A 262712-nucleotide genomic window follows, 5' to 3' on the forward strand; every position below is an offset into this window, starting at 1 on the left:
AGTGTGGCCTTGTCCTTCCTTCTTCCACCACCCCACCCGGTGCTTCCCTCCTCCCCACCCATCCTGGGCTACCTTGGCAGTTATCCCCCCATTTGTGTGATGAATTAATAAAGAATCGATGAAGTGAAACAACAATGACTTTATTGCCTCTGCAAGAGGAGATCAAAGGGGGGAGGGGAGGGTGGTTGGTTTACAGGCAAGTAGAGTGAACCAAGGGGGCGGATTTTCATCAAGGAGAAACAAACAGAACTTTCACACCGTAGCCTGGCCAGCCATGAAACTGGTTTTCAAAGCTTCTCTGATGCGCAGCACATCCTGCTGTGCTCTTCTAACTGCACTGGTGTCTGGCTGTATGTAATGAGTGGCCAGGCAATTTGCCTCAACCTCCCACCCAGCCATAAATGTCTCCCCCTTACTCTCACAGATATTGTGGAGCCCACAGCAAGCAATAAAAATGATGGGAATATTGGTTTCACTGTGGTCTAACCGAGTCAGTAAACTGTGCCAGCGAGCTTTTAAATGTCCAAATGCACATTCTACCACCATTCTGCACTTTCTCAGCCTATAGTTGAACAGCTCTTGACTACTGTCCAGGGTGCTTGTGTACGGCTTCATGAGCCATGGAATTAAGGGGCAGGCTGGGTCCCCAAGAATAACTATAGGCATTTCAACATCCCCAACAGTTATTTTCTGGTCTGGAAAGTAAGACCCTTGCTGCAGCCATTCACACAGACCAGAGTTCCTAAAGATGCAAGCATCATGTACCTTTCCTGGCACGTCCCTTGCGATCCACCAGTGCTTGCAGCACCATTGAAAAGTATCCCTTGCGGTTTATGTATTGGCTACCTTGGTGGTCTGGTCCCAAGATAGGGATATGGGTTCCGTCTATTGCCCCAGCACAGTTAGGGAATCCCATTGCAGCAAAGCCATCCACTATGACCTGCACATTTCCCAGAGTCACTACCCTTGATATCAGCAGCTCAGTGATCGCATTGGCTACTTGGATCACAGCAGCCCCCACAGTAGATTTGCCCACTCCAAATTGATTCCCGACTGACCGGTAGCTGTCTGGCATTGCAAGCTTCCAGAGGGCTATCGCCACTCGCTTGTGAACTGTGAGGGCTGCTCTCATCTTGGTATTCTTGTGCTTCAGGGTGGGGGAAAGCAAGTCACAAAGTTCCATGAAAGTGCCCTTACGCATGTGAAAGTTTCGCAGCCACTTGGAATCATCCCAGACCTGCAACACCATGCGGTCCCACCAGTCTGTGCTTGTTTCCCAGGCCCAGAATCGGTGTTCCATGGCATGAACCTGCCCCATTAGTACCATGATGTCCAAATTGCCAGGGCCCATGCTTTGAGAGAACTCTGTGTCCAGGTCCTCATCACTCTCATCACCACGCTGCCATCACTTCCTCGCCTGCTGTTGAAGTTTCCGGTGCTGCATATACTGCAGGATAATGTGCATGGTATCTACAGTGCTCATAACTGCCGCGGTGATCTGGCATCTGTGCAGAAAAAAGGTGTGAAACGATTGTCTCCGTTGCTCTCACGGAGGGAGGGGCGACTGATGACATAGCTTACAGGGTTGGCTTACAGGGAGTTAAAATCAACAAAGGGGGTGGGTTTTCATCAGGGAGAAACACATACAACTGTCACACCAAAGCCTGGCCAGTCATGAAACTAGTTTTCAAAGCCTCTGATGCGTAGCGCACCTTGCTGTGCTCTTCTAATCTAATTGCAAACAGCCTAGTCAGTACCAGTGAGCTTTTAAATGTCCAAAGGCACATTCTACCACCATTCTGCACTTGCTCAGCCTATAGTTGATTTGCTCCTTCCTAGTGTCCAGGCTTCATGAGCCATGGGAACAAGGGGTAGGCTGGGGTAGGTGCGACCACGCGGTGTTGCCGGCTGGGAGAGCAGCCTGAGGCAGAAGCCTCCAGCTGGCATGATATTCCAGGCAGGACTGAATCTCCATTAGCTGAAACTTAAAGAAGAGAATGACCTGGAGTCATTCCCATTTTTATCCAGGCAGCCCCAACCAACCTCATGAGGTCGTCCAGGAGCACCCCAGTCTGCCCAGGCGCCCCCGACCGACCTCACCAAGGTCGGCCAGGAGCACCTATGAGACAACGATGATGGTTAACAGTCGTATTGCACTGTCTGCTGCTGGCAAGGCAAGGAGATGCTGCTGTGTAGCACTGCAGTACTGCGTCTGCCAGCAGCACCCGGGAGATGTATGGTGACAGTGAGCTGAGCAGGCTCCATGCTTGCCATGGTATGCCATCTGCACGGGTAACCCAGGAAAAAAGGTGAGAAAAGATTGTTTGCCGTTGCTTTCATGGAGGGAAGGAGAGAAGGGGGGGGCCTGATGACATGTACCCAGAACCACCGGTGACAATGTTTTTGCCCCATCAGGCATTGGGAGCTCAACCCAGAATTCCAATGGAGACTGTGGGAGCTGTGGGATAGCTATCCACAGTGCAACGCTCCTAAAGTTGACGCTAGACTCAGTACTGTGGATGCACTCCACCGACTTAATGCGCTTAGTGGGGACACACACAATCAACTGTATCAAATCCATTTCTAAAAAATCGACTTCTATAAAATCAACCTAATTTCATAGTGTAGACATACCCTCAGAGAGAATAACAGAACAGGTAATCATTAAGTGATCCATCCCGTCACCCATTCCCAGCTTCTTGTGAACAGCTTCGTCTGTCATTAGGTCATTGAAGATTTTACCCATCAACAGACCAGAATTTATATCCGGGGAACAAACAATGAGTAATTAAAGAAGCTGCATGAGAGGAGTTGCCTACGTGACTCAGTATGGACAATTTTGGGTAGTCTTGTGGATTTGTATTTAGTTTTTGTGTTATTGCAAACGTGTTCCCTCCCCCCAGCTAGAAGTATCTGCCAAAGTGAATGTTCAGCAAATGGAAACTCTGCTGATGTGCATGGAATATTCTGAGAGTGCTATTTTTAAACACATCATATAGATTCGAAATATGATGGTTGGTTCATATATTTATGCCGAATAAATAGGATTTTTCTAATCTTTTGGAGGAGATTAAGCCAGGAGATAGTTTAGAGGATCCACATAGGATTAAAATATACTGTACTACTTTAAATCCATATAGCTGGTACAGTATTCATATAAGGCCAGACTGAGGCCCTTGTGTAGCTTTTACTTCAAGTTGCCACTGCAAGCTTGCTTTGTTTTGACTTCAGCAAGAGTTTACGCGAATCAGGACCAAATGAAAACCAGTTAAAGACCTTTGGAATTGCACAGAACAAATGATGCACACAACAGAAGCACGTGCTATTGTGTACAACATGCCTTTACTTTTGTATTTTTCATACAATTTGTGTTCTTCTGCACTGTAGATTCAACAGATTTCCCAGCGAAAGATAAAAGACCTGCAAACTATGAAGTCTGGAACAAGAGAAAAATCTGACTAATCAACCAAAAATCTCTAATTTTTTTCCTGAAATGCTGGCTGAGCAAATTCATTCAGCCTCTAGGCAGGTCTAATTGAGTGAAACATAACAAGACAAAAAATACACCCCAGACAAAGTAGGCAAATAAGGACCTTAGCAGCACTGCTGTGGTTTTTATGATTATTATTATTGTTATTGTCCTTATTTGTTCTGGAAGAATTTCTCCAAAGTATTGTGCACAAATATATTTTTCTTTTTACATTGGTCAGGCCATAAGACTTGACTTTCAGTCCATTATTGTTTTGTTTAATATGCATATTTATCCACTCCACATTAATCCCACTATCCAGTAATAAACTGAATAGCCCACATCTCTTTTGCATTATTCTTGGATACAGATGCTCTACAGAATCCTGTTACACACGCACATCTGCTGTAGGGGAATCAAAGTTGGGTCCTAGGCACACATTTGTATTGAAAAGAAAATGAGATTTACTATTTACTGTATTAATTCACTTTTAGTTCCTTTTATTTCTTTGCTCAGCATTGTTTACAAGCACATTAGTATGGCATGTGGACCCTCATTGCAAAACATAAAACAAATTAAGCTAAACTGGATTGATATTGCAGTCTTGCTAACTTTTGTTTCCAAATAAGTATATGAATAAGGTCTATTTTTTAAAAACAACTTTCTTTATTGGCTTTGCAGTTGGCATGTGAAAATGGTAAAGAATCACAAACAAAGGAGCTTTCTTCTAATACTGCTCAAAGATTTTTATTAGAATGAGGAAAACAATAATATACCTAAAGATACTCTCTGCTTTACCACAGACCTTCTGCTTTGAACCTTCCCCAACCTGATGTGTGTGGTCTTGATTTGTTTTTCTAATTTGTCTAAAGACTCCAGCAAACCCTGGAGTGAATTTCCTTTTTGTTACAGAAGTGTGGGCTAATGGGGTGTGATAAACAATATGCAGTGTGTGGGGCTTGAAAAAGTTGACACTGCCCTGCCTTGGCCATCTGATTGAGCGCCCAAGCATACTTTATTGACACCTGATCTAAGTTTCACCAGGTGGTTACTGTGGGGTGGCCTAAAATACCTTGGTGATGGCTCATTGATGAATTGTGCTGTGTGATGAAATCTGCTTGAAATCCAAGAAAGGCATGTGGTCTCCCTCCCACACGTTCCATAACAGGGTCTGTTTTCATTGACACTGTAGGTGCTTTGGACAGGGATTGGGGACAATACTATCGTGTATTTGTATGGAGTTCATAAAAGGAAAAGTTCTAAAAGGGCTTTTAATTAAATGATAGTTTAATTTACCACTGATCTCTTTCATATTTTAAATGTTTTCTAGAATGAAATTTGTTTTTATGTAGGACTTAGAATAATAGAATATTAGGGTTGGAAGAGACCTCAGGAGGTCATTGAGTCCTATCCTCTGCTCAAAGCAGAACCAACACCAACGAAATCATCCCAGCCAGGGCTTTGTCAAGCCGGGCCTTAAAAACCTCTAAGAATGGAGATTCCACCACCTGTCTAGGGAACCCATTCCAGTGCTTCACCACCCTCCTAGTGAAAGTGTTTCCTAATATCCAACCTAGCATTGAGTATATTCTTTGTCCCATAGTTTGAAACGCTGCAGCCTTTCATGTGCCTTAAGTTTGTCACTAGTTACTTTGGCATTTAAACCCTACTAGGGTATCAGAATTGCCCACAGAATGAATAGCAGCAGGAGCAGACTGTGCTGAGACAAACACTCCAACTCTTAAATGATACTGATATTGACCACTATGCACTGAAATAAATTATTTTTTGTGCTAATGGATAAGTAGAAAGTCCATGTTAAGGCAGAGAGCTTCTTTGGCCCATGTTTGGGCATGGCTTTCATACAATATTGTTATGAACAGTTAGGATTTATCATTCCCAAAGTATTCACCACACAGTTATTTGAGGCAACAAAGAGAGAGAGGGAGAGCTCAGATCCTTCTACCACTTGATCTAAAAGAGGCTCTCTATTAATATTACCAGTATATGGCCTATGACACACAGTTGAGCCATTTTGATTCTATTCCATAGGGCAGCTGAATACATTACTTAATTTTTAAATAAAACCCTTTGTCCTTGATCACAGTGTTCTTTGCAAGCTGTACAGCTGCTGTGCACCATTACTGAAATGCAGTTGCTTGAAATAGAGGGTGACTGCCAAAGACAGCAGGAAAGGGAGGAAAATATTGGATCCATACCAGCAGGAAAAACTCCTAATCTTATGAAAAGTGCCACCATTCAAAAGACCTACACTTAGTAAACTACATGGTAATCAATTTATCTACCTTGGAAGGTTGAAGGGCAAGTCAGCTTTGATGGCATTATAAATCTGTGGTTCCAGCACATATACAGCAGGTGTTCCTAACCTAGGACCAAATGATGCCTGTGCAGCTCCATTGAAATAGATTTGTTATAATGAGACTGAGATCTCCATTCCAAATGTGCACTCAAAGGATCCAGTCAATAAAACTCTCGGATCTTACATCACCACATAGTTTTGATGCAAAGTAACAATAATTGAGCTTACATTTATAGTGTTTTTTCATCAATAGATTAAATTGAAGGAGGCAGATATCACCTCTGCCATATTCTCTGGTTATTTCTCCTAGCCTACCAGCACTAGGCTTATGCAGACTGAACTTCTGCCAGCTAGCCCTCATCCAATACCCAGTCTCTACCAGACATTGGGAAAGCTGAAAAATACTTAGCACACATACTGATGGATGGCACTGCAGCCTATACTGTCTCTGAACTTATAGTGGGATTGTATCTAAGCAAATGTCATAATGCAAACTGGAATTAGCCCAGGTTCCTGGACAGAGGTGGTCAAATTATTCATCACAAATAAGTTATCCAACATACTTAGCCCTCTGTCCTGTTTACAAATTTATCCCATGTTCTGTGAGTGATATCACTTGCAAGAATTAACACATTTCATCCTGTTAGTTTGCTTCAACTATTCACTATTCATCATGAGCAGTTGGTCACCTTCTACCTTCCCACAAGACTCCTGTCATCTTAGCTGCTACCATCCTCAAACCTAGTGATATCATTCATACAGGTTAATATCTAAGGATGAAGACTGAAAGGCAATCTTCCAGGCTTGTGGACAAATTTTCAGAGTCCACAAGGCAAAACAGGTAAGATGTCTTCTGTAGATTAGGAATTTATTCTCTATGAAGGTAAGTGTGATTAAAAAGAAAATGTATTTCTGTTGGCTCAATAGTTGTGCATGTTTATTATGGAAGTACTTAAAAGGACAATATGAAACTAAAAAAAAATCATATGTTGTACAAATACACACATTTCTTTACCATATTGCTAATGCTACTCTGAATTTTTATTATTCTCTCATTTTTAACTTTCTAATTCACTTGTCGCTATTTACATTCTTTGCTTACTTTTGTCATTGATTTGGTTTAATACTGATTTGACAAGAGAAGTGCAGTAATGCAAGTAGATTTTAACTCTTACTGATACAGTACCGACTCCCAAACCCCCTCACAAAAATGTTCTGTGAATAGAGCCCTGCACGGATACGAATGTATACCTGTGGACGTGGATATCCTCGGACAGAAAATCAGTATCTGCTGAACCGCAGGGCTCTCCCAGGAACTGCAGTGGCAAAAGGAGCAGAACGTGGTGTGACATTATTGACATGAACTGTGACCATATAGATCATTGTTGCAACCAAGGTCCTGTAGTTGCACCAAATCTTGTACAAAGGAGATTAAGTAAGGTGTCTATAGAAAAGTTGCAGGTTTCAGAGGGGTAGCCATATTAGTCTGCATCAGTAAAAATGACGAGGAGTCCCTGTGGCACCTTAGAGACCAACACATTTATTTGGGCATAAGCTTTCATGGGCTATAACCCACTTCATCAGTACATGGAGTAGAAAATACAGTAGGCAGGTATAAATATACAGCACATGAAAAGATGGGAGTTGCCTTCCCGAGTGGGGGGTCGGTGCTAATGAGGCCAATTGAATTAGGGTGGATGTGGCCCATTTCCAACAGTTGACAAGAAAGGGTGAATATCAACAGAGGGAAAATTACTTTTTGTAGTGTTAACGAGGCCAATTCAATCATGGTAGAAACAGTTGAAAAGAAGGTGTGAATATCAACAGAGGGAAAATTATTTTTTGTAGTGATCAAGCCACTCCCAGTGTTTATTCAGCCCTAATTTGATGGTGTCAAATTTGCAAATTAATTCCAGTTCTGCAGTTTTTCTCATTGAAGTCTGTTTTTGAAGGGTTTTTTTTGTTGAAGAATTGCCAATTTTAAATCTGTTATTGAGTGTCCAGGGAGATTGAAGTGCTCTCCTACTGGTTTTTGAATGTGATATGTGCCATCATGTGCCAGCAATGCCTTTCTGCCATGTACATTGGACAAACCGGGCAGTCTCTATGCAAGAATTGTAACATTGAGTGTTTTGTTTTATTTTTCTTGGTAACTTACTTTGTTCTGTCTGTTATTACTTGGAACCACTTAAATCCTACTTTTTATACTTAATAAAATCACTTTTGCTTATTAATTAACCCAGAGTAAGTAATTAATACCTGGGGGAGAAAACAGCTTTTTATTTTTTGCAAATCTCTTTATCAGTGTTATAGAAAGCAGACAATTTATGAGTTTATCCTGTATAAGCTTTATACAGAGTAAAACAGATTCATTTGGGGTTTGGATCCCATTGCCAGCTGGATGTCTGGGTGCTAGAAACAGGAGGACTTGCTAAGTCATTTTCAGTTAAGTCTGCAACTTTGGAGGTGTGGGTCAGACCCTGGGTCTGTGTTACAGCAGATTAGCATGTCTGGCTCAACAAGACAGAGTTCTGGAGGTCCAAATGGGCAGAGAAAACAGGCACAGAGGTAGTCTCAGCACATCAGGTGACATTCCCAAGGGGGTCTCTGTGACCCAACCCATCACATGTGGGACCACCTCTCCAAGGAGCCAGTGCCCCACACTGGTAGCTCCTCCGGTGTGCCTGTACTGCCACCAGCCCTGCCACCAGGCCTTCCACCCATCTGCATCTCCTATCTGGGGTCTGTACAGCTCTGCTGGAGGACAGGGCTGTGGGCGGTGCTGGGGATGGTATAGCTGTGAAGGAGGAGCTGCTGGAATAGAGCACTGGCTCCAGGGAGCAGTGGTCCCATGTTCTGCTTTCTTTCATCACTGCAGTTCCCAGGAGAACCATGTGGTTCAGTGGATACTGATTTTCTATCCGCAGATATCCGCATCTGTGGGTATACATTTGTATCTGCACAGGGCTCTACAAATCATTCTTGAAAATGTGTCTTTCTGGTAAGGCGTACCAGCAATAAATGTCTTAATGGTACGGTGTACCTGACTATACAGGCTTACTTGCACCAATGGAGAAGTGCCACCTATTTTGTCTGGGTTATAATAAAGAAAAAGTTTTAAGGTCAGAAGTATCCTGTTCTTCACGTGTGTGCCAGAATGAGATTACAAATGGAAGTGCCTTGAGCTTCTTGTGCTAGAGACAGAAAAGTTAATGCACTAGTTTGGGTGCCAAGAGAAACCATATAGAAAAGATGTCTTGTATAGCATGTGAATAAGTTGATGATAAGATCCAGAGTTACCAAGAAGACTTTATTACTTTGTTCTTTATGTATGTAAAGGACTGAAGGAAGGATACAGTAAAAGTCCATAGACCTGATTTTGATCTCACTTATGCTAGTCATACAATGGTATAACTCCACAGACTTCAATGGAATTACTCTGAATTTCCTCTTGTGTTCATGAGAGGAGTCCAATATCTTTGGAGTCCAATATCCTATTATGTCTACTCTCTTATTGGAAGAATAATAGGGTCAGATCCTTGGAAACTAGATAGATTTAGATGGAACATGTCTTTCTAATTTTGATTTTAAAAACATACTCCTACTCACTTATAGTATAGAGGACATCTCTCATTATCAGTAATGGGAAAAGGGGGTTGATAAAAAGAAGTTTATCTCCTAGCAGCAAGCTCCACGCTCTGTGGTTGGGAACACACATTTATTCAAAACCTGCTCAATAGTTTGTAATGGAATTGCAGTGTATTTAATTACAATGTTTCAGTTGCATTGACTTTGATAATGTAGATACAATGCAGGTGGATCATGTAGATGTGCATTTCAAAAGATGTAAAGCTAATTGTAGTCAGTTATTTACACTGTGTAAAATAAGTCATGACATTCCAAAGGACTGGGAGTTGCAGAGAATGGGAGGTCAGGAGGAGAATTCATTTCTTGTACAAGCAGCTCTGTAGCTACACCAGAGCAAAACTGGAGTGGTTAAATGGCTTTGTTTAGTTCAATGCCAGCACTGCCTTTCTGCTGCAGAGATTGGCCAGCCAGTCTGCCAACAGCCATGCTATTCAGTGGCTTGCATTCCCCCAATGGCATCTTCACTTGGTTTAGAACCATAATTTATGTTGCTAACCTTGCATAGCATGTAACCATGTGTATTCCTCTTGAAATATAAATATAAATATAAAACCAAGCCAACGTGACCAGTTAGCAACATGAGAATATGACATACTGCATACAGAGTTTACTCCTGGGGGAAATCTGAGCCACTGCATGTGCCCAGAATTCATGCCCCCCACAGATTTCTTTGCTTCCCTGCAAAAAAATGACTTTCTAACAAGGAAGCAAAGGGAAGCTGTAAGAGCAATCACACCACTCCTTAGTTGCACAGGTATATTGTTTCAGGCACCCAGAGCAGCTGGCAGAGAGGCAAATCACTATAGGGCTGGGGACACCCCAGTCAGTGGCTCCTACCCTGAGCTGGGATCAGCTGCTAGTCCCAGCTGGGCTGGAGGCAAAAGAGGATGAAACTTCCACTTCCCCTGGAAGGAGTGACTGGGACTGTGTCATATCCACCCCCAGAAACCTCTCCCAGATGCAGGAAGCTCAGCATGCTCCCCTGCTTCCTGCCCCCACCGCTCCTCAGCCATGGAGGGAGGAGTCACTGTATGGAGAGCTGCTCCCCCATCTGCCCAACCCTCATGAATCTGGACCTCCCATACCAGACACCCCTTCCAAGCCTCACCCCATACACCCAGAACCTCTCTAGCCCTCCGTATCCGAACCCCACTCCACTGAACCTCAACCCCTGCATCTGGAGCCCTCTATACCCAGATGCCCCTGCCTCCAGACCCAGAGCCCTGCATCCAGACAATCCCCCACTGAGCTCCTGCACTCAAACCCTCAACCTGATGAGCCCCATTCCCCGGAAGCACCATGAGCCCCCACATCCAGACCCCCATGCCACTAACCCCCAACGAGCTGCAATCAGACCCCCCTGCTGAGCCCCAACCACCTTCACCTGGAACCCCCCCAACAAGCCTCTGTGCATCTAGATCCCCCCACACCTAGACCCCCCACTGAGCTGCCTGCACTCAGATTGTCTCACACAGAATTCTCTCACTCCACACCTGGATCCCTCCACTGAGCCCCTCCACACTTGGATCCTGCCTGCCCACACCTGGTGCACCTGGCGCAGAGGAGCAGGGCCCCAGAGTGTTTCTGGGGGCCCAGGCCTTGTGCTATATCAGAGTCGGGTGCAACCTCACCACTGAGTCCGTGTCCTGGGGATGGGAGGGCTGCAGGGTGATCTCCCACCTTTGTGTAGCCACTGGCCTGTACTCCCCACTGCCATGTTGGAACCTCTGCATTCATTTATTGACAAATAAAACTTGCAGAATTTTTTATTTTTTGGCACAGAATGCCCTCAGCAGTAAGTTATTTTTTCCTTATCTTTGTAACTGAAAAATTTGTAGTAGAAAAATAGTTTGTTTAAATTAAAAACAAGATCAAGAGTTTAGGAACTACCAGTGCTGATTATTTGAAACCAAACAGAACTACATTATTCAATGGACTGACTTACAGTACTATTCTATTGTACAACAGTTTTTATACCACCCTCATCACCATAGTACGTGAGTGATATTCACAGTGATTAAGTGATGTAACTATCACCATCATGTGTGGTTCATTCTCTCCCCAACAGTTGGGGTGGGAACCCAAACTTTTAATTTCTTCACCTCTGTGTGTGTAAAATCTCAACCCCGGTATTCCATTAATTGGAAGATGATGGGGGAGTAGACAGCAACTGGTGTTGATGAAGCTGTTGGGTCTTTTTGTTATGATTTAATGTGATTTGAATTTGTAATTAAATAAATTAAACTGTTTATAAGGCATAAACAAACATTTCTGTTTTGCCCTTAATACATCTCTGATGTGTCAGTAGCAGAGAACACAGATGCACTTTCAGAATATGTACTCAGGAACATGCAAATAGGACAATTCCCAAAGTACTTAAATAGTGTAACCTCTAGGAACATTAGTACAGTCTATTAATATTTTTGCTGTTAAAAACGATGAAAAGTAGTTTGTATATAAGATATAGGTAGGGCTCTGAATAAATTGTCTCATAATGCTGGGGTTTTTTTTCACGATTTAAAGATGTATTTGGACTGGAAATACTGCACTGCAGATCTAAAACCTTTCTCTGGAACATACACAAGGATTCCGTTTTAATTTGATTTGCATTTTAAATGTCAAAGGAAACATTACATAGCTATCAATAATGGGTAATTCATTGAGCAATAGCATATGTTTATTATTGTAAACAGAAACAGTCTTTGCCAAGGCCAACGTAATATAAATTTCATTTGATCACTTGGGAGATATGTAAGATGTGTAACAAGCAGTAAATGTCATACTGTGGCAGGCATTTTTGGCTTATCACCCATTGTCCAGGCAGAAGACTTCCTACTCCCTCATCCTAGCTGCTTGCTAGATTCCCTACGCATTTACCCTTCTAGCTTAATTTTCTAGTGCTAGGGAGCAAACAGAACCTTGAGGCAATAATGGCCTGGGTTTCAACCCCACACCTTTGTAAGAGTGTTTTCCCTTTCCATCATCTCTGAGGACAACTTCTACTCAGCAGCATACATCTTTAACCCTCCAAAAGACATCTTATAAGCTGTCCTTTTCACACAATTACTGTTGGTTATAGTGAGGGTTGCCAGAATTTGATTTTTATTTTTTATAATTTCTACAGGTCTTAGTATTTATTTAAAAATATTTTTTTTCAATTTTAATCTACTTACATTTTCACATTTGTGGGAAATTATGGGTGGGGGTGCAGAGAATAATGTAATGAAAATCACTAGGATTCAAAAAGTTAAAGATTTATATCAACATCACATGTAAAAATATAGAGTACCGTATATACTCGATCATAAGCCAGTTCGTTTATAAGCCGACGCCCCCCCAGATGGATAAGTAAAAATGGTAAATTTTTATGACCTATTCATAAGCCGACCCTATAATTCAGGGGTCTGCAAACTTTGGCTCCCAGCCCATCAGGATAAGCCACTGGTTGGCTGAGATGGTTTGTTTACCTTGAGCATCTGCAGGCATGGAGGTAAACCTAAATAAACAAAATGTCCCAGCCCGCCAGCAGCTTACCCTGACAGACTGGGACAGCAACTGGTGGGGAAATTTTGAAGGCGGGGAGAAGCTGGGGGTCAGGAGAGTAACCCCTATGACCACCCCCCACATGACCCCTCCCAGTGTAACCCCATCCTGCCCCACCCCAAGCCCAGTACCCCCACACTCTCCCCATCCCATCCCTTCCCACCTTACCTGGGGCGGGCCAGGGAAGGATGTCTCTGGCCTGGCTGGAGCTGCTCCAGCAGGCTGGGTAGCGCGGCCGCATCCTGCCAGCTCTGGAGCAGCAGCTGCTTCAGAGGCTGGGGGGAGAGCAGTGTGGCCAGAATCAGAGAGACTCTGGCCCTGTCTCTTCCCTTCTGGCTCTGCTGCCTCTCCTTGCCCCTCTGCTGGGGGGTGGGGGGGACTGTGTCCCACCTCTCCCCCACTCTATACCCATTCATAAGCCAACCCCCTTCTCTGATGTTTCCCTTTTTTACTATGAATGTGTATATACAGTAAGTATCCTTAAATCAAACTCTAATACATTCTCAGGCAGCACTCTTCTTTCTTTGCCTATCTGTACATTTGGATTATTGATGGAAATGTTTTTTTGTCAGTTTGTATGCATACACTACAGTGAAATGGATGTTTACTGACATGTATTGATAAAAATCTAAATTTTTCAAGCCTCATTATCCTACTTTACAGAGGACACAGGCAGAGTCTCTACTATGTTCTAGTCCAGTTCTTAATTGGATATGTAGGGGCATAAGTGCAACAGAGCAAACATTTCCCTGGCCAAAGGTTTCAATCACCATGTCAATAACTCTTTTAACGTCAGCTGGCGCTGGAAGAGAAGGATGAAGTTTGACACAAATTCAGCTATTCTCAACAGTAGTGTAAGCCACTACTTGTGTGTGTTGTGTTATCCCTCTGTGTCTAACCACAGGGAGATTGGGTCTGTTGAAGCTCATTCATTGAGAACCTGTCTGTTAAGATCAAGCTTAAAGGCTCTCACGTTTTCAGCTCTGGAAAGTTCTCAGTGTTGGTGGTGGACACCACACAGTAGCCTAATAGAGTCTTATTTTTAGAAATGTTGATTACTTGTTGCTCCCATTAACTTCAAATGGAGTTGTGGTGTGTGTGCTTAGCACTTCTGAAAATCAGGCCCTATGTTACAACTGGACCACTGAGCCATCCCCACATTTGAGATCGGTTTGAATGAAGTGAAGCAAAACTGTGCACTATCCTGAGGTGGCTTCCTAAGTGAATTTAGTGCTCGCAAAGAGTGTTGGTCTTCATCAGCCCTGGGAGACTGAGGTGTTTATATTCAGGACAAATGCAGAAAAGGCAGTAGAAGTGCAAGCTTCTTCACAGTTCTCCAGTAATATATAACTACTGTGATAAGGTTGCCACCTTTCTAATTGGTGGTAACTGGACCCCTGAGGCCCTGCCCCCCTGCTCCGTCTCTTTTCCCTAAGGCCCCTCCCCCCCATCGCTTGCTCCTCTCCTTCCTTCCCCATGTTGCTCGCTGAATCATCTCAGGGAGTCTGCTTGCAGGTAGGAGGTGGCCACAGCTGAGCAGATGCTGGTGCAGTTTAATGACCTGGCAACTCCCCCACCCCATAGTAACCATGCTTTTGGTTCAGGTGCCATTTAGGGTTGCCAGGTCCCTGGCACCTGGCAACCCTAAATGGCACCCAGACACAGAAGCCAAAAACCGGACTGTCTGGGTAAAATCTGGATGGGTGGCAACCCTATACCCTGACCTCTAGGGGACAGAGGGTCACAATCTTTGATAGAGAAACACGCCTTGTGGATAGGGAGGAAGTGGTAGATATGGTATATCTTGGCTTTAGTAAGGCTTTTGATACTGTCTCCCATGACCTTCTCATAAACAAACTAGGGAAATACAACCGAGATGGAGCTACTATAAGGTAGGTGCATAACGGGTTGGAAAACTATTCCCAGAGAATAGTTAACAGTCAAGCTGGAAGGGCATATCAAGTAGGTCTCGCAGGGATCAGTTCTGGGTCAGGTTCTGTTCAATATCTTCATCAATGATTTAGACAATGGCATACAGAGTACACTTATAAAGTTTGCAGATGATATGAAGCTGGGAGGGGTTGCAAGTGCTTTGGAGGGTAGGTTTCAAAATGATCTGGAGAAATGGTCTGAAGTAAGTAGAATGAAATTCAATAAGGACAAATGCAAAGTACTCCACTTAGGAAGGAACAATCATTTGCATACTGTCATAGGTCTCACCCCCACTTGGAGCTGTTGGGTTCCAATGTGGGGACCTGCCTTAGTTTCCCTCTAAACTAAAATCCTAGTTTAGGTCTGGTTCTCGCTGCCACCAGTCAGGTTAAAGTGTCTGACACACTGCCTGTCCCCCAACTTTCCCTGGGGAACACAGATTCAATGTCCCTGAATCTCTACACACAGGGAAGCAGCCCACTTCCCCCCTCCCTCTCTCCTAGCCACTCTGGAGAGATATACACCGAGTCAAATCCTTGACTCAACACAAAGAGGGACTCACTTCCCCCTCCCCTTCCCTTGAATCTTCACAAGAGAAGAAATTAACCAAGTCCTTAATAGAAAAGAAAAGAATTTATTAAAGAATAAAAAGAAAATAACTGTCTCTGTGATCCAAGATAGAACCATACAGGGTCTAAACTTATCAAACTCTGGAGAGAATCCCCCCTCCTTTCTTTCTCAGTAAAAGCAAAGTAACAGCAAACAAGAATAAAGAATTTCCTTTAGCAAACACACAATTGCAAATGTAGAAAGCAACTCAAAAGACTAATTCGCCTTTCTAATTAATACTCACTATTAAATAGTAGAAACTACTCCAGGAGAACTTGGAGACATGACTGACCTCTCTTAGATCCAAAGAGAGCTCTGAGCAAACAAGGAACACAGAGAAAGGCTTCCCTCCACAGAGATTTGAAAATAATCCTGTTCCTTGATTGGTCCTCTGGTCAGGTGTTTCTCAGGTTACTGAGCTTGTTAACCCTTTCCAGGGAAAAGAGACCTTAACCCTGATCTGTTTATTTATGACACATACATACAAAATGGGAAATGACTGCCTATGAGGGAGTACTGCAGAAAGGGATCTGGGGGTCATAGTGGAACACAAGCTAAATATGAGTCAACAGTGTAACACTATTACAAAAAAAGCAAACATAATTCTGGAATGTATTAGCAGGAGTGTTGTAAGCAAGACACGAGAAGTAATTCTGCTCTACTCCGCACTGATTAGGCCTCAAATGGAATATTGTATCCCATTCTGGGTCCACATTACAAGAAAAATGTGGACAAATTGGAGAAAGTCCAGAGAAGAGCAACAAAAATGACTGCAGGTCTAGAAAATATGACCTATGAGGGAAAATTGAAAAAACTGGGTTTGTTTAGTCTGGAAAGGAGAAGACTGAGAGGGGACATGATAACAGTTTTCAACTAGATAAAAGGTTGTTTCAAGGAAGAATAAGAAAAATTGTTCTCCTTAACCTCTGAGAATAGGACAAGCAATGGGCTTGGTTTAGGTTGGACATTTGGAAAAACTTCCTAACTGTCAGAGTGGTTAAGCAGTGGAATAAATTGCCTAGGGAGGTTGTAGAATCTCCATCATTGGAGATTTTTAAGAGCAGGTTAGACAAACACCTGTCAGAGATGGTCTAGATGATACTTAGCCATGAGTGCAGGGGACTGAACTAGATGGCCTCTCGAGGTCTCTTCCTGTCCTACAATTCTATGATTGTCTGTCTGTCTATTTAATCTTTCATCTCTCCACTGTGACTACCAACAAAGTTTTGGGGAGGCATAGCTCAGTGGTTTGAGTATTGGCCTGCTAAACCCAGGGTTGTGAGTTCAATTCTTGAGGAGGCCACTTAGGGATCTGGGGCAAAAATTGGTCCTGCTAGTGAAGGCAGGGAGCTGGACTCAATGACCTTTCAAGGTCCCTTCCAGTTCTAGGAGATTGGTATATCCCCAATTATTAAAGTTTCCATTTCATAGATTCCAAGGCCAGAAGGGATCATTGTGATCATCTAGTCTGACTTCCTGAATAACACAGGTCCTAGAACTTTCCCAAAATAATTCCAATCTTGATTTTAAAATGGCCAATGATGTAAAATTTACAATGCCCCTTGGTAACTTGTTCCAATGGTTAATTACCCTTATTGTTAATATTTACACCTTATTTCCAATCTCAATTTCTCTAGCTTCAACTTCTAGCTGTTGGATCATATTATACCTGTTTCTGCTAAATTGAAGAGCCCATTATCAATATTTGTTCACTAGGTAGGCACTTACAGACTGTAATCAAGTCACCCTTAACCTTCTCATGTGTCCACTGCCCCATAGTTTGGATTAATGGGGTGTGAATAGCTGTGTATATCAAAGTGCTGAGCTATGACCCCTCCTCCCCCGTGTGGACAAAGTGGATGCGAACTTAAAGATCCCAAGTTCACAAAAATGTAGTGGATTTTAAGATCACACCAGTAGCATCCAGGAGTTACTTCACAACTCTTTGGCATGTACTGCTATTCACACTCCCTTAGTCAAAACTGTGTGGCAGGGTAAACATCTCTTTTGTTAGACTCAAGGAGCTCAATCTATTTAGCTTATCACTATAAGGCATGTTTTCAAATCCTTTAATTATTCACGACTCTTCTCTGAAAATGTTCCAATTTATCAACACCCTTCCTGAATTGTGGACATTAGAACTGGACACAGTGTTCCAGCAGCAATCAAACAAGTGCCACATTCAGAGGTACAATAATCTGTTCCTATTCAAGATTTCCCTCTTTATTCGCCCAAGGATTGCATTAGCCATTTTGGCCATGGCATTGCACTTGGAGCACATGTTCAGCTGATTACCCTACTCAACCTCAAATCTTTTTCAGATTCACTGCTCACCAGGATAGAGTTCCCCATCTTGTAAATATTGCCTACATTCTTTGTTCTTGGATATATACATTTAGCCATATCGAAAACACATTGTTTACTTGTGCCCTGTTTATCAAGCGATCCAGATCACTTTGTATCAGTGACCTGTCCTCTTCATTATTTACCACTCCCCAAATATTCGTGTTGTCTGCAAACTTTATCAATGATGATTTTTACGTTCTCTTCCAGGTCATTGGTAAAAATGTTAAATATTGTATGGCCAACAACTGATCCCTGTGAGATGCCACCTGCTTGATGTTGGTTCCCTGTTTACAGTTACATTTTCAGACCTATCAGTTAGCCAGTTTTTAATTCACTGAGTGTATGCCATGTTAATTTTGTATTCTGATTTTTAATCCAAATGTCCTGTGACACTAAGTGAAAAGCCTTACAGAAGTCTGTTATATCAGCACTATTAATCTTTATCAACCAAACTTGTAATCTCATCAAAAAAAGATATCAAGTTAGTCTGACAGGTTCTATTTTCCATAATGCCTGCTGATTGACATTAATTATATTACCCTCCTTTAATTCTTTATTAATTGACTCCCGTATCAATCACTCTATTATCTTACCCAGGACTGATGTTAGACTGACAGGCCTATAATTACCTAAGTCATCCAATTTCCCCTTTTTAAGAATTGGCACATTAGATTTCTGCCAGTGTTCTTGGAACACTGGGAAGTTCCAGTCTTATTGAAAATCAACATTAGTGGTCCAGTGAGCTCCCCAAACAGCTCTTTTAAAACTCTCAGATGCAAGTTATCCGGGCTTGCTGATTTTAAAATGTCTGACCGTAGTAACTGCTGCTGAACATCCTTATTAGTTGGAATGGAAAGAGCGTCATCATATGATATGACTACATCACCTGGCTTTTTCCTAAATACAGAACAGAAATATTTATTGAAGACTTCCACCTTTTATGCATTGGGGCCCCTTTTTGGTGGCAGTGCAGTGAAATAGATGCCTGGTCATTATAAATGGGACAATCAAGTAATTTCACAGATGTTACCAATCAATAGCTGATCTACAACTAACTTGAACTGGTGACCTAGAAGTGGAACGCTTCATAGGCTATCACCACTCCCCTGAGCCAACTAGTACTATGCTGAGGCTGTTTGTGATTCGCTGGCAGTAGGCAGTCACAGTGTTGGTGTGCGCTTTCCTATTGGAGCAGGAGATTATAGATATTCTTACAGTGTATTAGTGTTACAATATGCATTAAAAAAGTTACTGTTTTCTTTCAGAACTGAGCACAATGATAGTATGGTGAGCTCAGGAGTGAAGACATGAGGATGGAGATCTGTGAAATTGGTTTTAGAATTTCTGGAAACCATGGTGTGTTTGGAGTACACAGGGCATCTAGAAGAGAATACAGGAGACTTGGCATGATAGAGGAGGCTTCAGAAACTAATGATAGAATAGCTAGGGGAGTGAGGTATAGAGGCCCCGGGTTCTAGGATGAAGCTGAGAAACAGTGGAATGTCAGAGGGAAGCTGAAACAGGTGTCAAGGGAACAGCTGAAAAACATTTCTCGAAGCAATCAAGCAATAGTTGGAGACAGAAGTTTGAAGGGAGTAGCAGAAGACATGGAGAAAATGGTTCCGCAGGGCCTAGTAAAAGAAAGTTATTCAGAAAGTAGGACAGCTTTAGGCTGGCCCTGGGGTAAGTAAGTGGGAAGGTGCAGAAGTTGAGGACTCAGAGTTTAGGGTCACAAGGGCCCATCATGATCATTTTGTAAGGCCACAGAACCTCACCCATCCAGCTGTATGATTCTTTCCCAGTGAATTGTGGGAGAACTTATCTGTCTTTTTGGGCACTGAAAAATGTGGCCTTAAAACAAAAGAAGAGGAGTGAGAAATAGCAGCCTACTGTGGAACTAAGAAAGTGGTCAAAGGAAAGAGTTCATAGAAAATCCTCAAACTGTCTGGAGAGAGATGACAGAGGTTGAGAGATGGAGTACCCTATCACTGTGTGTGGGGGAAGGGCAGTAGAGCAGAAATGAGAAAAGAACAGCCAAATAATTTTAGAGCCAAGTCTCGAGAAACCCAGGGAATGAAGAGATGGGTTCAGAGTGACCAGGACAGAACAGAAAGAATCAGAGCAGCTTAAAAATCAAAGAAATAAATATCACAGACCTATTGTGTTACTGGCCAACGGTTTTATTACAATAATAAAATGTGAGATTTTAATCAACATGTTTCTCATATGCAGAAGATTTGTATAGCGCTGGAGTCGTTATTCTACAGTACAAATGCTAATAAGAATGTTTAATATGAAAGCTGTAAAAAAACCAAAAGGTTAGCAAAACTTGTAAAACTGCTGAAAACAAAAACAACCTAAAGGTGGGGAGGTGGCAGGATACACACACTCTTTTGCAGAGGAAGTGAAGTTTGCAAAAATCAGGTAAAATGTCTCATTTTAGGAGTGGTGGCAAGGAAAAAATGATACCTAGTTCCGGTAAACCCCAGGCTGATTTTCTTTTTAAAAAAAATATCCTATGAGAGAGTTGGAATTTGGACAGTTCATGCTACCATAAGTAGTCCTTCCCTGAATGCATGGCAAAGCTCTATCTCTCTGGTAGGCTAGTGGTGCCTTGTGGTCTGCCCAGAATAATACTGCCAGTTCTCAGACATTTTCATAGTGTGGATTGCCTTTTAATAGATTCTCATGGATCATTTCTCTTCTCTCCACTATCCGGTGAGCCACCTCTTCCCAGGTGCAAAAGCATATCATCCCTGTGGTAATGATAGCAATTGATTACATGGAAAAGACTGTTAAAACATGTTTAATATTACTTTTCCATGTAATCAATTGCTATCATTACCACAGGGATGATATGCTTTTGCACCTGGGAAGAGGAGAAGATGCCAGTCCTCTATGAAGCAGCTGCAAGTGCTCTCTAGACCACCAGCTTTCTATCTGTTGAAGCAGTATCTTTTATTAAGACTCCAGTGAACATCTGTTGGTCTGTTCTTCTAATTCCAAAGCTGAAACTTTATTTACCATTTGTAATAATCATTTTTCATCGTTAACTCAGAGAAAATGAGGTATTTTATTTCTAGCAATGTCCAATTTAGCCTAAAAGACTGAATCTTAGACCTTGAATTGCTTGAAACTATATTTGCTAATGAAAATGTAGGCATAACAGCTGGTTGTGCACTTGCAGAAATCCTATCTGCTCATTGAATAATGCCTTAAGAGTGTAGAGGGGAATTATACAATGGATGATCTGTTTGTATTCTCCATAAAATCTGCAGATGCCATGGGTGTTTTTAAGGATTTGTCTAAAGATCCCCCTTCTTGTCCTTCCCTCTTGACTTTGGAAGCTTTATAAGAATTACAAGAATGGGGAACATGCCTCCTTGAGCTAATAAGAAATTAGATGTTCCAAACAGGAAAAAGTTAACTACAAACCCCAAGAGAAACTTCTAGGGGTCAAAGCAGCTCTGGGCCACTCTTTTCCCATTTTGTCAACAGAAGACAGTAGAGCTCTCTTTACTTTCTAAGGGCTGGTCTACACTGGGGCGGAGGGGTGGGGTTCGAACTAAGATACGAAACTTCAGCTACACTATTTGCGTAGTTGAAGTCGAAGTATCTTAGTTCGACTTACTTGGCTGTCCTCATGGCGGTGAGTCGACTGCCGCGGTGCCCCCGTCGACTGTGCTTACTCCTCCTGCCAAGGTGGAGTGCGGGCATCGATTAGCGGATCGATTTATCACGTCCAGATGAGACACGATAAATCGATCCCCAATACATCAAACACTACCCGCCGATCCGGTGGGTAGTATAGACGTACCCTTAGGAAAATATGTGGATGCATGTCCATGCCTATATCTATGTGTATCTATATGTGGGTTTTATGTTGGTATGTTTAATTACTGTATTTGTTTATGCACAAGTAATACATAAATTAAATTAGTTTACATAGGTATTATTTGTGCATACACAAATACAGTAATTAATGCTCAAGCTGGCATCAGTTAAGTCTTTAAGGGAACTCCTATAACACTGAACCTGGCTGTTTTTGCTGCCATCAACACATGGCAGAAGGGTTAAAAAAAGTAGCAGACACAGAGTGGGGGCAGGGAAGGTAGCGGAGAAGAGGAATAAAAAGGAAAAGGTTTAACAATCAGCCAAGAGGCTCATTAACTCCAGAGACAGTAGTAGTAATAGTGGCAGAGCCAGGAGGCTATTCCCTATTCTCCCCTCCTTGCAAGTGAGGCCTTCATATAGGTGTGCAGATTTAGAGGTTCAGCATAAGAACGGCCATACTGGGTCAGATGAATGGTTCATCTAGCCCAATATCCTGTCTTCTGACAATGACCAACAGCAGGTGCATCACAGGGAATGAACAGAACAGGCAATCGCTGAGTGATCTGTCCCCTGTCATCCACTCCTAGCTTCTGGCAAACAGAGGCTAGGGACACTCAGAGCAGGAAGTTGCATCCCTGACCATCTTGGCTAATAGTCATTGATGGACCTATCCTTCATGAACTTATCTAGTTCTTTTTTAACCCTCTTTTAGTTTTGGCCTTCACAACATCACCTGGCAATGAGTTCCACATGTTCAATGTGCAGTGTGTGTGACGAAGTACTTCCTTATGTTTGTTTAAAACCTGCTGCCTATTAATTTAATTGGGTGACCCCAGCTTCTTGTGTTATACGAATGAGTGAATAACACGTCCTTATTCACTTTCTCCACACCAGTCACAATTTTATAGACCTCTATCATATTCCTTCTTAGTGTTTCCTTTCCAAGCTGAACAGTCTCAGTCTTTTTAATTTCTCCTCATACGGAAACTGTTCCATACCCTTAATAATTTTTGTTGCCCTTCTTTCTACCTTTTTCAATTCTAATACCTTTTTTGAGATGGAGTGAACAGAGTTGCATGCAGTATTCAAGGTGTGGGTGTACCATGGATTTATATAGTGGCAATATGATATGTTCTCTCAGGAGCAGATGCTGTGCTCTTCCTTCTGCAGCAATCCGCAGCTGGGGAAAGAGGGAGGCAGAGTGGTCTCAGGGCCTTTGCCTAGGCAACCACAGCAGCAGTTTTCTTAGAGCCTGATCCAAAGCCTATTTAAATTCACTGAAGTACCACCATTGACGTCAACGAACTTTGGAGCAGGTTCTATATCTACTTTTGTCTCTCACAGTTCAGCAGCTGGGAGAAGGCCAGTCTCAATGGCTCAGATGTCAAATACTACAGTAATGAGACACGTATAAGTACCTAGTAGATAGATAGCAGGGGCAGCTGCATCCAGTCTTCATTTTGGAAGTAATTGTAAAGACTTCACACACTTAATAAAGAGGTCTATTTTTCAGAATATAACCAAGAGAGGTAAAGGTGAATATCCAGGACATAAAAAAGTTATACAACACAGTATTATTATGGAAAGAGACATTAAGCTACTAATCACATTTTCCAGATAAGAAATGCTGATATAGTGCTGATTTTGTGATTGTGGGAGGGAGGTGAGGGGGGATTTTATTAGAAAATACTAATTTTATACTCTAGATTCAGAAATTATCAAATCTTGTTATGAATTTTCCCTTCTAAAAGATATACCCAGTATAACTTCAAGTACACTTGAAAGGAGCTGTAAATTAGAGTGTACTGTTTCTTAAATATGCTGCAGGATTTTGCAGGATACTTTGGGATTAATTTAAATGTACGAACTACTGCAGTAAAGTAAGTGTATCACAAGGATTGTGTTAGTGTCTTCATGAAAATGGAATAGAAATATATTGTGACTGGGTCTTGCTAAATGTGCTGTATTTTGCATCTTAAATTAAATTACTACAATCATTTTGCTAAACTACAGTGCCATGCAGCATATACATAATTACAGTATCATTTTTCCCCCAGTGTCAGGAATGTTAAATTAAAGGAATAGAAAAATATCTTGTGGTGAAACAAATGAACAACAGAGTTTGTAGGAAAATGTGTATCAGTACTGCATTTCTAAGGTAAAAGAGTAAGAGTTTGCTTCGCCTCCCATGTAAGACAGTGGAACTAATTATGGTAATGATTTCAAAGGGATCAGGAATGGATGCTAGACAATGACCTACAAACATTTAAGTATGTGCATAATGCTAATATGAGAAGAATTTTAGCATATTTTTTAGATAATCTTAACTTGTGGTTGATGTAAATGTTTGAAACTAAAATCTATTTCTAGACTTAAGTGGTTTGGGTTTTTTTGCATAATGCAGGTCCCATGGGTCTGTTTATTGTAGTTACATGTGTGTGCTGAGCTTCTGACCTATATATGCATTAAAAAAATTTATTGTGATTAATTGCATTGTTAAACAATGGAATACCAACTGAAATTTATTAAATATTTTGGATGTTTTTCTAAATTTTCAAATATTTCAAATATATTTCAATTACAGAATACAAAGTATATTGTGCTCACTTTATAATATTTTTATTATAAATATTTGCAGTGTAAAAATGACAAACAAAATAAATAAATTTGTTAGTCTCTAAGGTGCCACAAGTACTCCTGTTCTTTTTGCAGATACAGATTAACACGGCTGCTACTCTGAAAATAAATAGTATTTTTCAATTCATCTTATACAAGTACTGTAGTGCAATTTCTTTATCGTGAAAGTGCAACTTACAAATATAGATTTTTTTTATTACATAACTGCACTCAAACAAAACAATGTAAAACTTTAGAGCCTACAAGTCCACTCAGTCCTACTTCTTGTTCCGTCAACCACTAAGAGATACAAATTTGTTCACATTTATCGGAGATAATACCGCCCACTTCTTAATTAGAATGTCACCTGAAAGTGACAACAGGCATTCGCATGCAGGGGCAGCTCTTGCTTTTTTGCCGCCCCAAGCACGGCAGTCAGGCTGCCTTTGGCGGCTTGCCTGCAAGAAGTCCCCAGTCCCACGGATTCGGCGGCTTGCCTGCGGGAGGTGCGCTGGTCCCGCAGCTTCAGAGTACCCGCCGCCGAATTGCCGCCAAATCTGCGGGACTGGTGGACCTCCCGCAGGCACACCGCCAAAGACTGCCTGACTGCCGCCCTCTCAGGGACCGGCAGGGCGCCCCCGGCGGCTTGCCACCCCAGGCATGCATTTGGAGTGCTGGTGCCTGGAACCGCCGCTGTTCACATGGCACTGTTGTAGCTGGCATTGCAAGATATTTACATGCCAGATGCACTAAAGATTCATATGCCTCTTCATGCTTCGGCCATCGTTAAAAAAAATAATGCTTTAATTAATTTTATGACTGAACTCCTTGGGAGAGAATTGTATGTCTCCTGCTCTGCTTTATGGCAGAATGCAGGTATATTTCATGTTATAGCAGTCTCGGATGATGACCCAGCACATGTTGTTCATTTTAAGAACACTTTCACTGCAAATCTGACAAAATGCAAAGCAGATACCAATGTGACATTTCTAAAGTTAGTTACAGCACTCAACCCAAGATTTAAGAATCTGAAGTGCCTTCTAAAATCTGAGAGTGGTGAGGTGTGGAGCACACTTTCAGAAGTCTTAGAAGAGCAGCACTCTGATGCGGAAACTACAGAACCCAAACCACAAACAAAGAAAATCAACCTTTTGCTGGTGGCATCTAACTCAGATGATGAAAATGAGCATAAGAACATAAGAATGGCCATACTGGGTCAGACCAAAGGTCCATCCAAAGGTTGATCTGCACTGCTTTGGATTTTTATCGAGCAGAACCTGTCATCAGCATGGATGCATGTCCTCTGGAATGGTGGCTGAAGCATGAAGGGACATGAATCTTTAGTGCATCTGGCACATAAATATCTTGCAATGCCGGCTACAACAGTGCCATGCAAAGGCCTGGTCTCATTTTCAGGTGACATTGTAAACAAGAAGCAGGCAGAGTTATCTCCCATAAATGTAAACAAACGTATTGTCTGAGCGATCGGCTGAACAAGAAGTAGGACTGAGTGGACTTGTAGGCTCTAAAGTTTTACATTGTTTTATTTTTGAATGCAGGTTTTTTGTACATAATTCTACATTTGTAAATTCAACTTTCATGATAAAGAGATTGCACTACAGTAATTAGTATTTTTCAATTCATCTAACACATTTCTTTTGTTTTTTACAGTGCAAATATTTGTAATAAAATAAATATAAAGTGAACAATGTACACTTTGTATTCTGTGTTGTAATTTAAATCAATATATTTGAAAATGTAAAAAACATCCAAAAATATTTAAATAAATGGTATTCTATTGTTGTTTAACAGCATGATTAATTGCACGGTTAATTTTTTAATTGCTTGACAGCATATATATATATATATATATATAAATTATTTTACAAGGGAGTGTGAATTGAATCTTTATTGTTTTTAAACAATTAACTAAGTTAATTTTTCAATTTTATTTTTAAAAGGCAGATTAATGATCCTTGTTCCTTTATCCAGTTCTTCACATTTATGTCTGTGACCGAAGGGGGTTGTTTGCCAGTTTACAGACTGGCACTAAACAACTGACCCTGGTGACTTATTTATGAAATTCTCAAAGAGGTAGAGAGCCTCACAGGAACTCCAGTGCTATTGCCTGAAGGCAGTGTAGTTAGTACAGCTTAGGGGTGTGCACAAGGTGTGTGTGTGGGGGGGGCAAGCCAGGGTACTGGTCCTCTCCAATAACTGGGGAGGTCACAGAACTTCTCCAGCACCAGGGCCCCAGGGAGGAAAGTGAGCTCTTTTGCCCCTGGGGCTGTGGCAGGGTCACAGAGCTCCTCTGGGTCAGGGCAAGGAGAGTGAGCGCCTCCTGCCCAGGGCCCCGGAATTTAAATTGATTGCTTTTGGAGGAACATATTAAACATACACATATTATACACATTAGTAGCCACAAGTACTTAGCTGTGGTGGGGTCACAGAACTCCTCCAGCCCAGGGTGGGTGGGGGGCAAGAGAGTGAGCTCCTCTAGCCCTGGGACCCTGGTAGGGAGAGAGAGCAAAAGGTCCCCGCCAGGGCCCCTGAGCCTAGAAGGGAGCTGGCTCTCTCCAGCCCAGCCCCAGGGCAGGAGGAGCTCTGTCATAGCCTCTCACCTCACAGCCAAGTACTTGTGGATACCTTTATTCAGATGGCTCCATGGCACATAGATTTTCGTTGAAATGGGGCACATACTGCTGTTTATGGCTGTGCATGTGATGTATGGGCATGTGTTGATATGGCATAATAAGTAGTCAAATTAAATTCCTGGGCACTGCCCATAGCAGAATATTAGTTTTATAGGCAAATCACCCAGGGAACAATATCAAAGGAGAAGGGCGGGCTCCACTCCCAGCCTGGGACTGTAGCGTCTAGACCTAGGGAGCAGGTAGTTTATAGTGGGAGGCTGAGGTGCATTTCCAGACGTCCCAGCTCCAGTTACTCGGGGCACTTGCCCGTAGGGAGCGGATCTCTTGCAGCTCTGGGGAGGACACAGCTCAGGATGGGGCTGTGCAAACTTTTACTCACGTCCGATCGCTCCAAAGGCCGGGCAGTGACGACTGGGGAGGAGGATGTTGCCGACTGATATAGTAACTCCGCTCGCTCGCTCCTCTCAGCCAGTGTGGCTGGGAGCTGCTGGCGGCCGCGGTTGTGGCTGCTGGACCCGCGCCTGGCTGTGGGCGTGGAGGGAGCCCGGGGCGCTGCTGCTCCCCTGCAGCGGGCTGGAGACGCCGGGCAGCCCGAGTGTTTCTTCTGCCGGCTCCATGGCGGCCCGGGAGCGGCCCTGAAGGAGCCCGGTGCCCCAGCCTGGCCGCCCCAAGGCAGCGGAGCGGCGGCAGCCGGGCGCGGGACGCACCGCTGACGGGGAGTGTGAGGCTGGGAGAGCCGGCGCTGCCTGCGGGGGCGCCCGGGTCTCTGCGGCTCCCCGGCCCCTCCAAGCTCCGGCGCGAAGCTCAGAGACCCCCGGGAAGAGCATGAGCCGCGGCCAGCCCTACGCGCCGCGGCCAGGCAGCTCCCCGGCCAGGCCGGGCCGGAGGACCGAGAGCCAGGACTACCTGCTCCTGGGCTCGGGGTTGTGCGAGGAGAACCTCCTGCCGCCCTACGCCTACTACCCCGTGTGAGTGAGTCCTGCGCGGGAAGGGAGCGCGGCTCCGGCGGGGTGAGGCCGGGCCGGGGGCGGCGCGGGGGCAGGAATGGGGCTGCGGGGCGGGCTGCAGCATCCCCCGCTGGCCCCAGGGCGGCTGGGAGCCGGGGCGGGCGGCAGCCAGCAGGAGTTTCCAGCCGCGCCCCACAGAGGGCAGAGGTGGCCCCTGCCCCGCCGCAGCGAGGGGCAGGTGCGCCTGGGGGGCGGGCGGGGAGACTGACGGAGCCTCTGCGGACCGGCACTCAGGCGGCGGGGAGCGGGAGCCCCTCCCCGGCCTCAGGTGCGCCCCGCACGGGCGCGGCGGCGCTGCGAAGCCCGCCTGGGATGCGTGGGGTCTGGGTGTGGGGCGCGCCAGGGTGGGTTGCGGCTGAGGGACAGCCTGCAGCCCCGCAAGCGCACGGCCCGTCTGCCTCCCCTCTCTCGCTGGGACCGGTCACAAAACAAATACGCGAGTTGGTAGTTGAGCTCTGTGTTTGCACCGCGAAGAGCGGGCGTTGGGCTAATGAGGGAGAATAGGAAATAAGCGGCCCGTTTTAAAAACCAGTCTTGTAAAAGATCCGGGTCCCGCTCTCCAGCGCTACCTGAGCCGGTTCTGTCCTTTCCCTCCCGCAAGCAGCAGCGTGGCTCGCTAGGATGCGCCCTGATGTCAACAGGCAACGTCTGATCGTTCTAGGTGGGGAATGGTTGGCTGCTCACAAATGCTTGGGAGAGGGGGGCTGTAAGAAAGTCTGACTCTGCAGCTACCACATTAGCAGGAAATGCTCGCAATCTCTAGCTGAGTTTTGAAATGAAAGTTACACACACTTTTTCAAGGTTTAGGAACTGTGGCCTTTCAACCAGGATTTGCTTCAGTTTGTCCTCTAAAAGCAAATGCACAAATATGCCATTCATTTTCATATTACCGTTTGCTAATGGAGATGGTTTTTAGTTTTGTCTCATGTCTTATCTCTAGAAAAAACATATGACAGCTGTGGTTTGTGGGGTTTTTTGTTTGTTTCTTTGTTTTTGTTGCTACTAAAATTTATTGCAACAAAACATCATTTGACCGGTGAAATGGAGATTAGATTGGGACTTGAACAATTTGGCCACCTTTCCTGCAGTAGAATTGTATATTGTAATTTAAAAAAGAAAAGAAAAGAAAAAAAGTAATTGAATATGAGTTAATTGGAATAGACAGAACCAAAGACATGGAAGGTAATATATGCCCTGCTATAATGACACTGAAATAAAGTCAGGTTTCAGAGTAGCAGCCGTGTTAGTCTGTATCCGCAAAAAGAACAGGAGTACTTGTGGCACCTTAAAGACTAACAAATTTATTTTAGCATGAGCTTTCGTGAGCTGCAGCTCACTTCTTCGGATGCATAGAATGGAACACACAGACAGGAGATATTTATACATACAGAGAACATGAAAAGGTGGAAGTATGCATACTAACAGGAAGAGTCTAATCAATTGAGATGAGCTATCATCAGCAGGAGGAAAAAAAACTTTTTGAAATAAAGTCCTAACTGAATAGAATAGATTTAACTAAATATGGAGCATGTTATGGACTGCACTGGCTGGTCTATTTAAAATTAACACCCTGCAATGGGTTTTCTATAGTCATAGTAACTTCTATGGTCAGTGGTCCTTATTGGGTGCACATTACATTCTAATTCATTAAGCCACAATCTTCTCAATTGGTACATACAGTCCAAATCATACAGGCTTGGCAATTTGATTTTCAGAGTGCCACTGAATTATTATCATTTTTAAATTAGCAAGGTGTAAGCAGATTATACTTTATTTTTTCTGCTTTTTACAGTACTAAGATTCCAGGAATATTTTTTTTAAATAATCAGGGCAATACATCCATTGCCTACACAACATCTCTAGTTATGTAATATCAATGTGACTGGTATAGTTATCACTTGTTAGTGTTTCTGAGGGAAGAAGCAACACAGAGAGTGGGACAATTATTATATTATGTGACATGACAGGAATCTATAATTTGAGTTGATTACAAGACAAACTTTCTTTCATACTGACATACTCCATCATGTATCCTACTACTTAACTGATTCCTCTGGTTATCAACCTCCTCTGACATATGGTACATTGCCTAGATAAGATTTATCAACCAGCCTGGTGTAGAAAGAGAATAATAGTCAGAAAAACTATCAGAGAACAATGGGATTAGATATTTATACTGATATAAAGTGTATCTAAAGATGAATATTTAAAATACTTTTTTCTGCCCTCAGTGAATCACATAATGGCCAACTTTTATGGTGCTATTCTGGTAAATAATATGATGGAAGTCTCAATTTGTGTCTAAGCTAATGTGAAGGTCTAGGAGAAAGTATAATAGTTTGTGATAGTGAATTAGATAGTTTTAAGAAACCAGCATTAACTATTGTGTTAAAGTAAAATGTTTTAACCTAAAGCTACTAATCTCTCTCCTATTGTGTTTCTTGGCATAGCCAATTATTAAGGACATTTTTGTCAAACGGTAATTGGGGGAAAAAAATTACTATAAGGTGCACATACAAAAAGGACTTACAAACTTTTTGATTAGGGTTGTAATGCAGAGCAGTACAGCACAATATTTGAAGAAGGATAAGTTAAAGGTGCTGTGTTACAGAGTATATGTTACCCACTTTTGTATTTGACCTGTGGGAAAATTCCTGCCACTTCTTTTGTTACTCCCCTCCCTCACCAGAGGCTCTAAGCAAGTAAGTAAATAAATACATAAATCTGAGATAAAATTGAGCACTTGTCATGTAGTGCAGAAAGATGGTCAGAGTAAGTTGCATTTCCAAACTGTAACCTAGGCTTGGTCTACACTACAGAATTAGGTTGACAGAATGCAGCTTATGTTGATCTAATTATGTCAGTGTACACACTACAGTCTTGCTCCTGCCCACGTAAATGCCCTACTACATTGACATAATAACTCCACCTCCACGAGAGGCATAGGGCTTATGTTGGTGTAGTTAGGGCAACACAGTTTGTATAGGTGCTGCATTATTTACATCCGCTGTTGGCTGTCCTTCTTGTCAATTTCATGGCTCCATGCTAGAGCTGTGAAATTGACAAGAAAGCTGGGATGTCACTGGAGCTAGTGGGGGACAGTTACTTGTATGCTTTAAATTAGCTAGATTACTAGTTAAGGCTCCAATCCTCCAAAAACGTAAGCACATATGTAGCCTTACACAGTGAGGAGCCTTTCTGGAGTCAGTGGGACTACTCACAGTGCATAAAGTAAACCCTCTGAGTAAGTCTTGGCAGGATCAAGACCTCTGTGTTCATCTGTTCATTATTGGCAGTTTCTTTATATTTGTATTTAACAAGGTAAGTAGAGCCAGATGACAAAGGTATATTCTTGTTAAATATATAGAATACAGAGAGTGCTGTGTGTGTGTGTGTGTGTGTGTGTGTGTGTGTGTGTGTGTAAACTATGTAACAGTAATTCCTGTTGGTAAGTTTGTAAAACAAAATATTTCTTCAGTTTACTATTTTTCTCAAATTTTTATCAGATGAATTCCAGTTATATCTTTAATTATACTGTATACATAAATTATCTGACACTGTGTGCTTATCTCAAGAGAGTGTGACGTGGTTTTTTTTTCATCTTCCAGTAGTGATGTATATAAAATATAAACTAGAAAATACTAAGTCAGCAGCTGAAGAGGTAGCTGCAGCATTTTATAACAACAATTTAGAGATTCAGTCCTACAAACTAGGTGCCTCCCAAGTGGTATTCCCCATTGACTTCTGTGAGAGTGGCAGTCTTTAAACACCTCACAGGATTGGGCCCTAGGAAAATAAGTTTTCTGAATTGTCTATCCTTCAGGGTCAGATAGGATAAGGGCTGTGATTGTTGTGGAATAGAGTCAGGGTATCTAACTATATTCATTTATTCATAAGATTCACTTTTGGATTACTAACATACAAGCTTGTAAAAGCAGCAAAGAATCCTGTGGCACCTTATAGACTAACAGACGTTTTGCAGCATGAGCTTTCGTGGGTGAATACCCACTTCTTCAGATCCTCTGATACTTGATACAAGCTTGTGAAGTTGTCAGCATGGCTGTTGGTGATTAAAAGAAGAAAGGCAATAATTTATTTCATTTCAGGCTCTCCTTAACACCTGAATTAAAGATATAAATCTAAGTTGCCTTCATCTCAATTGCACTGCACAAGGAGAAATGACTTGAGCTGTGGAACGAAAGTGGACACAATGTCTTAAATGAAGACATGGTACTCTTTTTATGGGTATTTCCGACTACAATGATGACAGTGTGATTGAAGTAAAACTGGTACTTACTCTAATAATGTCATCATTAATCTTGATCAGTACATTACTGGTAATAATTCACTTATTTCAGAGGTAAAAATGTACACTGAGGGCCTGTTTCTCAGTGATATGGAGCATCTGTAACTTGTACTAAATTCAATAAACAAACTTCTGTAAGAGGGGCTGGCTGGAAAGCAAGAATTCCATTTTGTGAAAAGTTTCAAGGTCTTGAAATTTGTGTTCATTCCCCATCAGAACACAATCTCTCCTACTGGAGCTGTTGCACTTTGTATAATAACTTAAAAATTGGGAGGTGGAGACTGATCAATTGACTATATAGCCCAGTGTTTAGGGCACTCAGCTGGGATGTGGCAGTTCTACCGTAGTGCTGGGTAAATCCTTAGTTATTAAGCACTGGAACAAATTGCTTAGGGATGTTGTGGAATCTCTATCACTGGAGGTTTTTAAGAACAGGTTAGACAAACACCTGTCAGAGATGGTCTAGTTGTTACGTAGTCCTGACTTGAGTGCAGGGGACTGGACTAGATGATCTCTCGAGCCCCTTCCAGTCCTACACTTCCATGATTTCTCATTCTTTACTGAAGAAAAGCTATCTCTGAAGTCCATAGAAGCTGTACCCAAGTAAGAATTGAGAAAACTCCCTTCTCACCATAACTGTAGAATAACATAATTAATGGCATAACCTGTGTAACATGATTAGCATTTTGAACATGTGAAGGAAAAGTTTTTCTCTAGTAATCATTCTGTGCATGTCAAGCCTCTTTACAGAGTTTGTATTGCTTTGAGAATATGCACTGTAAATTTCAAGGTCCTCTAATGTTTGGACTGTTTACAGACTTCTAAAATAACTGTTTAAAGAAAACTATTCATTGTGTTTACAACTTAAGGCCCCAAACACCACATTAAAACACTTTGAATTAATGGGTTTACACATGGTTGTAAAGTTAAGTATACATGTACATGTTTGCAGGATCAGGGGCTTTAGTATATAGTGTCTTTAACAGTGTCTGATTCTTTGCTTAACAGAAAGAGACATTCCTGTTTAAAATAATATATTCACTCTGATCCTTTACCTTCCCTTATTCCATAACAGGGCTAGATAAATGGTGCGGCTACTGATCCAAACTTGGTTTATACATTACAAAGGAGTTTGTATTTTCTGGGAACAAACTCTTTATATTGAGCAGATTTGCTTTGAATCAGATTGCTTGACAACCTTTATTCACAGATAATATTTTTTAAAGTACAAAACAAGTTTCTTTTGGGGGCATGTCAAAGACTTTAGTGGTGGCACCTTGGTAATGACATATTTTTATAAAGTCCTGTAAATCTGATACATTTTTTTGAGTTTTGACATATTGGGCCAAATTCAGTGTCAGCGTAAATGGATGCAGCTGCATTGCCTTCAGGGGATTATGCCTGCTTAAATTTGGGCTGAATTAGGCCTATTATGCTTTGTTAGGAAAGTACATATGAATTGTAAAATAACTGAAAATATTAAAGTGGCACACACTAGTTCAGCATCAGAGCTAGTGCTAAGTCTAGAAGAAGCATCACATTCCAGACCTACCGGTGGATTTGAGACTAAACTTGAGCTTCAGTACTATTAGCTAGCAAAGGAAATATAGGTGATGCTTTGTATCTGCCACAATGTATTTTATTATAATACTGAGAATCCTACATACAGCATCTGTCTTCAGAATGGCTTTACCATGTCAGAGGCAGCTACTACCTTTCTTGTGAGTCAGATCAAATATTTTTATGGAATCTTGGCTTATTCATAGGGCAGAGAAGGAAGGAATTTCAACAAAAGGGAAATAACACTACAGAATGAAATAAGTGAATGAAAACAGATCAATACTTGGAACTGTAGAGATGATCAGTCACTGCCTATAGAAAGTGAGAGCCCTTGTAAAAGGATAAACAGAGTGAGAAAGTGAGGTGAGATTATATCCAAATATTGTTATCCCTGCTACTGCTGAGGGGGGAAAAAGGTGAAAAGTTTGATAGCTAAAAGGCTATTGTGTAAAGTTTACTACTCCCAGAGACAGAAATTTAGTGAGGTATTTCTATAAGTGCCTAAAGGAGTTAGGCACCCAACTCCCTCTGATCTTAGTGCTTTTGAAATTCCCACCCTGAGGTTCTAGCACCACTAGATAATAATTGCATGAGAGAAGTAGCAAAGTTCCTAACCAGCAAGTCACTCAGGAGAACATTGCTCTCCAGGAGTAGGGAAATAGTTGTGCACTTAACCACACTGTTCGCTTGTAGCAGCACTGTAACCACACTGGAACTGAGACACAATAAAGCAGCAGAAGACTGTAGAGGATTATCCCTTTGTTCCTCCTCAGAATACCTTCAGTTCCACTAGCAGTTGCCTGCCATGTCTCAGACAGCATTAGTACTGGAATCAAAAAGGGATAGCATGCTGCAATTTTCAGAATCTTTTTTTTTTTTTTAAACTAGTAGCAGGAGTAGTCTGCATGGCACAATACCCCATATTTGAGCTCTGGTTTCAGCCTGAAATATCCACTTCTCTTTAAGTTTAGAACAATCTCCAAACCTTTTGGTGGGAAAAAACACACTTCAGACTATCTCCAAAAATATGTAGATAAGAAGGCCTTTTGAATTTGGTGTTCTCTTACATGGTTATATTTTTTGAATGATAAATGAGTAGATACTCTTCCTCTGGAGTCATTCTGTCCCTTTAAAAAAATCAAAAGATATATAGTGAATAAGTGAATGAAAACAGATCAATACTTGGAACTGTAGAGATGATCAGTCACTGCCTATAGAAAGTGAGAGCCCTTGTAAAAGGATAAACAGAGTTAAAATACATGTATTTTAAAAGTCTGCTGAAGTACAAATGTTTGGCTAATTGTTCCTCTGGTGCCCTACCATAGGGTAGGGGTTCCCAAACTTGTTTGTGGCTTGTTCAGGGTAAGCCCCTGGCGGATCACAAGATGCTTTGTTTACCTGAGCGTCCGCAGGTACAGCTGCTCACAGCTCCCAGTGACTGCGGTACACCGTTCCCAGCCCATGGTAGCTGCAGGAAGTGGTGGCCTGGCCAACGCCACTTCCCACAGCTCCCATTGGCCAGGAACAGCAAACTGTGCCCACTGCGAGCGCCCGAACCTACGGACGCTCAGGTAAACAAAGCGTCTCGTGGCCTGCCAGGGGCTTATCCTGAACAAGCCGCGAACCAAGTTTGGGAACCCCTGCCATAGGGATAGCTTGCCTTCATTATATTCACTGCCTTGCCTTCATTATATTCTGCCTTTATTATATTCATCGGTAATGCCAGGAACATATAGGCCTGTATCCTGTAAGACATTAGTTTCAGCAGTTAACATAAAGCTTGAGGCCTATGACCTTTGTAACAGATAAACATCCTGAGGGAAATCCCCAAGTTTTGGGGAGCTGAATAGAGTATGGAAGGGTGAATTTTGAAGTTTGTCTGTAATGACACCAGTCAGCCACAGGAACATAAGCTAATATCCTCAGATGACTGACTACAGGAGTGCCATGGCAAAGAATTGATGTATATGATAATAAGTTGAGATCATTGATATACTAACCTATTGGAGAAGGACACCCCCACATTAGTAGAGTGAAGAAATACAAATAAGGAAGAGGGGAGAAACCCCTACTGAATATGCATTAGACTTAGTGGCGACAATGTAATATATTAAAGTTGTATTCTAGCCTGTGAGCAGTAGCAGACAGCAATGTAGCTCTTGGGAGGTGCCAGAATGATGGCCATTGGTAATGAGGAGGAAGGTGATGGTGATGAGGAAGATAATGGCTAACATTTCAGGTTGTTCTGCAAGGGATGGTGTGGGTATATGGATTTCAAAGGTACATTTTGCATTATCTCTATCTCCCTTGATGAGTTGGCGTGTTTGTGACTTTGCTAATGTATTAATACATTATTGTAAATATAGGAGAGTTCCTTTAGTGTGAGTGTTGCAACCCTGCACATTGGGGTTCACAACTATATAGTAATTTTAATAATACTGGGCCTGATCTTGGGGCAAGAACCAGTCAGCCCTCAAACTTGGAACTCTAAAGTAGTCAGTATAATAAATACATAATCTATAGATCAGTTGCAGTCAGTATTGCATTGGCAGGCAGCCTGATCTTGCAGATGGAAAACAGGACTGAGAAGTAGGTTTGGGGTCTAATCCCAGTCAGGATGCAAATGTGGTATCTGATGTGATAATGTCAGTACATATATGTAAATTTTGAGGCTGAATAATATTCATTGCAGACCCAGCCAAATGAAGATGTCTGTCCAATCTGTTCATCTTGCTTATTCAAGTTTTTAAAAACAATTTGCATTGCAAAAAAACACACTTTCTTGTAAATCTGTGGAGAAACAAGTGTGCACTAAAAGATGAGCTATAAAGCAAACAGAATACCACATTAAAAAGAGAAGAGTTTTGAATTTTTTCACTGTCTGAAGGCACAGCTTGTTCCTCAGTTTCAGCAGTTTTCAAATCAAGTAGTTTCTAGGCAACATTAAAGTCAATGCATATTTCTAACCCCTATATATGTTGAGCAAAATGTGTAATTTCACTGAATGCAATATAATAGTTTCAGCTACTCCCCTGGCATCAGTTTTATTTCCATTCTCAACTACTCTGCTTGAAATATGCTGTAAAATGATCTTTCAATCTCTTCATTAGACCTAATCACTTTGGGGAGTATGATGCAATATGGCAGCTGTGTCTGAGAGTACCAGTCTTGCTGCTTAGAGGCTTTGAGATGCTATGCCCTCTTACAAATATCTCTAAAAAGCATTAGCAAAACGGTCACATATTTTCAAGAGGGTTGGCAGATTCGCCTTTTACATCAAGAGCTGTAAATGTCTTTGGTTGTCTTGTGTTTACTGTGCCATCAAAAATGATAAGATAGATAAACTAAAAAGTTTTCTGTGACTCAAAGCTGAAATGGAGACTCATGCTTCAGTGGTTCTTTAGGGGCAGTGGAGGAAGGATTTCAGGCCAACACTATCCACTTTGCCTCAGAAAATCAGAGACCTGTTGCAAGTATCATCACACCTCAGTAGGGTCATACAGCATAGCCCCCAAAGTGAATTATTATAGCCAGGATGAAGGGTGTGGCCAGAATTCCTCTAAATGCTCTGTTCCAACAAATCCCTTGAGTGACCTCCACAGGGGAATATTCTACGGAGTCCTCCTAAATGATTTTTTTAACTGTTTTAATCCAGTGGGAGTACTGTGTAAGCATAGCTCTCAGATGCAGATGCTCCTGCTGGTACAGGGGACTGTAAATTGCATACCAGTGCACCAGCAGGAGGCGAGTCAAGTCCTGTATGTACTAACTGGTGAGGAAGGTGGTTATTGCATGTTAAGCACTGGTGTATTATTGGTAAATATGTGTTGTCAAATTGAATTTATGCAGATAAATAGGAGGTCATTCATCAAGTAGCCTGAGTTATGATAAAATTAATAATCCATCTGGTCTGACTTGTAGCAATTTAGTTGTAAAATTTACTGAAATGCACTGTAGAATCTTATGAAGTATGTACATTCACAGACAGATTTTCATCTGATTACTGAAATACAAAACAAGTCCATTCTCTAAATAAAAATAATTATGTTTTTAAGACGTCAAGCTTGGTATGTCAGTATATGCAATTTGCTAAGCTTGGATGGAGGAGGTGGAATGGTGAGAAATACTGCGCACACACAGTCTAGTTCATGTTTGCACTATCAGTGTTAATAACAAGGACCAATTTTTTGCCACATACCCTCCGCAAACTGCTTTGTGTGGAAAGCCATTATAAGTGGCAACCTGGAGAATTCCTGTAGTGCAATGGAAATCCCCAGGTGAAGGTGAGTCAATATGATGACCTTGTCACCGTCCTCATAGCCTTTGTTCCTCAGCATAGGGGACATGGCTGGGGAAAAGTTTGAGTAATTACATTCTGCCTACCTAAATTATTGCTGTAATTTTACTGGGCTAGAACATTGTTAATTACCTGCCCCAAAGTGCTGTGTAACATTGGACAGCTACCTCAGAGATGGCTTCAGTTCACTGATGGGCATGTGTGGTGCATGTGTGTGTGCAGTCTACTCTACAGTAGCTAAAAGGGCTTTGGGATAGTAGGATGTATTCAAATGGAAGTTAGGATAATTAAATGTGGACAAAAATATTAGTGAGAATTACATTTTATTCAGTTTTCTCTAGCATGGATTAGCATTTTGATCGCATAGTAATATAATTATTTTATTATTTGCTAAGCACTGACAATTTAAGTACTTAAATGAAGAATAATTTTCAGAAATTGTGCAAGAAAATATGAGAAACAATGTGGTGGTGGCTTATTGAATCCCAGTTTATTTTCTGTATCCATTTCAAAATGACTTCATTATATCATTCTTTGTAGTAGAAAGGATGGTGAATGCAGTTTGGTGGGGAACTGAGGGAAAGATATTTGAACACATCCAAAAATAAGCTCCTGTTTCATTGCACAAGTAATGAAGAGTGGAATCAGATTATTGAATCTTACTAATGGAATAGCTTGGGTGCTGCAGATCAGGATTTAGGTGTATTGTCAAAGCTTTTTGGGAAATTTATAGAGCTCCCTGCTTTCCTGGTTCTTACAGGAACTGTTAGTCACTTTCCTAAAGAAAATTGCACTAAATTGCTACATATGGAGTACTTTCTTTTTAATGTGGTTTTGGTGGTTATGAACTAAACTGTCAGATACAATAAGAATGACAAACAGTGTAGTAATAACCTTGTATTACTGAGAACCAAACGCACATCCCAACATCTGTCTCTTTGCTCAAACATTCCTGCAATAGTACCCTTAGTCATGCCAACAGTCCTACTCTCCTATATACAGCAGTAATTAAAAGCAAAACAAATCTAATCCTGCCTTCTGTCAGCAGGGAAGGAAGACGGAGTGAGATTGTTGGAAAGTGCTCAGATATTAGTGATGGGTGCCAGTAAGGATTTGCATGGTTAAATGAATGGGAGGGTGGGATGGTGGATGGTTTAAAGTTGCCAGTCTATTTAATAACTTGAAGGCCCAGGTGAGGGAAGGGTCACAGAAGTCAGAACTCAAGAGATCATGGGGGACAAAAAATTAAACAGGAACGGGAGGGGCGGGGCAGGGGAACATGTCAGAGTCAAAACAAGGCATCCAGATGGGAACACCAAGGAATGAACCCCAAACAAAGTCCACTGCTCCATGAAAGAATCCACTGCCTGCCCTGGAAACTAAATTACGGTAATCTTTTCACAGAACAGACAGAGATTAGGCAATGGTAGTGGAAGTTTACACACACTGTCCTGATATGTTTCAGCAAGGATCTTGTGTCTCCTACAATCAGCAGTTCCCGTGATCTTCCAGGGTGAAATCCTAGCAGCACTAAAGTCAATGGGAGTCTTGCCAGACCACCCAGATAGAGGAGCCAATTCTCTTCTGACAGCAGAACACATTACTTGTTTAGGCCAGTTGAGTCCTTATTTAAAAAGAAGGAAAAGAGCTCACACTTATGTCTCCTTTAGCCATGATATCTTGGGAATTCACTGATGCAGGATTTGTGTGTGCTTCACCTCTCACATCAGAACTGGGCACTGGGCACACTGAGCTCAGGGGAGCAACACAGTTATCCTCCTGTGTCTCCCTTGTCATCCTCCAATGTCTGGATCCCTGATATGCCTCACCAGAACCAGATTGGTTCACATGACAACTGGGTATTTGCCTGGTGGACCAGCTCTCTGCATAGGCTGCAGGCTGGTACATTATCACCCATCGGTGAAGATAGCAGTTTACTAGAAGAGGTATTAGTGATATCTTTCTCTGCCTGTTGGCTCTAGTCCTTGCTTCCCTGATTTTTCTATTCATCCCCGTCAGGGATTTTAAACTCAGATTAATTTGGTGCAACAGCTCTCTGATAGTTTGCTGGTATTTCAGAATTATAATTAGCTGATTAGGCCCCCTTGAAAATGGAGGACTTCCTCTTTTTGATGAATCACTGTGGGTTTTTTTAGTGTGAGGGATTGCCTGTGCTAGGCATATCTAAATATACTGCAGACAAATCCTCATTTCTCTTTAAAGGTCACCCCATCACCTTACTTTTAGATATAATTAGAATACCCAAAATAAACTTTGTTAGGACTGTTCTGTGTATACAGGCCTTAGGCCGCCTAAGTAGTAGTAATCTAGAATTTGGCATCTTCCCCAAGGATTTCAAAGTGTATCACATACACATACATGCTCACACGCACACACAGTGTGGAGGCTACCATAATATAAACAATAACAAACAGCAAAAGCAACAAAATTAAGTACATCAGAAGCAGGAAGACTGCCAAAATATCAGTGGGACCACTGGATGACTGAAATACTAAAGGAGAACTCAGTGAAGACAAGGCCATTTCAGAGAAGCAAAATGAATTCTTTGCGTCAGTCTTCACTGTGAGAGAGATTGCTACACCTGAGCTATTCTTTTTAGGTGGCTAATCTGAGGAACTGTTCCAGATTGAGGTGTCATTAGAGGAGGCTTTGGAACAAATTGATAAATTAAACAGTAATATGTCACCAGGCCCAGATGGTATTCTCCCAAGAGTTCTGAAGGAACTCAGATATGAAATTGTAGAACTACTAACGATGGTATGTAACCTATTGCTTAAAACAGCCACTGTCCCAGATGACTGATGGATAGCTAATGAGATGCCAATTTTTTTTAAAAAAAGGCCCGGAAGGCGATCCTGGCAATTACAGGCCAGGAAGCCTAACTTCAGTGTCAGGCAAATTGGTTGAAAGATAATAAAGAAGAGAATGATCAGGCACGTAGATGAACATAATTTGTTGGGGAAGAGTCAACACGGCTTTTGTAAAGGAAAATCATGCTTCACCAATCTATTAGAATTCTTTGAGGGCGTCAACAAGCACATCGACACAGGTGATCCAGTGGATATAGTGTATTTGGACTTTCAGAAAACCTTTGACAAGGTCCTCACCAAAGGCTCTTAAGCAAACTAAGCAGTCATGGGATAAGAGATGAGGTCCTCTCATGGGTCATTAACTGGTTAAATAAGGAAATAAAGGGTAGGAACAAATGGTCAGTTTCCACAGGGGAGGGAGGTAAATAAGGGGTCTCCTAAGGATTTGTACAAGGACCAGTGCTGTTCAACATATGCACAAGTGATCTGGGAAAAGGGTTAAACAGTGAGGTAGTAAAGTTTGCAGACAATACAAAATCACTCAAGATAATTAAGTCCAAATTTGACTGTGAAGAGTTATAAAGGGATCTCACAAAAATGGGTGACTGGGCAACAAAATGGAAGATGAAATTCATTGTTGATAAATGCAAATAATGCACACTGGAAAACATAATCCCAACTATACATACAAAATGATGGGGTCTAAATTAGCAGTTACCACTCAAGAAAGAGATCTTGGAATCATTGAGGATAGTTGTCTGAAAACAGTGGAAGTCAAAAAAGCTAACCAAATGTTTGGAACCACTAAGAAAGGTAATAAAGCAGAAAATATCATCATGTCACTATATAAATCCAAGTTACACCCACATTTTGAGTACTGCATGCAGTTTTGGTTGCCCCTTCTCAAAAAAAGATATATTAGAACTGGAAAAACAGAACGATTAGGGGTATGGAATAGCTTCCATATGAGAAGAGATTAAAAAGACTGGGACCGTTCATCTTAGAATAGAGATGACTAAGGAGGGATCTGATTGAGGTCTATAAAATCACAAATGATGTGGAGAAAGTTAATAAGGAGAGTTATTTATGCCCTTCACATAACACAAGAACCAGGGTCACCAAATGAAATTAATAGGCAGCAGGTTTAAAACAAACATAAGGAAGTACTTCTTTTCACAATGCACAGTCAACTGTAGAGCTCATTGTCAGGAGATGTTGTGCTGTGTTAGATGGACCATTGGTCTGACCCAGTATTGCCTTGCGTGAATTTAGAAAATATTTTTAGTTGAGGTTTTTGTTTTTATAGGGGTGTATTGGAAATTATGGAATCACAGAACTTAATTAGCAATCCCTGTCTCAGTGAAAGCCCTGACACAAGTGCTGTGATTATCACTTCTGATCATGTGAGAGTAAGCTCAGTCAACAAATGGTCCAGAAGACTTAGGGTTGGACTTTCAACATTGCCTTAGCCTTACTCTGTTCCCACTGAAGAGCATGGGAACTGATGTCAATGGAAACAGAGTGAGGCCAATGCCGAGTGCTTTTGAAAATCTGGCCCTTATAATTTAACAAGCTTCAGGTGGCTGTTTGTTGTGAAATCACATAACAAATCCATCATGCTCAGTTTTTGAACTTTTGAATACAATAAATGGTTTCACTTCCAGTTTTGACAAAATATTTGTTATTCCAAACTGACTTAGCCTGGAATCCAGCCCATTGCCAGTTTTGTTTCCCTATCCAAACACTAAACCAGGAAACAGGTCTGATATTGCAGGTCCTGAACATTGATTCTTCCTGCTGGGAAAACAGGAGTTGTGAGTGCTCAGTCCTTGTCTCTAAAATTTGCATGGCTTCAGGCTTTGCAATTAAAGTTCTGTACAGCTCCAACGGTGGCAATGCTAGAATTTCTGACAGAAATTACACAAAGAAAATGTAATTTGATTACTCTCCTCCATAACCCTAATCCCAGGGCGACTGCGATATTGAATCCCTAAAAGAAGGCACTCATCTGATGATTGTATATGTGTTCTCTGTAATAAAGGGATTAAATATCCCCTCATACACATTAAGAACCACTTCTCATTATGGCATAAAAGGACACTCCAACTCAGAGAGGTTGTGGTTCACTGATAAGGATGTTCATAAAGTTTTCTTACTTCATTTATGCCAGTGCGCCATTATTCATATAGTTCAGCATTTAGGGCTCAATCCTGTGAGATTCTGAGCACTCTCAATTCCCACTGGTTTCTGTAGGGTCAGACCCAGAGCATTTGCTCCTGATATTCATGCCACAGTTTCAGAATAACTGTACCTGTATTTCCTCTCTCTGGTCCATCAATTAAATAGGCTGAGATGCTCACAGAGTGCAGTGACTGCTTGAGTTCTGAATCTTGGTTGGGAATTAATTGGGGGAAGGGGTGGAGTGGGGGCAGGGCCTGGGGTGGAGCAGGGTTGAGCAACCCCAGGGCAAGGAGGAAGCCAGCACCTGTGCCTTTCATGGTTTTCTTTGCTAGCTTCATTAGATTATGTTTTATGGCACAAAATTTCATAAATCACTTACCTTTGGCTCCAAGCTACATGAAGTGGAGAAGGTCAGTGCTTTGAAATGATAATGTAAAGGCTATGATATAGTTTTATTCTGGGAACATATAAAGGAGAACAGGCTCTTAAGAAGTGAATGTAGATGGATACAAACAAGCTGGTGAAATTTTCAGAAGGTTAATCCTATGTCCTGACAGTTCCTACTATGCAAATGGAAATTGCCCTTGCATCTGCACGGTCATTAACTTACCTGCCCACCTCCATACATACCCTTTGTATTAGGGCACATAGAATTGTCTTGGAGTTCTGCTGTGCAGTGCATAGGGGGTGCAGACCACAGCATGAAATCAAGGTATTATGCCCCACCCCATCAATGAGGTGGAACTGAACTGATTTCAATACAATCAGAGTGGCAGGGAGATAGTGGGAGATGGCAAGATTTGCTAGAGCACTTTAATAAAAATATCATAGAGGTACTTGGAACTAAATAAAATAATAATAAAAAACAGCCCTGAGACATTTGTGTTCCACTTGTGACTAAAACATTTGACAATTCTGATTCAAAAAGGCCAAAGTTTGATTGCAGCAATTTCTCTCTTTATCGTCTTTTTCCTATTGCTCTCAGCATGATCTTTTTGTTAATTACCCAAGACATTTTATGAAAAATGTTTGTTTCTGTTCTCCACTGAAGTGAGGCAAAAATCTTAGTCATCTAATTTCTGTCCTTTTTTGTATGATGTAGTACTTGATGTTTTTTCTGACCTTGATTGTAAAATCTTGATTTAAAAAGCAACTGAAGTTAAGAAAAGTAAAGTTGGAGTGTGGTGATGTGAACAGAAGTCAACCAGCTTGACTTTGTTGCTTATTGTTATGGGGACAGGGATACATTTTCCAAAGTCACCGGTGTCTCAAATTGGGCACCCAAAAACTCACCAAATCTCTCACCACTTTGGAAAATTTAGGCCCCTTTCTGTGTTGCCATTTAATGTAACACATTTAAAGTCAATGGAGCTGTGTCAAGGTTCCTTCCCCACTCTGGACTTTAGAGTACAGATATGAGGACCTGCATGTGAACCCCTACATTGAATTACCAGCTTAGCTCTGGTTTTGCTGCCACCATTCCCAAATACTAACTCCCTTCCCTGGATAGTCTTGAGAGACTTCTTCACCAAGTTCCTGGTGAACACTGATCCAACCCCTTGGATCTTAACACAAGAAAAAATCAATCAGGTTCTTAAGAAGAAGGCTTTTAATTAAAGAAAGAAAGGTAAATATCATCTCTGTACAATCAGGATGGAAAATAACTTCACAGGGTAATCAGATTTATAGAGCCCAGAGGAACCCCCTCTAGCATTAGGTTCAAAGTTACAGCAAACAGAGGTAAATCCTCTTAGCAAAAAGGAACATTTACAAGTTGAGAAAACAAAGATAAAACTAACATGCCTTGCCTGGCTGTTACTTACAAGTTTGAAATATGAGAGACCGGTTCAGAAAGATTTGGAGAGCATGGACTGATGTCTGGTCCCTCTTAGTCCCAAGAGCGAACAACCCCAAAACAAAGAGCACACGAACTAAAGCCTCCCCCCCTCAACATTTGAAAGTATCTTGTTTCCTTAATGGTTCTTTGGGACAGGTGTCAGCCAGGTTACCTGAGCTTCTTAACCCTTTACAGGTAAAAGGATTTTAGTGTCTCTGGCTAGGAGAGATTTCATAGTATTGTATACAGGAGGGCTGTTCCCTTTCCTTTATAGTTATGACAAGCTGTGACAATTTACATCAGATGAGGATCTGCCCATAACATTCCAAGGAATTATGGTAGTATGGCCGATCTGGTGGAGGAAGAATAACAAAAGTCCTAGAACTAGCAGTTGAGAGATGAAGGACTCCATGACTGAAGAACTTCAGTATCTGAACAAAATCTTTATCAGAAGTTGCTAAGTGTCATCTAAAATGTATGGATAGGGGGGGAATAGATTTGCCCCTGCCCGACCTTCCTCTTCCCTCTTAGGTGGCTTCTCCCTCCTACAAATTTAAGCAAGTGGTGTTGTGAGCTGGTGCATAGGGTTGCAGCAGCACTCAGGTTTGGTCTGGCCAAAAAGTGGTCCAGACATGGCCCAGGTGACTCTCTTGGCTCTTTGGCCTATGTTAATAATGTTTCTGAGGGCAAGTCTAACAACAAAAATGAACAATAACACAATCTTCAGAAGTTCTACAGAACCAGAGATGTGTAAGAAGCAAATTCAACATTTTTCAGATTTCTACAGCTAGGGATTTCAGAATACTTTTAGGACAGAAACTGCTTAATCAAGTAGTGGCATACTGATGTGAACACACTGGTAGCTAAATTGCAACTGATGTGAGAATGACTCTTCAGCACTGCTTTGTGTGAAAAAATAATAATGATTTTACCTAACAAGTTGATTATATAAAATACACACAGGGATTTCTTAATCCACAGCCATCTCTGGTCTGAAATACTGCAACTACAGAGCACAATTTAAAAACATTACTGGACAAGAAGTGAGACTTCGAGAAATATAGGTAGCCAGATTGTAATTACTTGAGACTGAGTTGTCAGGAATACTAGGGCTAATAACTTGAGTCTTATAAACACTGACATGGAATCTTTAATGATCTCAAGTGCTTAGATTGAGTGGTTGATTTTACATCCAATCTGAAAGAGAGCACGTACAGCAGCACAATATTCCTCAGCGATCAGGTAGAGTATTGTTTCAGTAATGATCCAGAGGGAGGGGTTAACCAACACCAATTCCTGGTGTTGGTTAACCCCTCCCTCTGGCCTTCCTTGAAAACTGGGATGAAATCCTGTCTCCACTGAACTCAATAGTAATGTTATGGGTTCAGGCCTCTGCCCCTTTTCCCGTTTCTCTGAGTGCACCTCTTCAAGGTGTTATGTCTTGTGCCTTTACCTCTTCTGGGGTGTCATCCTGAAATTCTCCCAGCCTTAGACCAGGTCCTGGAGTACATTACCCTATGGAGCAACTGTTTTCCCCTTGCAGGGCTGACTGAGTCCAGGTACCTGCAGATTTTCCCTGGGAATCTATGTCCGGGTTTACAGTGATCAGACCGCCTTCTTAAAACTAAAGTATTGTTAATTTAGCAGTAAGAGATCACACCTGTTCTTTTCAAACACCACTTAATTTATATGGGCACAGCACAATGCTGTGTGTCCTATCATTGCAACCTTGGAGAAGGAACCGTCTGAGACTGCTGAGAACAGGGGAATAAGACCATCCTAACTCCCTATTGAAAAGAATGAATGTAATGTAAAGTACTGAAATTAAATTACCCTGTGTTCATTCCCCTGTAAGACCCACACTGCCTTCATCATGCGTTCATTTGAAATCAGGGTTGTCATAGTCTTACTCCACCACCGAACGTCTGACAAGATACCAAATCTATTATCTCTTATATAGCTATTATTTCTGTGTTGCTTTTCTTCCAAAAGGATCCAAAATTGTGTTTATAGTTTGACACAATCTCTCCCTTTCCTGTATAAAGAGATGGAAGGAGAAGTCTTACCTAAGGGTATGTCTACACTACAAGACTATTTCGAATCAACTTAAGTCGAATTTGTGGAATCGACCTTATGAAGTCGAATTTGTGTATCCACACTAAATACACTAATTCGACTGTGTGAGTCCACAGTAACGGGGCCAGCGTCAAATTTGGAAGCGGTGCACTGTGGGAAGCTATCCCACAGTTCTCACACTCCCCGCTGCCCATTGGAATTCTGGGATTTCCCCCCAATGCATGCTGGGGGAAAAATGTGTCGAGGGTGGTTTTGGGTAACTGTCATCATTGAACCGTCAATCACGCCCTCCCTCCCTCCCTCCCTCCCCGAAAGTGCCTGCGGGCAATCTGTTCGTGCACTTTTCTGCTCAGTGACAGCGTGGGCGCCACAGCACTGCGAGCACGCAGCCCGCTGCAGTTATGGCTGTTGTCAACTCCTCGCACCTTATCGTCCACCTCTTCCACAGTCAGCTGCTGAGAAATCGGGCTACTTTTCAATGGTGCTGCGAGCACTGGTGGACCATGGGGGACGTTTTACCAACATCAACGTCGGGTGGCTGGACAAGGTTCATGACGCGCGTGTTTTCAGGAACTCTGGTCTGTTTAGACGCCTGCAGGAAGGTAGTTTCTTCCCGGACCACAAAATAACTCTTGGGGATGTGCAGATGCCTATAGTGATCCTCGGGGACCCAGCCTACCCGCTAATGCCCTGGCTCGTGAAGCTCTGTGCAGGCGCCTTGCACAGCGACAAGGAACTCTTCAAGTACCAGCGAGCAGCGAGCAGCGTGACCTGTGACTGTTCAGTTTCTTTACAGAGAAGCTGAACCTGCCACTGTTTCTTTACCAAGTTACTGTTGACTAGCATCTACAGTTACATACCCCGTCCACCCCGCTTCCCCCACTTCCAACACACGTTTAAAAATAAAACACATGTTCCACTGTGACTTTACAAAGGTTTCTTTATTGATGACTTTGCGTTAAAGGGTTGAAACTGGGACGCAGACTGTGCTGGGTAGGGTGTGCGGTGATGTAAAGACCGCCTCTAAACTCGAGGAATGACAGGCTCCTGCTCCCAGAGCGGTCCGCAGTGCCGGACTGGTTGTTTCAACGGAGCCTGCCATCCCTCCTTTTTGGGACTCTGTGTGCGGGAGCTATGTGGCCTTGCGGCGGGGCAGGACGGATACAGATTCCTCTGCTGCGTGGCTCTGTGGTCCAGGACAGGGACCGTTGCATGAGATCTGTAACCCCCCTCCCCCGCTAAAAAGTCACGTACCCCCTCACCCACACAGAACCTGTAAACCACCTCCCATACCGACCAGGGTGACTACTGACTGCACTGTGTGTGTGACCTGCTGCTGATCCTGCCCCCGTCTCTGTACCCTGCTAAAGGTGACTGTCCTATGCAATACCCTACCCCCTTCCCCACCCACCCACCCCTTCAAACACAGCGTTGTGTAAAAAAGCATGACGGAAACAGTAATTAACAGCAAAGTATTTTTAATAATTAACCAGACAGTCAGGGGATGAAACTGGGATTGGGGCCTGGGTGAGTCAGGAAGGGAAGGAATTCTCAAAAATTAGGGTATGAGAGCTTTTGGGTACTTGAGCACTCTGCTGGGGTGCAGTGACAGTTTTCACGGCCCCTGGCGCCACTCCTTCTGGTTACTTTGGGTGACGGAAGGTATGGGACTTTGTGGCGGGGCAGGGCGGTTGCAGATACACTGCGGGGGGGCTCTGTCCTCCTGCCTGCGGTCCTGCAGAACATCCACAAGGCGCCGGAGCATGTCCGTTTGCTCCTTCATTAGTCCAAGCAGCGTTTGAGTCGCCTGCTTGTCTTCCTCACGCCACCTCTCCTCCCGTTCGCTGTATGAGCGCTGGTACAGAGAGAGGGTCTCCCTCCACTGGCTCTGCTGGTCCGCCTCGGCTCGGGAACACCCCATAACTTCAGCGATCATCTCGTCCCGTGTCTTTTTCTTTCGCCGCCTAATCATTGCCAGCCTCTGTGAGGGGGATGCTGTGGCAGGTCTGGAGACAGTCGAAGCTGTGTGATGGGAAAAAGGGAGTGAAATCCTTGCAAAGATACATTTTTGCGAACAATGAACACAGTCTACTCTGTGTCTGTGAACAACACCATGCACAGCACCCTATCTCGTCCGCACTCCTGCAGCAGGCAATCCTGAAAGCATAAACTCTGCCCCTGTTCTACCCCATCGCAGTGTCCCCCGACCCTTGCACTTCTGGGTTGAGATCCCAGTGCCTGATGGTGCAAATTTCATTGTCGCGGGTGGTTCTGGGTAAATGTAGTCAGTCATTCCTTCCTCCGGAAAAGCAACGCCAGACAATCATTTTGAGCCTGTTTTCCCTGGATTGCCCTGGCATACGCCATAGCATGGCAGCCATGGAGCATGTTTTGCCTTTTGTCACTGTCACCGTATGTGTACTAGATGTCGCGGACAGAGGCGATTCAGCAGCGCTACACAGCAGCATTCATTTGCTTTTGCATGACAGCAGAGATGGTTATCAGCCATACTGTACCATCTACCATGCCATTGTAAATTGGCAAGGTGATGATGGTTACCAGTCGTATTGCATTATACCTTCTGCTGCTGTCATAGGTGCCCCTGGCCGAGATCAGCCGGGGGTGCAAAAGACAAAACTGGGAATGACTCCCCGAGTCAATCCCTCCTTTATGGTATCTAAAAATAGAATAATTCCTGCATAGAATATGGGGCTAGTGTAGTAGAGATCCAGTGTATCAGAGAACCAGAGAGCACAGCCGCTCCGTGTCAGATTATTCAGGAATGATGAGCTGCATGGCATTCACAGGGGGTGCTCCTGCAACAACCCCACCTGTTGCTTCCCTCCTCCCCCAGCCTTCCCGGGCTACCGTTGCAGTGTCCCCTGATTTGTGTGCTGAAGTAATACAGAATGCAGGAATAAGAAACAGTGACTTGTTACTGAAATGAAATAAGGGGAAGGCAGCCTCCAGCTGCTATGATTGTCCAGACAGGACATTAAGCAGTGTGTGGGAGAGGAAAACAGCATCCTGCTGCTATGATAGTCCAGGCAGTACAGAATCTTTTCTTTACACATGAAGGGCGGGGGCTGATGGAGCTCAGCCCCCTGTTGCTATGATGAAGACGGTTAGCAGGCCGTCTACTTATGGGCTGATGACGAGCACGGGTACCAGTCGTATTGCACTACACCATCTACAGCAAGGCTGACGATGATGACGACGGATACCAGTCATATTGCACCGTCAGCCACCCATAAGCGGGGGGGGGAGGTTGCTACAGTACAGTGCCGCAGTATCGCGTCTACTAGCAGCATTCAGTACACATAGGGTGACATTTAAAAGAATCAAGAGACGATTTTTTTTCCTTTTCCTTCTGGGGGTGGGGGAGGGGGGTACATTGACGAGCTATGCCCTGAACCGCCGCGGACAATGTGTTTGAGATTGAGTACAGGTATTGGGAGATCAGCCAAGAATGCAAATGCTTTTCGGAGACTGCAGGAACTGTGGGATACCTTGCGTCCTCAGTCCCCCCTCCCTCCATGAGCGTCCATTTGATTCTTTGGCTTTCCGTTACGCTCGTCACGCAGCAGCGTGCTGAGTCTCTGCTATGCCGTCTGTCCGGAGATTTTTTAAAAATACTTTGGACCAGGCGTAACATTACAGTAATTCCCCTAATTAGATGCAGGAGTCGCCGAGCGAGATCGCCCTGAGGAGGGTCACTGAAGGAGATAGAGAGCGCATGCTGCGTGAAAGCCAGCACAAACCAGGGCCCTATGCAGCCTGCTCGGGGAGGCAATGCTCCCTGAATACCTCATGAAAGCCTGGCGCGGAAAAGTGTGCTACCACGGAGCACCCAATAAGGCAGCTCTCCCCAGGAACCTCCTGCGGAGGCTTTTCGATTACCTCCAGGAGAGCTTTGTGGAGATCTCCCAAGAGGATTTCTGTTCTATCCCCATATATGTAGACCTCCTTTTCACACACTTCAGCTTCCTGTTATATTAAGAATAAAAGTTTACATGTTTAAAGCACTTACCGACTGCTCCTTCCCCTGATTCAGGGTCTGGGTTAACGGCCGGGGAGGGTTGGTAGGGGATCTCCGTGACGGTGATGAAGAGATCCTGGCTGTCGGGGAAACCAGCGTTGTAAGCGCTGTCGCCTGCCTTGTTCTCCACAAACCCTTCCTCATCTTCCCCGTCCGTGAACATCGCTGAGGAACTGTCCGTCGACACTGTCCCATCGTCAGAGTCCATGGTCACTGGTGGGGCAGTGGTGGCAGGCTCCGTAGCGTCCGTTTGCCGCTTTGATTTTTTGGTAGCCTTGTCTGGGGTCCTTCATTTTCACGCGGCGCTGCGTTGCATCCCGCCTGTATCCTCTGTCTCTCATGGCTTTGGAGACCTTCTCGTAGGTCTTTGCATTCCATTTTTTGGAGTGCAGCTCCGAAAGCACAGACTCCTCGCCCCACACACCGATCAGATCCAAGACTTCCCGGTCAGTCTATGCTGGGTCCCTCTTTCTATTCAGAGATTACATGAACTCCTCTGCTGGAGAGCTCTGCATTGCTGCCGGTGCTGCTGAGCTCGCCCCGATGTCCAACCACGAAATGAGATTCAAACTGTCCAGACAGGAAAAGGAATTCAAATTTTCCCGGGGCTTTTCCTGTGTGGCTGGTCAGAACATCGAAGCTCGGACTGCTGTCCAGAGCGTCAACAGAGTGGTGCACTGTGGGATAGCTCCCGGAGCTACTAAGTTTGATTTGCATCCACACCTAGCCTAATTCGACATAGCCATGTCGAATTTAGCGCTACTCCCCTCGTCGGGGAGGAGTACAGAATTCAAACTAAAGAGCCCTCTATGTCGAATTAAATGGCTTCCTGGTGTGGATGGGTGCACGGTTAATTCGAATTAACGCTGCTAAATTCGAATTAAAGTCCTAGTGTAGACCAGGCCTAAGAGTGTTTGTGGCTTTGAGGAGTATGGGAATTCTCCTCAGTGTTGGAAGTGGGGCTGGTGATAAGGTATAGTTAGAAGGAGGTGTGGCTCCACAACTGAGGAAAGCTTCTTAGGGCCAGATTTACAAAGGTATGGAGGCGTCTAAGGGTGCAGAGAGGATTTTCAAAAATGCTTCATATATAGGTTAGTTGCCTAACTCCCAGTAAAATCAGTGGGAGTTAGATGCTTTTGAAAATCCCCGCCAGGCACCTAACTTGACCCTTAAGTGTCTAAATACCTTTGGCAATCAGGTCTTAAAGTTACTTTTGAAAACAGGATCTTAAGTCACTTAGGCATTTTAGAAATTTTACCTCGAACATTAAATTAACTGAATTTTTAAAAAAAATATATATAGAATTTATCTTAAAACAGTTTTGTTACTGTCTATTCAAAAGATTTACAACTGGACTTGTATTTTCCTAATCTCCTTTATCAGGCTAGTAAGGTAGTTGCTTTCTGTTTGATTGCTTGTTGTTCTTTTATTGTAGTGTAGGCACTAACGACCAGATTGTCTAAGGTATTTATACACCAAAAGGTGTAGATGGGTGCCTAGGGGATTTTCAGAAGTGACTAGGAGCCTAATTTCCATTGATTTCAATGGGAGTTAAGCACCTAGGTGCTTTTGTAAATATTACTGTGTGTCTAGCTTCATCTTTAGGCACCTAAATACCTTTAAAAATCTTGTCCTAAATGCTTGATTCTACCATTGAAGTCAATGGGATTAAGATTGGGCCCAAAATTTAGTTACTCACTTGGGCTCTAATCCTTCATTTTACTTCAGCACATGCTCCATTTCGAGCACACAAACAGTCTCATTAATAATTTACTGGATCTGGGACTTAATGAGCTTTCTCATTAATTTCACAAAGGGAGCAGGATCAGACTCTTATTCTGTAATTATACTTATTTCTTGGAATATTTTTACCCTACATTGCAATTTACTTTTAATTTATAGAAAACTTCAGTATCATCTTTACATCTATGTATCATATGTAAAGTCAAGGAAATGCAGTTTTTGTGCATTTTGATGTTCTTTTTTGCGTTTCAGATTTAATAATATCATATGGATTATATGTTGCAGAAAATAATGGGTTTTTACAGCTTGTTCACTTTTGATAGTCTGATCAATGTCACTCTTCTGAATCATTCAATATATGCTTACATCTTGGAAGGCATAGTGGCAGAAATTTAAATGTCTAGCTTGGTAGTGAACATGTTGAGAAATACTTTTTAAGCATAAAATATATATAAATAGGTACAGAACTCCTTGTTTTATTCTTGGGAGTGGACAGATCCATCATGTTAAATGTGAATGCTTGAATTCTTTTATGGATCATGTAACTCAGATGATAATTGTGCAGCAAAAGCCCAGTAGATAGTTTAAATTGTTCTAGTTGATGGATGGCAGAGTAGTCTTTATTTCTTAAAAAACAAAGACAAGACATTGGTTGTAAAATTGTAACCTATAATCCATCACAGATTAAGAAATCTGTGAAAGAGAGCACAGTATAAGATTGATTTAGTATGTAAGCACATCCACAATAAATTAAACTGCAGCAATTGTCAACCACATTCCTAGTGTATACAACTATATTTTTTTGCTTGAAGTGGGATCTGGGAGAGTATCAAATGATAAAATTAACCTGAGATTTGGGACTGATCATCAGACACCACTATCTGCGGGTAGAGTTTTGTTGCAGTGGCTCTGGGTTAACCCTAAATGACACAAACCTGGCAAAAATCTGTAGCTGCATTTCTTTCCATGCAGTTTTACAAGCAGTGGCTTCATAAAATAAAACAATGAAATATAAGCACACCACATTAGGTGGCTGATCTGATTCCCCAGAAGTCCCAGCCCTGGTTTCTAGTTTGTTCTCTCCCATTTGAGAGTAACACCTTTCTTCAAGATGGTCCTTCTAAATGGGCTGAGATGCTCACAGAGTGCAGTGACTGTTTGAACTCTGAATCTTGGTTGGGAATTAATTCCAGAAACTCCAAGCTGTTTAGCTTGCCAGGACCACCTCCTCCTAGAGAAGACCACTGGGAGGAGTAGCAGGGTTTCATTAGATCCTCCAGAGGTGCAAAAATTCTGTTTACCTGTCACAATGACAAATTCTTTATCAAAAGGACCCTCAAAGTTTCTTGCTTTTTTTTGAAGAGCAGAATAAATAATCTTCTGTGTCTTGTCAGCTGAAATTAAGGGGGAGGGAATGAATTGTAAAGAACTACTATATCTGCAAATGTATATTCTTAAAACTCATCTGATCTCAGCAGAAACGAAATGCACCATTGATTTTCCATAAAGCTACAAATGTGATAAATGAATGAGATGGCCACAAATCTATTTATTTGGAAAGTATGTAGTTAAATGTTCTTACACAACATTCCACCAGTAAAGTCTCAGTCCTGCAATCTGATCCATTCAGGAGGACCCTTATGCTTTTATGGTCCCCTGTTGGAGTCATTGTGGCTCTGCGTGGGCAGAGGGGTCCATCCGTATGAGTCAGGTTGCAGGATCAGGGCCTTGGTATAGCAGCATGGCGGGGTAGTGAGGATTTAAGGGCAAATATGTATCACCTTTATTTTCAGCTAAATTAGTGTCTAATTTAGACTTTCTACACTAGCACTTGCTGCGGTATAACTTTCGTCGCTCAGGGGTGTGCAAAAGCCACTCCTCTGAGTGACACTTACCAAAGCACCAGTGTAGATAGTCCTGTGTCAGTGGGGAAGCCTCTCCTGCCAATATAGCTACTACTGCTTCCGTGGCTGGAGTAGTTAAACTGACAGGAGAGCTCTCTCCCGTCAGCTTAGAGTGGTTACATTAGAGAGCTTACAATGGCACAGCTGCATCACTGCAGCTCCGCTGCTGTAAACTCTCCAGTGTAGCCATAGCTTTAGGCTTAATTACTCCAGCCCTGCTAGCAACAGTAGTTATGTTGGTGGGAGAAGCTGTCCTGCCGACATAGCACTGTCTTCACTGGTGCTTAGGTCTGTGTAACTTATGTTGCAGAGAGGGGTGGCCTTTTCACACCACTGAGCGACATGAATTATACCACAGTAAGTGCTAGTGTATATTGCATAGCTTTAATTAAATTCCTTTTCTCTGAAGTGTACCAAGGACATCTATGCAGCTGATTGAAAAGAATATAGTGTGCCCAGTTTAGCTACTCTGAGTTACACAGATGTGGGGTCCACTGACTTTAATGGGGGTTGCATGCATATAGCTGAGAGAAGAATTTGAACTATTAAAATGCATATCATGCATATCATGGACTGTTTCAATAATTAAAATAGTGTAAGTATACAAAAATAGGGAAAAATCACAAGAAGTTACATATATATAGCAAAGGCTATAGAAAGATAAGTTGCATGATAAGTTGCTGGTTTTGTTCAACTTCTTCATTAATGATCTGGATGATGGAATGGATTGCACCCTCAGGAAGTTCACAGATGACACTAACCTCAGGGGAGAGGTAGATACATTGGAGAGTAGGGGTAGGGTCCAGAGTAACCTAGAAAAAATTGGAGGATTGGGCCAAAAGAAATCTGAGGTTCAACAAGGACAAGTGCAGAGTCCTGCACTTAGGATGGAAGAATCCTATGCACTGCTACAGGCTGGGGACCAACTGGCTAAGCAGCAGTTCCTCAGGTCCTTTTCTGCAGATTATAGTGGACGAGAAGTTGGATATGAGTCAACAATGTGACCTTGTTGCCAAGATGGCTAACAGCATATTCGGCTGCATTAGTAGGAGCATTACCAGCAGATCAAGGGAAGTGATTATTCCCCTGTATTCGGCACTGGTGAGGTCACATCTGGAGTATTGTGTCTAGTTTTGGTCCCTGCACTACAGAAGGGATGTGGAGAAATTGGAGTGAGTCCAGCAGAGGGCAATGAAAATGATTAGGGGCTGGGGAACATGACTTATGAGGAGAGGCTGAGGAAACTAGGATTATTTAGTCTGCAGAAGAGAAGTGTGTGTGTGTGTGTGTGTGTGTGTGGGGGGGGGTTATAGCAGCCCTCAAGTACCTCTAAGTGACATAAGTTACACTTACTAAAGTGTTGGTGATTGTCTTGCTTTGAGCAGGGGATTGGACCAGATGACCTCCTGAAGTCTCTTCCAACCCTAATACTCTATGATTCTATGATCAATGATTCTACCTGAAGGGGGGTTCCAAAGAGAATAGAGCTGTTCACAGTGGTGGCAGATGACAGAACAAGGAGCAATGGTTCAAGTTGCTGTGGGGGAAGACCTAGGTTGGATATTAGGAAAAACTTTTTCACTAGGAGGGTGGTGAAGCACTGGAATGGGTTACTTAGGGAGGTGGTGGAATCTCCTTCCTTAGAGGTTTTTAAGGTCAGGATTGACAAAACCCTGGTTGGGATGATTTAGTTGGGGTTGGTCCTGCTTTGAGCAGGGGGTTGGACTAGATGACCTCCTGAGGTCTCTTCCAACTCTAATATTCTATGTTTCTATGATTCTATTAATTGAAAAATTGTTGTGATCCTTTGACTATATTGTGATGCACATGTACATTTCTTAATTTTTGAGTACTAAACGATGCCATTTGTAACATTAAGATACCCTATTGCATTCAAGAGGTGAAAAGGCAGGAAAAGATATACATAATGTCAGAGAAAAGGAAGTCCTTACTATAAAAAACTTTTAATTGTCAAGCTTCAGTAAGCCCAACTCAGATTGCTTATTTCTATATATCTTTTGTTTTAATTTGAAGACTACAATTTATAGTTTATTAAATTATCAGAATTCATTGATTTTTCTTATAGGGCGGGGGAGAGATTTAATGGATATGATATTCAAATAATTTGGCAAACTTCAAAGTTTCTATAGCTTTCTGTACTCACTTTGAGGTGGTCAGAATCAGTAAGATGGGAATTTTAATTGTCTTTCAGATTGGTATTAGTTTCAGAATGGAATATCTTACTATTAAGGTCATATTGACTGAAATTCTAGGTTGCCCGAACACATATCATCACTTTGATATGCTCACAAAATTCATTGATTTCAGTCATTCAGAGTCTCTAGGATGGCTGTTTGCATGCAACTTAGGGCAGAATGTAGCCCAAAGTGTGCATGAGTTACAACCAAATATTTGCTTTTCATTTTATCTCATAGTTTTGAAACAATAAACATGCATAAAATTCATAGCGAAAACACGAAATTGTACATTTTCATTTAGTTATGTGACAGCCCACACACTTTAAAAAATGTTAGTCCTAAACTACTTTTACCCACAGATCCCTTAAGCTTATATGTTAGAAGTGTAAAATTTGTGAAGTGATCCAGCTTGTCAGTAATCATATGGTAGCAACCTATTTTCTTTTCAAGTCTGAAAGGCATTGTGGATTTAAGTCTCATTTAGGGACATATAGTCTAGTTTGGAGACTCACACTGGATGAAGAATAATGGCTGTGAAGTGTCTCTTATTGAGAAAAATTGTCATTCTGTGTGATTTAATATTTCCTTTAGCTATATTAGGAATATTTTATTTGTGAGAGTATTTCCTACATTACCATTGAACAACCTGGACTGTGCCAACTTTGTCTGTGTAAACTAATCTATTCCTATTTAAACTTGTTTTTGAATAATGCATTTCAGGTACTCACATTTCTAGGAAATAAAAACAGTATAATTTGAAAGAATGTTTCTTTTCAAAATGTCAGATGCAGAAAATGGGGAGAGTGACAGATAGAAGTGTTAATGGTAATTTTTCTGTCTGACATCCTCACCAACTTGATATAAAACTTGATGGAGATGCTGTGAAAAGGAGCAGAGAAAACTTAAGAAATTAGTCAGTTTACTTTTTATCATGCGATTATACTGCCCTGAATTTCACATCACAAAGGTGGGAAGAGGGCACAAGTTGGTTCCTATCTCAATGAGTGTACAATTTCATATATGACAAGATGCAGCACCAAGTGAGTGTGACATATAAGAAGGGGGAGAAAGGACCAGGATAACCAGTAATAATTTAATGTAGCTGCAAGACTAATTTTATTCACTGCTTGATGGCTCTAAATCATAAATATCAGCTATCTGCTACCCCCCAATCTAGTCATCATTGGTAGGCTGATTTCTTATAGGCAAGTGGTAGAAGTGGGAATTTATGAAGGATTAGATACAGTGCTCCTCCCTATTGGTCAGGTATAGCCCTTCCCAATGCTGTCTCTGTTTCAAATGATTCCTCAGTGTCTTAAAGGTCCCTCTGCTTTGTGAAAAAATAAATATTGGGAGACTTGATTACAACACAGCAGTTCCCAAACATGATTAAAGTACAGTATAGACTGGATCAAATTATGGTTTAGAGCTTAGGGTTTAGAGCAGATTTAGCATGCAGCAAGCCAGGGTATAAATCTACAGCAAACTAGCCTGCTATGCACTTAACGCTAAGTCACTGCATGAACCCTGCTACCATGTATTAAAAGTTCCATAGATTGTGTTGACTTACTCCCATTTCAAACAGCAGTAGGTCAAAGCATGCTACTGAACTTTTTAGTGCACAGTACAAGGGGGCACATGACATCTTAGTGTGCACAGGGCTAGTGCACTGTAAATTCACATCCTGGCTTGCTACGCATATGTCTGCACTTGGAGCTGGGGGTGTGATTCCCAGCTGATCGGGCTAGCATGCTAAAAATAGCAGTGTAGCCAGGGTAGCATGGGCAGTCGTGGGCAGCGACATGGGCTGACTGCGCCATGTACTCACCAACAGGGTTGAGGCAGGTTTGTATTCAGCATGGCTAGCCTACACTGCTGCTCTCTGCTGCCTGTGCTACCTCAGTTGCATTGCTGTTTTTAGTGTGCTAGCTCAGTGAGGGTTAGCATGTGTTTATGCAAGCTGGGAATTACACCCCCACTTCCATGTGTAGACATGCCCTAAGTCTCTGTGTAGTTAAGCCCTTGGTCTGTCTCCAAATCATGCTACGGTTCTATTTACAGACACCCCCCAGGTTTCCAAACCCGATTTACGCAAATCCACACTTACGGAAAAGATTCCATAAGCTAGAAATGGGGTCGTGGTGGTTTATTTATTTATTTATTTATTTTGTGCATAATGGTCAGATGTACCTTTCCAACTTATGCAAAATTCGAGTTACAGAAGGTGTTCTGGAACAGAACGCTTGTATAAGTCGGGGAGCGTCTGTATGTTGCAAAACTCACCAATGTTTTAATCATGTCAACGGATAATTGTATTGTGACTGAGTCTCCGCGCATACAGTTGGTCTTACAATGTGGACTGTACAACTTTGTATTCATCATAAATTGAAATCCTTTCACTGTTTTTACTTTGCCAGTCATGTGGGTGGAAACATTATGACCTTTCTAGTCCAGAGATTGTTTCCTACTTATAATTCATGCTGTAGGACCTCACCTGTGTCTCTTCTTTTCTTCACTGTGTTGTACAGAAGATATGAATTACTGTGCTGAAGGTTATAATCTTTGTGGCTGTTTCTTAATTTATGTAAGTTATCTAGAACAGGAACAGGCCGCAGATAGGTTTTACTTTTTTTATTCCTTTTGATCTATTCCTCTCTTGTTTATAGCCTACTTATATTTTTCTCTGACCGAACAGTATGGGAAGCAGCATTATATCTAAGACTGTGTTGTCTACCCTCCTAATTAAGGCATTTTGAACTACTGTTATCTTCCTCTTTCTGATCTTGCTTTCTACACCCCTGCCCTTCCGCTGAAGGTGATTTTTGACCTTACTGCTGATACCAATCTGGGGTTGCAATTCTGTGTTTAACCCCCCACCCCCAAAACTAACAACTGTTAAATGTTTTAATTAAATCCAAAAAAACAAGAAAATCAGAATTAAAGCTGAAAATGGTGGCTGACTAATACAGCACTTAATATGCATCATTTTAAAAAAAAAGTAGTAGGAAGAAAAGGCACTGAACTGTGAATTACGTTTGAAGTGTTGTCTAGATTTTTTAGCATCAACTCTGAATCTCTCTTGCTTTTGTTGCTACAGACCTGAATTCTAGGTGCTTGTGATTACAATTGTTTGTTTGTTTTTTTAAATATGCAGATTTAAAGACTACTTTAAGCTTTTCCATATCCATACGGTACCTGTCAATGCATGGTACCAAACCCAATTGAACTCTTTGGGCTTTACTAACTATTTAATATACACTTAGGTCTTTGGGGTTGGGTGTTTTTTTTAACATTAATTTCTAAATTTATTTTTTTCTTTTTGAAGTATATTACATTAAAGGGAATTACAAAGGTCATTCAATAATTGACGTGGCAGCTCAGCAGAGCTCTTGGGAGCACTGGCATAAGCTAAATTAGTCTTTCGACACAATGTCATGTTTCTCTCTATCTGAGACTGACTGCTTTGTGAATCAAGGGAATAGGAAGCTTACATGGCCTACAAAGGGGCTGGCCAGAATTGCACATCTGAAATCAGAGGATTGCAAATAGTGCTACCAAGCTGCTCTTCCTAAGGACAAGTCACCCAAAAGGGATACAGTCCCCTGTCCCACACATCAGCAATGGCTAACAGAACTGGCCAGCCTCACAGTGCTGAAATGGAGTTGCAGATTTCTCTGACCCCCCCTACTCGTGCTGCAGAGCTCTCTGAGGCCTTATCTAGGCTTGGATTTAAAGTGTGATGTTCGCTAACATGCTGACACATTTTAAAAGTCTAATGTAGACAAGGCACATTTTGCTGAAGCCTAGGGAGGAATCAACACATGCTAACTTCACACCTTTAAATCCTAGTTTAAACAAGGCCTGAGGCAGAAGGCCTTCCAGAGCAAATGCAGATGTGCACCCCCTATTGCAGGGCTGTGGCTAAGTGCCATGTTCTAACCTTTAGAAAACAACTGTAAACATAAGCAACCTTGCTTAGGCAGTGTATGGAGTTTGAACCTGGGACCTAGAGGTATCTGGACTCATGGAAAAGAAGCCCTCGAGGAATTCCACCGTGACTTTAACAATTTCCATCCCACCATCAACCTCAGCCTAGACTAATCCACACAAGCGGTCCATTTCCTAGACACTACTGTGCTAATAAGCGATGGTCACATAAACACCACCCTATACCGGAAACCCACTGACCGCTATACTCACCTACATGCTTCCAGCTTCCATCCAGGACACACCACACGATCCATTGTCTACAGCCAAGCTCTAAGATACAACCATATTTGCTCCAATCCCTCAGTCAGAGATAAACACCTACAAGATCTCTATCAAGCATTCTTAAAACTACAATACCCACCTGCTGAAGTGAAAAAACAGATTGACAGAGCCAGAAGAGTACCCAGAAGCCACCTACTACACGACAGGCCCAACAAAGAAAATAACAGAATGCCACTAGCCATCACCTACAGCCCCCAAGTAAAACCTCTCCAGTGCATCATCAAAGATCTACAACCTATCCTTAAAGATGAAACCTCACTCTCACAGATCTTGGGAGACAGGCCAGTCCTTGCTTATAGAAAGCCTCCCAACCTGAAGCAAATACTCACCAGCAACCGCACACCATACAACATAAACACTAACCCAGGAACCTATCCTTGCAACAAAGCCCGATACCAGCTCTGTCCACATATCTATTCAAGTGACACCATCATAGGACCTAATCACATCAGCCACACCATCAGGGGCTCGTTCACCTGCACATCTACCAACGTGATATATGCCATCATGTGCCAGCAATGCCCCTCTGCAATGTACATTGGCCAAACCGGACAGTCTCTACGCAAAAGAATAAATGGACACAAATCTGACATCAGGAATCATAACATTCAAAAACCAGTGGGAGAACACTTCAACCTCTCTAACCACTCAGTGACAGACTTGAAGGTGGCAATTTTGCAACAAAAAAACTTCAAAAACAGACTCCAAAGAGAGACTGCTGAACTCGAATTAATATGCAAATAAGGGCTAGTCTACACTTACATGCCAGTTCGACGCGGAGAGTTCGACTTTTCGGAGTTCGAACTATCGCGTCTAATATAGACGCGGATAGTTCGAACTCCGGAAGCGCTCCGTTCGACTCCGGTACTCCACCACTGCAAACGGCGGTGGCGGAGTCGACCTTGGAGCCGCAGAGTTCGGTTCCGCGGCGTCTGGACGGGTGAGTACTTCGAACTAGGGTACTTCGAATTCAGCTACGCTATTCACGTAGCTGAATTTGCGTACCCTAGTTCGAACCCCGTTCTTAGTGTAGACCAGGCCTTAGATACAATTAACTCAGGCTTAAACAAAGACTGGGAATGGTTGGGTCAGTACACCAATTGAATCTATTTCCCTATGTTAAGTTCTCCTCATACCTTCTATGGTTCATCTTAATTATCACTTCAAAAGTTTTTTTTCTCCTGCTGATGATAGCTCATCTCAATTGATTAGACTCTTCCTGTTGGTATGCATACTTCCACCTTTTCATGTTCTCTGTATGTATAAATATCTCCTGTCTGTGTGTTCCATTCTATGCATCCGAAGAAGTGAGCTGTAGCTCACAAAAGCTCATGCTGAAATAAATTTGTTAGTCTCTAAGGTGCCACAAGCAGGGCCAGCTCTAACATTTATGCTGCCCCAAGCAAACAAAAAGAGCGCCGCCCCGCCCCCGCGAGCGCTGCGCCGCCGAACCCCTCCCTGAGCGTCACACCGTCCAAGTCCCCGCCCCCACCTGAGCATCGCGTCGTGCCGCCCAAGTCCCCATCCCTCCGAGCATTGCGTCACGCCGCCCAAGTCCCCGCCCCCCCAAGCGCCGTGCCACCTAAGCCCCCCACCCCTCCCGAGCACTGCACCGTGCTGCCCAAGTCCCCGCCCCCCGAGCATCGCATCGCACCACCCAAGTCCCTGCCCCCCCCCGAGCGTCATGTCGCGCCGCCCAAGTCCCACCCCCTCCTTCCCCAGCTCTGCCCGGCCAAACCAAAAAAACCAAAAACAAACCCCGAGCGCCGCCCCGTTCCAAGGTGCCGCCCCAAGCACATGCTGGGTAGGCTGGTGTCTGGAGCCGGCCCTGGCCACAAGTACTGTTCTTTTTGTGGATACAGACTAACACGGCTGCTACTCTGAAACCTGCTTGAACTAAAAGGCTAAAGTCCATTAGCTGGAAGCAGTAGCAGAATCCGAAATTTATGTTGATGGGGGAGGAGAGGAAAACCCACATATTTATAGTGTGAGTTACATACAGATGTTTGTTTGTAATGCTGAAATCAGCTTTCTTTTCACCACCTTCAAGTGTCTACTGCCATGTATTTTTGTACAGCAGAGCCTCAGTTTCGAACACCTCAGGAATGGAGGTTGTTCATAATTCTGAAATGTTCGTAACTCTGAACAAAACATTACAGTTGGTCTTTCAAAAGTTTACATCTGAATATTGATTTAATACAGCTTTGAAACTTTACTATGCAGAAGAAAAATGCTGCTTTCCCTTTATTTATTTTTTAGTAGTACTGTACTGTATTTGCTTTTATTTTGGTCTCTGCTGCTGCCTGACTATGTACTTTCGGTTCCAAATGAGGGGTGTGGTTGACTGGTCAGTTCGTAACTCAGGTGTTCCTAACGCCGAGGTTCTACTGTACACTGTGTAGTAAGATGAGGCCCTGAAACATAAACCCTGGTATCAGAGGCCTGGGATGAGGCCTGAGGCCTGAACCAAAGGAATGGTCAAGACTTTGCTAACATAAAGCAAAGTTAAGCTGTGAGCCAGAGGCAGGCCCTGCTCACAGAAGTTGGCAAGAAGAAGGCTGCTAATTGGATGTATACACATATCTAAAGGGTATCAAGCACTAACAGGATAAACATGGGCCAGGATGGCACCAGAACAGTCTGGTATGAACACATTCCACAGAGATAATGAGGAACAGGCTGACCAATCCTAAAAGACAGGGTCAAAAGGATAATCTGATGGATAGACTTGTTTGTTCGAACCAACATGTATCAGGAGAGAGGCAGCACCCCAACACACAGAGGGGTTGTACCTCGATACATCAGGAGTGATGTATAATTTGTTTGTACCCATGTATAAGATTGCATTCCTGAGTGGATGTCTTTGTCTGGCCTAGGGGCCAGTGGTAAATCCCACCACTGACTGAGCCGGTCCATTGTCAGGGAGCCCATATATACTAGCAGATCTGTAGACATCTGATCCGGGGAGCTAGAGACTGTGTTTTGTTTGGCAATAAACCTGGCCGGGTGCCTTCGTACCTTATCAGAGTCTGTGGTCATTGAGGGTTCTCTCAGGATCTGCTGTGTCAGCTATCTGCACAGAGCCAGGGCAGCACACAGAGGGAACATGCACGCAGCCCACTGTTATCAACATTGAACAGAGCAGAGCACCACACCGGTGTTGACACGGGTGTGGTGCTCTGCTCAGAGGGAACACACGCACGCAGCCGTCTGTTATCAACATTGAACAGAGCAGAGCACCACACCAGTTTCAGAGTGCATACAGGCTCTGGGCTGGGGGTGTGGGTTATGGGATGGGGCCAGAAATGAGGGGTTCAGTGTGCGGGAGGGTGCTCTGGGTTGGGGTGAGGGCCCCGGCTGGGGGTGCAGGCTCTGGTGTGGGGCTGGGGATGAGGGATTTGGGGTGCAGGAGGGTGTTCCGGGCTGGGGCCAAGGGGTTCGGAGGGCAGGAGGGTGATCAGAGCTGGGGTGGAGGGATGGGGGCGTGGGAGGGAATGAGGGGTGCAGGCTCTGGGTGGCTCTTACCTCAGGCAGCTCCCAGAAGTAGCGGCATGTCCCTCCCTCTGGCTCCTACCACACAGAAGTGTGGCCAGGGGGCTCTGCCCGCTGCCCTGTCCACAGGGGTCATCCCCGCAGCTCCCATTGGCCATGATTCCTGGCCAATGGGAGCTGCGGTGGCAGCACGTGGAGCCTAGAAGCCGGAGGAGGGACATGCTGCTGATTCCGGGAGCCACGCAGAGCCACCACTTAGCTCCGCTGCGTCGCCGACTGGACTTTTAACGGCCCAGTCAGCAGTGCTGACTCAAGCCGCCTAGGTCCCTTTTCGACTGGGCATTCTGGTAAAAAAACAGATGCCTGGCAACCCTACACATATAATATAAAAACTGGCACAGAAATGTTCCAACAGAAAAATAACAAAGCCATTAGAAACAGTTTGTTTCCTCATATGTGGTGCATTGTGGCTAAGGCCTCAATTCAGCAAAGCACTTAGGCACATGCATAACTTAAAGCACATGCTTACATCCCATTGAAATCAATAGGACTTAACTGCTTGCCTAAGTGCTTTTCTTAATAGGCATGTGTTTAACTTTAAGCATATACTTACATATTTTGAATTTGTTATGGTCTTTTCACCCTTTTTTCTTTGTATGAAGATGTGTATAAAGTTGACTGGATGGAGGGTCTATAAAACCATGTGACTTAGACATGGGTAACATACTTCATCAAAACAAAATGTATTAGTCAGTGGTTTATAATATTTTAATATATATTTTCTGTATGTGAATGTTGGTGTCTTGCTGTCTTTATGCACTTTAAACTATATATGAGAACTCTTAAACACTGTCCTACGAGAAAACTACTATTAGCACAGATTGTGCCTGTTAGATCCACACTAAAAGGAGGCCTCTGTATGCAGATCCCTCTGCACATGCAGGAGCTCCAGTTGCCAACAGGTATTGTCTCCTGCCCCTGTCCATGCACACGCTTCCTTTCCAGACACCATAGAGGCCTGTTGTGCCAGAGTCTGTGTCTAGGACAGGGGTCGGCAACCTACGGCATGCATGCCAAAGGTGGCACATGAGCAGATTTTGCCCGGCACGTGGCTGCCAGCCGGAGTCCCGGCCACTGGCCCCTCTCAGCCCACTGCCGGCTAAGTGAACGGAACCCCAGGCCAGCAGGAGGCTGAGCGGGGCCGGCGGCTGGGACCCCAGACCAGCAGCAGGTGCACCCCCTGGCTCCCCCCTCACTGCACTCGGGTTCTGTGGCTCCCGGGAGTGTGAGCGGCCGGGGCATGGGGCCCTGAGCCTACTGTGGGAGGGGCAGCAGTGGCGGCTCACACTCCTGGGAGCCGCAGAGCCTGAGCGCAGCGAGGGGAGGAACCGGGGGGTGCACGGGGACCGCTGCCCACATGCACCGGCTGCAGGAGCCCCTGGGGGAGGCACCAGGCCGCAGACCAGGCAGGCGTGCCCCCTGGCTCCCCACTCACTGCGCTCGGGTTCTGCAGCTCCCAGGAGTGTGAGCTGCCACCGCTGCCCCTCCCGCAGCTCCCCCCATCCCACTGCCTCAGCACTCTGCGGGGGAGGGGCTGTGCGTGCAGCAGCCGGGCAGCATGTTTGACCAGCATGGGCGTGGTAAGGGGAGTCCTGGGGGGCAGTCAGGGAGCAGGGGGAGGGTTGGATGGGTCGGGAGTTCCAGGGGTCTGTCTGGGGGGCGGGGGTGTGGATAAGGGTTGGGGCAGTCAGGGGACAGGTAGGGGGTAGGGTCCTAGGGGGACAGTTGGGGGGGGTCTCAGGAGGGGGCAGTCAGGGGACAAGGAGCAGGGAGGCTTAGGTAGGGGGTAGGGTTCTGGGGGGCAGTTAGGGGCAGGGGTCCCAGGAGGGGGCAGTCAGGGGACAAGGAGCGGGGGGGGGTTGGGGGTTCTGACCGGGGCAATCAGGGTGGGACGTGCGAGGGAGTGGATGGGGATGGGTCTAGGGCAGGGCTCTCCCCTCTTTTTTGATTGTTGAACTATGGTAACCCTAGGCGAGAGGGAGTCGGGGGGTGCATGGTGGCTGGCGCCCGCATACATCCACTGCAGCCTACAGGCGCCCCCTCGGGGAGGGCGCTGGGCCCCAGCCTGGGCAGGAGGGGCAGGGGGTGCAGCTGCTCCCCACTAGCAGTGCCACTGCCTTTGCAGGACTGCTGCCCCCCTGCACTGCGCCGGCTCCTCCATGGCTGGGGCTCGCTGCTGCCGCAAGCGGGACGCTCTGGCTCTCTGGTGCCTCCGGAAGGTGGCTCCTCCCTGCCGAGCTGCTGCAGCAGCCCAAACCCGGCAAAGCCAGTAAGTGGACTCGGGGCGGGGGCCACCGGGGTGGGGTGGGGAGGGTTCCTGGGGGGGCTGTGCACCCTCCAGGGGAGTTCAGGGCACGGGGAGGGGGGAACCTGGTCTGGGGAGCAGCCCCTGGGCACGGCTGGCCCCTGGGCAGGCTGTCCTCTGGGGTCTATAAAGACTTGCTGGGATTTGCCCCTCAATGAACTGATGTGCAGGGGCGTGGGGAATGGGGGGGGCGCAAGGTGGAAGTTTCGCCTAGGGTGCAAAATATCCTTGCACCGGCCCTGCCCCAGGAGGTGCGTGCACCTCAGGTTAAGAACCACTGCACTAAACTGATAAGATCTGAATTTCAATTTAATTTTAAATGAAGCTTCTTAAACATTTAAAAAAAACTTGTTTACTTTACATACAAAAATACTTTATAGACTTATAGAGAGAGACCTTCTAAAAACGTTAAAATGTATTACTGGCACGCAAAACCTTAAATTAGAGTGAATAAATGAAGACTCGGCACAGCACTTCTGAAAGGTTGTCGACCCCTGGTCTAGGAGGATGTGGAAACTGGACAGGCCAGATGGATAGAGGGATGGATCTGAAGTTGTATGAACCTTTTCATGGAGTGCTCTCCATGAATCCTTGGGCATGTGTGGCCAGGGGTGTACCTGTTGCTAGGAAGATGGGAGGGGGGGGGATGTTTGCTGAGGCCTACAGCCCATATAGAGATGAAGGGCTTTCATTTCTATATCAACTGGGGATGCTGTAGGGTGATCCCCACAAAGGGTGCATGTATGGAGGACAGGTTATTTAGGAGGGGAAGATCTGGGATATCATGTATTTTCATTTAATGCCTGTATTCCGGCATCCCCTAAGTCTTACATGTGACAATAACAGTTAAAATCCTTTTCAGACAGCTCTGTGATTTTTAAGTTGACAGTGTCCCTTTAACTCTTATTTCTCATAGAAATATGTTTGGCCTTTAGTTTACCTAAACTGTTTTCTTATGCAAAATTTAGTTATAGTTTTAAGTAAAACTTTACTACTGTCTTAGAAGTTTGTTATTATGCCAGCAGCATTTTAAAATAATTTCTGTAGGTATGCAGGTGGCAACATCCAATGTCCTCCATCTATTAATGATACTAGTACATAATACAGTGTGACGCTGTATGAAATTTGGGGTACACTTTAGGATATTATGAAGCCCAATATTGTAAAATTGCAATGTGTCATGCTAGATATGCTGAGTAAGATATCTTCAACAATGTTATAATTTGTCAGGTATGATAATCTCATTTATGTGTTTGTATCACCTTTGTATTGTAAGTTATATATATGGTATGTCTGTAGTTCCAAACTTGTGTTGTGCATCTGAGTGGCACCCCCAGACAGATTGGCATTAGCACCGCCTAGTCTGCTTGATGGTCCATCAAGTGACATCAGCTATACAATTGACCCATTGAGAGAAGGCAAGAGATATACCAGGGGTCGGCAACCTCTGGCAGGCCAGTTTATCTGCTGAGTCAGCAGGTTCAGCGGACCATGGCTCCCACTGTCCGTAGTTCACTGTCCCAGGCCAATGGGGGGCGTGGGAAGCGGTGCAGGCCGAGGGATGTGCTGGCCGCGGCTTCCCACCACCCCCATTGACCTGGGACGGCGAACCGCGGCCAGTGGGAGCTGTGATTGGCCGAACCTGCCGACGTGGCAGATAAACAAACTGGCCCGGCCCGCCAGGGTACTTACCCTGGCAAGCCGTGTGCCAGAGGTTGCCAACCCCTGGGATATATCTTATGACTCAGCAATGCATGCGGGACAGAACTCTGCACTTATGGACATAACCCTAAGGCTTCCAGGCCATGTTCTGGGCAGCTTGAGTTTGGAACAAAGGAAGTGCAGGCTGCATGGCAAAAGACTATAAAAGGCAGCTGCATCCTCTCCATTTTGTCTTCAGTCTTGCTTCTTGTCTTTCTTTATTTCTGCTTCTTACCTTTGGAGTAATCTTTCTGCAAATACAATGAGGAGTCCGGTGGCACCTTAAAGACTAACAGATTTATTTGGGCATAAGCTTTTGTGGGCAAAAAAACACTTCTTCAGATGCATCAGGACTCTGCATCTGAAGAAGTGGGTTTTTTACCCACAAAAGCTTATGTCCAAATAAATCTGTTAGTCTTTAAGGTGCCACCGGACTCCTCATTGTATTTGTAGATACAGACTAACAGGGCTACCTCTCTGATACTTGCTACAAATGAAGTTCTGACCAAAGGACTGAATGACCCATCCAAGCTGTGGATGTGTTCCAGAGAGACTTTCAAGCCAGAAAACACACCAGTGCTGCTGGGAACCTAATGGACTTTGAAGTCTTTGTATGTATGTGACTGTTTTACCATTTAACATCTCTCATCTCATACTTTCTTTTTTTCTTTGTAATAAACCTTTAGTTTTAGACACTAAAGGATTGGCTGGCAGCATGGTATTTTGGGTAAGATACAAATTTACACTGTCAGATATATATTGCCAGATATATAAATTCCACAGTTGCTGTATTTGATACTACTGAATAATAAATTATGAATTCTTCATTTGGGGAGTATTGTGGGCTTATTCAACTAACTTTGATTCTAGACTGAGATTTTATTAAGTGCATTACAGATCTATAAAGCATTTTTTTTCAGTTTTGCAACCTAAAAAATGGCTGCAGTCTATCTACAGTATATAGACATCCTAATATTTCACCATACTTCAGCATTAACCACAGAACTCACAGTTCGCTGTTGGCACTGAGTATCTCATGCTGCTGGATTGAAGACAATGAGTTTAGAATCATAGAATCATAGGACTGGAAGGGAACTCGAGAGATCATCTGATCCAGTCCCCTAAACTCCTGGCAGGACTGAGTATTATCTAGAAAATGCCATAATTCAAGAACAAATAAGTGCATGCAGGAATTTGTATTAAATTTATGACTTGGTCATCAAACAAGATATAAAATCCATGGTCATTTTTGGAGCAAACGAGTAGTATTTTAAACTACTGATCAATTCATTATAGGAGTGAAATGCCCAAGAGAAAGAACCTTTCTTTGTAAATTTCTTTAAGAATCTTAGAGATCTTTTAGAATGGCAATAGGAATTTTAAGCTGCTGTTTTATAGACAAAAAGGCATATCCAATAATAGATTTATCATCAATGTATAATATGAAGAATCAGTCTTAACCTGCACGTTCCAGAAACATCATCCCATAGTTTCACTGGGATTACAGCCTTCAAAGGATCAGAAATAGAATTAACACGTCATGAAAAACAAAAATCAGAAATTAATCATATTTATACATTATTTGTAAGAAATATAACTTGCACTTACATTGTCACACACCTCTTCTGCATAAAGTCAATGATGCTTTAAATAACAAAGATATGAGCACAAGAAAACAGTTAATTTATGTGGTGGGGAACGACCCTCATTGCATTGTTGAGAGTGGAAATTAGCCCTCCAAACTTTGAGAGGGAATGTGACCTTGTGGTTAAAGTACTGAGATTTGGGAAATGTGGCTTTGTCACAAGTTTCCTATATTAGTCTGGGCACCATATCTTACTATATGCATGAACAGCACACAGCCCAGTGGGGACTCTAGGCATATCATAATACAAACAATAATGACAAAGATCATACTGTAATGCCCAAAACCTGACTCTGCCATCTAATACAAATAGTTTGGGTAATTATTAATCGGGATTTTTCTCCCACTTAGCTCTTTTTGCTGTTAGATCCTGTGTTTCATGAGTATTCCATTTACAATGAATACTAAAATAAATGATGCATGTATGGTTCAACTTTATGACATTTGTAAAAGATTTACCTCCATTTCCCTCCAGATCAGAGAGCTGAAAGTAAAGTAGTGCTGGGGATCTAGCATGAATTTCTAACATAGCAATATATTATTAACTCTGTTTGATTTGTCTTCAGCTTTGATACATTTACTAATATTCATTAACCATATATTAACCTGTTGTCAGAAAATGGTTTCCCCTCCTATAACAGTAAAAATAAGTACAAATGATCATTATTGATTGTATGGACAGAAGAGACTAGTTGGGTCTCCCATTGTGGGCCCCTGCATTTTCAAAAGTACTTCCTACATTGTTCCCATTAGTTTTTCTTTAACCAGCTCTTGAATATTTGTGCTGATGGTGCCTGAGTCACTTCTCTTAATCTATTCTTTCACTGCCCCGTTGCAAGAACTTTTGCATGATTTGCCTAAACTTTTCTTCCCCAGCTGCTTCCTTTTCTACCCTCTTCAAAGGTTGTGAATTATTGCTGCCTTTCATTTATGCTTTTACATTCAAGGCATCCATTTTGCAACATCCCACTAACTGTGGGAAAATATTCGTAGCTGTTATGGTAATAAGGTGCTCGTGTTTGTTTATTTTTTGTATGGTGCAAATTGATTTATGAGGAACTTTTCATATTTGAACTAACCATCCTTTTTAGTAAAATATATACATCTCACTAAGTGAGAACAAAATTAAACAAAAACTCACTCTGTCTGAAGAATCAGAAAGATAATGGGAGATTCTAGATTTTGAATTCCCATCATGTGAAAATAACAGGTGGGTAGATAAGGCCTACTGCTTCTCTCTCCCATGGGGAAGACTTTTGCCTCACCTGTTATTATTTACCTAAACAGCTCCAGTCATGATTAAGTTCTATTTCACACAGTGCAATACAAACACATCGGAAGAAACTGTCCCTGTCATGTAGCATCTTGACCTCTTCCTCCGTAAATAATTATCTTTCATGGTAGCACTTTCTTCAACCAAGAGGAAAGAGGTACATAGTCACTTCTAGGACAGCCACCAATGAACCATCAGAGGGCTCTCTACATATAGATGCCTTCACCCTACTTCATCCTAATGCTAAGGCTAAGTGCATTAGCCCTACCCTGAGAGAATTAGCATATATGGGAATGCAAACCTTATATAAAATTTAATTACTTTTATTTCTTACATAGGTTTCATTTTTGAGAGTTTTAAGGTAATATTTCTCTATCTAAATGAAAACTTTCAAAAACAAGTTGCTTGATTTATACCCCAGATCCTAAATATAAAGATTACTATAACCGTCTTATTTGAGAAGAATGATCTGTACTCAACATGGTCACATTTATTTCTGAGTTTGCTGATGGATGAATGCTGAGAGGCTGGCTGTTAGAGTCTTTTCAATCTTCTTCTTCTTCTTCTTCTTTCTTCTTTCTTCTTTTGTATGGCTTGGCTAGGTAACAACAACTACAACTTTATATCTAAATTTGATAGCCAGCACATTGCCGCAGCAGTGAGCTGGTGAACGTCCTTCAGGCCACCGGCAAAAGAACGAAGGGGACATTCAGATATGATGTGCTCTATCGTTTGTGCCTGGTGACCACAGTCGCCTATTGGTGTTCACCTCATTTTCCATTTAAAGAGGGTTTGTCCACATCTCCTATGAGATGTCCTGATGCGATTCAATCTGCACCAGTCTTTCCAACATAAATCAAAACCCAGTGGTTCTTTAACAGGATCAATGACGAGCTCTTTGTTTTGAGCGGTCGAAGTGCTCCATGTGACTCTCCATTGAGCCTCAGCATTAAAGTTGGGTGTAAGGATCTTGATACGGTTCCATAGAGGGTTGTGGGATTTTAATCTCATCTTTGGCGGGTTCTGCAGGTCATGGTGCAGTGGGATGCTTGTATTTGCATTGACATGATTAAGAAAGCAAGATGTCTGAGCAACTCTTCTAATCTGTGGATGCTGGATGTGCAATAGGACCAGGAGCCAGTCAACTGGAATAGATTTGAATGTCCCCGACACTATGTGCATAGCATTATTGAGTTGAGTGTCAAGGAGTTTAGTGTGACTGCTATGAGACCACACTGGTGCACAATATTCAGCTGCAGAATATACCAAGGTCTTTTCAATCAGTGATTTTTACAGGATTTTGGATCAAACTTTCCACAATCTAGTGATTTAATATCATCTTAAGATCTTTGCACCTGGACAAGACCACAACAGTTTCCTTAAAAGTGATCTTGTGTTTTGTATTTTTGATTTTTGGGGGGTGGAAGGGAGTCACCGACTCACTCTCTCTGGCAATCACCAAACATTTTTAAAATTGCTGGCTTCAGTGGGACTTTCCCCAAAATGGACACTAGCTAAGGATAACCTAACTCACATTTGATTTATGTTGGAGGGAGGCTCTGCAAAGTGGAGTGAATGAAGCTCACAAACCATAAGAATCAATGGTAAGGATGAGAAGCCCTGCCTTTTGGTTCAATAGCTGCCTCAAGGAAGGCTGACAGTCCAGAACCTCTGGGACTGATTGCCTCAGGGAGAGGAAGTTATGACATCAATGCCACTCCAGCCTTTGACCAGTTTCTCTCTGCACCCAGGGGAGACATGCTAGTGAGAAGTGCTATGCCAGCAACATCATTGTCTGACTCCTTGACTGCAGTTTGTCTCCTATTCCATGAGAGTCCAGGAAACTACTGTGACATTGCACTCCATAATGCTTTATAGAAATAAGCTTATGAGTATAAATATGACATAACTGGAATATGTTTGTTTTATGCTAGATATGCCACATAACATATCTTTGCAAAGGTTATGATCTACTGAATATATTCATCCTATTTGTATGCATGTATCATTTTTATATCTGAAGTTATGAGCGTTGGCTCTATGCTTGTATTTAAAGTGTTTGCTGTAGGAAACACATAAGGCAAATTTGGCCAACACATCTGAGCTTTCCTGGGAATGTTCAAACTAACATATAAACAATGGCGTCGGCCTGCAAAAAGTTGAATCATTCATGGACATGTGACTTGCCCAGGTGGCTACAAATTCCATCTTGTTGCTGTGACTTTGCACAGAAGAACAAAGGGGTTTCCACCCATAAGAGAGAGAATATAAAAGGCCTTGGAAGCTCTCCATTTTGTCTTCAGCTGGCCCAAGGAATGGCCTCTCCACCCAAAGAGATGCCTGAAAGAAACTGGAACAAAGGCTTGTAACTACTGGGGTGTGAGTGATTGCTGGACCCAGGCCATAAACTACAATGTTGGTCTGAAAAGGATTGGGCCCAGACTAGGAAGGAATCCACTCTGTAAAAGAAGTTTATAGGAACATCTCTGAGGGTGAGATTTCATCTGTATTAAGTTTCTTTATGTATTAGGCTTAGACTTGTGTCTTTTGTTTTATTTTGCTTGGTAACTTACTTTGTTCTGTCTGTTATTACTTGAAACCACTTAATCCTACTTTTTATACTTAATAAACTTGTTTATTAATTAACCCAGAATAAGTAATTAATACCTGGGGGAGCAAACAGCTGTGCATATATCTCTGTGTTATAGAAGGCAGACAATTTATGAGTTTACACTGTATACGCTTTATACAGAGTAAAACAGATTTATTCGGGGTTTAGGCTCCCAGAAAGACTGAATACTGGGTGCTGGGAAAGTCCTTGTTAACTGAGAAGCCCCTGGGCTAAGTGAATCTTAGTTTCTGCGAACTGCAGGGGGGCGTGGCCAACCTCTTGGTCTATGCTGGAGCCAACTGGCGTGTCTAGCTCAGCAAGATGGGAGTGGAGGGAAGCCTTTTCTGGGGGTTTGTTCTCAGTGGTATCACAGCACACCTAGTGACAGTCTTGAGGGGGGTTCTGTGACCCAACCCGTCACAATTACAAAAGCTGAAGAGTTCATGAACCCCCTGTTACCTTGCATACCTGATTTTCCCATTTGTCTTTTATTAGCTGGAATATGTTCCAGACTTCTTATTCTCTACTATTACTGTCTGAGAACATGGTTGTGTGCAGGCATGTGTGTATAAGTAAGGCTATGATTTAGTCATGGATATTTTTAGTAAAAGTCATGGACAGGTCATGGGCAATAAACAAAAATTCATGGAAACCGTGACCTGTCCATGACTTAAAAATACCCCTGACTAAATTGGGGGAGGGAGGGATGCTGCTGGCAGAGGGGGCAGGAAACTAGTCCGGGGGGAAAATGGGGTGGCAGTGGCCCCAGTTGTTGGTGGCTGCCGAGCAGTGGCTGGTATGGCTGTCCCCAGGACCACCTGAGCAGTTGGCCCGGAGCCAGCTGCTTGGGCAGGCCTGGGGTCAGCCACACTAGCCACTGCAGAAGTCATGGAGGTTGCAGAAAGTCAAAGAATCCATAACTTCCACAACCTCCATGACAGACACGAAGCCCTATGTATGAGCACCCATAAAGTCCACATGGTATGTCCTAGGTAAGTTTTGGTACGTGAGAGTTCTCAAACTTCTGCTTATCAAGGTGTTCTGTTGAAGGCTGTCTTATAACACTCTATTATATGAGAGGCAGAGGGAAAAGGGCTACTCACCACCCAAGAACTGAAAACTAAGGAGGAAGCTTTGCAATAGGTTCTGAGGTTGTGGTCCAGACATTAAATAATTCCATGGTTTCAGTCTCAAAATATTTAACCAGCTCCAAGTTATAGGTTCGATTGATGTTGGTAAATTTCTTTTGTTGGGGTTTATAATTAAACAGAGAGCTATTTCCTTAGATGCCTTCTTAGGATTTATAAGGGCTGATTATTTGTTGTATTAATCTGATGATTTAACTAACTTGATTATTTAATTACAACCCATTATTGAGACTAACTTGTTGATTTGACCTTGATAGTTTCACTGCTTTATTTTTGGTTTAGTTTAACATCAGTAATAGTAGCTTAGCTTTGGGGGTATGTTTTCTTGATTTTATTTGTTTAATAGTTTTAATAAAATTAATGAAAGTGATACTGAGTCACATTTCTTTCAATAAGCAACGTGGGCCCAGAACATTTGAAGATCTGGGTGGATACCAGCTGGTCATCCTAAAAACCCGACCAGCTCATCCTAATTACCCTTTGGTTCTCACACTCCAATATACCTGATTTGAAAAAGCTAGAGCAGAAACCCCAGATTTCCACAAGCATCTCCCAGTTCTCCCTGAAGTTGCCCAGAATGAAGAGATGTCTTTGTTATCACTCCTCAGGAGATCTGGAAGGGGCTCTTTTGTCAAGTATTCCCTCTCCTGGTGTGAACAATCCACCTCACTATAAAAAGGTTCAGGGACTGAAACAGAGCTCCAATAGCTTGTGTTGCATAAGGAACCCAGAGGGTGAAAAAAATCAATGTTATGTCAAATAGCAATGTAACAATGATCTGTTACAAAGACTTTAAATCAATATGCGTCAGTTGGTGTAACGGAAACAATCATTTTATCCAATGGATTTTAATGGTGAGAAGTTTGCTTACATAGAATTATTGACCCACTGTACCTAGAACTGACTTGGAAGAATCAGACCTATTGCATGCTTCAGACAATAGGAGAGACTAGTCTCTGGTATCCATAGAGCTACGGGCTTTTATAGTATATATGATCATTTTATAAACCAGCTGGGTTCCGGCCCTCCAAAATTTTATTATTTTTATTTTTATTTTAAATCAGACTGCCCAATGCAGGCTACAATTGGTAGGGTATAATACAATTTCTAAAGACATTCTATCAAATATTTTGACATTCATGTTTTACAGAATGCAACAGGGTACCACTCAGTTAAAATTCAGTTAAACACAAAAAATTCTGAAATTCAAATTACATTGTTTTTACTGAATTGCTATTTATGAATAGATAAAGTAGCTGGTGCAGGTTAACCACACTATGCATGCCTGTCAGCCAGTTGTCTCCTTCACTGAATAACCTAACACCCTGAGGGTGGTTTGAGGGGTCTCAGATGCCAGCTAGGATCCTCATCCACCACCCACAGGCCAATCCTTTCTTTTCTGACCTGGATTACTGGGCTAGGATACAGTGATCCCCACATGTTTCCTTCTGCTTCAACTGTAGCCCATTTCTCACTCATGCTGCAGTCAGCCGACACTTATTTTCCTGTTACGGTAAAATCTAAATCATGGGCCAATCTCTAAGAAGTGCTGAATCAATGGCAATTGGTGCTGTCCATCTCTTCTCAGGATGTTTATTTAACAAAGAGAGAAGAAACAGATAAAACCACCCCATAAAGAAAACAAACATTTACTTGGTTCTTGGTCTGTGCAAAGCCTCACTAGAATGTTCTAGATTCCATAGCTACAAAGGTCAAAAGTTGATGGCAGGAACTTTACGTGCAAGCGTCCATGCTTGCTCCTTTTGTTTCTTCCTTTCTCTCTGCTTCAGTTCATGGCAAGCTACAAAGCAAACAGCCAGTAATAACCAAATCATGGTCTGAATAAATTCTGAAGCCAGGGCCTTGTTGCACTAATTTTCTTATGGTTTAAACATTATTAAAGTATGAATGAAACAAATTCTGTCAGGTAAAATTGGAATCTATGCTGCCCATGACTCTTTTCAGGAGATTGCTTTAACCACAACTGAGCTCACAAGTGCCAGTTTTAGTTTTGCATTATTTTCACAACCACTGCACAGCTTACACTGAACATGGCTGGAAGTGCAGCTCACTGTCTATACTTGCAAATTACTGTCCTGAGCAAAACTGGACACAGTCTGAATAAACAAAGCTTTTTCTAATATGCTTGAAAATTGGTGGTAGGGCATCTAATACTAACAAATGCAATATTACTTTTGTGACATGCACATCTATCAAAAGCAAAATATATAAATATGTTAGGACTAGAAACTGGATTTAAAACATAAGTCTCAGAAGTATGAATATAAATCAATGCTTTGCAAATTAAACTATCCTTTTAAAATGTAGGTTTATGATATTTAGTCTAAGTAATTGTGAAAAGTCAAATAATTCAGTGAAAATTCTCATAATTGTAGATTTTGTATCACATAAGAATGAACTAAGTAATGCCATTACCTCTGTTAGGCCCTGATACAGATCCTATTGGAATCAATGCGAGTTTTCCATTGACTTCACTGGGAATTGAATTGGCCCAAAGTGTCCCAGTTTAGTAACATGAAATAATTTTATTTGGGTTGAAGGGATACATCAATATTAAAATAAACATTTATCTTACCTTGGTTAGCATACTGTATTAGAACTTTAATGTAAAAACACTCTTGGAGTAAAATCCTTCCTCCATTGAAGTCAATGGGAGATTTGCTATTGACTTCACTGGAGGCAAGATTTCATGATTAGACTTCTAGAGAGATCAAAATGACAAATTTCAGTGAGTCAGATGTGATTTACATAGCTCCACTATATAAAATCATACCGAGCACATTTCTCATATTACGTGTAGACTTAGAGAAACTTTGCATGTTATGTTTTGGTATAGATACATGCTTGAGTTAAACCTTCTGTAAGCGGGGTCTGAATGAGCTCCCCACTGCCTTTTATTGATGAACTGATGTGAAATTCCTCAGAAGCAGACCATATCTCATAGTGTCAAGTATCAGAGGGGTAACCGTGTTAGTCTGGATCTGTAAAAAGCAACAATGAGTCCTGGGGCACCTTAAAGACTAACAGATGGACTGTTAGAAAGCTTATGCTCCAATACATCTGTTAGTCTTTAAGGTGCCCCAGGACTCATTGTTGTTTTTTACATAGCTGCATAGACACCTACTTTGGTAGTTGATCAGCAGACAGACCTTCTTTGCCAAAGTGACCGGTTTTGACTGTTTTGGGTTAATATTCACTTTAGCTTTGGACATAAGTGTAATAAAATATTACCCTTATTGTATGACTAAGATGTAAGCAGAACTGTACTTAATATGCTTAATTTAGGGGGTCACCCAGACTTTAATCTCAGATGCTGAGTTGGCAGTAGTGATTCCAAATCCAAGTGAAGGTCAGAGAGGGAGGGGGGCAGGTGTTTTTACCTGCTGGTGTGGATTTATTTGATGAGTCCTAGATGCCATTTGATCACCTGCTCCAGAATTTAAAAACAGAGCTGATCCGACTGCATTGAGATTCCTCATTTATACTCAGTGATCACTAGACCTAATTTGTAATGTTAAGAGGCAGGGGCGGCTCTAGGGATTTTGCTGCCCCAAGCACGGCAAACAGGATGCCTCCGGCGGTTTGCCTGTGGAGGGTCTGCTGGTCCCGCAGCTTCCGAAGCCACAGGACCAGCGGACCCTCTGCAGGCACACCTGCGGGAGGTCCACCGAAGCTGCGGGACCAGCAGACCCTCCGTAGGCAAACCGCCGGAGGCAGCCTGCCTGCCGCCCTCGCGGCGCCGGCAGAATGCCCCCCACGGCTTGCCGCCTCAAGCACACACTTGGCGTGCTGGGGCCTGGAGCTGCCCCTGTTAAGAGGAACCTCTAGATATTGAGCCCTACCCTGTGATGCTGCCAACATCACTCAGCAGAAGGATTAAATTTATAATCCTGAAATAAATGGTCACAATTAAACTGTGTTGTGATTTTAATAGTTTAATAAAATTTGCTTAGTTTTATTGCATGTGTTTTATCAGACTTGTACTAGAGCCATACATAAGACAGACTATAGGTAGATTCTGAGTTCCTGAAATAAGGATTAAAATTAAAGTATTGTGATAGCTTTAGCAAGAGTACATATAACTTCCGAAAACATGACAATAATGCATATGGGAAAACAATCTTTTTGGGACACTTAAAACCATCATCACCTATTATAATACCATAGCCTTCAGTTTTAAAAACTAGTTGATCAAAACACTGTTCATTTTCACACAATCGTACAGGATTTTAATTGGGTTGATATTTGCCAGTCCCTCTGCACTGGGGTGAATTTTACCTGCAATGAAAAACTAGAATCAGCTCCAGTGAAACCTTTAAGATACCATTGTCTCCGCACCCCTTAACACATTATTAGAAATGAACTCACCTTTTAAAAAAATATGGTTCAAATAAAAAAAAACAACATGGGTGTCATCATTTGCCCCAATCTCATCATTGAGAGTGGGATGGCTCAGGTGACTGGTACTAATGAGATTCAGTTCAAATCCACCTCAAGCCTGTAGCAAGTGAGGGGCAGATTCTCATCTGGTGTAAAATGTCATAGCTCCATGGAACTCAGTGGATCTGCCCCTGAAATGAGTTATGAATGGTCTCTTATTAGGTGCCCTATGAAAAAAGAGTTGGCAATCTCAGGTCAGTTCTTCATGGATAGGTGCCACCATCGCAATAAGCATTAAATGGTACCCTTGTTGACAGAATCCACAGAGAAAAGATGATTTAATAGGCAGAGTTTGGGTGGCTTTTCATCTCTACAGAGAATCTCTCTACATCAGGTTTGAGGCTGTCTGATGAAGGTGGCCAATGTATGTAGTCTTCTTCTCTGTAGAGATTTTCCAATAAAATACATTTTACAAGTGCTAGAAAGTCGCTTCAACAAAGATGTGAGGAATTACATAGTGATTACAATTTTTAACAACTATTCCTTTGCTTTTTTTTTTTTTTTGGTATCTGATTCATTTTGAAGCTCTTTGTTTCAGTCACTCCTTACATCTTCTACTAGAGCCCAGTCCTTTGATGTGCTAAGCTTCCTCAATTCCTGTAGAAAATAACTATGACAGCTGTAAAATAAATCTAAATTCTAACACAAGAGGTTTGCAGAATGGAAAGGTGGTCTTCAATGGGAGTTGAGGGTGCTCAGCACCTCACAGGACTAGGATTAGGTATAACTCTGCAGTTTTCTTTCTGGATCATGCATGCTTCCTTTCTGCTTCCTATTCTACAGTATATTTTTAATCAAATATTTAACAATACTGGGTTTGATGGTCACTATTGTCTGGTTTATTTTCTATTCCTCTCTCATTCTGATCTCCCTTGCAATATGTAGAGATAATGCTTCCCTTGTCCTTTAGTGAAGCCCTCCTCCCAGCTTTCACTTGACAACCATCTTTTAATTTTAAATGTAACATATATACACAGGAGCGGCGCCAGGGTTTCTGGCGCCCTAGGCAGAATTCAGCGGGGCGGCATTTTGCGCGCTCTCCACGGGCGCGCGGGAGCTTCCGGTTCTGCTCCTGTCACACCGCCGAAGAAGGACCCTCCGCCAAAATGCTGCAGGCGACAGCGGCAGTCATTGCCGAAATGTCGGCGGTAGCTCAATTGCCTGCCGCCGTTTTCCGCGGCACATCAGCAGAGGGTCCTTCTTCAGCGGCGCGATGGGAGCGGAACCCGAAGCTCCTGCACACCCCGTGGGGAGTGCGCAAAATGCCGCCCCCTGAATCCTGGTGCCCTAGGCGATAGCCTAGGGTCGCCTAATGGAAGCACCGGCCCTGTATATACATCTTTAATGTTTTATGTTGCAAACAGCATATACCGGAAAATGAAGGGCCAGTTCAGTGTAAATCTGGAGCCACCCAGTTAATTTAAAAGGAGTTCCTCCAGATTTACATAAGTGTAACTCAGAGCAGAATTTGGACCAAACAGTTTAAATAATCAAAAAATTTTGCTTTATTCCATAAACTAAAAATATTAACATGGGATGGCCTGATCCAGCAAATCATTTAAGCAGGTGCTTGACTTTAAGCATGTAAGTGGTCCTATTGAAGTCAATGGGATTATTCATATTCTCTGGGTTATCACATGCTTGAATGCTTTACTGGACTGGAGCCTCTTCTGGTTATATTTTTTTGCTTTTTCCATACCAAGCCATTAATGCTTCAAAATGACTGATATTACACAACAGATTTAGTTTTTAGAAAGCTTTATCCTGATCTATTTCACTCTTCTATAATATTTATTTACATTTTAGTACACAAAGTACATTGAAGAGTTTAATCCTTTGTGTCAGGGACTGTCGTTTACTGTATATATTTGTACTGTGTTTACCACAATGGAGCCCAGACCTGATAAATAATAGTAATAGGCTTTGCTTAATGGAGCAAGGTAGACTTCTGCTTCTTCTGCGTAGTGGGCTGTGGATATTTCACAGTTTTGGTAACGTTAGACACTCAGTTTAGCTGGAATAATTAGTGCTTGGGAGAATTAATGTTCTCTTTGCCGCTTCTTCCTTTTAAGTCCATCAATAACATCACAACCTTCTTTACTCTTCCTTGTTTTGTTACAAAGCTTGTGTCTGGGAATGTATGGAAAAAAATTCTTATCATTCAGATTGCCATGTTTCCTGGCATACTGAAGGTTTTATTATTAGTTTTGGAAACACAGAAGCCTTTGTAGGGTTACTCTCAGGCACTCTCCCTCTCAGCATTTTACTTGCAAGGCCCTATATCCAGTGCAACTTCTGGCAGGTACTCAAGAATATCCTGGGAGATTTTCAAAGGGACAAGCGGCAGTTAGGTGTCCTATTAGGAATTGTAGAGGAGCGGACTCACCCCTACGGCGCCTTCTGCTGGTCTCTCAGGAAATTAGCTCATTCCAGCCTCCAGAGCACCCTCTGCAGGCCAGTGATCCGCCTGTCCTCTGGCCCCATGTCCCTCCCAGGACCCCAGTGCCCCTTTCACTTGGGGTGCTGCCCCCTGGCAGTAACCCCTCAGTCTTAGGGTCTCCCCTCCCCAGGGAACCCCCACTCACTATTCCCACTTCGCCTCAGTATAAGGCTACCGCCAATCATCAGCTAGCCCCACGCCCTGGGGCAGACTGCAGTATCAGCCTACTCATCACTGGCAAGGAAAGTTTGGACCTGCTGCCTTGGCCTACACCTGGGCTGCCCTCTGCAATCCCCAGTAGCTGTTGGCCTTGTGCTAGGCCATAGCCTGGGGCTTTCCAGGCTGGGGCTCCCTGGCTCCTCAGCCTGTCCCCAGCCCTCGCTCCCTGCAGCCAGGCTCATCTCCCTCTACAGGCAGAGGGAGACTGCTGAGCTCCTGGCTCCCAGCCTCTTTATACAGGCCAGCTGCAGCCACTTCCCAATCAGCCCAGCTTAGCAGCTCCCAGCCACAACCTTCCCCTAGGGCTGTTTTAAGCCCTTCAGGGCAGGAGCAGGTTAACTACCCTGCTAGAGGAGTCAATGGGAGTTAGGCACCTAAACTGCTATTTGTACTTTTGAAAATCATTACTATGAGCAGGTTGATTGCAAACTACTGTATTTTTGTTCTGTATTCATACAGAGTCTGACACGATAGGCTCTTGGTCAATGACTAAGGCTAGTAGGTGCTACAGGCTAGATTCACAAAGGATGTTAGGCATGGCAAAGCTGAGAGTCACCATGCCTAACTTTTAGGTGCCTAGAAAATCATTGGCATTCACAAAGCCTGAGTTAGGCCCTCAACTTTCTATAAAATGAATGGAGTGAGAAAGTTGCCTAAGAATGGGATTCACAAAAGCTAGCACACTAGAAGGCTCCATGCCTAAGCTAGCCCATAAGAGATGCCAAGACAAGGGGTGTGCCCTAAGCTACCCCTCTTTCAGAGAGTTTAGCACCTCAGAGCATGTCTACACTACAATTTTATGTCAACCTATGTTAGTAATTACTGTGGTGGCTGATGTCCACACTCAGGAGCACTTCCACCAACTGAAGAGGGGCAGTGTGGGCTCTCAGCTCTATGCAGCTCCCCCTCAGAAACCCAGCTGCTCCCCTCTCCCCCAGGCTCTCAGTTCCCCATCCGGGAATGGGGTAGAAGCCACGCAGGGATTCTTGCCTCTGGTGGAGAGATCCGTGCCTGGGGTCTGGTTGGCTGCTGTGCTCCCGGGAGTGGGTAGCCCGGGCAGCAGCCCAAGCCAGGAGCCTGAGTGGCAGCCGGGCTTGGAGTGGAGACCAAGCAGCAGCCTAGATGGGGAGCTGGGCTTTCTTGTCAATTTCAAGGTACTTACATCAGCAGGACAAGGCTGTAGTGTGTACACTGACATAATTTGATCAACAGACGCTGACTTACGTGGATCTAACTGTTTAGTGTAGACCAGGCCTAAGTCTGGGCTGCAGAGAAGGCCCTCACTCTGCTTGGGATTCTCAGCTATAAAGCCTTTCTTTGTGTTAGGCACCTACATTGTTTTTGCAAGTAGTAGGAGGGGGCTCCCTCAGTCTCTCCTGTTGAAGCTGTTCCATTGTAGATACACAATTAAGAGTCACTGGAGCAGGGGGACTGGATCCTGAGTATCCCTCTTGCTTGGTGAGTGCTCTAACCACCTGGCTACCAACGTATTCTCATGCTTCTATGCTCTACTCCCCCTCCCCCTGACTCTGTAATTATTTAATTCACAGTGGAGCAGGTTCAACAGAACAGCATGAGGGAATTCCATATCAGAATATCCTATAGCCTAGTGGTTAGGGCATTCACTAGAGAGATGACAGATCCCTGTTCAAATGCTCTCGCCTCATCAGGCAGAGGTAGGGACTTGAATCTCCCACACTACAGTTGAGTATCCTAACCCCTGGGCTAAAAGTTATGAGGAAGGTCCTCTCTCTTCCCCCTCCCCTGACGTTTTGTGTCAGTTCACATCTGGGCCCTAACCAGTAGATAGGATCTGAGCAAGTTTACTGAATCAGGCCCTGCAAGTGAGTTAGGTGAAGGCCAGGTTCATGCATAGGCATCTGGACACCAAGAGTGGGGCTGCAATGTGCATGCCCAAAGCAAAAACATAGGTACCCAGAGAACTTTTACTGCAAATAGGTGCATACAATGTTTGGCAGCAGCTGAGTGGGGGTTTTATGAATCCCAGTGAGGCCTGATTCTGGGATTTAGGCACCTAAAATGACAGATAGTCATCTAAATCCTTTGGTGAATCTAGCCCTATGGTAATAAAAATCTTTCCCTCTGCTTTCTTTATCCATAACTCTTCTCAAGTTAGATCTTATCCATTCTCCATTGCTTCTAATCTTCTGCTCTTAACTTGACATCCTTAAACATCTGTAACCAACTAACCACCTCTTTTTGTCTTATGATTGCAGAGGTGTTGACAGGCCACTCTGCCTTGAATGATCCTTTAGAATATGTGCCAAGTACTCATGCTAAACAATCCATTCCACCTTGCATTCTACCTTCACCTGTGAGGCTGAGAGTTCCTTTCCCAGACCTGAGGAGAAGCTCTGTGTGGCTTGAAAACTTGTCTCTCTCACCAACAGAAGTTGATCTAATAAAAGATATTACCTCACCTCACCAACCTTGTCTCTCAAATATCCTGGAACTGACACAGATACAACTACACTGCATAGATCCTTCTTCCGTATCAGTTAAAAATTCCCCTCAGTTATTACATCACAGTCCTCTAACTCAGTGACATCTCTCTTTATCTTTTTAATTTGTATATTTAAAACTGCTTATTTGCCGTTCAGCTTATTAGATATCTGTATTTCTTTTCTTATCTTCAAGTTACCATTCCACATTTCTTCCACAAGAGCTTGAAATTAACCTACATACTCTCTTCCTTGTCTTTTTATGGGCTCTGTTGGTGTGACTCTTATCTGTGAAGTGATGCATGCCGCTGATTGCTTTGGTTTCTGCAGTTAGTTTCTGATTAGAGCAATAGCTATGGGCACTCTGCACGCCATATGAAATAATTTTGATAAACATTGTGTTTTAGTTGGTTTAATTTGGGGTTCCAGGAAGGCTGAAGCAGGTGTTCCGACATCCTTACTCTTCAGCAACTCTAGCAAGCTTTTATATCCTCCAGGGTCAATTAAACTTTAGACAGGCATGCCTTGTTTCTGTCATTATTTGCAGTCTCTGGCTATGACCTGTCTTTGCATTTCCTTTCAGAATCCTTCTCAATTTTATTTGGGGTTTTATCAAGCGAAAAAAAATCCTAACACCACTGACAATAGTCAACTGGTTGTTTGTGTGTGGGGTTCCAACAAGCAAAGATTCTCTTAAGGAACATTTTTCAAAGCGCAAAGCCACAAACATCAGATAAATCACATGTACTCTCAGAAACTCTCTACTGTGGGTGAAAATCACCCCAATTCAGAGGGGCAGTACAAGACCTAACCATCACCTAAGTCCCAAGGTGGTCTTATTTTGAGACCCTGAGTCTGCACAGAAGTGAATTTCATCTTCTGCAATCTAGTATTTACATTTTTAAATAATGTAGAGTTTCATTTCACTGAATGAGCCTGATTGAGCTTCCATTAAAATCACGGGAGTCTTTCCAGTAATTTTGTGGGCGTTTGATCAGGACCCAAAGGCAAGGTTCAGCAGTCATATTGGTTGTGCTCTGCTCTGAAAATTTGTGTTAGAATAGATTTGGCCTTTAGGTTTTAACTTAAATTCACTATTATTCTCTCTCTCTCTCAACCATAATAGGCGTTGGAATAAATTGTTAAAGCTAAATTCTACAGTCATCTTTAAAAAACATCAAAAAGCTCTTAACACTTCATTCAACCACAGACAAACTATATTTGCAATCCTATATCTTTAATATTAAACTCAGATTATGGAAATAAAACCAGTTGACATAACATTAGGAAAGGTAGATAAATTTCTTAAGCAAAAAGCAGCAACAGTGCATTTGCAATACCTATGTTTTTTGCCTTCAAATTATATTATTCTCTCTTAAAAGGATAAATCTGTCAGTTCCCATTATTTATAATATGCATCCAAAGCCCTACATGGCACAGTACATTTCACAGTTTTATTTCACTATCTGGTGTACACATTACAGTACCTGAAAGAGGACACTACATATCCATCTACCCGGGGGGGAAATTAAACCTAAATTGAAGTGGCAAAACAAAAATTGCTACTTGGAATTTAAGGTTCCAATAACCTTGAATAAAATGACTTGCAATATTTGTCCCCATTCCTTTCATAATGATATATTTTTTAATTAATCGTAACTATGTCAAATTTAATTAAAAGAGCCATTTCAATCATTTCTGTATTGTTCTTATATTTAATTGAAATATAACTCATCTTTGCAGCTGGCATTTCTTAATGCAGCTTATTCAGGAATCTGCTTTTCTGCTTCCAAATAAATGAAAACAAACAAACAGGAAAGCAGTTTAAAATATTTTCAGATGAAATGTTCAATCTGTATTTTCCTGGTGTATGATCTGTTTTCAAAATACCATCCTGTTGGCAATTAAACTGCATAAGAAGAAAGAAGTGGGAGCCATGGCAATGTACAAGAAGGAAAATGGGAGAAACATATTCCAGGATGCTGATGACAAGTGACAGAGCATCTTCCAGTCTCCACATGTCTAGGGAAAGTAACCTCAAACTTATTCAGCTCAAAAAACAAAACAAAACAAAACAAAAAAACAAACCACCCACTCACAGACTTCACTGGTCCCAAATCCAGTTATGGAATAGCACCCTCATTGATTCTTATAACTTGTGGCATTATGGGAAGAGTAGATGTGATGGGGCACTCTGCACTTGGTGCGCCACATAAATTTTGAAATGTTGTACGCTAGGTTCTGGATGCGCTAACAAGGCGTGCAATATTGTACATTATTATTGATTGATGATGTGCTACAGGCTCCAAATAAGACTGAGGTCCCATTGTGCTAGGCATCTTACAAACACATAGTGAGACAATCCCTGTCCTGAAGAGCTTACAGTCTACATAGAGAATACAGACAAAAGGGTGGTAGGGAAAACAGGGGCACAGTGAGGTAGAGTGATGTGATTTACTCACCATGAATGGCAGAGTTAAGAAACAGAATGTAAGTCTCTTGTCTCCCAGCCCAGTGCCCTATCCCCTATATCATACTGCCTCCCCAACTTAATACTCCTTGGTTCACTATGCTACATTATCCCTTCTGGCATGCCCAACTCTGACTGGAAAGGTATAGCAGATGCTTTCTTATGTGAGCAGGAGTAATTTTGTGGAGATTCAGATATCCCACCCCCTATACCTGAAAGATGAATATATATATGATTGAAATATCTCCCTTGAGCATTACATCTACTACATAGATTGTTTTTTTAAATGGCCACCTAAATAACACCCACAGAATATGTGTGTGACATTCCCCTCTGGTGTTATCTAGACCGGTGATCTGCTAGGTCACTCCAATCTTTGACTCTGAGAGCCAGCCTTACCCTGCTCTGCTGTGAGAACCCCCACTCCTGGGCTGTTCACGCACAGTCTCTGGCATGTAAGCTGCTCCCAGCTACTTGCAACTGAATGATACTAGCCAATATCTCCGGTCCCAGACACAACACTAGGAACCTCTCTCTTGCAGTGTCCAGTTATGCCCACTGGATGCTGCAAGCTTATATGAGTTCGTCAATTTAAGAAATTAATATGTACTAGGCTTGTTATCCCAAGGGGACTCTCTGACATGCATCAAACCAAACACACTGCTTCAGGTAGAATAAACAAACAGATTTATTAACTACAAAGATAAATTGTAAGTGATTATAAGTCAAAGCATAACAAGTCAGATTTGGACAAATGAAATAAAAGCAAAATGCATTTTAAGCTGATCTTAACACTTTCAGTGCCCTTATAAACTTAGATGCTTTTCACCACAGGCTGGCTGGTTGCTCTTCAGCCAGGCTTTCCCCTTTGATCAGCTTTTCAGTCGCTTGGTGTGGTGTCTGTAGATGTACATGGAAGAGAGAGGAAGAGCATGGCAAATGTCTCTCCCTTTTTTCATGTCCTGTCTTCTCTCTTGGCTTTGCCCCCCACCTTAGAGTCAGGTGAGCATTACCTCATCGCAGTTCCAAACTTACCAAAGGAAGGGGGGTGACTCCCTCGAGAGTCTAACAGATTCTCTTGTTGCTGCCTTGGCTAGCGTCCTTTGTTCCTGTAAGGCTGGGCTGGGTTTGTCCCACACCTGCCCTGATGAGGTGTGAACTGCCTCTCTGTTCTTGGAGAATTTTTGCCTGGACTTGCTTTAAGCCATGAGGATACATTTTCAGCCTCATAACTATATACATGAAATTATAACCTATAACATTACTGTAACACTACTGTAACAATTACTATAACATCCATGCTCAGTGCATCATGAGCCTTCTGAAGACAACCAACATGACAAACTTTGCATTGGATACCACACAATCATTTTATAAAGATGAACATGGGGGTGTAGGGTGTTCCCCAGAGGTACAGAGCATCACAGTGTGTAACACATGTGAACTGTCAACAGCACATACAAATGTGTATTTGCAGTTACAGTGAGCTGTTTGTGTGAGCTGTTTGTGTGAGCTGTAGCATATTTGGCAATGTATTGTAGGTTCTGTTTTTGAAAATTTGATTAATTTATGACATAGGGCAAAATTAGAGAAGAACAAACATGGAAGTGATCTTCAAAGTAAGATGTAGAGAAATCATAAAATAATTATGGTTTACCAATCATTCCCACACAGTCATCCACAGATATCTGATGTCCTGACCACTGTATCCTTGTGGTGGTTTATTGGTCTAATCTATTCTATTCCATATAGATTCTTGGATGGTCCCATCACTGTAATATCGGAGTGCCTTCCAGTAGTGCATTAAGTGATGTTGCCAACATCTGCCAGGTGTAGCTGATTTTCTCTTTCATCCTACTAGTGGCTGTTCCTTCATTTTGGGAATGGTAAAGGGCTAACAAATAACGATACTGCACATACAAATATCTATCCTGATTCTCCCAGTGATCTGGCTAGTAGAGAACATTGGGAATTCTATTCTGCTCCCAAGCTTAAAAAAAAAATGCTGCCTACAACATCCAGTATCCCAGGAAATACCTCATCCAAGTACTAGTCAGGCCTGGGACTATTTAGCTTCTAAGATCAGGTTCATTCAGTCCAGTATGGCCATCTCCTACCCTTCCAAAGTCACATTACCAGCCTCAACAAGCCTGAATGGCATCTGGTTTCTGATGATATCAGGGGACTCAAACAGAGATATCCTGACTGGGGTAGGTATCCAGTCAGTCCTACTATCTTGACTGACGTACAACTGAGCTCTTCCCAAGGGCTAGATTCAATGGATGCTACACAACATGAATAAAAGGATCAGAATCAGTCTCCAAGTGGATAATAGTGAAATAGCCTAAAATTCTTTTGTAGGCTGTTGAGGATCAGGGGCCGTCTTCCTTAGGAACAACCCAAGCTTCTAATCTGTGCTGCCAGGTAGAGTCTACATTTTGAACAAGTGCAAATATAGGAAGACGGTTTTGCACAGAATATAGTTCTCTCGTCTATTATTTTATTTATTGTTTCTACTGAGGTAATGCCTAAGGACCCCAAAGACGGATCAGAGCTTTATTATAACAGGCACTGTTCAAAAATAAATAAATAAAAACACACAGAGCCAGTCGCTGCCTCATAGAATAGACTCATAGAAGATTAGGCTGCGGGGCTGTAAAATTGCAGTGTAGATGTGCAGGCTTGGTGAAAAAGGCTGTTTTTGTCAAAATCAGAACATTTAGCTAAATTTATTGATTTGACAAAAATTCCTGAATGACAAAATATTTCAAAATGAACAAAAATTCGTGTCAGGAAATTTTGAAATTTCAAATTTCCAAATCGAAGAATCTTTTTTGGAATTCCATTTTTTTTGGAATTTTCAAAAAAAATTGGTTTTGTTCTGATTCAGATTGAAAATAAATGTGGAAATGTCAAATTAATTAAAAATCATCTGTTCTAAACACTTATATTATTTTGAAATGGTGCCATTTTATTCTGATTATTGCTACTGTCCAGCTGCCATTATTATTGTAGCTCTGCCCAGCAACACTTTCAACAGAGATATATTATACAGGGAAGGTTATGTCGAGGAACATTGAAACATGAGACCAGTGAGCATTATGATTGAGAGTGCCGGGAAAAGAATGCAACATACTAAACCAATTCCTGTCAGTTACACTAGTGCAACCTCATTAACTTTCTAGAGAGAAAATACTTTGATCCACTATATGAAGAGACTTGGTTTATTGCTTAAATTGGATAAAAGTGAAAACCATTAAAAAAAATAAAAATGCAGTAACTGCTTTTGAGCCTGATTTTCAGAGGTGCTTAGGACCCACAGTTCTACTGGAAGTCAATGGGAGACGCAGATGCTGAGCACCTTTGAAAACCAGGCCTTTTACATGTCATGTTTGTAAGTAATTAACATTACTGCAGTGTGTCTGGTGTCCGGACCACTGTATGCTTGTGGTGGTTTATTGGTCTAATCATACTATTCACACTTTTTTGCCTCTATTTCTTTATTTAGTCCTTTCTTTGTATTCACTCTTAGAGTGATTTTTATTTTGCTTTTTATTCTTTGTTTTAGTTGCTCATTTAATTTTCCTCTAAAAGGGCAGTCACTCTGTTGCTGCAGCCTGACTTTTACCAGCACATCTTTCATTTAAAAATGTGTTTGTCCGGGTTTTTTCCCACAAAATATCTCTTTCCCCCCACCCCAGGAATCTTTATGTGTGTTTTCTTTTTTTAAAAAATTGCAGTCTGCAAAAGCTAATAGAGCCAAGAAAAGAGATCAAAGTTCATCTGTAACATCATAACTTAAGGCTCGTTAATGCCAAGAAACTCACATCTTAAAGGTGAACATGAAAAACCTTTCAATATGCATATATTATGAAACCTTTTACAAGTCATCCACCATGAAGTTAAATCAAGTGCAAAGTCAGCCTTCTTAGTGGGTTGAGTCACCATGAGCATAACACAATTGATCCATGTTATTACTTATATATAGTCATGCTCATAATTATGCAAGGTGCTTTCCAAAAAAAAAGAAAAAAGAAGAAGGTACAGTCTTTGCCCTGAGGAGCTTACAGTCTTAACAGATGAATAGATGGCAAAGGAAAATGGGTACAACATATATGAAAAGTTATCAAGCAGGTGATTGCCTGTGGTAGTATGGGATTACCTCTCAAACTTCCAGGTATAAGCCATCTACTGGTATTTTTTTTCCCAAATGCATGGCAGCAGATAGGAAGTCTACAGGAGGGATTTGACTGTGGAGAGGGTAGAGCCATAGCCAATACTGGCTTCTGATTAACTTTCAGGTGCAATTTAGTAAAGCCCTTAGTGGTCTGAGACCTGGTTCCCCCCCACATTCCACTACTATAGTAGCTGGGTTTGTAAATTTTTTGGTAGAGCCCCATAGATCAGGGGGTGAACTCCCCTCCCCCCAGTAGTCATGGGGTGACAGGGGAACATCTGCACCAAATTTTAATGGCATTGTGACTCCACATGCTAGGTCACCCAGCAGTCAAATTTGGCCCAGCTGCCCTTCCATCATGTGCACCAGTTTGTAATGCCAAATTTGCAGCAGCTGGGCAGGTAACCTAGGCGCTCTCCTTGGCAAAATTTGTGTTGTGCCCCTGGCTCAAACATTGGTGGGTCTGGGCCTGCTTTCCAGAACACTGATGTGGCTAAAGCCCCACATGTCCATATAATCCAGTGCTTATGTACCCAGCCACCGCTGAAATCATTTGGGGCATTTGGGTTGTCCTTAGTATTAAACTCTTGGCTATTTGCCGCCTGGTATTCTCAGTTCCTTCCCAACTGCTCCACTTAGTCTCTCAGAGCCCAGGCTTGGTGGTCTTCAGGCCAACTTGGTGGGTCTGTATAGCAAGGTATTCCCTGATTACTGGCTGTATCATGGTGGCTGATGAAGAAGGCTAATGTTTAAAGGCTGTTTATACACTTTGCTTGGAGTGAACAGAACAAATACAGGTCCAGATTGGGCTGCTGGAGAATTGTGCTAATGCCAGATGAGCTAGTCAGTTTAATGGGTTGCTAGGCCAGCCTGTTGTTATTTGTCTAATCTCTTTAGCTATGGTCTTTATCACTGTGGTATTTAGCACTACACACAACACCCAAACAAAAAGGCAATTTTCTCTCTGTTTCTTCCGTCTACATTATTTTGAATTTAAACACATGCAGTTTACTCTCATCTGTGGCCCGGAATGTTTCCCTGTACAAGTTAAGGTGTGAATTTAAACCGATATAGTTAAGCCAGTGCAAAACGTTATGTAGACACTTATTTTGGTACAAGGGTAGTTTATTTCAACATAAGTCTTTTAGGAACAGGTGTAACTAGGACAAAATAAGCAACTCCTTTACAGAAATAAGAGTGTCTACAAAGCGTTTTGCACTGATTTAACTATATTGGTTTAAACCCATGCTTTAACTTTTACATGTGCAATTTTCTTGTGTAGACAAGGCCTGTGTTTCTTATCCATAAGAGAGATTCTTCACTTTGAATTTTGTTCTTAGGATGCTTGTTCCATGTATTTATGCAACATAAGTGAGCATGCAGAACTTCTTTAGAATTTTTTCCAAGTCAGAACATTTAATCAAAGTTAGACACAGAGGGCCAGATTTCTGGAAAAGTTTTGCATGCACTGCTATCATGACTGCACAAAAACTGGGTAAATGTGTGCAGAAACAACCATAAGAAACATTAGATGCCTTTCTAAAAGATGTGCTCTAGCTCTGGTGGTAGTTTTGGCTGATTTACTTGATGCAGTAACCAGCTGGTTAAATTCTGTGGCCTATGTTATGCAGGAGGTCAGACTGAACAAGCCGCGAACCAAGTTTGGAAACCTCTGGACTAGATAGTTATAATGGTCCCTTCTGGCCCTAAAATCTATGAAGCTATCAACTGCACTTTCAATTACCCAGTTTTCACGCACAGTCACAGGAATTGCACACACAAATTGGGGGTATAACTGCACATTCATTTTGTGTATGCACCTTTTAAAAATGCAGGTCTGAAAGGTTTTGTACCCTGCCATGTGCACCCTTGGATAATTGAGAACATACCTTATTTAGCTCAACTGAGGGCTTGTCTACACTGACACCTTACAGCACTGCAACTTTCTCGCTCAGGGTGTGCAAAAACACCCCCATGAGCGCTGCAAGTTTCAGTGCTGTAAAGTGCCAATGTAGACAATGCACCAGCACTGGGAGCTGCGCAACCAGAGCTGGGAGCCACACCCCTCGTGGAGGTGGGTTTTTTAGAGTGCTGGGAGAGCTCTCTCCCAGCGCTCTGCCACGACTATGCATCACTTTAACATTGCCAGTGTAGACTAGCCCTAAACTTGTGCTCAAGAGGCAATGAAAGCCATTTTGACTTGCTTTCTCAGGCGTAAGTGCACTCTGTGTGCTCTCCTTCAAGCCAGCCAGAAGAAAACTATTGATTCGGAGCTTGTCTAGGTGAACAAGTAGTGTGCAGAAAGCTGGGGTGTAAATCTACACAGCTGCAGCTTGCCAGGTGCTAACTGTGTATGGGCATGCTAAAAGTTCCCTAGTGCACTTTGACTACTGCTGTTAGCTCAGAGCAAAGAAGCAGCAGGGGAGAAATTGTGTTTCAGGGGATGTTTCTGAGTCTGCATGTCTCCTGGGACTATGCAGTTTATCTTATGTACATATATGGCCTCCATTACTGTAGTATCTGAGCACCTCCGAATCTTTAATATATTTAACCTCACAACATCCCTGTGAGGTAGGGCAGTGCTATTATCCCCATTTTACAGATGAGTAGCTGAAGCACAAAGAGAAACTAAAGAACTTCCCCAAAGTCACACAGGAAGTCTATGGCAGAGCAGGGAATTGAACCCATATCTCTTGAGTCCCAGGCATGCTAAATATTTGGATCATGGTTCTTTTCTTACTTTGGGCTGTGCCTAAAGTCACATCTAGCCTCAAGTAAGTATTACATTATTATTAGAGTTGGTTGAAAAAATTCTGATGAAACATTTTTTTCTGTTGGAATTTGCTGATTCATTGGAATCAAATTGTTTCCAAGAGAAAGTTTGATTTCAGTGAAGTTCCAGTGGAACCCAGGCAAGGTTCTATCAGAAAGCTGCCTGGTTTCCTGCCAGCTCACCCACCCAGCTCTTTGGCAGCCCATCTGGGGGGCTACCGAGGAGTTGGGAGCCTGAAAGCCCTGGGAGTCCTGACTCCCAGGTGCATGGTGCCACAACAGCCTAGGCTTACACAACTTCCAGGCTCTCCTGCTTTTGGGCAGCCCACCAGGTGGATTGCCCCAGAGCTAGAGCACCATTCTCTTCCACGGAGAATTTTGAAAATGTAAGGTTTTGTTCTGATTTGGAACTAAACCAGATTTTGAAATTAGAAAAGCCTCCATAAAACATTATTGCCTTTCTTTGCCCAGTTCTCATTATGATATTGTTTCTCCAGATATGGATCTTTTCACCAAAATAGACCAAAAATACCATTTGAATTATTCTGGAAGATAAAGACCACTGAGTATTTTAAGTGAACGCATTCTTAATCCCTGGAGGCAGATTTTTGAATGTGTTGCACTAATAAACGAATGTGTTGCTAAAATAGGACAAAGCGTGAGAGACATAGCAGCGGTCGTCTCTGTTCCCCCTCCTGTTCTGTTATCTTAGTGATTATGTTTTGTCCTGATGTAGGGGTGCTTAGATTCAAGGATTAAGTTCTGAAAGGAGGAGACTGAAATATTTCAGTCTGATAGGTTATCTGTTACCCCAAAATCCTGGAATTTCCCATAATCGATAGTGTAGTAGAATCCCTGAAAAAGAAGTTATCTGTTACCCCAAAATCCTGGAATTTCCCATAATGGATAGTGTAGGAGAATCCCTGAAAAAGAACAGTTTGATTATTGACAGCCAACTTAAACTAAAGGGCAAGAGCTCATGCTTAATTTCCTGAAGTTCTTTTAAGATATTGTATAACTGTCATGTCCGATAAGGAAAATTCATTGATGTAGTACACTTTGATTTTCTGACATGATTCCACATCAGAGTTTAACTGCTGTAGTACAGTGTCACTGAACAAAAGAAGAAATAGGATACTGAACCGAAAACTGGCTGAAGCCCAGGAAACAAAGTATAGCCATAGATGGAACTTTTCATAATGAAAAAGAACTAAGAATGGAGTAACCCTGCAGTACGTTAATGTCAAAATGGGGTTTTCATTAGGCCCAGTGTATTACTTTTCTTCTCTCAGCCTCAGAGGTGAAGGGTAATTACTGCAGCAGCCAGAGGACTGCGAGGAGAGTCAGACAATCCGTTATCTCCAAAAGCCTCTTGGGTTTATCTAAAGTGCAGTGTAAGCTATGAGTTAGTGGGACTCAAGTCAGCTGACCCTTGTTAGAGGACCCTGGGCTTGAGCATCTACATTATTTTTTAACCCTACCTTAAGGCTTTTCTATCCCATGCTCGAACCTGGGGTTCTCGTGTCTACACTGCAGTGCACACATGCAAGTCAGAGTAACCATATCCCAGAGTCTCTAGCACGCGCCTGAAATGTGGCCACTGTAGCCCTAGGACAGTGGGGCACTGTGGGAAAGTTTGAACAGCCACTAATACACCCTGCCAAGCAGTCATCTTGGTCTGTGTGCTCCCAGCTACCGGAGCCAGCAACATGGAGGCAACACCTTTTGATGAACTTCTCTTGCTTGCGCTTTCACTCCTGTGTCAGGAAACTGGGAGAGCATCTGTGAGATGCTGGTGGACTTTTCAGCAACAGTTTCTGTCCCGCCAAAGGTACCTGATGGATTTCCCGATGGAGCTGCAGCAGGTGGAGGAGGAGTACCCTGGCATCACAGAGTCACACTGGCAGAAGCTGCTCAGTATAACAGGCATAGCAGCTGGTGCCCCCTACATAGACCACAGCTTCTGACGCAGAGCTACAAGCTCAGACTGGTGGGGTCACATTATCATGCAGACCTGGGATGATGAACAGTGGGTCCAGAACTTTTGTATGAAGAAAACTATGTTTCTGGAGCTTTGTGAGCAGCTTATTCCGATCCTCCAGCAGAGACATAAGTGAGGTCCAGAGCAGGTTGCTTTAACCATCTGGAAGCTGGCTACCCCAGACTGCTGCAGGTCCATTGCCAACCAATTTGGGGTTGGAAATTCAACTGTGGGTAAACAGGTGGCAGAGGTAACTGAGGCAATCAGGCATGTGGCTTACCCCAAGATGGCAGGCATTAAAGATATTCCAGAGGTAATTTCTTGATTTGAGAGAATGGGATTTTCTACCTGTGCCTGGGCCATTGATGGGACTCATGTGCCCATAGTTTGTCCTCCTCAAGGAGCACATGAGTACATAAACCAAAGAGGATACTACTCCATTATTATGCAGGCACTAGTGGACCACAGAGGCAGATTTATGAATGTCAACTTGGGCTGTACTGAAAAAGTTCACAATGCCAGAGTGTTTTTGCTGCTTAGGAGTTTACATTCATGGATAGGCTGGGACAGTATTCCCACCGAATGATATTGACATAAATGGTGTTATTGTCACCACTGTTATTCTGGGGGTTCTCACGTACTCCCTTTTGCTTTGGCTTATGAAAACATACCCTGATTTCAGAGGTCTTAGCAAAAAATAAGTGTAATTAGATTCTTAGCATGTGTAGAATGATTGTTGATTGTGCTTTTGCCAGAGTAAAATAATGCTGGAGATGTATACAAACCCATTTGGATGTCAGTGTTATTAATGCTGTCTGCATTACTGTGGCTTGCTATGCTCTTCACAATCTTTGGGAAGCTGGCAGTGAACCATTTGCCCCTGAATGGACGTATGGCAGCAAAAGGATGCTGGATCAGTACCCTAAACCAGAAAGTGCACCTACCACTGTGGGAGCTGGTTGCACCCAGACAGCAGAAGTCATGGATGCTTTGTGTTGTCACGTTATGGATTTGAATGGCTCAATGAAAGAGGGGAATAGTAGGAATGTGCTTGTAGGCGTAAGGGACTCATTATTTTTTGGCCATAATGGACAGGAGCTGCTGAAACAGTTCTGTCTGTTGAGCTCTGTCCTCCTCCCTTAGCTGCCATTCCTATTCCAGGAACTGCTTTGCAAATATCTGCTCCCTTGCTGAAACCCAGTCCTCCATCTAGGTAGCAAGCCTCAGCCTTTCCTCCTGCCTGTCAGCATGCCATTGTTCTAGTTTTTCATCCCTCTTCTTCTGGTATTGGACCTGCTGGAGAGCATTGACCATAACTTCATCATGGAAACACTCCGTTTTAGAATAGTCCTTGATGGGAAGCACTCCCTTTTAGAACAGTCCTTGATGGTGCATTGGGCTAGGGATTGAGTTCCCAAAGAACAACAGGCAGTATAGGTTGCAGGTCCTGAAATAGGACAAGAAACAGAGGGTTATTGTCTGAACTTGCTCAGTGGATGTGCACAGAATTAATTATTGTGTCATCTCAAGGACACAACATGTAACCTCTCTAAAAGTGAACCAACATACTGTGAAGGGGATGCTTCAGTCCTCATCCTGTCACCGAACAACACATTTGTGAGTGGGGTGGACTAGTTGGCTATACAGGGAGGCCTGGAAAATACGCCCTTCCCCACAATGTGACTAAATATCTAGAGTTCCTACTCCTAGAAAAGTTTGCAGCTATCAGCAACCAGCATTGGGTCAGAATTCATGAGGGAATTAACATGTTATTGAGTTATCTCATACATGGCTTATCCTGTTATTGCTGCACACAAACACACTGAAATCTGCAGCTTTCCTCCACCCCACACCTGGCATTTATAAATATTTGAAATTCCAAGTTGCCATTTTGAACTCCATATGGTATGGGGGAAGAGGGATGCCAAGGTGATGTGGTACAAGTCTCTCTTAGTGGCCATACGCTGGTAGCCAGGACTTATCACATTGCTTCTTAGAGCAGAAATCCCTCCCATTAATGTAATAATAAACTGCAAATTTGAGTTATACATTTACTGGGCTTTGGGTTGGCTTCTGTCTCCATCGGGCTCAACAGTGGGCTGTTCCTTTTGGGGAGGGAGTAGGAATTAAACAGCCCTTCCAAGTAGAGACCAAGAATTTGCTGTTGATCCAAATCCACAATCTGCTGTGGGAATGGCTTCATTAAGAGTCATTTCATGATCCTCATTGGGAACCTGCTGCTGGCTCCCATCAGTCCTCATGCTGGATTCAGGGCACATTCCGGCTGACCAGGTCATCATGAAGCATGGTTGGCTCCGTGCTGGGAACAGTGCCCAGAACCCAGTCAAAGTCATCACATAATGCACATGTTGTTGGTGAATTGTCCGAGGTGTGATTCTTGTCCCTGGTCTTCTGGTATTTGCTCTTCAGCCTCTTAATATGCTCCCTGCACTGATCACCTGTCCGGAAAATCTGCAGAGCTGCCAGCTTGTTAGCTATCTGCTGGTATGTGTGGTCATTCCTGGTGCTTTTGCTGAAGTCCACAGTTTTACTGGCCTTGCACCAGAGATTTACCAAAATTTGGCTGTGCTCCTGTGACCATGAAGCAGCTCACTTTGCGGAAGGCTTGATTGATTCACTCTTCATTGCAGACCCAAGAGGCTCTCTGATAGTGTGCTTGCACCTCAGTGATCAGAAGAGAATTGGTTAACACTGGCCTGAGCTGCTGCCATTCACCAAAGGGTGGAGGTTTCCATAGAATGGACTGGAGATTGTTGGGATACAGAAGACCAAGGAAGTTGTCCTATGGAATTGTGGGATACTTTGGGCAGACTACTGGGACGTGAGTCAATTAGGGCTGCATCTACAATGCAAAGCAGTAGGGCTAGGTCCTGACTTACTTGTGCTCAGACCCTGCCACCCTGTGGGGCTGAGCCCTGGGTTAGTGCAATTGTAGTGTAGACACAAGGAGACTTAGGCGTGAGCCCGAGCTCAAGCACGGACTTATGTTGCAGTGTAGATATACCCATAGAGACATACCCTCAAAAGAACAGAGGTTGGAATAGTCAGCAGGCTGCCTGGTGAACATCCAGGCAGCAGGGGATAACTGGCCAGTTATAAAGTGGTCAGACCACAAGGTCTTGATCCCTAGAACATAACTAAAAGGTCAGGGAGGGTAAGTCAGGACATTTGAGTAGATAGCTGCATGTAGGGGAAGGAAGGGGCCATCATCTGGCCTACCCCAGTCCAAAGTTTGTGGAAATTTCCCCAAATTTTATTTATAATGAAACTGCAAAGCATGTGGGTTTTACATATTGCAGTATTTTTATATACTATTTTACTATTGGGCTTGGCAGGATTCTGTTTTAATTAGTAAATGACAGTAAAACATCAATTTCAGCTGACACATTGAAATCAATGAAAAAAAGCATAAATCAGTAATGGTCGGCATGCCTTCAGGGATCACTGGCCCTGCTACTGTGCTCCCTGCACTGCCTCAAGAGACTTGACAGCATCTGCAGAAGGCTCCCTGCATGGCCAGTGAGCCAGTGACACTCAGCTGTGGTGGAAGGCTGCTGTCCTGGCCTGGTGAAGCAGAGACTCCCATCCAGGACTGCAGAGACTCCTGTCCAGGACTGCGAGGAGGAGGAGGAGGCGTGCCTGGCTATGCAGGATGCCACCCCACTCCTGAATGGCTCCATCTCCAGGCAGGAGCCATTAAGCAGCAGGGTGACCTCTGAGGGAACTCATCCTCATTGCAGCCCTGGCTGGGGGTTCTCTGCTCTGCCCTGCCAGGACCCCAGCCTTCCCTGCACCATGTGCCTGCAGGGATCCAGTGTCACCAGCCCAGTGGCTATGCAGGGAGCCCTCTGCAGCTCTGATGTCAAGTGTCTGCTCACTCACTCACCAGCCAGGAGGGTGGGAGCTGTCCCCTGGCAGGAACTGTTCATCAGCTGCCTGACCTCCTCACTGCCATGGCTCATCCTCCTCCTTACAGTCCTAGTCAGGGGATCTCTGCTCCATTGGGTCAGGATAACCGCAACCTCCTCAACGTGTTGTGCCCTGAGGCCTTGGGCCTCTAAGCCGCACTGGGAAACCCCCACTGCCCCATTCTCGGCGCTGCCCTAACCTTAACCCCAACCCTGCTGCCCACAACTGTAAAAATACAAATAGATACAAATAGAAAAAAGCCTTAAAATAACAATCACGGACATTAGAAAAAGATAAAAATCAAATTCTGACCAGCCTAGTTATTATTTATTAGTAGCTTTTAAACTCTGACACTGTAAAGTGTGTGGTGTATCGGAACTGGGCTGTAACACTTTCAATAGTTTGCAAGCCCTCTAGTAGGCCTCACTGTCTTCCTACAGTGAGGGAGCTAATAGGGAGCCCTGGGGGGCATTGCCTCCCCAGTGGTCTCGAGGTGTATGTGTGGCACCTTTTCAAGCACATTATGCAGTTGACAAAAGGAGGTGATCATCATGAATTTTCACATGGGGCAGAAGAGTGAGCCCACCTTGCATTCACCCAGCAGGAGTGTCTCCTGTCCTGCAGAGCTGGACCCACTCTCCACTCCAAGTGTTGTGACCTGGAGCCCGGGGTTGTGTGGTGCTGTGACCCTGTGCACCATGTCACAATGCCACTCTCAAATTTGGCCTTACTGCCTCTCCGCCATGACAGAGGGGCAGACCTGAATGGTGCTGTGACCCCTGTGTACCAGGTCACAATGACTGGAGTGGGAAGCCAGGCCTAACTCCATGGGACAGGAGCTGCTGCTGCCAAGTGAGTATGCAGTGGCTTGCTCTCCAGTCCCTGCTCCCTTCTGTGGGGGGCCTCCCCTCCTCACTAGGATTGCAGGGTTGGAGGGAAGGGGTGCTGCTGCAGAGAGGAGGAGGAGTGGCGGTGGAGGAGAATGAGTGCACCTGTTGAATAGGGAGGCACCGCTAATGACCTGTTGCCCCGTTTGCAAAATCTGCTGCTGGCCACCACAGCAGCTTAAGTATGTAGCTAGGCCTTGCTTGCTGTATGTTGTTTATGAACCTGGTTATTTGGACCTCCCTGTGACTGTCTGGTTGCTTTCTGTTATGTTTGTTGTCTAAAGAGCAAAAGAGATGACACAATGCATGCTCCCCGTATTGCTCCACAGAGCTAGGCAGGAGAGAGCCCACTTTAGAGTCTAGCCTGCAGCCATGGAGAGTGTAGAATAAGAAGTGAAGGCTAGTGTGTTGGGCAGCCTGGAGAACAGTGCAGCAGCTGAGGTCCGGGTTGCCAGGATGAATGAACCTCTGAAGGTGCTATTAATTATTGCCTTCCTTAGTACGTGTGAGGGGAAGGAGGGCTTCAACTGGGCCACTTGGACAACACCAGAAGGATGAGGCTCAGGGTGTAGAGTCACCTGGAGAGCACAGTAAAAAGCATTCCTCCGAAATAATACTCTTTGAAAAGAATCATCAGTTCACCTTTTGTCAGTGAGTATTTTCCAGCCGTGGCTCATAGTTCCGTGTGTGTTTGTGAGGAGGCCCTGGGGCTGATGGAAATAGGGTGACCAGACAGCAAGTGTGAAAAATTGGGACAGGGGTGGTGGGTAATAGGTGCCTATATAAGACAAAGCCCCAAATATCGGGACTGTCCCTATAAAATCAGAACATCTGGTCACCCTAGATGGAAATGAAGGGTGCTAGGCAGCGATAGAGTAAATTAAGGTTGCCACAGAATTTAGCAGTAGTTGCTACAGAATTCAGGAAAATGCTGCCCTTTAGTGGCTGTGGAATTTGGTTCCATTGTCCCCCAGAGGACATTGGGCTCTGCCTACACTGCTAGGTAGCTAATAAATAATGACATGTCTCCCTAGCCTCTGATTTACTGAACCAGGTTGTTTAAGTCTTTAAAATAGTCATTTTAATTTCATATGTCAATCTTTATTAGACATAAGCCTGAATCAAAACCCTGTCTCTGAACAATCCAGAAGTTCAGGGATCAAAATCTAGAGCAACATTTTGCAACTCAGACCAGTCTCTAATCTTGACACTTAGTTACATTAGCCTCTTTGGCCCATTTTCATTCTTACAGATAAAGTGATTTCATAACCATAGGTCCGTTAACTATACATATAAATTATTGTGGTATTAATTAGATTCCATGCTTCTGTGAAAAGAAACCAGAAACTGAATGACCATAGCATTATTTGGAGAAGTGAACCAAATGTAGTTCCCTCTCCAGTATATAGTCTGTCTGCGTTGCTGTCCTGTCGCCTGAGTAATGTAATCTTCATTATCAAAAGCCAGGTTTATGTTACAAATAAAGACAAAATACTTACACAGAAATGAATTTTTATTAGTTTACACTATTATGGTTTGTGCACTTCATGCCTCGTATTCAAAAATACAGTAGGAGAACTATCTTTCACGTTCATTCTGGGCCCAGATGCCCAGCTGCACCAGAGTCCTGTTCTTCACAGATGAAGAGAGAAGGGGCAAAGGTTGTTTTTAGTCCACTGATGCACTCTCCTCTTGCTGGTTTGGCTGGCCAGCGTAAATTAGGTAATCTCAGGTCCCTCAGACCCATGCTGCCAGTATGTCCCCTACATTGGGGGTGGTTTGGGGAAGGGTCAGGAGAGGGTGTCCTGCAGCCTGCTATGCTGACCCTAGAGGAGTGGGTGAGTCTATCAGTGTGGGGAAATCCTCTGCGACCCATTTAGGGCTCAGTTACTGAACCTTTGTGCCACCAGAGTACAGATGGACCAGAAGGTGGGCTGGTATCTGTCCTCTGTTACATCTAGGGTTCTTGACAGCCCTTGGATTCAGACACCTAATTATCCAGTTCATTGCATGCCATACAAGGGAATTAAAAAGTGTAAGTTACACCACTTCCTAGTAAAAGTTGGTCCTCATATTCCAAACCATAGACGCTCTTGTGTTTGCTGCCCTGAAGAATGAACAGCAAGCAGCGTAACTTATCATCAGCTCCATACACTGTTTAAAATTGTGTGTGTGGTTGTAATGAAAGAAGGCATGACTAAAGGAAGCAGCACATTATGAGAGTGTAACTTCAGGGTGCAAGACAGTTTTAAATACACTGCTTTCCCTATGCCTCAACATGTTCGCTGTAGAAGTGAGACGTAGGGAAGGAGGAGGGATGTGGGGATAGTATGAAGAGGACCATGGTGGTAGGAGTGATGGCCTACTGAGATGTGAATGGACCCTCACTCCACAGCCAGCCAGTGATCACGACGGGACATAGTGGTGGCAGTGCCATCAATCAGCATCAGTATGCTGAACATTAAGCAGCAAGAGGGATAGACAGAACAACAGTATCATCCTACTGAGGAAACAGTGACAAGAAGCAGAACAGAGGGTAAATGCTTATAATAAGGGCACAATTTGACTAGACTCCTGTGTAGACAAGAGATATGATAGGGATTTGGTTTGCTAGGGTCAGACATTTGTAACGTCTGCCATACCTGAGATACACAGATGTTCTCAGTTTTGACCACATTGTCAAATGTATAGTTTTTCAGCCCTTAAAGGGCAGCCAGGCCCCTCAAATTGCTGTCTTCTCTGGGTTACTGCTCCATTGTATCTGATGATCTTATTAATGATTTGTATTACAGGAACATCTAGAGGCTGCAACCAAGATTAGGGCACAGTACAAACACACAGTGAGAGACAGTCCCTGTCCCAAAAGAGTCATAAACTAAATAGACAAAAGTGAGAGTGGGAACAGGCACAGAGTGGTGATGTGATTTGCTCAGGGTCACAGAGAAAGTCAGTGGTACACTCAAGGTCCTAGGCCCATGCCCTGCCCACTGTTGCCGCACCTGCCATGTGTCTGTTGCAAGGCTGAGCCCTTGAAGAGATTCCTGTGGGTTTTTTTACATTTTTGTTATGAAAACATGTGTCTTGCTTTTATTGTTTGTTTTTAAATTGCTTTATAGTTTATTGTGCTGGGAAGGGTAAGACGTGTGTGTGTAGGCACACGTGTGCTCAGCCTGCACTGAAGATGAGTTTGGGGTCAATGGAAGTAATCTATGATTCTCATTTGCAAGGGAGGAGCGTTGCTTATTTCTATCTCTGCACTAAGGGAGTGACTTGTCAGTTGGGATTGATGTTGTCTAGGAGCAGGCTTTGGGAGGCATGGATAACTTGTGGGAATGAGAGGCCTGCAGGGGCAGGAGGCAATTTCTAGGGGGGAGGATTGTTTTGTGGGAGGAAATGGAAAGGTGTGTGTGTGTGCGAGAGAGAGAATTCACAGTTTCATAGATGCATAGATTCCAAGGCCAGAAGGGACCATTATGATCATCTAGTCTGACCTTCTGTGTGACACAGGCCATAGAATTTCCCAAAATAATTCCTAGAGAATAGTTTTTAGAAAATTATCCAATCTTGATTTTAAAATGGTCAGTAATGAAGAGTCCACCATGACCCTGGGTAAATTGTTCCAATGGCTAATTAATCTCACTGTTAATAATTTATGCCTTATTTCCAGTCTGAATTTGTCTAGCTTCCAAGTTCCAGCCATTGTATTATATTATACTTTTCTCTGCTAGACTGAAGAGCCCATTATTAAATATTTGTTCCCCATTATAGACTATAATTAAATCAACCCTTAACCTTCTCTTTATTAAGCTAAATACATTGAGCTCCTTGAGTCTATCCCTATAAGAAGTGTTTTCTAATCCTTTAATCATTCAATCTTCTCTGAACCCTCTCCAATTTATCAACATCCTTTTTTAATTGTGGGCACCAGAACTGGACACAATATTCCAGCAGCAATTGCAGCAATGCCAAATACAGAGATAAAATAACCTCCCTACTCCTACTCACGATTCCCCTGTTTATGCATTCAAGGATCATATTAGCCCTTTTGGCCACAGCGTCACATTGGGAGTTCATGTTCAGTTGATTATCAACCACAACCCCCAAATCTTTTTCAGAGTCACTGCTTCCCAAGATAGAGTACCACATTCTGTAACTATGACCTACATTCTCTGTTCCTAGATGTCTATATATACCTTTAGCCATGTTAAAACACATATTATTTGCTTGGACCCAGTTTATCAAGAAATCCAGGTCACTCTGAATTAGTGACCTATTCTCTTCATTACTTACCATTCCCCCAATTTTTGTGTCATCTACACACTTTATCAGTGATGATTTTATTTTTTCTTCCATGTCATTCATAAAAATGTTAAATAGCATAGGGCCAAGAACTAATCTTGACAGGAAACAGACCTACTTAATGATGATTCCCTGTTTACAGTTACATTTTGAGGCCTGTCAGCTAGCCAGTTTTTAATCCACTTCATCTGTGCCATGTTAATTTTATATTGTTATAGTTTTTTAATCAAAATGTTGTGCAAGTCAAATGCCATACTGAAGTCTATTACGTCAACACTATTACCTTTATCAACCAAATTTGTAATCTCATTAAAAAAATGTCCTTAGTTTGACAGGGTCTATTTTCCATAAATCCTTGTTGATTTGCATTAATTCCATTACTTTCTTTTAGTTATTTATTGATAGAGTCCTGTATCAGTCACTCTATTATCTTGCCCAGAATTGATGTCAGACTGACAGGCCTATAATTACCCCAGGTCATCCCTTTACTCTTTTTAAAAATTGGCATATTAACTTCCAGTCTTCTGGAACTTTCCCAGTGCTCCAAGACTTAATGAAAATCAACAGTAACGGTCTAGCGAGCTCCTCAGCCAGTTCTTTTAAAACTCTTAGATGCAAATTATCTGGACCTGCTCATTTAATAATGTCTAACTTTAGTAGCTTCAGTTTAACATCCTTTTAGAGAGATTCGCTGACATGGCCTTTGTGGCCTGCTCTAGTGGTGCTCAGTAGCAGCCCTTCAGCGATTGTCTTCAGGCAGATGAGAGGTTTGACCACATCTGCTGCATGCAGGGATGTGGAGGCCTGGTCTGAAGTGATCGGTTAGGGGGACTTTAACCCTTCACTCCCTTTTGTGGTGGGTGGAAAGAGACCAAGCAGGAAAATACTATGTGTTAGAGAAAAGCCTAGCTCAAGACATTTAATTTTGGTCCTATTGGTTTCACTTTATGGGATTTTTTTGGTTTGTTTTGTTACTAATAAAGTTATCACCATCCATTATTTAAATGATGATCATACCCCTAGTTTTTCATGTATAACCAAGATCTGGTCAGATGAAATTGCAGGGCCTGTTTGACCAAATCCAATTATGTTATCTATTTTATCTATCTTACTTTCTCTAATCTACCTAGTATGGTAGGTGTTTAGACTCCATCATGATCAGCATGATATAAATATCCAGGTTGCAGGGCCGGCTCCAGACCCCAGCGCGCCAAGCGCGCGCTTGGGGCGGCATTTTGCCGGCAGGGCGGCAGCCTGCTCCGGCGGACCTTCCGCAGTCATGCCTGCGGGAGGTCCACCGGAGCCGCGGGACCAGTGGACCTCCCGCAGGCATGACTGCGGAGGGTCCACTGGTACCGCGGCTTCGGTGGACCTTCCGCCGGCATGACTGCGGAGGGTACGCTGGTCCCGCGGCTTGGGTGGACCTCCCGCAGGCATGCCAGCGGATGCTCCACCGGAGCCGCGGGACCAGCGGAACCTCTGCAGGTATGTCTGCAAGAGGTCCCCCGGAGCCGCGGGACCAGCGATCGCCAGAGCGCGCCCCGCGGCGCGCCGCCCTGCTTGGGGCGGCGGGATTCCTAGAGCCGCCCCTGCCAGGTTGATAGCATTTTTAAAACATTGCCTTTATTAAAGATAAGTTTACAATGAACATTTTAAATTACTTTTCAGGCAAATACAGCGTTCTAGTGTGTGCTTAATGAGTCTCTCTATATATTAAACTTCTATTGACAACAATCATTGTTATTGTTTGTTATTTGTGTCACGGTTATGTTAGGGTCCCCACTTATGAACAGGAGTCCCATTGTGCTAGGCACTGTACGAACACGTAACACAGAGATTGTCCCTACTCCAAGGAGCTTACAATCTAAGTACAAGATAAGAGACAACAGGTGGATATAACAAACAGATGGGAGAGCACAAGGAAACAGTGAGACAGTACAGGGGAGTCGTGTCTTATGTGGGGGTTAGGTTCAAAAGTCAGCGCATAAGGCGAAAATTGCGTATAGTCAAACTCTCATTGAGTGGAATGGCGGGTGGAATTGCCCACACTACAGGTACAGTATTTAAATTGTTATTTTTCTCTTTTGTTTTGTTTTGTTTTACCGAGCGCCTATAGTTAAAATTGTGTAAGTTAAGTGTACCTATGATGCGATTCCACCGTATTGGTTCGTATGATAGGCAGTGGTTTTAGTACACTATACTTTGTCATCTTCTTTGTAGGCATTTTATTACGGACATCCTACTAAGGAGAGAAGCTGGCAAAGACTGCTGGTTCATATAGATTACAGGGATATGTTGATAATCCTTTTTGTTACTTGTGAACTGTAGAGATATCCATTTTATCCCGTTTGAAGCTGAAAAAGGCACATTTGCCCCTCCATCCCCCTGGGCTGAGTTTTCTATGTTGAGAGATGCAGCACAGAATTTGACTCTATCTAGACAATGTACCTTTAATAAACCAATAGTCTCCAGAAATAGAGTATCAAGTCCATGTTGTTCGTATATAATAGAAGTTTATTTTGTTTGATCAGGAATTAATTTTAGTACAAGAACCCAGATTTTATTTTAAGTGCTTATTTTTCTAACCAGTGGAAGGACATACAAGGAGAAATAGCATAATATTTTGAAGACCGAAGGAAGATATTTTGAGCTATTTTTAAGCTTCTGGATTCATTTTATTTGAAATGTGTAGTAAGATAATAAGGGCCATCTTGTTTGTGTTTGCAGATTTATTAGTAATTTAATAATGCTCTATTTATACCCACATGTTTGTAATATACAACCAGGCTTGTATATGCTATGCTCATAACATGTCTTGTGATTAGTATGATTGGACAAGACTTTAGATTTATTGTAATGAAATACATGATTTTAATGCAAACCTCACCATTCACAAATAAAAATGACTTAGAAAGTGGCATTAAGAAAAGTCTTGGGGATTTCAGTGTTGGGTCTGACATGAGCAACATGGGCACCGCTGCGTCAGTCCATGCCTAATGAGTAGATGAATCACAATTTATCACCTCAGATTAAACTGTCAGAGTCGTGCATCAGACCTTACATTTTCTGTTCTCTGGCTGTAGTAGTCTAGTGATCAGACAGATACTGAAGCTGGGCAATTGCCTTTGTGTTAAAAATGAGTTTTAAATATTAATAACTTGTGAATGGATGTAGCAATGTGGACCCTATTTGCATGTTTTTACAGTATAGGAAAAGACAGTTCTGCAGAGATGTGAAGAAATAATGGAGTCTAGCTCTTCAGATGTTGAATAGACAACTGCTGGGCAAGGTTCTTCTGGCATACATAACAACATCCATACAACAGCCGAGGTTTTCAATAATGAGAGCCTAAACTTAGTCTCCTAAATCTTCATCTAAGCACCTAAATGAGTAGCCTGACTTTCAAAAGTATTAAGCAGCCAGCAGCTCCTACATGTGCTTAAGTGCTTTGCTGAAATAGGGCTCAAGTTGCAAAAAAGATGCAGTCTTAATATGTCCCTAAATCACTCTGGCTCAAGGAATAAATAAATATAGAAAGAAAAACTCTTCCCTTCTGCCTGTATGTCCTAACTTAATTATCTATCCTGTTTAATCTGCTGTATCTACTTTTTGTGCAGATGTTGAGTGCCCTAGGCTATGGCCTGGTACAGCTGTTCTTGTCTCCTTTCGCTCATAGGCCAGAATCACAATCCTTTTTTTCCACTTAAAAACTTCAATCAAGCAGATTTTCCTAAACTTTATGGTTCTTTTCTTTTGATCAATTTCTTCTGTGCAGGGTCCTGTAGAGACTCTGTGCAGACTCACTTTTCTCATCTGGGACTTATTCTTCAGATCTTATTTTTTTTAACCACATCCCTAGGCTTTCCAAATTATTTTTCTCATTCCTCTGCTTCATATCCCACTGGGGCACTCTGTAACTCAAAGCAGCACCCTGGAATCCCCATACTCACCCCTGTCATATAATTATGATATATTTCATACAAAGCATATCCTATGAAAGATCATGATCTAATGAATTCCATTGTTCTGTCAAAAATATGTATATCATTAATGTATATGAAGCTATGAGATGTTGCTGTATGGTTGTTACTGAAATATGTTGTGAGTTTGGGAGTCGCCCACTGCTAGTTCTCTAGTGACAACAAAGGAGGTGAACCACTCCCAGGAGGCAGGTTTCAGAGTGGTAGCCATGTTAGTCTACATAAGTCTACATCAAAATTAAACCCATTGGTTTCAAGGGACCTACTCTGGATTTGTACCATTGTGACTGAGATCACAATCTGGCCCCATATTTACTAACCTAATTGTCTGTATCATTTTAAATTTATTTTTCAACTGTATGAATATTTTAAAGTGAAGTTAGAGCTCTTGAAATATTCCAGATTGAGAGCACTGGCCACAAAAGCGATCTCTATACTTACAGTATATGTACAGCACAGGAGTAGCAGTCCTAGCTTCCTCTGACCTGCATGCAGTTATTGTACCCTCCTAGTTGGGAGCCAGTTTATGCCAAATAAAATTTGAATACCTGTCCCCAGAGAGCTAGTTTGAAAGCACTACTTCACATACATCATTGTACAATACTTTCTGGCACTACTAACCTTGGCGAGATTAGAGTCTGTAAATAAGGTGAAAGGGTCTATAGCCCATTATTAATCTCCTAAAATATGCATTCATTCTAAGAACTAAATGATCATTCTTAGAGTCAGTGGTGTACTATGAGGCAAGTCAGCAGCTGTAGTGTCTGATGGGTGGTGATGGGAGATATTGTGCCTAGGTAGGGCAGAAGCTCTGCAGTTGTGCACTTACCCCATCGGTGTAAAAGGTATGCTGCAAGCCTCCTGTCAGTCCTGACCACTTGGTACTAGCTCAGGTGCACTGGGTGCTATGGTTTCACCCTGAGCCCAGACTTGCCACCTTTTGTGGTTTGCAGTATTGTTGTTAGTACACTCTCTTTCTCTCTCTCTCTTTGCATTCAAGAAGCACAGGCTTTATGATTCTTTACATGTGAGTGTACTTATAGAAAGGGCTCTCCCTACCTCAAGCACACTCATAAAGATGGCATCATAATTTGGCCCTCTGTGTTTATGTATTTTCACATACTTAAAAGCTGGCTGACATTTCCTTCTCAGATTATAAATATTTGAAGGTAGGTCAAGCATCAGGCCTAACTGACTTTAGCAGAGCTCCTTTAGTACAATATACAATTTAGATAAAAGTTTAGACCATAGCAAATCATATTAGATGAGGTTATACAAAGGAAAAGGAGCGGCAGGGGAATTTTGGATCCAACTCTGAGATAGTTATTAGCTGAGAGACTTTGCTAAAAAGCTCCTGAGACTGAAACATGTAAAGGGGGATGCACAGGATCATTTCACACTCCAAATAGTGTTTGGTGCCAGATGTGCATTGCCTCTGCATTGTGAATAATAGATTCCCTAAAGAAAGAGGACGACTTGGCCCAAATGGGGTGCTTTTAGCACAGCACATTACTAAATTGGATTCTTCCATCCTGACACCAGCTGAAATGAAAGTTGATTCAGGCAAAAAAGTTATCCCAGCCTTTCAGTAGAAACATTAATACCCAGAAGGTTCCTGAGATGTGGAGCCACCACGGAGATAGCTAGAGATGTGCATTTTAACACAAATCTGGTTGCTAATGGTCCAAATGCAAACATTATCACTCAGGAATATTATATGGATTTGTCACGCCCAGACTCTGGAGGATTTTAGTTCCATAACAAGTTTAGTTGCATAACCAGGCTACTGCGTACTAAACTGAACAAGCTGAAATGGTAATATCGTAATGTTAAATAAGTACATTACCGTACATTAGTTCTGCTTTCACCAAAAGCATAATGAGTTCATTCGAATGGAGGTCATATATTCATCACTCTTTTTTAAAGTATTAAACACTCTTTTTACTTTTTTAAAGTAAAATCATTGTACAGCATGGCTGGTGGCAACACAACTTTTCTAGCTCCATATCTGGCTAGTATTTGTATCTTCTGATATATTCTTTCACATAATGCTTGACTCAAGTGTCTTTGGCAATGTCTATACTTATGCTATACAGGAGAGATGGGCTCCACCTAAACCAAAGTGGAACCAGACTGCTGGCACTAAACATTAAAAAGGTTGTAGAGCAGTTTTTAAACTAGGAGATGGGGGAAAGCCGACTGCTGCAGAGGAGCGTGTGGATCGGACACAGACTTCTCTTATGGGAGAGTCTGATGATAGAGAATCTCCAGGTTATAGTCAGGAGCAGAGGAATGAGAAGTATAATGTAAGGGCCGGATCAGATGATAAACAGTCACATAAAAAAGAATCTGGCACATCAGAAAAAGGCAGGCTAATAAACAGGGACAAGTTTTTAAAGTGCTTGTACACAAATGCCAGAAGTCTAAATAATAAGATGGGTGAACTACAGTGCCTTGTGATAAAGGAGGATATAGATGTAATAGGCATCACAGAAACCTGGTGGACTGAGAGCAATCAATGGGACACAATCATTCCGGGGTACAAAATATATCGGAAGGACAGAACAGGCCGTGCAGGGGGAGGAGTGGCACTATATGTTAAAGAAAGTGTAGATTCGAATGAAGTAAAAATCTTAAGCGAATCCACAGGTTCCATAGAGTCTCTATGGATAGAAATTTCATGCTCTAGTAAAAATATAACAGTAGGGATCTATTATCGACCACCTGACCAGGACAGTAATAGTGATGATGAAATGCTAAGGGAAATTAGAGAGGCTATCAAAATTAAGAACCCAATAATAGTGGGGGATAGGGTGACCAGACAGCAAGTGTGAAAAATCTGGACAAGGGGTGGGGGGTAATAGGTGCCTATATAAGAAAAAGCCCCCAAAATCGGGACTGTCCCTATAAAATCGGGACATCTGGTCACCCTAGTGGGGGATTTCAATTATCCCCATATTGACTGGAACATGTCACTTCAGGACGAAATGCAGAGATAAAATTTCTCGATACTTTAAATGACTGCTTCATGGAGCAGCTGGTACGGGAACCCACAAGGGGAGAGGCGACTCTAGATTTAATCCTGAGTGGAGCGCAGGAGCTGGTCCAAGAGGTAACTGTAGCGGGACCGCTTGGAAATAGTGACCATAATACAATAGCATTCAACATCCCTGTGGTGAGAAGAACATCTCAACTGCCCAACACTGTGGCCTTTAATTTCAAAAGGGGGAACTATACAAAAATGAGGGGGTTAGTTAGACAAAAGTTAAAAGGTACAGTGACTAAAGTGAAATCCCTGCAAGTTGCGTGGGCCCTTTTTAAAGACACCATAATAGAGGCCCAACTTCAATGTATACCCCAAATTAAGAAAAACAGTAAAAGAACTAAAAAAGAGCCACCGTGGCTTAGCAACCATGTAAAAGAAGCAGTGAGAGATAAAAAGACTTCCTTTAAAAAGCGGAAGTCAAATCCTAGTGAGGCAAATAGAAAGGAGCACAAACACTGCCAACTTAAGTGCAAGAGTGTAATAAGAAAAGCCAAAGAGGAGTTTGAAGAACGGCTAGCCAAAAACTCCAAAGGTAATAACAAAATGTTTTTTAAGTACATCAGAAGCAGGAAGCCTGCTAAACAACCAGTGGGGCCCCTTGATGATCAAAATTCAAAAGGAGCGCTTAAAGATGATAAAGTCATTGCGGAGAAACTAAATGGATTCTTTGCTTCAGTCTTCACGGCTGAGGATGTTAGGGAGATTCCCAAACCTGAGCTGGCTTTTGTAGGTGACAAATCTGAGGAACTGTCACAGATTGAAGTATCACTAGAGGAGGTTTTGGAATTAATTGATAAACTCAACATTAACAAGTCACCGGGACCAGATGGCATTCACCCAAGAGTTCTGAAAGAACTCAAATGTGAAGTTGCGGAACTATTAACTAAGGTTTGTAACCTGTCCTTTAAATCGGCTTCAGTACCCAATGACTGGAAGTTAGCTAATGTAACGCCAATATTTAAAAAGGGCTCTAGGGGTGATCCCGGCAATTACAGACCGGTAAGTCTAACGTCGGTACCAGGCAAATTAGTTGAAACAATAGTAAAGAATAAAATTGTCAGACACATAGAAAAACATAAACTCTTGAGCAATAGTCAACATGGTTTCTGTAAAGGGAAATCGTGTCTTACTAATCTATTAGAGTTCTTTGAAGGGGTCAACAAACATGTGGACAAGGGGGATCCGGTGGACATAGTGTACTTAGATTTCCAGAAAGCCTTTGACAAGGTCCCTCACCAAAGGCTCTTATATAAATTAAGCTGTCATGGGATAAAAGGAAAGGTCCTTTCATGGATTGAGAACTGGTTAAAGGACAGGGAACAAAGGGTAGGAATTAATGGTAAATTCTCAGAATGGAGAGGGGTAACTAGTGGTGTTCCCCAAGGGACAGTCCTAGGACCAATCCTATTCAATTTATTCATAAATGATCTGGAGAAAGGGGTAAACAGTGAGGTGGCAAAGTTTGCAGATGATACTAAACTACTCAAGATAGTTAAGACCAAAGCAGATTGTGAAGAACTTCAAAAAGATCTCACAAAACTAAGTGATTGGGCAACAAAATGGCAAATGAAATTTAATGTGGATAAATGTAAAGTAATGCACATTGGAAAAAATAACCCCAACTATACATACAACATGATGGGGGCTAATTTAGCTACAACGAGTCAGGAAAAAGATCTTGGAGTTATCGTGGATAGTTCTCTGAAGATGTCCACGCAGTGTGCAGAGGGGGTCAAAAAAGCAAACAGGATGTTAGGAATCATTAAAAAGGGGATAGAGAATAAGACTGAGAATATAGTATTGCCCTTATATAAATCCATGGTACGCCCACATCTCGAAAACTGTGTACAGATGTGGTCTCCTCACCTCAAAAAAGATATTCTAGCACTAGAAAAGGTTCAGAAAAGAGCAACTAAAATGATTAGGGGTTTAGAGAGGGTCCCATATGAGGAAAGATTAAAGAGGCTAGGACTCTTCAGTTTGGAAAAGAGAAGACTAAGGGGGGACATGATAGAGGTATATAAAATCATGAGTGATGTTGAGAAAGTGGATAAGGAAAAGTTATTTACTTATTCCCATAATACAAGAACTAGGGGTCACCAAATGAAATTAATAGGCAGCAGGTTTAAAACAAATAAAAGGAAGTTCTTCTTCACGCAGCGCACAGTCAACTTGTGGAACTCCTTACCTGAGGAGGTTGTGAAGGCTAGGACTATAACAATGTTTAAAAGGGGACTGGATAAATTCATGGTGGCTAAGTCCATAAATGGCTATTAGCCAGGATGGGTAAGAATGGTGTCCCTAGCCTCTGTTTGTCGGAGGATGGAGATGGATGGCAGGAGAGAGATCACTTGATCATTGCCTGTTAGGTTCACTCCCTCTGGGGCACCTGGCATTGGCCACTGTCGGTAGACAGATACTGGGCTAGATGGACCTTTGGTCTGACCCGGTACGGCCTTTCTTATGTTCTTATGACAGTGTGTAGAGTACAGACATTGCACACCAGCTATCATGGGTATAAATAGTGTAGATATGAGACATGGTTTAGATGAGTAGAGTGTCTTATACACCTGATCCCCCCAGACTCTTTATATACCCAAGCAGTATCTCCCTCATTTACACTGCTATTTTTAGCAGTGTGTCTTACTGCCTTCTCACTGCCAGAGCCTTTCCTTGCTGTAGTGAAGGGCTCCAGCTGCGGGGAGTTGCCAGAGCCTTTCCCACTGCCTTCCCGCTGCCATAGCCTTTCACTGAGATGTGTAGCTACATACCACAGTGGCAAGTATGAAGGCAGCCTGCCTTTCACTGTGGTGCTAGCTACACATGTAGTGCCTGTACTCTACATGCCATTGTAAGTGTAGAGATAGCCTTTGAATCTGTTCAAGGTTGCAGCTGCTCTTGCTGCCTCATGCACTTTTCTCAAACTTTTTTTTGCTCTGTCTGGGCTCAGTCCTGTAAGGTCTTCTGAAGTGTTGAGCACCCATCACTCATCTTAACTTTGGTGGGAATTGAGGGTGCCCAGGACTTCAGTGGAATGTTTGGAACCTTGCCCAACCATCTCCTATAAAAGTACCTTTCTTCTAAACTTTGTGTGTGTGCGTGCCAGCATGTGTGTGTGCATGTGTATGTGTGCCCATGTCTGGACCTTTTTTTACCTTACATTCTCCTTTTTAATTAAACTTTTCCCCTCTTAAATAGCTTTATGGCCTCCACCTTCACCATATTCCTCAGAATTCTATATGCTTCAGTCAGGTAATGCCTTAAGCCTTGATTCATCAAGGTAGTTAAGCATGTGTCATCTTTAAACATGTGAGTAGCCCTATTGAAGCCAATAGTATTATGTGTGTGCTCAGATAGTCTGCTGAATCTGGACATTAATCTCTTTTCTAAAGGGCTCCAATGGAAAACCGCAAATCTACTTTCCTAATCTCTCTGTCCAAGTCATAACATTGGAGACTATATAACTCAAGCTGTGCTCTATGTACCATTTTTGATTCTTTAAACTCTCTCTTGTAATAAGGCATCCAAAATCATGCATAATATTCCAAGTGTGATCTTGCCATGGCTTTGTAATAAGCCATTATGATCGTTCTAGCTTGTGTTCACAAAAAATGAATCAATAATAAATGTCGAGGCTCATCTGGTCACTTGTGTAAGGTTGAGGGTTCTTTTGAACTGATGTTACATCAGTTAGTTATATATAATTTTGTGGGTTTTATATACCTTTTTACATTTACACTTAGAAGCTGTGATGGGCATGTCTTGCAACATGGAATGAAAAAGTTTGTTCCAGCATTAACTATAGTGCAAAAATAATACTTGCTTACAGCTTGACTGTACCAACATGAACAAATCTGTGGACACATTCTATTTAGTCTAATGTACTCACTAAACTAGTGTCTATGTGCTGTTTTCAGAAGCACTTTGTTTAAAAACAATTCTGACAAGTATTTAATGAGTGGGAAATAACTTGACCATAGATTTTTGGTGGCTTGGTCATTCTTACTTTCCACAACCAGGAGCCTTTGGGCTCTCCAAACACTCTAGCAATGTGAAAGAACTCTGATCCGCAGCCTGTGAGAATTAGAACTTCTTTCCTGTTTGGCAGTGAATGTGCACACCATCACACCACCAAATCAGCCTGAGATCTAATATTGTTAGGTATCAATTAATGAGATTCAGTGGGTCATGAATTTTTTGATAAGAAAGAACATTGTAATTATTGGTAATGTAAATTTAATAGTGCTTCTATTTTAGTTCCCCAGTCTTCACTGTAAGTAAAACAAATGCAAGTTAATCAAAGACCAAAGGCTTGCCATAGTCATAGACTTTCTGGCAGAGGCTATGACATGGGTGGCTCTGTTTTGTTTGCTGATTGTGGATAATGTATAGATGCTTTGTTTTCAGAGTGTTGCATTATGGCCAGATCCTGTCACTGACTCTCATGTGGACTTCTGGCTGCTTAGAAACTGTAAAATAAGGCCCTGGAAAATATTGAGGTAAACATTTCCTACCAAGTGAATATTTATTACAGGTACATAATTACATAGAAATAATCACTGTAGATTTTGTTTTGCTTCGAGTACCAGATTTAATTACAAAACCAGTTCACACTACAATGGCTGTAAATGATGGCAAATTGGTAAAATAGGGTATTTATTTCATACAGATGAAATGTATGTGGGAGGGGAGAATCCACTGGAAATAGATTACACTGGAATCCCAGAACCTCACCACAGCAGTATGTGCTGCCAGTTTTTTAATGAGGGATTCTCTCAAAACTATTTCCTCTCAGCCTGTGATAAACTCTGTCATCCAGAGGAAAAGCTAGCACAGAGAGAATCTATGTTTTTGATTTCCCATTTAAGGAAATCCCTTTAGGCTAATCACAACCAAAGAAGGAGGAACCACCACTGGACAAACTTATTTTAAGTGCTCTTTGCTGGAAATGTTTATACTTTGTTCTTGTAAGTCATACTGAGTACATTGGTGGCATAGTAATGAATTGATGTAACTTCAAGTAGGGAAGTGAAATGAAGAGCTTTTTGATCAACTTGCAGGTTTTTTTTTACTGGTGAACTTAAACTTAACCTTATTTCTGGGGCAGGGATCATGGTACTGATCCAAAATCCACTGAAGTCAATAGGATTCTTTCCCTTGTCTTCACTGGGCTTTGGATCAGTCCCCATATTTGTTCAGTCCCTAGCACAATGGGTGTCCAATCCTGATTCAGTGTACTAATAAATAATAATAATTTCTACTCACTCACCAGGTAGAGAGCCATCAGTCCTGCAAAAGGAAGTGGTGCATGTCAATATGAAAATGTAGCCTGGGAAAGCACCAGGAATAGATAATATACCAGCAGAATTGTTAAAGGCAATTGGTGATTGCAGTATTGATCTCATATGGAAAATTTGCAATGATGTATGGATGACTAGAAATTGGTCAGATGGTTGGACAAAGGGAATAGTTCTGTCCTTACCAAAGAAGGGAGACATAAGAGAGCATAGTAACATTCGTATTATCTTCCCGCATTACGTGGAGTTCTGCTCCACGTAATGCAGGATCACATGAAGCGAATGATAGAAGCAGAACTACCAACACAAGCTGGTTTCAGAGAAAGTTGAGGCATGTGTGATCAAATCACAATCACAATCATCTGTCACATCACTGAAAAATGCAGGTTGCACGTGCAGCCCACTTGTAGACAAGGAGTGGTGATTCAGGAGCCAGAGAAGGCACGTGAGGAGTGATGGTGGACCCTTATTAGCACAGCTGACAACTCATGTATATGGAAACCCTTGAGATTAACACCTCAAGCAGGGCTGGGGCACAAAGGCCCCATGTTAATATGTGTATAGTATATTGCATCAATCCAGTGCTGAATGACTTCATCTGCTCTCATTCCTTCAGTTACTACTACATGAATAATTCCCTAATCTCTTTGCTCTGATTTCTTCCCTCCATTCACTCTTGCTTTGAGTTCTACTGATTCAAAACACTAAATAAGAGCTCAGTATTTATTATTATTTTTATTATCTGCAGCTGTTTCTCCGACATCATCTGGAATGTCCAGTTGCCAATTCAACCTGAACCTGGTAGAAACTGAACATATGATCTCCCCCTCCATTAAACCTTGCCACTTCCTTCCTTCACAATCCTCTCAATTATTCTGACTTGCAGTCTTTATGTCATAATCATCTCTCCAACTCTCAGGCTGCCACGAAATCTTGACACCTCTTCCTTTTTACAGCTCTAAAATCTGTACCTTTTCTTCTATTCTGACTGTTAAAACCTTAGTCCATGGCTTGGCACTCTCTCTTGTCTTGACTACTGAAACGTAAAGTGAAACATTTTGAACACCTGGGGTTGGCTATACTGCATTTGTTGAGAACAGCTCTATTTTTGCAGTGATTTCTCAGTACAAAATATATCCCATTTTCATGAACAAGAAAAGAGAATAATGTGTAATCTGGGAAAACTGAGCTTTTAACCCCCTGCAGAAACTCATTTTCAAATTGATTTGGCCTTCTAGAATTACGTCTCTAGTATCCAACATCCACTACAATTTTGTGCTTTTTCCCTCCCCCCCAGTTGTAGCTCAATGGCACTTATTCCTTTCTTACACATTTTCATAAAATACTGCGGGTTGCAACAAAGCAATATATACAGTATTCTTGAGATATTGCTTACTCATGAACATAAACTCAGATGTTAAACAAGACTTGGCAAAAATAAATCTCACCTCTTAAACTAGAAATGAAAACATTATCACAAAAGGGGAGGGAAAAGACTCAGACCATTTATGTAACTATGGTTCCTATAAAGCTTCTCTATCGACCAATCTTGTCCAGAAGAAGAAATCTTTTCCAGCATTGTTTTTCTTCCAACTTGCCCATGTCACCAGTCTATAGATAGAACAGTTTTCCAAAACATAGCCACAGAGTGGTGTAATGTACTTGTAGCTAATAATATGTTATAACTAGAGACCATGACACTGGCCATTACCCAAAAAATACGAAGAAAGGGGTCTGATTATAAGATTATTGATGAGGTTTAGGGCTATGAATATGTGTTCAGACAAGGGGAAAAGGGAGTTAGAATTCCCCTATGGCTCTACATGGGCAACATGAACAATGGTTCAGGCACAATGGAGAAAACAGAGTTACTCATTTTAGTGTTAAATAAAAGTTTAACCTCAATTGCGGGTTGAAAATTTTCCATTGAAAATGTGTTTGACAGAAAATGGCTTTTTTATCTAAATGGAAACTTTTGTGAGAATCATCCATTTTTAACTAAATTTTTCAGGTTTTCAAGCCCCCCCCCCCTCTCTTGACAATGAAAGTGTTATGGGTTTGATGCCATTTTTTTCTTTTCTTCAACAACACCCCCCCTCACACACATGCATCCACACACAAAATCAAAGAAAAAAAATCAGTGAAAACAATTTCTTGTTTTTGTTGATTTTCTTCAAGGGAAAAAAATTCGCACCCAGGAAAAGACAGATGTTTGAGAAATCATAGCATCAGGAAGAAGTTACAGAATTTGGCAAGAACATACATATTGGTGGAGAAGGATGAAAGGAGGCAATGGAAATAAGAATAATAATAAGAAAAACAAAAATAACATTTGACTTCTATAGCACCTGAGACTGTGAGCCTAAGGGAAAGAAGGATGTGGGGTTGCCAACTGTAGTAGACAATGTTGAAGTGAGGCATGTGGAGAGATGAAAGGTTTAATTTAGAAATGCTTTGTGCAGCGGCACATCCAGGGAGACCTTTGAGAAACAACTAGAGGTCAGGTGTGCAAGCCTGGGCAAAAGAGATGAGGGGAAAAGAGTAGAGAGGTAGAACTGTGAATGATGCAGATATAAGTGGTATCTGAAACCATGAGAATGGATGAGATTGCCTTGAGAAAGAACAGAGAGACAAGAGGCAAAGATTGAGAGGATTCAGATTACCAAGAGACAACAGAGAGAGGAGAGAGGAACCACTTAAAATGATGGAAAAAGGTAAGAGAAGCCAGGAGAGCAAGATGTATGATGAAACTCCAACATATGCCTTGGATTTGCTTGGTGTATTTTAATGACCTTGGAAGTAACAGGAGTAGAGAAAGCCAAAGAAATGGTTGGAAAGGAGAAAATCTAGACAGAGGGAATTGACAGCAAATTCCAGAATTTTAAGAGACAAGAGGAGGAGGCAGATACATTGGTAGTTGTAAAGAGATGTTTGTTTGTTTTTTCAGGATAAGGAACCCAAAAGCATATTTGTAAGGCTGAAAAGAAAGAGCCGGAGTGGGGGAAAGATAGATAGGCTAAAGATAAGGAAGAGCAAAGAGATGTAAAAGAGGACAGCAGAGGAGGGTTTCTGCTCTATCTGCCTCTTGGCTCCTATTCTCTCTTTCCTTCCAGCCCCATTCCTTACCTTGCTGCATTCTTCCACCTTCACACTGCCCAGCCTCTAACAGCAAGAGCACTGAGAGCACAGGAGACAGTCTCCATGCTTGCAGTTCCTGTGCCTAGCACTATAGCCACCACTGGTAACTGCTCAACCCCTGCAACTCTAGGGAAGGAGTGTGTGTGGAAACTCAGATGGCATCTTTGAAGAATTTAGCTGCCACACTCTAACATAGCTCTACTGAGCATGTGTAGACTGAAATTTTTCAGAGATTTATACTTTAGCCAAATTTGAGCAAATTTTCAAGGTGACAGCAAAAGGTACATCCTTGACTCCAGAGCATTCCACTGCAATATGTCAAGTCCCTATGCCAAAGGATGGAAACATTAGCGATTTGGTTGTAAGAATATTTTAAACATCTAAAAACTAACCTATTTTCCCTTAAAATAATTCTCAAAAATGGCTGATCCCATTTAGCTTAAATTTTCCAAAAACAATTCAGCCTGAGGCAGACACCTGGCATAGAAGATTTCAGCTCAAACAGTTAAACTTTGAAAAATATATAAGTAAATGAAAACAGGTTCTTATCATGGAAAGTTTGGGTGAACTTTAACAATAGATGGCACTACCAGCTCTGCCGATAATAAAATCATTGTTAATAATTGGGTTAAAGGGGCAATGACAGGGTTAGGGCAAGACAGTAGTTGGGATTACTCGGATTTAGATAAAGGAGATGGTAAGACTGAGGAGGAGGAAAATTCCAGTCGTCAAGTGTCAATTTCATTTGCAAATGTATTCTCTGAAACTGAGTTTATGAACACATAATTGATTAAGTAATATTTTATTCTTGTAAAATCATAGGATTATAGACATGTAGGGCAAGAAAGGACTTCAAGAGATCATCAAGTTTAGACCCCGATGCAGAGACAGAACCAAGTAAAGCTACACCATCCCTGACAGATGTTTGTCCAACCTGCTGTTGAAAACCTCCAATGACGTGGATTGACAACCTCCCTTGGAAGCTTATTCCAGTATTAACTATCCTTATAGTTAGAACATTGCTTCTAGTATCTAACCTAAACACCCCTTACTACAGATTACTTCTTGTCCTACCTTCAATGGACCTGGAGAACAAATGACCGCTATCCTCTTTATAACAGACCTGAACACATTTGAAGACTTATCAGGTTCCTCCCCTGTCTTCTTTTCTCAAGGCTAAAAATGTCCAGTTTTGTTACCCTTTTATCATGAGTCAGGTTTTCTAAAGTTTTGTTGCTTTCCTCTGGACTCTCTCCAATTTTTCAATATATTTCTTAAAGTCTGGCACGCCAAACTGGACACAACATTCCTGCTGAGGCCTCAACAGTGCCAAGTAGAGTGGGACAATCACATTCTGTCTTACATACAAAACATATTTAAACACCCCAGAATCATAATAGTTTTTTCGCAATGGCATCGCATTGTTTACTCATATTCAATTTGTGATCCACTACATCTCCCCAGATCCTTTTCAGCAGTATTACCACAAGCCAGTTACCCCCTACTCATTATTATTGACAGAACTGTGGTCGATATGAAAATAACCTGCAATATCCTAGACAACCCTTACTGAATTAAGTGAAACCTTATTGAATTAAGTTTAAATATTTTAAAAGTTTGTTGTATTAAAAATGAAAATGTCTATGTACTATTGAGGGATTTCTATGGAGGAGGGGGACCACAGCCCTCCAGGAATTAAGAACAGTGGTGGGTGGTTAGGCAAATTCACTCAGGTTGTAACAACTCCAGAGAGCTATTACCAGTTGGAGAGAAGCTTATATTTACTAGTTCAAATTGGATTCTCCAGTTTAAATTAACTGTAGTTAAATAGCTTGAGTTAAAACTGATGCAGGGTCTTCTTTCCAATCCAGCAAATGGACAGGACCTCTGGTCTAAGGGGACTTGAATCTTTGGAAAGGGTTGGAAGGTCTTTGGCCCACCGACACGCTATAAGATTTGAGAGCTAGTTCTGAGTAAAAGCTGTTATGAACTGGTGAGCACAGGAAAAACCCCTATACTGGGGGTTTGAAGGACTAAGGACCAACCAGAACCCTTGTTGGAGTTATGGGATTATCTCTGTTAAGCTTATTAGCATAAACACAAGTTCTTTTATTGTTTTTAATATGTTTTCTCTGTAATGCGTCTACCCTCTGCTGAAAGCTTTGTCAAAGAAATGTGCATTACACTTGGAGCGGAAAATGGTGAGGTTCATGATGGCCCTTCCCAAATCTCACCTTAATTACATCCCTTGCCTGTCCTTCTTTATGTTATTGTTCTCTTTTGGTGTAAATGAAACTCCCATCAAACCCCTCACACTTGTGCCCATTTACGTCAGCAGAGAATGTGACCCCAAATTAAATGTTTTGACACAGTTTTATGGAAGAAGATACATATAACGACGTTGTATTCTATGCATTGTTGCAAGGGCAGCCATTCTTAGTGAAATCAACAGGGGCACTGGAAACTTGTTGGGCTCAAACATTGTAACTAAACTGCATATACATTTAAATGTTTTTAAATATCATTCTATACCGTTATATTTACTTATTCTTACAATTTGTACTTGATAATTAAGTGACTAAAATCCATTTTTTCATGTCTGAATACTGGTGACATCGTAGCAGAATTTTCAGAAGCTTTCTAGATCCATTGCTAGCTTTGAGCACTCAGCAGCTGATCTTCATGTGACCTGCCACATGCTATTTATCCATCTTCTCACTGGTCAGCCCCTGCTATGATGGCCTACCACCATTTCTTCCATAATATATTTCTTGATGTTATTTTCATCTCTATGCCTGATGTGACTAAGGTACATAAGTTTGCACCTGTTGAGTTCCAACAGCAGGGTCTGTTTCTTTCCAATAATATTTCTAATATAAGCATTCATCTTCTTTGCAGTACAGGTGATACACAAGAGTCTTCACCAACACCACATTTCAAAGTCTTTAATTTTCTTCTTGTCAGGAGTATTAATTTCCTACAATTTCACCAGATGAACCTCCATACACATTGAGATGCCACATTTTTTTCCAAACTTTTGTAAGGAAGGCCATGGCTGAGTGAGCTACTCCTAGTCTTCTTTCAATTTTACTGAACAGCCTCCTTGGTTGGAGATATATGATCCCGGATAACTGAATTCATCTACTGCCTCTACAACTTGACTGTTAATTGTGATATCCGTTTGCATCTTGATTTTGTTAATAATGTCAGTGTGCATCTATTTTGTTTTCACCTCACTGAAGGACAGTTGCTAACTGTTTTAACAGACTCCAGCCTTCATTGCATTGCATCAGTGGTTGTAGCAGAGTGTCATGTCATCAGAGTATCTCAAGCTGGTAGAGAGGAAATCCAGTCCTACAGAAATGTCAATTCCATCCACTTAGTCAGAACCTTCTAGGGCTTGTCTCGTAATAAATTATACATACATGTTAAAAGTCTTGAGGACAGAATGTCTCACACCCTGCCCAATGCAAAACCACTCACTCTCACCTGTTGCTGTTCACACTATGGTCTGCAGTTGATGGTAGAAACTTGCAATGAGTTCAATGAGATGCTTTGCAGTCCTTATGTCAGCCAATATACTCTAAGAATGGTCACATCAGACAATCTGGAAGGCTTTTGAATAGTCAGTGAAACACATAATCAGTTGGTGATTATATTCTGATGTTACCTACTTTGCTGATTTTCTGGACCAACCATTCACACATGAGACAAATGTGGGACGAAGAATGATGAGTCTCAGTCCTGTAAAATGATGAGATGTTTGCCTGTTATCTGTAGAATTAAAGCAAATAATGCAAAGTACTGGAAAGAATGACCATGGTTCCCAAGCTGGAGTAACTACACTGTCTTTATAGTTGTTACTCCAGATTTACACTGGTGTACCTGAGAGCAGAATTTGGTTCAGTTTCTCTTTCTAAATTCAGATGTGATAACTGTGGGTGAGGAAAAGAAGGAAAAGAAGTGGGGTCTTGAGATAGGAGTAAACTATGGGATCCTCCACTGAAGCAGAGAGTAATAAAGGTATCCATTCCAGACCTGTACGGCTATAATGATTATACAGTGCAATAAAGTAAGCTTTATGGTCTCACTTCTGCATTAAAAAGTGCACAGCAGATAACTGATGGGAATTTTTTTTTAGTATTAAGATTTATGTGTCCTCCCAAAGAAGGGAGGTTAAAAATGCATTTTGCATATGAAAGCATTAATGATATCTCTCTTTCCATGCAGTCGAGGTACTGAGAATAGGCTGGCAGTTCGACGACAGACCATACTCCGGGAGAAGGGCAGAAGGCTGGCCAATCGAGGACCAGCATACATGTTTAATGATCGTTCCACAAACCTGTCTCTTGATGAGGAGCATTTTTTGGATGCAGCAGAATATGGGAATATTCCCGTGATTCGTAAAACGCTGGAAGAGTGTACCTCACTAAATGTGAACTGTGTGGACTACATGGGGCAGAATGCTTTGCAGCTCGCAGTCGCCAATGAGCATCTGGAGATTACAGAACTTTTACTGAAGAAGGAGAACCTCTCCCGGGTTGGGGATGCCTTGCTGTTGGCTATTAGTAAAGGTTATATTCGGATAGTGGAAGCCATCCTAAATCATCCTGCATTCGCTGAAGGCAAGAGACTTGCATTAAGTCCCAGCCAATCAGAATTCCAGCATGATGACTTTTATGCATACGATGAGGATGGAACCCGGTTCTCCCATGACGTTACCCCAATCATTCTGGCTGCTCACTGCCATGAATACGAAATTGTCCACACCCTTCTGAGAAAAGGTGCTCGTATTGAAAGGCCACATGACTATTTCTGCAAATGCAGTGAGTGCAGTGAGAAGCAAAAACATGACTCTTTCAGCCATTCTAGGTCCAGAATCAATGCCTACAAAGGTCTGGCGAGCCCTGCTTACCTCTCCCTATCCAGTGAAGACCCGGTAATGACTGCCTTAGAACTTAGCAATGAGCTGGCTGTGCTTGCAAACATTGAAAAAGAATTCAAGGTAAGTGTATGGTCAACAGATTCTGATTTGTACAGAATTAGAGAAGTCAGTTAAATGTGCTCCCGACAGCCCCACTCCTTCTAGGGTAATAACTAGGAGAAACAATGTGGCATGCTAATGGTAAGGATGGGTGATGCAGAGCGTCACTAATAGATATGTCGCTCACACTCTCTTTGGCAGTTGCCAGGTATTGAAGGAACACGGAGATTCTGGTACCTTCTCACCCATAGAAGTGGTCATTTTGAGACAGGGCCATCATCACACACTGGCAGGGCAAAGTGAGGTAACTTGTACCTGTTTTGTGGACTGAGATCTTCAATCCCCAGGAGTCTGCTTATTGCTCTATGTGGGCTACCAGTATTGCAGTTCATAGTGTGGGGAATGGGGTGATAACACTGAACTGCTACTCCCCTTCTTGCACAGGTGTGTGGGGACTGGGAAAGCAAGGAAGGGGAATGGGCACAGCCTTGGCTTTACCCCCACTAGGCCCTGGCCCACTGAGCCTGCACAGATGGGAAAATAAGCTGCTACAGGGTTAGGAAGATGGTCAGCTGAGGCTGAACATCCAGACAGTGTAGTGCAGCACTGTGGTATTGGCTGGCTTAAACAAAAAGTTCCCTTTATCGTCACCCCTGGGTGGGGTAGGGTCCTCTCCTGACTCCCACCAGGGTCACTGTTCCTTGGTCTGGAACCCTCCTGTGGTCACTCCTGGTTCTCTATAGTTGGCACTGGGTTGGATCTCTCTCTACTGGAGGCTGGTCTACATGGTGCTGGATTGGCCTGGCCCAGGCAGCTAGATGTCACAGCTGTCAAGAGCTCCCTCCGGGGGCAGTGGGAGTTTAGCAAGGACTCCCTGAGCTGAGCTGCCTGGCTCTCCACTTCCAAACCAAAAACTGAGACTAAACTATCTCTCTGTGTGTCTGAGTCAAGCTGTCCCCTCATTGGGCCTCAGCAGCAGCTTCTACTTCCTTCTGTCCCCATCCCTGACTCCAAGCATGCTGCCAAATGAGGTCAGAGGGCTCTGATAGCCATTATATTTGTAGTTGTTCTGGTAGGGCCTTCTTAGAGACTCAGTCTGGAGCTCCAGGAGCCGGCAAACTCCAAATGTGTGTGGGGGGAGGGGTTAAATCTACGTTATGTTAATTACTCCTAATTTATGCTGATAAATGAATCACCTGAGCTCCAGCCAGGATATAAGAGAGTTTGATCATGGTGGGTGAAAGGGAACTAAAGGCTGGGACAGCGGAGGTTCTGCAGGGAAACCTTAGGAAGGGCATAGCTGTTTGAGTTTGTATGTTTTGTTATTGTTTGAGTTGTCAGTAAGGTCAAAGACTGGGAAGTGTGCATGTATCGACAACACGCTAGATCTAATTCTGGTCCCAGTGAGGCCAGGATTTCACTCAGGCCATATCTACACTTGGTCAGTCATTTTGCTGTAAGAATAAAATAAAATAATAATAACAATAATGAAACAATAAATTCACACTCCTGTGACTCTTTTGGGTAATGATGATTGCTAATTTAGCTCCTGAACCACTGAGATCTGAGTATTACTGCTCTAAACCATCCCTCCTCTTTCTGACTCCCATCACTTTGTGCTACAGCTTTACACTTATGGGCAGCGGATTTACAGATATCAACCTCTATATAAATAATAGACTACAAATATTTGAACATTCATAAGTATTTATCCTGGAGAATGGTGTGCTATTTCAAATCATTATTTGATAGGCAAAACTTGCCATCGGTAACTGAGTTGCTGTGCACTGGGGCTTTCCATGGCAGCTGGGTGACACTACCCTTCTTTCTAGGATATAAGCCATCAGCACACCTGTGCTGCTGCTGCAGCCACCTGAAGGTTTCATTAGCATCCATGGCTGGTGCATAGCATAGGGGAGGGGATGGATGAGTCTGCATAGTCAAAGTGGCACCAACTTAGTACACATGGTCCTCCCCCTTTCACACTGAAAGTATGCCTACATCACTAGCCACACTGGGTATGTCTACCCTGCAATTAAAAACCGTACCAGCTGACTCAGGCTCGTGTCGCTTGGGCTAAGAGGCTGTTTAATTGTGGTGTAGATATTTGGGCTTGGGTGGCAGCCTGAGCTCTGGAACCCTCTCACCTCACAGGGTTGTAGAGACCAGGCTCTAGTCTGAGCCTGAATGTCTACACTGCAATTAAACAGTCTCTTAGCCCAAGTCCCGTGAGCCCAAGTCAGCTGGCTGGCCAGCTGTGGTTTTTAATTTCAGCATAGACATTATTTACTCAGTGACATGATCATTCATTGAGTAAAAAGCATCACCCCATTTTTCAGTGTTGATGGATAAATATGGAATTTTATAAAAAGTAGAACAGAAAAATGCCCAGACACAACCTTCAGCTGGTGAAAATAAAGCAGGTTTAAAAGTACAAAAACATTCTTCAAGGCAGGGAATGTCTGCTACTCTGTGTCTGTACTATGCCTAGCACAGTGGGGCCCCAGTCTTGGTTAGTCAGGGCATTACTGTAATAATGGGTAATGCAAATGGGTAAGACATGAATGGGGGCCCAAATGAACTGATCAGGAACCTGTTCTGGCAGTCCATCTCCAGAGTGAAGAACTCTTTTCTTTGCAAGGCTTGCAATTGTGCAGTCACACGTGTTGAATTTTACACACCTGAGTATTCCAATATAAATCAAAGAGGCTACCCATAGGCATAAATGTATATATCGAACCAGAAAATATAGCTATGTACATATATCAGTCCAATTACTCAACAAGGGCAGGTTCTTTTTTGTCCACATTTTTTAGAGAGGTTTGTTACTTGGCTGAGTCCTTGAATGCCAGACTTAACCCTAGATCAATTTACAAGGTCTAGTTATAAAAGGGCATACAGATATAATCTTAGCTATTGCAGCATAAGCAGTTGCACTCCAATATTGAAAAGTTCATCTTAGAGTTGAAGGGTGAACACGGATTTTAATCATCTTTCCTGACACTTCCAGGCAAAGGGAAAACACAACATCAATTTCAACCATAATCCTGGTGGAACAGACAAATTTAAAAAGCGATATTAGTCTCAGAACAAATTCTATTTGGTGTGCTACAGATTTAGGTTTTTAATTAATATCTATATATTTCCTTCTTGAGAGATATAAAATGGGTGAATCTGCTTTCCACATCCATGTTGGTATACAACTTGTCATGCAGTTGTAAATTTTTGTGCTTGGCTTCTGGCATCTTCTTTGGAGAGAAACCACCTTTATTTTCATTGCCACTTTATGACAGATTCGAGATATCTAGACTTAGATGACATTATGAAAAAATGTGTTTGGGTCTTCCATTTTTGGACAAATATCTGATTGAAATTAAATGTGAAACGTGAATGCAGTCATTGGCTTATATATCCAAGTTACAAACTGATGCTATGGTGTTGCAAAGGAATACCAAGCAATGAGCCGATGGGCTAGTGAAGAACAAGCACGTTGGGGCATGTCCTCAGAGATTATCATGGGAATACAGAAAGCCCTGAATTTACCACAGAGAAAGTTAGTCACCTGCCTTTCAGGGTGCTTCCAGATGACAGCTACTACAGTAGGAAAGATTCAAAGGAGAAGAAGTGAATAGAGAAAAGTTAAAAGTGGGAGCAGCAGGAATACTTATAATGGGGGCATGGGAACAAGTCATGATAATACATTTTACTTTCTGTGCGTATTTTTAACACAGTAAAAAGTCATGGAGTGTTGTTTTAGCTGGAGACAGTGCCAAGTTTAATCCTTTTATGACTTAAATGTGATTAGAAAAATCATTAAAGACATCAAAGTTGATGGATGGAGGTTCTGAGTAAACATCTCAAAAGCACAAGGCCTCTACCTGGGTAGGCTGGTCTGGGAGGTGCCTGAGTGCACAGTTTAAACTTTAACTTCATCAGAGCACATCGGGATAGTGTGACGGGGGAGAAGGAAGAAAACACAGAAGTAGCCTTCTGGGATAAGAAGAATTCAAACTCGTTGACAAGGATTGGACAGTTATTGGAACCCCGTCACCTGAATGATGAGAGTGGAGACCCCAGGAATAGTTCAGAGGCCTGGGAGAACCTAATGATCAGGAGCGTGAGGGTTGCCATGGGCCCTGTCACAAAGGAAAGGAGGTGAGAATGGGGCAAATATCGCACCAGATTGCTTGTGGTGTGAATACCTGTGGGGCGAGACAGGATTAGGGGGGTGATCCTGGCTCGCCAATGTAGTTTTTGTGGGTGGAAAATGGATGAACCCCATAAAGGGATCCTGGTGAACCACCTTGGGGGCAAAGGACTCAAGCAGAGCAGAACCTCTAATAAAAAACGAGAATATGAGGAATAAGAAACTTCTCCACCAGACAAAAGGGCGAGGTGTGTGATAGAGGGCTGAGAACCAGCAGCTGAACCAGCACTCTGGTCACTGTAAATACAGTTAGTTCCCCTGGAGAGACCCTGATTGAGGGAAGGAATGGCCAATTACTAGATCAACCTGGGCTGGGGAGAGCAAAGGAACTAATTAGCCCATTGACAGCAAGAGTAGAAAAGGAGCACGGGAAGAAAGTGTGGGATAATGAGAGAGAGAGGTGGGTCAGCAGCATCAGGGTAAAGGGAGATCTCTGCATGGAGAGATCTCTTCTCTCTGGCAAAAGGGGATGATGAGTGTACGACACTGTACATAGAATTGCTGCATGGGATTGTAAGAGGGTAGTGGTGGATTGGACACAACATACACAGTGGTGGCTACAAACCAGAGGTGTCAGAGCCATTTGTGCAGGAAGACAGGAGCCAAGAGCAGCTCCCTGTCACAGATAAATTGTGACTTTAGGCACAACCCTGAGCCAGGGGTGGAAGATAATCTGTGGAATCATAGAATCATAGAATATCAGGGTTGGAAGGGACCTCAGGAGGCCATCTAGTCCAACCCCCTGCTCAAAGCAGGACCAATCCCCAACTAAATCATCCCAGCCAGGGCTTTGTCAAGCCGGGCCTTAAAACCTCTAAGAAAGAAGATTCCACCACCTCCCTAGGTAACCCATTCCAGTGCTTCACCACCCTCCTAGTGAAAACGTTTTTCCTAATATCCAACCTAAACCTCCCCCACTGCAAATTGAGACCATTACTCCTTGTTCTGTCATCTGGTACCACTGAGAACAGTAGAAGCAGCAAAGAATCCTGTGGCACCTTATAGACTAACAGACGTTTTACAGCATGAGCTTTCGTGGGTGAATACCCACTTCTTCGGATGCAAGACACTTCTTCGGTATTCACCCACGAAAGCTCATGCTGCAAAATGTCTGTTAGTCTATAAGGTGCCACAGGATTCTTTGCTGCTTCTACAGAATCAGACTAACACGGCTACCCCTCTGATACTTGACACTCAGAACAGTCTAGATCCATCCTCTTGGGAACCCCCTTTCAGGTAGTTGAAAGCAGCTATCAAATCCCCCCTCATTTCTTCTCTTCTGCAGACTGAACAATCCCAGTTCCCTCAGTCTCTCCTCATAAGTCATGTGCTCCAGCCCCCTAATCATTTTTGTTGCCCTCTGCTGGACTTTTTCCAATTCTTCCACAGCCTTCTTATAGTGTAGGGCCCAAAACTGGACACAGTACTCCAGATGAGGCCTCACCAATACCGAATAGAGGGGAATGATCACATCCCTCAATCTGCTGGCAATGCTCCTACTTATAGAGCCCAAAATGCCATTAGCCTTCTTGGCAACAAGGGCACACTGTTGACTCATAGGTCCTTTTCTGCAGTAGCCCCAGAAAGCACTGCATCCCACAAGCACCCCTGTGAGTCATATTTCTCTCCCTACTTCCCCCTTTCTCTGGTGGGAGGTGGTAATGCTGTTAACCTTTGTAGCCTTATCTATAGTTATGGGTTACTTTAACCAGTTACCCACCTAAAGGTGAGGGTTGACACCTACTTTAATCTATGAGAGTTCAGCCTCCAGGATTGACTATAGTAGTGAGGTTATCAATGGAAGGGGTAGGGGAGGTCTATGATGCACAACAGAGACTACATAGTTCTCTTACTATAATAATTACTTTTATTTGCCAACCAAACAATACACACACTGCAATCTGGTAAAGGAGAGAGAGACCAATGCAGAATGCATAATATTTCTATTACTCACAATAGGCCTCATCCTCATCACCAGTGGTTAGTGTTAGTCCTCATCCTCATCACCAGTGGTCGGCATCCTGGTGTCTCCCCTCTGCACCAGGGCACCCAGGCCAGGACACAGATTTTTGAATGTGTTATGCTGACAGTCATCAGGCTTCATACATATTTGTGAAGGTTTTTCCTTTTCATTATTTGACCTACCACACTTTTGGGGTATCCCATTTTTCATAGGCTAACTTGATAATTCCCCGTACACTCTATACCATTTTCACTACCGTATCACCATAGTAGCAAGCAGTTGGTTACCTTAAAGAAGTCCCTAACATTTCACCCCAGCTACCAATGGTCATCTTGTGGTGTCTGTCTATGTGTAGGCATTATTATCCAAACTCAGCAGTTATTTTCAAAACATCAGCATATCACAGACAAGCTCAGCAGGTATATTATTAATTTACTTATGCTAACTTCTTTTAAAGGTGGGGAGGGATAGCTCAGTGGTTTGAGCATTGGCCTGCTAAATCTAGGGTTGTGAGTTCAATCTTTGAAGGGGCCATTTAGGGATCTGGGGCAAAAATCTGTTTGGGGATTGGTCCTGCTTTGAGCAGGAGGTTGGTCCTTTCCAACCCTGATATTGTAAGGCTTAATTTGGCTAAGCTAAATATCTTTCAGGCCTGAGGCCTCTAGACCCTGTGCTACAACATTAATTAATACTTATATTTCACCTCTGTATCCTGATACCTTTTATCCTTGGCTACACCTTCAAGTTATATGAATTGGAAATTGCAAAAACAGGAACAGTAGTCCCAAATTCTACCCTGACCCCACCATTGGCTCACTGTGAGACCAACTTAACATCTGTTCTTCAAGAATGTGGGTCACACTGTGGCTCTGTTTTGGAAAGCACTGACTGAGGAAAGGATTTAGTAGACAAGGTGGATAACCAACTGAACATTAGCTCACAGTTTGATGAGGTGGCTAAGAAAGCAAATGATATCATTGGGTGTGTATGCAGGGAGATATTGAGTAGCAGTAGAGAGTTGTTACCACCACTGCATATAGAATAAATGAAACCATTACTGTACTGTTCAAGTTCTGGTGCTGTACTTTTAAAAGGATGTTGAAAATTGAAAACGCTTCAGAGAAGATCTACAACAATGATTCAAATTCTAGAAAACTGCCTTACAGTGAGAGACAAAGCAAACATAATCTATTTAGATTTTCCCAGAGAAGGTTGAGAGTTTATTTGCTGATAGTTTGTAATTACCTCAATGGGGAGAAGATTTGTGATAATAGAGAGCTTATTAATCTAGCAGACAAAGGCATACCAAGATGCAATGGCTTGAAACTGAGGCAAGACCACTTCAGACTAGAAATTAGGAGGAGCTGTTTTTATGGCTTGTGTTCTGCAGGAAGTCTGCCTAGGTAGTCATAATGGCCCCTGCCTGCTGGCCTTATAATCCATGAATTGATGGGCTGAATTCTCCATAGTTAAACTAATGCAAACTGACTGATTTAAATGAGAGAATTTAGCTTTATATATTTTTTGTTTCATATCACAAAAAATGGGGGAAATAATATCTATTTCAAAGGGATATTGTGCATCTTAATTGATAATGTTCAAAAAAGAACTTTGAGAACTACAAATAAAAGGCGTATATACATGCCCAGTGCTTTTCTTCTTGTTCCTCTCCTGTGGCTAGTTCGTGAATAGTCACTTAGAAAGTCAACTCTTAGCACTTGAAGGAGTAAAATGGTTTCTCATGGGTTATGTGTAAACAGCTATTAATTTTCTTTTTTCTCTCTCTCTTCAGAATGATTACAAAAAATTGTCTATGCAATGCAAGGATTTTGTAGTTGGACTTCTCGATTTGTGCAGAAATACTGAAGAAGTGGAAGCTATTTTGAACGGAGATGTGGAGATGAGCCATAGTAGTGGAGAACGTGGTCGTCCCAGTCTTAGCCGCTTAAAACTTGCCATTAAGTATGAAGTCAAAAAAGTAAGCCCTGGTATTAATAAAGTAGTAGTTTAAATGAGTGGCAGCGTTATTAACTCATATTACCATTCATTATTTGTATTATGGCAGCACCCAGAGGCTCCAGTCAGGATCCTGGTCCCATTGCACTGAATGCTGTGCACACATACAGTAAAAGAGAGCCCCTGCCCCAAAGTACTTACTGTCTTAATAAAAACCAGAGATAAAAGGTGTATGCAGCACACAAGGAGGTAACAGTAATGGTAACATATGGTTACTTGAACTAGCTGTGTACATTATTTGCAGACTTTGCATTTATTTTTTTCACCAATGAGAGATAATTAATCCATCTTCTAAAACAAAATCATTGGATATAATTAATTAAAATGTACAATGTAGCATATTGGCCCTATAATAATAAATACATCTTTATGTCAAACTATTCACAGCGGATTTGCCTCCTGAGAAAGGCCAATTTTTATTTGCTCTAGGAAATTTGAAAGACATATGCAAAACTAGGTTGCTTACAAAATACCAGAATTTATCAGCATAGGTGGTCTGGGGATCAGTCTGGAAGCCATGCATAGGCTCCAGCTTGATTAGAACCCTGGCCACCAGTCTCCTCAATGACCTGATCTGGAATGAATACATCATCTCCATGCTATGGTCCCTTCATCAGCTCCTAGTTCACTTCTGTTGCCAGTTTAAGGCCTTGGTCTGGATCTTGAATGCACTCAGTAAGTCAGGACCCAACTACATTAGTAGCTGCTTCTCCACCTTTACTCATTTGGATAATTATGCTTCTCTTGGACAGTGAAGCTCATAATGTCCAGGACGAAGTGTGTGTGAACCAGAGATAAAGTTTTTTTAGTCAAGGGGATTTACCTGTTGAATTAACTTCCAAAGGAGATTAGACTAATGCAGAATCTGACCATTTTCAGAGCAAGCTGCAAGACTTATGATCAGGGGCAGCTCTATGTTTTTTGCTGTCCCAAGCACGGCAGTCAGGCGGCCTTTGGTGGCGTACCTGTGGGCAGTCCACAGTCACGTGGATTCAGCAGCGTTTCTGCGGGTGATCTGCCAGTCCTGCGGCTTCGGCGTACCTGCCTCCGAATTGCTGCCGAAACTGTGAGACCAGCCGACCTCCCGCAAGTACGCTGCCGAAGGCCGCCTGACTGCTGCCCTCACAGCAACCGGCCACCTGGAGCCACCCCTGCCTTTGATAAAGCTTTGCCACTATGACAAAAAAGAATTACATCTGCACAGTGAAAAACAAATAAAACTCACCAACATCCAATAACCAGGAAAGGTAGAAGAGATGGAATTCTATGATGTCCAATAGGGACCCACTGTACCCATCCAGTTTACCTGGGCAGAAATAGAGTCCTTTTATGCAGATCTAACTGATCTGTTTCTTTTGGAAAATCCTAAAATAGGTGTGTACATGGTGTGCATGGATGGAGTTTGAACTGTTATTGAACAATGTCTCCTACATATTAAACATGGAGGGGTTTTATTTCATCATTAGTCATTTACTCTCTCTACTTACCCCTATTTTTTTTCTTTAGCAGACATCAGTTCTGATTTTGCCACCTTTAATTTGGAAAATTTCTATTGTAAAACTCTGACTTCTTGAGTAAATATTACAGGTTTGGGCTTATAGTTTATTACAGACCAGGCAAAGAAAATCCCATCATCCATTTATACCTTCGTTTCCAGTACACCTTTTACAATGTCACAGAGCTTGGATGGAAAAGAGGGTTGTGTTCTACACTTCTCAGTTTTACAGAATTGGTCTACATGACCTGGTTGCCATAGCATGATTAAGAACAATTAGTGACTGCCTTTACCAGTAACTGCTGTTCCTCGTTTTCAATAAAAGAACTGATATTTTTCATGTGAACATTTTGTATATTCCTTGTTTCATGACTGAAAATTGTATATTGTCATCTACAGTACAGGACACAAAGGCAAAAACTTTTAGGGCATCAGAAATGAGAACATCAGGAATATAAATGTCAGCAGATTTTGTAGCTATTCCCAGTACAATGAACTGGGAACAGGTATATTTATATTTAAAAAAAGAGAAAGACACACCCTACCAACTCTCCCTTGCCCCCACTCCACTGCAAATGCTTTTCCACCTGGGGAGAGCACAAGCAACACATGACAGATGTGTAGTCACCTTGCTTAATGCACTATGAGGAAGTGCTCAGATATCTTGGTGATGAGCATGGTATAAAAGCCGGAATAGAATAGAATAGATCCAGTTAGTTCCTGTGCATTATGCTCAGATTGAGGCTGATTCATTGTTACTGAATACTGTCTAAATGCCATAGTAATATCTTTAAAATAATGGTAAATGATAGCCACTAATAATTATTATTTATAATGTGGACTGCTCAATTTATGACTTCTTTAATGCCTTTCATGGTCCTGGATTTTCTAGAGCTAGATGGAGAATATGTACCCATTTGAAACACGAATGTTGCAATTTGTAAAATTAAGGTTAGATAAGTGAATATAGTGTTTGGAAATTCATGTTGTGCTATACTATGTAATCCATATGCTCGTACTACAGTTTAGAACATCCAGGGAAAAAAGACGTGTCCGTGTAAGTACATTATTTAAGAACAGAGAGTGACTTCTGCTTGCCTAGGAGAGGTACACTGACTTTACATATATTTTATACTCTTCTCCAGGAGTGTTGTATGTGAGACAGGAGGTAATTGTCCTATTCTGTACTCAACACTGGTGAGGTGTCACATGGAGTACTGTGTCCTGTTTAGGGCACCACACTAAGAAAGATACGGACAAATTAGAATGTGTGCAGAGGAGAGCAACAAAAATGCTAAAAAGTTTAGAAACCATGACCTATGAGGAATGGTTAGAAAGACTGGGTATAAAGAGGTTGATGATCAGTTGTTCTCCATGTTCATCGAAGGTAGGACAAGAGGTAATGGGCTTCATCTACAGTGAGGGACATTTAGGTTAGATATTAGGAAAAACTTCCTAACTATAAGGGTAGTTAAATACTGGAATAGGCTTCTAATGGAGGTTGTGGAACCTCTGTCATTGAAGGCTTGCAAAAACAGCTTTTTAAGAACAGACAAACATTGTTTAGGGATGGTCTTGATATACTTGGTCCAGCCTTAGTCTGTGGGGATGGACTAGATGACCTCTCAAGTTCCCTTCCAGCCCTACGTTGCTCTGATTCTGCATGCTTCACTTTTAATTGTATTTTGATGAGACATTTTCCTGGCATAAAGTCTTTTTTGAAAAATTGCAGTATAATAATCACTGGCCTGAAAGGATTACCCATAGAAATCGTGATTTTTTTTCTCAACTTGAATTATTTTGAGGGATGCAAAGACCTGACATTCCTAAAATTATTCACATTGGAGCCTCTTGGTGTAGAAAGACTCCATAGTGACCCCGATGCCAGGCCAGATCCTGATGTCACTGAAGTCAATGGCAACATTGCCATAGACTGTAATGGGATAAGGATTTAGATTGATGTTTTAAAATTCATTAAACTCATCAGTATTCTCACTTTGCAATAAAATAGCATTTAAACTGTGAATAGAGCAATTCGATTCAGTGTCTCATTTCTTTTTTTTTCCTTTTCACATGATTATATTGCAATGAAATAATATAAAACAGTGTTGACATACATTTGAGATGAAGTTAAAGGCATAGGCAAAGGCATTCTGTTGAAATGTGAACAGGTGAAATGAAATTTCCCCTAGTTTGAAGAATGAGTTGGGTTTTTCTTAAGTTTTAACTAGCCACACATACTCAAGTGTGACTTTAGGATCAGTTTAGCCAAAATTCCTGCCATGAATAGCAGTGTGCCTACATTCTAGGGAGATTATGCTTATCAAAAAAGAGCAGATTGCTCTTTTATACTACTGTACACTCTGATAGTGTTCTGAATATTAGCTGACTTGTTGTTATTCCTACATTCTACATCCATTTCAGATGGCTAACATTTTATTTAATGGCATTCTGACAATAATGTTCCTTTGTTGTGTTCCTTTTTTTGTCATAGTTTGTAGCACATCCAAACTGCCAGCAACAACTTCTCTCAATCTGGTATGAGAATCTCTCAGGTTTACGTCAGCAGACCATGGCAGTGAAGTTTCTAGTTGTTCTTGCAGTTGCAGTAGGGCTGCCATTCCTGTCAGTGGTTTACTGGATTGCTCCATGCAGCAAGGTTAGTCTGTACAGTCTTGTAAAAGCAAAAAGCATCTGCATGCAAGTTTCTAATTTGGCAAAGATGAAACATATTTATAAGTTATTGATGCACTTAGCAAAGCTTCAGTGGTGTGTTATTTAATGCCACATTGTAAAGGAATAGCTGCAGGATTACACACTCAAACATTCACAATTAAAAAAAAGTAAATGCATCATGTGGAATATAATGAATACTAAATGAAAAAATGATCAGGGAGGGAAGGAAGTATTGCCATGTAGAAACAGTAATATCAAAACAATGAATCAAAGTACTCTCCATTTTGTTTCTGTGCTGTTAAATAAATATATAGTAGCTAGATTATTTAACAAAAACTAATTAATACATTTATGGGGCTTGATGGATGAACATTACAAAAAAATTAATACTCGTTTAGTGAGAAATTGCCCATCAGAGTATTCAGACAGTGATAGTAAGAACTGCAATTAGCAGGTTTTCTTCCTTCTCCCTTGTGTTATCCAGGTTGCTAGCTATTTACAAATGGGAATATGTTTATTATTCATAGAAAAATATGTGGCCCTGATTCTGATAAAATAAAGATAGGAACCAAATCATAACTGCATGTCAGAATAACATAATCTTCTTAAATTCACATCAAGCTAACACTACCATCATTAGAACCCACCTTGAACTAAAATTCAGAATTAAAACCACTTAGCTAGCTACCATGTTACGATTTCACACAGGATAAAATGTCACCTTTGTGTATATTTGCTGCCCACAAACCACCAATACAAATTGTCCAACTATTTGCCCAGCACAGATGTACACAGATGTGTCTGAAATTAATTATCTTCATGTGTTCCATTAATGTAGTTTGGTGTCAATCTATTGAAGTGAATTAAACTATTCTGGGTACACTGGTGTAACTGAACTGAATTTAGCATGATATATTTTGAATGGAATTAAGGTTTGTATGAGAAAGCTATACACAGTGGATGAAATCCTGACCCCCATTGGCGTCAATGGGGTCAAGATTTCACCCTACAGTGTGGGTCTTCTCCACGGCCTTGACATGAAAAGATCCCTGGGATGAGCTGATGAAAGGCCTTAGAAAATTCAAACCACTTTTTAACACCGACACAATAAATTCTGTTGTTACCAAGAAAGCTGTGCTTAAATGACCATCTGATTGCATCTCTCACTGCTACAACCTGAGGGCTTGTCAAGATAATGCTAAGGCTCATTTCATCTCATGAATTTTTTCAAAGCAGCCACATGGTCTTTTCTGTGTGCATTTACAAAACACTGTTACTTCAATTTGGCTTCTAGAGCTGAATGTCAGTTTGGATGATCCATGTTGCAGAATCAATTTCCAACATAGATATGTCCAAACTCTCCCATCCCCTAGAATTTTGCTTTTGTTTAGAACATCTATTTTAGCTGGTCACTGATTCAAAGTTTCCACCCTGGGGTATTTTAGTTCTCCTGCTGTCATAACAGGTAAAGGGGACACTGTAAAGTTAAAATTATACATTGTAAATAAACAAATGTATTATGATTAACAACTTAGATTTTTAAAAGTATATCCAGTTTCCTTAACTTGTTTGTTTGTTTGTTTAATTGCATTTCTCTCAGCCTGGACAATAAAATTCAATTTAGTCAGTTCCATTTTTGTTTACAGTCTCGAAGGTTTTTATAACACTTTTGTCTTTAAACATGCCTTGAGATTCATACTGCTTCAGCATTTGGGTTTCAGACATTGCATGGAAGTGTGTATTTGTTGTTTGGCTTTTGTTGTTGTTGTTAAAAGCCCTTCTTTTTATTGGATTGTAAAATTGTTTTGATTGGTCTTTGGTTTTAGAAAATCTGTTTCTGCATAGCTTTTTTTGTCCAGTTTCAATTGACAGCATCCCTTTAAAATTTAACCTCCTGTTCTGTTTTACAACTGTCTCCCCTCCTCGTAATATATCTGTTTAATGATTTTGTTACATTTTATACTGTGAATGGGCAAGTTGGCCCTTCCCTTTCTAACTGTTACAGTTGTTGTGCTTCATTTTTATTTTAGAGATATGCCTCTTTGTTTTTAATCATTAAAATAAAAATTACCTCCTTTGAGACCAAATTGGAGTTTTCCTCTCCTAGCAGGGGATTTACCCTTGAAAACTAAAGGTCCCAGAGCAGTTCCAGGGGACTGAGAAACAGAATATTGTTCTTCTGACAGACCGATCTATGGATGGGTGGGTGGAATTTTGTAACACTTTTGTCCTCAACTATCTATGAAGTGGCCTCTAAGGCATCTTTTCTGGCTTTTATCTCATGGGTCACCTTGGTTTATAGATGTCCCACAAAAGCTGAAGTGAGAGGGAAAATGACCACAGCACGTCAGGTGAAAATCCTAGTTGGAGTCTAATTCTTTATGACATAGAGATTTTTGAAATACTTATGCCATGGCTGTGAGAGAGTCAAAGGAATAGTTATTCAATCCATTGTTCTATTTCAAGGGGCAGACAGTTTAGTTAATCTAAGTCACCTCCACCCAGTTGCTGAATTGAGTATCTCCTATTGTGAGGAAATGTTTTTATGTTGCTGATAAAATTGAGTGAATTTGGTCAGAATTGCCCAACTCCCTGGAAATAAAGCAGATATGTGAGAGGGGAAAGTCACAGTTTCTTTGCTTGACTTTCAGCCAGTGTCCCTTTCTGAAGTGTAGAAAGTGCTGGGAACACTTCAGCCATCAACTTGCGCTTGAGACTGATATTGTTGGCTTGAGAAGGCCAGTGGAGAAGTACTGTTGCCCTGTATCATTTTTAATTGAGAATATCAAAAAGGTTCAAGTGAGACAGCCCTCAGTATCTGCTCATATCTGAGGCCACTATTCTCAGGGTGGTATAGCATAACTACATCTCCAGTCTGAGGGTGATTTATGTGTATGTGAAGCTGGTAGGAGAGTTAGTGAGGAGACATAGGCTCTGGTGTCTTCAGTATAGAGATGACATACAACTTTATACCTCCATCTACGCTGATCCAGCTGGAGTGGTCATTTACATTTCCCAGTATCTAGCTGAACTTGGGACATGAATGAGGGTAAACTAGCTGAGACTCAATCCAGACAAGTTGGAGGTGAGGCTGGTTGGCTGAGGGAAGCAATTGGAAGATGTGACAGGAGGACATGTGTCCTACATTTGTGGATTGGATTCCCAATAGGAGGGTCCAGTTAGACACCCAGCTGCTCACAGAGGAGCCAGTTGCAGTTATGACTAGGTCAGCTTTCCTTCATTTCCAGATGACCTGGAGGCTATGCCCATTTATTTCAACTGTGGTCCTTCTAACTGTCATTCATCCCTTTCTCACCTTGAAATTAGAGTGACACTCTGTATGAGGCTACAATTTAAATCCATCCATGGAATGCAGCTGGTGCAGGTTTTGGCACTTGCTTTTAAGTGGTGTGTCATTTTGTGAGCATATTAAACTCGTGCTCTCTGATTTCCATTTGCTGTGTTTTGGTTTCCAGGTTGATTTTTAAGGTACCTACTTTTTCCCGTAAAACCCTCTGGCACCTACCTATCTCAGAGGCGATATCTCTCCCTGTGACATAGTTCCACAGTTGCAATCAGTGCAGGCAGCTAAGAAGGAGCTTTTTGGTACAGGATAGGAAGGCTGGTCCATTGGTTAGGGTATTAACCTGGGAGTTTGAAGATAGGGGTTCAAGTCTCTACTTTTCGCTAGACTTCCTGTCTGATAGTGAGCAAGACACTTAGGCCCAGATTTTTAAAGATATTTAGGAGTTGTGGTACTCAGCATTCCAATGTTTAACTAATTTAGGAGCCTAAATCTCATTTCCAAAAGGAACTGGGCACTTCAGAATCAAAATCTTAGTGACAGTAGATGGGATTTAGGCTCCAAAGTGTCTAACTCCCTTTTGAGACTAGGATTTAGACTCCTAAATCAGTTAGATGTTGCAACGATGAGTGAAGCAGTGCCTAAATACATTTAAAAATATGGCCCTTAGCCTCTATGTACCTCAGTTTCCGATCTCTAAAATGGGGATAAATAGAACTTCCTTACCTCACATAAAAGATTGTGAGGCATTCAGATATTACAGTAATGGGCATCACATAAGTACCTTAGATATCTAGGGCATTCTTTGTTAGGTCCTTGTAACTTTAGAACCCAATTTTCCACCTATATGTAACTGCCCGTGTTTGTTAACCTTCACGGCATACTTGGCTGTAGGGAACTGAGGGATAGGGCAGGTTGGAGATTCCAGTGCTGAGTTTGATGGTGGAGTTTATTATATGTTTATGTTCACACTGTTTCTGGGGTAGAGCCATCCATGAGTAAATGCCAGTCTGTTAAAGGATTAATTGTATTTTCAAGAGTTTGTCGAGGGCTTGGAGTAGGTGCTCTTTTAGGTAGTTAATACATACAAATGTAAGTCAGTAAATAAGTTGTAGTCTGTTGACTATGGTGTCTTTAGAAAAAAGAAAGTTACTTACAGATGGGCACTTCAAAAGTTCATTCTGCTTTTAGATATATTACTGGTTCCAGTGTTATTTTCTCTATTCAAAATGGAAAACATAGCTAAAATATCTCCAGAACCAAAGTGAGTTTTGCAAGTGTGCCCACGCTGCCTGTATCTCTTGTCCTCAGATGATTGGTTTTACTGGATTACCCACACTCCTGAGAGCTCTGGATGTTCCCACCTGCCTTGTGCTGGAAGCTTGGGAATATTGATCCTTGTAAATTATGTCAGGACACAACAGCAATTAGAGCTAGATTATAAGATCTATGGGGTAGGGACAATACCTTTTGATGTGTTTGGGACTTGAGGGTGCTATTGTAATAAAAATGCTTGATGATGATAGTGATTTCCTTTGATTCAGGATGTTTATATATACCTTCTAGAATTCTGTGCTAAAAGTTTTAAAGTTTCTTCCCCCCTAAGTATGTATCTTTCGTCTGTCGTGTTTGGTAGCCTGAGCCATTATGAGAACAGGATCTTTTTGCTTTGTTTTATCCTTATCATCATTGCAATAAATATACATCTCAGAGACTAGTGAAATAGGCATCCGGTTGCTGGCTCTGATAATAATAGAATCATATAAGTGTAGAACTGGAAGGGACCTCAATAGGCCATCTAGTACAGTCCCCTGCACTCAAGGCAGGACTATGTAATAACTAGACCATTCCTGACAGGAATGTCTAGTTTGTCTAACCTCTAGTGATGGAGGTTCCACAGCCTCCCTAGGCAATTTGTTTCAGTGCTTAACTACCCTGACAGGAAGTTTTTTCCTAATGTCCAATCTAAACCTCCCTTGCTGCAATTTAAGCCCATTGCTTCTTGTCCTATCCTCAGTGGTTAAAGAGAACCCGTCTCCTTGTAACAACATAGATTCATAGCCTTTACGGTCAGAATGGACCATCATGATCATCTAGTCTGAGCTCCTGCACATTGCAAGCCACAGACCCTCACCCACCCACTCCTGTAATAGACCCCAACCTCTGGCTGAGTTACTGAAGTCCTCAAATCATGGTTGAAAGACTTCAAGTTACAAAGAATTCACCATTTACACTAGTTTAAACTTGCAAATGACCCATGCCCCATGCTGCAGAGGAAGGTGAAAAGCTCCCCAGGGGCTCTTCCAATCTGACCCAGGGAAAAATTCCTTCCCGACCCCAAGTATGGCAATCAGTCAGACTGTGATCATATGGGCAAGACCCAACCTTTTATGTACTTGAAAACTGTTATCATGTCCCTCTCTCGATCTTCTCTTCACCAAACTAAACAAACCCATTTTTTTCAATCTTTCCTCACAAGTCAGATTTTCTAGACCTTTAATCACTTTTGTTGGTTTCCTCTGGACTTTCTTCAATTTGTCCTCATCTTTCCTGAAATATGACACCCAGAACTGGACACAATACTCCAACTGAGGCCTTACCAGCGCAGAGAGTAGAGTAGAAGAATTACCATGCATACTTGTTCATTAGCCCGTTCATTTATAAGCTGACCCACCAAAAATGGATAGGTAAAAATAGCAAAAACTGTATGACCCTTTCATAAGCCAACCCTATATTTCAGGGGCCAGCACATCCCATGGCCCACGCCACTTCCCGTTACCCCCATTGGCCTGCAGTGGCGAACCGCGGCCAGTGGGAGCCGCGATCGGCCAAACCTGCGGACGCGGCAGATGAACAAACCAGCCCAGCTTGCCAGGGTGCCAAAGGTTGCCGATCCCTGTATTAGATATTCAATTCAATGATTCCATAGAGTTTAAAATCATCAAATTTTGGTGTAGACCCATTTATAAGCTGATCCCTGCTCTTTTATGCATCAGTTTTTTACCAAAAAATATTTGGCTTGTGAACAAGTATGTACGGTACTTCTCCTGTCTTGCTTACAACACTCCTGCTGATACATCCCAGAATGATGTTTGCTTTTTTGCAATAGTGTTACACTGTTAACTCATATTTAGCTTGTGATCCACTATGACCCCTAGATCCCTTTCCACAATACTCCTGCCTAGGCAGTCATTTCCCATTTTGTATGTATGCAACTGATTGTTCCTTTCTATAATGCAAATTGTATGTCCAGTCCTCTGCATGTTAAAATATGTATTCTTACATTTCACTATATTTAAATGCATCTGCCAGTTCTATATCATAAGCCAATATAATTTCCTTACTACAACTTTTTATAGTTGTTTATATTGGACAAATATGACCCAAAATATTGATCTCTATATAACTCCGGTTCTTACTTCCCTTTCATTTCCAATATCTCTCAGTCACAGGTAATGATAATGATACAGCACTACTTTTATATAGCACTGTTTACCCAGAAGAATCCATTTTAGCCCACTTTACAAAGTGCATATGTAGTTATAGGAATCACCTCACCTTTTGTGCCACTGAATGCTGAAACAGTCACTGCTTAAAACTATTCTCAAGGTACCAGCAGAGGTAATTTAAATCACAGCAAACTGAAATAGAGTTTATAACAAAAATCAGGTATATCCAACTGAAACTACAGAAAGAATTTTAGGTAGGAAACATGTAATTACCTATACTAGAGTTTAGCAAAGATACTAACATTTACATTTCAACCCAAACAAAACAAGAGCCATGGGATAGTAATGGCCATAAATGATCAGGAATTGTTTTAAGTGTTATCCAGAGGGCAGCACCTTCCTATCTGCTGAGCCCCTTAACAATACATGGAGACATTGATTCAGTAATGACCAAGAGGGCAAATACATCTTCTACAGAATCGCCAATGCCAATTCTTACAGCACCAATCTTCCTGCCATTTCTATACACAGTCACATAGTTCAATCCTTAGACCATACTTACTAAAATATTTTTTTCACATTTACACAAGTGCAAATTCATTCACTCCATTGACATCAGCATAACTGAGAGCAGAATTTGATCCTATCTTTGTAGGATAGTATTTTATTTCATGAAATTTTGTATGGGTCAAATTCTGTCCTCTATTACATCCGAGCAACTCTAGTGTCTTCAGCAGAGTTGCGCAGATGTAACTAAGGGCAGAGTTTGGCTTTTTAAGACTAAGTAATTGAGCCAGCACAGTGAGTTAGTGGCAACATAATGAGGGATCCGAATATGAAACCAAAATCCTCACTGCCAGGTCACCATGGGCTGAGTGTTCTACAGAGGTAATATTCTCAGTCCATGGGGGAAGACTATACTTCAAAAAGCAATGATATCACAGATATATACAGCCCTCCTCTGCAACATGAGCTTTCCATGTTGCAAAGGAAGTGCATGTGAAAATGATGGGATACTCAGATCCATAAAAGCCATGGAAGATGGGAGACATTCCAGAAGACTGGAAAAGGGCAAATATAGTGCCCATCTATAAAAATGGAAATAAGGACAACCTGGGGAATTACAGACCAGTCATCTTAAGTTCTGTACCCAGAAAGATAATGGAGTAAATAATTAAGAAATCAATTTGCAAACACCTAGAAAATAATTAGGTGATAAGTAACAGTCAGCATGGATTTGTCAAGAATGAATTATATCAAACCAACCTGATAGCTTTCTTTGAAAGGGTAACAAGCCTTGTGGATAGGTGGGGAAGTGGTAGATGTGGAATATCTTGACTTTAGTAAGACTTTTGATACTGACCGTCTCATAAACAAATGAGGGAAATACAATCTAGATGGAGCTACTGTAAGGTGAGTGCATAACTGGTTGGAAAATCATTCCCAGGGAGTAGTTATCAGTGGTTCACAGTCATGCTGGAAGAGCATAACGAGTGGGGTCCCGCAGGGATCAGTTCTGGGTCTGGTTTTCTTCAATATCTTCATTGATGATTTAGATAATGGCATAGAGAGTACATTGATAAAGTTTGCGAACAATACCAAGCTGGGAGGGGTTGCGAGTGCTTTGGAGGAGAGGATTAAAATTTAAAATGATCTGGACAAATGGAGAAATGGTCTGAAGTAAATAGGATGAAATTCAATAAGGACAAATGCAAAGTACTCCACTTAGGAAGGAACAATCAGTTGCACACATACAAAATGGGAAATGACTGTCTAGGAAGGAGTACTGCGGAAAGAGATCTGGGGGTCATAACGGATCACAAGCTAAATATGAGTCAACAGTGTAACACTGTTGCAAAAAAAGAAAACATAATTCTGGGATGTATTAGCAGGAGTATTGTAAGCAAGACAGGAGAAGTAATTCTTCCGCTCTACTCCACATTGATTAGTATTGTGTCCAGTTCTGGGTGCCACATTTCAGGAAAGATGTGGACAAATTGGAGAGAGTCCAGAGAAGAGCAACAAAAACGATTAAAGGTCTAGAAAACATGACCTATGAGGGAAGATTGAAAAAAAATGGGTTTGTTTAGTCTGGAGAAGAGAAGACTGAGAGGGGACATCATAACAGTTTTCAAGTACATAAAAAGTTGTTACAAGGGATGAGGGAGAAAAATTGTTCTTCTTAACCTCTGGGGTTAGGACAAGAAGCAATTGGCTTATATTGCAGCAAGGGCAGTTTAGGTTGGACATTAGGAAAACTTCCTAACTGTCAGAGTGTTTAAGAACTGGAATAAATTGCTTAGGGAGGTTGCGGAATCTCCATCATTGGGGTTTTTTAAGAGCAGGTTGGATAAGCACCTGTCAGGGATCGTCTAGATAATACTTTGTCCTGCTTTGAATGCAGAGGATTGGACTAGATGACCTCTCAAGATCCCTTCCAGTTCTATGAATCTATGATTCTATAAGAGAAGCTTGAAGGGACTACCCTAAAAAGCATGTCCACTACGTTTTTGCACCAACTTTTTTGTTCCTTCCTCACCATTGGAAAGTGTAATCTATATCCATGTCATCTACCAAGATTTATGGTCCAATCTTACGTGATGCTGCATGCCCTCAACTCCTATTAATTCAGTGCATATTCAGTGCAGTAAGCTCTAGTTTCAAGCCCTGTCTTTCTGTGTTCCCCATTCTGTCCCTAATTAATGTTTTCTGTCCTGCATCTTCTCCATAAGTAGAGCCAAAGTTACAAAACTTCTATTCCTAGCCTAGCTCTGGTCACTTCCCAAATGTAGGTGTTGGAAAAAAAAACCTAAGCTATCTGTAGCCTATTTTATTTCCAATGAGTTTTTAAGATTTTTTCTGTTTTTTGAGGAGTGGAGGGCTTTGTCAATCTTTTAGATTTTTTTTTTAATTTCTTGATCAGCTATTCTGGCATTAACCTGATTTCCTTAAATATTTCCGCTTCTTCCCTGGGTATTTCTCTTTCTGGCATCTGTCTCCCAGTCCCATCCTCGTTTGTGAACACAGGCAGATAATGCATGTAAAAGGACACTGTCAAGGTATTTTGTTTATCATTCTCAAAATCTGTTTTACTCACTGTTGTTTATAAACCCCTGTAGTGGGGCAGACTGCCCCACTCCCTGAGAGTGTGGGCTATGGCAGGCCAGGGCACCTGCACAGACAGGGAGCCAATTAGGGAAGGGCTTATTGTGAGCCAATCAGGGCTCAGAGTGGAGACAGCCAATCAGGGCTGGGCTCACCCCTATAAGAAGGCTGCCCAGGCAGGGAGCAGTCAGTCTGTCCCAGGCCTTTGAGAGGGGAAGGTCAGTCTCCAAGGGTGGGAGACTAGCACCGCGAACAGCGCAGTGCTGGCCAGGCTCGGGGAGCAAAAGGGAGCTCTAGCCCATAGCCTGCCAGGCTGCAGGCCCTGAAGGGAAGGGCCTAGCGGGTGCAAGGGGCCGTAGGGGAAGCGGCCCAGGGAAGCAGACAGACGAGGGGAGAGAAGGAGGACAGTGAGGCTGCTGTCAGAGGGACCGAGACCCAGAGTAGAGGGTGGGCCTGGGTCCCCCCCTTCCCTCCTTGCAGTACACCCAGCCATCGGCCGTAGGGAGCGGCCATCATAGACTACGCCAGATCCCTGCCAAGAAGAATTAGACTTTGGGGTATGTGTTTGTATGTGGTGGCTGGGGTGCAGAGAGACTGCTGATCAACTCCCCCCCCCCTCAGAAGGGGATGTGGGTGGACTAAGGGGCACTGCCAGAGGGCAGTGGTTCCAGAAGAGGACGCCATGAGTTGGGAGCAACGCGGGTCCAGAGACGCCAACTGAGGGTGAGACAACGGACGGGACACCACCAGGAGGGGGTGCTCCACTGGACAGAGCTAATTCCCAGAGACAGCCAGCAGAAGGCGCCAGGTGGTGAGACCCGACCCCGTTACCCCCGCCCCAGGGGAAGTTTGAAAATGAAACCTGTAAAAAGTATCCTTTCACTTCACACCGCACGTACAATAAATTGTTGTTGTAGAGCACCTCATGAGGCTGAGGAAATTTATTATTTTTAGGAAAAAGACAAAGTAATTTTATGGGGGTTTGGAAATACATAATGAATTGCATGGATTTGTAAAAGAATATGTAGAAGAGTAGAGGGGTCAAATTTGGGGCCTATTAACCTTGACAGTGTTCCTTTATAATATTATTTTTAGATATGACTATCTTTTTCAGTAAGTTATCTGTGTTTTATCAATGCTACTACTGTATCCTTCACTGACCTCTTATTCCTTGGTTATTTAAACTTCAGTTTGATGTTGGCTGAAGTCTGACTTGGACCTGGAAATAATAATTCTAAATAACTACTTATAGTAACTAATGCTTGCGGCCTCTCCTTACCTTTTTCAGTGGCCACCAATACTAACTATTTCAACCAATGACCCCTTGAGGCTTGCTTTGAATTCTTCACTTATTTTGGCATATGCAGTGGCTGTCATGACTCAAAATAACAGATAGGTATTTTGTGCCCAGCATGCAACTGGATTAATTAATTAGGACTGATGAGAGGAATGCAAGAAGTTACCAATCCCTTTAAAATAGATGTTTTAATAGCCTAGATGGGTGTGGGCTTACATGAATTTTCAGTTTTGTTTAGTGTCATACTAAATCAATCTAAACGTCTGTTCAAGGTGTAGTCATCTCTGTTGGTGGGTGTTTAAGGAAATTTCATTAAGAGAATAAAAAAAATGTAAGAAGCTACAGAAGTGTAAACACAACCGTTTGGGGCCTATTTAAATGTTAAAAACCAAAAGGAAAGGAAGGTCAGAAAAACTGCTTTTGCTATCCTGAACCTGCCCACTAAGTTGAATAACTACATCAAACCAAAACCTGGTGTCCTCATCTCTATTGTAGCCCCACTGATATTTCAGTGTTCCTACTTAACAAACTATACAATGTTTCTTCCATTTCCTTTGCTGCTTCTTAAGGATCTCAAGAATGAAAATTAAAAGAAACTTTTCAGTAACAATGAATATTTCTCTGGATGAGCTATGATAATAGGTGCAAAGAAGTGCAAGGAAGAATTATAGTACTATTTTTAAACATTGCTATATAGGTAAAGAAGAATACTGACATTTAATAGCAAAATTGTTCCTCTTGTTTCTGAAGATAGCCAATAAATAGACATTTTTACAAGGTAAATTTCATTATGACATCACAGTGTGTATATATTTTCATCGTCTTTATTTACTGTGATTTTGACAGAAATGTACTTTTTAAAAGTTGATAGAATTTTTTGTGTTTTGTTTTGTGTTGCAGCTGGGGAGGATAATGCGTGGACCGTTTATGAAGTTTGTAGCACATGCAGCCTCTTTCACAATTTTTCTTGGTCTGCTAGTCATGAATGCATCTGACAGATTTGAAGGCACCAAACTCCTACCTAATGAAACTAGAACAGATAATGCAAAACAGCTGTTCCGAATGAAAACATCCAGCTTCTCATGGATGGAGATACTCATTATCTCTTGGGTAATAGGTAAAGATTAATTTTCAATTCAAATTCTGTCTTGCAGGGATGGCAACGGGGCTGAATTCCAGTTACACACATTGCTACCAGTCTTACATGGAAAAAGTACAAAACACAGGGGGAACACATCTGCATCTTTCATTTTCTTTGCAGTCAGCCTCTATAGGGTACATATTATTCATTCAATATTCCATTCCCATGGAACGAGTTTACCATATTAAGGACTTCTGTCTCTGTATTGAGTAGTATCTTATTCTGCAAATAATCCCATTGAAATGAATAGGACTTCTTGTGAAATAAGGTATTGCTCAATCTAAGAGGAGTAGAAATCTATCCTCCTAAATATTATGGGGCAAATTCTGCCACCGTCACCTATATTGAAAAGTACCCTGAGTGGACCCATTGAGTTCAATGGAGTAAAGTACTACTCAGTGTGAGTAAGGATGCCAGGACTCATCCTTAGCAAAGTCAGTTATAAGAGAAACCCAAAACCAAGCTACATAGACTCATGATCCTGCAGTTTTTACTTAAGCAAACTCCTACTGAAATCAATGGAATTGGAGTTTTACCTAAGAAAGACTGCACTGAAGTCAAATACTGCCCTGTGTTTGCATGGGGAATTCCCTACTGACCAGGCCCTCTCAGAGGTCCAAAAAGGCCTGGGCCACTTCCAGCCTTTGAGGCCCCTCGCCACAATAAAAATAAAAAATGACGACACATGAAAACAAAATAAGGCACCAAAAAAAAGAGTGAGACATAATTTGAATATTTTTTAATGTAGCAAATGCTTTTCTAGCCTTTTTCTATGCAAATGCACTAATTATTGAAGAAAAATCTAGCTTTCATGCAATGTCACAGTTGATATTAAGCATGGCCAGCCCATTAAAATGCTCTTGTCCCATAGTTGAACTGTGATAGTTCTTTACCTGCTTCAACATATTGAAGGCGTGTTCACCTGAAGCCACTGTTGCAGGCAAACTGACAAAAATACCCAATGCAATTGTGGTATTAGTAAACACCCCAGAGAGTCCAAGATCAAATATTTCTTGAAGCAATTCCTTTGGCTTGCAATCCAATTTAAAATTCATGGAATATGTTCGTTTGAGAAACATGACCTTGTCACTGAGATCTTTTGAGATTTCTTTGTTGTACTGTTGCTTAAATTGTTCAGCTGCAGAAAGTAAATCTTCATTAGTCAGTCTGTTAAACTGCCAAAGAAACCCAAAAATTAGTCGCAGTGACTCAAATCGACGTGTAGAACCTGATTGAAGAGAGTCAATGATGACAAGGAAGACATTGACCCTATAATGCTGCTCGGCATCAGATTCAGTATGTGAGTTGTGATTGGTGGAGAACTCCGATGAAATGCCAATATTATGTGCTACTAATTTGAAGTCAGTCAAGATCACATCCCATTGTTCACGAATCTGTTGAATGTCACTGATAAGACTTTCAATGTTTTCTCTCAACATTAACTGTGGCTTTGCATGCTTCAATTACCAGATTAGTTTGGTGGATCATTGTAAGTAGCTTCATCTACAAACATGACATCAGAATGCATTCAAATTTGGACATGTGCTTCTGAATAGACTGAAGTTCAGTTTGAGCCTGTACAGTGAGATTGAGAGATTCAAGCTCATTTAAAGCCTTTTTCACTGAATCCAAATGCTACACAACTGGTTGAACACCATCAATCTGTACAGACCATCTAGTTTTAGACATCCCATGCAGTGAAACAGGAAGATATTGCTTCAGAATTTCCCACCTTTGTGGATGCTACTAAAGAGATTCTACATTTGCTGAACAGTTCCAAAGTAAGTAATTGCCTTCTTGCATGATGCAGCACAGTCAACACCTACAAGGTTTGTGTGTTGTTTCCACAGCTAGAGAAAATACAGTTTGAATTATGCTCAAGCAAAACTGCTTGTACACCTTTGTACTTCCCAGCCATATTAGATCCATTGTCATAGGCTTGACCAATGCAAATTTGAAAATCTAACTTAAAACCTTCTAGAATTGCTAGTACTCGAGCAGCAATTTCTTTTCCAGTTTTTCTCGTGAAATTATCAAACAAAATAAACCTTTCTTCAGTTGAAAATTTTGAGCTGTCTAAAATCTTAACATATTGACTAATCATAGTCTGTTCCTTGTGAGAACAATCTGGAGTAGCAGCAACAATGATTGAAAAATACCTGGCATTTCAAATCTCATCAAGAATTGTTTGTACAAATGACCCACATAGCTCAATAAACATGTTTTGTATGCGTGTGGAGAGATAATGGACTTGCATGTGTTTTTGACTCCCTTGCGATTCTCAAACACATTTAACATGCTCTGATAAAAGTGGGTCATATTTTCTGAGGAGCTCAACTACGCTACAAAGTTTCCATTTGCACGATCACCAATATGTTGACTGAAACCAAAGAAAGCCAATCCCTACTCAGAAAGAAAAAGGATAATGTTCAGGATGCGCTCAAGATGTTTTTTCTAGTTATTAGTTTCTGTAGAGAGTTCAGTCCAGAGTAAATTCTCAACTGAACTTTCAGTTGATGCTGCCCTACTGGCTGATTTCCATGCAACATAGTTTTCTTTGTGTGACGTTGATCTCTCATGTGATGGTATTCGGTCTTTCAACTTCCTCAACCTCTGATACTCCATCCTGATTGATCAGAGAGAACTGATGCATTTGCAGCACTTTTATTCAAAATGAAGCGGGGTGCACAGTACAGGGATTGTTTTTCCGTGCTCCAGCATAACCAGTCTCATGTGCAGGTCTCACCATTTGGAAGAGTTTTTGTCAGCGGACGAGTAGGGAAAGCATGATTATCAGTATCTCATGGAATGTTACTTGGAATTTCAAAACAACTAATTTGAAGAAAAGATTTCATTTAGGCAGCATTGCTCTTGTCAATAATTCCAATGTCAGTCACAGTCAAACCTGTAGTACTCATGAATTGCTCTTGCTGCATAAGATCTATATCTTCCTGTTGCTGTTGAGTTTCTTGATCATACACAGGATCTTCTGCTGCATATGTTACTGTTGGGACATCTCCTTCTTGACAACTGTCCTCATGTTCAGGTATTGGCATTGAAATATCACCTATTGCAGTTGCGGAGTTTTCATTATCTATCTGTAGCATTGTTTGTTGGGTAAGGTGTATTTTCCAGTGGTTTCAGAAATGAAGTTATTGGCTTTGAGTTCTTAGCTGCTACTTCACTCAGTTGTTTTTGCCATCTCTTGCTTGTACCACTTTCAAATCTCCTCTTCATAGTGATCTATCTGATCAATATGTAGCCTATCCACACTTGGAATATTCTGCTGTAAATAAGTAGCTTATCTACACTTGAAATCTTCTACTGTAAACATGTACACAAATGCTGAATGGTACACAAATGCTGGAAAGATTTAAAACGAAGGAATACTAATTAAGAACACAAAATGAAACAGACAGGTTATTATCCTTATCAGGGAATCAAAACTCAAGCACCCAAGATATAATATAACTGGATGAGCTGAAGACAAAAAGGTTACAGCTATATAGTAAACTCAGACATGGATACAGATAGAGGGACAATGTCCAAAAATTTCAAACATGTGTCCTCACAAAAGTCACTGTACAAGATTGTCCTCACAAATTTTCACCTTGAATCTGGGCCTATAGACAACGAAAGCCTATGATGATGGCCCGCTACCAAGCTAGGGCTCAGCCAACCAACCAGTCACTTCTTTTAGCTACCATATGAAGATAAGAATGAGGAATTCTCACACATAAATAATTCCTTAGTCAACTAGATGTAAAACTATAAAGACACTAAAACGTAACAGTTCTCTACCTTTCAACACGCACTTGATCCAGCACCAGCCACTAGTAGTGGTTTGTTTATATAATCAGTTGATCTGAGAGGACACGTTCATCACAGTCTAATCTTGTGCCATCAGAACCAATATATTTTTATTAATATTTTTGAAAATTTTAAACTTTTTACTATGAAAGTTAACAAAAAAAATTTTCTTTTACCAAATCACATCTCTTATTTGCATAAATTGGCAGCTCTAAGCTGAGAGAGTGTCAGATTTTGGTCTGATAGGGATTTGCATAAAAACAAGTTGTAAAACTTATCAAATGCCAAAAAATTAACAAGTGTCTAAATGTGAGGCCCCCTTTGAGCTTGAGGCCCAGGCCAAATGGCCCTCCTGGCCCCTCTCCCCCACCCCTGATTGGCCCTGCTACTGACCGTGGTATAGATGCCAGACATATTTTTTTAAGATACCAGAGAGTAACATGCATTTTGGTAATATATAAAATGTGTCATGATACTAAAACTCACAGCTTGACAAACTTTCTACTGTTCCCCTGCATGTACATGTATGTAATGCTGAAGCCCAGAACTTGCAAAGGAAGGGGGTGTCCCAGCTGTGCTCCTCCAATACCCTTTCAGGCTTCAGGAAGCATTGTGCCTGAGTCAGACATATGCCTCCCAAAACATGTACCTTCATACATCACACACAATGCAGAGCTGTGCCTTAAAGGCACATTCAAGCCCTAGCATTTTAAGTATGTCAAGCATTCAGTGTAAAGCATAATTAGAACATCAGAACTGAACGAATACTTCTTTCTCCTAAAGACATGTCAGGGTGATGCATAAATAGTATGTAACTTAGAGTGGTTCTCTTTCAAATTCCAAGTGTTTAGAGCGATGTCTTACAGAACCAGCCTAAATCCCATTGAACTGACTTTCATTTAAAAACTCCCACCCTTAACTGAAGTGGCGTGGTTCTTCCTGTCCTCTATTCAACACATCAGTTAGACTCATGGTTTCAGTCTAGCTAGAGTTCTGTTCAGCAAAACTTAATATAGAGATGCTAATTTAATTATTTTTTTACTTTTTAAGGAGGATGCTTAAGTAAATCTGCTTTCATTAGAGAGTTTATATATCAGAGGCTATCAGCATTTTATGGCCTTTCTGTGATTGAACTCAGTGCCATACCATATATCGTCATTTTTATAGTCTTAAAAAGCACTAACAATCTCTTTTTACTTTATAATATTTAACCAAATAAATGAATATAATAGTATAGCATGTAAATTATATAGCACTTATATTGCATAGCTTTATATAAACATAATTCATCCAGTAATAAATGAATAAATAAATTATTCAGTCTAAGAACTTTAATTGTATTAATTAAACCTATATATTGTAATCTGATTTAGGAGCAAAACTGTGTGAAATGATTGTATAATACTTCATTGTGGTACCTAAAATATAATACAAGTAAATGTTAATCAAAAATGGGTTACTGCCATGATCTTATATGGATGTCACATATATTGTATTTTAAACAGTTACTCTGGGTGAGGTTTTAATTGACACTAACTGAAAAATAACTAACTGAAAACTAACTGAAAATGTCCTACACAACATTTTATATAATTTGATAACTATAGCAAATCATTGGTAAAATGATTATAGCATGCATTATTTTCCAGAAACCTACAAGGCTATTTCATAGCTAACAAAGGATATTTTCTTCTTACCTTTAAAATGACAAGGTAATGAAAAAGGATGCAGTATAGACTGCATGCCTATGGTACCTGAATATTATTTGATGGCTTTTGGGTAAATGAACAAATACAAACTTTCCCTTATTTTATTTCAGAACTATTAAGCCTTCTCCTTACTTTTGTGACTGGTCATTACTTATGCAGGCAGTCTCATGGAAGACAAGAAGTGTCCAATGAACTGTTAATGAGAACACAGCTTCTATTCCTGGTTCTGCAACTGTCCTGCTTTTTAACCTTGGACAAAGCACTTAACTGCTCTGTGCCTCCATTTCCCCCCTCTGTAAAATGGGGATAATGATACTATCCTTTGTACAGCACTTTGAGCTATACAGACAAAAATCAGTATGTAAGAATAATATTATTACATGCATGAGAAAGGGCTTATTTACGTGAATAAGAATTTGTTGAATTGAGCCCATATAACAACACAAATCCTTTAAGGAACACTGGATCAGGCCGATTCTGTTATTAGATCCTCACACACTAATGTGTAAAGTGGATTTGAGTGTCACATCTGAAACACACAGTGGTTTTCCCATGACATGTTTTTATTAATACATTTTTAATTTACCTTTCAAACAGCTAGAAAAAAGAGATTTTGCTGACATATGCGCACAGCCCTCGATAAAGATATAAGAGGCAGCGTATCTTTCCTTTTACTTTATCCAAGGAAAAACAGCTTCCTTCAATTATTTTTCAGGTGGTCGAGCAGAGGGAATTGATAACATGTCACATTAGCTTCATGTGCTACTGTGCTGATCTACTGTAGGTCATCTGGCCTCTAGTAATGACCAGCAAATGACTGTATTGCTGATGTTGCTTCTCACAGGAAGTTTATTGTTCATACTGAGAAGAATAATGAGAGGCCAATACTAATCAAAATTTAGCATAGTTGTGATTGTCTAGTCTGACCTGCATAACACAGTCTGTAAAACTTACCCAAATTATACTTAGTGTCAACCATTTTTGTATGGGCTAGTGTTTTAAAGCAGCTTTGAATTACTCACATGATGGAAAATCCATAAAGCAAGCACAAGGCCCATGCATTGCTTAAGTCCCACATAAGCCCTCAAACTAGTTGGGGTTTAAGTGTGATTTTAATTGAAGCACAGGCTTTGTGCTTGTTCTCTGTACAGAGGTGAATTTCACCTGTGAGGAGTCCCATTATCAACTGAACTCAGTGAAATACTCATGTGAGTAATGTAAGCAGACTTTTGTCCCTTACACTGGGGTAAATTCATGGGAAGTCAGTGGAGATACACCAATATAAAACTACCATGAGAAAAGAATTAGCCCTCCTGTTGGAATGGGAGAGACACAATTAATTTTCCTTCGTTCTCTGTTTAAGAGTATGATTTGCACATCAAAAAGGAATTCCTCATATATAAGCCAAAATACTTTCCAGTTTGACTGCTTCCAAGAGCACATCCTATTCATAATATAATATTAAAGAGGATGAATCTGAAGTTAAAAATGAATGAAGTATATTCTCTTCTCTCTTACGCAGGCATGATATGGTCTGAATGTAAAGAAATTTGGTCTCAAGGGCCCAAGGAATATCTGTTTGAGTTATGGAATATGCTTGATTTTGGTATGTTGGCCATTTTTGCAGCATCATTCATTGCAAGGTTTATGGCATTTTGGCATGCTTCCAGAGCCCAGGGCATTGCTGATGCAAATCCAGGTGCACCATTGGATTCCAAGACACAATACTACACATTCGGTGAGTTGAATTCACAGAATGCAGACTTAAATATAGGACGAAGAAGAATTGTTTCTATGTTAATAAGTTTCTAATTCTTTATGTAGTCTCTCAATCACATTGGATTAATTTTTCACCCAACTTTATTTTTTACTCTCTTCATTACATTAGGTGTTATGTTTGTTTATACCAGAATCTCTAACACACTTCTGCTGGTACATCGCAGGTTGACTTACTTCATTACCCAGGATGTATAAAAGCAGTATGATGAATAAATGTGCTATAAAGCACTAAAAATAATATTTTGATGTATGAACATGGATTAAAACTTCCAGCTGTGGGAAATTATTAAAAACAGCTAGTTAAACATGAATTCAATTATAAATTACAGCAAACTATTGCCTTTTCAAACAGGGACCAGTGTCTAAGTTGCACTAGATTTCTAAAGTTGCCAAGCAAAATTCTTCTCTCTAGTCCATGCTATAGGACTGTATTAGCAGAGCTTCAATTGACATCAGTATTATAGAGGTGCCGATTGTGATTTCATAGAGAAGGTTGCATTCCATTTTGCACTTAAAGTAGGGGTCCAACCTCTTGGTTTTAGAATGCAGCATGCAATTAAATCCCCAGGGAGGAGCTCAGAAACTTGCTGAACAGATATGTAATTACAAGAAATGAACTACATCTAAAAAAGGCCCTGTTCACAAGCAAATGCACATAATCTAAATGAGTCCATGCCATGTCTAAGTTAACCCATTGAGTCAATTGTTTATTTGTTGTGTTGCTTAAATGTTATCTCTCCACTGAGTTCCTGGGACAGGAACATCATTTTCTGTCTTATATATAAGGATGTTTTGAAATGTTGTTGTTCAGGGGCATTAGGTGTTGGGGCAACTAGCCTATTTCTGTGTTAGACTTGAGAAAGCATGTTTCTTTCTCTAGCCTTGGTTGATGGCAGGATCTTCATGCAAGGAGTTTGCTGAGCATTGTTAAAAATTCATTGCTGTGGGCTCAGTTTGGGCACTCACACTGGCAGGTAGGAACCCATGCTACTAAGGAGCTGAGTCCTGACAGCAATCAGTGTTTTCACTCAAAGGGGCACTACATGTGTATATTTTAGGTGCATAATCAGGTGCCCTCATTTCGGCACCCCAGTCTGAAAATCGGCCTCCCTCTTTATAAGTGGCTGCTTTGCATTTCTTTTTCAAGTATGGTTAAAAAAACCCAAAAAACTAAAGAGCGAGCCAGCACCCCAGCTGCATAACTCTATTGATTTCAATGCCAGGGTACACTAGCAAAGGATCTGGGCCACTCTTTCTCTTCTAACCAAAAGAGAATAATCCAATGAATAGCCTAAAGTATACTTCAGCCCAGTTACAAGAAACTCTCATCTTTTTTTTCTAGCCAGAATAAACTGGGATCCATCTGATCCACAAATCATATCTGAAGGCCTATATGCAATTGCTGTTGTTTTAAGTTTCTCCAGAATAGCCTACATTCTCCCAGCCAATGAAAGCTTTGGACCTCTACAGATATCACTTGGCAGAACTGTGAAAGACATCTTCAAGTTCATGGTAATATTTATCATGGTGTTTGTGGCCTTCATGATAGGAATGTTCAATCTCTATTCCTACTACCGTGGGGCCAAACCAAATGAAGCATTCACAACGTAAGTATTACTCCTGTTTAAATGTTAAAAATTGCACATCTTTTGTAGAAGGAGAGCTACTTGAACTGAATGCATTAATGTACTAAGTATCATAATGTGTGGTATAAGATTCCCATATTTTATTAAATCTCTTGCTCTTGTAATGAGTGATAACTTTCTCTGTAGACCTGGTGCCACTAAGATATAATTGAAATCAAGGATAAGATTTTTATCCCAGTTTCACTGGGGCATATCTGGAGTGACTCCATTGAACATAAATTGGACTTAGATTGTATGCTTTCTGGGGCAAGGGCCATCTTTTTGTTACAAAGGGCATCTAGAACAATGATCCAAGCCTGATCCATGAAAGGGGATGGTAGATGCTACCGCAGTATAAATAATGGTCAATACTCAGCTGAATAAAATAGGTAGGGTTCAGCATAAGAGGTGGCATGTTTTTATCAGGTTCATACCTGACCCCAGGAGAGCTGTGCTGGGAATGGTGCTGGTGTAAGTAAAGGTAGAGGCTTCCTTTGTCATGCCAATGTTAGTTGCTGTTTTTTCTACAGTTACCCTCCTACCCTTCTGCCTATAAATCACTCTCATTTTCCAGACCCAGTGAATTCCAAATCAGTGCAAGTTGTGCTGCTTTGTCATGGACACCAATTTACATACACTGCTACTTATGTCACCGCTGGTTTGGCCCAGAGGCTTCTCCATGCGTTGCAGCTGCTTAAACTAACATAGGCTTCATATGCCAGCTGTGCACCAGTTTCACTTTTTTCAAAGGAAATTTCAGCAGAGTGCAAAAGAGAACCATTACCCACAGCTGAGGAGGATGTACGAACATAGCAATTGCCAGATTGGATCAGATTCAAGTTCCATTCAATCCAGTATTCTGTCCCCAGTAGTGGCCAAAACCAGCTGCTTCAGAGGGAGGTGTAAGAACTGCTCTGTAGGTAGATGTGGGATAATCTGATTGTCCTTCCCTCCTCCGCAAGAGGTCTGATCCTGATGTCTAATAGTTAGAGATTGGCTTAAACCCTGAAACGTGAGGTTTAATATCCCTTCCAAAATTTTTGTTGTTTAATTCTGACAACTCTGGATATTCTTGATCTCCATATAAAATATCAATCCCATTTTTAATCTTTAATTCTTGGCCACAAAAACTTCCTGTGTCAGTGAGTTTTACAGTTTAATCAAATGTGTGTGAAAACTTATTTCTTTTTATCGGTTTTTAATTTCATTGACAGTCCTCGTGTTCTTGTATTAGGAGACGGGGAGAACAGAAGTTCCCAGTCTACCTTCTCTGCACCATTCATTATTTTATGTACTTTTATCATGTCCTTTGTATTAATCTCCCTTCTAAGGTAGATCCTGTGAGTGAACGTCTTTCCTCCTGTGCACGGCAACCCCTGGTTCTTTGCTCTCCTCCTCTCTCCTGCCTGCTGGGTATATTCAGGCCTTGATTTACCAGTATAATTAATTGAAGTAGTTGGCTTTATCTTTTAAGCCTTAAAATTGAAACTCTGTTATTATGAATCAGTTTCTAATGGGAGTGCTTATTACATTAAGTGTATGATGGATGATATCAGTAAGATCAGACTTCTACAGTTTCATTCAGGAGAAGTTTATATGGTAGGTAAATAGCAGTGACTTGTTTATGAGAACAGTTTTTATAAATCTTTTACAGTAGCATATGACCATGTTCTGTTTTTAATTTCAGAGTTGAAGAAAGTTTTAAGACATTGTTCTGGGCTATATTTGGACTTTCAGAAGTGAAATCAGTTGTCATCAATTATAGACACAAATTTATTGAGAATATTGGTTATGTCCTTTATGGAGTCTATAATGTTACTATGGTCATTGTTTTATTGAACATGCTAATTGCAATGATCAACAGCTCTTTCCAGGAGATTGAGGTAAAACTATATTTTATAATTATATTTGGTTATATCTCATTGAGGTTTAGTGTATAAGCAAACACACATTATGACAAACTCTTATTTTCTTCACATAAATATATTTTTGTTACAGAGAAACAACCTGGAGTTATTTTTGGATTAGATAAGCACCATACATTCCTTCCAAATTGTTGGTGGTGAAACTGAAAGTAGCTGAAAGTGATGTAGCTCCAGTGCTTGGAGCAGTGAGAACTAGACTAGACAATGTACTAAAAAAAATATTATAGAACAGTGCTACAGAGGGATGTATTAGCTGATCTTGCAAGTCTTTTCCATCTCTAAATTCAAATTATTATTTGAGTGGTGCCCCTGTTCTTTCTATTAGAAGGGAATCCTCATTCATATGCATCCAGCCTATAGGCAAATCCAATACATCATTTTAAATTGTCAGCAACTCAGCTTTTTTCCCTATTAAACAATGTAATAAGCTGGTAAAAATCCACACACACTTTTGGGTATTGTGGGAAACAAAGGGCCAGATCACCGTATAAATGTTTAAGAATAACTTCTCTCAATAAAATGATTCTCACTCTTTCTTTGTCCCAATTAATATTTAATTAAAGTGGAACAACTTCATTTGGACAGATTGAGAGAGACCAACATCAGAGCATCTCATAGTCCAGTAGCTAGGATACTCAGCTGAGAGTTGGGGACCCTTTTTCCAATCCTTTGCCCCACCAGTCACAGAGGGGAATTGAATCAGGGTCTTCTACATCCTGAGTGAGTACCCTAATGTGGAACTAAAAGTTACAAAGGAGGTAGACCTTCTCCATCCTGGCCATTTGGAGTTGGGTGTGCTCCAATCAGGCCTTGCAGGCAAGATAGATTTTCTCTTCTTTTCTTCTCCTGGTTTGTGCATCACACTGAGGCTTCGGCATTAGAGGGGCATCCAGATACCTAGAGTGAGGCTTCAGTATGCATGCCCAAAGACAGACGTTTAGCCATGTAGGGAACGTTTACAGTGAAAATTTAGTAAGTAAGTTTAGGAACCTACAGGGTTAGACCACAATCAAGTGAGGTTTTTTGTGGATCACACTGGTATCTAAAACTGGATTTTAGGCACCTAAGTCCCTTTGTGGATCTGACCCATGGTGTCTCTGTTCCTCAGTTCTCCATCTGTAAAATGGGAATAATAGCATCCCCTCCCATAACTACTTTAAAAATTGGGAGAACTTCAGTAATGGGGGCTATATAAGTACCTAACCTAGATACATAGTTTATCTGTTTAAAAGAGTTTCTTCTTCTATTTTTCCCCTTTATTGCATAGAAGTTGAAGAACAATAACTTTGCCAAAGATATAACACAGGTATTTTATGGATGAAGCTTAGTAGGAACGCCATAATAAAGGATCCTGGTAATTGAGTGGGTAAAAGAGAAGAGATTAATTACCCATATTTACACATTATTATGCTCATACCTATGCTTATAAATATCAGGCCCTTTCTGGAGTCCACTCTGGCTGCTATGGATGACTCCAGTGGCCCAAAACAGCTTGAATGCTGGTTTAACCATTTTTTTAAAAGGGAATCCCAATTTGACACAGAGCCAGCATAGCCATGTTGTCTCTCATCATCCAGCTTCAAGTGTGTTTCTGGGAGAAAAGGGGTCTGGCAGAGAGAACCAGGCTGGCTCTTTGCTGGCCCCAGGACTGAAGGAATGCAAAGGTGGCTTTGCTGCCTCCTTCACACTTTAGTGACACCGTGACCCATCATTTTGTTAGGACCCCAGTGAACACAGCAATACTATTGTTTTAAGACTGAACTGTAAAAGCCATGATGCCAAGCTTACTTGAAATAATAAGATCTATATCAGATTAAAAATCAAAAATACCTTCTCTGTTGGCAAAAAGAGTTGGGTACGACCTTGGTCAGAGAATAAATTTAGAATAAAAATGTATTAAATTAGAGGATCCCAGCTTTAAGTTAGTTTAAGAATAAACTAGCTTTCCCATGTGACTTTGAGTGGATTGTTGACAAAGATGCACAAATGAAGTATTTATTTATGTATTTATTTTGCATACTGGAGTCTGCATAAATCTAGTTTGCGTAATATACAGAATTGATTATCACTGATCTTTAGCACATTAGCTCAGCAGATTAGTTCTGGAAGGGTCACCACTACAAAGTTGGGAGATATCAGGCATGAATTCTTCAAGAGGTAGATAGATAATCATAACTTACAGGGCTGACCCCATCCCTTCAACAAAAATGAGAATGAGAAAAAAATCAAGTTGAAATTTACACTGTCCTGCAGTGAACACAAATTAGAATTACTGAGCACATTTTGTTCTGTAAATACAGTTAAAATACATTGAAAATTCATCTGCATTCTAAGGAAACTCATGATCAGGGAAATATATCTCTTTCCTTATGGGTCATATTGAAAGCACTTGGGAGGACCTTATGACATTCTCCTGTCTCCAGCCATGCCACAAACCAAATGTCAAGAATAAAACACAAGGAAAGGATAAAGAAAATGGACCAATTTAATTTTATCCCAAAAGTGCAGATCATGAAATCTTTAAACCATATCTAGTCTTAAAAATTGACCTGTGTGTAAAATGATGAAGAAAGGGGCAGATACATGTGCCTTAAAATAATTTAGCCCGGTGCCAGAGTCTTTGTGTATGATCATTGGCAATGCTCATCTGCTGCACTCAAGAGGAGAATAATATCAAATCCTTGAGTCCTTGCACAATAAAAACTCACTTTGAATTCAGTGGTGTTTCTACTGGTATGAGTACTAAGTGGAACCGTAGGGTTTGACTTATATTATTGTTGTCTAATTGTGTTTTGTTTTTAATGTTACTCCTTTACACTAACAATGTATGCCATTCAGAAGTGAACAAAAAAGTGTATTTCACGACTGACTTTCCTATAGTGTTTTTTATATTTAGAATATGTCACCCTAAGTATTGACACTATACTGTGGTAAATGTTTAATTTTTAATGGCACCCCTTATGTAACACTTTTTATTCAGAGCTCCCATAGCATTTTAGAGATATTCACTTAGTCTCAAACCACATGCCTGCAAAATATAGTTAGAGAATACAGAGCAGCCACTTCACTGACCACTGAAATGCGCTCATCTCTGGGACAGAACTCAGCATCTGTTTATAGGACAGAAAGTAAGAAAGGATGCTGCATCCAACTGAAAATGCGAGAGAAATTTAGATAGAATGTACTGTAATGGAAGCAAATTGGAAATTAAGCAGGAAAATGTGGTTAATCTTAGAAAAAGTGCCATGGAATATTTAATTCCTACAAATGGTCAGTTTTATGTCTTATGCTCTATTTTAAGCATGTGCTTAAATCCATCCCTGTTCAACGAAGCATTTATGCATGTGTTCAAAAATCGACATCAAGCTTAGAGTTAAGCATATGCTTATGAGGCCTTTACTTTTCTTCAGTCTAAGTTTGAAAAGTGTCAACAGATAGGGCCTCCCTTGAGCCGCTTTTTACAAACTAATAGCACTCACTATGAGGGAGCTGATAGTCAAACTAAATTTACCTTTTCCTAGGTCTATTCCTTTGCTTTTCTCAGATTAACAAACAATTTGCATAATTAATGTTTCATTTCTTCATTGGTAAAAATAGAAATTTGATCTGCTTGGTGTTCATGTCAGCGATTCTTGTTCAAAACACAAATGCCATTGGCTAGGGTAATTTTAATAATGAAGACATTGTTAGCATTGTTTTGATAGTCATATTTCTGTCTTACAGGATGATGCTGATGTGGAATGGAAGTTTGCTAGGGCTAAACTCTGGTTTTCCTACTTTGAAGAGGGGAGAACTCTTCCTGTACCCTTCAACCTAGTGCCAACTCCAAAATCTTTGCTTTATCTCTTACTCAGAATAAAAAAATGGATCTCTAAAGTGTTCCCATGCCATAAAAAAGGTTTTCAGGAAGATGCAGAGATGAATAAGGTAACTTTCCTATACAATATATCATATACACATTTTAAATGTTAATAATAATTTTACCCTTTCTCTGCTGTCGACTTGAGTAGGAGCAGTGGGTGCCTAGCATCTTTAAAAACAGACCACCTTGGGTCCAATTTTACACCACTGAAATCAATGAAAATTTTGCTACTGGCTTCAGGAGGAGGAGTATCAAGCTCTTCTTTAAGTGCCTTAATATAGATCATCTGTCTATTTCTAGGCACTAAGGGCTAGATCCATAAAGGAATTTAGGTACCTAACTATTGTTTTAGACACCTTAGTCCAAAATTTAGGTCCTCAGCTGCTGCTTAACCCTGTAGGTGCCTAAATTCCCTGAGCAGCTACACATCCACTGATAAAGTCTCTTAAATACCTAACTTTCTAGCAGTGGGCATGCACAAAGCCAACTAAATCTTGCTTGTTACCATGTGCACACCTAATCCCTAGTATTTCAAATACTTAAATAGTCATTGGGCCAGAGTGAGAGTGTGAGAATTCTTCTATAGCTTGGTGGTTAGGGGATTCACTTAGGAAGTGGGAGACTGAGGGTCTAGTCTCTGCTCCAGTGACTGTTTAATTACTTCATACAAAGTAGAACAGCTTGATCAAGGTAGCCCTACCCTAGACTACCCGTAGCCTAGAGTTCAGGGTATTCACTTGTGAGAAAGGAGACATGGGTTCAAGTTCCTTCTTCCCATGAGGCAGAGGAGATATTTTAACCTGGTTCTCCCACATCCTGGATGAGTGCTCTGACCACTAAGTAGGCTCTTCCTCCTCAGTTTTTTGTGAGAAAGGGCTGTGAATCCTGAGCCGACACAGACACCTCTCTGACTCAGACTTAGGCACCCAAGTCCCTTTTGAGTGGCAGAGTTTAGACCCCACCCATCTCCTCAACATTTCTTACTGATTTGCTTAGTCAGCTTCCGACTCACAATGATGGCTTCTGTGTGCCCCCTTTTTAGGTACCTTACTCTCCCCATGCATTAAATAGGGAGCCTGGCTGCCTGACTCTGTGCTGTGGATTCCGCTGGGTGGCATGGCCTCTCAGATTATGCCTTGCAACACTGTGGTTCTCATTCTAAGTCTATACCTCTTCCCCTATTGTTTTATGTGGCTTGCTTTTATCTGAGAAGTCTTCTGTTCTCTGATGCATTTAGATGATAGGATACTACAGTGCATCAGAGCTGGTCTGCTGCTTTATCTAATAGAATTATTCAGTGTTTATACTTAGTATGTTAATTCTTTACCTTGCCAGTATCTCAGTGTAAGCTAAACACTCATTGCTTTATGGAAACAAATCATATAACACACTATGTTTGGCTGTATTGGAAGTGTGAAGACTGGTGTTATGACATTATTGCAACTCAAGAGGAATGGGGGGAGGAGGGGATAGAACAGCTTCCCAAACCAAATGACCAAAAAGCAGATTGTCAGTGCTGCTTAATGAGTAGGAAAGTGAGTTTATTGTGACATTTTTAAGGAAAAGTCACAAGTAGTCATGGTGGCAGAAGCAAATGTCATAGAAGTTTTTTGTTTTTTTAAAGTTTACCATTGTTACAACCACCACTGGAATTGGCAGTCATGTGACAGGGTTAATAACTTTTGCAGGCTTGACCAAGTTCATGTGACTGGGACTAGGAAATAAGGTTTGTGTGTCAGCATGTTATTAGATAAATGACAAGCAATTTTCCTGGAACAAATTTCAACCAGTTTCCCCTGCTGTGAGTAGGGAACAGCACTTCAATAGCAAAAAGAAGAGCCTAGCAGAGGTGTGGGGGCAGAGAGAGCTGTTCCACCTGGGGAAAAGCTTTGCTTTTGTCTCTGCTCTGTGATTTCAATTGACCCCCTTTCATATAGCATTACGCGTTGTATCTCTTCTCCTCCCTGTGTAATCTCTCCTCCTCCCTCCATGTGCATTCCACTCCCCTGCTTTTTTGTCTCCTTCCTCCTCTACCCTCTTATTAAAAAATGAGATTTTCCATTAAACAGTAATGAGGAACAACTGATCATAATCCTAGGGCAAAAGGAAAGGAACTACAGGAGCGGCATTGGGCTATGTTGTGACCTGATTAACAAATACACAATAGGTTCAAAAATGATCATGCATCCTATAAGCAATATTGCCACTGAAATCAGCTTGACACAGTTTGCCTCTTAACTGATTTTAGATGCATTCTGTGCATGTCTGGTAACTATCATTACTCAGATTTCATATCATTTTACTTGAGAAATTAAACTAAATGCATATATAATACCCACAATAAGATGCTTCATTTTGCTTGTGCATGGTTTCTAATGACCTCGGCATTTGCAAACCTCTTGTCGAGTTACTAGGTGCAAACTGATTTTACAGCTTCCTTCAGTGAGAAGGGTGTCACTGAAATGCACTGACTTGCAGGAGGTACATGTGCTGCTCAAAATGGGCTGATGGCAAGAAACAAAAAAACAAAAGATTTTTGCTTTCAACTTCAGGTACGATGTTCAAGAGCATATAAAGGACTTGGAAGCACCAGTCCCAATTGCTTTCAATGACTTCTAAGTCACTTCTTCCATATCTAATCCTTGCACCCTATCTGTATTGGCCAGGGAAACTGAGTTTGGACCTTAAACTAAAACCATAATCAAATAGGTGTTTCTGGAAAGATGCTAACTAGCATCATATTCTTGGACATTGTGGACAAAACCCTAAAACCCCAGTTCTGTTTGCATAGCTTAAAATAGCTGTCTGTCAAAGATGCTATGTGGAATGTAACCTGCGTTTGGAAGGTTTTTTTCCAGCTTTGACCTAGGTCTTAAATTTCAAATATTAATAATGTTTTCCACTAGCTGCAGAGTGATTCTAGAATATCAAATGCTAAATAAGTGTACTTTCTCTCCTGTTAACACAGGTATAAACATTTGACTCTCAATAAAAAAATAAATAAAATCTCTTCCATAAACCGTCTGAGCTCACATCCCCTGGCTATTTAGGGTTTCCACCTCAGAGTCTGAAACTGCTAGCCAATCACAGTTTTGCTTTTCGACATTCCTGTGGTCTGGAGTTGGCCCTGCCTGCTTCCATCACATGGCACCTCTGCCTACCTCTTAAAAAAACAACTTTTGTTTCCAAAGGCGTTGCTTAGAATGACCATTATTGGTACATTATTTAGCACCTTTCCTTTCTAGCCTTTATAATAAATCATCTCCTCCCCCATCTAGACCAGGTATGGATGATTCATTATCATTGTTTTCATTTCATTCTCAGAAAGGCATCCGCAGTCTGCTTGTTAATAAGCTTTGTAATTTGGAATAAGACCATGGGAAGGGTCCTGACCTTGCAAACTGTTAACCAGTTGAGCTCTCCATACTCACAGGAGTAGTTTCAGTGGGCTGACTGAACTGTGTATGGGTGTGCAGGATCAGACACAAAACTCCATATATTTTCTACAAATAGATCCTTTCTGATCTTGTTACAGCAAGAATAGCAGCACTATGGCAGTAAAAAGGAAGGCTGCACAGAGAAAATGTGGAAATTCTGTAGTGCCAACCCTCCTCATATTGCTATAGGCCGGAGACAAAGCCAGACCTTTGGTGTTTATAGGAGAAGTAGCTTAAGTGGAACTCACAAAGTAGCACACCACAAACAAGTTTTTTGAAACCCACCTAACATTTAGAAATAAAGGCATGACACATGTTCTCTTCCAGTGTATTCCTTCCTTTCCACTGAGTCAGTGACTCAGGAAACGGTGCCCTTAAAGGCTGTAATCTAGGGCCACAGTTCAGTGTGATCCATTCCTCGCATTTCCCCTAATTCTTGATGCCACTTGACTGGAGCAGCATTACCCTTGCATCTCCTGGGGAGAGAAAATCAACATCTCCTCCGAATACTGCCAAAGGATCTCCCTGTGTGCAGCCTGCCTCAGCTGTTTGGTCCAAGGCTCCTGTGGCTTTCTTCCCTTTATGGCGACCTTTCAGGCTGGATCTGGGGTGACAGTTTACAAGTGAAGAACCAAAAAATAGAGAGAAGTAGATTTTTAAAAAAATTGCATCCATTGCTTTTAATTTTAGAATCAGATTTCTTTATGAAGCATAAAATTCTGCTTCTCCATAAACTGGGTTTGAAGGCCATGAAATCTATTCATTTTCCTCACTAAGAGAATGATGACAGCATGTGTCCTGAGTGAGCTGTCATCTTTGAATATGGCATTTCAGAAAAGAAACTAATAGATGTATTCTTAATACAACAAAATTTTAATTTATTTTCTATCATATTAGCATGCTTTTGCTGACTCTAACAATGCAAAATATAATTTTGTAATTTTTTTATTCTACTATTATAGATTCTACTATTATATACAATGGTGAAAAGTGCCCTCTGATTCTGATGGCCAAACTGAGCAACTTGGTCATGCTTTTGAGATGTGCTGCAATTCCAAACTCCAGTGAAGTGCATAGGAATTGCTGATGCTCACCACCTCTGAAAAATCAGGTTCAAGTTGTCTCGAGTTGGACAGCAAGAAACTGGCACTTAAAATCAGCAGCCTCTCTTTTGAAAATGTGACTATATGACACTAATGAAATACAATACAACACTGCTACCACAATAGGCAAGGTTTACTTAAAAAAAAAGTCTTGATTGATTTTTAAATGATACAAAACAATGATATATAACAATATGGACACGCAATACTAAGGGTATGTCTAAACAGCCAAGAAAAACCCACGGCTGGCCCATGCCAGCTGACTCAGACGTGCAGGGCTCTAGATGTTGTGATGTTTCATTGCTATATAGACTTCCGGGCTCAGGGTGGAGCCCGGGTTCTAGGACCTTGCAAGGTAGAAGGGTCCCAGAGCTCAGGCTCCAGCCTGGCCCTGGAAGTCCACACAGCAATGAAACAGCCCCACAGCCCAAGCCCTGTGAGCCTGAGTCGGCTGGCATGGGACTGCTGCGGGTTTTCCTTTGCTGCGTAGTCATACCCTAAGTAACCAAAGTTCTGGACCATGCCACCTCTTTTACACAACACTCCCGTAGTGATCACCTGTCACTTATCCATCTGTTTATCTTTAGATAAGAGAGACACTGTATGGCTTACATTGCCACATAAATATGTATGGCTTATAGTTGTAGGCCCTGATTCAGCAAAACACTTAAGCATGTTTTTAAAGTTAAGCACATCTCTAAGTTCCTTTGTTGAACTGAGGTGTAGTCATTTTGTCAAGCATGATGGGAATCCTTTGCACTTTCTTTAAATACTTACGCGCTGGCTGTGATTACACAGTCGATAAATCTTTGTGCTTAGGTTTGTTATTTCTCTGGCAAACTTTATTTACTTTTTGAGTAATTTTCAGGAGAGAAAATGCTGCAGCCATGAAGCTCAAAGAGAGAGCTTCCAAACCTGTTATGAGAGTGAAATGCAGTTGTAATCCTGGCATTCCCTGCCACCAAGTGGTTTTACACAGTTATGCAATAAATTATATATCCCATCTGTATTGCTGTTACAGGCTGATTTAACAAAGTTACACACTTTTATATATCACTTGATTTACCTACCTAAATTAAATGCATTTCACGTTTTCTGTGTTCTTTCAACTTTGGGCTCAGTTAATAAAAAGTCTGTCGCAGATTGTATCAATTTTTACATCTGTTGACGAAGGGGAAGATGTAGTAAAGTGTTAATGATAAGATAAAGATTGTGCAGTATGCCATTCATTTCTACTTTTCTTAATTAGGTGTTATGAACATTGTATAGGACATAGGCACCGACTCCATGGGTGCTCTGGGGCTGAAGCACCTCCTGAAAAAAATAGGGGGTGCTCAGCACCTGCAGAGCCAGATTACTCTTTTGTGGGCCCTGGCACGCAGACCATGGCCCTGCCCCCTGCTCCACCCGTGCTGCACCCCAAGGCCTCACCCCCACTCTGCCTCTTCCCACTGAGGCCCCACCCCCGCTCTGCCCCCAAGGTCCTGCCCCAACTCAGCCTCTTCCCCCCAAGGCTACGCTCGCTGCTTGCCTGGGGCAGAGGGAACAGAGAGAGGCACCCACCAGCAAAAACAAAAGTCAGCACCTGTGACACAGGAGTCTACAATGAAGTCCTTATGGCAAAAAATGGCAACCCATGCACAGTAGAGCCATTAAATTTCAGTGATTGTCAAACAAAATGATTTTGTGCCGACAAGTACCTAAGTTTGCTTATGCTGAAGGCAATCTCCAACCCCCTTTCTGACTTCAGTGGGAACAGAATTGTACTTCTATCTTGTTCATGTTTCAAAATAGGGTACAGGAAGCAATTTTCGGAAACAGGTTCTAATACAGCTTCAGAGATACTGCATAGTTGAAGATGACTTTATTTTCTAATTTAGAATTGTCTTTAAAAGCCCTTCAAGTATTGCCATAATAATACATTATGACAGTTTATAATTACAAACAATGACAAGAGATACCAACAAAAAGCAATCAATACCTTGTTGTAGTTCAAAAAAAATATTTTATTTCCCAACTAAATAGACCTTCCAGGGCTATTACAAACAGATGCAGATACATAATATGAATCATATAAAACCTATGAGGTAGAAAGAAGTGGATACAATTTCCCTGCTCTGGTCTACTTATTTGCTAAATTTTAGCTTTCTTCATTATCATGAGTAGAACTGGGTAGGAAACAGTTTTCCTTCTCATCTTGTTACTTTTCAAGATTTTGAAATCTTTCCCATTACATATTGGAACGAACCTGAGGCCTTTCAAATGATTTTCAAAACATGAAGGAAGTGAATGCACTCAATTTAGAATTGAGTTATGCCATTGGTTATGTCACTCAGCAGGGACCTAGGTACCAGTCCCTGCTCCAATGAATATTTAATTATTTATACAAAGTGGAAGAGCTCCACCAGCATAGGTTGAGAAAGAGAGAACCCTACCTGACAACAGCCAATGGCCTGGTAGTTAGGGCAGTCATGTACAACATAGGAAGGGCCAAGTTCAAGTTACTGCTCTATCTGACTTTTCTCAGTGGTTTTGAATAGAAATTCCATCCTGAACCCAAGTCATCTTCCCAATGAAAGTTTGATCAAAACCAATACGTACCCAGGAGCGGTTTTGGTTCTACTGAAAAGTCATTTAATTAAAAACTTCCCAATCAGCCAAAATTGTGAGTTGTTGAGAATAGAATTTCACTTGTCACCAACATTAGAATATGTACAACAAGGAAGAGTGGAATTGAACTATGAAATTCACCATGATGGGTACTTCACAGTCATAGAAACTAAGAACAAAAAACAGTTATTTTGTCATCATATTCAGCCAGCCAGCTCATTTTCAAGGTCATTGTCTAGCCCAGGATCTCACCACTTCACTGGAAAAATTATTGCATAGATTAAATTAGATTACCATTTGAACTTTTCCCTCGTGTTCACCCTAAACGTTAAGCACAATGTTATCCAATTATGTCTATTATTTTTTCTTTAAACTATAATAACTTTAAATTTATAACAATGCTTCCTTCTTTTAGAGCTCCAACAGATATTCATGTTATATCACTCAATAGTCCTATTTTAACAAGACCATGAAATGGCTTACACAAAAAATGTTGCTGGTATAATGCACCTGTTTAAAAAAAAACTATCTCACTAATAAACACAAGCAAAGTTAGACTAAGAAATATTTTGATGCATAAAGACGTACAGGAAAATTCTGCTTTATTTACTCCAGGGTAAATCCACATTATTTTAGTGGCATTATTTTGGATTTACCGTGGATGTGAAAGTAAAGCTTGCTTTTGATTTCTAGAAAACAAGCCATATTAGAAAATCTAAGACAGAAGGCTAACTTCCAATTAGGAAGTTCTGAAGGGAATGGGGAAAATTGAGCATTTTAAGTGTTGTCCTCATTACAGATTAAGGGCTTGATTCTGATCTCACTTGCACAAGTTTTACGCTGACTTCTCAGGTTTTACTCCTGATTTACGTTCTTATAAGTGAAATCAAAATCTAGCCCTAATAAAGCCCTCTGCTCACACTTCATATTCTAATATCAGACACAAGCTGAAAACTTACTGCACACTAGTCCTTCGTTCCTCTTGCAATTCAGGCATAGCTTATTTCCTGTTATATCCCAATGTACTGCCTATCAGGTTTCAAGGCTTTCCAATTCATTTATAGCTAAGCATTCAACTCATTAAAGCACAAGAATGCCTGGTACCAAAATCCCCACTAAAAATACAACATGTACCCACAGTTTAATACACAATAGCGTCTAAGATACTGTGGCGGTGTTCCTGTATTTTGAAGAGGAAATATTTTTTGTATGTCAGATACAACTGTAAAATATTTTGACTTTGTAATGCCGACCTTTTTAGGTCCTCATCCAGGTAAATCATAGTTTATATTTCAGATTCCTTATTTCTTGCGTTACTGTTCAGAGAGCTGGTTGATTTGTCTCAATCAATAGTAATACATGATTTGTTTTCTTCTGACAGTTCCCAAATCATCCTTATTACAATCTAATCATTCAGCTACACTACTGAATTCATCATTTCGTAACAAAATTGTGTTTTGGTCCTTCTCAAAGACATTAACCAATAATGCATTGTAGATTATCTGACAGTAATTTGTACTCCAGTTTTGAAGAGTCCATTCACTCCAGGGTTTAACAAAAATGCTGTTCAGAAATATACTGTCAAATCAGAACTTCCATGGGCTTCTGACTTGCATTGCTTAATCATCTTACACTAAGACATTGGTGAAAATGAGGGGAGCAACTTGCTCTCAGTGTAACCCAAGGGAACCTAATTCTTCACTCTCTTACACCTGGTGTAACCTTTACACCTGTACAAAGTGGCTGCAAAGCAGAAGCTAGTGGCATATAAGGCCTGACATCAGTGCAGTTACACAAATGTAAAACTGTGGTATTTAAGAGGAGAATCAGGCTCTTGAACTCCATTACATACCTAACCTGAATGAGGATGTAAAGTTTCCCAGAGCTTAAGAGAATCTATTCTCAATTCTCCTTGGTGTTCCTTTTTGTTGAGGCTGGGTGTCTTTTGGGGGGCTTTGCTCGTTTGATTTGTTACCTACTCATTGGGACTTTGGTTCAGAAAAACACTGACCACATCCACTAAGGGACTTTGGTGCCTAAACTCCAGGTTTTAGGTGCTACTACGGTCCACCAAACCCCTGCTTATCTGCTGTCTAGCCCTGTAGGCAGTTAAACTCACCTGGTGCCTAAATTTCTGCTGTAAAAGTCCCCTAGCCACCTATGTTTCTGCTGTTGGACATGGCTCTAGGTGCCTATCTTACACCTAAGCCCAAGCGTGAGCCTCGAACCAGGTAAATGTAAGTGTTGCCCTGCCTACCTTGTCTGTGGGGCCCGATCTGGCAGATGTGCACTGAGAATGCTTAACTCCATACAAAACATCCAGGCTCCTTTATAACCTTTAGCCCAGTGGTTAGTGTACTCACCTGGAATGGGGAAGACCCTAGTTCAATTTCCCTCCTCCCCCATCTGATGAGCAGACAGGATTTGAACAGGGTGTCCTTACCTCCCAGTTGAGTGCCCTAATCATTCTCACTCTTTCATGGACTGAATTAATTTTAATTACTTTAATACAAAGTGGAACAGCTTCAAGAAGCGAGATCGAGAGAGCCCCCCATCAGAATATCCCAGAGTCCAGTGGTTAAGACACAGTGGGGACTTAAAGTGGGGTCTCCCTCATAGTGGGTGAGTACCCTAACCACTGGGTTAAAGGGAGGTACTCCTCCTCCTCTCCCACCTTTTCCCAGGGAGTTTGTGTACGGATAGCCAGGTGTGTAAGGAGAGAGGTTCCAAGCTGTGGTTCCCAAGCAGAGATAGGCACCTAACTCCAAATCAAACATCAGGAATGGTAACATACAAAAGCCAGTAGGAGAACACTTCAATCTCCCTGGACACTCAATAACAGATTTAAAAGTAGCCATTCTTCAACAAAAAAACTTCAAAAACAGACTTCAAGGAGAAACTGCAGAGCTACAATTCATTTGCAAACTTAACACCATCAGTGTGGGCTTGAATAGGGAATGGGAGTGGCTGGCTCACTACAAAAGCAATTTTCCCTCTCTTGGTATTGACACCTCCTCATCAATTATTGGGAGTGGACCACATCCATCCTGACTGAATTGGCCTTGTCAACACTGGTTCTCCACTTTTAGGGTAACTCCCTTCTTTTCATGTGAAAGTAAAGCCAGAAGAGGGGTTTTTTACCCATGAAAGCTTATGCCCAAATAAATCTGTTAGTCTTTAAGGTGCCACCGGATTCCGCGTTGTTTTTACATTCAGATGAAGCATGCACTTAAGTGCTTTTCTAAATAGAGTCATTTTCATGAAGTGGGGAATGGAAGAGTTAAAGTGAACTGGTGTGGTGAAATGCTGTCTTCATTGAACATAACGGGAGTGTTGTCATTGTCATCAGCAGAGCCAGGATTTCACTCCTGAAATTTAATCCTTATCCCTACCATTAAGTCTAAAAGTTAATGCTCTGCTGCAGAATGCTTGTACATAAGAAAGTATAACCAAATAGTCCTTACATTTATTGCTGATACTGATCAAATGTTTTTATTTCAGCTTGGACAAAGTAAGCAATCAAGTATAAGAAGTGCAGATGATCTCCGTTTAGATAGTTTAAGTAATCCTCCACGACAATACCAGGTAAAAGGCAGTTTAATACAACTTGCATTGAAAAAGGAGTAAGTCTCATCAGATTAAAGATTTGAAGACAAATTGTGATATTAGTTATAGTGTGAATCCGAAGTAAATCTACTGGACATAAATCCAGAATAATTGCATTGGCTGTGTGATTATGGTAGAATGCTTCCTAAATGCTAAATTTCCGAGTAGAATATTGTAAAAAGGTTAAAATGAAGAACACTTTTAGTCAAAGGGAAAGACTGACATCTTAAGTATCAGAGAGGTAGCTGTGTTAGTCTGGATCTGTAAAAGTGGCAAAGAGTCCTGTGGCACCTTATAGACTAACAAACGTATTGGAGCATGAATTTTTGTGGGTGAATACCCATTTTGTCAGATGTATGTTGCACCCACAAAAGCTCATGCTACAATACGTCTCTATAAGGTGCCAGATAACTCTTTGCCACGACATCTCAGTTACACTGTTTAAATCAGAAGCAACTCTTCTTTTTGGAAAAAAATCCAGTTCAAAAGCTAATGCAAATCACCTTTCTGTATTATATTTCCTCTTTCTTATCCCTCAAGATTTACAAATCATGGTAAGCTTGGTTCCTGCAGTTCCGTATTATTATGGTACATTGTATGTATTCTTTGCTTCTCATGGGGCCCTAGTCTGCCTTTGAGAGAGCACAGTGGGGAGGGAGCAGGTAAGGAGTCTTAGCCAGAAGCTCCAGAAATCACGTAAGCTCTGTAAATCACTGCAGCTCCTGCACTTGGAGAAGCACAGAGGCAACTCCCTTCATATAGTGCCACAAAGGGGTGGGAAAGGGACAAATAGAACTGGCTGGCCATGGGAGCAGAGGTCTGTCTACACTGCACACTTCTTTTGGCAACATTTTGAGTACATACCTGCATAGCCCCCCAACACAGGTATAAATAGTAGTGTAGTTGGTGAGGCCTGCCTTAGGTGAGTAAAGACATTTCTGAAAGGTGTGGGTATATATGCAAGTAGGCTCTCTACTCATGCAAGCTGTGCCTCCCTGTCTATACTGCTATTTTAGAAGTGTAGTGTCCCGCTACTTCCTGCTGAGGGAGTCTTTTCCTGTGAAGGGGAAAGGCTCCAGCAATGGGGAAAGGGTCTGGCAGTGGGGAGGCAGCAGGGAAAGGATTGGGCACGTCCCTGCTATGGTACCTTTCCATGAGGTGGGGAAAGGCTCCAGCAGAGGGGAAAGGCTCCGGCAGGATGGAAAGGCTCAGCCTTTCTCAGCTGCCTTCCCCCTGCCAGAGCCTTTCACTGACATGTGTAACTCGACATAGCTAAACACCAGTCCACTCGGGGTGGACACAGCTTACTTTTCACTGTAGCATGTAGCTACACGTTCCACTACACGATGACGCCAGTGGTGTATGGTGTAGACGTAGCCTAGGCATAGCTACGTCCCACAAAAGGGTCTAGAAGCAAGTATGGAGATCGACTACTCAGGATCTCTTTCAACTCCGAGACAGGAAGCCTGCTGCTGCTCTCCTTGGAGCAGCGTGGCACCACCCCGACTGTATGTTGTATCTAATGATACAATCTAGCCCAGAATGTCTTGGCTTTTGGCATGGCCAATCAAGTTATGATGGGCTGATAGCTATTATGATTAAGAAGTTACTCCATTAGGCTGTGTGGCTTTGTATTTGGAATTTTTTGGATTATTAAAATATACCATAGTTTCATTTACACTGCAAAAGTGATTATGTGATGATGCCGCCGATCCAATCATCTGTGGGGATTGAATCTGGGCTTCTGGATTTAGAAAATGAGCCTCTACTTCCTGAGCTAAAACACCAGGTGTGTTGAGGCAACAGCAGACTCATAAACCGGTATATATGGTCTAGCTACTAGAGGTAGACAAAAGTCATACTGGATTAGCATGGGACACAGTTACACCATGTTAAATGTTAGAACCCAGTGCTTCAGGGAATTTTCTCAGTCTTGAGTTTGGAAGCATAAATAATTTAGTGTAATGTAAAATTATACTGAAAAAATACATTTTTTGCAAAGTTACTTAATAATTAGCACTGATTAAGGGTCAGGTCCTCAGTTGGTGTAAATCAGCCCTATAGAGTCTGGTTTTGCTGCATCATTTTTTAATTGCAAATAAAATTTAATAATTAGTGAGATGTGTCCACTTTTGTCATCTTGCATATATACATACACTAGAAAATTAATTTTCAGATCAGTAGTCTAGATGAAAGCAGAGACTGTCATGTTTCTTTTATACATAACAGGCCTTTAATCCTGGCAAATGCCATGGACTGAAGGAGTTAATGCAACACTAGATATATAGCAGCAAAACGTTGACTGAGCACATGCCTTGGAATTTCAGAATCAATGCAAGCAAGTCCAGCTTTGAAAATTCTAACTCTTTTCTCTTTCCTCACCCTAGAAGATAATGAAGCGTCTCATTAAAAGATATGTACTGAAAGCTCAGACAGACAAGGAGAGTGATGAAGTCAATGAAGGTGAGTGTAGCATATTGATCAGAGTTTCAAAGTTAATCATGAATCAAAAGAAGCAACTCAAAAAAGATTGTTAACTTGTTGGAAGAGTATTTCCCAAACTTTTTGGGACAATCACATCTCAAAGTCCATGGATACATGGCAAAACAAAAATATATCAGAACTAATAGTAAATTATTGCCTAATTAAAAAGTATAATGTTAATGTTAGGGACTGAAGTTAAGAAAAAGATCTGTTTCTTGGATCTCTGCTTCCCACGCCAGAGATGGGTTTCCTGGCTATAACATAGACATGGTAATATCTTTTATTGGACCAACTTCTGTTGGTAAAAGAGACAAGCTTTTGAGCTTCTCAGAGCTCTCTCTCATGTCTAGAGAAGGTAACCAGAATCTGTAAGTTTACTACAAGGTGGGACAGATTAAGTATAAGGGGTTCACATAAATTGTAGGAGACTACTTAAAATGAAATGCACAATTAAAGGTTAGAAGGCAGGAGGCTGAGTTACAAATTCTTGTAATGAGCCATACACTAGTGTCTCTGTTACATCCATGGATTTTGGTATCCAACAGAGTTATGAATTTAAGTTTCCAGGCTTGTCATTTGAAGGTGTTGTGTAAGTTTCCTTTGAGATGAGGATTGAGAAGTCAGCTATTGAGTGATTGTTTTGTGAACAGTGTTCAACCATAGATGACAGGGTATTTTTGTCTTTTATCATTTTTTTCTGTGTTAGTTCATTTGAGAGCATAGTGATTGTCTTATTTTACTCACATAGTTGTTTTGGGGGCATTTGATGCACTGAATGAACTAAATGACGTGTTGTGATGGGCATGTGTTGGGCCCATGGATCTTGAAAGTTGTGTTGTGGGCGTTATTGATCATCATAGCAGTGGTTATATGTCCGCAGGTTTGGCATCTGTTGTTCTGGCAGGATCTGGTTCCATTTCGAGTTGTGTGTCCTGGTATGTGGGGAGTTTGCTTCTGATGATGAGCTTGGCAAAGTTGGAGGGTTGTTTGAAGGCCAGAAGAGGGGGCTCACAAAAGATTTATTTCAAGGCTGGGTACCAATAAAGTATGGGTTGTAATTGTATTATGTTATCCCATTTGGGTCTAGTGTGAGGTGACAAGTCGGGGTGACAGCAGGGGCTGGAGCAAGTAAGCTGAGAGGAGAGCTCTGACCCATCTGGTTAGAGCGGCTACACGAGAGAGCTGAAAGCAGCACAGCTGCATTGATTCAGCTGCGCCGCTGTTAGCTCTCTCGTGTAGCCACAGCCTTAGTGAAGTGCAGAAGCTCGGCAGTATTCTAGCTCTTGGAGTGCCTGTGCCTGTTTGCCAATGATCAAAACCATGGAAGTAAATATTAGCTTGTCACCAGTTCAGGTGAATCCCAGAGGAGAGGCGGAAAATGCTGGTTATCACTGTGTCTTTTGGTGACCTACCTTGAGACCCCTGCAGGCTTGTTACCCACAGTTTCTAAACTACTGAAATATTAATAGAATTCAAGTGTATTATTTTAGTTCTGAACCAGGCTTGTCAGTCTTTAAGCAGAAAATACCTATCTTCTAATAAATGGTGTTCATTTTCTTATTCGCCAGCCTGGTTCGAAACTGCTCTTAAACAAGCCTGTTTTCTGATAAGATGGAACTGGTAGATTATTCACGAACATGCCTTTGTGGCATTTGTTTCAGTAGCGTTAAATCAGGCATGTTACATCACTAGTTGTGTGCATTACTTGATATGTCTCTTTTAAGAAAAAATATTTATTCCAAATGGAGTTAAAATCTGAAGACTGGGCCATCCTTTCCGGCAGTCATACAACCCTTCCCAAGGAATTGCCTCTGGAGAGAGAAAAACTTCATAGGCTTTCCTCGTGGAGGTGCCCTCAATCATTCTGTGGGTTTGCTGCTGCCCACAAATTGAGCAGAATCAAGGGAATGTGTGGGAGTAAATGGGATTCAAATGCCTCTGTGATCCCTGAGACTGCTCCCTGGCAGCTGGCTCTGGCATTCCTAGCACCAATCCACCATGCTCCTTGGCCACTGCTACCTTCAGAGCCTTCACTTAAGAGTGATTCCTCTACGTGAAGGGCAGGGTTCATATACATGGAGCAGACTCTTTCTTTGGGGTTATGATAAACCCCCTACAACTCCCTTACTTCTCATCCCAGACACCCTTACTCCCAGTCATGTCTCCTCATGTGGATCCTGACCCCAAAGAGAGCCCCCTCTAATGACTCAGCAAGAGGCACAGGGCCTTGGAGGCAGCTATATTAGACACCTACCTTTCTGGTTGGGCAGAGGAAATCCATGCACGGGATGGTCTGTCACTAAGTTACAGTTATTATCATAACCTTGGTTACACTCTCTTTTTCTTTTGCTTTATAATTTTTAATCTTATCTCTCCTAGGTGAACTGAAGGAAATTAAACAGGACATCTCAAGTCTTCGTTATGAACTTCTTGAGGAAAAATCTCAGAACACAGAAGACCTGGCAGAACTCATTAGAAAACTTGGGGAAAAACTTTTGATTGAGCCCAGAGCGGAAGAAAGGAGGAGCTAACCTAAACATTTAAATAATGAACCAAAAATTCAACAATCCACTTCAAGCCATATTTATCCTCCCTTAATTTTTCAAACTAAGTTCACATTTTTAGAACAGATCAAGAAATGAAATTATTCCAGTTCTTTAATGAAAAACTGCAGTTGGCTAACCCCTTACATCTGTGATTGACAAAAAATGTCATTTGAGAAAAGATATTTATTTATTTTACCCCCTTCCAGAGAAAAAATAATCTTAGATTACTCAATGTGCAATTTCCTTCTTTCCAAATGTATCAGCTAAGGCTTCAGTAGACCACGTATTAATGATTAAAACTGTTGGCTCTGTAAATCTAAATTCCTCATATCTTAACCTCCTACTATATTTTCTATAGCCTTTCAATTTCCTTTCCTAAATATACATGAGTATAATTTAATGAAATGGAAGAGAAGAAGGCATATAAGGCCTGGTCCAAAAACACCCCAATCAAAATCCATTTATTTTTCAAAAGAAAATGTTCCCAAATAAGGGGGGAAGCCTTTCTGCTCAATTTGCAAATACAATTCAAAGCCATGGAAGTAATTTATTTTGAACATGTTTCCTTGTGGATGTTTGTCATGACATCCTGTGAGCTGCCTCCTTACCACTCATCGCACTATGTTTTCAACAAACTAATACTGAGCTCTCCTTCCAGGAAGTTGCATTCCAGTGGGAGTTACTGCATTGAGAAAAGAACACCTTTCACAAAGTTTTATTGAAAAGCTATTGTTGAGGTCCGAAGCAAAGCCCCCAATCCAAATCTGCCTGAACGTTGGAGAAGTTCTTATCCGTTTCCAGCTTCTGAGCTTCCCCAATTTCTATAATGTCTTGAACCACACCAGCAGCTCTGAACACTCTCAAATTTTAGAGAAGTTTGCATCTGGATCATTTTGTTGGTTGACATTTCCATCTAGGAAGGACCAAACCAAACTCTAGATGCTAAGCTCTCTGAGTTCTTGGAAGCTTTTGCATCTGTATATGAACATCTTCAAAGTTTTAATAATTTGTTTAAGTAACGGGGTTTTATCTGGGCCCATTTCTAGTAAAAAGAAAATCATAGTTTGACAGTAATAGCTTTTAAATAAACTTTGTGGAGCATGTTTTGGGTTTTTTTGTAGAAAGTATCAGAATCTAAACATCTCCATCTCTTCCTTTTATACAAGAGGTTTAAAAAAAAGTCATTGCCCAGGAAATTTGTTACAGATTATGGTTTTTAGTATCTAACTGAGTGAGCTGAAAGATAATTTTGTTGGTCAAATCATAATTATTTTGGAAGGGGAATAAACTATAAGTACATGGCGGGGGTGGGGCTTCTGTCTTTTCTGGAGTGTAATCCAAGTTGTTATTCAGGTCAGCATTCCTAGAGTACATCCACTTTGATCCATAAAAGTTCTGTGAATCTGTGAAACTTCTTAGCCTTACCAGCTCAGCTAATAATGGAGAGTGTGGGACAAACTATGTACTGCAAGTCTCAGACTCAATGAACTCAGGGTTTAGAAACTTTCAAGGGCCTCTCTCAGGGAGGAGAAGGAAAAAGAGTTTTTCAGAGGTGCCAGAACCGTGTCGTCATAATTATGCATGAAACCACAGTGGCTAAGGATGGGGAAGACTATAGCACCCACAGTGGCCACCCTTAACCTTAATCACTTGCCTTAGATAATTAAAAACCATGATCTCTTTATCTGCTGTATTCTCTATTGTGAGGATAGGGAGTACTGCAAACACTGAGATGCCCTTATCTATTTGTCTTAGGCTTTACGGCCTACTTTTTACATTGACCAGCGAACCTAAAGCAGTTTTTGACTCCCATTGGAAGTCAATGGGAGTTAGACACTTTGCTCCTTTATGCCCTTTCTAAGTCCCAGCCCATATAGTTAGGCCAAAATTAGACTTTGATTTTGTATGTCCAACTCAAAACACTTTGGGCCTGATTTTCAGAGATGTTTAGTGCTTCCCATTCCAGTGGGAGCTCAAAGTGCTCAGCTCCTCTGAAATCAGGCCTAATTTGTCCAGAGCAGGTCCCCCAAAATTAGCAAACTCTTTTGAAAATTTGGCTGCTAGAATCTTTAGATAACAATTGCAACAGAATTATCCTTTTAATATTAGAAACTTCTTGATGATGTTCATTCTAATTTACAATTTGGATCCATAACAGATAATGTTAAATCATGGTTAAACCTTGAAACTGCATAAACCTAATATGAGGAAAATGTTTACTAAATAGATAACAAGGAAAAAAATAGGTACTATTGAAGTGAATATTTTTATTGCAGAGGTTAAATGAACGCTGTAAATATGTTTAAGCCCACATTTTGACTTTCCTTAAAACTGAAGGACAGTAATGTACATACTGTATTTCATGAAGATATGCATATGGATTTTTTTTATTCAATGAAGATATTTTTATGTGGTTATTACAAATGGAAGAATTTGTTAAATATATCGAAGCAGTCCAATGCCAAATGTAGTGTGACAGACAATGTAGTAATTCAAATAAACACCATACCAAATACATTATGAGATAAATTAAAATGTACCAGACTCAAAATACCTGTGTGACACGTTGTCTGAACCTGTTGATCACTTTGGCTAGTTTTGCTTTACAGACAATAATAATATAAATATGGCTGGAGGCTATAATTCACTAGCAAACAATCACCCATTGTTACCCCGAAAACAGAATGTAAATTTTTCCCAAAGTTTTTCCTCAAAATATCCTACCTGTTATAACCCATCTTTTCTGCTCAGGTATGGGTCTCCAGGATAGCTAAGGACTATCTTAGAGTACACTGATGCAGCCTTCCGATAAATGATTGACACAAGAAGTAGTCTCCCCAAAACAAAGCACCCTTCATTGGTGTAAACACAAATCCCTAACACACTACCACCCCTTCTGGTGCTATAAATCACAAATCCCTCATAACAAACTCGAGATGATCCCAAAACACATTGCCTTATAGTTTGGAGTGGTACTAAGTGGCTGTGCCCCACTTCAGTATAAAGTTGGGTGCATTGGAAATAGTGTTGTGATGTGGTATGCCCTCTGCAGAGCTCTGACAAGCAAATATTAGTAAAAGTAAGCAAAGCAACTGTCAATCAAGCTTGTGAATAGAATATGTAAGGAGAGAATGTAAGACTCAGTGGCCGTCTCATCCGTTTGTTCACTTTGCCCATGCGGTTTGTCTATTTAGTCCAGTGAGAGGGAGAAGACCAAGACCAAGAGAAACCAGAGGGAGAACATCTAAGAACTGTTAAACTCGGCTTTCATTGACAAAACAGTGGAGGTGTACATACTACAGTGCTCTTCCCACTGACAAAACTTGACTGCTTTGCCAATAAAATAAAATCACGTTGACAAGAGGCTTAGAGGTTTTTGCAGCAAAGTTAGATTGACAAAGTGTCAATGTAGAACTGCACTTGATTATGTCACCATAAATGGCCTCCAAGAGGTGTCCCACAATGCCCATCCTGATTGCTCTGGTGAGCGGTTCGAACTCCACTGCTTTGCACCCACGTACACAAGCATCTTCCCTGCCCCCTTTAAAGGACCAGGAATTTTTGAATTCCGCTTCCTGTTTACTCGGCGTGGAGAGCTCACATCGCATCTTCACAGTTGACCATGGCAGCCTCACACATCAAATGTTCTCCTGCTTGGAGCACACCATGGTTGTTGGATCTGCTAGGTCTGTGGGGAGAGAGGCTGTGTAGTCCCAGCACGACTCCAGGCATAGGCACTTTGATACCTATGGTCAGATTTCTTGTGGCATGTTGGATAAGGGCTAAGAGCGGGACATGAATCATTGCCATGCGAAGATAAAGGAGCTGAGCAGGCATACTAGAAGGCAAGGGAGTCAAACCATTGCTCTGGTGCTGCACTGAAGACCTGCCGCTTCTGTAAGGAGCTGGATGCCATCTTCGGTGGCGACCCCACCTCCACCACCAAAAACCCCATGAATACTTTGGGAGGGCTGGAGACAGCGGCCAGCAGACTTGACCCTGAGGATGAAGTGGTGGATGAGGAAGTGGAGTTGGAGGATAAGATGGGCCAGGCAACAGGGTCGTCTGAAACTGTGGCAAGCCAGGACCTCTTCTCGACCTCAGAGAGGTCAAGCTAGTCCGATCACTGTGTCTCTGGTGCACATGATGCAAGAGAGGGGAGCTCTAGTAAGTGCTCATTTTGATTTGGTACTGCTCGGTTACATGAGGTAGACCTGTCCTTTGCTTTGCTATATGCTAGAAGTGGGTTGAGGGATAGAAATTTACAAGACTAGCTGTGTTTGCATCTGCTTCACATTCCCTCTGATGCAGCTACACAGTGGGGGCTCTGTGGAACAGTGTGTTAATGCAAACCGAGATTTAACAGGAATCCTCCAGAGAGATCGCTAGGAAGCTTTCCTGGAGGTACTCACCAATCTTCTGCTGAAGGTTCTTTGGCAGAACTGCTTTGTTCTTTCCCCCATTGTGGGCAACTTTCCCCATGCTAATTGGCAATCACTTGTGCAGGGACGAAACTGGCACATAGGGAAGCAGCATAAAGACCCGGTCTGAAGATGCACGCATGCAGGAGATGCACCCTTGCATCCTTGCTTACCCTCAGGAGTGAGATAATGGCTTCAATGACCCTATGGAAAATGGTGGCAGAATTTACAATATTGTCCCTCGTCACTTGAAGTGATCTCCTTAAAAAAACACCAAGACCCCTTTGCCCCATTTTGAGCACACACACACACACCAGCCAGACTCATCAGATTCAGTGAATACACCAAGCTGTGTGCTTGCAAAGGGAGAGTGAGAAAGAGGTGTATTTTACTATTATGATTTGATTCTGTGAGCGCAGTAACAATCATGCTTCTGTTTCTTGTGATTCTGCAGGTGTGGCTTTCAGGGGGACCCCCTACACACCAACAGAGCACCTCAACCAGACAAGGAAGCTACCGAGAAGCAAGGAGGACACGTTTTGGGATGCCACAGAACAAGAACGCAAGGCATGCAGAAAGAGACAGTTAATGAAAATTTAAAACTAGAGAGGCATGAGAGGAAGCAGAGCCAGGAATGAATTTCAGTAGGCCAGGAGTGGATGATAAAAGTGATGGAGGAGCAAACAGAGATGCTGAAGTCCCTAATTGTGCTGCAGGCAGAACATGCATCTGACGAAGTGGGTATTCACCCACGAAAGCTCATGCTCCAAAACGTCTGTTAGTCTATAAGGTGCCACAAGACTCTGCTGCTTTTACAGATCCAGACTAACACGGCTACCCCTCTGATACTAGGCAGAACATGTGTGCTCATCCCTCCTGTAGCCCATACAGAACTGCTTTATATGCCTTTCCCAAACTCCTTTCACACATTCCTTGCATCTTCCCAGCCAGTCATAGTACTCCATTCACTACACTCCTTGGGACCTGTTTGCAAATGATAGCTGGAGTTGCACACACAGCTTTGAGAGCCTGCATTGGGAGAGTGGCCTTCTCAGTGTTATGTCCCTTTCAACAATGCATTTCCTCTGTGTTGTTTGTTGCTATTTAATAAACAGATATGCTCTGAAAGATAATCAATCTTTATTTATCTCCTACACATAGTGGTTGCTGGAATTAAAATACAGTGGCAATTGGCACATTTGCAAACTACAAATCATGGTCAGGAAACAATCCTCAAAATTTTCATAAATGCAGCAAGTTAACAAAGCATGGCAGAATGCTTTCCAGAAAGACACATTACTGGTGCTCGTTGAGAATATGGTACCTCAAAGCCTCCCTGATTCGAATAGTCCCCCACTGTGGCCCTCTAATAGCCCTGGTATCTGGCTGCTCAAAATCAATCAGCCAACTGGTGATCCATCTCCATGCTCCACCCTGGGGAAACTTTTCACCCTTAGCCACACAAATATTATGCTGTGCACAGCAAGCTTATGACCATGGGAATATTTTCCTCATTTAGGTCTAATCTGACATAAAGGCAGTGCCAGCATGCTTTTAATCTGCCAAATATTCAACAATCATTCCGCACCTGCTCAGTCTATTGTTGAAGCTCTCCTTGCTGCATCCAGGTTTCCCATGTAAGACTTCATGATCCATGGGAGTAAGGGGTACAGTGGATCTCACAGGATCACTATGGGCATTTCAACATCCCCCATTGGAATATTCTGGTCTGGAAAGAAAGTCCCTGCTTGCAGTTTTCTGTATAGTCCAGTGTTCCTGAAGATGCAAGCATCATGCATCTTCCCTGACTACCCCGCATTGATGTCAGTGAAATGACCCCAGTAATCCACAAGCACCTGCAATAACTTAGGGTACGTCCATACTACCCGCCCGGATCGGCGGGTAGCAATCGACTTCTCGGAGTTCGATATATCGCGTCTCATCTAGACGCGATATATCGAACTCTGAATGCGCTCCCGTCGACTCCGGAACTCCACCACTGCGAACGGCGGTGGTGGAGTCGACGGGGGAGCTGCGGACGTCGATCCCGCGCCGTGAGGATGGGTAAGTAGTTCGAACTAAGGTAGTTCGACTTCAGCTAATAGCGTAGCTGAAGTTGCGTACCTTAGTTCGACCCCCCCCAGTGTAGACCAGGCCTTAGAGAAGTGCCCCTTTCTATTGATGTATTGTGTTGCAAGATGGTCTGGGGCTAAAACTGGAATATGAATGCATCCATTGCCCTGCCACAGTTAGGGAATCTCATTGCCGCAAAGCCATCCTCTATTTCACACACATTGCCAAGAGTCAGTCATTCATAGTAGGTTGCGATTAATGGCCCTACACACTTGTGTTACCGCAGCCCCAATGGTTGACTTCCCAATTCCAATCTGATTCGCGACCAACTGGTAGCAGTCTGGAATCGCTAGCTTCCACACAGTGATCGCCACACGTTTCTCCACCGAGACGGCAGTGCTCATTTTGGTGTCCCTGCCCCACAGTGCTGGGGCAAGCTCTGCACACAGTTCCATGAATGTGGCTTTACACTTCTGAAGGTTCTGCAGTCACTGCTCCTCATCCCAGACCTGCATAACAACGCGATATCATCACTCAGTGCTTGTTTCCCAAGCCCAATAGCGATGGTCCACTGTGTGCAGTTGCTCTGTGAATGCTTAAAATAATCTGGTGTTTCTTTTCATAGCACACAGCAGGGCAGGCACCATAGATTCCTCTTCAGATTTGAAGCTCGTGATATACTAAATGATCAGTCGCATTGTGTTCATAACACTGACCACAACAGTAGAGAGCTGTGCAGGATTCAATCTTTCAGACAGAGATGGCAGGTGCACGGTAAACAGGGGCTGCTGAAAAATGGCACGAAACATAGTCGAAAGACCATGGAATGAAGAGACAGAAAAAACTGCATCATGGGACATTGAGTATGCACCCATGATGCACTGCAATCCATTCCACCTTCCCACAACTCCTAGCTGCAGAAGGTGGTGAGTTGCACAGTGGGATAGCTACCAACAGCCGATTGCTCTCGCTGTCGAGCCTAGAGCACCAACTGTGGACGCATCCCGCTGACAAAAAGAGCATTCTGTGAACATGCACAAGCGATGTAATTATAGCAGCTCATGATCATCAGCATAACTTGAGTCAACTGAACTCTGTAGTGTAGACATAGACTAAGAGCCGCAAACAAATCTTCAATATTAGGCAGTGGCTACTGGTTTTCACATAAAGCTGGTTCAGCCTGCCACCTTGTGTTTCTACATGAACATCTTTTCTTTTCTTTTTTTATTATTTGCTTACTTTTTCTTATTGTTCAGTCAATGGGTGCATTGTACACTCGTGGGATAGAAGCTCCTCAGCACCTATATTTGGACCCAGCAGAGATATAGGGAGTTGATTTCAACACAGCTATCTGCGGTGGTGACTTTATTCTGGAAACAAATAGAATTGAAGCTCTGCTCTGAGCACAAAGTGGCCAACCATATAAAGGGGCAGGACATCACAGTTAGGTTACTCACCTGGGATGTGGGAGAACTGTTCTCAGACTGGCCTCATTTGGAACAGGGACTTGAACTTGGGTCCCCTCTCTCCCACGCGTACCCTAACCACCAGGTTTTGGGGTATTTTGGGGTGGAGCTCTCAATCTCTCCAGTTGAAGCTGTTCTACTTTGTACAAATAATTACATAAAGAGATGGATTCTGTAGCCCAGTGGTTAGAGCACTCACCTGGGATATGAGACTCAAGTTCCTTCTCCAAATCAGGCAGAGCAACAATTTGAAAACAGATGAGTGCCCTAACCACTGGGCTATTGGCTGCTAAGCCCTGGTCTACACTAAGCTCGGGGGTTGAACTAGGGTACGCGAATTCAGCTACGTGAATAACGTAGCTGAATTCGAACTACCCTAGTTCGACTTACTTACCGTCCAGACGCTGCGGAAGCGAACTCCGCGGCTCCAGGGTCGACTCCGGCAACTCCTCCTGCCGCGGTGGAGTACCGGAGTTCGAACTAGCGCTTCCGGGGTTCGAACTATCGCGTCTAGATCAGACGCGATAGTTCGAACTCCGAGCAGTCGAACTCGCCGCGTCGACCGTCCCGGTAAGTGTAAACGTACCCTAAGAGAGGGGAGTCTCTCTCTTGTTTTTCATGAGAAAGAGCTGACCTGGCTTAGGCACCTAACTCCAGAGGGGATTCATGTCCATGATCCCTGAGAAAACCCTAACAACCTTTGAGGGATAAGGCTAAGGCCTTGTCCCTTTTCTCAGGAGTTCTGACTTGGCTAACTTGGATAGCTCCCATCTCAGAGTCCTGGCTTCTGTGAATCCCATTCTCAGGTGCATACCTCTCCCCCATGATTGTATAGAGAGCCTGGATGCCTGACTCAGAGCAGGGCATCTATTAGTTAGGAGTTGCTACGCTCAGTGTGGTAACCCCTAAATCCCTTTATGGCTCTAGCCCCATGCGACAGAACACATGCCCAGAATACAGTGCAGCAATGCAAGCCAGCCCAAACCTTTTGGTTGGGGGTCCGGCGTAGGGCCATCCCAGGAGGGGACAACATTATGATTTAGCACATCTCCCATGGAGGCTCCACAAGAACATTTGTTCTGGAGTCCCAGCCAGCATTAAAAACTGCTCTCTTCTGGCAGAACTGCTGTATGTAGAGAGCAGTGAAAATCCACTTCAGCTGCCGCTCTCCCAAGCATGAAAAAATTACTCTTCTTGAACCCAAGGAGAGTTTATGTAGCCAGTAGTTTATGGTTGGTGAGCCAGGAGCTTGAATGTAAAAAAGTTACATTGGCACTACCAATTGGCATACTGAGTTTTAGCTCACCGCAGCGTAAAATATTTTCAATATTAAGCACTTGCAACCAGCATTTACAGTATACAGGGAGACCCCGGCAGAACTTTAACTAGAGCAGCTGTATCATATAATTTAACTAAGTGCACATTCTTGCACCTTTATGTATTGTCCCAGCTGACAGTTTAGCTAAATGAAATTTTGCATTTGTATCTCACAGATTTCCCTGAAGCTTAAAATTTGTAGCTGGATGTTGTAATTAAGACATCGTAGACCATATGATGTGCCAGCATGCTGATACACAACACAAGAGAAATCTTCTGTATGTGTAAAATTGCTCATTTTCCATTTAAATATTTAATGTATTTTTAATTCACTAGAAAAATACCCAATTGAATAATATTTCTTGCTCATAAATGGTCCTGCTTAATTTTTAATTGGGCCTGTGGAAAACATAACTAACAAATTAGAAAGTTTTTCATTTGGAAAAAACATTTCCACTGAAGGAGATCAGACCCAAAAGGCAGCTAGTGTGAGGCTAAGGCATGGATTACACTTAAAATGCTAAGGCAAGTTGATCATGGATGTGGGAAAAAATAGGCAGCAGGTTTAAAACAAACAGAAGGAAGTGTTTCTTCACACGATGCACAGCCAGTCTGTGGAACTCTTTGCCAGAGGATGTCGTGAAGGCCAAGACTATAACAGGGTTCAAAAAAGAACTGGATACGTTCATAGAGGATAGGTCCATCCATGGCTATTAGCCAGGATGGGCAGCGACGGTGTCCCTAGCCCAGGGGTGGGCAAACTACGGCCTGTGGGATGGATCCAGCTCCTCAGGGCTTTGGATCCGGCCTGCAGGATTGCCATTCCTGTGGCACTGCGGGCCCCATGCTGCTCCAGGAAGCAGCTGGCACCACGTCCCTGTAGTCCCTGGGAGCGGGGGCAGGGGAGCCGCTCGAGGTAAGCCCACACTCCAAACCCCAACTCCCTGCCCTGAGTTCCCTGCCTGCACCCCAACCCCCTGCCGCACTCTGCACCCCTCCTGCACCCCAACCCCCTGCCCTGAGCCCCCTCGTACACTTCTCACCCCTCCTCTGCCCCAACTCCTTTTCCTGAGCCCCTTCCTGCACACCGCACCCCCTCCCACAGCCCGCACTCCCTCCCGCACCCCAATCCCCTGCCCCAGCCCTACATTCATGGCCCTGCATGCAATTTCCACACACAGGTGTGGAGATCGGGCCAAAAAGTTTGCCCACCCCTGCCCTAGCCTCTGTTTGCCAGAAGCTGAGAATGGGTGATGGGGATGGATCACTTGATGATTACCTGTTCTGGTCATTCCCTCTGGGGCACCTGGCTTTGATCAATGTCAGAAGACAGGATACTGGGCTAGATTGACCTTTGGTCTGACCCAGTATGGCCATTCTTATGTTCTTATGGCACAGCTATGCCAATTTAACCCCAGTGTAGATGCAGCTACATCAACAGAACCATACTTCCGTAAATATAGCTAACTTTGTTCAGGGAGATGGTGTTCCTGGACCAAGGGTGGGCAAACTTTTTGGCCTGAGGGCCACATCAGGTTTCTGAAATTGTATGGAGGGCTGGTTAGGGGAGGCTGTGCCTTCCCAAACAGCCAGGTGTGGCCCGGTCCTCTTTCCCCCCATCTGACAGCCCCCCCCAGGACTCCTGCCCCATCCAACCCCCCCATTCCCTGTCCCCTGATGGCCCCCCCGGGACTCCTGCCCCATCCATCCCTCCCTGTCCCGACCACTCCCGCTGCCCCATCCAAACCTCCCTCCTTCCTGACTGTCTCCCCGGGACCACTGCCCCCATTCAACCCCCTTGTTCTCCACCCTCTGACCGCCCCGACCCAGGGCCGGCTCCAGAGCCCAGCGGGACAAGCACCCGCCTGGGGCGGCCCTTTCCCGGGGGGGCGGCAGGCTGGGCCGGCGGACCTGCCGTAGTCATGCCTGCGGGAGGTCCACCGGAGCCCCGGGAGCAGCGGACCTGCCGCAGGCATGACTGCGGAGGGGACGCTCGGCCGGTGGCTCCAGTGGACCTCCCGCAGGCATGACTGCGGACGGTTCGCTGGTCCCGCGGCTTGGCTGGACCTCCCGCAGGCATGCCTGCGGCAGCTCAACCAGAGCCGCCGGACCAGCGAACCGCCCGCAGCTGCGGGAGGTCCAGCCGAGCCGCGTGACCAGCGGACCCTCCGCAGTCATGCCCGCGGGAGGTCTGCTGCTCCCGCGGCTCGGGGGCGCCTCCCGGGCATGACTGCTTGGGGCGGCCAAATTTGTAGAGCCGCCCCTGTCCACACCCCCGACCCTTGACCACCACCCTGAACTCCCCTACCCTCTATCCACCCCCCTTAACGTGCTGCCTGGAGCACCTGTGACTGGCGGCGCTACAGTCGTGCTGCCCAGAGCACCAGGACAGGCAGCCGTGCGGCCCAGCTGGAGCCAGCCACGCCTCCGCGCAGCACAGAGCACCGGATCAGGCCTTGGCTCTGCAGCTGTGCTGCCTGGCAAGAGCTCACAGCCTGCCACCCAGAGCATTGCGCTGGCGGTGCAGTGAGCTGAGGCTGCAGGGGAGGGGAAACAGCAAAGGAGAGGCTGGGGGCTAGCTGAGGGGCCGGGCAGGAGGGTCCCATGGGCTGGATGTGGCCCAAGGGCCGTAGTTTGCCCACCTCTGTCCTAGACCAATGAAAAATCCCTTTCCATCGGTGTAGGCTGCATCTACACTATGTGGTTGTGCCGTACAGTCTCTGTTGTGTAGGTACAGTCTGAAAGACAATCCTGATTTCCCATAAAAATGGAAGGTATATGTTCATTAAAGGATCAGTACCTTATAGTGACTACAGCCTAACAAATGGTACCTTGTAGCAACCATAACCTGCTCCTGATTAGCTATATAGAATCATAGAACTGGAAGGGACCTCGAGAGGTCCTCTAGTCCTTTAGTAGTGGACTGAGACTATTTTGTGTTCTTGTTCCCATCATTGTAAACCACAACAGATTCTTGGTCCTTTTCCTAGTCTTGTTACCCTGGTTTTTTGTTTTTTTTCATGATCCCCAAGTACAATTATTGCAATGCCTTATATCTCCAGTCAATTGTATTTTAGTAGCATCATGTTTTGCTTTAACCTTTTCAATATTTGGTGATTCAGTTGCTTGACATTTACTCTTTGCTCCCTCTTTAATCAATGGGGAGCAAATAAAAATAACTGAAAAAGGTCATATTGTACATTTGCTACCATATTTCCTGGGATAATCATTACTGTTAATAGTAGTATTTTAGGGTCAGAGTCAGAGCCGGTTTCAGGGTTTTTGCCGCCCCAAATGGCGGGGAAAAAAAAAGCCGCCATTGCGATCGGTGGCACTTCGGTGGCACCTCCACTGTGCCGCTTTCTTGTTCGGCAGCACTTCGGCAGCAGGTCCTTCCCTCCAAGAGGGACTGAGGGACCCGCCACCAAAGAGCCAGACATGCCACCCCTTCCCCTTGGCCGCCCCAAGCACCTGCTTGCTGTGCTGGTGCTTGGAGCCGGCCCTGGTTAGGGTTAGGGTTAGTACACAATGTACTTTGAGTGACAGCTTGTTTTGTCACCACAAGTCGGTGTGCTTGGGATAGTGCTACCACTTACATTTTTACCCCTGTCTAGGAGCCAAACCCAAAAAGACCAGCAGTACATCTGAGCCCCACCAATAGGAAGCCATGTTGGAGTCCAGCCAAAACTAGTTTTGAAAAAAGCCAGATTCATAACTAATTTGAAGAATAGATTTGCTATGAAGGCAACCAAATACTTGGGGTTCCTGGTAGGACGGGGGAAAATTCTATGCCTCCTAGACAAAGAGGAGGCACTAAAGAAAACCCTAGTTCCCTGAACAAAAACAATGTGTAATCTGTTCAAGGACTAGGGAGCTATTATATGTGCTTCCTACTATGTCATCCTGGCCATTCCCTTAACAGAAGTCACGAGATACAGAACTCCAAAACAGGTCCACTAGATGACATACTGCGACAGAATCCCTTTCATGAATGTCTATGTGATGTCAGGCCTATGCAGCAGCATCCTGTGCTTCAGAGCGTTGGCTTCACACAGGCCTTCACACTTCAAGTGGTGCTTCAGACATGGGCCTGGGCCTAGATCTCTCATAATTACTTATACCCAATATTATACTTATGCTGAATGCTCTTTCCTAGAGAAACTCAATATGCCATCGCTTTGAAGGAATGTCTATTGACCCAGTGGGCTATAACAAACCTCAAATACTACTTTTAAGGAAACCATTTGTCTCTCTTATAAATTATGCCCCACTGCACTGGCTTCATACTGATCTGGTATCACTGTCTTCAGTTGCTGCACTGGCTGACGACCAAGCACCTAAATGATGATTCCTTTTCTCTGTGTCTGGGTAAGATACCTGACCATCAGCAGAACCCTGGCCCTGGTCTAAGGGAGGAGTTACATGATAGGCAGGGGACCTTGTGGCCATTGTACTAACCACCGCCCATGCCCCAACTCTTCTTTAATGAAAAGAGGCAATATCTGCCAGGAGAGTGGGAAGCTATGACCCAGAGGAGTTCCCTCTGGAGCTCAAGAGAAGGAGGCAGGACAGCTGCTCCTAATCTTTTAAAAAAGCAAATGAAAAGACAGCTGCTTCCTAGGAAGGCTGCTGCTGTTAAGGGAAACCTACTTTCAACTCCCTCAGGAATGGCTACAAAACTATGTATTTCTGTTGGCTTATTTTGCATGGTGAACTCTGATTGAAAAAGTAACCAAAGGCACTGGAAAAGCTCTACTGAATTTGCTCTGAAATAAATAGCAGGAAAGAGGTAAGCTTTTTTTTCTATGCTAAAATGGGTCTCCTATTTGGAGGAATAGATTTGGAACTGGGCTTGGTCACATCAAGCATAATATAAACAGGCATGTGCTTCTCTCCTAAACGTTGCTACTGCATCTCTGTCTGGTAACCCCTCTGTTATTCTAGTACTGATAAAGGAAAAGGGAAAAATAAAGAGATAAATAAAAGAGAAGTTACAGAGCTTCTTACGTGGTTTGGCTGGGTTTTTTTTAATATTTGGTTCTGGTAAGAGCTCATCTCAGTTTAACTGAAACAAATATGTGCTAATCTATCAATTTAAATGTCTGTAAATCCATTATACGGTCGGGAACCAGTATAGCTATATGCCAACTGCTTAGCAAGCCACCAGTTTGTCATAGTTGGCTTTTCCCACTATAGGAAATAACATTAGGAAGCTCAGGTGATGACTGCAAGTGGATCCGTAGGATCAACACCATTGGAAGACAAGTGGTAGTGAAATCAGCCTTGTATGGCCTTTCATAGCCTAGTCAATCTGCATTTTCTGGCAGCTTAATCATAATTAGATTCATTTGGGTACCTAGCAGCAGAGATGTAGCTCTAGATTTTGCAGACCATAAACTAAATGTATCTGCCCAATCACTTCAATGGAGTTACATCAAGTATGAATTTGACCTCCTGTGTTTATTTGCTTTACACCCAGACAATTTAAATTAAGTTTTATTGTATGACTGGACATTAGTGATGGAGTGGCCACCCCACTCAAGGCCTGAAGGAGTTAAGGTGGCAAGGTGGGCCAATTAACTGCCTAGGATGCACTTGGAGGAGGATGGAGGGAGCAAGAATTAATTAGAGATGAGGCTCAGCTGGATAAGAATGGAAAAGACCTGTATGAAGCCCAGTAGCTGAGAGCAGCTGGGGGCTGCAGAGTAGTAGTCTGCAGTCACTGCCTGGGTGAAGGGAGGTGCGTTTGGGACTATAGAATAGTCTGCATTTCTCCCTGGAAGGAGGGAGTTTGGTCTGGCAAACCTGAAAGACTCAAGGGAAAATCAGCAAGCTATATGATAGTGCAAACCTTGGCTGCCGCGTGGAGGGTCCCGGAGCTAGAACCCAGAGTAGAGGGCAGGCCTGAGTTCCCTTGCCAGCCACTGGGGAAGTGGCACAGATCAGGCAGTGGAGAGCGGACTGCCTGGGATAATTTGCCCCAGAAGACTTTGAAACCCCAAAAGGGATGAACTGTAGCGACCTGACAGGAGGGCTAAGTCAAAGAGAAAGTTGCAGCTCCTGGAGTGAGAAGGGCTGCAGGGTGAGAAAGGATGGCAGGAAGAGAAACCACCAGAGAAGGAGCCAATCCGCAGGGCAGCCAGGATGAGGTGCCCGTAACAGTGAGTGAACCCGTGACAATTACCTTGCTAGATACTCCATGCTAGCTTAAATCTTTAAATGTTTATCCAGTGTAACTTTGTGCTCAATATGTTCAGGTGTGAAAACTACCTGGAAGAAACACTCTTCAGAAGGAATCTACTATATTTAAGGCCCTATTTATCAATGAAGGAGGGGAAAGTTTTTCTTAGGGAGAAAAAAAAAGTTGAAATCTGGGCTGGATTAAGACATAGGCGCTCTTGGTCTGTACATTTGTTCCTAGAAAGGGATCCTCAAGTGCCTAAGTCCCATTTTTAGGCACCACTGCAAACCACTAAATTCAGTTGCCACCAAACCCTGTAGGCACCTCAACTTGCTCAGTGCCTAAGTTTCTGCAGCAAAAGTCCCCTAGGTTCCCATGTGCCTGTCTCTGAGCATGTGCACTATTGCTTCACTCTAGGTATGCAGCCATCTTTCTCCCACCTAAGAATCAGAGCAATTCATGAAACAGGGGAACACAGGCATTCTGCTGTTTAAGCCACATGAGGGTCTGATTTGGTGAGTGTACTCAAGGGCCACCTAGATCTACACAAAACAGATGTGAGGGAGGAGGATTTCCCTTATATCTTTAGCCTAGTGGTTAAAGCACTCAGCTAGGATGTGGGAGACCCCAATTCAATTCTCCCCTCTTCTGGGGAGGGAGAAAAGATTTGAACAGGGGTCTGCCATCACTCAAGGGAGTGTTCCATCCCACTGGACTATAGCGTATTCTGCTGTGGAGCTTTCTCTCTGTCTCTTATTGAAGTTGTTTCACTTTAATTAAATAATTGAGGCCAGAGAAAGGGTTAAAATGACACTCTAGCTTAGTGGCTAGGGCACTCACCTGAGAGGCATCAGATCACTGTTCACATACCTTCTCAGCAGGTAGAGGGGGAACTTGAACCAGTGATCTCCAACATCCTTGGTGAGTTCTCTAGCCACTGGGCTACAGGTTATATGAAGCCATGTCTCCTTCTCTGCATAGATCTAATGAGCCTCTGAGCACACCTCCTCGATCAGGTCCTACATGTGAGTTAGGCGAAGGAGCATCTATCTTCCCTCAATTTGTGAATCAGTAGCAGAGATAAGCACCTAAGTTTGGGCTGCAGGGAAATGCCTATCTCTGAAAAGGAGTGGGGCTTAGTCATCTCCTATTGGCTAGGATAGGCACCTTCCCATCTAGCACGTTGGCTTTGTGGATCTCATTTTAAGGTGCACGTCTCTCCCCATTCATTGTAAAGAGAGCTGAGGTGCCTAACTCAGGCTACATAAATCACAGTGTTGTTCCTTGTGATTTTTATAGGGACCTAAAAGTTAGATATTGTGATGCTCAGCAATGAAATGCCTAAGTCCATTTGTGAATCCAGGCACTAGCTTTCAGAGTAATTTCAACATCTCCACTTTCATGTTTTTTCTAAAGTTTCTAGCATGAACTGTTGTGAAGGAAAGCTCAGAAATGTACACTAAGTGCAATCAATGCAGTAAGGTCTGCCTGAATCATCAGACGGCCTAAAATAGCACCTCTGAGTGGTATGAACTGCCCTATGCATTTCAAAGGTGAATTTACTTAAAAACCCACTGCTTTAGGGTACTTTTCCACCATCACCCTATCAAAGGACTGGGGAGGTGGGGCGGGAGAAGATGACAATTGTCACCAGTGGTGAATTAAGGCCAATAGTCTTGACAAAACATTTCTATGAAAAACTTCACAAAGTCCTCCAAATTTTAGATGCATATACTGTCAAGAAATAAGAGAGACTGGAATGAAGGGTAACAAGAAAACATCCTACAAATACATGAGAAGCAAGAGGAAGATCAAGGACAGAGTAGGCCCATTACTCAGTGAGGGAGGGGAACAATAACAGAAAATATGGAAATGGCAGAAGCGCTAAATGACTGTCTTGTTTCAGTTTTCACCAAAAAGCTTAGTAGCACTTGGACATCTAATATAGTGAATGTTAGTGAAATGAGGTTGATCAGAGGCTAAATTAGGGAAAGAATGAATTAAATTACTTAGACAAGTTAGATGTCTTCAAGTTACCAGGGCCTGGTGAAATACATCCTAGAACACTCAAGGAACTGACTGAGGAGATATTGGAGCCAGGGCTTTGGAGCGTAGCCTGGAGCTGGAGTGTGGAGCAGCTCCAGAGCAGTGGAGCTGCAGGTTTTTGCCTGGAACTGGAGCGGAGCCGGAGCACAGCTCCAAAGCCCTGATTGGAGCCATTAGTGACTACCTTCGAAAAGTCATGAAAGATGGGAGAGATTCCAGTGGATTGGAAAAAGGCAAATATAGTGCCATCCTGTAAAAAGAGGAATAAGGACAACCCTGAGAATTACAGACCAGTCAGCTTAACTTCCGTACCTGGAAAAATAATAGAGCAAATAATTAAGCACTCAGTTTGCAAACACCTAGAAGAAGATAAGGTGACAAGTAATTGTCAGCATGGATTTGTCAAGAGCAAATTATGTCAAACCAACCTAATTGCTTTCTTTGACAGGGTAACAAGCCTTGTGGATAGGTGAGGAAGCAGTAGATGTGGAATATCTTGACTTTAGTAAGGCTTTTAATACTGTCTCACATGACCTTCATAAACAAACTAGGGAAATACAACCTGGATGGAGCTACTATAAGGTGGGTGCATAAATGGTTGGAAAACTGTTCCCAGGGAGTAGTTATCAGTGGCTCACAGTTAAGCTGGAAGAGCATATCAAATGGGGTTCTGCAGGGATCAATTCTGATCTGGTTCTGTTCAATATCTTCATCATGACTTTGTTAATGGCATAGAGAGTACACTTATAAAGTTTGTGGACAATACCAAGCTGTAGGGGTTGCAAGTGCTTTGGAGGATAGGATTAAAATTCAAAATGATCTGGACAAACAGGAGAAATGGTCTGAAGTAAATAGGATGAAATTCAATAAGGACAAATGTGAAGTACTCCACTTAGGGAGGAACAATCAATTGCACAAATACAAAATGGGAAATGACTGCCAAGGATAGGGATAGGGTCACAGTGGATCACAAGCTGAATATGAGTCAACAGTGTAACACTGCTGTTTTTTTTAAACAAACTTCATTCTGAGTGTTGTAAGCAAGACACAAGAAGTAATTCTTCTGCTCCACTCCACACTGATTAGTCCTCAACTGGAGTATTGTGTCCAGTTCTGGATGCCACATTTGCCAGAGAAGAGCAACGAAAATGATTAAACATCTAGAAAACATGACCTCTGATGCAAGATTGAAAAAAATGGGTTTGTTTAGTCTGGAAAAGAGAAGACTCGGAGGGGACATGAAAATCATTTTTCAAGTACGTAAAAGATTGTTATAAGGAGGAGGGAGGTAATTTTTTCTCATTAACCTCTGAGAATAGAATAAGAAGCAATAGGCTTAAATTCCAGCAAAGGTGGTTTAGGTTGGACATTAGGAAGAACTTCCTAACTGTCAGGGTGATTAAGTACTGGAATAAATTGTTCAGGGAGTTGTGGAATTGCCATCATTGGAGATTTTTAGACAAACACTTGTCAGGGATGGTCTAGATAATACTTAGTCCTGCTGTGACCATGGGAGACTGGACTAGATGGCCTCTTATGGTCCCCTCCAGTTCTATGATTCTATGACTTTGGAACATACCAGGTTACCATATTGTCACAAATTATTCTCCAGTTAATTCAGATTGGCTATACAATTATTCTCTACTACTTTGCTCTTCTGTAATAACTTACACTCTTCAGTGGAATACATATGTATGCTTTCTGCTCAGTCTTCCCTCCAAAAAGTCTACATTTAATGGAAATTAGTTATGTAAATACATGAAATATAGTTTTCTTCCCAGTAAAGCAAATATTGTAACCATTTTATTTTCTTTGTTGTTTCTATCCCTCTGCCTCTACCATCTCCATAAGTAACTTGGTTGCAATAACACTTTCCTGCAACAGTGCCCTGTCACTGTCAACATAACCTCTTAATGCCATGCCCAGAGGCCTGAATTAACTTCTCCAGTTGGTTGGTAGATATATTGATTGAGCAATGGTTACTTTATAACCTGATTATCTTTGCACAGTACATTTATCAATGGCATTATAAAACAGATTAGGTACAGCTGATACTCACAAACTTTGCTATGGAAAAAGAATAAAGAGCTCTTTTGCTGAGCAAACTAAATGCTGGGCATTTTGGAGTGGGATCTCACCCTCGATCCATCTCCCTTACAATGTAAAAGGGCTGAAGTGTTGTGAAGTGACCCTGAAAGCCCAGGTTCTTGCTGTGTGAGGATTTAACCAGCACAGACACTGCAGAAAGAGCCATAGGGATGCCTCCCAAAGATCCTCTTTCATGCCCTGATGTAGGGGACATAATGGAGGTGGGGCTAGGGATGGGAAGGGCATGCTAGGGACAGGACCATAACATAGAGAGCTGTAGAAATTCCAGGCAGCACTGCTGCCCATAGGGCAGCCTGGGGAGGCAGCCATAACTTTAAAAGGCTTCTGGAGCTGTATAAATTACACTAGGGAACTCTCCAGTCCCTGGAACAGCCTAGGATGGAGAAGGCACAAAAGTGGCTTATCTCTCCCTGTCAACTCTTGTCTCTGGGCTGTGAGTTCTGTGCTACAGCTCTCAGATGTACAGCACAGCATTTCATCCCCTGTGTGCTGGGCTCTTTTGAAAATCTGGGCCTGATTCAGATTTTACTTGCACTAGCTTTATAGAGTGAAACCCCACTGACTTCAGTGGAACTGCTCCTGATTTAAATCGGCCTATGTTGGTTCAGGTCAGGACCCACCATTTGATGATTATTTTGCTGCTCTCGTCACTCTATTCTTGGTAATGTGAACTCTGTCATCTTTTGACCCCGGTCACGTAAGTTACCTACCACCTCACGTTTTGCTTTCTGTCTGTGGCAGTGATGCTGAATAGTCAGGAGACAATACTTTGTCCAAACCAAGATGGTTATTTTCAAGGAATGAGTTGAGGTTTATGACCTGTTTGTGGGCAGTTTTTATGTCAGATATCCAGCCAGAAGTTCTGAATGGTTTTTGCTTCTCTCTGGTATGAGCCAACAGCACGTACTTTGGTGCTAGGATACTTGGGTTTTTAAGGGCACGGCTACACTAGCGAGCTTACAGCAGTGCACCAATACAACTGGCTGCTGTAAGCTCCATAATGTAACCACTCTAAGCTGACGGCGAGAGCTCTCCCATTGTCTTAACTACTCCAGCCCGCATGAGCAGCAGAAGCGGTATTGGCGGGGGAAGCTCTCCTGTCCAAACCAGGGCGCTTATATTGGTGTAACTTATGTCGCTTAGACGTGTGATCTATTCCCTTCCCCAGAGTGACATAAGTTATGCCAACAAAAACCGTAGTGTAGACATAACCTAAGGCATTTAAACAATTGCTTTGCTACGTGGTTTTGAATGAGAATCCATGGGAAGGGGTGAAAGTATTAGAAATCTCTGTGAAACACTGAGGCAATATTTGTACACATAAAAGGTCTCCTCTGCCAGCAGATTTTCAGGCCCCTGTTCTGACAATTGTCATTTTTAACAGGTCCTGGGCTTCAAATACCACTCTCTTATCCAGTATAAATTAGTGGTTTTGCACTCTGTGGAGTAATGGAGTGGTGAATAAAGCTATTATTTCTTGAGACTTCCCAGGCATGAAGACAAACACCAACAAAGCTGAAGCTTGGTGCAACTTGTGACCCTACTGCTATGAAAAGCTTTCGCAAATGTAAACAATACAGGAAAGGGAGGTGAATTAAACTCCCTTTTAAAGAAACATGCAGGAACTGAGTGCACCACACTGGGGCAGTAATTTTCCACTCTTGTTTAAATAATCAGCATACTTCCATACACAATGTCTTTGTATTCTCTGAATCTGATCTCACTGATACTTAGAATACAAATATATAAAACTATATAAATATAAAACTTAGAAGCAAAACTTCTGGGAATGGAAAAGCTAAACAAAGAACAACAACAGTAAGATATAACCTCCTTCCAAAAAAACCTAACAGTGCCTAACACTCACTCTGCAATGACAAAAAAATACATCAATCTTAAATCCTTTCAATTCTGATTTAGAAACCTACCATCCAGAAAGCTGAATCTGTTTGACTGGAAGCTAGTTCCCAAATGAGGAAGCTTAATTACTACAAGTTATTGCTCCAGATGTTTCCAAGTTATATTTTGGACACACCGACAAATCTCCAGAGTCAGATATCAATGAGAATCGGGGAGTAGGTCAGATGGATATTCTGGGTTAATGTTGTTAAACACAAGCATGAAGAGTCTTGAAATCCATCCAGGATTTCAGTGGGAGCCAAAGGAGAAACTTCAGAATGGTGGGTAATATGATCAAATTAACCTCGTTCCAGTCAGAAGTTATAAGTAAATTCTTGGTATGTAGTTGTTGCTTTTTTACACTGAATAGATTTGCTGTAAGTGGGTTTTTCACTGAAACTAGAATCACAATTTGCATATTGCACTTCACTGAGGGAAAAAATTAGGATTGTTCAATATCATTGTAGGTATAGGGCTTGTCTACGTGGGAAGTTTAATCCACAGCTTTTTCCTGTGTATCGGGTAATGCATTGTAGGCAAGCCTCAGTAATAACACGCACACAGGACAGTATGCATCATTGTGTACACATGATGGGGGTTTTGCTGCGAACTGACAGCATGGCATTCTTGGAGGGTATCCCATGCTCCTTTGCTTCTTCGCTGCTGAGCTAGTTCAATTTTTTTTAAAATCCCATGATTCATTTGTCTCCATCCCATCTTTCCTTTACGGGTGGGCTAGCGCCATTTTCAAACTGCTGTTGGCTAACATGGACCCAACAATGTTCCGTGCTGCTATGCTCAAATACACAGGCGCTGCTTGGGCTGTACTTCAGCACTCAAGGCTTCAGACGTAACCTCTCATGCCACTGAGCAGGTGATGTGGCAGCAGGTCCTCCTGCAGCAAGAGGATCTTCAGTGGTGGTGGAACCAGAACACAGACAAGGAAGAAGAGGAAGACACTGAGCCACTGATGATAGAGGACAGGTTCCAGGAGCAGCTTCACAGCATTCAGAGCTGTTTCTGGGCTTGGGAAACCGTATTGTAACCCCATGCAATATCTTTGTGGTCCATTGTCTACATGAATGGTTTATGTATGATTGTATTCTACTTCATGGGGACAGTTACCACAGCTCTGCCAGGAACTAAAAGCAGTGGGTGATTAAGGCAAATCAGCCAAGTTGTAACACCCTTTGATGGGATGCCCACCCCACACAAGGCTTGAAAAGGTTATAGTGGCCAGGTAAGTCAATTAACTCCACAGGCTGCACCTGGAAACAGCCAGGGAGCAAGTGTTGGTTAAATGAGGCTCACCTGGGAAGGAATAGGAGAGGCCTCTATAAAGTCCTGGACCTGAGAGCAGAAGGGGGCTTTAGGGAGGTAGTCCGCAGTTACTCCCAGGTTGAAGGGAGTTGGGAGGCTGCCAGTCCAGGGAAGGGGAGAGCCAGAAAGCCAGGAGAAGTCTCAGGAAATGAGCAGCAAGGAATAGGAGTGTCAGCCTTGGCTGTTGTTTAGAGGTCCCCTGAGCTGGAACCCGGAGTAAAGGGTGAACCCGGGTTCTCTTACCAGCCCCTGAGGAAGTGGCTTAGAACAGACAAAAGACAGGAGACTGCCTGGGACAGTTTGTCCTAGAAAGACTTAGTTACACCTCCTTCCCACCCCCACTCCTCCCTAGAAAGGGGAGCCACATAGTGACTTGTCTGAACGGCCAAGTGACAAAGAAGAGACTGCGGTTCCTGGAGTGAGAGGGGTGAGACAGGATGGATGAAGACACCATCAGAGGAGGGTGCAATGCCTGGCAGAGCTAATCCCCAGGAGGGCCAAGAGGAGGCACCATTAGTGGTGATTGCACCCTATCACAGCCCCCCAGAGTGGTACCACCTCCTGGGCAGGATCACATAGCCTAATTCAAATTGGGTTCTCCAAAGACAAACGGACAAAGAAAAGACTTTTTTTTTTAATAAATAACCTGAGTTTAAACTGACTCAGGCCCTTCTTTCTGGTCCAGCAAACCAACAGGACCAAGGGGTGGGAGACATCCAGAAGGGCTGGAAATACTTTGGCTTCTTGGGGTCCATACAACTGATAGGTGACCTCTGGTAAGCTGTTAGCACACAAATAGGAATGTTTATTGTTTATGCATATGTTTTCTCTGTAATTCTTTTACCAGAAGAATAAATGTGCTTGCTTGGAATGAGCTGTGGGGTAATTTGTAATGGAGGGTGTCCTGGTCTGCACCCTCACTTGAAACTGGGGGGTTTCAAAGTGAGGACCCGCATGTATTCTGCCACCATGTCATAGGGTCTCACCCCCACTTTGAGCTTGTGGGTTCAAAGATGGGGACCCGACTTGGTTTCCCTCTAAACTAAAATCCTAGTTTAGATCTAGTAAGCTGCCACCACTCAATCAGGAAATGTGGATTGAGACACAGTCCTTCCCCAAAATCCTAGGGGATTCCAAGAGCCCCAAATCCATGGAGTTCTTACACCCAGGAGAAACAAACCATTCCCCCTGCTTCCTCCCCACTCCCTTTTCCTAGGAGAGATACCAGGATCTAACTACAGAGGGATACCTCCCCCTTCTCTTTCCCTGAGAATCCACCCAAGGAAAGACCAAACAAGTCCTTAATAAAAAAGAATTTATTAAAGAATAAAAAGAAAGTAACTTGTCTCTGTAATTCAAGATAGAACAATACAGGGTCTAAGCTTATCAATCTCTGGAGAGAATTCCCCCTCCCCCCTTTCTCAGTAAAAGCAATATCAGCAAACAGGAATAAAGCATTTCCTTTAGCAAACACACAATTGCAAATATAGAAATCAAATCATAAGACTAATTTGCCTTTCTAATTAATACTCACTATTAATTAGTAGAAACTACTCCAGGAGAACTTGGAGACATGACTGTCCTCTCTTAGATCCAAAAAGAGTTCCTGAGACAAACAAAGAAAACACAGACAAAAGCTTCCCTCCACAGAGATTTGAAAAAATCTTATCTCTGATTGGTCCTCTGGTTAAGTGGTCATCAGGTACTGCATGTTAACCCTTTACAGGTAAAAGAGACCTTAACCCTTAACTATCTGTTTATGACAGAGGGCAATACTCATAGCCCTCAGAGAGAAATCAAAGCATGGGTGCTGGCCCTTTTTAGCCAGACTGGCTTGCTGGGGATATCACAGTATAGATTGGGGAGATGTGCAGCCTTTAAACTCCCAATCAGCAGGGAGTGAGATGTGGGTCTCTTCCCAAGAGAGGTGACCACAGGGAGCCAGAAACCTTTAAATGGCTGCCCTTGAGGGACCACAGAGAGGAGAACACAGATGCAGTTGCACTAAAACTGTGACAAGAACTATTTCTGAATTGCTGCCAGCCCAGCATGGACTCAATCATGTTCTGTGCCCCTATGCTGTAACCTCATATATGCAATGGCTGTTTGGGCTGCATTTTAGCACTTGCAGATGGATGAATTTGGCTTGGGACTTCATCAGCTGCACCACCAAGCAGACAATGTGACAGCAGCTCCTCCTGCTGCTGCTGGAGGGTTTTCAGGGGCATAGAGGAGGAAGACACTAAGAAATAGATAGTAGCGGACTGGTTCCTGGAGCAGCTTCACTGCCATTTCTGGGCTTGGAAGACTAGTGTGGATTGGTGGGAAAGAATGGTTCTGCAGACCTGGGATGACCAACAGTGGTGAGAGCAGTTTAGGATGGGTAAGGTACCCATGTTGGAGTTCTATGTTGAATTAACCCCAGAGCTACAAAGAGAGAACCAATGAGCAGTACACAAGTCAAATAGCTGGAGCAATATTGCCAAAGCAGACTATTGCTCTTATTTACAGTCTCGGGCCTGAAACTGAAAGTTTTTGTGCAGTTCGGTGTTGTTTGTGGGCAGTGGAGCTGCAATATTGTAGCAATCCCTGCTGTATCTTACATGCAGACATGCGTTTCTAAAACTTTATGAATTAGTGCAAACCTATTTTCTACGTAAAATTAACTCTAAAGTCCTCATGAATGTTTAATAGAATAACCTTTAAAATTTCAGTTTATTAAGCAGCAAACAGAAATGATCCTTCAACTGAAATGAAAATGAAACAGGTTTGAATAATGAAACAATATATTAAAAAAAAATTCATTAAACCAGCAGTGAAACAAAACGTGCAGTGAAGGGTGCAGTGCAAGGGCCAGGCGGATGTAAAGTCATGGGCGGATAGATATCTTGGCTCTGCCTCTTCTGGTTTGTGGGACTTCCGGTGTTGAGTGCCGAGGCTTGAAGTTACCTGGGGCTGCAGAGGGCTCAAAAGAGCTGATGTCTGAGGGACCCCTGTTCTCAGTGTCCTGAGCTGGCGTCTGTGAGGGAAACAGCCTCAGGGAGCAGTGCTGTGTGGGTACAACAGTTGCTGTTCCCAGTAGACTGTATTGTCCAGGGTCTGCATAACACGGGTGGTGCTGGTTTGCAGCACTGCACTGCACTGCCTGCTGCCTTAATGGTAACACCCGCTACAACCAGGCGTACTGACTTTGTGTTGCTGCTAGGAGTTGCCTCTGCATCTCCCTGTCTCTTTTCACACTGTCTTTGGCCAAGGCAGTGCTTTCTCTGGCAACTAGCCACACTGTCCTTTGGCACTGCACCAATCTCCCTGGAAAGCTCCTTTCCAGATTCTCTCTCTGTCCCTAGGTACTGTCTCCCTCTTTGCTCTTTTTTTTTTTGTGCGGGGAGAGGGGGGGGGCTCTCTAATGATGTCAACATTTCATCATGAGTTTTCCAATTTCTCCTTGTAAGGTTTGCCAGACACTTGACCATTCATAAGGGCCCTTGGCTTGAGGGTCTGGCCAGTACTGCAGCTGCAGGGGTATTTTAAAAAAATGCAAGCAGTTATTGTTAATCTAGGGAGGCTGGGATAGCATTTTGTTTACATCCATTTCAAGCTTTGTGATCTACAACAATCTACAACCTAGCCTGGAAAACGATCCCTCACTCTCACAGACCTTGGGAGACAGGCCAATCCTTGCTTAGAGAGAGCCCCCTAACCTGAAGCAAATACTCACCAGCAACTATACACCACACCACAGAAACACTAACACAGGAATCATTCCTTGTAACAAACCCTGTTGCCTTCTCTGTCCCCATATCTACTTTAGCGACACCATCATAGGATCCAACCACACCAGCCACACCATCAGGGGATCATTTACCTGCACATCTACCAATGTGCAAGGCCCCTCTGTCATATATATTGGCCAAACCAGACAGTCTCTACATAAAAGGATAAATAGACACAAATCAGACATCAGGAATGGCAACATACAAAAGCCAATAGGAGAACACTTCAATCTCCTTGGACATTCAATAACAGATTTAAAAGTAGCCATTCTTCAACAAAAAAAACCTTCAGAAACAGACTTCAAAGAGAAACTGCAGAGCTACAATTCATTTGCAAACTTAACTCCATCGATTTGGGCTTGAATAGGGACTGGGAGTGGCTGGCTCACTTCGAAAGCAATTTTCCCTCTCTTGGTATTAACACCTCCTCATCAATTATTGGGAGTGGACTACGTGTTTAAGAAGGATGAATTCAAGCTGGAACAAGTACAGAGAAGGGCTACTAAGATGATCCGAGGAATGGAAAACCTGTCTTATGAAAGGAGACTCAAAGAGCTTGGCTTGCTTAGCCTAACCAAAAGAAGGCTGAGGGGAGGCAGATTTAGGGGTTGTAGAAAAAGAGGGCGCAGGAGAACATGGGGAAGGAGGGAGGCTGATGGGGAGGGTGTAGAGGATAGTGACGGGGGAGAGGTTAGAATGGGAGCTCTCCCTGCCTGAGGGTAGTGGTAGTTTAGGGAGTCCCCTCTGAACAGCCAAGGGAAGCCAGTGTTGCCAACTCTCATGAACTAATTGTGAATCACAGGATTTTGGAGCTGTCACAATGACGTTCATGTAATGGAATGCTAATTTATGATAATGTTCAGCCACTAGGTGGCCCCAAATGTAACATAGCTTAGCTCACAACAGACATTCCTGAAGAAGAGCTGTGTGTAAGCTTGAAAGCTTGTCTCTCCCACCAACAGCAGTTGGTCCAATAAAAGATATTACCTCATCCCCTTGTCTTTCTAACAGGCATTCCTGGCAGTACATTAAAATGTCTTAAGAAGAAAACATCTCCAGTGTATCTCCCTAAGAGGGAAACTCTGTAGCCAGTCCACGGCTGCTACAGAAGCTTGACCCGCTAGTAACAATGTCCTGTGTACAAGATTTATATGACATGGTGTCAGGAATACTCTTCAATGCTCTTCAGTTTTGACAAACCTTTAGAATGGACCAACTGGAAGCAGTATTTTGCAAGATACCATATTGCAATCAAACTCTGAGGAAACTAGAGATACTCCGATATCTTCTTTAATTTGTTATGGGGAAGCAGGTAGCATGTATATATTTAAATCTTTCAGTTTTTGCTAAAGACATTCACAAAGGTGACTATGAAAGAGTTTTGGCTGTGTTTGAGGCATACCCTATATCTCTGAGAAATGTGATATATGAAAGAGTATGTTTTCATCAGAGAGTTCAGGAACAAAGAGGAAATCTTGAATCTTTCTAGACAATGCATGCAGAGGTCTTAGAAAACTCTGATTTTGGGATTGCAAACCACAAAAATGTCAGAAACAGGCTTGTTTGGGGGTTAATAGATATAAATATTTCACAGCAGCTATAATTAAAAACAGACTTAACCTTACCCACAGCCGTATCTACAGCTACATAAATGGCAAAGCAGTCTGAAGTAGTCAAACAGCAGAACAAAAGGCAGGAGCAACTTGAAAACCCTGAAACTAGTTTGGAAGCTGTAAACAGCATGAGCACTAAAAGTCATTTTCATAAAATCCCTGAGGCAAGGAGAGAGAACTCCCAGGCTAAAAGGGACAAATTCCTGTCAAATACCAAAGCCTTTCAATCTAAATGCATGAGATGTGGAAAAAACCATAGCCAAACAGATGTATTTTTGGCAAGGTATAATAAATGCACAAAATATCAACATTTTGCAGCTGTTTGCTACCCCAAAGCAGTCAGGAAGTTGACTACTATTTCAGTCAATCAAGAGCAATTGTTGCTGGGATCTATAATGTGCAATGACCCAGAGCCTGCTTGGAGAATGAAACTGAATATTCATGGAAAGACTGCTGACTTTAAAATTGACTTTCAGGAACAGATGTCACAGTTCTCTCAGAAGGGACTTACAATAACCTTCAGCCTCTCCCAGAGGTGAAGTTACCTGATGCCGGCCTGCCTAGCCATGGAGATATTCTGAACTGCATGGGCCAGTTCACCCGTAGAACAATTTACACTCTGAATGCAAAGCTCTTGTCTTTGTATGTGATCAAAGGATCAGACCAACAGTCTTCTCAGCTGCTGCATGGCAGCCATGATGGGCCTAGTGAGAAAGCTGGAAGAACTCAATTAAGTATTTGATTATATTGGACTTCTGAAAGGAGATCCAGTACAAATTACCTTGAGACAATCGTGGACCATATAGAATAAAACGCCTCTACCAGCCGGACATTGGAAGAGACTAGATGCAGATTTATGCAAATTCTGAGGACATCCTTACCTGATTGTTGTGGACCATTTTTCCTGGTATGTAGAAATAATGTACTTGAAAGACGTAGCATTATAGAGAAACTGAAGTGCACTTTTGGTCATTTCGGTATTCCTGAACAACTAGTGACAGACAATGGACCAGAATTCACCACAGGAGAATTGAAGTCATTCCAAATTAAATATGATTTTGATCATATTGCTAGCAGCCCACATTACCCACAAGCAAATGGAGAGGTTGAGAGCTGTACAGGCCATCAAGAAAATCCTACAGCAGGAAGAGCCATTCATTGATCTGTAACTCTGAAGAACGACACCAATACCATCTACTGCATATAGTCCATCATAACTCCTGATGGGAAGACAACCCAGGTTCTTTTCCTCAGTCAGAACAGTAGTTCTATCTCCAAAATGGCCAGACACGAAGAATATCCAAATTGGATAAAAAGAACTTACAAACACTCTTCTAGCAGATGTCACTCAGTTAGAGAACTGCCGGGTCTAGAATGGTGACAATGATTGTCAAAGTGGATGGAGTAAAAGGATGGAGAAATCCAGCTGTCATAAAGATAAAGAATTCATTGCCCAGATCATATATGGTTGAGACCGACAAGGGAGAGTTCAACAGAAACCATCAACATATTTAATTTGGTCCTCGGAAAGAACAATCACCAGAGCAAACTCAACAGATGGTGGCTGCAGAACAAATAGAACCAGATTCAAAGATTCCAAAACAACCACATCCAGTCATTGCAATTAATGGACAGCCCGATGATCAAGTTTTTACACATTTAGGTTGTGAAATTAATCAGTATGATTCAGAGATCTGCACTGAACTTCAAAAATAGCATGATAGTATTCCTTTTTATAAATGATGGGAATCTAGAACTTAAAAGGGGAGATGCAGCAAAGAATCCTGTGGCACCAGCTGATGGTATCAAATTTGCAGATGAACTGGAAAGGGGAGATGTAATGTTTAACTGCATTATAATGTTCCACCACTAAGTGGCACTGTGTGCAACATACCTTAGCTCATAACAGGCTTTCCTGGCAGTATATCCTGTCTTAAGATGAACACATCTCTGGTGTATCTCTCTGGGTAGGTAGCTTTTTGCCCAGTGGGTCTCAAACTTTTTTACTGGCGACCCCTTTCACATTGCAAGTGTGAACCCCCCCACCCCCCGAATAAATTAAACATACTTTTTAATATATTTAACATCATTTATAAATGCTGGAGGCAAGCATGGTTTGGAGTGGAGGTTGACAGCTCGCGACCCCCCATGTAATGACCTCATGACCCCCCTGAGGGGTCCCAACCCCCAGTTTGAGAATCTCTGCTTTAGCCAGACCATATCTGGTACAGAAACCTGATGAATTAGTAGCAGCCATGCAATCCACAGTGTACGGGGTGTACATGACTGAGAAGCTCCCATGATTTTCAGGACTGGGCAGAGCTCTGTGTGAGAGCCTGGAGGCTAAGGATATAGGTCTGCCCTGCCACTGAGCCCTGCCTTCCATGTCTGAGGCCCTGGAACCAACAGCAAAACTTATTTGCCTCCTGCTGCCTTGGGATCTCTCCTCTCTTTGGCATCTGGGCAGAGGAGAACCCTAAGGGGCACTGAGGTGGAGTGGGTTGGGGAGGTGGTGCTGCCAGGTCTGGGGAAGAGGGGAACTCCTGGGGCCAGTGAGGTGGGGGTGGGTTGGGGAGGAGGTGCTGCTGGGTCCAGAGAAGGGGATGAGCCTTGGGGGGCAGTGGGGCAGGGGAAGGGGTGTCAAGACAGTAATAGGAAATGGATGGCAGTTCCCCTCTCTTCAGGGTGAGGTGAGGGTAAGAGGGCTGTCTCTGAGTAGCCAAGGAGAAGCATGCATTTGTATGCGTTAAAGGTTGACCTTTCACCCTGAAATCCTCTCTCACCCGGTCACAAGAGTAGAGGGGAGTTAAAAAGTCAAAAGATGGACTAAAAACGTTTTCATGTTTTTAAAATCTCATGATTTGTAGGGATCTGACTCCTGATTTTTGATCTCTTGAGGTTGGCAATACTGCAAACTGACTATCAGATATCGGGGACCAGATCATCTCATTTGCTTAGCTTGTGTAGGCATATGTGTGATGGGTTCCCTCACAGAAACCCCCTTGGGAGCCGCCACCCGATGAGCCAAGTCTACGTCTGCCCCCTGCTTTCCCTGCCAGCTTAGGACTCCAGCACTCTGTCTTGCTGAGCCAGACACTTCCGTCTGCTCCAAGACAGACCCAGGGTCTGGATTACTTGCTCCAAAGCTGCAGGTTTACCTGAAAGCAGCTCACAGAAGTGTTCCTGTCTTTAACACTCAGATGCCCAACTCCCAATGGGGTCTAAACCCAAATAAATCCGTTTTACCCTGTATAAAGCTTATACAGGGTAAACTCATAAATTGTTCTCCCTCTATAACACTGATAGAGAGAGATGCATGGCTGTTTGCTCCCCCAGGTATTAATATATACTCTGAGTTAATTAATAAGTAAAAAGTGATTTTATTAAATACAGAAAGTAGGATTTAAGTGGTTCCAAGTAGTAACAGAACAAAGTAAGTCACAAAGCAAAATAAAATAAAATGCCCAAATCTATGTCTAATCAAACTGAATACAGATAAGATCCTCACCCGTTCCAGAATGCTCCCTTTTACAAACTAATATCCTTTTAGCCTGGGTCCAGCAATCACTCACACCCCCTGTAGTTACTGTCCTTTGTTCCAGGTTCTTTCAAGTATTCTGGGGTGTGGAGAGGCTCCCTCTTTAACCACCTGAAGACAAAATGGAGGGGTTCCCCAAGTGCTTCCTGATCGGGTACTTAACCCTGTGAATTCCTTCCTAAAGAAGCTGACCAAATGCCTCACAAAGCTTGCTTGATTTCTAAGTAAGTATACAGCCAATATTCTTAACCTCAGGTACAAAATGATATATGTGTACAAATAGGATGAATAGATATAGTAGACTATAACTTTTACAGAGATATGTTACATGGCACAGGCAGCACAAAACATATTCCAGTTATGTCATATTCCCATAAAGCATTATGGGGTACAACATCACAATATGGTAGAGCTAGATTCACAATTTTCTGAAGATCTCAGCTTTAAACGCATAGTGTAGCAAGCAGAATAACCCTCAGAGCTCAGTAAACCCTCCCCAAGCCCTCTTAAAAAGCAAAATCCTCTTTTATTAGCTTTTCAGTTATCCTGCTGGAAGCTCAGCACCCAGCAACTCCGATTGAGAGCAATAGGGGTTGATTACCTTTTAAAATGTGCCTAAATGGGAGCTGAAATCTTCTGAAATTCGAGCTCCCTAGTTAGGTGCCTGCAGTTAAAGAACAGGTTTCAAGCACTTGCAGACCTGGATGAAGAGGAGGGGAATGCAGATGAGGAGATCAACAAGAAGTGGTACAAAGTAACCGCAATTTATAAACAGAGCAGCGAAGCCTGTCTAGGTTACAGGCAGAAGAGAAGGAAGGAATGGATTCCACCCAGCACTTGGAACACCATAGAAACCAGGCGAGCCCTGAAGAAAAAAGCTTGATGCAAAATCCCAGAAGCTAAAGGACAAATACCACAAGCAGTATAGCAAGGCACACCAGGAGGTCGAACGCCTTGTGAGAGTGGACAAACAGCATTATACTGATAATCTGGCAACACAAGTAGAGGATTCAGCTGCTCATGGTGAACAAGGAACTGTCTACAAAATGATGCAGTTTATGAGTGGTAAACGGCAGACACCAACAAACACTCTCATCAGGAACAAACAAGGACACCTACTAACAACCGAAAAAGAACAAGAAATGCGCTGGACAGAGCATTTCAAAGAATTGCTGAACAGGGAGCCGCCTAAAGAGGAAGCAAACATCCAGAAGGCAGAAGAAGATCTTGATATCAACACGGACACCCCAACAAAGGAAGAGATCATTCAAGCCGTCAAATCCTTAAAAAATGTGAAAGCTCCTGGCAAGGATAACTTGAATGCAGAATTGTTCAAGGTAAATCCCAAATTAGGAGCATCTATTCTGGCCCCTCTATTTACATCAGTCTGGGAAAGGGAAAAAGTGCCAGATGTGTGGACCAATGGGGTTATAGTGAAGATACCAAAGAAAGAAACTCTCAATGATTGTAATAACTGGCGTGGTATCACACTTTTATCTGTACCAAGCAAAGTATTGTGTAAGATCATAGTCCAGCATATATCAGAGGCAGCTGATAGCATTCTCAGAAAAGAGCAGACTGGTTTTTGGAAAGGGCATTGATGCACAGACCAGATCTTTACTTTACAATACATAATAGAACAGTGCTTAGAATGCCAACGGCAAGTCTACATGAATTTCATAGACTTTTAGAAGGTTTTTGACAGCATTCACAGGACCAGCCTATGGCTCACTCTGCAGGCATATGGAATTCCTTTCCATATAATCAATGTCACCAAAAGCTTTTATTTCAACTTTACATGCAGTGTTGATCACAGTGAGCTCAGTTTTGAAGTCAAAACAGGAGTACGTCAGGGTGTGTCATGTCTGCAATCCTCTTCAACATTGCCATTGACTGGGTAATGCGGCGTACAACAGAAGGCATGCCAAGAGGCATTAAATGGACACTCTTCTCATTCCTTGAAGACCTGGACTTCGCAGCTGATGTTGCTCTCCTATCACATACCCAACACCATATACAAGAAAAAACTACTTGACTCAACATATTCAGCCAGAAAATTGGATTGAAAATCAATTGCAATAAGACAGATACCATGACTTTTAATATTGCCTCACCATCACCAGTACAGATAGAGGATCATGTTCTCACCTACGTAGAAACATTCACATACTTGGGCAGCACCATCAGTCAGGATGGTGGAACAAGCCAGGATATCCGGAACAAAATCAATAAAGCCAGGAACAGCTTCAGGAGCTTAAATACTGTCTGGAAATCATCCAAATACACCACCAAAACCAAACTCAAGATTTATCAGAGCTGGGTACTTTCAACACTACTTTATAGTGCAGAATGCTGGGGAATGAGAAAGTATGACATGCCCAAACTGTCTTCATTCCATAAAACCTGCCTCAGAGAAATCCTCTGTATCTTTTGGCCCAGAACAATCTCAAACCAAGACCTATTCACACAGTGCAGCCAAGAGGATCTGAGCACCATCATTGCCAGGAGGTGTTGGAGATGGATCGGTCATGTGCTTCGGATGGAAACTGATTCCATCACCAGAGTAGCAATGAGATGGACACCTGAAGGCAAGCAAAAACTAAGCTGCCTGAAAACAACATGGCGAAGAGCTGTGGAAGCTAAGCTGAAAAACCTGGGGCACAGCTGGGGAACCATTGAAAGACTTGCCAGAAACAGACAGGAGTGGAGGAGCTTTGTTGCTGCCCTAAATGCCAGAGGCATAATAGGAACATGATGATGATGAGTTAGGTGCCTAACTGGGCATTGTTAGGTGTGGGCTTTTTTGAAAATCTGGCACTTAAGGTATTTAGATGCCTAAATCCCATTGATTTCAATGGCTTTTGAATACCAGTGAGGATCTGGGCCTTAATGTCATTACTAGTCCTAACTCACCCTCTTTTATAATTGTGATCAAATCAAAATCTCATTATGCTTGGCAAAATGTCTTCTTTCTGAGCCTGGAAGGGAATACCCTACTTGCGCACCATCATTTTCCTGCCATAGTTATTTTCTCCTTCATTGGGCTGAAATACAGGACTTTAAGTAAAGCTCCTTTTTGCATAGGAAACAGTAAGACTTTGTGCAGATGAAGCAGACCTGATTTAGAATCCAGTTTCTTGTGTGAAGTGGTTACTTCTGTTGCTTGTAAAGCTATCCTAAATAGCTCAAAATTAAACGTAATATAGCCTTTAAGGAGTTTTTAGAGCTGCAGTATATCATAACTAGAAAAGCCAGCACAAGTTGGTGTTGGGGAAAGTTTTCCACTGCCCTCTGGACCAAAACCTGTAAATTCTCGAAGCAACAGGTGCCATGCTTTAGCCACCCAGCCCCCGTTAAAAACTACAGAGTCACATGGCTCATGCCCTATCTTTAAATGGAACCAAATCATTTTAAGGTTTAAGGAAAGTTCAATTCAAAGCCATGCAAGGAGTTAATTTCTCCCTGCAGCGAGCCAAAAGACATATTGATTACACTGCATTTATCTAGGGAAGTGGTTTCAAAAAGTTTTCTTCTAAATATGTTCACTTGTTCCATTTGCAGGGAAAATTAATTAAAATGATGTAAAGGTTCAATTCTCCCTGAGTGGGTTGAAATTTGATAGTTCTAATGTACTTCACTAACAAATAGATTTTAAAAGCTAAATAGATTTTAAAAGCTTTAAAAGCTAGTTCTTGTTGAATGAAGTAAGGTGAAGCAAGAAAGGCTGGTTTTGTGTTTGACACTAGATGGGGATACAAGAAATCTGAGTTCGATTCCCAGCTTTAAGACAGTCTTTCTGTGTAACCTTGGACAAACCAAGCAGAACCCTGTAGTGCCTCATTGAAGCCAATGGGACTGCATGCATGTGCAGGGGTCTGTCTGCACAAAGTCAATTGTGGGGTTTCATATGAAAGGCTTTCTCTGACTATGTGTATACTGAGTCCTAGCACGAAGGGGCTCTGATCTTGGTTGGCACCTATAGACGCTGCTGTAACACAAATAATAATGAACAGCAGCATTTTTACAAGAGGAAAGGTTGGCATCAAACACAAGAAAAACTGGAAACCTTTTATTGCCAAAGGTTTAGGTTTATTAGGTGGTTTTTCAGCCCTTATCATAAATCCCCAAAATCGTTAGCTGGGACTACAGGCAAAATATTTGGCAATTGCACCAGCAATCTGTTTCAAGATGTGGTCAAATAAGTCACAAGCCAGTGAGAGAGACTTGTTTGCCTGTAATTTATTTCCTGCTCTTATATTTCCTTTGGGTTTTAAAGGAGGAGATTTAAAAGTAAAATGTTATTCTCTGATAATCCCATCTTCCATTAGGATCTTTATATGTTCATGCATACTGGGATATTTTCTATTTGAACATTAGTTTCTTATTAAGAACCACAACACCCTAATACGATGCCTATTGAAGTCAATGGAAAGACTCTCATTGACTTCAAAGGGCTTTGGGGTAGGCCCTCGGTGTAAAAATTTACTCACATGTTGGGTGAAATTCTCACCCCACTGAAGTCAATAGCAGAACTCTCACTGGCCAATGGGGCCAGGATTTCACCTACTATGTGGTATACTGTACTGCCAGTCAGCTTTGCCATAGTCCCATGGAATTGTGGCAAAAACATCTCAAGTTATTTAATAATCATCCCAGTCAGTTGCCAAAAAAGAAGCAAAGCTTCAATAGGCTCTTTCACCAATATCTCCAGTGCAGGAAAGGATTTTTTCCCACAGTTGTTTCTGATGAGCTTTTTAAATGTTGGGCCGAGCTCATCCTTGAGGTGAAGACATTGACTTCAGTAGAGGCCTGCAGTGTCTCATGTTCAAATAATTCCACTATTTCAAATTCCCATAATAAAAAGAGGCTCCTGGTCTTTTATTTTCAGCTCAGTCTGGTTGTTGTCAGATTATTTCACTCACTAGACATAAATTATGCTACAGAAGAGGGTTTGTGACACTACAATGTAACTCACCCATACAGTTTCTTAAGAACCTCTCTCTTCCCTTACAAGGTTTGACAAGACACTGTTGTTTTAACTATTTGGAGAAAGATTCAGTGATGACCAGCCTCCTAATTCAGCATTAGAGATGAGTGAATATTTGGTGGAAAATGTAAAGAGATAGCATCAACTTTAAATGTAGTTACTTTAAAAAAATAAAAAAATAAAGTAGTCTCAGGTGCTGCAATTTCCCTTGACCCCGCCTGTTACTTGCGGTTTTACAATCACACTTTCCTATTTAAAAAAAAAATTCTTTCCCTTGTTGCTCTGTCAAAGACCCACACATGTCAGACACCAGTGGCTAGATTCTGAAATCCTTACTCCCACTGATGTGTAGTTATTTACATGAGCAGTCCCAATGAAGTTAATGGGATGACTTGTGTGAAAAACTATGCTTCTTAGTGGGAGTAAGTGGCTTTAAATGCTCCCAAATATAGTGAGTAAACAAACTGGAAAGAAAAAGGAAGCTTTCCTCTTGTATCTCAGTTCTAGTAATCATAGTTGTCACTAATAACAAGAGGGGAGGAAAAAAACCTGATAATTCTATTCAGGCTCTATCCATATGCGGCACTTTCCAAAAATGGATTGTTTGAGTTAATAGGATTCTTATAAATTTGTAGTGTTTCATATGAAAGGCTTCCTGATAGCCACATTGTTGACAAAGTGTCTCCCAGGAAAAGAGATGGAGATAAGCCACCCACAATGACCCAAATTTTGTTCTCAGTTACACCTGGGCAAACAGGAAAGGGAGCTGAGAAACAAAGTTGGTCAAAATACTCTAAAATTTTCTGACAAAAATAAAATAGGAAAAGCTTCCCATCAAAAATGTTCCCAAAGTTTTCAAGGGTTCCATAGTTTCTAGTGGATTGGCTTTTTTTAATTTTTCTTTTTTAATCAAGAGTAAAAACCACTTCATGTGGTTAAATGACTAAACCAGGACAGATGCTTCAAGTTCAGGCAACATGGAACTGAATGTACATTAAGTCAGGTAAGTAGATGGAAGACAGCCGAGGCAGCTAAAAAGACAGCCAGACTTTTTTTGCACAGCAAGTAGTTGAAAAATGTGCAGCAGTGTCTGTTTTGGCTAGCAGAGGAATGTACAGTATGATGATGCAACAACATTAACATCTGTTGTATGGACATAAAAGAGGGCATTACAGTAATAGCCGTGATAAAGGTAGCATTTTCCCTGCCAGGAATTGTTTACTTAATCCAATTACTGGCAAAGTTCTGCTGACAGTTAACTGGTTACAGTGTAGCTTCCTCTCATCTTAAACTCCTTACCCTCACTGATCATCTGCTGTTCACTACAGAATCCACTTCAAAAGTATTGCTTTTTTGACCTAGTATCTACCTAGTCCTGTGACACACATGCTGCCTCTCCCCCCCTCATCTAATCTGGCCTCTTGAGTAACTCTTGACAGAGGGGGACAGTCTTTCATGTGTGCAGTCCCATCTCTATGGCTCTGTCACCAAGCAATTGAGTCATTTCCTTGCTTCAAATCCACTTTAAAATCCTCCTCTTCCTTTTCAGTCAGTCATTGAAACTAAACTTGGCTCCCTTCCTTCCAGTACCTACTGCACCATTTCACTCTGTCTTCACCGCAGCTTGTCTTCAGGAGCACTAGCGCAGCTGTATTAAATCTCAACTTGCTTTCCCCACCCCTTTCTTTCCTTTTCCTCTACACCAGTTCTGTAAGTTGCTTTCTGCATGTTTGAGGCACTGTACCAAACTCTGTTAAAGTATTATCTCTCTGGCCAGTTTACTGCTGTCCTATTCAAAATACTTTATTGGCAGGAAAACCATACAAGCATTGCCAAAGATGGAAAGAGGGGATCAGAGCCATCAGGGCTCTAGTAGAGATAAATACAGTATTTCAATTATTTGCCTGGGATAGCGGTTGGTAATGCATTTGGAGTTCAGTCACCTGTAGCAACTTGCCATTGATCATTCCTGATTTGGCAGAAGGTTGCTACATAACTTAGTACTATCTCTGCTGTCTCTTTCTTTTCTCACAGAGTTAGGCACTAGTTTTCCTCATTTTAATGGAATGTCTTTTATCTTTTCTGAATATATGAGGAAATATTTTTCTCACACTCCCTCATGTTTTGTATTTTGGAATACGAAATCATCCTCTATTTCAATGTTTCCTTTTCAATTCTGGTTGCACAGATGTTACTCCCTGGTTTTATTCTGGGTTTTAATGTCTGTTCCTATTTCCAGCTGTAGTTTATAGTCTCTGATACTGTACAGAGTGAGCGTCTGCTTTAGTTTTTCACATTTCATTGCTGAGATGCAGTTGTCCCAGTGGGAAGGTTCTGCACTGGGCTCTGTGGAGCTCTAGCTGGTTGCTTTGGCTCTATTCCTCCAGTGATTCATACGTTACTTTTGAGGTGACGGTTGTCCGGTGTTTTGAATATCTTTTGGCATCCGGTGGAGCTGTTTCCTCTGCTGGTCTGAAGGAGGCCTGGGAGGAGTGCTATATAGGGAGACTGTGGAGCGCATTATGTTTTCTTTTGGATTTGGATTTGATCCCCTCGCATTTTAGAGAGGAAAGAAATGATATTCTGGCTGAGATGACACTACACACTAATTTGTCTAGAACCCACTGTGTTCTTAGCACTTCCTAGACATAACATGAATGCGTGTCCCGAAAGAGTTTACAATCTAATAGAGACTATACAGATTAAGGACTGATGAAAGGGGAGCAACAAATAAGCAATCTGATCAAATGGATGTTAGCTACCCCTGTTCCACATTTTCCTTCTATTTATTTTAATTTTTGTGGGTTTCAAATTCCATGAGTCTGAGCGATTCAGCTTTTAACTAGCTTAAAATAATAACTTGTTGGTAAACATTAAAATTTACCAATGAGCACATTTTAGAGTTAATAATAACACTGATGACTTCTGGGTCAAGCATTTCCTGTCAAATAATAACCAGCTGGGTTAAGGGCCTTAATCCTCAGTTCCTCCAGCCATAACTACCCTCCCAATGCAGAGGTCATAGTAGCTTACTTATCTAAGGCCTTGTCTACACTACAGGACTATTTCGAATCTACTTAATTCGAATTTGTGGATTCGACCTTATGAAGTCGAATTTGTGTATCCATACTAAATACACTAATTCGAACTTCTGAGTCCACATTCACGGGGCCGGCGTCGACTTTCGAAGCGGTGCACTGTGGGAAGCTATCCCACAGTTCCCGCAGTCCCCGCTGCCCATTTGAATTCTGGGATTTCCCCCCAATGCATGCTGGGGGAAAAAATGTGTCGAGGGTGGTTTTGGGTAACTGTCGTCATTGAACCGTCAATCACGCCCTCACTCCCTCCCTCCCTGAAAGCGCCTGCGGGCAATCTATTAGTGCACTTTTCTGGTCAGTGACAGCGTGGACGCCACAGCACTGCAAGCATGGAGCCCGCTGCGATCCTCGCCGTTTTCTCCTCCTCGCACTTTATCGTCCACCTCTTCCACATTCAGCTGCTGAGAAATTGGGCTACTTTTCAATGGTTCTGCAAGCACTGGGGGACCATAGGGGCCTTTTTACCAACATGAACGTCGTATGGCCGGGCAAGGTTCCTGATGCGTGTGTTCTCAGGAACTGTGGGCTGCTCAGACGCCTGCTGGAAGGTAGTTTCTTCCCGTACCACGAAATAACTGTTGTGGATGTGCATTTGCCTATAGTGATCCTCGGGACCCAGCCTGCCTGCTAATGCACTTGCTCATGAAGCCCTATACAGGCGCCTGGGACAGCGACAAGGAACTCTTTAAATACCAGCGAGCAGCGAGCAGCGTGACCTGTGACTGTTCAGTTTCTTTACAGAGAAGCTGAACCTGCCCCTGTTTCTTTACCCAGTTACTGTTGACTCTCCTCTTCGGTTAAATACCCCGTTCTCCCCGTTTCCTCCACTTCCAAGACACGTGTAAAAATAAAATACATGTCACACTGTTACTGAGGAGAGGTTTCTTTATTCATGACTTTTCGTTAAAGGGTCGAAACTGGAACGCAGACTGCGGTGGGTAGGGTGTGCGCTGATGTAAAGACCACCTCTAAACTCAAGGAATGACAGGCTCCTGCTCCTACAGCGGTCCGCATTGCCGGACTGCTTGTTTCAACGGAGCCTGCCATCCCTCCTTTTTGGGATTCTGTGTGCGGGGGGCTATGTGGCCTTGTGGCGGAGGAGGACGGATACAGATTCCTCTGCTGCGTGACTCAGCGGTCCACAACAAGGACCGCTGTATAAGATCTGTACCCGACCTCCCCCGCTAAAAAGTCACATCCCCATCGCCCACACAGAACCTGGAAACCACCTCCCATACCGACCACGGTGCCTGCTGACTGCACTGTGTGTGTTACCCGATGCTGATCCGGCCCCCGTGTCTGTACCCTGCGAAAGGTGCCTGTCCTATGCAATTAGCAACGCACTTCCCCACGCACCCCATTCAAACACAGTCTTCAGTGAGGAAACATGACGGAAACAGTACTTAACAGCAAAGTATTTTTATTACTTAAGTACACAGTTATGGGATGGGACTGGGATTGGGACTTGTTTGAGTCCGGAAGGGAAGGACTTATGCAAACGTAGGGTATGAGAGCTTTTGGTTACTTGAGCACTCTGCTGGGGTGCAGTGACAGTATTCACGGCCCAGGGCGGGCATCCTCCTGGTTATTTAGGGTGAGGGGGGTATGTGACTTTGTGGCGAGGGAGGGCGGTTGCAGAGATACTGCCGGGGGCTCTGTCCTGCAGCGGTCCTGCAGAACATACACAAGTCGCCGGAGCGTGTCCGTTTGCTCCCTCAGTAGTACAAGCATTGCTTGAGTCGCCTGCTTGTGTTCCTCACGCCACCTCTCCTCCCATTCGCTGTGTGAGCGCTGGTACAGAGAGACTTTCTCCCTCCACTGCCTCTGCTGGTCCGCCTCGGCTAGGTAGCAGCCCACACATTCATCGAAAATCGTGTCCCTTGTCTTTTTCTTTCGCCGCCTAATCTTCGCCAGCCTCTGCGAGGTGGATGCTGTGGAAGGTCTGGAGACAGTGGAAGCTGTGAGATGGGAAACAGTTAGTTAATTCCTTGCAATGATACTTTTTTGCGAACAATTAACTGAGTCTAGGCTGTCTCTGTGAATTTTTTGTTGAGACCCCTGTGCCTGCTGTTGCACAAATCATTTGCGCGGTGGATTCTGGGTAAATGTCGCCAGTCATTCCTTCCTCCGGGAAAGCAAGGGCAGACAATCATTTCGATCACGTTTTCCATGAAATGCCCTGGCACACGCCATAGCGTGGCAACAATGGACCCTATTTTGCCTTTTGTGTATGTCACCGTATGTGTACTGTATGCCGCTGACAGAGGCGGACCAGCAGCGCTACACAGCAGCATGCTTATGCTTTTGCATGACAGCAGCGATGGTTACCAGGCATACTGCACCGTCTACCATACCATGAACTGGTAAGAAGACGGTAATAAGATGGTCATGGTTACCTGTCCTTTTGCACTGCGCCATTTGGTGCTGTCATAAGTGCCCCTGGTCGATCAGCCAGGGGCGCAAAAGCAAAATTTGGGAATGACTCCCCGAGTCAATCCCTCCTTTTTGGGTATCTAAAAATAGAATCAGTCCTGCCTAGATTATGTGCAAGTGTACTAGAGAACCACTGTATCATACAACCAGAGACCACAGCTGCTCTCTGTCCAATCCTGCATAAATTTTGAGCTGAACGCTATTCACAGGGTGTGCTCCTGAAACAACCCCAGCTGTTCATTCCGTTCTTCCCCCAGCCTTCCTGGGTTCCAATACCATTGTCCCCCCACTTGTGTGATGAAGTAATATAGAATGCATGAATAAGACACAGGTAGTCGTTTGTGAGAAATGAGTGGAAGGAAGCCTCCAGCTGCAATGATAGTCCAGAGATGACATTAAGGGGTGTGGAGGAGGGAGCCACTCATCCCTCTGCTAGTCCAGGGGCAATTGAATCTTTTCTTTACAATGAAGGGTGGGGGCTGATGGATCTCAGCCCCCTGTTGCAATGATGAGGACGGTTACCAGCCATACTGCACCATCTACCATGAAAAATTAGCAACAGGCGGCCTTGACCGACCGGTCCCAAGCAAGTTGGTACGGTTGTCATGGTTACCAGCCCTTTTGCACTGCCCCATGTGCCAATAGGCTGATGATGAGGATGGATTTCCATCGTTTTGTACCATCAGCCATCCATAGCGTGGGGGGAACAAGGATGTTGGTGTTGAGTGCTGCACCATCGCGTCTATCTGCAGCATTCAGTACAGATACGGTGACATGTAAAAGAGTCAACAGAGGATTGTTTTCCCTTTAACTTCTGGGGGTCGGGGGGGTGCGTAAATTGCCGAGCTATGCCCCGTCCCACCGCGGACACTGTGTTTGACCCTAGAAGCATTTGGAGATCAGCCAAGAATGCAAATGCTTTTCGGAGACAGCAGGAACTGTGGGATACCTTGCGTCCTCGTTCCCCCCTCCCTCCATGAGCGTCCATTTGATTCTTTGGCTTTCCGTTACGCTCGTCACGCAGCTGCGTGCTGAGTCTGTGCTATGCCGTCTGTCCGTTTATTTATTAAAAATACTTTGGACCAGGCGTAACGTAACATTTCTTCCCCTACTTAGATGCAGGAGTCTCCGAGCGAGATCACCGTGAGGACAGGCACTGAAGGAGATAGAGAGCGCATGCTGCGTGAAATCTAGCACGAACCACGGACCTATGCAGCCGTGCTCTGGGAGGCAGTGCTCCCTGAATACCGCATGAAAGCCTCGCGCGGAAAAGTGTGCTATCACGGAGCACCCAATAAGGCAGCTCTCCCCAGGAACCTCCTGCTGATGCTTATCAATTAACGGCAGGAGAGCTTTGTGGCGTTCTCCCAGGAGGATTTCTGTTCTATCACCATATATACAGAGACCTCCTTTTCACACACTTCAGATTGCTGTTATATTAAGAATAAAAGTTAACATGGTTAAAGCACTTACCGACTGCTCCTACCCCTGATTCAGGATCCGGGTTCCTGGCCGGGGAGGGTTGGTAGGGGATCTCCGTGACGGTGATGAAAAGATCCTGGCTGTCGGGGAAACCAGCATTGTAAGCGCTATCGCCTGCCTCGTCCTCCACAAACCCTTCCTCATCTTCCCCGTCCGTGAACATCGTCGAGGAACTGTCCGTCGACACTGTCCCATCATCAGAGTCCATGGTCACTGGTGGGGCAGTGGTGGCAGGCTCCGTAGCGTCCGTTGGCCGCTTTGATTTTTTGGTAGCCTTGTCTGGGGTCCTTGATTTTCACGCGGCGCTGCGTTGCATGACGGCTGTATCCTCTGTCTGTATCATGGCTTTGGAGACCTTCTCGTAGGTCTTTGCATTCCGTTCGTTGGAGCGCAGCTCCGAAAGCACAGACTCCTTGCCCCACACACCGATCAGATCGAAGAGTTCCCGGTCAGTCTATGCCGGGTCCCTCTTTCTATTCAGAGATTACATGAACTCCTCTGCTGGAGAGCTCTGCATTGCTGCCGGTGCTGCGGAGCTCGCCCCGATATGCAACCAGAACGTCAGATTCAAACCGCCCAGACAGGAAAATGAATTCAAATTTTCGCGGGTCATTTCCTGTGTGGCTGGGCAGAGAATCCAAGCTCGGGCTGCTGTCCATAGCGTCAACAGAGTGGTGCAGTGTGGGATAGCTCCCGGAGCTACTAAGTTCGATTTCCATCCACACCTAGCCTAATTCGAACTAGCCATGTCGAATTTAGCGTTACTCCACCTGCCGGGGTGGAGTACCAAATTCGAACTAAAGAGCCCTCTAGTTCGAATTAAATGGCTTCCTGGTGTGGACGGTTGAGCGGTTAGTTCGAATTAACGCTGCTAAATTCGAATTAAAGTCCTAGTGTAGACCAGGCCTAAGAAACAAGCCAGCTAGGTACAACTCTTAGAGAATAATGCCATTAAAGCCAAGTATCATTAAAAATATAAGCTGTCTAATGGTCTCACAGTATGAGAGAAGTGATAGACTTGGAATTGATTGGGAAGTTAGAGATGTGTAATCACACCTCTTTGTTCATAAACATACATGGGAGCAAGTATCAGAGGGGTAGCCGTGTTAGTCTGGATCTGTAAAAGCAGCAAAGAGTCCTGTGGCACCTTATAGACTAACAGACGTATTGGAGCATGAGCTTTTGTGGGTGAATACGAAAGTGGGTATTCACCCATGAAAGCTCATGCTCCAATACATCTGTTAGTCTATAAGGTGCCACAGGACTCTTTGCTGCTTATACATGGGAGCAAAACTTTGCAAAAATGTTTACAGAAGTGGAAAGTGTTACAAATACAGGTGCAAATATGCATTCTCATGTGAAGACTTGCATGAAAATTGACACAAGAAGAAAATTGACACAAGTACTTCTACCTATTCTCTCTGCATTTTTTTATACCACGCTCAATGCCATGACATCTTCATGCCTTGCAAGTTAACTGGAACAGCTGTAGCAAGAGAAGAGATCATTATCCTTCATGCTGGGGGTATGTGTGTGATGAAGAAACGGGTGTCATTCCTTTAGGAGTGGGTGTCTTTTGACTCTGACATCATAACCTGAGGATAATAGGTTCCAGTGTGCTCAGCTCTTTATAGTTGTGATTCCGGGCGTATCTAGAGTCTAAAGTGTGAACATATGGTTGATGGCCTCCTGCCTCAATGCCCTTGAGAGATTCCATATCCCCTTCCGCCAACCTGAAGCATATTCTCACCAGTAACTGCACACCGCACCATAGTAACTCTAGCTCAGGAACCAATCCATGCAACAAACCTCAATGCCAACTCTGCCCACATATCTACACCAGCGACACCATCACAGGACCTAACCAGATCAGCCACACCATCACCGGTTCATTCACCTGCACGTCCACAAATGTAATATATGCCATCATATGCCAGCAATGCCCCTCTGCTATGTACATCGGCCAAACTGGACAGTCTTTAAGGAAAAGGATAAATGGACACAAATCAGATATTAGGAATGGCAATATACAAAAACCTGTAGGAGAACACTTCAACCTCCCTGGCCACACAATAGCAGATCTTAAGGTGGCCATCCTGCAGCAAAAAAACTTCAGGACCAGACTTCAAAGAGAAACTGCTGAGCTCCAGTTCATCTGCAAATTTGACACCATCAGCTCAGGATTAAACAAAGACTGTGAATGGCTTGCCAACTACAGAACCAGTTTCTCCTCCCTTGGTTTTCACTCAACTGCTAGAACAGGGCCTCATCCTCCCTGATTGAACTAACCTCGTTATCTCTAGCTTGCTTCTTGCTTGCCTATATAAACCTGCCCCTGGAAATTTCCACTACTTGCATCCAAAGAAGTGGGTATTCACCCATGAAAGCTCATGCTGCAAAACGTCTGTTAGTCTATAAGGTGCCACAGGATTCTTTGCTGCTTCTACATATCCCCTTCTGTATTTCTGGTGTTGATAGTATCAACTCGTGGCCGTGCCTCTCCACGAGATATTACAGTAAGAAGGGGAGATATTCAGGAGACTATCTCCCATCCAAGGAGTGCCTGGTCAGCTGATTGAAAAATCATGAAAAATTTTCATCAAAACATTATAAAGAAGTTTCTATCTGGTCTATTTGCCTCCTGTTTATGACTAAATCAGGATCATTACAATGACAGAGACGGGGGGGAGGAGGGGGAGAAGTAACACATTGTTATATCGTTACTTGCAGTGGCTACTACAACCACTACGAGACTTGCCCAAGCTGGTAAAGACAAGACCAATGGCCAGTCATTAGACATTCTCTTTGCACTGAACACCTTGGACATTTATCCCAGTACTTCTCATTAGATGAAGTTAGTTTAAAAGAAAAGTGGTCCTTCTTTTAGTTTCTTACAAAAGAATTCCAGCATTGATGGTGAAGTGTCCCCCATTAGACTCAGCCAGAAGCCTTTGGAATGGTATAAGTGTGTCCACCTGAGCTGCTATGTTCTGTCTATTGCTAAAAGGCAACAGTAGCTGAGCATAAATAAACCTTGTAAAGCATGCAGGACCTATTTCACTAATCCTTGTCTGAGTTTCTTTTCTACAGGAAATTATTAATCACAGGGACCGTCTTGCTTTTAACAGAGGTTCCGATTTAGGAGGTGCCACTTTACTGGTGTCTGAAATCAGTTAAATGAATGAAGTTCTTGAAAGTAAATGAATCATATAACATTAATAGTCTCATCAAAAGTCTAACTTTAAAAAAAGACACATACAAGATTTGTACAGGTTATTTAATCTGAGAGTCCTGAGCTGCAGTAACTCCATAAACCTTACCTCCATCATCACTATCTGCTTGTATTCGGCCCCTTCCCTGTCCTCATGCCCTGTGGCAGTCCCAAAATACTCTCTCTTGCTAAGAGGACTGGTTTAAAATTCAGTGTTTTAACTGCAATAAACCTAGCAGCAAATGCCATTGTTATTCTTCAGGCTGGGAATATGAGTGAGGGAGAAAGGGGTATAATACCATCAGGGATGGGTGTGTTGTTTTGGTTCTAGCCTCAGGATAACTGGGTCAGGTTGCTCTGCTCTTTACAACTATAATTACAGCTCCTTTGCTAGCAGAACCTTACATGCTGTATCTTCTATCAAAAATGTTAAAAGAACATTAAAGATGCATGGGCCAAATGCTCAGAAGTTAGGAAATGCCAGAATTAAAGTATCCTGTGCAACCTTAATTTGGGGTGTGTGCATTCTGCTACCGTCTTTGTTAATTACCAACTGCAGACCAAGCACTTGGGCAGTAGGTTTCACAGCTAGTGGGTTTTGTGGTTGTTGCTGCCGAGGATTGGGTCGGGGCATGGGGAAGCATAGGCACGGGGTGAGGGGGCCCTCACTTGCTCTGGCCCAGGACCCCACAAAAGCTTAATCGGCCTCTGACTGGAGCATGGTCAATGCAGAAGGAATCTTGGGAGAATTTAGGTGCCAAACTCTAACAAGTCTTTTCTGAGCACATTTGAACTGCTATTTTTGAAGACTTGTAGCTAGAGCAAATTTGGGCAAATTTCTGCAGGAATGTCACATCCCTGACACCAGTGTGAAACCACACATCCTGCACATGCACACACATGCACTCCAGCCAAATTTTAAGTATTAGCTCCAGAACGTGAGGGGTGGTAGAGCTTCTCAGTATATTTTTCCTAATCTCATTTCTCAGAAATGGCTGTACCCTTTTAGCTAAAACTTGTATATATTTTCAGCCTGAGGCAGACACCTGGCATGGAAAATTTCAGCCTAAACATTTTAAGTGTGGTAAAGTTATAAGCAACTGAAAACAGGGTCTTATAATGGAAAGTGATGAGCAACCTCAACTATAGGCATTGCTACCTGAGTGCCTATATCACACAAACATGCAAGTGATCTGCTGCTCAAACTCCCCAGGGACTGTAAATCCCTATGGACACCTTCCAGTGATGGTGTTGCCTTTTGGGTATTCCAGTGTGGAGAAGAAAACTTAAGAGGAAAGGATGATTTCCTATTGGGGCCACCTGAACAGCATCTTCCCTGAAATGGGTCTGCTAAATTCCCATGTCATTTAGGGATTAGATGTTTAGATGGCTAATGATAACATCCATAGTGACTTTAAATAGTACACAAGATGTAAGAACTCAGGACATTATTAGGCTTTGGCTACACTTACACTTCAAAGTGCTAAGTGTAGTCAAAGCACCAGCTCTGGGAGAAAGCTCTCCCAGCGCTGTCCGTACTCCAGCTCCCTGTGGGGAATAACGGACAGTGCTGGGATCCGCGCTCCCAGCGCTGGGGCTTTGACTACACTGGCGCTTTGCAGCGCCGCAATTTGCAGCGCTGGAGAGGGTGTGTTTTCACACCCTGCTGCAGCACTGCAAATTTGTAAGTGTAGCCAAGGCAACATGGGTACAGTAATGACACTTCCCCTATAGAAAAGCTATTCCATAATTGCCACTTTGAGTATCTTGTACCTTCTTCTGAAGCATCTGATACTGGCTTTTATCAAAAGCAGGTTCCCTCTGTTCTCTGGTGCTTATAGCTGTGACTCCAATTTCTTTTCCAGGAGTTCTGTTACATCGCCTGCATTCTACAAACAGGTACCTGAAAGATCTCCTGGCCACAATCAGTCTTTCCCATTTATATTCTTGCCAGCAATAGTAGCTCCCCCACCCAGGGTGGTGTCCTCTCTAGGCAATAATCTGTCTTGAAGAAGAATCTTGTCCAGGCACCACCAAAATCCACAGATAGATTAAATAGGCTTCATTGAGATGGCATGGAAGACAAAGGGAGTAGTAATTCCTGGCTTTTTCCTGCATGGTGAGACCCAGGTGAGTAGTAGATAGTCTTTCATTTGGGGAATATCGTCTCTTCATTAATCCTATTCCTTTCATAAGGGAGTTTAAAGTAATGCAAGACCTACAGCATTTCTAGAATAAGCCCAGACAACTATCATGCTGGTAAGTCAGACCAGAGGATCCTACATAGCTCCTACACCTGAATTCCAGCACTGACTGACAAATGTCTCCAAAAGTGCATTGAACAGGCGCTAATGAGAATGGAGCAAAGGTGTCCATTTCAGCTTCTGTGTTTGCCCCATCACAAAGGCTATTGCCAACGAGCAAATACAAAAATATAAATGTTCAGGCAGATTTTACAGGTCCTGGTTCAAAGGAAACTGTGAATTGGATACATCAGTTTCCCTTTTTATGGAAGCCATTATATGCTGGCTGTCTTGTTGAGAAAACATCTCTTGGATTATTTAGCTGAAATTAAATGTGTTGAATAGACAGGGCATGCACTCTGCAACTTTTGTGGACTTTGCCCCAAATCCCATTAACTTTCTAAACCAACCCTCCAAATTCACACCCTTGCTCTGCTTTGACTTCCCAGTTAAATTGCTATGCCAGGTCCATCAATAACGCATCTTTACAAAGGGTCTGTTTTAAAGTGCACAGTGTTGCAAATGGAACGTTCCTAGCTGCAGTCATATCATTATCCAGTACGTTGTGAAAATGTGAGGAGAGAGAATATCTCATTTGTCTATTTTATCACTTGGTTACTGGTTCCCTGCTCTGCTCAGGTCCCTACAGCTGGACCTTTCAGGTTGCTCACTGCCGAGAATCTAGGTACAGGTACTCTGAGACTTTTAACGGTAGTGTTCTAGGCTATTTCCCCACCTATCTTTCTTAGCACTGATGGGATCTTCTTGGGGCATTGTCCTTTTCTGCCAGGAAGGGGAATAATTCAAAAGCTGGCTGGTCAGGCCTAGCAATGGTGTGCAGTGACTAGTAACTGGCTTTTACTTAGCACTTTTCATTACGGTATCTCAAAGCACTTTGGAAAGTACATACATTACATTATCTCAATTTTACAAGAGGGGAACTGAGGCATGGAGAGGTGAAATAACTTTCCCAAAGTCACCCAGCAGGCCAGCGGCAAAGCTGGGAATAGAATCCAGGTCTCCTGAGTCCCAGTCCAGTGCTTGAGTCACTCGGCAACACTAGCTCCCATCTAGTTCTGGGGGAATAATTGATTTTTCAGGTCCGCGGGCAGTTCTGAAAAATCAAAATAATAATAATAAAAATCAGTTCAAACTGAACCAAATGCCAAAATTTTTTGTAATTTTTGGAATTAAAAATATAAAAATCTATTTTGGCTCAAACAGTGCATGTCATTCGACCTGAAAATGTTTTAAAAGGCTTCATTAAGCATGAGTAGACTCCTTATAATTTTCAGCCCTGTAGTTAGCACACTCAGGTGGGCTGTCAGAAATGTGGATTCATTCCCCGCTCTGCCTGATGTGAACAAGGGATTTTAACTTGGGTCTCCCACATTGCAGCAGAGCATCCTAACTGAGGGTTGTCTGATATTCTGATGTGAGTGTTTCTCAATCTTGCCTGTTGAAGCTCTTCCACTTTTTATAAATAATTAAACAGTCATTAGAGCAGAGACTTGAACTTAGGTCTCCCACATCATAGGTGAGAGTCCTCATCACAAGGTCATAGACACCTTTCCACGCTATCCCTGGCCCAATGACTATTCATTATCACTATGAATTGCCACTATTTGTCCAAACAAACCAACCTGCCCAGTTCTACTCCCACCTGTTTCATTCATATGGCAAAAAAGGGGCAGTTAAATTAATTTTGCCCTATTCTTATGGATGGAATATGTTAGCAAAGCAAACTGAGAGGGCTGATGTTTATCTGAAGTTCTTTTGGTCTGATGGTCTCTTCCTATATGCGATCATATCCATCATGGTAGGAGATTATCTAGAATTAGAAAGTCCAATTTCAACTTTGACCGTGAAATGTTCCTCCTAGTGCACAGCCCTAGTAGTTATAGCTGTAGTTCACCCCCTATTCAGACTGAGTGCCTGAGGTCTATGTAGAGGTACTCTGAAGGACTTGGAACAGATGGAATCCCTCTGGACCAGCACCTGTTGTAACAGCCAGGAGGAGAAATCTTCAGGGGAAATGGCTATCTTGGGAGTGTCTTAATCTGAGCCCCTGAAATGGACCAAAATACGCTACCAAGACACACCCAACAGACAGTCATGTTGTCCTAGGCCCTCCAAGCTCAAAGGTAACCTGTGCCTTTGTTCTGATTCTCCTCTCATGCTGTCAGATCCCTTGGGATCTGTTTGATCTTTTCAGTGGTTCTGCTGGCACCCTAGGTGATGAACAGGAGGATGGCCTGGTGGATAAGGCACTGTATTAAATTGTTTGAGATCTGTGGCCAGTTCTTGGCTCTGCTACAGACTATCCCTGTGGCCTGTGCGTGAGTCATTAATCATTCTGTACCTCACTTTCCATATATAAAATGGGGACACTACTTCCAAGCCTCACAGGGTATATGTCTACACTGCAGCTGGGAGTGAGCCTCCTAGCCCAGGTACACAGATGTGGGTTAGCTCTGCGTAAGCTAGGGCATTACAAATACCAGTTTGGATGTGACAGCATGGGCTAGCCACTGTGTACAGACACGGGGTTTGGGCAGGCTTGTACTCTGGTGACTAGCCATGCCATAACATCTGTACTGCTACTTTAGCACATTAGCTCGACCAGAACTAGTACATGTCTGTCTAGACAGGAGTCTCGCTTCCAGCTGCAGTGTAAACATATCTATAAAGTGTTCTGAGGGGCAGTACATTCTTTAATGTTTGTGAGGCATTCAGGTGGTATGGTAACGGAGATAAAAGCAGACAGAAGGGCACATACAGACAGCTGGTTACCTCAATAGCTTGTACATTGGGTATGTGTTAAGAAGCATTTTAATTTACTTGGTGGCAAGGGAGGGTGAGGACATATTTATTGAAAACTTTAGAGCATGCTCTTAGCAGAAGGATTGCTATTGCAAAGATTTCAGTTTCATGTTTGATTAGGTCAGCTTGCCTTGGCTTTCAGAAGCCAGAAGAGAATAAGAACAGGTAAGCTACAATAAAAGACACTACAAAGTTGTTAAAAGAAACATACTGACAAAAACAGCACTATTGTACTTGCAAGAACAGAAGTGGACTGCGAAGCATTACTTTTGTCAGGGCCATCAACTTTTCAGTTATGAATGTGAGAAAGCTTTAAACTTAACACTAAATACAAAATTGGCAATTTCTGCTGATTTGCATCTAGAAACAGATGATACACAGAGGACAAACTTTACCTTAAAGAAATAAAGAATACTTGTTAAGTACAGGTTACACATGAATAAGTGTTCAGAAACAGTAGACTTTATCTGTAACATTATTCCATGTACACAGCTCACTGAATTAGGTCCCATTTTATTTGGATACAGGTAGCCATTGAGGATATGGGATTAAAAAAATGAAGCAAAACTCTCCCTTTATTAAACTAGCAAGTTTTGCGTATGTTTTGGTTGCACAATATGGCCCTCTCATATTACAGGTCCTTTTCAGTCTGAGATAATGAACTTGCTCACTATTCCCAAAGTGTGTTGCGATTGGAGACCAACATCATCCCTGCACACCCAAAATATTAAACTCTACTCAACTTGCACTTACCATCCTTAACTTTGCTCTCATATTTTGTTCTGGAAGAGACATTCACTATTCAGTGTCTATTGATGATTTTTTATGCAGTGTAGTTGTTGCCATGTTGGTCCCAGGATATTCGAGGCAAGGTGGGTGAGGTAATATCTTTTATTGAAGCAACTTCTGTTACTGAGAAAGACAAGCTTCAAGCCGCACACAGCTCTTCCTCCATTCGGGGAAAGGTACTCTGAGGCTATGTCTACACTACAGACCTTATTAGGGTGACCAGATATCCCAATTTTATAGGGACAGTCCCTATTTTTGGGTCTTTTTCTTATATGGGCTCCTATTACCCCCCACCACGTCCCAATTTTTCACATTTGCTGTCTGGTCACCCTAGACCTTACAGCAGCACAGCTGTACTGCTGCTGTTGTGCCACAGTAAGGTCTCCTCTGTAGCCGCTCTATGCCAATAGGAGAGAGCTCTTCCATCAGCATAATCAAACCACCACCAATGAGCAATGGTAACTAAGTCAGTGGGAGAGTGTCTCCTGCCAACATAGCACTTTCCACACTGGTGCTTTTGTTGGTGAAACTTATGTCGGTCAGGGGTGTGGGTTTTTTTTTCTCACAACCTCGACTGACAAAAGTTTTACTGACAAAAGTGCTAGTGTAAACAGAGCCTGAGTGTCACAGCTAAATGCAGGGTGGAATGGATTATTTAGCATAAGTAGTTAGCACATATTCTAAGGGATCATTCAAGTTACAGTGGGTCCATTAACATCTCTGCAGTCAGAACTAAAAGAGAGGGGTTAGTGGGCTACAGATTGTTGTAATAAGACATAAATCCAGTGTCTCTGGTCAATCCATGATTTTTAGTGTCCCAGCAGAATTATGAATTTAAGCTCCCAGGCTCGTCTTTTGAAAGTATTGTGCAGGTTTCCTTTGAGGATGAGGAATGATAGGTCAGATATAGAGTGATTGTTTTGTGAAAAGTGTTCACCCACCGGCAATAGTGGTTTTTGTCTTGTATCATTTTCCTGGGTGAGTTGATTCAGGAGCGTAGTGATTATCTGGTTTCACCCATATAATTAGGGGCATTTAGTTCACTGGATGAGGTTCACCACATGTTGTGATAGGCATGAGCAGGATCCATGGGTCTTGAAAGGTGTGTTGTGGGGCATTTTGATCATTGTAGCAGGGGAAATATGTCTGCACATTTTGCATCTGTTCTGGCAGGGTCTGGTGCCGCTTTGAATTAGTGTGTTCTGGTCTGTGGGGATCGTGCTTCTGATGATGAACTTGGAGAAGGTTGTTTGAAACCCAAAAGTGAGGGTTTAGGAAAGATTTATTTCAGGATGAGGTTCCTATTGAGTATGGGTGGTAGATGTTTGATATTCCATATAGGTTCCAGTATGGGGTGGTAGATTACAAGTAGAGGTTTGTGGTCAGAGGGGAATTTATTTCTGTTTTGAAGCAGGTTTTCTTGGGCTATTTGGGTGGTGCAATCATAGAATATTAGGGTTGGAAGAGACCTCAGGAGGTCATCTAGTCCAATCCCCTGCTCAAAGCAAGACCAACACCAACTAAATCATCCCAGCCAGGGCTTTGTCAAGCTGGGCCATAAAAACGTCTAAGGATGGAGATTCCACCACCTCCCTAGGTAACCCATTCCAGTGCTTCACCACCCTCCTAGTGAAATAGTTTTTTCCTAATATCCAACCTAGACGTACCCCACTGCAATTGGAGACCATTGCTCCTTGTTCTGTCATCTGCTACCACTGAGAACAGCCTAGCTTCATCCTCTGTGAAACCTCCCTTCAGGTAGCTGAACGCTGCTGTCAAATCCCCCTCACTCTTCTCTTCTGCAGACTAAATAACCCCAGTTCCCTCAGCATCTCCTTGTAAGTCATGTGCCCCAGCCCCCTAATCATTTTCGTTGCCCTTTGTTGGACTCTCTCCAATTTGTCCATATCCCTTCTGTAGTGTGGGGACCAAAACTGGACACAATACTCCAGGTATGGCCTCATCAGTGCCAAATAGAGAGGAATAATTATTTCCTTTGATCTCAATATCAAATGCTCCTACTAATACAGCCCAATATGCATTGGCCTTCTTGGCAATGAGGGCACACTACTGATTCATATCCAGCATATCCCCAGGTCCTTTTCTGCAGAACTGCTGCTTAGCCTGTCAGTCTCCAGCCTGTAGCCATGCATGGGATTCTTCCTTCCTCTGCATTTGTCCTTGTTGAACCTCATCAAATTTTTTTTAGCCCAATACTCCAATTTATCTAGGTCACTCTGGACCCTATCCCTACCCTCCAGCTTATCTACCTCTCCCCCCCAGCTTAGTGTCATCTGCAAACTTGCTGAGGGTGCAATTCATCCCATCATCCAGACCATTAATAAAGATGTTGAACAAAAGCGGCCCCAGGACCGAACTCTGGGGTACTCTGTTTGATACCGGCTGCCAACTAAACATCAAGCTGTTGATCACTACCTGTTGAGCCTGACAATCTAGCCAGTTTTCTATCCACCTTATAGTCCATCCATCCAATCCATACTTCTTTAACTTGCTGGCAAAAATACTGTGGGAGGCCGTATCAAAAGCTTTGTTAAAGTCAAGATATATCACATCCACCACTTTCCGCATATCCACAGAGCCAGTTATCTCATCATAGAAGGCAACTAGGTTGGTCAGGCTTGACTTGCCCTGGGTGAATCCATGTTGACTGTTCCTGATCACCTTCCTCTCCTCTAAGTGTTTCAAAATGGTCAGAGAATGTTGCTAAAGTTGAAATTCTCCAACAATTTTGTTAAACAAAACAACCCTGGTTTCTTTATATGTAGAGCACACAATACAGACTGCCAGATCTTCAGCTGGTTTAAATTAGCATAGCTCCACTAAGTCACTGGAGCTTCGCTGATGTACCTGCTAAGGATGTGGCCCAGTACTGGTGAGAATGATCGTGTACTAAAGCATAGACTCTTCCCTTCAGTGGAATTGGTAGAATTTTATTGATAACTGTGCATTTGATACTAGAAAAGATGTCTTCTGAGAATGCTGCCTCATGGGTGTAATAGCTCTCAAAAAGCAACTTACCTGGATGTATAACTAAACACTTTGATGAGTTCATTGATAGCAAATTGTAAGTAATACCATATGGCAGAAATCTAGTTCAACAAATGGGTTGCACAGTAATGGAAAGGTTAACAGGATGTTCAACACCACAAATTACATTTTTGAAAACTCCCCATAAGTCTAGCTCAGGTATCCATTTCCATCTGCCTCACTAGACACAGGCCATAATGTGGTCATTCTGGAAATTCAGTCATATATGCAAGCCAGAAAAATTGTCACAGTGAGAACATATTATTTTATAACAATTTGGCACAGCCACATGTATTTCTCAGTCAGTCCTCTAAATAGCAAATCCTGCCAGCACTTCTGATACTGCTTCAAGGTCAGCATTTCAAAACTTCCTCCTTTTGGAGAGTTATTTCATAGACTGCCTCTACATTGGCCTACTACCATAATGCTAAGTGACTAGATTTTTTTAATGTCGTATTTTTGCCTAGATAAACCCCTTCTAGATAGTGTCACAAGCAGTCAGTCGTAATAGCAAAGAGCTTGGCACTGCAGCTATGAAAAATTCAGAGCTTTTGTTTTGCAGGGAATCAGGCAGACACTGACCATTATACAAAAGTGAATGAAAGAGGAACAGTGATGGATGTAAGTGGTGAGCTGCAACTTTAAGTTAACAATGGGGAGGGATGCCAGCCTCCCTCTTCCCCCCATGCCAGCTGTTTAATGAGGTCCATTGTGTGGTTATAGCGCTCCCACCATATAATCAATAATTAGGTGTAGACCTTCTGCCTGCCCCTAAGACTTAGCTCACTTTTGAAGCCTCCCTGTGAAGTGGAAGAGAATATCAATAGGGGTCTAAGTCCTATGAAGACTTCAGGTCCCTCCTTCTCTTCACAAGCAACAGGTCCACCAGCCATGTCCCAGGTCTCATTTACCTCTAGGAGCTGGCCCTTTTAGCCTCTATCCCTTATGGACACTGGCCAATAGATTGCCAGCTATAAATCTGGTGCAACCCCCACCCCGCTGCCTGGTGGCTATTGCCTTCCTAATCAATCCCTAAGCTCCTCCAGAAAAATGTCAGACCCTCTATCTGATAAATCCAGTCCATCATCCCTAAAAAGCTCAGGCTCATTGACTTGGATGTTCCTGTGTGTGATTGCCAGGCCACCAGTGTCCAAACGGATTCTGGCACTTCCCAGTTCATGGTCTTCCAGGCCCTATCTACACATATTGGCTTGATAGTCCCCTGCTATACTCACATTTCTGACTGCACTAATCTTTTGTTTGTCCATGATCGTCCAATCCATTCCACACCCTTCTGAATCCTAACTGTCAAATCTACCCCCAGTGTGGGCCCTGAGATCATTTTATCCAAAATGAATAACCAGGACCCTAGGTAGTTGTAGTGCACCCATCAAAGAGTACAGAAGAGGCATGAGCTGATCTCACAACATGCCCCTTCTGCCAAACCATTGAAGGTAGACACCCTTAGCACAGAAGTTCAGCTGTGAACTATGTGCTGACCTGATTTCCCAATTGTGTATCCAGTGTGTTATAGGGTACCCAGATACACAGACATCAACTTTGTTTCCAGTGTCACCTGCAATCACAAACAGACAGTGTTAGTTTACATTTCTTTACCTGTCCCAGTACCCCATTGGTAAGGCAAACACAGATCTTGCAACAGTCAAGTTTCTACCACCCAAATGCCTGGATCCTCTGGGAGTCAAAACTGTCCAATGCGTCAGACCTAGTCCTGGAGAAAGGGTGTCAAAGTTTGCAAGATTGAGACTCAAGTAGGCTAATGTCTTACTCATTACCATAGCAAATGGTACCTAGTCAGGTAGCTACCATCACTTTTGTGCAAAGAGAGGCTTTGTTCCTACATCCGTACGGCTATAACAAGCTTTGGAGGCTCTTACTGGACATACCTGTTCATACGAGCATTCTCTTAGCTCTACCATGGCCCTTTTCCAGTTTGATCAATTTATGAATACCTTGATTTTAAGGACAATGTGCCTGACTTGAACTGCTATCTGCCAATTCTAAGGCACACCTAGAACGGTCCCCTGTTGCCTATGGCACAATCTCACACTAACCCTCAAGGCACCAAAAAGATCACAACAAATGCTGCTTTAAATAGAATCTCCTGCATCCCACAACTGACAAAACTGTTGGACAAAAGGGCAGCGGAATGCAAATACCCTCTTGTTGTGTATTTGGTTGTCATGGGTTTTGTTACTATGGCAACTGAGTTAGACTATTAAGGGATAGCTCAGCCGGTTTCAACCGGCTGAGTGAGCTCTCTGTTTCTGTAAATAAAATGGAGGTTTTGGTTAGCTGTCTGCTCTCTGGCCTCAAGTGATTGCTTCCTACACCGGCTGCCCCAAGGATATAACACCTCTAATTATGTGTGCCAGCTTTGCTGACTGTTGATTAATAACATGAACCACTGCCTGGTTGTCACATCAAATACAAACTCATTTATTTCTAAATTCCTCACCCCAGATAGTGAATGCCACCAGTATCTCAAAAAAAAAAAAGTAACCTTTGAATACACCAGTTTTCTTGATGTTATACTCCAAAACTGATTCCCTAGAGGCATCAGCTTGTACCTGAATCTCTGATCCCAGCATGCCCTACTGATACCACATTGAACTGTTCCAAAAATGTTTCCCATGCCTCCAATCTTCCTTCACTTCTTTGTCTCCTGACAAAATAATGAGGCATCTTGATTCCAAAGGTGGCAGATGCCGGGCAAGTACAAAAGGCTCTACCCAGCACCACCACCCTACATGTAAAGGTGAAGTGGGCCATGATTTCCTGTACCTGTTTTAGCATATCTTTCTTAGAACCTTGGATTGCCACCATCTTTATATTATTAAACTTTTCTTTGGGTAGCCAGGAAGCACCCTGCATTGTATCCAAAATGCCACAATTCCGCAATCAAGGAGGAGAACTTTGGTGAAAAGCCCATACTGGTTCACTGTTGAAGTGAAAGCAGCAATTAGAAATAAAAAAGCAATATATAGCAAATGGACAAAGGGGGAAGTAGATAGCTATTGAGATAAATTAGAGGTTATGAAGTTCAGAAAATTTATAAAGCTGAAGATCTTGAGAAAAAATCCATGATTCACAAGACTAAAACCAGCAAGGAGTTTATTAGGAACAAAAGAAGCCCTAGCTATGGTACGGTCCCAGATAGAGTAAAAATATTAATAATAATGCAGAAAAGACAGAAGTTTTCAATAAATATTAGTGTTCTGTAGTTGGAAAGAAATGGTTTTGTACTAATATATGATACTAATATACTAGGATGATAAAGTACATTCCAATCCATTAGTAATTGATGAGGATGTTACACAACATCTATGAGAGATAAACATTTTTAAATCAGCAGGCCCAGATAACTTGACCTAGGAGTCCTAAAAGAGGAGATTATCTCCGGCCCACTGGTGTTAATTTTTAATAAATCTTGGAATGCTGGAGAAATTCTAGACTGAAAGACTGCTAAAGTTGTACCAATATTCATTCAAAAAGGGCAAGCATGATGACCTGGGTTTTTCCAAAGGTCCCTTTTGGCCTGAAATGCTATGAATCTATGGATTCACCTCACAAGTATATTGACCTCTGTGTTGAGCCTTCTGTCTTTTCTGTGTCCAGTGCCATCTCTTGAAATAGGCAGGTACTTTTGCCCACCCCATATTTAACTGCTATTTAACTATAGGCCAGGTAGTCTGGCATCGGTCCCAGGCAAAATAATGGAAAAGCTGATATGGGACTTAGTTGGTAACAAATTAAAAGATAAGAATATAGTTAATGCTAGTTAACATGGTTTTATGGAAAATAGGTCTTGTCAAACAACCTGATTTCATTCTTTGATGGGATTACAAGTTTGGCTGGTAAAGGTAAATGCATAGATGCAATATAGAGTACCATATGACATTCTGATTAAAAAATTAGCACCGTGCAATATGAATAGAGCACAGGTTAAATGATTAAGAATTGACTAATCTCATCATTGATTGGGGATGTTTCTAGAGAGGATCTGCAGGGATTGGTACTAGGCCAAAGCTATTCAACATTTTCATCAATACTCTGGAATTAAATATAAAATCATTGCTGATTCAATTTGTGGATGATACATAGATTTTTGGAAAGGGAAATAATGATGAGGACAGGGCAGTCATATAAACTGATCTGGGTTGCTTGGAAACCCAGGCCCCATTCAAGCAAAATATATTTCTGTGCTGCCAAATGCAAAGTTATACATTGTGGAACAAGAAATGCAGGCCATACCTACAGACTGGGGGACTGCATCCTGGATAGCAGTGACTCAGAAAAAGATGTAGGGGTCATAGTGGACATGCAACTGAACATGAGCTCCCAGAGCAAGGGTGTGGCAAAAAAAGGCTACTGTGCTCTTTGAATGTATAAACAGGGGAGTAATGAGTAGAAGTACGAAGGTGATTTTCTCTCTGTATATGGTAGGGTGACCAGAGAGCAAATGTGAAAAATTGGGACAAGGGGTGGTGGGGTAATAGGACCCTATATAAGAAAAAGACCCAAAAATCGGGACTGAAAAATTGGAGAGATTGTAGAAAAGAGCCACAGAAATGATTTAAGTGCTGGACAAGATCCCTTACAGTCTAAAACAGACTGATCTGTTTAGCTTATCAAAAAAGAGTGAGCACTTTATTACAGTGTATAAGAACCATCATGGGAAGAAAAGACCAAGTACAAAAAGGTTCGAATTTAGGAGAGGAAGGCGTAACAAGAACCAATGACCGGAAGCTGAAGCCAGACAAATTCAAATTGGACACGAATTTTTAACAGTGAGGGTGATTAACCACTGGAACAAAACTACGACAGAAAGTGATGGATTCTCCATCTCTTGATGTCTTCAGACGAAGACTAGATGCCTTTCTGGAAGATATGTGTTAGCCAAATACAAATTGTGCTTTAGTCAAACACAAGTTACTAGGCTCAATAAAGGGGTAAGTGTCTGAAATTTACTGGCTGTGATATACAGGAAGTCAGACTAGATGTTCTAATGGTCCCTTCTGGCCTGAAACTCTGTGAATCTATTAATTCAGTTCCCAAGTACATTAACTTCTGTGTTGGGCGTTTTGTCTTTTCTGTGGCCAGAGCCATCTCCTGAAACAGGCAGGTGCATTCACTCAATGCATATTTAACTGCAAAGAGGAAATCATCTTGCACTGCCTGGTGCAAGCTGGGCGCCTCACTACTTCCATTCCAGTATGGCACTAACCCTTTCAAAGGCTGAGCACAATATGGAGCAACCCCGAGGCATGGCCTTGTCAAAATAATAAAAACCTTCACACTGAAAACCCAATGAGTTAAAATGCACTAACTTAAAGGAATAACTTCAGTGCCGACTTAAATGTCACATTTTGCTAACCATGCCTCTAGGCCACATCTCTGAATCATAGCTACCACTGCATCAAATGAGATATACCAAACAGAACATAATTGAAAGTCAATATTGTTCACAGAGAAGCCACAAGGGTAAGATAACTCCTGTATCCTCCCTTTGCTTTTTTAAGTATCATGCCCTGGTGGGATAGCCATAGGTTTGGCATTATTAATCTCAAAAGAGATCCAGCTGCTCTTTTAGCTGTTACCTTTTCCTAAGTCCCCCGTGCCTCCCCCCTTCCAATCTACTGGTTGGAATCCTTTAAGAGATTTTAAATTTTCCATCCACACATCATGTAAATTGTGTCCCTCATATGGGTTTTGAAAACCTACCAAAACTCCCTTCCATACATAAGACCTATCCGTCTTGTTAGGATAAGACCATGACAGGGAGATTGGGCTTTTTCCAGAACTGCTGCTGGATCCCTTTATGGTTCAGGGTGGCCAGCAGCCTGACCCGTTTGAGGGAAGCTTCGCTCATCCTCAGCTGCTGCTTTTCTCCTCCTTCTTGCCTAAGAGCTAGTCTCTGTTCTAGCTGCTGCTAGTTCTCTCTGGCACCTAACTCTCACAAGGCCATGGCAGGTAGGTGCTGCTCTGTTAATTGATGCTCTTACTGCTGCTACTGCCCTATCTCTGCTTCTCCTGGTTGTGTGCGTATATCACACTTGGTCCTGGATACTGTGAGGCAGCCACGGCTCTCCCAGTGTCACCCCTTGCAGGCATTCCTGTAGTTTGCTAAGCTGGTATACAAGCAAAATGGCCCCTGGATACCAAGGAAGGCTTTAACTGGGGGATGAGGGCAGCATGAAAGTCAATTGGCTCCCCTATTCTCCCCCCGCCTCATTGGCCAATGGGAGGTAGAAAAGCTCCTCCACCTCTTCTAGGCACACTCCCATGTGTACTTTGAGGCATGAGGAGTGGCTAGGCTCCAACATGCCTGGGCATGAATCATAGAATCATAGAATCTCAGGGTTGGAAGGGACCTCAGGAGGTCATCTAGTCCAACCCTCTGCTCAAAGCAGGACCAATTCCCAACTAACTAAATCATCCCAGCCAGGGCTTTGTCAAGCCTGACCTTAAAAACCTCTAAGGAAGGAGATTCCACCACCTCCCTAAGTAACCATTCCAGTGCTTCACCACTCTCTAAATGAAAAAGTTTTTCCTAATATCCAACCTAAACCTCCCCCACTGCAATTTGAGTCCATTAGGGGGCGGGCTAGACCATCGGGGGGAGGGATAGCTCAGTGGTTTGAGCATTGGCCTGCTAAACCCAGGATTGTGAGTTCAATCCTTAAGGGGGCCATTTGGGGATTGGTCTTGCTGTGAGCAGGGGGTTGGACTAGATGATCTCCTGAGGTCCCTTCCAACCCTAATAATCTATGATTACTCCTTGTTCTGTCATCTGAGAACAGTCTAGATCCATCCCCTTTCAGGTAGTTGAGCTTTCTCCTCCCCCACCAAGAGCTGACCATCCTGCTGATGGTCTTACTGAATTCCCCCACTGCCACCCATGTTGAAAGAGGGCAGAGCATTTTCTTCTGTTTTGATCCAGAGGCATTTACAATGTACCCCTTTGTCAAAATTTGTTTTGAGGTGTTTGACATTTTGGCTTTGTTTGAACAATGTGAATCTCAGCTGAAATTCCCATGGTTCATATAATTTTGTTTAGAGCAGTTGAAACTGCACATTTTGTATTATTTCAACTCCAAATTGTAAATCAGTCCAGGTTTGTTCAACACTGAAGTCAGGTTTAGTGATGGTTGGAGGAAGCTGGTCTTGAAGTGGCCCTGGGGACCAAGTTTTGTTTCTAGTGCTAGAGGTCCTTTGTTCAAATCCAAATGAACTGTGTCTTTTGGGACCAGTGGCACAATGCCTAATGTGTCTGCCCACAGATCACAAGTTTATAGGCTTGACTTTTGTCAGTTTCATATGTTCCATTTTCAAGATTGGGTCTTTTTTAGAAAGAGATGTGTTATTCAAACAGGAATGAAATCAGGAAAACTCTGTGGCCTAAGTTATTCAGGTGGTCAGATTAGATGACCACAGTAGTCTTTTCTTGTTTTATAGTCTATTAACCTTGTCTGAGTGTGAACTGATAACAAAACAAGAAAACCAAATTTACCCAATTTTGAGTTTAAATTGCCAAACAAGCAAACAAACAGAAAAGTAATCTATTCCTGACTGGATGTAAAACACAGGGTACGTCTACACTATGGGACTATTCCGAATTTGCATAAACCGGTTTTGTAAAACAGATTTTATAAAATCGAGTGCGCGCAGCCACACTAAACACATTAAATCGGTGGTGTGCGTCCATGGTCCGAGGCTAGCGTCGATTTCTGAAGCGTTGCACTGTGGGTAGCTATCCCGTAGCTATCCCATAGTTCCCGCAGCCTCCCCCGCCCCTTGGCATTTCCGGGTTGAGATCCCAGTGCCTGATGGGGCAAAAATCATTGTCGCGGGTGGTTCTGGGTAAATGTCGTCAGTCACTCCTTCCTCTGGGAAAGCAACGGCAGACAAGCATTTCGCGCCTTTTTTCCCTGGATTGCCCTGGCAGATGCCATAGCATGGCAATCATGGAGCCTGTTTTGCCTTTTGTGACTGTCACCGTATGTGTACTAGATGCTGCTGACAGAGGCGATTCAGCAGCGCTATACAGCAGCATGCTTTTGCTTTTGCATGACAGCAGAGATGGTTATCAGCCATACTGCACCATCTACCAATCCATAAATTGGTAATAAGATGATCATGGCTACCAGTCCTTTTGCACTGTTCCATTTGCTGCTGTCATAAGTGCCCCTGGCTGCTCTTAGCCAGGGGCGCAAAAGCCAAAATTGGGAATGACTCCCTGAGTCAATCCCTCCTTTTTGGTATCTAAAAATAGAATCAGTCCTGCCTAGAATATGGGCAAGTGTACTAGAGAACCACTGTATCAGAGAACCAGAGAGCACAGCTGCTCTGTGTCAGATCCTGCAGAAATTATGAGCTGTATGCTATTCACAGGGGGTGCTCCTGCAACAACCCCTCCTGTTCATTTCATTCTTCCCCCAGCCTTCATGGGCTACCGTAGCATTGTCCCCCCACTTGTGTGATGAAGTAATAAAGAATGCAGGAATAAGACACAGTGACTTGTTAGTGAAGGCAGCCTCCAGCTGCTATGATAGTCCAGACAGGACAGTAAGGAGTGCATCCCTCTGCTAGTTCAGGGGCACTTGAATCTTTTCTTTACACATGAAGGGTGGGGGCTGATGGAGCTCAGCCCCCTGTTGCTATGACGATGATGGATATCAGCCATACTGCACCATCTACCAGGAAAAATTAGGACCAGGCGACCTTGATCGACCTGTCCCAAGCAAGTTGGTATGGTATGGTTACCAGTCCTTTTGCACTGCCCCATGTGCCAATAGGCTGATGATGAGGACGGGTAGCAGTCCTATTGTACCATCAGCCACCCATGGCGGGGTGGGAGGAAGGATGTTGTTGTTGAGTGCTGCACCATCCCGTCTATCTGCAGCATTCAGTAAAGATAGGGTGACATGTAAAAGAGTCAAGACAGGATTGTTTTCCCTTTCACTTCTGGGGGTGGGTGGGGGGGGTGCGTAAATTGCCTAGCTATGCCCTGACCCACTGCGGACACTGTTTTTGACCCTAGAAGCATTTGGAGCTCAGCCAAGAATGCAAATGCTTTTCAGAGACTGCAGGAACTGTGGGATAGCTTGAGTCCTCCAGTCCATGAGCGTCCATTTGATTCTTTGGCTTTCCGTTACGCTTGCCACGCAGCAGTGCGCTGAGTCCCTGCTATGGCGTCTGTCTGGAGATATTTAAAAAATGATTTTGAATTTCGTCTTCTGTAACGGAGCGCTGATAGAACAGTTTTGCCTGCCCTTACAGCGATCACGTCCGCATCGTCCATGCTGGAGCTCTTTCTTTATTTTGATTTTTAACTGCATCACCACCCGTGGTGATCGGAGCTCCACGCTGGGCAAACAGGAAATATTCAAAAGTTCGCGGGGCTTTTCCTGTCTACCTGGCCACTGCATCCGAGTTCAGATTGCTGTCCAGAGCGGTCAGTGGTGCACTGTGGGATACCGCCCGGAGGCCAATACCGTCGATCAGCGGCCACACTAACCCTAATCCGATATGGTAATACCGATACTAGCGCTACTCCTCTCGTTAGGGAGGAGTACAGAAACCGGTTTAAAGAGCCATTAAAATCGATATAAGGTGCCTCCTAGTGTGGACGGTTGTGGCGTTAAATCGGTTTTACGCTCCTAAAACCGGTTTAAACGCGTAGTGTAGACCAGGCTAGACACACACACATACACAGAAACTGACCTATCTCATAGAACTGGAAGGGATCCTGAAAAGTCATCAAGTCCAGCCCCCTGCCTTCACTAGCAAGACCAAGTATTGATTTTGCCTCAGATCCCTAAGTGGCCCCTTTAAGAATTAATTTAAATTATTAAAATTGAACTCACAACCCTGGGTTTAGCAGGCCAATGCTCAAACCACTGAACTATCCCTCCCCCTCATAAAGATACATTTTTGCATTCAGGAAACGTAAAGTGTCTTTTCTTTCTGCAAAATCATTACATGTCCTCACATATTAATATACATGCAGTGATATCAGTCAGCTCTGTGTTCTTGGGGAACCAGGACACAGTATCCAGCCTGTCTGACTCATGAAGGACACCCCCCACTCAGTCTCTGCATGAACCAAAACTGATCAAGACTTATTGAAAGCAATGAAAAGGTGTTGGGAGACACACCTAAACCCCTCCTGACAAGGGTGACAGGATTAAGGCAATTCCCCTAGCCTCATCTGCACCAAAGATGTGACAGGGAGACATCTCCATTTCCATACAGAATGGAGAACAGAGATTCCAAGGCAAGAACCAGACTGAACTCTGGGACCAGAAAAGCAGGGAAGTGTTATATCCTTGGGGGCAGCTGGTTTAGGAAGAAATCACTTGAGGCCAGACAGCAGACAGCTAACAAAACTACCATTTTATTTACAGACACAGAGCTCACCCAACCGGCTGAAGCTGGCTGGGCTATCCCCTAATAATCTAACTCAGTTGCCATAGGAACAAAAACCATGGCAACCAAATACACAACATATTCCTCCCCCCCAATAAGAACATCCCCTAAATAAAACACACACTAGACTAGAGAAGGAGGGTAGACTGCCTCCATTCCCAGCTAAACCCTGGGGATTATTTTGCCCCATAACTGTGGGTTCACCCTAGCTAAAGATCCAGCCAATGAGGAGGCCTTCTGTCTCTAGGTGGATTACGGCGAACTTCTGGTGTTGTTGCACCCGAAAGTACCATGGGCTCAGGGTCCGCAGCACGAACAGGTGAGGAGGTGGTATCAGCTCGTGCTGGGCAAAGGGGTATCTCAGCCGCCGGCAGTAATGGAGGAGAACAGTCAGGAACAGGTGATTCATGATTCGGTCTCACCAGAAGAGGTGAAGTCACACCACTCAACTGCAGATGTGTCCTGAGGACTGGCATGATCTGGCAACAGCTGATCTACATGTCGCCACCAGGTAAGATTCTCTGCAGTCCGGACTGTGTAGGAAACAGGTCCTGTTTGAGTGATGATTGTGGCAGGGACCCATTTAGCTCTGGAAGTATAATTCCGAGCCAAAACTGGCTGTCCCGGGCTAAAGGTTTGGTCTTTTGCTCTGGGTGCCCGTCTGATGACTTGATATTGCTGCTGATGTTGCACAATTTGTTGGGGTTCAGAAGGTTTCAGCAGATCAAAGCAAGTGCACAGCTGTCGTCCCATCATTAGAAAGGCCGGGGATGCCTGGGTCGTAGCATGAGGTGTGTTTCTGTAGGAAAGTAAGAAGGTATCCAGACGCTTTTGAATGGAGTGTTGTCCCCTTGCTGATTTCAAAGCGTGTTTCATTGTCTGCACAAATCTTTCAGCTAATCCGTTGGTGGATGGATGATATGGTGCTGACGTGCAGTGGTGTATCCCATTTGCCTTCATAAAATTTTGAAACTCCTGAGAGACGAACTGCGGTCCGTTGTCGCTCACAAGTTGTTCTGGCAGACCAAAACGACTAAAGAGTCCTCGTAGTTTTTGGATAGTACTCTCTGCAGTAGTGGACTGCATTATAGAGACTTCTGGCCATTTAGAATGGGCATCTACTGCCACCAAGAACATGCTTCCTTCAAGGGGGCCAGCAAAGTCAATGTGAATACGTTGCCACGGCTTTTCAGGCCAGTCCCATGGATGTAGGGGTGCCCACTGGGGTGCATTCCTCACACCCTGACATGACATACAAGCTTTTGCCTTCTCTTCAATAGCACTGTCCAATCCAGGCCACCAAAAATAGCTTTGTGCAATTTCCTTCATGCGCACTATTCCACAGTGACCGGAATGTAGCTGTTCTAACATCTGTGATCTCAGTGGTGGTGGAATAATGACACGTCTCCCCCACAACAAACAACCAGAGTGGACCGATAACTCCGTCCTCCTGGACATGTAGGTAACAAGGTCGGGTGAGACCGGAGAGGTTTGTCGAGATTTTCCATGCATCACCAGGTCCATAACTTGGACCAATACTGGGTCAATGCAAGTTGCCTTCTTTATCTGAGTAGCAGTGATGGGTGTATTCTCTACCTGTTCAAAGTAGAAGATTTCCTTTTGGGCACTATCTTGATGTTTGACCGGCAAAGACAACCTTGAGAGGCCATCTGCATTGCCATGCAGAGTGGATTACCGATATTTGATTTCATATGTGTGTGCTGAAAGTAACAATGCCCAACGTTGCATACGACTAGCAGCTAATGGGGGAACGCCTGTGTAGGGTCCAAAAATTGACGTCAGAGGTCGATGGTCTGTGAGAAGAGTAAACTTTCGCCCAAACAGGTACTGATGAAACTTCCGAATTCCAAAAACAATTCCTAATGCCTCACGTTCGATTTGGGCGTAGTTAGTTTCTGCTTTGCTTAGAGTGCGTGAAGCAAAAGCAATAGGTCTCTCTTCTCCCGAAGGCATAATGTGTGACACAACTGCTCCCACTCCATAAGGGGAGGCATCCCAGGCCAATTGTAGGGGTAAGGCTGGATCAAAGTGCGTTAAAACTTCAGAATTTAGCAATGCATCCTTAGCTTTGTTAAATGCAACATCACAGGCTTCAGTCCACTTCCAGGCCTTGTTCTGCCCAAGGAGCTCATGAAGTGGTTTTAGCAGTGTGGCTAACTGTGAGATGAACTTTCCATAATAGTTCAGTAGTCCTAGAAACAAGCGCAGCTGGCTTACATTTTGAGGTGGGGGAGCCTCCACAATAGCTTTAACTTTTGCAGGGGCCTTATGAAGACCTGCAGAATCTATGATGTGTCCCAAATATTCAACAGAGGGCTTGAAGAATTCACACTTGTCTTTGCGAATTGGAGGCCATACTCTTCCAGTCTTTGTAGGGTAGCCTCTAAATTCTTTAAGTGATCCTCTTCATTTCTTCCAGTGACCAGGATATCATCCAGATAGCACTGAACTCCTGACAAGCCACACAAGATCTGGTCCATAGCCCTCTGGAACAGGGCGGGAGCAGACGTTATTCCGAAGGGTAGGCGACAGTATCAATAAAGCCCCTTATGAGTCACAATAGTCTTGGGACTTTTCATCGACGTGCATCTGTAAATATGCTTTACTCAGATCAATCTTACTGAACTTTTGTCCCCCAACCAGGCCTGCGAAGAGGTCATCAATGCGGGGAAGCGGGTATTGCTCTGCACACAACACTGGGTTGACAGTGACTTTAAAATCACTGCAAATCCGGAGAGAGCCATCTTTCTTCACTATTGGAATGATAGGAGTGGCCCATGAGCTATGGGTAACTAGTATTAGGACTACATTGGTGACCAGGCGCTCCAGGTCTGCTTCAACTTTTGGCCTGATGGCATATGGCACAGTTCAGGCTTTCAGATATTTTGGTGGACTGTCAGGTTTAATGTTCAGTGTCACAGTGATTCCCTTCATACTTCCCAAATCATCTCCAAAAACAGCAGCATGTTTCCTTAGTATAGGGGTTAGACTGGTTTCTTCTTTAGTCATCCGGTGCACTTCTGCCCTGTTCAGTTGAATCTTCCCAAGCCAAGACCTACCCATTAAGGCTGGGTAGTTACCTCTCATCACAAATTTAGCAGCCTGTCCATTGAGCTCCACCTTAACATCAATAGTGCCCAACATGGGCACAGCTTCTCCCGTATACGTCTTCAGAACAGTTTTTGTTGCCTTAAGCGGAAGATGCTGTAGCTTTTCTTTATACACAGTCTCGGAGACCAGTGAGACGACTGCACCGGTGTCCAGTTCCATGCGTATAGGTTTGCCATCCAACAACGGGGTTACCCAGTATTCATGTGAGCCCACTGCCAAAGACAAAACATGCAGTGGCACTTCCTCTTGCGATGAGGTGTCACATTGATCATCCTGGGTCTGCTCTAGGGTATGCAGGGTTCCTCTTTTTGTCGGCCAGACCACAGGCCTCTTTTTCTTTTGTTTACAGGCACACTCAATGTGTCCCTTTTTGCCACAGTGTCGACAGGTCCTTACACCAGCATCCTTACACAGTGTCGACAGGTCCTTACACCAGCATTCTGATGCCTGGTGACCCGGCTTACCACAGCAGTAACATTCTTGATTCTGCACAGTTTTGTGGGTCGGTTCTTGTGACACTTTTTGCACCCTAGGGGATGCACCGATGTATTGCGCCTCCCTTGTAGCCAGTTCCGTGGAGACAGCAATATCAACAGCCTTCTGTAAGGTAAGCTGAGCCTCTGTCAGTAGGCGCTTCCATATAGCTTCACTGTAGAGGCCACACACTAACCTGTCACGCAGGGCATCATTTAACATCCCTTTAAATTCACAGTGTTCTGCTAGCTTTCTTAAAATTGCTACACATTGTACAACTGTTTCATCTTCCTTTTGGTCCCTTTTGTGGAACCTATATGTTTCAGCAATTACCAGTGGTTTTAGGGAAAAATGGGACCCCAGGATTTCCACAATGTCACTGTAAGATTTAGTCTCAGGCTTAACAGGGTGTAGTAAGCTGCGTAGCAGGGAGTAGGTTTTAGCCCCTACAACACTTAAGAATATTGGCACCTTCTTCTCTTCTGTAATGTCATTTGCAATAACAAAAAGCTGAAAACGCTCAGTATACACATGCCACTGCTCTATATTCTCATCAAAAGGTTCCAGTGGCCTGGTCAAAGTAGCCATGATTTTTAGTTTCACTTTCACAGTCAGTGCAAACAAGCAGTTTTTTTAATTGTTTGTTCTTTACCTTGACTTCTACTTCCTTCTGTTACTGGAGCAGCACCAGAATCCCATTCATCATCGCCACTTGTTATATCCTTGGGGGCAGCCGATTTAGGAAGAAATCACTTGAGGCCAGACAGCAGACAGCTAACAAAACTACCATTTTATTTACAGACACAGAGCTCGCCCAACCGGCCAAAGCTGGCTGGGCTATCCCCTAATAATCTAATTCAGTTGCCATAGGAACAAAAACCATGACTACCAAATACACAATAGGAAGCACTGCATCATGGGAGATCTCTGCTCCAGATGTGAATGAACCTACACCTGCGCACACCCCGCTCTACAGTTATCAGACCAATTCTAGTAATGAATCCTTGATTGATATCCAAAATACTGAAGCCGCATTGTGAGCTCCCGTGAAGGAACACCACCCATAGCTAGGAATGATCAGTTCCTATTGTCTAGCCTAAAGAAGTAATCAGTTTACCCATAAACAAATCCAGTGTTCTTCTTTGAACCACTGTTGTTTCCCTACCCACGCTCAAGTAAGGGTTCTGATGCCTGGATCCAAACTCTGCATCAGTTCCACTGGGATTTCATCTTCTCCTGACTGATCGTGCTGGGGGCTCTGCCTGTCTCCAGCACTCAGGACCCTGAATTACCATCATCACCTGGGAACACCGACCAGTTCAAGCTTTATGGAGTGGTGAGACCCCAGCGCCCTCTCTCTCTCTCTGTTTTCTTTTCTACCTCAGGTATATAATAACGTAATGTAATTATGTTTGTTTAGGCTCTCGTTGTGTGGTTATCACTATTATTCAATAAATAACTTTTATGGTTAAGCTGGTGCATCCCTCTCTCTGAACTTTACTCTTTTGTGGTTTTGGCTTACTCATTTACTCTGCAGCAATGCTCCTCTTACCTAAGCTAAAGGTCCCTGTAGCACCCAAAAATACTGTGGGGTTTGCTCATCAAGTGGGCTACTACCAGAACAATTGTAACGTGAAAGTGGGGATAGGGACATGCTGAACCTGTGACATTCAAGGGTGGCACCTTGGAAGTGCTGCTTGGCCCAGCCCACTGAGTCCAGGGACATATAAAGGATCATCTTTAGAGTGCTGATTGACCCGGTCTTTTGTGTGCGTTTGTTCATCTGATTTTGGGGCTGGAGGAACCCAGCGCTGGGGAACCGAGGTCCTTCAGGATAGCTCCATTGGGAGAGAACTTGCAGAAGGGAGAAATAGAGCTCCATATGAAGACACAAGCAGTACATTGATAGAATTGCAGAAACCCCTCCCCCGGAAGAGTAACGCTAATATATGAGCATACCCCAAAGTAACAGGCAAATCTGGCAACAGCAGTTCTTTCAATGGAGATCCTTAACATAATGAATCTGAATCCAAAATGGGGATTATTTATGCAGGAACATTTTACCAGCATGCTATAGTCAGAACTATATGTTATGACAACTTATGCACTTCAAATGTGTTGCAGAACCATTTCAAAAAACAATACTCGTTTTTGCTGTTTCTGTAGATAACAACTTGCTTTTAACACAATTTATCTTGATTTATTAAATTTCATGACAGAACAGGTACACACAGAGTCTGACATGTTTTAAAAAGTTTCACAGTGTACTAATTCTTTTATTTTTTTGTTCTGCATCTATGTTGAAATCTATCTGTTGGGAAACACCTGCATCTGTTGCATCCCAGGGGCTGTAATTGCAAAGCCATAGCCAAGCAGCAGAAGGCATGCAGAAGAACGTTGCCCCAGCAGGAGGTCCTGGATGCTTTGTGTGTCACAGGCAATATCTCCTGAAGCAGCAGGGAAGCATGGATCAGAGGATACCCTACCATATTCGTTGCAAGGGTGCAGTGTGGCTCCCAATGCTTGCCAGTATTTGGGGGATCCCTCTCCCCATTTTCTCCTGTCCTACTGGTTGTAATTTTGTTGGGAAAGGTGAGAACACACAAGTCCTTCTCCCCTAAATTTTAGCCCCTACTTGGAGGTGGAAAAAAGAACAGTCTGAGACTACTGCTCAGTGCAGCTCAAGACACTCTCCCTGCAAATCAGCTGGGCAGAGAGGAGGAAGCTGCATTTGCAGCTTGCTGGTGCTAGGGGCCACTCTGTGATCTGTGCCCCTGCTGCTGGGTGGATAAGTGAATTTCTGGAGCCCCACACCAGCTCTGAGAGGGGCTGGGCTGGTTTCAGAAGGAAATGGACTGTGTCTTGCCCTACCCATCTCCAGTGCCCTCCCCCACCAGTGAAGGAGGTTCGGGGGACTGGAGATGGAGTGGAAGGGACTGGGAGACTCTTGGGAGGACAAGGACTCCTGGGGACATTGAGAGGGGTGAAGTATAGGGGAAAGAGCCCAGCTTGAACAGGAAACTTGGGGTGCGGAGCAGGGAAAGACACAGGAGCTGGAGTGGGGTGGAACAGCCTCAGGATGTCTTGAGGGAGGACTATAGATATGTTTGGGAAGGCCATTGCTAAAAGAATGCACATGGCGGGGTCTCAAGCTTAGAGCAGAGCTCTGGAGAAGGGATTAGGGGAAGGCTCTTGGGGGCATTCAGAATACTAGCAGAAAGGGCAGGGGATAACACTCTGGGGATCAGTGTGTCCCCTGCTCACTTTGCTGGCAAAGTTGCTCCACTGTTCATCTCTCGTGAGGAGGCAGGTGCAGCTGTCAGGGCTAGTCTTGTTCTCAGCGAGTGGGGGTGCTCTGACTGACTAGGCCCCAGATGGGGCAAAAGTGGGGAAAGGCTCCTTGCTCCAAGTCCCAACCCCGTGCACCTGCCCAGGGCTAGCCACTGTCTGGTACTATTTTCCTCTGAACCTCTTTGTTTCATTTTAAATTTTGTTATGCAAAACATTAGAAATGACTCTCAATGACTCCCTACCCATAGCTCGTCTCCCATATTACTACAAAAATTGTTCTTTTTGAGCTGAGAATCTTCAGAATTAGTCATTTATAAAATAAATTAAGCAACTGGCATACAGAGAGGCATTCGCGTAACCAGTGCATAGTGCATTGAAGAGGGAAACTATGGAACAGAGGGACCTAGAAGGCTTGCATTAGCAGCTAACATAGCCTCATGGCAACACATCAGATAAGAGTGGCTGCAATGTTCCCTTGAGTTATTAATAACGTGTTACATCTTGTAGCTCTTCTTTCAAATGATGAAAATCATTCTGTTTCTTCCATATTATTGAGGAGGTCTAAACAGCTTTAATGTGACCTCTAACTGCAATTTCTGTTGTGTTGTATTAAATCTTTTTATTACCTTTCATTTTGTTCCAAGGTATGTGCCTCTGAACAAAGAGTACAAAGTTTGTTCTGAGGGCCAGGGAAAGCCCTGAGCAGTGGACAGTGTGTAGCTACTGCTCTTCTCTCCCACTGGTCCCAGAAGTGAAGAGCAGCGATTTGGGACTGAACATTACACCACCACTTGTCTGAGCTCACCTGTGCTGGCCAACGTGTTGGGGTGGAGTCATGACTGCTCATACCTGCAGACTCTCTGCCCCCCTACTCACTTGCTCGTGCTCCAATATCCTGGTAGCCTGCAGAGCACTGTGAGGTGGATTCTTAATCCTCTTCCTCCCCTATGAAAGTGTGTGGTACAAATCACACTCCAACCCTGAAGTATTAAGCTGCTTAAATGGAACGATCAGGAAGAAAATTTGGCAAAGATTAAATGTCAAAATGCAATCCTGGTGATCCTACCTACCTACTTACAGAAGCAAGGTCACAGAAAGATGAAGAAGAAATTAATTTATATGGTCTGTGAAAATCAAAGCATGGGTATTATTCATCATTTTAACATATTGTTTGTAATTCTACACCTATAAGGGCTTACATTATAAGAGTAACAGAGCTTGCAAATGTGAAGATGAGACATCCAGGGAGTCAGACACCTTTATATATTTAAGCAGAGTATTATGTGTGTGGAAGGCCTTTTGCTAGCTCGTAAAACATGTTCTTATGAACTTAATCTGGGTAGGTAAAATCCATCCTTTCTCTCCCCTTCCTTTTTCTTTGTAACTCAAATGATCCATAAAAAGAATAAATAATTCTTTTATTTATTTTTAATCTCTATTATCTTGTAAATTTTTCAGCATGCACTACTTATACGTAGGTACAATTTCATTAACCATAACCCTGACTTATACTAATGCATAAAAATGAAAAAATTTCCATGCTATTTTGCTTTCCCGTATCTTTATTAGACCCTCTGACATCACTTGTCTATAATCATGTATTGCAAATAGCTTACCCCATCACTTTGGGTTTGATCCTGCACAATGCAGGTTCAAGATACTGTGTATGATGCAAATCAATGAGCAGGAAGAGAATGTGTGCTGCATGGCTGCAAAGTTACTCCTGTCAAAGGGCATGAGTAACACCAAAGAGAGAAGTGATTTAAGGGCAGGGACTATAACTTACTATATTTTTATACTGTGCCTAGTGCAAAGGGCCCCCAACCTACTTGGCTTCTAATGCTACTGACATATAAATGTTTATTATTATTAATGATAATTAATAAATAGCACCTTTTAATGTAGACATTTTTGAGGTACCACACCTCAGGCCAGGTCAGTTGCTATAGGGCACTTCTTCCCACTCATCGTCACCACCTCCCTAGTCAGGCAATTGTCACAGAGCAGGGATTTAAAATATTACTCTGACTTCTTGTCATTAAGGGATGTCAAGCTATGGTTCTTCACTGCAGCCAACTGTCCCTGCCTCCTCCTCTCCCTGATCTGAGAGTCTCATTGCAGTGAGGTAGAAGCAGAATGGAGAGAGCTGGAGAGGAGCACACCTTGTCTGGAGTACCGTACAATATATAGTTCTTGTGATTAAGTAATACACCACGAGTGAACATAGGGGGGACCAAGGCTTTGTGAACTGCATCAGCCCCTGGTTTCACAAATTAATGGCAGGGAAGTTCAACAGGGATAAGTGTGGCTATATCTAGAACCCCAATCTGCCCTGCTTCAAGTGGATTCTAGGCTGCAAATGAACTGTTCATAGAGCAGTGTTTACAGTTCTTTTTTCCTGTGTATAACGAAATGACCAAAAGGCCTAAAATTTGGCTAGCACCTCTATTTAGATGAACTGTGTATGGTTAGTGTTTATTATTCTTTGGCAATAACTAAATCTGTGGTTTTGAGAGTAGAGTTGTTGTTGCTATAGATTTATCTCCACACTCCTAGACTGTGCAGTAATGTTTTACACTTGATAAATTATGTATTAAGCATTGATGGTCTTACAGACGGGCACATTTTGAATACGTTGCCATTTCCATTGCATGTCTATAGTTATAATCCACAAAACTCTGCTTCACCACTGATGCATCCGAGCATGTTAAATGATCTTTGTTAATAAAACTGTATAAAGCACACGATCCTGGAAACCCTCCAGTGCAGAACTGTCCTTAACTACAGCAGGACATGAGCATACAGAGGGCTGGCAGGATTGGGCCTACATCAGTGATATTTGTTTCCTTTATAACAGTACATTCACTAACTACTGCAGGATTTATTAACTTTTGTAAAGTGCTTTCAAAACACAAAGCACTAAGTGCTGGTATTACAATCTAAATCAATTTGACACAATCTCTCCCACTGACTGGTTAATACAACAGCTTTTCTGCAGCCTGCAGCCTCCTCAATTATATTAGAATCTTTAAAAATGCCTTCATCAGGGGCGGCTTCAGACCCCAGCACGCCAAGTGCGTGCTTGGGGCGGCATGCCGCGGGGGGCACTCTGCCGGTTGCCGGGCGGGCGGCAGGCAGCTCCGGTGGACCTCCCGCAGGCGTGCCTGCGGAGGGTCCGCTGGTCCCGCGTGGCTTCGGTGGAGCTGCAGGACCAGCGGACCCTCCGCAGGCACGCCTGCAGAAGGTCCACCGGAGCCGCGGGACTGGCGACCGGCAGAGCGTCTCCCGTGGCATGCCGCCCTGCTTGGGGCGGCGAAATGTCTAGAGCCGCCCCTGGCCTTCATAATGAAACCTCCATTAGCTGCACTCTATACATTCCTCAGTTTTTACTAGGGGTCTTTTACAAAAGGGTTTCTTATTTTTTCCCGCCACATATATAGCAATCACCACAAGTAATGCTTTCCACCATCTCTGCTTGGCTAGAAGACTCCATCCCATCCTGGCAGACATAGACCTGGCCTCAGTTATTTGCATCTTCATCACCTTTTGGCTGGACTACAGCAATGCTGTATACCTGGGTGTGAGGTATACTGCACCGAGAAAATGGCAGCAAGTACAGAACATTGCAATGCATCTCTTGAGCAACTCAACCTACCATGAACACTTCAGACCTGTCCCCGACTCTCTACACTGGTTTCCCATAGAATTTCAATTCAAGTTCAAGGTCTTGGGCCTTATCTTCAATGCACTCTATGGTGTGGGCCCAGGATATCTCTACAGCTCTGGGGCGAAGACCACGAGTGCCAACTACACTTCTCTGGCACAAGGGAACTCTCTGTGATGAGAATGAAGCTCATCTATGTGCAAGACAGAACTTTCTCTGGGAGCTGGTCTGAGACTGGAATGAAATCCCCCAAACTAAGGGTCATCACAAACCTCACCACATTCTGCTCAAAGAGCAAGGCACAGTTCTTTGACCTTGCCTTCTCTAATATAAATATATAGCAACTGGTATGTTTATATAACAAAAAACATGCTACTAAAGCAAGACCCTCACTGCACATGCTTCTCCCTCCCTCTATCTCAGAATTCAGTAAACATCAGAATTGCATTGGCATATACAGACTATTAGGTGAAAATAACTGAGCCAACAAGGGAATATTATATCCATTCTCATTTACTTTGGATATGCTTAGTCTCCCCTTGAGGAGAATGGAACTTTCATAACATGAGCCTGCTAACTGAGTTTTAGAAAAACTGCTCTGTGACATTGGTTACCTAGCACAGCAATGTTTGAAATCTCTTTTTTCTGCACCTGGTGCATCCAAATTATTCTGATTGGCTTCTAGTTCCACAGGCCAACATCATAATGAGTTTCTACATGCACCAATTCTCCCCAGACAATTCTTTGCATCAGATATACAGTAAAGAATCTGTGATACCTCAGCTCCATAACCTTCAAATGGGAATTGTTGCTTTTGTTTTCACAACAGAAAACCAAGGAACAATGCCACAGCATAACCATGATGATCTATTTCAATGCCAGCAGCAATTCAAAAGCACTCTTGGGCTGATTCTGACCAAACGTAACTGTAATCCAGGAGTGTATGCGGTGCCACGGTGTCTAATATGAGGAGGACCCTAGAGCTCTTCAGCTGAAATCACTGTTGCCAGATTCCAGGTCTATCCATAAAGAGGTAGTACTGCTCTTCTTACACTGACAGCCAGGGCTGTTCAAATTAACTCCCAGGATACTAAGGGAATCTGCAATGTGCAACCCTATAAACAGCCAGTTCTCAGAAGAAAACTTTCTTTTAAAGTTTGTAGGCTGCTTAAATTGACAATAAAGAAATCTGAAGAGAGGTTATAAGTGTGTGAGAGGGTGTAAAGTAAATGTAAAGTAATGCACATTGGAAAAAATAACCCCAACTATACATACAATATGATGGGGGCTAATTTAGCTACAACGAGTCAGGAAAAAGATCTTGGAGTTATCGTGGATAGTTCTCTGAAGATGTCCACGCAGTGTGCAGAGGTGGTCAAAAAAGCAAACAGGATGTTAGGAATCATTAGAAAGAGGATAGAGAATAAGACTGAGAATATATTATTGCCCTTATATTAATCCATGGTACGCCCACATCTCGAATACTGTGTACAGATGTGGTCTCCTCACCTCAAAAAAGATATTCTAGCACTAGAAAAGGTTCAGAAAAGGGCAACTAAAATGATTAGGGGTTTGGAGAGGGTCCCATACGAGGAAAGATTAAAGAGGCTAGGTCTCTTCAGCTTGGAAAAGAGAAGACTAAGGGGGGATATGATAGAGGTATATAAAATCATGAGTGATGTTGAGAAAGTGGATAAGGAAAAGTTATTTACTTATTCCCATAATACAAGAACTAGGGGTCACCAAATGAAATTAATAGGCAGCAGGTTTAAAACAAATAAAAGGAAGTTCTTCTTCACGCAGCGCACAGTCAACTTGTGGAACTCCTTACCTGAGGAGGTTGTGAAGGCTAGGACTATAACAATGTTTAAAAGGGAACTGGATAAATTCATGGTGGCTAAGTCCATAAATGGCTATTAGCTAGGATGGGTAAGAATGGTGTCCCTAGCCTCTGTTCGTCAGAGGATGGAGATGGATGGCAGGAGAGAGATCACTTGATCATTGCCTGTTAGGTTCACTCCCTCTGGGGCACCTGGCATCCGCCACTGTCGGTAGACAGATACTGGGCTAGATGGACCTTTGGTCTGACCCGGTACGGTCATTCTTATGTTCTTATGTTAGGAGCAGGAAAGGCATGCAACTTGTCCATACACACACACCTCTACACATGTAGGTACCTGTCTTCTCCCTATTTCTATTGTAGAGTGTAAGGTTTTGGGGGCAGAGACTTTGAAATCTGTATCTGGTAGCGTAGCAAACAAACTGTTAATGCTTAATAAATAAGAATAGTGAGACTCTTCTTGCAGTATTTCCATCCTCACCCAAATCTGGAATCAGTGACAATCATGTGCACTTGCAGGATAATATAAACAATCATATTCTGCTCTAAAGCCTCTTTGAGAGGTGTTACGTCTTCCAATGTCTGCAGACTTGAGAGACTCAGATATGGTTTGGAGTTTCCGAGCACTTATGCAAACTGACCCTATGCCCTGAAGCTTTCTAGGCTGGTTCCACTTTATTAAAAGCCCTTATAGAGAGATCATTTATAGGTTCAACAGCTAATCCCCCCTCAGCAGTGGGAGATGAGCATGCATAAGAAATACTTAAGGTAGCATAACTTATCCCATGGTTTTGGTTTATTAACATTTCAATGTAATGGATAGTTCTGTGCAGTCATCAACCAGGTATGCTAGAGAAGGGGAGAGCTGGCTTAGTGGGTGAGTTTAAGGGACAATGTGACATTTATAGCAAGTGGAGGCCAAATCAAGGTAGGCAGGTATAAAAATACAGAAGGGTGTGCTGACCTTTTCAGGATTAGATAGCTTTACTGGAAGTATTACCTTGAGAAAGAATAGGAGTTTCTGGGAAACCAGCAAAAATTGATTGGTGGCTGGAGGCATCTGAATGTGGGCAAGCAAAGCTAGCACATAAAATTATTCTCAGTGTTAGTTTAGAGGCTTAGATAAAGCCTACAGAGTATAGGAGTGATTAGAGGGAAAACAAGCCTGTTCAGAGGCACTGCTGCTGACAAGAAAACCTGATGCTGCAACCCTAACTGACACAAGTAGCCCCCTTGAACTCACTGGGTAAAGGTTATAAGATCAGACCCAGAAGAACCAGTTCAAGCCTGTTACGGTCATACTTTCCAGTGTAATGTTGAAGGCAATTTACTTTACAGAATGAAATCCAGAGCTTAGCAACTTCTTCACATTCACAAGTGTGGGTATCCAAATCAACCACAGAAAGAAACCTAGGTAATATAAGTACTCAGCAGTGAAAACATCATTAGAGGTTTAACAGAGATAATTCACAGTGTGATTAAGGTCTTGTCTACACTACAGATTTTTTTCAACACAAGTTAAGCCGACAATCAAAAACTGGTATAATTACATCGCTTGTGCATGTTCACACAACATTCCTTCAGTCGGCAAAGCACGTCCACAGTTGGTGCTCTAGCATCGACAGTGAAAGCAGTGCACCGTGGGTAGCTATCCCACTGTGCTATTCACCATCTTCTGCAGCTAGAAGTTGTGGGAAGGTAAAGTGGATTGCAGTGCATCATGGGTGCAGGCTCAATGTCCCATGATGCAGTTCTTTCCATTCCAGCATTCCATGGGCTCCCGACTGCATTTTGCGGAAGTTTTCAATGGCCCCTCTTTACTGTGCACCTGCGATCTCTGTCTGAAAGGATGGATCCTGCATTGCTCGCTACTGTTGTGGTCACTGTTATGAACACATTGCAGATGGGCATGCAGTATATCATGAGCACCCAATCTGAACAGGAATCAGAGCGGCCTGACCTGCTGTGTGCCATGGAAAGAAACAACACCAGATTATTTCTGGCATTCATAGAGCAGCTGCACATGGTGGACCATTGCTTTTGGGCTTGGGAAACAAGCACTGGGTGGTGGGATCGCATCATTATGCAGGTATAGGATGACAAGCAGTGGCTGCAGAACTTTCAGATGTGCAAAGCCATCTTCCTGGAAATGTTTGTGGAGTTCACCCCAGCACTGCAGCACAAGGACACCAAAATGAGAGCTGCCCTCTTGGTGGAGAAGCATGTGGCGATCACGGTGTGGAAGCTGGTGACTCCAGACTTCTACCTGTTGGTTGCAAATAAGTTTGGAGTTGGGAAGTCAACCGTTGGGGCTGCAGTAATGTGAGTGTGCGGGGCCATTACTCTCATCCTGCTATGAAGGACTGTGACTCTTGGCAATGTGCATGAAATATTGGGTGGCTTTGCGGCAATGGGATTCCCTACCTGTGGCACGGCGATACATGGCATGCATATTCCAATTTTGGCCCCGGACCATCTTGTGATGGAGTACGTCCATAGAAAGGGGTACTTTATGGTATTTCAGACACCTGTGGATCACCATGGGCATTTCACAGATATCAACACGGGATGGTCCGGGAAGGTGCATGAGGTACACATCTTCAGGAACACTGGTCTGTACAGAAACCTCCCTGCAGGGACTTACTTTTCAGACCAGAAGATTCCAGTGTGGGATGTTGAAATGCCCATAGTGATCCTGGGAGACCCAACATAACCCTTGCTCCCATGGCTCATGAAGCCTTACATGGGAAACCTGGACAGCAGCAAGGAGAGCTTCAACAATAGGTGAAACGGGTGCAGAATGACCTTTGGCAGATTAAAAGTGTGCTGGCACCGCCTTT

General features: G+C 42.6%; 1 protein-coding gene and 1 long non-coding RNA gene across 2 annotated transcripts; one reads left to right on the forward strand and one right to left on the reverse strand.

Moving 5' to 3' along the window:
- The first annotated feature begins 101174 nt into the window (after positions 1–101174).
- TRPC6 (transient receptor potential cation channel subfamily C member 6) lies at positions 101175–183700 on the forward strand. Its single transcript, XM_045019386.1, has 12 exons — positions 101175–101221; positions 125247–126021; positions 133963–134148; positions 138176–138340; positions 150413–150629; positions 157695–157910; positions 159294–159558; positions 161264–161459; positions 165225–165428; positions 176015–176098; positions 178507–178582; positions 180983–183700. The coding sequence occupies exons 2-12, from the start codon at positions 125335–125337 to the stop codon at positions 181132–181134; spliced, it is 2448 nt and encodes an 815-aa protein (XP_044875321.1). The 5' UTR covers positions 101175–101221; positions 125247–125334; the 3' UTR covers positions 181135–183700.
- On the reverse strand, positions 169083–239123 carry LOC123371617. The gene is made up of 3 exons (XR_006579869.1): positions 238927–239123; positions 170974–171064; positions 169083–169404 (listed from the first exon to the last, which is right to left on the reverse strand). It is a non-coding gene; the product is annotated as an uncharacterized LOC123371617 (long non-coding RNA).
- Positions 239124–262712: the final 23589 nt, after the last annotated feature.

This window comes from Mauremys mutica, chromosome 1 (assembly GCF_020497125.1).
Source record: "Mauremys mutica isolate MM-2020 ecotype Southern chromosome 1, ASM2049712v1, whole genome shotgun sequence".
Taxonomy (NCBI): Eukaryota; Metazoa; Chordata; order Testudines; family Geoemydidae; genus Mauremys; species Mauremys mutica.

Excerpts from the sequence above, each read along its gene's own strand:
- TRPC6 (XM_045019386.1), top strand. The coding sequence starts at position 125,335 with ATGTTTAATGATCGTTCCACAAACCTGTCTCTTGATGAGGAGCATTTT. Across the intron at positions 138,341-150,412 it reads GGATTGCTCCATGCAGCAAG|CTGGGGAGGATAATGCGTGG; the intron begins GTTAGTCTGTAC and ends TTTGTGTTGCAG. Across the intron at positions 178,583-180,982 it reads GAGTGATGAAGTCAATGAAG|GTGAACTGAAGGAAATTAAA; the intron begins GTGAGTGTAGCA and ends TATCTCTCCTAG.